Raw genomic sequence first — 288,358 nt, 5'->3', positions numbered from 1 at the left:
GGACTGAATTCCAGGTAGTAGGCCCATTTTTGCTTTTTGCCAGTTTGGGGGTGTTCTGCTTTTTTGCGGGTGGCTGCAGGGGTCTGGGGCCATTGCTGGGAATGTCTAATCCCGGATCAAAGTGGTTTGGACAAAATCGGAGGTGAAATTTTTTTGCGTTTTTGCTGACTTCCTTGTCTTTGAGATGCTGTTTGGGGGGGTTCCGGGTGTTTGTGGGTGGGTTTTGGGGTCTGGGAGCACTGCTGGGTATGGATACTTTTGATTGCAAGAGGTTTGAAGCAAATCCAAGGTGGCAAAGGGGAGTTAGGGCCTAGCTGCAGAGCGCGCGCGAAGTGATTTAATGCTGATTGCATTTGTTTTTCAGGAAATCCATGGTGGAAAAGGGGAATTAGGGCCTAGCACTGGGAAGGTCTAATACCGGATAAAAGTGGTTTGGAGAAAATCCATGCTGAAAAGCGTTTTGGCACATTAACTTAGGGCTCGTTAGGGTTAGCACTAGCAGAAGGATTGCATGTGTTTCGGGGTGTTCTAGATTTTTGCAACTGAGTTCTGGGGTCCTAGAGCACTCGTGGGAATGTGTAATTTTGGTTGCAAGTGGTTTGAAGAAATCCATGGTGGGAAAGGGGGGATTTGGCCTAGTTAAAGAAAGCGTTTGCCACTATTCTTAACTTAGGGCTCGTTAGGGTTAGCAGTATTGTATTGCATGTGTCTGGGTGGGGGGCTGTTTGTGGGGGGGGGGGTTTGCGAGTCTTGGAGCGATGCTGGGTATGGATACTTTTGCTTGCTTGCAAGTGGTTTGAATACAATCCATGGTGGGTAAGGGGGATTTGGGCCTACTTTACTTTCAAAGTACGTTTTGTCACCATTTTCTACTAAGCCTAGTTTTTGGAGATCTGATTGGGGGTCTTCTACATTTTTGAGACTGGGTTTAGTAAGGGTCTGGGAGCACTGCTGGGAAGGTCTAATTTTGTTCTAAAACACAGTTTACAGTACACCTAGCTTGAGGGGAAAGATCCGCTAAATTAATTCGCCCATACTTATTTATCCTTCAAAAGGAGACTCAGACAGAGTACGCACTTTCAAAAAATATTGTACTGTCTATTAGGAAACCCAAAGTGTGACTTTTTGCACTACACAGCGTACATACCTTATATGTATTTGTCAGTGGTGTTCTAATATCACTTCCTGTTTTTCCATCAATAATTACAGGCCGGGCTTCAGCCTGTGCAATGGGAAAAAAAGGATAAAGTCAGGCTTCACATTAGCAAGCCGCAATTCAGCATCCGCCAGGCAGGCAGTGGACAGGGTGTCTTCTGGTCACCAACATTGATGGATGGAGCGTCAGATGGAATGAAGGAGTCCTGCTAATAAGAGGAATGGTTGGATGCATGCAACTTACCAAATTCAACAGGACAACCACAACAACATACAGATACAGTATCCGTTCTTTTCTAATTATCTTTTAAGTAATGTTATTGCTGTGAACTTCTATGAGTGTGACTCTGCATTTCTTGGATCTCTGCTTCTAAATTCATCCCTACAGCCATTCTATAGGTTTTACTTCTGCTATTTTTTAAACCTAATTTAATGTAAGAAGTGTTTCTCTGAGTGCAGAGTTAGGCAAGTGAAAACACATAATTATTACTGCAGCCCTGTACTGTCGTATTCTTTCATTCACGGTTGTCAAAAGTACTACTTACTTTTCAGTAACCATGCATGCAGTAGTGCATGCACTTCATTTATGTCACTTAAAAGATTTATGGTTAGCTTTTTACCCAAAGATTTGTTTATCTTCAATTATTGTTTGTCCATGCTGTGCTTTTTTTTTCTTCTCTCAACAAAACTTTCCCAAAAAACCCCATTCCCATCCATTTTCCAAACCCTCACCCTCTTCCCCCGGGCTGTGTGGTTTTGATTGATGTGTGACTAAATGACAGCAATAATTCCACACACTTGCTGGGGAGGATAAGGTCATAGCAACAGGCTGTTGAAGGAATCCGAGGATATATTCTTACTCAGCTTGACACTGAGTCACTATTGGCAAATGAAAGCAGATTTTCATGTGTGCCATCAACTTGATTGGTCATCAAGATCATCCTCCTCCTAGACGTGGCAAATTATTACGCTGCTGTGTCCTTCACCTTCAGTACTATTTCTTGTAGTAGTAGCCAATGTCAAAGAAATTCAACGCAAGTAATAGTAATACTTTCAACACTTTACCATGTGTTAGGCTACATTGTGGCACTGTTCTAGTGTACTATCACCTGCTATGTTCTCTATCGTACCGTTCTAATGCTACGGTAAGGACAAACAAGGTTTCATTTTCTTTTTTTTCAGATGCTGCAACTGCCACTGTGTCACACCACAAGTACCACCGTAATGATGACTTTTCATCCGCCCACGATTGCCAACCTTAATCGCCATTTCTCGTGCAGCCAGCCCTGTGCCTAGCCCTATTTCCAAACACAAATTACAGGTAAGATAAGCGTTTGGGGGGAGATAGTATAATGGAGTATTAGGAGAGGTGAGAGACTGACGGTCCTAGGACTATTGAATTCACTTACTCTGTGAGAGGCACTTACTTTTGAAATCATTTGGGCCATTAGTACTTACACAACTTGAATCAAGATGCCACTTAAGTTTCAGGACGGTTAAACCCCCACCCACCAGCCTCAAAAGCAGTAAAAAACACGTATGCTAAGATAAAGTTTAAAGTATATTTATATATCCCTAACATAAATAATCTCCCACAAGACCCAACCCACCCCCCCTCCCGAACCCTAACGAATGTCTGTGAAAACTAAGTCCAAAAAAGTAGACAACCCAACTCCCAATTCCCACCCCCCAGAAGTCTTTAAAAAAGGGGCAAGGGACAGTCTCCTCCTACTGCTGGCTGCTGTTGACTTTTCGGGCCAGGTCGGCATGCTCCTTGAGGAGGGTCTCGAGCAGGGTTTTGGTGTTGAGGAGCTCCTGCTCAAGGTAGGACACCCTGAGGGAAAGGCGGTGCATCCTTTTTTTGCAACTGCTGTGGGGGGCAGCTGATTTCTTTGCTGCTCGGAGTTGGCGGGTGGCTGCGGTACCCCGACCTGCAGTGCTGACTGGCTGTCCCAGGGAGCGCGGAGGAGGATGCAGGTGTCGCCGTGGATGTTGTCGACGTACTCTGCGTGTCCTCCTCCTCCTGGGCCACCAGCCGCCGATATTCGGCGACAGTGGCCTCCAGCCTCCGTTGCCGGGCCCTTTTAGCCAGCTCTTTCCGTGTTGGTTTGGAAGGAGCATCTATATGAAGAAAGAAAGACATAGTCTGTAATCATTGCTCTTTAAGATTAACACAAAATTATTCAGCAGAAAGTTGTGTCACAGTAGAACTAGCAACTTGCAAGCGCAGTACATAACTATTGTGGCCAGTATCTATCTAACCTCCCACTTCTTCATCCTTGCTCTAACATTAGTGGGAGTTTAAGGAATCAATTCTACTAGCAGCACTATGGACTCACTCCATTAGAGTCGACTATGACAGTACACCAGTCTTATTCTTCTTCTTCTTCTCTCTTGTTTAGCAAAATTGGTACGTTAACTTCTGCAAGCCGGCATAATGCCAGCGCAGTCAACTTGCACCCAAGAAAAACAGACGCCCGCCATGATGAGTGAGACAGACTTGCGTTACTGTACCAGTCCAGTACATGCAGGTGGTGATGCTCTTACTTTTCTATTACGGGTGACACTGAAAATACTCTGTTACAAGGGCTACTGCTTAATTAATTTAACTTTCACCCTACAGTGCAAATGAATACTAGAAAAGGAAAATGAAGAAGATAAATAATCTGATTATCTATCACTGCACATGGTATGTATTTGCTTACATATGGGATGACTTTAGGTGCTTTGCTTTTTATTGAGTGAACAGTGATACATCCACACATGAATGACCGAGTTCTACTAAACTTATTAACAGAGGTAGTGAGTGGCCATCGTAATAGCCGGATATATGCTGTGCTTGCAATACAAACTACTGCTACTATTCATGGTAGTATTCGGACAAAATTACAACTTCTTTTCCTTGCCTTTCCTACACTGGGACGGACGTGCGGGTGCGGTGTTACATGCTTTTCAAAGTAACACTTAGTTCATCCAGTGACCGTCTACTATCTCTAGATACACATATGCTATCTAAGAGTCAGATAGTACCATGATACAGGCATCCATTCATTCAAACTATATGTCAATCATTCTTCTTCATGTCTCTCATCTGGACAAACCTTACGTTTTCTCATGGGGAGCACACTATGCAGTCTGCAATCTCAATAAGTAAGGAATATAGGAGCTTACCACTGCCCGCCACTACCGTGGCAACCCGCACAGCAGTTTTGTCCGGCACTTGCACCGCCTCCTCCCCAGAAGTCTCCTCCTCCACCTCCGCGCTGGGCCCAGCACCAGATGTTCCACCTACAAAGTACATTTAAGAATGTTAGATGTCATAGACATACACCACTCACTAGTATTTTGTCTAGGAATGAAGAAATGTAAATACGGAAGCCAATCTAATAATTTGTGACTGTCTACTCTAAAGTAAAAATGTCCCTTTTTCCAGGGAAGGGTGTTGTCTTGCTGCACTTTTTGGCACAACTGATGAATGCTTCCTTCCCTCCCCGCTCCCGCCTCCCAGCTACTCCGCCCACCCGCGCACTTCGCCTTTAAATGGCGACCGTGCGAACGCGCAGCGGTCACGCGCAGCGGTCACGCGCAGCGGGCGCGCCGATTGTGCGCCGAAGGCGCGCCAAAGGTAAGCCCGTCTGCGCCCGTCCGCGACCGGATCGCGTCCAGCGCCAGGACCCCTGGACCCCGAAGACCCCGACCGACCCGCCTGACGTACTCCGCCGCCACCCTCACCGCACTCAACACCGGCCGACTCCCAGAATGCCATCAAGCCACTCCACGACGTACCCACGGACCTTTCAGCTGCCACGCCTGCAAGTTCTCCTGCATCCGGACCAGCCTCGCACCAGCACCCGCCAAGTCGAACACCAGCAGCACCCACCTCAAGTGCATTCTGCTCAACACCCGCTCCGTCCACAGACACGCCATCGAACTCTGGAACCTTCTAGACGCCACAGCCCCTGACGTTGCCTTCCTCACGGAGACCTGGATGAACGCCTCCTCAGCTCCCGACATCGCCATCGCTATCCCAGAGGGCTACAAGATCGTCCGGAGGGACCGAAACGCCAACCAGATGGGAGGAGGCATCGCCATCATCCACAGGAACACCATCCGTCTCACGACCAGCACCGACAACACCCTGACCAGCGCCGAACACCTGCATTTCCAGATCCACACCAACCCGAACACCACCCTCAGAGGCACCCTGATCTACCGACCCCCTGGACCACGCACACAATTCAGCGAGGACATCACCGACTTCGTCAGCCCGCATGCCCTCCCCTCCGCTGACTACATCCTCCTGGGAGACCTCAACTTCCATCTAGAGAACAACAACGACCGCAACACCAGCACCCTGCTCGACAACCTCGCCAACCTGGGACTCAAGCAACTGGTGTCCACCCCCACCCACCTCGCCGGACACACACTCGACGCAGTCTTCTCTTCCAGCACAGACATCGACTTCAGCCACGCCACAGAGCTTCATTGGACGGACCACAGCTGCGTCCACTTCACCTTCAAGAGAACAACGACCCGCCAACACCAGCAACAGGCCACCCACAGAAGCTGGAACAAGATCACAGCAGACCAGCTCGCCACCTCCCTGAGCCAGCACCCTCCTGCCAGCTCAGCGAACCCCAGCCAGGCCGCCGACAACCTCACGAAGTGGATCAGCAACTGCGCGGACGAACTCGCCCCACTGAGGACCCCGCCTAGCAGACCCGGCAGCAAGAAGGCTCCATGGTTCACCGACGAACTCAAGAGCTCCAAGAAGAACTGCCGAGCCCTCGAGAAAGTCTGGAGAAAGGAACCGACACCGGACAACAGGACCTCCTTCAAACTTGCCACCCGGAAACACCACCAGCTGATCCGCGCCGCCAAGAAAACAGCATTCAAGGACCGGTTGGACAACAACGCACACAACTGCAAGGAACTCTTCAACATCGTGAAAGAGCTTTCCAACCCCAGCGCAGGAAACAACGACATCACCCCATCGCAAGACCTCTGCAACTCCCTCGCTTCATACTTCCACAACAAGATCGCGGACATACACAACAGCTTCTACAACCAACCAACGTACACCATGACCGAACAACCACACCCCACCACCACCCTCCACGCCTGGACCCCGATCAGCACCGAAGACACCATCCGCACGATGAACTCCATCCACTCCGGATCACCGACCGACCCCTGCCCTCACCACGTCTTCAACAAGGCCGACGCTGTCATTGCACCCCACCTGCGAGACATCATCAACACATCCTTCGACACCACCATCTTCCCTGAGAGCTGGAAACACGCCGAACTCAGCGCTCTACTCAAGAAACCAACAGCGGACCCCACCGACCTCAAGAACTACCGCCCCATCTCGCTCCTCCCGTTTCCAGCCAAAGTCATCGAGAAGACCATCAACAAGCAGATGGCCGCCTTCCTCGAGACGAACGGATCCCTCGACCCCTCACAGTCCGGCCTCCGAGCCAATCACAGCACCGAGACCGCCCTCATCGCCGCCACCGATGACATCCGAGCCCTGATGGACAATGGAGAAACAGCGGCCCTCATCCTCCTAGACCTCTCCGCGGCATTCGACACGGTCTGCCACCGCACCCTAGTACGGCGCCTCAGCAACATCGGAATCCAGGACAAGGCGCTGGAATGGATCATCTCCTTCCTCGACGGAAGAACTCAGAGAGTCCGCCTACCACCGTACAAGTCAGAGGCCTCCGAAGTCATCTGCGGCGTCCCTCAAGGATCATCTCTGAGCCCCACCCTCTTCAACGTCTACATGAGCCCCCTTGCGGCCATCGTACGCAAACACAACCTCAGCATAATATCCTACGCCGACGACACCCAGCTGATCCTCTCCCTGACCAACGACCCCACCGCCGCCAGAGCCAACCTGCACGAAGGGATGAAAGAGGTAGCCGAGTGGATGACGACCAGCCGCCTGAAACTGAACTCGGACAAGACGGAGGTCCTCATCCTGGGCCCCTCACCCTCCGCCTGGGACGACTCCTGGTGGCCTCCCGCCCTGGGCACCGCACCCAAACCGACAGACCATGCACGCAACCTGGGCTTCATCCTGGACTCCTCCCTCTCCATGACCAGGCAAGTCAACAACGTCTCCTCGGCGTGCTTCAACACCCTACGCATGCTACGGAAGATCTTCTGGTGGATCCCCACCGAGACCAGGAAGACCGTCACCCAGGCCCTCGTCACCAGCCGACTGGACTACGGCAACGCCCTCTACGCCGGTACCACCGCCAAGCTCCAGAAGAGACTCCAGCGGATCCAGAACGCCTCAGCCAGACTCATCCTCGACATCCCACGAACCAGCCACATCTCCGGACATCTGAGAGACCTTCACTGGCCCCCCGTCAACAAAAGAATCACCTTCCGCCTCCTCACCCACGCACACAAAGCCCTACACGACCAAGGCCCGAGCTACCTCAACAGCCGAGTCAACTTCTACGCTCCCAAACGCCACCTCCGATCAGCCAACCACGCCCTCGCCGCCGTCCCCCGCATCCGAAGAGCGACTACAGGAGGAAGGTCCTTCTCCTACCTGGCCGCCAAGACCTGGAACTCCCTTCCGACCGACCTGCGCCTGACCCAAGACCACCTCTCCTTCAGGAAGAAGCTGAAGACCTGGCTGTTCGAGCAGTAGCGGCACCCCCCCCCCCCCCAGCGCCTTGAGACCCTACGGGTATGTAGCGCGCTTTACAAGTGTCATTGATTGATTGATGCTTGCTTTTTAACACGCACCATTTTTCTCATAACCGACAGAAGCTTCACTTCTAAGAACAAATTATCATCACTAAGACGGAGTGACCAACGATTCAGCACCAAAAAGAAAAATTTAAGTTCAAACCAGGTGAGGGCTCGGCTTGCCCACAATAAATGTGTTAAATAAATTACTAAGCACTTTTCCATTTTTAATCAACCGTTTATGTTTTATGACAAGCTTGATTTTAATAAATATTTTTACTTTTAATAAAGCTTTAAAACTTAAATAGACTCTGTGGTTTTTGGTCAAGAGTGAATGAGCAAAAGGTTTTGCAATTTGCAAGCATGAGTCCGTGCCTCTGACACTTCTGGACTCTGACTCCGTACTCTTGTTTTGTGTTGGAGAATCATCATTGGGGATCAATCATCGATGAATTCGGGAGCTAAGTGACTCTGCCACACTATCTAGTCAGTAAGGAGATTGGGGGTTCTTCAAATTCTGATATCACTGAGGTATGTGGAAAGTCTACCTGCGCCTATTATAATTGATAAACAATGCACTATTTAGTGTCAATAGTTCTGTTTGTGCAGATTTGTCCCTGCAATAGTAGTAGTATGGATTGTCCTCCTATCCAAACCAAAAGTAAAGTAGTATCTTATTCTTTCTTGGTGGTCATTCACCCTTTTATTGTTGGTAATTGTCAAAGCATAAACATTTAGAAGACTTGAAAAGACATTATGGACAATCCCAGAGGACTGCACTCAGTTCATAGAGCTATTGCTGACTAGAATGGGAGTTTAGTTTAACACCTTTTGCCAAATGTGCAATCTTAGTTAGCTACACAGACAGACTAATAAGAATAATCTAGTAATACCACAGGGAGTCATAGTAGAGGCAGGATAAGAATTTAGGGGCATATTACCAAGCAATAGCGATAATTATCGCTATTGCTTGGTTAGAGACAAAAATTTACCGCTGAGCTGCGGCGATTTTTACCGCAAATAAACCTTGGTATTACCAAGGTTTATCGCAAATGCGATAAAAATCGCCGCAATGCACGAATATCGCTGAAAAGTCAGCGATATTCAGGCATTACCGAGCTAATGCTCTTAGCCATGTTATCCACCTCCCATTGGATAACATGGCTAAGAACTGCTCAGGGCAGGTGTTAGCTTTTGGAGATATTCGCGCTTAGCGTGAATATCTCCAAAAGTTGGTAATAGGAGATAGCGATGTTAGCGACTGTTTTCAGTCGCTAACATCTTGGCACGCCCACTTTGCATATCATTAGTGATAAATATCACTGACATGCAAAGTGGGGCCCAGGATGGTCGCTATCTCCTACTAGCTGTCGCTAACTGGTGTTAGCGACAGCTAGGTAATAGGGAGATAATTTTATCTCCGCTTTCTTGGCTTTTAAAGTCAAAAAAGTGGAGATAAACCCCCTTGATAATATGCCCCATGGATCCAGTCTACAAGAAGATCAAAGACGATTTAGAAAAAATCGAATGAGGAACGCTAGGAAAAAATAGGTACTCTATATTAAAATTAAAACTTACCGGGGCCAGCAAAGGAGCCCTCGCCTGACCGATCCTGGCCTTGAACAGCAGCAGCAGCAGATAACCCCTCCTCCTCTGTCTTCTTGCCCCTGGGGGGAGCTGATGTACAACATGAAAGAAAGAAAGACCCAAAAACATGGATGATTGTTGTCAACCAAATGAAACATTTCAAAAGAACAATAACAAAATATTTTGGCGAAATAGCAAATAGACAACTATTCCACAGGATATTTTGACCTATCTCATGTGGTCTACTACGATATTAGTATTGCTTGATTTGCGGACCGTCGACTTGGAAAGTTATGTAACTCACTAAACAAACTACTAAAAAGGTTCCCCTAGGACTGGCAGGCAGCAGTCCGCAGCATGAGAAGTGACAGACAAACTCAATCGTGATTGCAGATCAGCGACAACACTAAAAAGTTTCATACTACATTAACCAGTCATTAAAATACTCAAACTATCAATCCACCACCACTATTTCTTCTTATTGCCAGGTGTTCAAACGAAGGACTGGACTTGAGTCTGTAGGGGCAGATTTACAAGCCCCTTGCGGCTCTTTTGCTCCATTGCTGCGTGACTTTTCTGACACAGCGGCAGAACAAAAGAGGCGCCATGGTGCGGCGTATATTAACAACGTGACGCATATGGGAGATGCATCACGTTGTAAAGCCCTGCGCCATCAGGGGGCGTTCCGGCGCAAGGGAGGGTGTTCCTGCGCAGGAACGCATCCTAAAAGTGGCTGAGGGAAATCTACAAGATTTCAATCAGTCACTTTTAGGACAATGATGCGTGACTTAAACCCTGCGCCTGCTTGAAGCAGACGTACGGCTTGACGCAGCATTGGGGAGATAGGGCACCCCAGAGCATTGCTGGACCTGCGCCATCGTTGCGACGCAACTCCAGCAATGCGCCACCTTTGCGGCACAGATACGTAATGCTTCAGTGACGTTTTGGGCCCATGGTGCGCCGCATTGTAAATACAGCGCACCATGGGTGGTGGTGGCGTGGCGCACAATTACTGGCGCATCCCTGCTACTTTTCAGGGATGCGCCAGTAACTGAAGAAAATCTGACCCTTAGTGTTTAGCATTACGTAGTTCTTTAAACTACACTCATACATAATTTCTCAGGCCAATGAAATGAACACAAAATCGAAAACAAATAAGCATAGTAGCAACGGAGAAGGAGAGCAGTGCACCTGAAATGCCCAGAAAATTTTGAAATATAATTAAATTTACCTACAATGTAATAGGCAGCATTATTGCTCTTGGTAAAAAACTAACATTTACAATATAATAACACACAGAGCAGGAGAAAACAGAGTAGTGATTAAATAGCTACTACTACTACTCACCAAGCCCGGGGATCTCGAGGCCGAGCAGGTTGACCAAGTCACGTTCCCAGTCCAGGAGATCCGTCCAATGGTGGGGGGCCTGGTTGTAGGTGAGCGGGACTCGAGAGTGTTAATACATGGCCCGGCACACCTTCTCCCACCGCTTCCGGCGCTCCCGGATCCCGTAGCCGCTAGCGATCTTGCCGCCTGCCATGATGGTCCTGTGGAGGCGGCGCTGGACATAAAACACTAGTACGGCCACCTCCTCCGCGCTAAAGATCTCCCGGGCTATGACTTGCTCCCCCCTCAAACGCCCGCACGGGAGCCGGGCACGGGGTGCGGGACCCTTCCCCTTCTCAGGCTGCTTCCCGGCTCCCTTTACCATGGTCTGGGCAGAAAGGAAGGTAAATAATAAATAAGAAATAGAATAGGGAAGAAAAAAAGAAAAGAGTTTAAAAAATAGTTTAAAATTAACCAAAAGTAGCAGAGAACATAAAAATATAGAGCTAGAAAAATAGAGGGATAGATAATAAGTAAAATAGATTAAAAAAAACTTCAAACAAGCAAAGGATGGCAGAGATTGACAGAGGATACAGAAAGCATGCCCAGAACCATAGCAATGAATGGGAAACAAGATGTCCGCGCCCGTTCACGACCGCATGGGTAAGTTCGCACGAGATTTCCCTTGCGATCACACGCGAACTTGTACTAGCGAACCGCACACTTTGCGAGTTTACACATAGCGCCCGCAAACGGAAATACGTCACGCAAACAAGATGGCCGCGCCCGTGTACGACCATGAGGGTAACTTTGCGCCGTTGTGCTACAAGCGGCTCGCTAAAACGCAAAAAACCTTGCGAACTAACACGCCTTAAAAAAACAAATCGCATATTCGCACGAATTTGCAGCTTCTGAATTCGATCTCGCGCAAATTCGCGCCCCGCGAATCCCGCGATATTGCAGAAAAACGATTTTTGCAAAACTGAAAGCAATCAGCAGGTGCAAAAGTTCAAACTCATCATTAGTAGCCATTCCCTGTAGTGCTTCCTGAGGGGCTCCTCCAGAGTTCAGTTGCCTACTTGCAACTATTCTATGATCCTGCTCTGACCCTCACAGCAGGCTCAGAGAATAGCTGCAAGTGCCACAAAGGTCCTGTTAAAAAAATTACACTGCAACAGAGAGCAATTACAGATAAGGAAGCAGGTGCCAGACTGGAAGTTCAAATTCAATGACACATTAATCAATCCCTAATTCATTCATGTCAGTGCAGGGCAGGTGTGCTGCCCCCCATAATCTACAGTGATGAACCAGAGGGTGGCAGTGATGTACCAGAGGGTGGCATGGGTGAGACAGAGGGTGGCAGTGGTGAAACAGAGGGTGCTGTGATGAACCAGACGTAGAAACAACATGGTCGTGACCTTTACGACCCGACAAGTAAGTTCGCGTTTGCGAACTGGCACAAAACCCTTGCGAACTGGCAGAAACCCTTGCGAACACAAAAAAAAGAAAAAATCCGCAAATTTGCGAGAGTTTGCGGATTTTGCGGATTGCGAATTCGTAAATACGCAAATTCGTGAACCGCGAATTCTCAAAATTTGCCCATACTTAGTGCCATGTTTCATCATCATCTGGGTCTCCTCCCAGTGTCATTGTAGTGACTCTAAGGGCTACGCCCCTCTCAAAAGATGGCGAGGTAACTCGCAGAAGTTAGGATTAAGAACTGTTGATTATGTTCTAAACATGATGCGAGTTACTGATTGACCTATCGATATGAGCTATTACTATGTGTGATGGGAAAAGAATGCAGTGCAAATTTTTTTTTTCAAAAAGTGAGTTAAAATTGGGCAATGAGAGAAAAAAAACCTTATTAATGTCCCTCAGTGCTCAAATCTAAAAACAGGTCAAAACATACAGCTTTCAACAAATAACTGTCATAATGGTTAACTGGGTCTACATGTTTCAGCAATATGAGGAAAAAACCCCAGTCGGTTAGGATGCCCGATTGAGGTAGCGACGGATAGAGCGGTGGCTCCTTTCCCTGAGCCGCAGCCAGGTGAGGGGAGGTTTGATCCCCATGCATTGCGGTGGCCAGTTGCATCACGCCATTTCCAGAGGATTTGGTTCACACCTAGGAATTCAGGTGACATGGTTGTATTGATTCCAACCTGTTTTATGAACTCTGTTGTATTATTATTTTTTCACTGTGCAGTAGCAATGTTATAGAGGTCCTGATGAAGGCAGAGGACGAGTGTTTAAAACCCATCTAACCACGCTTTCTCAGAACAGCAACGTTTAATGTGTATTATCCTGTCACATTGGTTTAAAGCACTAACTTAATTTTAATTTTAAGGGCACCTACACTATCTCTAGAGGAGTCCATTGATCCAAAAACCGCATATAGTAGTCACCTGCCCACGTGAGAGGTGGGCAGGCAGTATGTACTAATTGACATTCTGTTTTATTCCCTGAACAGATACTACGAGCCTAATTTGGAAACCATATTTATTTTACTTGATGCCCACACATTAGGTGTGCATATAATATATATTTTTCTTTATTATATTTCTTTTCCTTATTATAGGTTTTTTCACAGAGTGGTACGCATGAGGCTGGTCCTCATGTGGTCCTGAAGAAGAGGTTTATGGGACACCTCGAAACATATTGACAAAATATTAGGGACAGTAATCACATAACAATTACTTTTTTCCCTAATATTAACCCCTTTTTATCCATACCAACTAGTAGCAAGAATAAACATTAGCTCAGTAGCTAGGTATTTTTAACGTCACTTTACACCACTTTCCCAACACTGCACCACACAATTTTTACATGTAAGTGCTCCTACGTAATTTCACAAGTCGCAGCACGCCCCAAACAGTAGCTGTTTGGGATGGCCCCAATGATGAAGCATGTCACCTAGGGAAAACCCTGGGTGAGTGAGGGGACTCAAGAAAAGGATTCTTCTTTTCTCAGTACAGGGGTGTGTTTTCGTGCATTTGCTGAAACCCCCTCTCCCCAGATTAGGTCCAGTGTCCCGTCATTTGCGGATTTGTGTTATATTACATATATTGAGGACGGTGAAACTAACCATAACCTCCTTCTCCCTCTAATTTTGTTTGTAATAATTGCAGCACCAGCTGTGGGAGATTCTCCTTTTTTTCCCCTGCACTCTCCTTTGGTCCTACACTTGTATTACTGGATAACACACATACAACATAAAAATAGTATATATTACCCCACTATGGCAGCTATAACAGGCCTTCACTGAGGAAGAAATGCAGAGAATGTTATCCTCCATGGCACCTCTGGGAGAAATACAAAATAGGGACAGTAATGAGGCAGCCCAATGCTGGGATGAACTCACTAAGCTAAAGAGAAATCAAATAAAAATGATCATGGATGGAGTAATGATGACTAAATATTTAAGGGTCAATGCCGCCCCAAGAGGTCTGATTGTGCGCAATGAGCCATTTATTTTCCAAAAAGACAAGGCTTTTAAGAAAGATTGGTCGCTAATCTCTTGGCATTGTACAAGAGATCGGTTGATGCTCATTATAAAAACTGCAGCAAGTATATCACAATAAATTGTAGAAGAGATACACACTTTGGAGGTCAAACTCAAGACTTTCCAGACACCTGCAGAACTGATAAAGAGATTGGTAGAACTAAAGAAAACCAAGGCAGATTTTGAACTAACACTCAAAGATGCTAAGTATGAGTAGTTCAAAAAAGATGCCCAAAACAGATCTGTGACTGGGGGTGAATGTTTTGCCATTGTGCAACATTCCGTCCATCATCTTGTGTGTTTTGCCAAAAACTTCAGGCATGAGTAGGTGTACCCATAAAACAAGGAGGACTATCATTTGACCGGGAGGAACCCAGGATACAACACTTATACCGAAGGATCTGACACAGGCTCTGATAGTTCAGACAACAGCTTTGGACGTAGGACAATGCAAGAGGTCTCCGCAACCATGGTGGTAAAATGAGGAACAGAGGAGGTTAAAGTTTTGGGTGGCCCCCATTTCAACCACCACCTTTCCCCACACCACCATTTTATGACGGCCCTCCACAATAACAACAACAACCATACCCCTATTGGGAGTCAGGCCCTCAAATGGATTATTCCGGGGCATCAGTTCCTTTTTTAGGATGAGGCAAAGGGATGCAAAGAGGAAAAACTAAGAGAGGACAACAGATACAATGGGCACAACCCCTGGAGACTATGAGGATGAACACGAGGAGCATGGGCCCACCGAATCTGCCGACAGCCATCAACAACCAAGTCTAGTTGTGAACTTAACGGGAACCATGCTGTCCACTACACAACTCATGGTCTTGGAGAAAGGATTGGGTTTTGTGCCTACTTTGACACTGGATAAGTTCCTACTCACCTGTGAACTGAATGAATTTATAAGGAAAATCAAATTACAGGTGCACTTTGAAAACAAACCTACAACAGGTAATCAAAGGGATGATACTGGGTTACACCCAAAAGAAACATTTACACCTCCATCATTTACCCTAATGGTAGAACTCCTGGCCTTTGAGAAGGCTGTTCTAAAAGAAGTAGGAGAAATGGACCCAAGGGCAATAAGAACATTCCACAACACCATCAGGATGGAAAAAGAAGCCATAAAGGGAATTGGCCACAATACAGATATAACAATAAAACCGGCTAGACAAAGGTGGACGCCCCATCTTATTAAGCACAGAAGCATACCGCGGACAATGCCTTAGACTCCTATCAGATGAGAGAAACTACAGACGCATCAGAGTTGACCCCACTGAGCAGTTACGGATAGGGATCACTAGCGTGGCAGAAGAAGCATTAATCCATGATTGGATTACCAAAAAAGAAGGAGAATTCATGATCAACATAAACCCGCCTGTACCCTATTTCTACACCATCCCAAAAAATACATAAGTCAATGGAAAAAACCCCAGGATGCCCAATGGTTACTGGAACCAGATCCATCCTTGAACCACTTTCTAAGTTTGCAGATGCCTTCTTGCACCCACTCATACAGAACACTAGCACCTACTTGAAGGACACTAAATTGGTACTCTACCTACCTAAAGATCTCAATTTTGACCCCACATGCAACGTCCTCATTGGCTTGGATGTGGAGAACCTTTACACAAGTTTACCACACACAAGTAACCTTGGATATTCTAGAAGAGATCTTGTAGAGAACAACATGGCCCTACCATACACCACAACATCTTGTCCAGGAATGCTGCAAATGGGCATTAACAGAGAACTACTTCAGTTTTGAATAAAACCTATTCCAACAACAGCACAGGACCAGCATGGGTAGTACCTTTGCGCCTAGTGTGCGTATATTATATATTTTTCTTTATTATAGTTTTTTCCTTATTATAGGTTTTTTCACGGAGTGATACGCATGAGACTGGTCCTCATGTGGTCCTGAAGAAGCGGTTTAGGGGACACCTCGAAACATGTCGACAAATTATTAGGGACAGTAATCACAAAACAATTACTTTTCCTCCTAAGATTAACCCTTTTTATCCAAACCAAATAGGAGTAAGAATAAAACATTAGCTCACTAGTTAGGTATTTTTAACGCCACTTTACACCACTCCCCCAACACTGCACTACACATTTTTCACATGTAAGTGCTCCTACGTAATTCTGCAAGTCACAGCACACCCCAAAAAGTAGCTGTTTGGGATGGCCCCAATGATAAAGCATGTCACCTAGGGGAAACCCTGGGTGAGTGAGGGGACTCAAGAAAAGAATTCTTCTTTTCTCAGTACAGGGGTGTGTTTTTGCGAATTAGCTGATACCCCCTCTCCCCAGGTTAGGTTCAGTGAATCGTCATTTACAGACTTATGTTACATTAACTATATTTAGGAGAGTGAACCTAACCGTAACCTCCTTCTCCCTCTAATTTTGTTTGTACCACAAGTAAATAGGGACTCCACGGGGGATGGGTGCAGTGTGCGAACACGATCGCGCGCTACATACAATTCAATGGGACAGTCGCGGTTGCAATTTTAAAATTTAAGGATCCTTCCCAGTGAATTATGAAGAAACCCTTTGAGAGCCACCCCGCCCGTTGATAATGAAGAACCCGAGTTACCTATCCCAGTGAAGGCGGTGCATAGGGCTGAAATGGCGTCGTAAATCTCTGTCGTTCTCAATGGGAGTCTTCAAAGAAATGCCACTGCTAAAAAGAAGAAAAGTGTTGGGTGAAACCCACAGGTGGATTCTTGATGGAAGGAACCTGAAAGCAAAGGAGACAGAATTTGAGTCACTCAGAAGATACCACGGGCTTGGTAGACAAATGCCCACCGATGTCAGGTGCTTCAGGTGTGATGATGGAGACCTTGACTCTACAGTTGCAGGGACCAGGAGAAATCGAGGATGACCAGGAGCTGGATATGATCTGTCTCACAAACGATGTTGAGTGCTGAGGGGTCGGTGTCCAGCGGGTGCACCCACAAGCCTTGGCAGAAGTAACACACAAAGAAGGTTACGGTCTGTCCCAGCAAGGACCAGAGGAGCCCAAGAAAAGCAGTGTTGTCCCTCAAGTGGACCCTCAGGCCAAAGGCACAGGAGTCGCGAGGGGACCTCTAGCAATTTCAAAAAGTCACAGCTTGCAGGGCATAGAGTGTGAGGAGGCTAGAGTCCTTTGCATGAAACTTGTGCAGAAGTTGGGGCTATCAATAGCCCAATTCACTTAGTTGGGGAATGCCAATAAACATTTGCACTTGCCAAAGTATGCAGTGCACATGGGTTCAGGTTATGCGGTCCCCATGAGGGATACTGGCTTCAAACTCAATGAGAGGGCAGCTCAACCTCAACAAACATAGGAACCTACCTCCTGTGTTGCTGGAGCATTTGGAGTCTGCAGGACCTTAAGATCAGCAGACCAGTCAGTTGTGTTACGGTGCCAGCAAATGCAGGGGAGTGACTTCTTCACCCCAAGGAAAATACTTCAGTTGTCCTTGATGTTCCACAGGTCCTGCAAAGAGCCTGATTGGTGCACGGGCACAGACAATGCTTTGGACGGAGAGGGAGACGAAGTCGGGCCCAGTCAAAGCCAAGCGAAGTCCAGAGTGTCCAGACGGACGAAGGTCAGTATTTTCTTGATCAGAATCTTTTCCATGTCAAATCTAGGGTCCTACAGCCAGGTAATCCCTTTTGTACCCACGAGAGTGGGTTGGACAGATTCAGGGAACCCTCCCAGGGGAGGGTCAGGACAGGGGGAGGTTACTCCCATGTCTTTTGTCCAGTTTCGCACCAGAGCAGGAGCCAATGGCTCCCAGGACTGATTTGAATTGGACTACGTATGGGGACACCAAATTTGCCCCTCGTGCAGACCTTCAGGCACTTTGGAAGTACACCCACCCAGCTCCAATACACTAAATCCTGTCTGGGAGGTGGTCAAACCACCCTGTGACATGATGCCTATTGTGCTGACTTCCTCTGCTCAAGCTTGGCTCAGCAGCAGGAGGGCAGAAATGTGTCTCTGGTCGGCAGCAAACATCTTGTGCTGTCCGGGTCGAGAAGGCTGGTACCTGAAAGACCAGGGACCTCACAAAGCTTGCTTCTGAAGGGTGGAATCATACCTCCCATAAAGGTTACTGTATGGAGGTATGATTGCAATGTGATTGATACCAAACATGACATGGTTTGTTGCCGTTTTTTATCGCTACCTATATGTCTGGCTGAGTCACCGACAACCCGGAAGAATGGTCTCCAAAGGCTGTAGGGGTTCTCTGCTCATGATGGGGCGCCCTCTCACGTAAAGCTCAGCACCCTGCTTTCAGGATTGTCAAGTCCTTCTAAAGGGTGAGTTATAGGTTTTAAGTGTAGTGAACTATTAGATATAGTAAACCTATATCTAAAATAAGTGGTGCATGCTCCATCTTACACAGGCTGTAATAGCAGGCCTGTAGTTCCATTGTGCATGGCCTTTCATGGGTGGCATAATACATGCATCAGCCCATGGAAGGCCTCTGGGGGTACCTATGCCCTGGGTACATGTGTACCATATACTAGGGACTGACAAGGGTACCCCAGTATCCAATCAGGTGTGTACCTCAGTACATGAAATAACATTTTAGGGAGAAAGCAGATAGACTGGGGTCCTGATTAGCAGGATCTCAGTCAGATTAGTCAAAAACAGTGTAACATCAAGCAAAAAGTGGAGGTAACTATAAGAAGCAGATCATACTTTCCTACAACACCCTTCCCATTTCTTTGCATTATATCCCATTTGTTCCTATCCATCCCATCACATCCCATCTCTTTCTATCCCATCCCTTTCCATCCCATTCCTTCCCATCCATCCCTCTAGTTCCCATCCCATTCCATCACCTCCCTGTCCATACATCCCTTTCCATCCCATCCCATTGTTTTCCATCCCATCCCATCCCTTTCTTTCCCATCCCTGTACATCCCATCCCTTTCCATCTCATCCCATCCCTTCCCATCTTTTCACATACCTTCCCATCTTTCTGTACAAATCCATCCCATCCCTTTCCATTCCTTTCCATCCCATTTCTTCCGATCCCATCCCATTTCTTCCCATCCCATTCCATCTCTTCCCATTCCATCCATTTCCATCCATCCCATCCCATCCATCCCATCCCATCCCATCCCATCCCTGTCCATCCCATCCCATTCCATCGCTGTCCATACAATCCCTTTCCATCCCATCCCATCTTATCCCATACCATCGCTTTCCATCCCATCCCATCCTTTTCCTTCCCATCCCGGTCCATCCCATCCCTTGCCATCACATCCCACCCCTTCCCATCTCTGTCCATCCCGTCCCATCCCATCCCATCCTATCCTTTTCCTTCCCTTTCTGTCCAAATCCATTCCATTCCTTTCCATCTCATCCCTTTCCATCCCATCACTTTCCATACTATCCAATCACTTTCCATCCCATCCGATTCCATCCCACCCTTTCCAATGAAGAAAGTGGTCCTTAGGGGCCACCTGGGTTATTTACAACCACTTAATCGCCTTCCAAGCAAATGAATAGTCGGGCTCACAGTAGAAAATACAAAACAATGTTTTATTAGTAACACTCTGCAGAGGAGTCCAATCTGACCTGTACCCTAAGATGTCTGCAGAGGGGACTGGCTCCTCAAATGTCTGCAATGCATAATCATTCCTCCAAGAACCCCCAACCACGCCCACAGTGAAAAGTTACCGGCTCAGACCGAAGATGAACCAAGAGGCACAGAGAGATGACACCACCTAAATGGGTACATGTTACCATGGGCTCAAGGTCGCCGTGCTGAAACTTGGCATCTCCTAATGTGGGAGCAGAGTTACACACAAAGATAGGTTTGCAAAGGCAAGATGGCCTATTCATTAGTGAGACAAAATCCAACCTTGAGCAGCTAAGGAAAATAATCACTAAACACAAGGTTCTGCTGAGGCTAGCAATATGAGTCATGAGGCCTAGTTGAAACACAGCTCCAAAGGGATTACGGAATACAAAATGGATTCACATTTGCTAACCGAAGCTTGCACATTACATGGATAACTCAGCGGGTTGCACGCAGGGAATACAAATGATTTCTATTTAGCCGCACACTGCTAACCTAATATAGTATATAACGGGTGCATAATGATAATGGGTTTTGCAAACCTAACAGACCCTGCTTTTAGCACTGGAGGCTAATGCTTTATTGGCGCTACCCAGAAGGGTCTTTACAATTCTAAGCAAAGGAGATAATACATTTATTTTATTGTTACTCAAAATGCAAAGGGAACCAAAGAAGCACATGTACATTGATATATCTTTAGTATTCAAAAATATCCTTCTCTTTCAGCATCATACCCTGTATGTCCTGCATCATCATAGTGGAATCTTTATTTGTTCGTCCTGGCAATTTAGGGGTAGGGGTGAGCTTGCCCACAAAATAGGTACAGCATGCTGGAAGGCAGTTAACACATAGACAGCATTTGAAGATGACACCTGCGATAATTACTATAAAAAGCATTATCTTCCAACCCCAGGAGGATAGCAGACCCCATAACCACCCTGTCAATGGCCACAAACCATTATCCTGATGAATGTCAGATGTTAGCCTATGTAGCTTCTGGATAGCGGAATATACATTAGGGGCGTGGTCTGGGTTGCACATACAACAACTGCTGCCAATGACACAACAAACTCCACCCCTATCTGCAAGGATGACGTCTAAAATCATCAAATTTTGAAGAGCAACAAGCCTGGTAGCCTGGAGCTCATCTGTAAGGTTAGTGAGTATGCCTGCTGTAGTATTAATGACCCTTTCTACAACTCTGGTGAGGCGGCGAAGGGTAAGACTGTTATGCATATGTCCCCAAAAGGGTGCTATACCCTTCATGGCATCTTAGAATTGCTGCAAAGTTATATCTGTCTGATGAATATATGCTGTGTCAATAACTCTCCTCATTCAGAACAAGTATACACTTCTCCGTTGTAGTCTGTGGTCCTTATTGTATTTGGACGTTGCAATATAAACGGGAGGTTAAAGAAAGGAAACATAACACCGACCAGACCAACCCCTAGGGAGCCATGTATAAGCATGTGCTCCACAGATGAAATATACATTAGGAGGTGTGAGTAAAGGTGAGCTACTAGTAATGTTTAATTGATATGTATAATTACAGGAACTCTGCCCCACCAAAACACTCCCAAAGCCTTCGACATAGAAACTAGCTGCAGTATCTATTACAGATAAGGGCATGACTGTGTCTCTAGTGATATTTCGTGCATGGAAACAGTTAAAGTATTCAGAGACATTGAATCCTGCAAGGTACCGTCTTTTCCATCCACTCCTGGAGTATAACCCTGGTGTACTGCTATATATTCCAGAACTGTCTCATAATCATATTCTGTTAGGTTCATGGCATCAGCATGATAATGAATATGCACCATGGAAAGCAACTGGAACCACGCCTCACAACTACTTAAGTACAACAAGGTTAAGGACACTAGTATATTATTCTTATGCATAACAGAGGGTAGTAACCCACACACCCAGCAATTTGTTGTAGTTTTTCGTATTGTTAACCTGATGAAGCATCTGAACAAAAGCATTTTCAACATATGTCTATCTATGTCTCTCCTTATGTGGAGCCATTGTGACGAACAGGTGCTCGGGTGGAACCAGGGTAGTCCCTATCAGAGTGTGGACTGTATGGTGTTCTTCTAAATACCACACCAGACTCAATCAAATCCTGTATCATGTGCCTATTCACCTGCTTGCAAGATCTTGTCTTGGGGAATACGGGGCAATATGGCATTGTACTTAATCTGAATAGAGACCGGTGGGATCTGAAGCAACCCCACATCCTTGTCTCCTGTAGCCCACAAGGTATGTAGCACATATTTAAACTCTGCAGGGAGGGGCACATCTTTTGAAAAACACTGTGTTGCACGGGCCACCTTTGGCCCAATGGTCATGTAAACACCATCAGGAGAGAAAAAAATAGTGGCATGTAATCTTTTCAACAAGTCCTATCCCAGCAAATTCTCCCCACAATTTGACGTTAACAGGAATGGTGAATCTACAGTAAAAGGGCCAATAGTCAGAGCAAGGGGTTTAGAAATTGGGCTAACTACTGGCATGCCTGAAAAACGTACTGACACATTATGTTGGCCAGACAGAGCTGTCCCTAGGACCAGGGAACGAGAAACAGAGCTATTCATAGCATCTGTGTCAATCAAAAATGTCTTGGCCGTGCCTTGCAAATCGGCAGTGACAAAGGGTCCGCGTTGATACACTGGCACCGAAACTGGTCCCTTACCCTGTCCGAGGCTGTCCTAGCTGTGGAACAACCCCATCACACCGTCCATGTCATAGTCGTCATGATAGTACTGTTTGCCCTGGGGATCGTCAAAATAATTCTTGTTCTGATGAGGATACAAGGTATTCTCTGACTGCACCAACCCGGCCTCCTCCTCTTCACGTCCTCTAAAACCCCGGCCTCTCGAGGCCTCAACTTTCAGCAACAATTTGGGACACTCACTTCACCAATGCCCCTCCTTTTTACAATACGCACATTGGATGAGCCCAACGGGCAAACCCGGAGTACTGGTAGTCCGGGGGAACTGCTGGCCTGGACCTCTACCTCTTCCATTTCCCCATGTTACGTGCTGCAATAGCACCTTCATTTTCAACTCCTTCAACTTTTTCTAAAAACACCCCTTCAAACCTAGTAAAGAAATTAGACACAATTTCATCCTTCTGACGGCACGCAGTCATCTTGGCCCAGTCCACTTGTCTCGGCGGGATGAGGGAATGCATATAAGTGATGATATGCCCCGGCAAGGCTAACAACACCGCCTTCGGCTTCTCGCCCGGCTTGCGGTCCTTATCCCACGCACGGATCTCATCCCATGTTCCACCCAGCTCTGCCGCATGATCCTGTGTATGTACCTGACTCCATATATCTATCGGAACCAATAGACCGTAAAACAACTCAATATCAGCTAATGTGACGTCATCACTGTTGAGGAGGCCGCCTCTGTCAACTCTTTATAGAATGCAGGTGGATTTTTCAGAGGGTCCGTCAACTGACCCTTTAGGGACAATACTAACAGTGGGCAATGAACTCTGCTCCGCTAGAGGAGGTTGCGGATTTTTGGTAACTACGTATTTCACTGAAAACACGGAATTCATGCAATAGTTTCGACTCCACTACATAGTTAGCTACTTCACCCACAACCCTTTGATAAAATAACTTTACCGTTACATTCTAAAAAGCATATAACCAATTCACAAAAGTGAACTTTGAAAAATACCAGGCAATGAGAGAGGTGTTGATTTTGGGGTCACCCCTAACCTAGGCGGAGGGCAAGCAGATGCCTTGCATACAAAGAGCATATCATGCTGAACAATTCAGTGGTGGTCCCATCCTCCTAGGACCGCCCCAAGCAAAGTTATAGGCAAAAATACAATGCCAACCAAAGGCCCATTATGGGGCGAGATTCTGAGTTTAGTTAATATTATAGTATTAGCTCTCAGCTGAGCCAGAGACTCTGCCCCTTGAGGAATGTTTTGATATTGGATACTATAATATTCACTGCACTCTAGAATATCTTCCCTAATGCTTTGCAGGGCCTTTGGTTGGGATTGTATTTTTGCTCATAACTGTGCTTGGGGTGGTCCTAGGAGGATGGGACCACCACCGAATCATTTCAGCATAATGTGCTCTTTGTGTTCAAGGCATCTGCTTGATTCTCTCCCTAGGTTAGGGAGAATGCCAAAATCACCACCCCTCTCACTGCTTGCGATTTTTTCATTAATATTCACTTTTGTGAGGTGACAATATGCATTGTAAGATAGAATTATTCATTATTTAACTAAAGACACTGGGGGATATTCTCAAGAACGTGTGATAATTACCGTAAAATTAGCTTAACGCAACTCTTCACATTGCAGTCTATTGCGGGAAAATAACGCTGTGTTAAGTTTTATTAATAAAACACGGCGGTAACATGCGATAGGCCCACGATAATGCGTCAAATGTCTGCGATAAAGTCAATGTGACGCCGCAAAAATGTGAAACACGAACGCAAAAAAAGTTCGATGAGACCGAGAAAAGGCACCATAACAGCAGAGTAAACAAATGGTGAGATGACAATGTACGAGCACAACCCTATATCTATGACGTAGAACAAATGACCATTGTCTTGCATCAAATAGGCATCCCCTCACAACCAGTCACAATGTACATTGACATGCAGTCTGCATGTGAATGGTGCAGATGCAGAAACATACATGGAACACACTGTGAAACAGCATCTCCCCTGCACATTGCAGAGGGACAATCAACACCTCCTTCACACAGACGTGTCATGTCCATGATTAATCAACCATGTAAGCATGGACGAATGTAGGGGCAGTGACTTCCACTTACGTACATGTTGCCCATGTTGTGGGACTTGAGTCACAGGGTGCATCCCTACATCATGATGAAACATATCTGACCCCATAAGGAGCACTGTAGTCACTTGTAGGTCACAAATTGCAGCCAAAATGGAATGATTTGGGGCACATGTGAAACGCAGAAGAGTGGGATTCCGCACTAACTGTGACACACAGAACTGGCAGGTGAAATACAGGACACCCTACACAGCCTCACTGCCCAGAGGTGACACAACCACCATCCATTAACAAATTCATAAAATGGTTGGCAATACATGTGGCACTCACACGTGTCTGAGTGATATGCACGTATAAATGAGTGACATGCATTCAGCGAATGTGTCTAGGAATGCATTTATTTGCACATGCTGTGCCTTTTGTTATTGTGTACTGTCCCATGATTGCTAAGGATTGTCACAATGTGACGTGCTCATGAGAAGAAATTGTTAATGATGGTGTTCCTACGGGTTATTCCTGCTGCAGCTGCAGTGGGGTGTGGTGCACCTGCCTCATCTTCATCATATTTCTCTGGTGCATCTGGCACTTGTATCCATTGGGCATTGCTGTGTACACATATGTTGTCAAACATACAACATGCAAAGATCATCTTGCACCCAATGTCTGGCCTGTACAGGAGCCTTCCACCTGTGACGTCCAGGCACCTGAAACGTGACTTCAACACGCCAACTGTGCGTTCTACGATGCCCTGGTGCCTTTGTGGGCCAAATTGTACTGCCTCTGGGCCTGTGTGTTCGGGGCTCGGAGGGGTGTCATCATCCAAGAGCAGAGTGCATATCCTTGAACACCTGTGACAGTGCAGAGAGACATGAGTCAATAGTTCATTCTGCATGATGTGTTGGCAGGCATACTGGTATATTGGTGTGTGATATGTGTGACTCAGTGATTCTTGTATGACATGTACTGCATGTGGCAAATGTGCGGCATCAATGTGAATCATGTAGCCTCATTGCTGCTCCTCCTCCCTCCCCCTGAGCCTATTCAATAGGATGTGCTGCGCGGTTGCTTCACTTGCATCCCTACGACACACCATCTGTCTGCGCCTGTCTGCGCATGTCCACAAGCCTGAAAATGACACAGTGATGTTGTACGCTGAAGGTGGGCGGCCACATGTTTGTGGGCCTATGGTAACGACAGGGCGGATACAGATGTAGAGTTCATGCCTGGCTGACCTCGCCATGCGTTTAATAGTAGATCTTTGGATCATGCTGCTGTAATAGCGACACACACAACAGTTGGCATGTATAATCCTTGACCCCTAGCGGACTTGCACTCCCTCATTAACCTTCGGCTGAGGCCACACTCCGGGGGCATGCTACATAGCAACATTGTATATTGTGACGCGGGTGGCGCAGACACTACAACAGAGACACACGCAAAACTTACTTCCTTGGCAAGGCCTAAACTTAACCATGCACAGAGCCACGTGTTGAATAACCACACCCCAAGGGTGTACTCCCGTACACCAGTCCATTCCCCTTATTCTCACAGTGGGGTACAACACAGCTACATGTCCCAGGTCCACCCCACAGTCTGCGGTGACATGGTTGCGTTCGCTGTACACAGCACAATATCCTGTGGTAGGGCCCGGGACCCTTATGCATAGATAATGACCTCACAGAACACTTAGATAGTTTGTGGTACTGGCTACGGGCATGTGCGCCCAGCACCTATTGCCAGGGTCCATGTCCAGTGATGCCTGTGCTGGATGGGTGTGGGGTGAGTGTAAGCAACCCCTCTGGGGTCAGTTGGTGCTGGCAACAACTACAACAGTGATCAGACAATCAGAAGTTCAAAGTAAAAACAGCAAGTGTCCATGACTTGAGCTGCACAGAGTTAGTGGCCCTGGATGCACTGCAGCCAGCACAGGCACACCACCATGGGACTGAGACTTGCGATGCACTGAGGTAGAGCCATGAGAGCTGAGCGGGTCCTCGTCGATGTCCAAGGTGATTGTCGTGGAGTGTTTCGGGGGACAATGGAAGGTGTACTTCCAGGGCATGATGCAGAGGGCAGTGGCAAGCACAAACAGGCATAAGGAGGAGTTGAATGCTACAGACACCTTTTTAACACCATGTCAGTATCAGCTTCATGATGATGTAGACAACCCCCAGGGCATACACTCAGACGCAACCTGAGCTCTATCAGAGAGTGTCCATGACTTCCGTGTCACAGAGTCAGTGGCACCAGAGCTGGAGGGGATGCAGTTTGCGATGATGCCTGTACAATGATATGAACTCTGCCATGAGGAGATCAAGACTCAGTTCCAATTTTGTGAACTACTCGACCACAGCGTGTGCCGGAGGCAGGGGTCGGTACAATAGGGGGTGGTGATGGACGGAGCATCTGAATCAATCAAACACTCACACCCAGTCAAAAGATCTGGGTTTAATCCATCACCGTTCTTTAGCCCACTCTGCCACCCCAGTTCAGATATGGCTATATGCAAATCAGTCTGACCCTGTGCCCCATGGGCAGAGTCGAGCCCGAACTGCCAAGCCATGTCTTCCCTGGACCGGAAACAAGCTTCCGAGGACCGGTTTCTGGCATTCCAGACGTCTTCAGCCCGGCTTGCTTGAATCCAGTGGCAAAGTGAGCAAGGGACTCACGTCTGAGCATACCCTGCCACACTTATGGCGGCCAAAAGCAGTACAAAAGGGGGTGGTTATGGACGGAGCATCTGAATCAATCAAACACTCACACCCAGTCAAAAGATCTGGGTTTAATCCATCACCGTTCTTTAGCCCACTCTGCCACCCCAGTTCAGATATGGCTATATGCAAATCAGTCTGACCCTGTGCCCCATGGGCACAGTCGAGCCCGAACTGCCAAGCCATGTCTTCCCTGGACCGGAAACAAGCTTCCGAGGACCGGTTTCTGGCATTCCAGCCGTCTTCAGCCCGGCTTGCTTGAATCCAGTGGCAAAGTGAGCAAGGGACTCACGTCTGAGCATACCCTGCCACACTTATGGCGGCCAAAAGCAGTACAAAAGGGGGTGGTGATGGACGGAGCATCTGAATCAATCAAACACTCACACCCAGTCAAAAGATCTGGGTTTAATCCATCACCGTTCTTTAGCCCACTCTGCCACCCCAGTTCAGATATGGCTATATGCAAATCAGTCTGACCCTGTGCCCCATGGGCACAGTCGAGCCCGAACTGCCAAGCCATGTCTTCCCTGGACCGGAAACAAGCTTCCGAGGACCGGTTTCTGGCATTCCAGCCATCTTCAGCCCGGCTTGCTTGAATCCAGTGGCAAAGTGAGCAAGGGACTCACGTCTGAGCATACCCTGCCACACTTATGGCGGCCAAAAGCGGTACAAAAGGGGGTGGTGATGGACGGAGCATCTGAATCAATTAAACACTCACACCCAGTCAAAAGATCTGGGTTTAATCCATCACAGTTCTTTAGCCCACTCTGCCACCCCAGATCAGAAATGGCTATATGCAAATCAGTCTGACCCTGTGCCCCATGGGCACAGTCGAGCCCGAACTGCCAAGCCATGTCTTCCCTGGACCGGAAACAAGCTTCCGAGTACCGGTTTCTGGCATTCCAGCCGCCTTCAGCCCGGCTTGCTTGAATCCAGTGGCAAAGTGAGCAAGGGACTCACGTCTGAGCATACCCTTCCACACTTATGGCGGCCAAAAGCGGTACAAAAGGGGGTGGTGATGGACGGAGCATCTGAATCAATCAAACACTCACACCCAGTCAAAAGATCTGGGTTTAATCCATCACCGTTCTTTAGCCCACTCTGCCACCCCAGTTCAGATATGGCTATATGCAAATCAGTCTGACCCTGTGCCCCATGGGCACAGTCGAGCCCGAACTGCCAAGCCATGTCTTCACTGGACCGGAAACAAGCTTCCGAGGACCGGTTTCTGGCATTCCAGCCGTCTTCAGCCCGGCTTGCTTGAATCCAGTGGCAAAGTGAGCAAGGGACTCACGTCTGAGCATACCATGCCACACTTATGGCGGCCAAAAGCGGTACAAACGGGGGTGGTGATGGACGGAGCATCTGAATCAATCAAACACTCACACTCAGTCAAAAGATCTGGGTTTAATCCATCAGCGTTCTTTAGCCCACTCTGCCACCCCAGTTCAGATATGGCTATATGCAAATCAGTCTGACCCTGTGCCCCATGGGCACAGTCGAGCCCGAACTGCCAAGCCATGTCTTCCCTGGACCGGAAACAAGCTTCCGAGGACCGGTTTCTGGCATTCCAGCCGTCTTCAGCCCGGCTTGCTTGAATCCAGTGGCAAAGTGAGCAAGGGACTCACGTCTGAGCATACCCTGCCACACTTATGGCGGCCAAAAGCGGTACAAAAGGGGGTGGTGATGAACGGAGCATCTGAATCAATCAAACACTCACACCCAGTCAAAAGATCTGGGTTTAATCCATCACCGTTCTTTAGCCCACTCTGACACCCCAGTTCAGATATGGCTATATGCAAATCAGTCTGACCCTGTGCCCCATGGGCACAGTCGAGCCCGAACTGCCAAGCCATGTCTTCCCTGGACCGGAAACAAGCTTCCGAGGACCGGTTTCTGGCATTCCAGCCGTCTTCTGCCCGGCTTGCTTGAATCCAGTGGCAAAGTGAGCAAGGGACTCACGTCTGAGCATACCCTGCCACACTTATGGCGGCCAAAAGCGGTACAAAAGGGGGTGGTGATGGACGGAGCATCTGAATCAATCAAACACTCCCACCCAGTCAAAAGATCTGGGTTTAATCCATCACCGTTCTTTACCCCACTCTGCCACCCCAGTTCAGATATGGCTATATGCAAATCAGTCTGACCCTGTGCCCCATGGGCACAGTCGAGCCCGAACTGCCAAGCCATGTCTTCCCTGGACCGGAAACAAGCTTCCGAGGACTGGTTTCTGGCATTCCAGCCGTCTTCAGCCCGGCTTGCTTGAATCCAGTGGCAAAGTGAGCAAGGGACTCACGTCTGAGCATACCCTGCCACACTTATGGCGGCCAAAAGCGGTACAAAAGGGGATGGTGATGTACAGAGCATCTGAATCAATCAAAAACTCACACCCAGTCAAAAGATCTGGGTTTAATCCATCACCTTTCTTTAGCCCACTCTGCCACCCCAGTTCAGATATGGCTATATGCAAATCAGTCTGACCCTGTGCCCCATGGGCACAGTCGAGCCCGGACTGCCAAGCCATGTCTTCCCTGGACCCGAAACAAGCTTCCAAGGACCGGTTTCTGGCATTCCAGCCGTCTTCAGCCCGGCTTGCTTGAATCCAGTGGCAAAGTGAGCAAGGGACTCACGTCTGAGCATACCCTGCCACACCTATGGCGGCCAAAAGCGGTACAAAAGGGGGTGGTGATGGACGGAGCATCTGAATCAATCAAACACTCACACCTAGTCAAAAGATCTGGGTTTAATCCATCACCGTTCTTTAGCCCACTCTGCCACTCCAGTTCAGATATGGCTATATGCAAATCAGTCTGACCCTGTGCCCCATGGGCACAGTCGAGCCCGAACTGCCAAGCCATATTTTCCCTGGACCGGAAACAAGCTTCAGAGGACCGGTTTCTGGCATTCCAGCCGTCTTCTGCCCGGCTTGCTTGAATCCAGTGGCAAAGTGAGCAAGGGACTCACGTCTGAGCATACCCTGCCACACTTATGGCGGCCAAAAGCGGTACAAAAGGGGGTGGTGATGGACGGAGCATCTGAATCAATCAAACACTCCCACCCAGTCAAAAGATCTGGGTTTAATCCATCACCGTTCTTTACCCCACTCTGCCACCCCAGTTCAGATATGGCTATATGCAAATCAGTCTGACCCTGTGCCCCATGGGCAAGTCGAGCCCGAACTGCCAAGCCATGTCTTCCCTGGACCGGAAACAAGCTTCCGAGGACTGGTTTCTGGCATTCCAGCCGTCTTCAGCCCGGCTTGCTTGAATCCAGTGGCAAAGTGAGCAAGGGACTCACGTCTGAGCATACCCTGCCACACTTATGGCGGCCAAAAGCGGTACAAAAGGGGATGGTGATGTACAGAGCATCTGAATCAATCAAAAACTCACACCCAGTCAAAAGATCTGGGTTTAATCCATCACCTTTCTTTAGCCCACTCTGCCACCCCAGTTCAGATATGGCTATATGCAAATCAGTCTGACCCTGTGCCCCATGGGCACAGTCGAGCCCGGACTGCCAAGCCATGTCTTCCCTGGACCGGAAACAAGCTTCCAAGGACCGGTTTCTGGCATTCCAGCCGTCTTCAGCCCGGCTTGCTTGAATCCAGTGGCAAAGTGAGCAAGGGACTCACGTCTGAGCATACCCTGCCACACCTATGGCGGCCAAAAGCGGTACAAAAGGGGGTGGTGATGGACGGAGCATCTGAATCAATCAAACACTCACACCTAGTCAAAAGATCTGGGTTTAATCCATCACCGTTCTTTAGCCCACTCTGCCACTCCAGTTCAGATATGGCTATATGCAAATCAGTCTGACCCTGTGCCCCATGGGCACAGTCGAGCCCGAACTGCCAAGCCATATTTTCCCTGGACCGGAAACAAGCTTCAGAGGACCGGTTTCTGGCATTTCAGCCGTCTTCAGCCCGGCTTGCTTGAATCCAGTGGCAAAGTGAGCAAGGGACTCATGTCTGAGCATACCCTGCCACACCTATGGCGGCCAAAAGCGGTACAAAAGGGGGTGGTGATGGACGGAGCATCTGAATCAATCAAACACTCACACCTAGTCAAAAGATCTGGGTTTAATCCATCACCGTTCTTTAGCCCACTCTGCCACTCCAGTTCAGATATGGCTATATGCAAATCAGTCTGACCCTGTCCCCCATGGGCACAGTCGAGCCCGAACTGCCAAGCCATGTCTTCCCTGGACCAGAAACAAGCTTCCGAGGACCGGTTTCTGGCATTCCAGCCGTCTTCAGCCCGGCTTGCTTGAATCCAGTGGCAAAGTGAGCAAGGGACTCACGTCTGAGCATACCCTGCCACACTTATGGCGGCCAAAAGCGGTACAAAAGGGGGTGGTGATGGACGGAGCAGGGGTCAGCAGTGGCCCACAGCTGCCCTCAGCCACGTGTTGTCAGCTTGCGAGGAACAGAGTTAGTGGCACCAGTGCAGTAATTGGTAGTGTTCGTTCACCTCCGTAACGGAGATCCTTTTCTCCTCCAGACTGAACCGCCTCTTCTTCTTACTCCTCTCCTTGCATACTGTGATAGGAAATCTGCCATGATGAAATCATGAATCAGTTCAGAATGTGTGACCTACTTGACTACAGTGTTAGCCGGAGGCAGTGGTCAGCGCGGGTCAACCGCTGTTCAGCCAGCTCCTCCTCGATCTCTAACACGTGATGTAGAAATGGCATGTGGAGATGATTTGTTTATGACGGAGATAGAGGCACCAGAGCTGAGCGGGTGTGCAGCCTGCAACAATGCCGTGTCCTGCTTGGTACAGACTGTATTGGATTGGTGTTGGCCCTGCTGGACCGCAGCATAGGCCGAAGGCAGAACTCAGCAAGGGCCCACAGACACATGTGGTTGGAATGCTATGCACGGCGCTGGTGGCACCACATCGAAGGAAGTATAGTGATATAAACTCAGCCATAACAAATGTAATCAAGACAGTTCCAAATGTGTGACCTATTAGTCCACTGTGTATGCCGTTGGAGTATGTCAAGGAGAAAGGAGCACTAGGGGCTTGTTTCACCCAGGCCGTGATGGTCTGAAGAGGATGCCAGGGTCGCGGGCCTCTGGCTTGGAGCTTGCACCGGCATGTGGTGGGCCCTCTTTGACACACACCAGTGTTGGCAGCTGAGCAGTGAGGCCTGGGTGTGCAGGGGCAGACAACTCGGGTTTGGGGACCAGCGGCCCGGGGTGCAGCAGGCACACAGGATCACAGGCAACACCGCTCATGGCGCCGGACTTATGGCGGGGGGAGAGGCGCTGGCCTGGCAGAGACGTTGGGCATTCCGGAAGGGAACCACGCCCAGAGTTATGTGCTTTTTATTCACACCCCCTATGCTGGCCTGGGGTACACTGGGCCAGCCCACTCCGCTTACTGGGGGTGACGTTAACAAGCTACATTTCAGAGATCTTCCCCACTAGCTGGGCTGCCATGGTTGCGTCCACTACAATCCATGTTGACATGGACATGTGTGTAGTCTGCATGCTGCAGTCCGGCCATCACATCCATGCCACCCTTGGCATTGTGTACATTCTCATTCATGGGTCACTTGCCTCCTTCGCACATGCCTGGTCCCCACCTCACCCCACAATCTGCTATTGTGTGGCTGAGGTGCCATGTCATTGAAGGCTTATGTACAAGGCTGGCCCAGGTTCCCACAGTAAGTTGCGCTGTCGTGTTTGGTGGGTGGGCATGTTGTTTGGCATGTTGTATGTGAGTTTGTAACATGTGCATTCCCAGTGTTGTGAGTTGCATGATTGTGGAGTTGAGGTGTGTGGTGTATTCATTAGGTACTTACCAACAAGCAGTGAATTTCTTTAGGTGCCATCCTGGAAGCGCTGGTTGATGATGGACTGTCAGAAGATGTAGGAATCATGCACACTACCTGGGTAGTTGGTGATGACACTGGTGAAGAGTCTCCGGTGGTCCACTATTGCCTGCACATTCATGGAATGTGTGCGCTTTCTGTAGCGGTAACTGTGTGCAGTGTCGGCAGGGGGCACAGGTAGGACATGTGTGCAGTCTATTGCCCCCAACACATGCGGGAAGCCTTGCTTGGTCTCCAGCTGTTCTTGTGTGTGTGGGGGAAGTATAGGTACTGGGGTACCAAGCTGATGATGGCATTCAGGACAGGTGTGAGGAACTTGGATAGGGCTGGCTGTGAGACTCCTCCAACTCTGGCGATTGTTGGTTGGAAGGTACCAGATGCCAACAGGTACAGCACAGCCAGCAGCTTTGTCCGCTATGTTGGTACCGTCAGCCTGTGGGCAATGATGTTCAGGATGCGGAGGATGGTTGTCCTTTTGAGCCTGTAGTGGGCAATGACATTCTCTGGTGTTAAGTCTGTGAGGCTGGTGTGTTTCCTGAAGGTCCACTGTCTTTATCTGTGCTCCCTCTGTAGTGGTTTGGGGGGGCGGGGGTGGTCTGGGAGGGGTGGCGGCGGTGGGTGTTGTGGCCCTGTTGGTGCTCCGAGCTGCATGAACAGTCGCTCAATGGCATCTGTTGTTCTTCCGGTGTGGCTCTGGGGTGAGCTCCTTTTTTCTGGTGCAGGCTGTCATCTGACTTTAAAACAGGTCAAAGCAGGTCTTAAGTTCCTGCTTCTAACGTGCCTTATCGCCTGTTTTGAGTTCTTATCGCCGATCTGGCTGGTCGGTGTAAATGTTGCGGAGTGGTGTTGTCGCTGCTTTTTGCACGGGAACGCCTACTCTGCATCTCATTAGCGATAGTTGCTGGGGTCATTTGTGGCGATGTTTTTTGCAGCTGCTATCACAGGTAAACTGGTGTTATGGGTTGTTAGCACCAGCTTGTGAATGGGGCAAAACATTTATCATGACTTTGGCTGCAATAAAGTGCCTTTAACTCAGGGATACATCCTTGAGAATATGCCCCGCTGCTTTCTAGATTTTAATTTTCGTGAAATGACTATGTAGTGTAGTTCCTATATTCCCAATAGGCTCTGCGCATTGGAATAACATAAACGATAGTTTAGACGTAGGACTGAGGTCTACTAGGTCTCTATTGAATATGTTAGACTTAATTGTGTGTGCCAGCTAGCTCAGAGGTCACTAGAAACTTTCTTGAATAAACAAGAAGGCGTTAACTTTCCTGGATAGACAAGAAGGGATTAGCTTCTGACAACCATATCACATGACAACTTTGTTCCCCCTGCAATAAGGAATATCTCCAGAGTCGCGGAAACAATAGATAGCTATTTTACTCAGTCAATCATGCATGCTTCGTTTCACCAGAAATGCAGAGAAATAGAGAGACGGGCATTTTCAATAAAAGGGTTCTTTATTGAGCAGTCTTCTTTCTCATGCAAGAGAAATGAATTGCCACGATTGCAATACTTGTCATAAAGTAAAGTGCGTACAGTAAAAGGAGTATTATGAAATAATACTGTAAAAACATTTATATGGTTTCTAAGCCATAAGATACTTAAAATGGATAAAATACATACAATGATAAAATAATGACTAAACATACTCAACTGGTGTTTCTAAGATACGCCTACCCCAGTGTACCTAACCTAAGCCTAGTACGTGGGAAGGAGTAGATGAGTTACAGTTTTTTGCCAAGAATCTGAATCAAGAATTCTCTATGGGTCTAATCAGATCCGTACCTTAGGTATAGAATGAAGGAGGTCTTGTATCTCTCTCTCAGGACTCGATCTCCCAGAAACCCGCAAGGGTGACCGGGAAAACACTGGAGCTGGATTTCTCGGCAGGAGAAAAGACAGGGAGGGTCGGCTTCCTTCGGCATTCGCATCAGCAGGGCGTCAGGCAAGTAGATAGCCGATCTGCTCCAAACCACCGTGTGTTGCTTAAGGCAGATGCTGGTATATTTATACCTGGAAGGTGCCGGGTTTGACGTAAGGTTGGACATAAGATGTCACTAAGAACTGGCAGTTCTTTCAGAAGCAGGGGAATTCCCGGGTTGCTGGAGGCTTGGTTTGTTTTAAGAACGCGTTGTACTTTCTAGGGGTCTATGGGAGTAGCCTTGCCGTATTTGGACTGCATTGGCTATGACTTAATATGGATATGATTCTTATGCCTTTATAAGGATATGATTTGTTATAACCACATAAGGGAATAAATCGGGAATATCTAATTAGGGTCCTAGATACATTCACAACACCCACTCCACGTATAATGTTCATCATTACTAAATACTAAGCAATACTAAACATATAACGATGCATGTGTTTTTCAGCCCACCCCAAAATACATAGTTAGCATTTGAAATGGTATATACACGAAAAATTAGTATAATACTGTACACTTTTAGTAAGCAGTGGTGTCATTCAGAAAATGCATATTTTGTACATTTAGAATGTTGACTGAATGAATCACAAAATTTACATTTATGAAATGGCTCTTAATACAGAAGAGAAGGTTGAGACCATTTCATCACATATTTATACAAGACTGTACATGTGCTGGAGGCTAAGTCAAAATTTTGTCTCTAGATATTTTAAAAATAGAAATCTTGTTCTCTAAGAATAGTTCTACTTTAAGCAGAGTATCATGTGCCAAAAAAAAAGGGTAAATATTTTGGGAACTGGAGAAAAAATATTTTCGCTTTCGGGAAGAAAAATAGTTCCAATGTTTTTTAGAAGTTCTGTTTATCAAAACTGAAGGCCGAATTCAAAGTTCAGGGAACGCTGTGTTCTCGCTATTTCAAAAATTATTCTCGTTGTTAGGAGAGAACATTAACTCAGATAGACTGGTAAAAAATTTGTCTACAACAGTAGGTGAAAATTGGGCCAAATCCGAAAAAGTGGAAATAGTGCATATGTGCGTTGCATTGCCATCATCGGTGTTTAGATCAGCAATGGTCACGTAAGGTTGTACCTGTGTGCTGCTTTCATCTCGTACCTCACCACCACCTAATCGTAATGTGAGGTCTCAACGAGTGCCGTCATCAGAATGGGTAGCCGCTGGGGACAAAACGTTGCATGAGCCGTTACCAAACTAAGCAAAGTATCAACATCCATAGGTACTGCTAATGGGAATGTGAGACAGACGTCTAACACGCATTCTTCTCCGCAAAGCAAGCATCGTAGAACAGGTAGGATGCTATCTTGCCAGATTGGTCTGAATGAAAGAAACCAGGTAGTATTCAGATCGCTTAGCAGAGCCAAGCCGAAGACTTTAGTGATCTCTTCTCGGTATTGTATTGCTAGGATCGTGTCTTCCATTGTAGCCTGAGTTTTGTCTGTGACTTGACTTGCCATATCGGAGCAGAAGGAACAAAAATAAGATTCCTGCTACGAGTCCCAAGATGAGGGGCAGGCCGCCGAACACAGAATGCACGAAATTCGGGAACATGCCAAGAACTGCTTCAAAGGGTGCTAGCAGTCCAGAAAAAATTGTCTTAAATACATGTGCGATGCCACTGGTATCTGACATGTTTAAGATTTGACTTAACATTTCTATGAAATGTACGGGGAAATTTGTTGATGATAATGCATGTATCTCTGCTGCTGTCCTTGCAACTTGCAGATCATACGTTTCTCTAGAAGAGGTTAAAGGCACAGTTGTTTGTAAAAGAATAGACTTCATTCTGCTTAAAGTATCAATTCGAATAGAAGAGATATTCAAAGAAGGCCATATTGCCGCCTCCATGTCTGGTTTGCTGTTTGGATACAATACTTGCATACAAGATGTGACCATGGAAGTAACGCTCACGAGATAGGCCTTTCCTGGCACCTTGCCACAACAGCTGTGGTCACTTATTAGAACGTAGCTGCCATTGGAAATCTGTCTGAAAAAAGGCTCTATCTGTGTAGCAGGGGTGCCGTGCAGGTGACATGAAAGGTTATTTGAAGAACCTTCGCAGGCTCCATGCAAGTTAATTCTTGCCCCCACTCCAACATCTATGGGTATAAGGCAAATTCCAGGTTGACTTTACCCAACCTTTCATACAGGCCTGCTGGTATATACTTCTGGCAGTATTGAAATTGAAAAGTTGTTATCGGGATTGTAATGGTGCCATGTATTATCCATTCAATGACCGGTCGTTCTGATATTGTCAATGGGAATTTTTCGAGTTTTTCAATGCTCAGCACTGTATAGTCTGCCCCTCTTTGTGCCAAAGAGATTTGTTTATCAGTAAGGTTAAACATAGAAAATAATGATGTTGTGTTGATTAGACGCCATGGCACGTTGCCTGAACGCAAATTTTTTAACGTCCAGCCTAACTTTACAATAGAACATAATTGGGACTGGCCATGTTGTAACATGAGCATATCCTGTTCTATTATATCAATAGCAGATGATACAATGCTGTCCAGTGAATAAATTCTGGAGGACAGAGTCGTTAACCCATTGTCCACTACAGAAAGTGATTTTTCCAAATTAATCCGATCAATTTCTTGTATTTTTTCAGCAGTTTCAATTTGTGTTACTTTCCAAGCTTCGTTGTACGCTGCGTATATACTGGCGTATATGAAACGTTTTTGACGCTGTTTGCGAGGTCCCAGTAAGAAATCTCGCAAGTCAGCACCTTCTTTAAGTAAAGTTAAGTGTTGCTTAATTTCAGGTAGTGTGGATTTCAGTAGCCATTCGTGGCATAGTTTTCCTACACTGTATGTTGTAATTATCCCTGGATGTTGTCTCTGGGAATATCTTGGGTCTGGCCTATTCTGTTTGAACCCCTGTATTTTGTTCAGGAATCTATCTTGACAGTTATTAGTGTCTGTGGGCCAGATCAACCATTTTCTCTAATCAGGATTTGTTCTGTTTTGTTTTAAAATATAGGACACGTCTAACCCCTCATCTGTAGTGTTATTTCTATCAGGCATAGGCTTTGGTATAGACAGGTTGTTTAAATCTTTTATCTTGGCTAGGTCAAGACAGGTCGTTTGTTGAATGGTATCATTCAGGAACATTATTTGTTCTGGGATCATGCAGGCTCTGAATAATGATTCTAAACATTGTACCTGCCATTCTTTTGTACCCCAGACAATTTTTGTCTCAATGTTGTTTTTCCAAAATTTAAAACCAAATGTAGACATTTTTCATAAAACTTTTCAGAATAAATCAGTTTAGTATTTGTCAACATGTTTTTCATTCCTGTCTTATTCATAATTTTAAAATAAAACGTTTCTGGATCAGTGACATTAAACCCTGAGAATTATGGGAATTTCTCATAAAATGTTTTCGAACTGCCTTTTGGCGGAGTTAGACAATGTTCCCACTGATTGTAACTGAACACATTTCTAGGATTAGCAGATTTATGCAAATAATGATGCCCAAAATGATTGAAGCAATACATTTCTTCATAATTCGATGAACCCTGTAAATATTCATGTTCTGTAAATTTTGCTGACATTTCTAAATCTGACATCACATTATTAATATTTTCAAAGTCCCAATCATCAGAGAAAGTACTAGGTGATAAAAAGTCACTTAATGAAATCTTGAACTGGTGTGGATATTTCAAGAGTTTAACCGGGCCATAGATTTCGTAATCAGTATTGTCCCATGCTGCACCACCAGGTATAGGAATGGCTGTGATGTTCACTGATGATAGTTCTCTTTTTTTCAACATGAGAGGATCTGTGAGCTTTTAGAACCAAGTTGATGTTCTGACTTGCTGTGTCCGTTGTACTGTATTTTCCATCAATCATTCTTCCCAAGCTTAAAACTAAGATGAGCCAGATCAGGAGAAAAAGTACACCTAACACAATCCACAGTTCAATCCCGGTGAAATCAAATATGTTTCTCCAAGTTGATGAAAGAGTTCTGTAATTTTGTCTTTGAAAGTCTTGTTTTCTGGCTTGTCTCCATGTTCACTTGGATCATCGGAAAAGTCATTGAAATTGATAAAGTAGCCAGATGCAGTTCTGTCAATTGTTTGGATGGCATCAGGATTGTTATTAATCTTTGTAGTTGCTTCTTCCTTTTTCATATTAGCGTAGTCTGAGGCTACATCATTGTAGACAGGCGTTTCTTGACGAACTGTTGCAATTTGGGTTTCAAGAGGCACAAGTTCCATGGCTTTGTTGCAAAGTCCTTTTTTATTCACTGCAGGTTTATCAAATGTGATTAGTCTTTCAGTTTGAACCTCTTGGATTGTAGCAAGGTTTGGTCTTCTGCTACTTCTTGGGAGTCCACTGGGCCTACTACTTATTATTGGCCACATGGTTGTGGTTTTTACCAGGTCGATTGATACAACTCGGTTCTCCTTTTTACCAGTAAGGGGCGGTAGTACTACTGATCTTGTTCCGCTGATAGCTAAGACAGGTACTGCTTTTCTGAAAGAAGGCCCAAATTCCTTCTTCACCGCGATCTTTTCTCTGACCAGATCCCAAATCTTTGGAATCCAGACAGGTCATGCTGGGACAGGGGGCTTCTCTTCAGTGGCCGTTGGCTTTAGCTTTGTGTTACTTAGACTTCTTCTTGTTTCATATAAGTCCTGTAAAACAGCCAAACGATCTTTGATATCAAAAGCTTTTTGTTTCACCACTGAAGTCTGACAATCGAGGTCTTCGATTATCATTCTTGTACCAAACAAAAGTTCATACGGAGTGATTCCACCCAGAGAATTTCTCGGCAGACTGTTAAGACTACGTTGGACACTTATTAGATGTTTGACCCACCCATCACCCGAACCTAATACCCTCGCTGTTATAGATTGCTTTATGTCACGTTTTTTTCTCTCCACTACCGCATTTCCCTCAGGATGGAATGGACAAGAGTACTGCAATGCAATGCCCATGCTGGCCATGGCCTCCTTGTACGGTCGAGACCTAAACGCAGGACCCTGGTCAGAATGTAACATGCTAATTTCGTATGTGCCGATAAAGACTCGCAAATCTTTTATAACAGTTCTGGCATCAGCCGAGCGCTGGCGCCACATCCAAATGAATCTCGTCTTAATATTTATGGGATCGCATTTGTCTGGTCGGACGCCTGAGTGTAGATAGCCTAATGCTGTCTAATAGAGGTGTCTGGGCTGGTCTTACTGTGCTAGAGTCAGATATCTGGTCCGGTTTATAACTGCGATCTCTATTGCAGTCTTGACAATCCATTGCAAAGTTATACACTTGCATGCTCATTCCCGGCCACCAGTATTTTGATTGCAATTCTATTAGAGATTTCAGGATCTCTTGGTGCCTCAGACCCAATCCCATGTGTGCCTCTTGAATCAAGAAGACTCTCCGGTTCGTGTTTGGAAATACTGTATCCCCCACTTCAGGGATTTGAGCAAAAGGAACGGAGTTCGCATCAATTATGGATGTATTTCCGAGTGGATAGTTTAGAGGTAACGCAGCATAATTGCCTTCCATTGAGGCTCTTAATGCTAGTAGCATTTCTCCATCTATTTGTTTTTTAGAACGCTTTTTTGTAGCTACGGAAGCCGGTTGACCAGCTGCCGCTGTGGCTCTGTTAGCCAATGAATTCCCTGCAACGTGAACGCCATCACGTTGAAGACTCTGCGTATGTATCACATGAGTCTTTTGTAGTTCTTTCTTTAAAATAACTACCTGTTCCCATAGTTTTTTATGTTTTATTGTGCCACCTCTTTCATCTTTGTAACCATTTTCAATCCAGGTCTGCATGAAATTATTGTAAGATTCGACGCAGTAATGCGAATCGCACACTATTAGTGTGGGGAATTCGCGATCTGCATTTTCAAGCGCCATCTTCAAAGTTCGTAGTTCAGCTCGCTGAGCTGTACAGTTTCCGATTGATTCAGTTTTAGGGACCATTGGTCTGAATTTACCTAAGCGCCAGCGACCTTTAACAATCGCACACGCTGAATTGTAAACTTTTTTATCCACAACGTAGTGTTGTGCAAATCTATCTGTGTAGATTATACAGGTGTACTGTTCCAGAGGTAGAATTTTGATCGACAGAGGACATTCTTGTTCGTATTCTAGATGTTCTAGCTTTTTCATTCTTGGATCAAATGCGTGTATCACGTCAGTTGTATCAAGAGAATTAACCCATTGTATCCATTTTGGATCTAATGCCATAGCATTTTGAATGCTCGGTCTTGTTACTGCTTCGAGGGCTGATACTCCTGTTAAAACAGATATCCTCTTCCCATGAGCTAGGGCTTTTTCTTTTGCTGCAGCCGCTTGAACCGCAGTTAGAATTTTTTCAGTAGAACTGAATTTTATTTAAGTTTGTGTGTACAAGTGTGATTTGTAAGCGTGGGCGTAAAATCCGTTTCGCGGGCGAATTTGCGAATTTTTGACGATTTCGCGATCCGCAAATCGAGCGAATTTACCCAAAAATCCGCAAATTCGCAAGCTACGAATTATTTTGCTTGGTCGCACTTGAAAAATACAATATCGCGCGTGCGGCATTGTCTTACCGTGATTCTGAGTCCGCCGAGTTGTTTTTCTCCAGGTTTTGCGTGTGCTGCGCCATTTTCGATCTTGCTGCTTGATCGCGCGAGAGTTTTTCGAACGCAATTACGTTATCGCGGCTTGCCATCTTGCACGGCGAGAGTTTGACAACGGGAGTACGTCATAAGGGCCCGCGACAGCGCGCAGCTGACTTCCGGCGGTAGATTTGAACAGCTCGCGTTCCCGAAATTGCAAAAATTGCAATTCTGCACAAGAAATCAACCGCAGGAAGCATAAACCTTGTGAAAATGATGATTTCAGATTGACATTTGACTGCACTTTTTGGTGCAGGAGTCCATTTTTTGGGGTGGGGTGGGAGGAAGGAAGTGCCTCAGAGTCTCCAACTTCCTGTTCCTGTCCAGCGGGTTCCTCCCAGTGCTTTGTGCATGTACTGGTCACTTTTCATTTGGCTGTTGAGCTGGGAGGATTACTTTCTGTGACTGCTGCTGGATTTGTATTTGAGGACTTTTTGGACTTTGGAGTTTGGATCACTTTTGGACTTGAGATTTTACAAGTAAGTTGGTGTTGTTTGTTTGGGGCATTGCAGTTGAGGCAACTACAGTTCTAAAACTTTTTTCACAACTTTAACAAAATATATATTGTGGTGGTTAGCCACAGTATCCAGTAGGCCCAGGGTTAGTCATGGGTGCATGATACAACTGTTTCTGTGATTTGTTTTTTAACTTAATTCTCATTTATGTCATGGAATTTTAGCTCACTGTTATATGTTGATTTTTTTTTAAATTTTGGGGTGCTTGTAAAGCCTCACTAGCCAGTAGGCCCAGGTGTAGTGAGTGGTGCATGGGCCTAGTCTTTCTGTGGGGTGTCTTGAATTTAAACATAATTGAGGGCATGGATGGCATGGGATTGTGGTGATTTTTGACAGTTTTTTGACTTTTTGGGGGGTTGTTTGGGCCTGGCAATGTGGGTGGGGGCCATTTTGAGGCCTGGTACAGGCAGGGCATGGCCATGTGGATGGGGTCAAGGGGCAATTTTTAAGCCAGGCAGTGTGCTCAGGCCTGCACCCAGTTTGCCTTGCTTTCAACCATCATGCCCAGGGGTACTCAGTGGTGCATGGGCCTAATCTTTCTCTGGGGTGTCTTGAATTTAAACATCATTGAGGGCATGGATGGCACGGGATTGTGGTGATTTGTGAGTGTTTTTTGACTTTTTGGGGTGGTGTTGGGGCCTGGCCATGTGGGTGGGGGCCATTTTGAGGCCTGGTACAGGCAGGGCCTGGCCATGTGGTGGGGGTCAAGGGGCCATTTTGAAGCCAGGCAGTGTGCTCAGGTCTGCACCCAGTTTGCCTTGCTTTCAACCATTATGCCCAGGGGTACTCAGTGGTGCATGGGCCTAGTCTTTCTCTGGGGTGTCTTGAATTTAAAAATCATTGAGGGCATGGATGGCATGGGATTGTGGTGATGTTTGAGTGTTTTTCGACTTTTTGGGGTGGTGTTGGGGCCTGGCCATGTGGATGGGGGCCATTTTGAGGCCTGGTACAGGCAGGGCCTGGCAATGTGGTGGGGCTCAAGGGGCTATTTTTAAGCCAGGCAGTGTGCTCAGGCCTGCACCCAGTTTGCCTTGCTCTCAACCATTATGCCCAGGGGTTTGTGGAGAGGTATGGCTCACTGGTTAGAGGCGGCAGACCTGTAAGCAGAGAACGGCCCGGGACCAGGGTTCAATTCCCGACGCGGCAGGGTCGTGGACCAGGGGTCAACGGACTCGATAATTCTCGCCTCAGTGCCTACTCTAACCAGGGATTACACTCGGCAACTCTGGGCATTAAGCTTGCTTCATCTCTAAAACGGCCCCCCACAGACGCCGGGGATGCCTGGTTTCACCCTGGAGATACCCAGAAAGGGACCATCTCACAGGGAAAACCAGGACGGGTTCCCCAGCGGTCTACAACGCCAGGACTCTCGGGTAGAGTAACAGTGCGCTTTACAAGAATCCCACATTTATATTTACTCAGTGGTGCACGGGCCTAGACTTTCTCTGGGGTATCTTGAATTTAAACATCATTGAGGGCATGGATGGCATGGGATTGTGGTGATTTTTGAGTGTTTTTCTACTTTTTGGGGTGTTGTTGGGGCCTGGCCATGTGGGTGGGGGGCATTTTGAGGCCTGGTGCAGGCAGGGCCTGGCCATGTGGTGGGGGTCAAGGGGCCATTTTGAAGCCAGGCAGTGTGCTCAGGCCTGCACCCAGTTTGCCTTGCTTTCAACCATTATGCCTAGGGGTACTCAGTGGTGCATGGGCCTAGTCTTTCTGTGGGGTGTCTTGAATTTAAACATCATTGAGGGCATGGATGGCATGGGATTGTGGTGATTTTTGAATGTTTTTCGACATTTTGGGGTGTTGTTAGGGCCTGGCCATGTGGGTGGGGACAATTTTGTGGCCTGGTACAGGCAGAGCTTGGCCATGTGGTGGGGCTCAAGGGGCCATTTTTAAGCCAGGCAGTGTGCTCAGGCCTGCACCCAGTTTGCCTTGCTTTCAACCACTATGCCCATGGGTACTCAGTGGTGCATGGGCCTAGTCTTTCTCTGGGGTGTCTTGAATTTAAACATCATTGAGGGCATGGATGGCATGGGATTGTGGTGATTTTTGAGTGTTTTTCGACTTTTTGGGGTGGTGTTGGGGCCTGGCCATGTGGGTGGGGGCCATTTTGAGGCCTGGTACAGGCAGGGCCTGGCCATGTGGTGGGAGTCAAGGGGCCATTTTTAAGCCAGGCAGTGTGCTCAGGCCTGCACCCAGTTTGCCTTGCTTTCAACCATCATGCCCAGGGGTACTCAGTGGTGCATGGGACTAATCTTTCTCTGGGGTGTCTTCATTATTATTATTAAGGGGCATTTATAGAGCGCCTGGTTACGCAGAATGCGTGTCCCCGCGCTGAACTGTAGCACTCTGAAGGAGAAGTAGGGGAGGAGCCCACTTATTTTGAAAAGAGGTGAGTTTTTAGTTTCCTCCGGAAACTAGATTCGGAGGGGTCCAAACGGAGATTGAGAGGTAGAGCATTCCAGCTTTTTGCCACCAGGTGTCGGAAGGATCTTCCTCCCATACGGGCCTTTTTCACTCTAGGGACCTTAAGTAAGCCTCCTTGCGAGGAGCGCAGAGCGCGAGCTGGTGCATACCTGGTGACTAATTTCAGAAGTGGTGCTGGCGCCTTCTTAGCGAGGATGCGATGGCAGGTACAGAGGGATTTAAATTCAACTCTGCTCCTCACTGGCAGCCAGTGGAGTGACTGGAGGGCAGCCTTAGAGTCCGATCTTTTTGGGAGATTTAAAATTAGGTGAGCTGCAGCATTCTGTAGCACCTGAAGTCGATTTATTGCTTTACAGGTAGCTCCCATATAGAGTAGGTTGCCAAAGTCCATGCGTGAAGTGACTAGGGCGTGCACCAGCGTTCTGCGGGCGGCCGTAGGAAGGAGAGCTAGGACCTTCCGCAGAATCTTTAAAATGCTGAAGCAGATGCCCGTCACCCTGTTTATCTGTGGTCCGAAAGACAGGTCAGCATTGAGCGAGACCCCGAGATTTCTGACTTCCTTCCGTGGTGTGGGGGCCTCACCTAGGCATGGAGGCCACCATGCCGACGTCCAGACAGATGGGTTCCCCCCCACCACGAGCACCTCGGTCTTGTTGCCATTTAATTTCAGGCAATTAGTGGACATCCAGGTTGCTAGATCTTGCATGCAAGCCCTGAAACTGTCCATGGCAAGGCCGGGTGCACGCGAGAGGGAGACAACCAGCTGTGTGTCGTCGGCATAGGATACAATTTGCAGTCCGTGTCCCACAACGATAGGAGCCACTGGGGAGACATAAAGATTGAAAAGAGTTGGGCTCAGGGACGATCCCTGCGGAACGCCCTGACCCAGTTCTATGTCTCGGGAATAGTGGTCACCTTGACGGACCTGGAAACTTCTCCCCGTTAGGAAGGATTGGATCCATTGGAGTGCGGCTCCAGATATACCTCCATCATTCAGACACTGTAGCAAGGTGGAATGAGCTACAGTGTCGAATGCCGCACTCAGGTCCAATAGGATGAGGGCCATAGTGTGAATTTAAACATCATTGAGGGCATGGATGGCACGGGATTGTGGTGATTTGTGAGTGTTTTTTGACTTTTTGGGGTGGTGTTGGGGCCTGGCCATGTGGGTGGGGGCCATTTTGAGGCCTGGTACAGGCAGGGCCTGGCCATGTGGTGGGGGTCAAGGGGCCATTTTTAAGCCAGGCAGTGTGCTCAGGTCTGCACCCAGTTTGCCTTGCTTTCAACCATTATGCCCAGGGGTAATCAGTGGTGCATGGGCCTAGTCTTTCTCTTGGGTGTCTTGAATTTAAACATCATTGAGGGCATGGATGGCATAGGATTGTGGTAATTTTTGAGTGTTTTGGTGTTGGGGCCTGGCCATGTGGGTGGGGGTCATTTTGAGGCCTGGCCATGTGGTGGGGCCAAACGGGCCATTTTGAAGCCAGGCAGTGTGCTCAGGCCTGCACCCAGTTTGCCTTGCTTTCAACCATTATGCCCAAGGGGTACTCAGTGGTGCATGGGCCTAGTCTTTCTCTGGGGTGTCTTGAATTTAAACATCATTGAGGGCATAGATGACATGGGAATGTGGTGATTTATGTGTGTTTTTCGACTTTTTGGGTTGGTGTTGGGGCCTGGCCATGTGGGTGGGGGGCATTTTGAGGCCTGGTACATGCAGGGCCTGGCCATGTGGTGGGGGTCAAGGGGCCATTTTGAAGCCAGGCAGTGTGCTCAAGCCTGCACCCAGTTTGCCTTGCTTTCAACCATTATGCCCAGGGGTACTCAGTGGTGCATGGGCCTAGTCTTTCTCTGGGGTGTCTTGAATTTAAACATCATTGAGGGCATGGATGGCATTGGATTGTGGTGATTTTTGAGTGTTTTTTGACTTTTTGGGGTGTATAACTGATGTTCCTCTGACTTCCATTGCCTTTAGGTGCACAAGAGAACCACCAGTGCCAGGAAGACGTCCTGCAGCGGTGTGTGCAACACAACATCACGTGACGTCACGTGTGGCCACAGACAAGACATCTCTGCAACTCGTACAACTGCTGCCTGCTGTTCTGACATCTCAAGAAGATGGCCCCAAAGAAAGTTGGCCGTAGCGCCTCAGCGAAAAAAGTTGATAGTGCCACTGCCAGTAAGAAGGAGCAGAAGAAGCAAGTGGCACCACCTACCAAGGAGACTGGTGTGCCCACCGACATCTTTTTTGGGAAAAAAAACTACACCTGCAGCAGCAGCGGAGTCCGCCAAGGACCAAGCTGGAAGCAGCACCTCCGCTTCATTGGGCTCGGTGCCACCATGCCAAGTTAGGTCCAAGACCACCATGAGTGCTGCTACGGCAGCCACTTTGCTTGTTGAATCACCATCGACCAGTGATCTTGGCTCATCATAAGAAAGTACCATCCAATCAACGCCGGGTGCAACTCAGCTGAAGAGTGTTCAACAACCACAGCCACAAACACAGGTGCAACTAGTACAAGCGCAAGTACATAGGCAAGGGGAGGCGCAAGTACAGCCGCAAGGAGAGGCGCAAGTAGAGGCGCAAGTACAGCCGCAAGTAGAGCCGCAAGGAAATGCGTAAGTAGAGCCGCAAGGAGAGGCGCAAGTAGAGCCGCAAGGAGAGGCGCATGGACAGGTGTGTGGAGAGGTGCGACTAGAGGTTCATGGAGCGGCACAACTGCCTACAACGCTTGTTCCTCCAGAAGTAGGGGCACATCAGGAAATTGCTATTCAAGAGGAGGTATCATACGAGGAAGCCACTCCTCCTGATGATGTTCCATTGTCTTCCAGATCCCCAGCAAGAAAAAGGTCAAGGAGGGCTACTACTACTACAAGTTCATCTTCAAGCCCCCTTCATTCTGATGACCTCGATCCTGATTGGAACCCATGAATGCAGTCTATGAGTGAGGCAAGCCATGAGTCGACAAAGGTAGCTAAGCCTAAAAGGAAGGCTCCCGCAAAGCTTCGACTTATGGCTGATGACGACGAACAAGAAGTGGTGTCTTCTGCTGCTGATGAACAGTCTGACGATGACCCAGTCATCACAGTCATCACTCCAGCCCCAGCAGGCATGCAGCAGACAGACATTTCCACCCTAGCCCGAATGGCTGCTGAGCGGGATATGGGCGGCGTGGCACTGGTACCACCACCGTTAACTACAACACCAACACGACCAACAGCTTCCATCTTTTTTAGTCAGAAGGGCTGGCATGGACCTCCATCCAGCTCGACCTCAAGTAGTGGTGCTCTAAGTGAACAACAGAAAGTAATTCAGCCACGCCCATCCTCCACTTCATCTGGCATTGAAAGTCAAAGTAGCACCTCCACCTTCAGCAGACATCACCAGTCCCCAGTTTGGGAGTTCTTTACTGTTAGCGCAAAGGCGGAAAACATGGTCGTTTGTTCGATTTGTAAAGCATGACTTAGTCAGAGTTAGCTTGGTACCAACTATGGTACCGGAGGCCAGAGAGGTCATCTCAAGCAGCACCACACTATCGAGTGGGAAGCACACATGAGGAAGATCGAGGAAGGCAAAAGAAAAACAAATCCAAATGTATCCCTTGATATTGCATCTGATGATGACGAGAATCTGATCGTGCAGGGGGGAAGTGAAGAAGCGACAGACATTTTTTCTGGTACACCCAGTTCTGCTGGCAGCAGCACTGCAGTGGTATCGCCCTCTACCCCTGCAACATCTATGAGGCACACTAAGAGTGTTGTAGAGACACCAATGCGAAAAACTACATCAATGGGCCTAACTGGTTTGAAGACGTCATCATCATCATCATCACGTAAAATAATCCAGCCCACCATTCGCGGAATGTTCTGGTCGGAGGCGCCATTTGAACGCAACCACCCAACGGTACATCTGTATAAAGCAAAGCTGGCTAAAATTTTAGCGCTGGACCTTCTCCCTTTTTCTTTCGTGGAAGGGGTGGGGTTTCTAGAATGAGTGGCAACAGTCTGCCCTAAATGGAAGGTTCCTAGCCGGTCCTATTTTGCCAGAGTTGCGGTTCCAGCAGTACATCAAGATGTGCTGGAGGTGATTGGGGCAGCTTTGCAGACGAGTGCTGTTCACACTATCCACTTGACAACAGACATGCTGACCAGTTGCCAAGCCCTTGATTACATGTGCATCACTGCACACTGGGTCTCTTTTGCAGGGTCTTTTGCAGGGGTTAGAGACAAGTCAAGTGCGGTTGTTGACCTGGACACAGTTTTTCAAGCTACTCGGAAACATGCAACATTAGCCATGTTTGCCATGGAGAAAACTCATACTGCAAAAACATTTTGGATGAGTTTAACAGTAAGGTCTCTGAATGGCTGCAACCAAGAAATCGCATAGTTGGTTATGTTTCCACGGATAATGGCAGTAATATAGTTAAGGCCATGCAGGACGGTGACCACGCACCCAATTCAGCGAGGACATCGCCGACTTCGTCAGCCCGCATGCCCTCCCCTCCGCTGACTACATCCTCCTGGGGGACCTCAACTTCCACCTGGAGAACAACAACGACCGCAACACCAGCACCCTGCTCGACAACCTCGCCAATCTTGGACTCAAGCAGCTGGTGTCCACCCCCACCCACCTCGCCGGACACACACTCGACGCAGTCTTCTCATCCAGCACAGACATCAACTTCAGCCACGCCACAGAGCTTCAATGGACGGACCACAGCTGCGTCCACTTCACCTTCAAAAGAACGACGACCCACCACCACCAGCAACAGGCTGCCCGCAGAAGCTGGAACAAGATCACAGCAGACCAGCTCGCCACCTCCCTGAGCCAGCACCCGTCTGCCAGCTCAGCGAACCCCAGCCAGGCCGCCGACAACCTCACGAAGTGGATCAGCAACTGTGCGGACGAGCTCGCCCCGCTGAGGACCCCGCCCAGCAGACCCGGCAGCAAGAAAGCCCCATGGTTCACCGACGAACTCAAGAGCTCCAAGAAGAACTGTCGAGCCCTCGAGAAAGTCTGGAGAAGGGAACCTACACCGGACAACAGGACCACCTTCAAGCTGGCCACTCGGAAGCACCACCAGCTGATCCGCGCCGCCAAGAAAACTGCATTCAAGGACCGGCTGGACAACAACGCACACAACTGCAAGGAACTCTTCAACATCGTGAAAGAGCTATCCAACCCCAGCGCAGGAAACAACGACATCACCCCATCGCAAGACCTCTGCAACTCCCTCGCCTCATACTTTCACAACAAGATCGCGGACATACACAACAGCTTCAACAACCAACCAACGCACACCACGACCGAACAACCACCCCCCACCACCACCCTCCACGCCTGGACCCCGATCAGCACCGAAGACACCATCCGCACGATGAACTCCATCCACTCCGGATCGCCGACCGACCCCTGCCCTCACCACGTCTTCAACAAGGCCGACGCTGTCATCGCACCCCACCTGCGAGACATCATCAACACATCCTTCGACACCGCCACCTTCCCTGAGAGCTGGAAGCACGCCGAACTCAGCGCTCTACTCAAGAAACCCACAGCGGACCCCACCGAACTCAAGAATTACCGCCCCATCTCGCTCCTCCCGTTTCCAGCCAAAGTCATCGAGAAGACCGTCAACAAGCAGCTGGCCGCCTTCCTCGAGACGAATGGATCCCTCGACCCCTCACAGTCTGGCTTCCGAGCCAACCACAGCACCGAGACCGCCCTCATCGCAGCCACCGATGACATCCGAGCCCTGATGGACAACGGAGAAACAGCGGCCCTCATCCTCCTAGACCTCTCCGTGGCATTCGACACTGTCTGCCACCGCACCCTAGTACAGCGCCTCAGCAACGTCGGAATCCAGGACAAGGCTCTGGAATGGATCATCTCCTTCCTCGACGGAAGAACACAGAGAGTCCACCTACCACCGTACAAGTCAGAGGCCACCGAAGTCATCTGCGGCGTCCCTCAAGGATCCTCACTGAGCCCCACCCTCTTCAACGTCTACATGAGCCCCCTCGCGGCCATCGCACGCCAACACAACCTCAGCATAATCTCCTACGCCGACGACACCCAGCTGATCCTCTCCCTGACCAACGACCCCACCGCCGCCAGAGCCAACCTGCACGAAGGGATGAAAGAGGTAGCCGAGTGGATGACGACCAGCCGCCTGAAACTGAACTCAGACAAGACGGAGGTCCTCATCCTGGGCTCCTCACCCTCCGCCTGGGACGACTCCTGGTGGCCTCCCGCCCTGGGCACCGCACCCAAACCGACAGACCATGCACGCAACCTGGGCTTCATCCTGGACTCCTCCCTCTCCATGACCAGGCAAGTCAACAACGTCTCCTCGGCGTGCTTCAACATCCTACGCATGCTACGGAAGATCTTCTGGTGGATCCCCACCGAGACCAGGAAGACCGTCACCCAGGCCCTCGTCACTAGCCGACTGGACTACGGCAACGCCCTCTACGCCGGTACCACCGCCAAGCTCCAGAAGAGACTCCAGCGGATCCAGAACACCTCAGCCAGACTCATCCTCGACATCCCACGAACCAGCCACATCTCCGGACATCTGAGAGACCTACACTGGCTCCCCGTCAACAAAAGAATCACCTTCCGCCTCCTCACCCACGCACACAAAGCCCTACACGACCAAGGCCCGAGCTACCTCAACAGCCGAATCAACTTCTACGCTCCCAAACGCCACCTCCGATCAGCCAACCACGCCCTCGCCGCCGTCCCCCGCATCCGAAGAGCGACTACAGGAGGAAGGTCCTTCTCCTACCTGGCCGCCAAGACCTGGAACTCCCTCCCGTCCGACCTGCGCCTGACCCAAGACCACCTCTCCTTCAGGAAGAAGCTGAAGACCTGGCTTTTCGAGCAGTAACGGCACCCCCTCACCCCCAGCGCCTTGAGACCCTACGGGTATGTAGTGCGCTCTATAAATGTCTTTGATTGATTGATTGATTGAATATTTCAGAGTGCCGTGTTTGGCACACTGATAAACCTTGTTGTTCAAGATTTCATGAAAACTGAAAACCAAGTCAAGAAGTTACTGTCTACCTGCCGAAGAATATGCACACATTTCAGCCATTCTTTAAAGGCCCGGAAGCAGCTGAGGAGCATTCAACATGTACGTAAAGTGCCAGTCAAAGGACTCATCCAGGAGGTGGCAACACGTTGGAACTCAACCTTTTATATGCTTGAGCGTCTGTTTCAGCAGTGCATGGTAATAAATTACTATATCTTTACAGTAGGTTCTACTATTAATGACATGAGGCTAGAGTTGGAGGAATGGCAGCTAGTTAAAAGCCTGACAGACATGCTTCGTCCTTTTGAGGTCTTCAAGCGTGAAGTCAGCAGGGAGGACTGTTCTTTGAGCAAAGCTATCCCATTGTTGTGCATGCTAGAGCACCAACTGAAGGCGGTGTCTTCAACGTTGAGAGATGATGGTGGAAAGCAAGCTGCATATCTGTTGGTGGAGAACTTATTAAGCCGCCTAGTTGCCAATGAAAGGCTTCAAAAGATATATACAGAACAACATTACATTTGTGCCACTATTCTGGATCCACGGTACAAAAAGGCAGTGGCCAGCAAAGCATTCATTCCTTTTGATGAGGCAGATGTTTCAAAGTACAAACATTGGATAGCTGTGTCAGCCAGTCGGTTCGAAAAAGATCGGCAGAAAATTCAAGGAGCCGTCAGAAGTCCAACTGAATCAGCAGGCGATCCAGCGTCAAGTTCCACTTCTGAATCTGTGGGCGAAGGGAGTAACTTTCCGTCACAGCCGTTAACGACACCATCAGCAACCCTATCATCATCATCACCTGCACCAGGCCCAGCCATAATATTGTCGGAAGCGGATTGGCTAACTCATCAAGGGTTTGTTCGTTCCAGTGCTGAGAAGGCCACAGATGGTACGCAAAGTGGAGCAACCATGGAGAACCTTGAGCTGATGGTGCAGGCCTATCTGGATGACCCAACACAGGTCTTTGTTAATACGAACCCATTGCTGTATTGGTACAGGAAAATGGCTCTATGGCCACTGATCACCAACCTGGCTCTAAATTATTTGTCTTGCCCACTCGTAAGCGTGTCTTCTGAACGTGTTTTCAGTGCTGCTGGTGCCATTGTAACTTCAAAAAGGGCCCGCCTCTCGGCCAAAAATGTGGAGAGGTTAACACTGATCAAGATGAATCAGCATTCGATACCACCAGATTACACGCAGGAAGAAGAGGACACCGACTTAGGTGACGGAAGTTCTTCTCTGTTACCTGACCTACTACCGTCTCAATTCATGGAGTTGGAGGACGAGCTCTACTTCCCTGACATCGAGCCCTGAAAATGACTTCCTTTTTTTCGTCCTTATTCACTTTTATTCCTGTGTGTCTTTTCGTTGTTTTGCAACTTTTACCACAACAAAACTCTAATCACCTAATCACAACAAGTCCATCAGCAGCACTGTCTTCATCTTATATTCCTTATTGATTTGAAGGTGCCGCAGTCTGCATTCCTGAGGTTCACAAGTTCACAACTCAATCATGCTCCTTTATACGCCTCCTCCAGACTCCCCCTATCCATTTCCCTCAAGGCAGATGGATGGATTACGACGAGTCCCCTCAAGTGGGACTGAAATTACTGACTGACTACATGCTTGTTGATTTCTGACAGAGTTACTTTTGATATTGACAGCAGAGGCTGCCCTGTGGGCCTTCACTTTCCGAAGAAGATGCGGAAAAAAGTAGAACAGGTAATGAATAATTGAGAAGATGGCATGCACTGGACAGCAATGGCTGTCTGGCTCTGATGAAAGCAATTGCTGTTTGTTTTTTGTGCATGAAATGATGATTCATATGTCTTGTCTTAGTTATTATCTAATCTTTCACACAGTAATTGTAACTCATGTCAACAACTCTTTTTTTTTACCTTGTTTAATTAAAATTGTACTTCAAATTCAGGGGCCACTATATTGCATTTCATAAAATATGCAAAATGTCCTTGGAGCAGACTCACTTGCCAATATACCATGATGATTGATTAAATAATATATATATTTTTTTTACAGTCACTCACTGGGATGGATGGATCATCAGCGTCGATTTACGGAAGAACTATGGCCAATTCGTGAGTGGCAAACAGGTAAACCAGTCTACAACAACTACTACAGCAGGACTACATGTCTGTCTATTCGTGGTATGTATTGGTCGAGGGCGAGGCAGTGTACTGTTGTTGTTATGCCAGGCAGAGTCCACTCCAGACAGCAGTTCATGTAAAATTGGGGCTATGTAGCTTGCTGCATACAATTAGATATGCTGTGTCTGTCTGACAAAGAGCCTAGGTATGCTACATCAGGTTGCTTCACTCAGTGGTGTCTGCCTTGACCCTCTGCATGGCACTGCCTCAAGCTTGGGCCAAACATCCGTTATGTTTGCAAAATTTGCAGTTTTTTGGTATTTCGCAAATCTCGCAAAAGTACCGAAAAATCGGAAATTCTTGAGCGGAACGGATTTTTGGGCCATGCTTGCAGCAGGGCCATGCAGACAGTCAAGGCAGGCACCACTGAGTGAAGCATCCTCCTGATGTAGCATACCTAGGCTCTTTGACACAGACAGACAAAGCATATATACGGTTTAGGGTTCAGTGCGTTTTACTAGGGTTTTTGGGTTTAAGTTGGTTTGGTTCACGCTGATTCTACGGCTCGGGCCTGATGCAGGCTCGTTCATAATGATGTTGGCAATGTTTTAGGGGGTTTGGTGTTCTTTGGTCCAGAATTGGCAGAATTTTGGCCTTTTCGGGTGTTTTGCGGGCGCGTGTGTTTGGGTGAAAACTAAGTGAAAACTAGTCGTAGACCTTCTTCTTCTTCTTCTTGTTCAAAGAGCGCAGTGGTTTGATTTGTTCTGCCTTGCTGAGATTCTTGTGAATCGCTGGAACAAGTGACTGTCCAGGTGAGTTTCAAGAGGATCAAAGTAGTGGAAGTGCTGAAAACAGCAATGTTTTGTGAACAGCGCAATTTGCGTTGTTTTGAATATACCAGTATTGCATGTTTTTGGGGGGCTGTTTGGAGGTGTTCTAGATTTGTGGGGGAGGGTGTGGGGGTCTGGGAGCACTGCTGGGATAGCATCATTTTTATTGGAAGTGATTTGAAGAAAATCCATGGTGGGAAAGAGGAGTTAGGGCCTAGCTGCAGAGCGCGTTTGGACCGATGTTGACTGGTTGGCTGAAAACTTTCTAAGTATGAGTTATTGCATTTTTGCTTTTTGCCTGTTTAGGGGTGTTCTGCTTTCTTGCGGGTGGCTGCAGGGGTCTGGGGGCATAGATCGGAAGGTCTAATATCGGAATCAAGTGTTTTGGACCAAATCCATGGTGAAAACGTTTTTGCGTTTTTGCTCACTTGCCTGTCTTTGGGGTGCTGTTTGGGGGGCTTCCAGGTTTTTGTGGGTGGGTTTTGGGGTGTGGGAGCACGGCTGGCCCAGTCTAATGTCGACTGCATTTGTTTTTCAGGAAATCCATGGTGGCAAAGGGGAGTTAGGGCCTAGCTGCACAGCGTATTTGGACTGAATTGAAGGTAGGCCAATTTTTGCTTTTTGCCTGTTTGGGGGTGTCTGCTTTTTTGCGGGTGGCTGCAGGGGTCTGGGGGCATAGCTCGGAAGGTCTAATATCGGAATCAAGTGTTTTGGACCAAATCCATGGTGAAAACGTTTTTGCTTTTTTTGCTCACTTGCCTGTCTTTGGGGTGCTGTTTGGGGGGCTTCCAGGTTTTTGTGGGTGGGTTTTGGGGTCTGGGAGCACTGCTGGCACAGTCTAATGTTGATTGCATTTGTTTTTCAGGAAATCCATGGTGGAAAAGGGGAGTTAGGGCCTAGCTGCACAGCGTATTTGGACTGAATTGAAGGTAGGCCCATTTTTGCTTTTTGCCTGTTTGGGGGTGTTCTGCCTTTTTGCGGGTGGCTGCCGGGGTCTGGGAGCATAACTCGGAAGGTCTAATATCGGAATCAAATGTTTTGGACCAAATCCATGGTGAAAAAGTGTTTGCGTTTTTGCTCACTTGCCTGTCTTTGGGGTGCTGTTTGGGGGGCTTCCAGGTTTTTGTGGGTGGGTTTTGGGGTCTGGGAGCACTGCTGGCACAGTCTAATATTGATTGCATTTGTTTTTCAGAAAATCCATGGTGGAAAAGGGGAGTTAGGGCCTAGCTGCACAGCGCATTTGGACTGAATTCCAGGTAGGCCCGAAATTTGCTAAGTCTCACTTTTTGCGGTTTTGCTTTTTGGCTGTTTAGGGGTGTAAAACTTGTTTCCGCCTGGGTTGACTGGTCTGGGGGCATTGCTGTGAAAGTGTTTCCATTTTCAGGTATTTCGCTCACTTTAGCGTTTTCGGGGGGCTGTTTGGGGGGTTCCTGGTGTTTGTGGGTGGGTTTTGGGGTCTTGGAGCAACGCTGGGTATGGATACTTTTGATTGCAAGAGATTTGACGGAAATCCTTGGTGGAAAAGGGGAGTTAGGGCCTAGCTGCAGAGCACGCACGCAGTGATTTTGGACCTAGGGCTAAATATTTCTAAGTCCCAGTTTTTTTATTTTTGCTTTTTGGCAGTTTGGGGGTGTTACACTTGTTTCCACCTGGGTTGACGGGTCTGGGGGCATTGCTGTGAAGGTCTAATACCGGATAAAAGTGGTTTGGAGAAAATCGGAAGTGAAAAAGTTTTTCCATTTTCAGGCATTTCGCTCACTTTAGCGTTTTCGGGGGTCTGTTTGGGGGGTTCCTGGTGTTTGTGGGTAGGTTTTGGGGTCTAGGAGCAACGCTGGGTATGGATACCTTTGATTGCAAGATGTTTGACGGAAATCCATGGTGGCAAAGGGGAGCGGAGTGATTTGGGAAATATGCAGAAATTTGACAAAGTGCCCATTTTTCCATTTTGGCTGTTTGGGGGTGTTAAACTTGTTTCCACCTGGGTCGACGGGTCTGGGGGCATTGCTGTGAAGGTCTAATACCGGATAAAAGTGGTTTGGAGAAAATCGGAGGTGAAAAAGTTTTTCCATTTTCAGGCATTTCACTCACTTTAGCGTTTTCAGGGGGCTGTTTGGGGGGTTCCTGGTGGGGTTCCTGGTGTTTGTGGGTGGGTTTTGGGGTCTTGGAGCAATGCTGGGTATGGATACTTTCGATTGCAAGAGGTTTGAAGAAAATCCATGGTGGCAAAGGGGAGTTAGGGCCTAGTTGAAGAAAGCGTTGGGGGTGTTCGAGATTTTGGCAACTGGGTTCTGGGGTCTACTCTTGGAGCACTTGTCGAGAAATGTCTAATTTTGGTTGCAATTGGTTTGAAGAAAATCCATGATGGGAAAGGGGGGATTTGGGCCTACTTTACTTTCAAAGTACGTTTTGTCACCATTTTCCACTAGGCCTCAGACAGGTAGCAGTATCACACGTTTTTTGTGGTCTCATTGGTGGTATTCTACATTTTAGCGTCTGTGTTGAAGGGTCTGGGAGCACTGCTTGGAAGATCTAATTTTGTTCTAAAATCATAGTTTACACTACACTTAGCTTGAGGGGAAAGATCCGCAAAATTTGCCCATACTTATTTATCCTTCAAAAGGAGACTCAGAGTACGCCCTTTCGAAACTATTGTACTGTCGATTCTGAAACTGAAAGTGTGACTTTTTGCACTACACAGCATACGTACCTTATATTTTTTTCTCAGTGGTGTTTTAATATCACTTCCTGTTTTTGCATCAACATTTACAGGGCGGCTTTCACCCTGTGAAATGGAAAAAAGTATGAAGTCAGGCTTCACATTAGCGACCCGCAATTCAGCATCCGCCAGGCAGGCAGTGGACAGGGTGTCTTCTGGTCACCAACATTGATCGACGGAGCGTCAGATGGAATGGAGGAGTACCGCAAATAAGAGGAATGGCTTGATGCATGCAACTTCCCAAATTCAACAGGACAAGTACAACAACATACAGTAACAGTATCCATTCATTTCTACTTATCTTTTAAGTAATGTTATTGCTATGAACTTCTATGAGTGTGACTCTGCATTTCTTTGCTCTCTGGAGAAGTGCATGCACTTCCTTTATGTCCCTTAAAATATTGATGGATATCTTCGTATCCAAAGATTTGTTTATCTTCATTTGTTGTTCGTCCATGCTGTGTTTTTTTTTCCTCTCTCAACAAAACTTTCCAAAAAAAAACCATTCCCATCCAATTTCCAAACACTAGCCCTCTTCCCCCGGGCTGTGTGATTATCATTGATGTGTGAGTAAATGACAGCAATAATTCCACACACTTGCTGAGGAGGATAAGGTCATAGCAACTGAAAATGAATTACATTTCAAGGCTGGTGAAGGAATCAAAGGATATATTCTTACTCAGCTTGACACAGACCCATGACTATTGGCAAATCAAAGCAGATTTTCATGGGCGCCATCAACTGGATTGATCATGAAGAACATCCTCCTCCTACACGTGGCAAATGATTACGCTGCTGTGTCCTTCACCTTCAGTACTATTTCTTGTAGTAGTAGCCAATGTCAAATTCCACGCAAGTAGTAGTTATACTTTCATTACTTTAGCATATGTAAGGCTACATTTTGGCACTGTTCTAGTGTACTGTCACGTGCTATAGTATCTATCGTACCATTCTAATGCTCCGCTCAGGCCAATCAAGGTTTCAATTTCTTTTTTTTCATATGCTGCCACTGCCACTGTGTACCACCACTAGTATCACTGCAATGATGCCATTTCAACCGCCCAGGATTGCCATCCTTAATCGCCATTTGCCATGCAGCCAGCCCTGTGCCTAGCCCTATTTTCAAACACGAATTACAGGTAAGATAAGCGTTTGGGGGGGGAGGAAGAATAATGGAGTAGTATGAAAGACGAGAGACTGGCGGTAGTACTAGTAAAGTCCTAGGACAATTGAATTCACTGACTCTGTGAGAGGCACTTACTTTTGTAAACATTTGGGCAATTACTCAGACAATTTGAATCAAGAAGCCACTTAAGTATCAGGAAAACAAACTTACAGTTAAACCCCCCCTCCAGCCTCAACTGCAGTAAAAACACGTATGCTATGTTTAAGTTGAAAGTAATAATTATTTATATCCCTAACAAAAATAAACTATCCCGCAAGACCCGACCCACCCCCCCACCTAACCCCAACGAATGTCCATGAAATAAAAAGTCCCCAAAGTCCCAAAAACCCAACTCCCAATTCCCACCCCCCAAAAGTCTTTAAAAAAGGGGCAAGGGACAGTCTCTCCTTCTCTAATGCCGCCGGCGGCGTACTTTTTGGGCCAGTGGTCATGCTCCTTGCGAAGGTTCTTGAGCAGGATTCTCAGTTTCTTCTGCTCCTGCTCAAGGTAGGACACCCTGAGGGTTAGGCGGTGCACGAGTGCCTTGCACCTGCTGTGGGGGGCAGCTGATTTTTTGGCTGCTTGGCGGTGGCGGGTGGCTGTGGTACCACGGCTCCATACCGCTGGAGGCCTGCGCTGACTGGCTGACCCAGGGAGCGCGGAGGAGGATGCAGCTGTCCCTGTAGATGTTGTGGTCGACTGCGTGTCCTCCTCCTCCTGGGCCGCCAGTCGCCGATATTCGGCGACAGTCGCCTCCAGTTTCCGTTGCCGGGCCCGTCTAGCCATCTCCTTCCGTGACAGTTTGAAAGGAGCATCTATATGAAGAAAGAAAAACATAGTCTGTAACCAATGCTCTTTAAGATTAACACAAAATAATTCAGCAGAAAGGTGTGTCACAGTGAACTAGCAACTTGCAAGCACAGTACATAACATTTGTGGCCTGTATCTATCTAACCTCCCACTACTTCAGCCTTGCTCTAACATTAGTGGGAGTTTCAGGAATTAATTCTATGAGCACTATGGACTCAGTACATTAGAGTCGACTATGACAGTATACCAGTCTTATTCTTCTTCTTCTCTCTTGTTTAGCGAAATTGGCACGTAAAGTTCTGGAAGCCGGCATAATCATGGAGGGCCTGGATGGCATGGGATTGTGCTGATTTTTCTGTGTTTTTCGATTTTTTAGGGTGTTCATGGGGACAGGCCATGTGGGTGGGGGCCATTTTGAGTGCTGCTACAGGCAGGCCCTGGCCATGTGCTGAGAGGCAGGGGGCCATTTTGAATGCAGGCAGTGTTCTTAGGTCTGCAACCATTTTGCCTAGCTTTCAACCTTTATGCCCAGGGGTAGTGAGTGTTGCATGGGCCTAGTCTTTCTGTGGGGTGTCTTGAATTTAAACATCATGGAGGGCCTGGATGGCTTGGGATTGTGCCTTTTTTTCTGTGATTTTCGTTTTTTTGGGCTGTTGTTGTGGCCTTTTCACCAGGGGTAGTGAGTGGTGCATGGGCCTAGTCTTTCTGTGGGGTGTCTTGAATTTAAACATCATGGAGGGCATGGATGGCATGGGATTGTGCTGATTTTTCTGTGTTTTTCGATTTTTTGGGGTGTTCATGGGGACAGGCCATGTGGGTGGGGGCTATTTTGAGTGCTGCTACAGGCAAGCCCTGGCCATGTGCTGGGAGGCAGGGGGCCATTTTGAATGCAGGCAGTGTTCTTAGGTCTGCAACCATTTTGCCTAGCTTTCAACCTTTATGCCCAGGGGTAGTGAGCGTTGCATGGGCCTAGCTTTCTGTGGGGTGTCTTGAATTTAAACATCATGGAGGGCCTGGATGGCTTGGGATTGTGCTGATTTTTCTGTGATTTTCGCTTTTTTGGGCTGTTGTTGTGGCCTTTTCACCAGGGGTAGTGAGTGGTGCATGGGCCTAGTCTTTCTGTGGGGTGTCTTGAATTTAAACATCATGGAGGGCCTGGATGCATGGGATTGTGCTGATTTTTCTGTGTTTTTCGATTTTTTTGGGGTGTATAACTGAACTGATGTTCCTCTGTCTTCCATTGCTTTTAGGTGCACAAGACTCAAGAGAACCACCAGTGCCAGGAAGAAGTCCTGCAGCGGTGTGTGTGTGCAGCATAACGTCACGCGACGTCACGTCTGGCCACAGACAACTCTGCAACTCGTGCAACTGCGGCCTGCTGTTCTGACCTGCTCTGAAGAAGATGGCCCCAAAAAAAGTTCCCCGTAGCTCCTCTAGCAAGAAAGTTGCCAGTAAGGAGCAGAAGAAGCAAGTTACCAAGGAGACTGGTGTGCCGCCCGCCACATTTTTTGGGAGTAAAAAAAAAAGTACACCTGCAGCAGCAGCGGGATCTGCTGGGGACCAAGCTGGAAGCAGCACCCCCGCTCCATTGGGCTCAGTGCCACCACCACCACCACGCCAACTTAAGTCCAAGCCCTTGAGTTCTGCAGAGGCACTTAGTCTAGTTGTTCAATCACCATCGACCAGTGATGTTGGCTCATCGCAAGAAAGTAGCAGCAATGTCCCTGAATCAACACAGGTTGTTGTAACTCATCTGACGAGTGTTGAACAACCACAGCCGCAACAACAACCACATGTGCAAGTACAAGCCCAAGTACATGTGGAAGGAGAGGCAGCGCAAGGAGATGCGCAAGCAGAGGTGCATGGAGGGTCACAAGTGCCCACAATAGTTGTTCCTCCCGAAGTAGGGGCACATCAGGAAATCGACAATCAAGCCGAGGTATCATTTGAAGAAGCCACTCCTCCGGATGATCATTCATTGTCTTCCACATCCCTAGCAAGGAAAAGATCAAGGTTGGTGTCTACATCTTCTTCAAGCCCACCTCCTTCTGATGATATGGATCACAATTGGGAACCAGCACCACAGCCGTCTGAGAGTGAGGCACACCATGATCTGACAAAGGTACTTAAGCGTAAAAGGAAGGTCGTCCAAAGTCTCATAGTTATGGAGTGTGATGAGGCTCAACAAGAAGTGGCGGATACTGCTGCTGATGAAGGCTCTCACAACGACGACCCATAAAGGTCACTGCAGCCCCAGCGGGCATGCAGGAAACAGACATTTTGACCCTAGCCCGAGAAGCTGCTGAGCGTGATGATGATGTCGACGAGGAGGCAATGGAAACACAAAAATCATTGGAGTTAACTAGTACACCAACACGTACAGCTTCCATATTTCTTCCTCGCCAGAAGGGACCTCCATCCACCTCGACCTCAATTAGTGGTGGTGAAAGTGCACAACGTACTAAAGTTCAGCAATCCACATCCTCCACTTCATCTGGCATTAGCAGCATGACCACCACCACCAGTATCGCCGCCTCCTCCGGCCCCCACAGACAATTCAAGTCCCCAGCTTGGGACTTCTTTAGTGTTTGCCCAAAAAGGGAAAACTTCGCCATTTGTAGCATTTGTAAGCTTGCAGTTAGTCGTGGTAAGTTTGGTACCAACTATGGTACCGGAGGCCAGAGAGGTCATCTTAAGAGACAGCACGCTGTCCAATGGTTTGCGCACCTACAGGCGATCAAGGAAGCCCGAATTGCACGTCAAGAAAATGTTGATGTTTCATCTGATGCTGACGAGGAGGAAGAAGACGTGTCAAACACTTCACTTACACCCAGTACCCCTGTCAGCAGCACACCCCATGTGAGCCACACTAAGAGTGTGGGAGAGAGTGAGACACCAATGCGAAAAAGTTAATCAACGAGCATAACTGGGTCGAAGAAATCATCATCATCCCGTAAATGCTTGGTCCAGGGCAACATTAGAAACATGTTGTTTACAGAAGCGCCATATGAACGCAACCACCCACTGACGAGTCTGTATAACACTAAGCTGGCTAAAATGCTAGCTCTGGACCTTCTCCCTTTTTCTTTTGTAGAAGGGGTTGGTTTTCTAGAATTAGTGGCAGCGCTCTGCCCTAAATGGAAGGTTCCTAGCCGGTTCTATTTTGCCAGAGTTGCGGTTCCAGCACTACATGAAGATGTGCTGGAGGTGATTGGGGCAGCTTTGCAGAAGAGTGCTGTTCCCACTATACATCTGACAACAGACATGTGGACCAGTGGCGCAGGCGCTGATTACATGTGCATGACTGCACACTGGGTCTCTTTTTCAGGGGTTAAAGCAAAGCTAAACGCAGGTGTTGACCCGGACCAAGTTTTTAAAGCTGCTCAGAAACATGCAACACTAGCCATGTTTGGCTTGGAGAAACGTCACACAGCGCAAAACATTTTGGATGAGTTTAACACAAAGGTCCTTCACTGGCTGTCCCCAAAAAAACACCAGATTGGTTATGTTTCCACGGATAATGGCGCCAATGTAGTTAAGGCCATGGAGCTGGGTGACTATTTCAGAGTGCCGTGTTTGGCGCACTGTATAAACCTGGTTGTTAAAAAATTCTTGAGTGATAAAGACAGTTCAGCGTGCAAGGTAGTGGACACCTGCCGAAAAATGTGGAACCATTTCAGCCATTCTTTTAAGGCCCGGAAGCATCTGAGGAGCCTGCTACATGAACGTCGAATGCCAGTGAAAGCACTCATCCAGGAGGTGGCAACACGTTGGAACTCAACCTTCTACATGCTTGAGCATCTGTATGAGCAGTATACGGTACTCGATCACTATTTCTTAAAACAGGGTACAGCTCAGAAGGACCTGAGGATGGATGCGGTGCAATGGGACATAGGTAAAAGCCTGACAGACATGTTTCGTCCATTTGAGGTCTTCACGCGTGCAGTCAGCAAGGAGGACTGTAATTTGGGAAAAGCTATCCCATTGTTGTACATGCTGGGGCACCAACTGAAGGCGGTGTCTTCTGTGTTTCAAAAAGATGAAAAAAACCAAGACCCTTTTGTTTTGGCGGAGAAATTATTAGAGCGCCTACAAGGTGATGAACGTCTTTAAATGATCCACTCAGAACAGCATTACATTTGTGCTACTATTCTGGATCCATGCTACAAAAAGGCGCTGGCAGGCTGAGCATTCTTTCCTTTTGCTGATGAAGATGTTACAAAGTACAAACGTTGGCTAGCCTTGTCAGCCAAGAGGTTTGAAAGAGAACGGCAGCTCATTGAAGGAAAAGGCAGTACATCAGCATCAGCATCAGCAGGCCATCCCCAGTCAAAACAATCCACTTCTGCACCTGTGGCTGTGGCACAAGTAACCTCTCAGCCGTTAAAGACACCGGCAACCGGATCATCTGCACCAGACAGAACAGTAACATTGGATGCTGAAGAGGATTGGCTAACTCGGCTTGGGTTTGGTTCTCAAAAGGTCACAACAGCTAAGCAAAGTGGAGGAACCTTGGGGGACCTTGAGTCGATGGTGCAGGACTATCTGAATGACTCAACAGAGGTCTATGTTAATGCTGACCCATTGGCGTATTGGCATGGGAAAAAAGAATTGTGGCCACAGCTCTCCAACCTGGCTTTAAACTACTTGTCTTGCCCACTCGCAAGCGTGTCTTCTGAACGTGTTTTCAGTGCTGCTGGTGGCATTGTAACTCCCAAACGGAGCCGCCTCTCGCCCAAAAATGTGGAGAGGTTAACAATGATCAAGATGAATCAGCACCTCATACCACCAGATTACAAAGTACGAGAAAGCACGCCGGATGAAGACGAGGTGGACAGCAACGTAGATGAGGGAATTTCTTCTCTGTTAGGTGACATTGAGCTCACCCTGCCTGAATTCGCAGAGTATGATGACGAAGCCTTATTCTTATTCCCTGACACCGAGCCCTGAAAATGAGACAATAAATCAATAACTTTCTTTTTTGTCCTTATTCACTTTTATTCCTGTGTGTCTGTCTTTCTTTGTTGTGCACAGTTAATATAATTCAAACTTTAATCACCTAATTACAAAAACAAGCCCATCAGCAGAACTGTCTTCACTTGTTTGCTTATTGATTTGAAGGTGCCGCAGTCTGCATTCCTCAGGTTCACAAGTTCAGAAGAACATGCTCCTCTATCCTCCTCTTCCAGACTCCTATTTCCCTCAAAGCAGAGGGCTGGATTACGCCCAATGAAGAAAGACTCAGCACTTGTGGGGGTGTTCAACTTCTTTGCGGGTGAGTTGACGGCTCTGGGGCCATTGCTGGGAAGCTCTAATACCGGATAAAAGTGGTTTGGACCAAATCGGAGGCGGAACTTTTTTTGCATTTTTGCTGACTTGATTGCCTTTCAGGTGCTCTTTGGGGGGTTCCGGATGTTTGTGGGTGAGTTTTGGGGTCTGGGAGCACTACTGGGACAGTCTAATCTTGATTGCATTTGCTTTTCAGGAAATCCGTGGTGGAAAACGGGAGTTATGACCTAGCTGCACAGCGCGTTTGGACCGTAGGCCGAGAAATATTGTAAGTATGAGAATTTCCTTTTTGGCTGTTTGGGGGTGTTGTGCTTTTTGGCGGGTGGGTTGGCGGGTCTTGGGGCATTCCTGGGAAGGTCTAATACCGGATAGAAGTGGTTTGGACAAAATCCATGCAGATTTTTTTTTTGCTATTTCTGACATTTTGCTCAATGTAGCGTTTTCGGGGGCCTGTTTGGGGGGCTTCCTGGTGTTTGTGGGTGGGTTTCGGGGTCTGGGAGCACTGCTGGCTATGGATACTTTAGTTTGCAAGAGGTTTGAAGCAAATCCATGATGGCAGAGGGGAGTTAGGGCCTAGCTGCAGAGCGCGGGCGGAGTGATTTTGGAAATTGGCAAGAAAATGACTAAGTCCACATTTTTGTACTTTTGCTTTTTGGCTGTTTGGTGGTCTTCTACTAGTTTTCTCCTAAGTTGACGGCTCTGGGGCCATTGCTGGGAAGCTCTAATACCGGATAAAAGTGGTTTGGACCAAATCGGAGGCGGAATTATTTTTGCGTTTTTGCTGACTTGCTTGCCTTTCAGGTGCTCTTTGGGGGGGTTCCGGGTGTTTGTGGGTGAGTTTTGGGGTCTGGGAGCACTGCTGGGACAGTCTAATCTTGATTGCATTTGCTTTTCAGGAAATCCGTGGTGGAAAACGGGAGTTATGACCTAGCTGCACAGCGCGTTTGGACCGAAGGCAGAGAAATATTGTAAGTATGAGATTTTCCTTTTTGGCTGTTTGGGGGTGTTGTGCTTTTTGGCGGGTGGGTTGGCGGGTCTTGGGGCATTCCTGGGAAGGTCTAATACCGGATAGAAGTGGTTTGGACAAAATCCATGCAGAATTTGTTTTTGCTATTTCTGACATTTTGCTCAATGTAGCATTTTCGGGGGCCTGTTTGGGGGGCTTCCTGGTGTTTGTGGGTGGGTTTCGGGGTCTGGGAGCACTGCTGGCTATGGATACTTTAGTTTGCAAGAGGTTTGAAGCAAATCCATGGTGGCAGAGGGGAGTTAGGGCCTAGCTGCAGAGCACGCGCGGAGTGATTTTGGAAATTGGCAAGAAAATGACTAAGTCCACATTTTTGTACTTTTGCTTTTTGGCTGTTTGGGGGTCTTCTAATAGTTTTCTCCTGGGTTGACGGCTCTGGGGCCATTGCTGGGAAGCTCTAATACCGGATAAAAGTGGTTTGGACCAAATCGAAGGCGGAAATTGTTTTGCGTTTTTGCTGACTTGCTTGCCTTTCAGGTGCTCTTTGGGGGGGTTCCGGTTGTTTGTGGGTGAGTTTTGGGGTCTGGGAGCACTGCTGGGACAGTCTAATCTTGATTGCATTTGCTTTTCAGGAAATCCGTGGTGGAAAACGGGAGTTATGACCTAGTTGCACAGCGCGTTTGGACCGAAGGCCGAGAAATATTGTAAGTATGAGATTTTCCTTTTTGGCTGTTTGGGGGTGTTGTGCTTTTTGGCGGGTGGGTTGGCGGGTCTTGGGGCATTCCTGAGAAGGTCTAATACCGGATAGAAGTGGTTTGGACAAAATCCATAAGGAAAAGCCTTTTGGCACTTTTTGTAACTTAGGGTTCATTAGGGTTAGCCCTAGCAGCAGGATTGCATGTGTTTCGGGGTGTTCTAGATTTTTGCAACTGAGTTCTGGGGTCTTAGAGCACTCGTGAGAATGTGTAATTTTGGTTGCAAGTCATTTCAAGAAAATCCATGGTGGGAAAGGGGGGATTTGGCATAGTTAAAGAAAGCCTTTGCCACTATTCTTAACTTAGGGCTCGTTAGGGTTAGCAGTATTTCTATTGCATGTGTTTGGGTGGGGGGGTTTTTGAGTCTTGGAGCGATGTGGATACTTTTGCTTGCTTGCAAGTGGTTTGAATACAATCCACGGTGGGTAAGGGGGTATTTGGGCCTACTTTTACTTTCAAAGTACGTTTTGTCACCAGTTTTCTGCTAGGCCTCGCTTTTTGAGATCTGATTGGGGGTCTTCTACATTTTTGCGACTGGCTTTAGTAAGGGTCAGGGTGGGAGCACTGCTGGGAAGGTCTAATTTTGTTCTAAAACACAGTTTACAGTACACCTAGCTTGAGGGGAAAGATCCGCTAAATTAATTTGCCCATACTTATTTATCCTTCAAAAGGTGACTCAGACAGAGTACGCACTTTCAAAAATATTGTACAGTCTATTAGGAAAATCAAAGTGTGACTTTTTGCACTACACAGCGTACATACCTTATATTTATTTATCAGTGGTGTTGTAATATATCACTTCCTGTTTTTCGTTCAATAATTACAGGCCGGGTTTCAGTCTGTGCAATGGGGAAAAAAGGATGGAGTCAGGCTTCACATTAGCGAACCGCAATTCAGCATCCGCCAGGCAGGCAGTGGACAGGGTGTCTTCTGGTCACCAACATTGATGGACGAAGCGTCAGCTGGAATGGAGGAGTGCCGCTAATAAGAGGAATTGTTTGCTGCATGCAACTTACTTACCAAATTCAACAGGACAACTACAACAACATACAGATACAGTATCCATTGTTTTCTTCTATGAGTGTGACTGCATTTCTTGGATCTCTCTCTGCTTCTAAATTGATACCTACAGCCATTCTATAGGTTTTACTTCGGCTATTTTTTAAACCTAATTTAATGTAAGAAGTGTTTCTCTGAGTGCAGAGATAGGCAAGTGAAAACGCTGCAGCCCTGTACTGTCGCATTCTAGTACTACTTACTTTTCAGTAACAATGCATGCAGTAGTGCATGCACTTCCTTTATGTCACTTAAAAGATTTATGGTTAGCTTTGTACCCAAAGATTTCTTTATCTTCAATTATTGTTTGTCCATGCTGTGCTTTTTTTTTTCTTCTCTCAACAAAACCTACCCAAAAAGAAACCCCCATTCCCATCCATTTTCCAAACCCTAACCCTCTTCCCCCGGGCTGTGTGGTTTTGCTTGATGTGTGACTAAATGACATCAATAATTCCACACACTTGCTGGGGAGGATAAGGTCATAGCAACAGGCTGGTGAAGGAATCCGAGGATATATTCTAGACTTACTCAGCTTCAGTACTATTTCTTGTAGTAGTAGCCAATGTCAAAGAAATCCAACACAAGTACAAGTTATACTTTCAATACTTTACCATTTGTTAGGCTACATTGTGGCACTGTTCTAATGTACTGTCACCTGCTATATTCTCTATCGTACCGTTGTAATGCTACAGTAAGGACAAACCAGGTTTCATTTTCTTTTTTTCCATAGGTATGCAACTGCCACTGTGTCACACCACTAGTACCACCGCAATGAGGAGGACATTTCATCCGCCCAGGATTGCCAACCTTAATCGCCATTTACCGTGGAGCCAGCCCTGGGCCTAGCCCTACTTTCAAACACAAATTACAGGTAAGATAAGCGTTTGGTTGGAGGTAGTATAATGGAGTATTAGGAGAGATGAGAGATTGACGGTAGTACTACTAAAGTCCTAGGACTATTCAGGAAAACAAACTTACTGTTAAACCCCCACTCACCAGACTCAAAAGCAGTAAAAAAACAGGTATGGTCAGATAAAGTTTTAAAACGTATATTTTTGTAGCCCTAACAAAATAATCTCCCGCAAGACCCTCCCTAACCCCAACGATTGTCCTTCAAAAGTCCCAAAAACAACCCAACTCCCAATTCCCACCCCCCAAAAGTCTCTAAAAAAGGGGCAAGGGACACTACAGCAGGATGCTGTTGACTTTAGCGGCCAGGGCATCATGCTCCTTGCGGAGGGTGGCATGGTCGAAGCGGAGGCCCTCCACCAAGTTCTTATAGGTTAGGACCTCCTGCTCCAGGTAGGACACTCTGAGGCATAAGCGGCGCTGGCGTGCCTTGCAAATCCTGTGGGGGGCAGCTGCTGTCTTTGCTGCTCGGCAGTGGCGTTGGCTTTGGTAGCCCGGCTCCGTACCGCTGGAGCACTGCGCTGGCTGGCAGCCCGTGGGGGCACGGAGGAGATGCAGCTGTCCCAGTGGATGTTGTTGTTGTACCGGTAGACTGCGTGTCCTCCTCCTCCAGGGCCACCAGCCGCCGATATTCGGCGACAGTGGCATCCAGCCTCCGTTGCCGGGCCATTTGAGCCAGCTCCCTCCTCCTTGATGGTCTGTTTGATTTGGAAGGAGCAACTATATGAAGAAAGAAAGACATAGTCTGTAACCAATGTTCCTTAAGATTAACACAAAATGATTGAGCAGAAAGTTGTGTCACAGTACAAGTAGCAAATTGAAAGCACAGTACATAACTATTGAGGACAGTATCTATGTAACCCCCGACTTCTTCATCCTTGCTCTAACATTAGTGGGAGTTTAAGGAACAAATTCTACGAGCACTATGGACTTCCATTACAGTCGACTATGACAGTACACCAGTCTTATTCTTCTTCTTCTCTCTTGTTTAGGAAAATTGGTACGTTATCGTATGCAAGCCGGCATAATGCCAGCGCAGTGAACTTGCACCCGAGAAAAACAGACGCACACCATGATAAGTGAGACAGACTTGCGTTACTGTACCGGTCCAGTACATACAGGTGGTGAAGCTCTTACTTTTCTATTACGGGTGGCACTGAGAATACTCTGTTAAAAGGGCTACTGCTTAATTAATTTAGCTTTCACCCTACAGTGCAAATGAGTACTAGAAAAGGAAAATGAAGAAGCTAAATAATCTGATTATATGGGATGACTTTAGGTGCTTTGCTTATTATTGAGTGAACAGTGATACACCCACACATGAATGATGTACTACTACTAAACTAAAGGTATTAAGAGAGGTAGGGAGTGTCCACCGTAATAACCGGATATATGCTGTGCTTGCAGTTGCAATACAAACTACTGCTACTATTCATGGTAGTATTTGGACAAAATTACAACTTCTTTTCCTTGCCTTTCCTACACTGGAACGGACGTGCGGGTGCGGTGTTACATGCTCTTCATAGTAACACTTAGTTCATCCAGTGACCGTCTACTCTCTCTAGATACACATATGCTATCTAAGAGTCAGATAGTACCATGATCCAGGCATCCATCCATTCAAAGTATATGCACACATACAGTTTCTGTTTCACCCACCCAGGCTGTTCTCCTTCCACCCATCCTTGCTTCATCATTCACCAAGCCATGCACCATACCATATTCTTTCCTTCCCAGCCACCTCGGGGACCAAGCAAACACATATCATTCTTCTTTGCCAGTCATCATTACATTTCTCGTCCTTCCACACTTACTTACACCCTTCTTTTGCTTTTCGTTCATCCCATCCATCAAGTTCATCTCTGATTGGGATTCTTCTCGCCAAAAACTTCACAGCTAAGTCGAAGTACATTTAGAGGAGGCTACTACCTGGTTGATTTATAATACACCAGTGCAGAAAGCACACTCTGCAGTCTTCAATCTCAATAAGTAAGGAATATATAGCTTACCTCTGCCCGCCACCACCGTGTTATCCCTCACAGGCATGTCCGGCACTTGCACCGCCTCCTCCCCAGAGTTGTTCCCCTCGTCCAATACCACCACCTCCGCGCTGGCCCCGCCTCCAGATGTTCCACCTACAAAGTACATTTAAGAATGTTAGAATACACCACTCACTACTATATAATATTTGGTCTAGGAGGAAGAAAGAAATGTGAAAAAAACAGAATACAATGTAATAATTTGTGACTGTCTACTCTAAAGTAAAAATGTCCCTTTTTCCAGGGAAGGCTGTTGTCTTGCTGCACTTTTTGGCACAACTGATGAATGCTTGCTTTTTATTTTTAACACGCACCACTTTTTCTCCTAACAGACAGAAGCTTGACTTCTAAGAACACGAGCAGGATCAAGTTCAAACCAGGTGAGAGCTCGGCTCGACCACAAGAAATGTGTCAAATTAATCGTCAGCACTAAGCACTTTTCCATTTTCAGTTAAACGTTTACTTTTATGACAAACTTGATTTTAATAAATGTGTTTACTTTTAATAAAGCTTTTAAACTTAAATAGACTCTGTGGTTTTTGGTCCTCCAGACTAGAGTGGATGAGCTAAAGGTTTTGGAATTTTTGCAAGCATGAGTCCGTGCCTCTGACATCATTGGGGATCAATCATCGGTGACTTTGGGAGCTAAATGACTCTGCCACACTATCTAGTCAGTAAGGAGATTGGGGGGTTCAACTATAAAGTCTGTTATCACTGAGGCATGTGGAAAGTCTAACAGCACCTATTATAATTGATAAGCTAAGCAATGCATTATTTAGTGTCCATAGTTCTGTTTGTGCAGATTTGTCCCTGCAACAGTAGTAGAATGGATTGTCCTACTATCCAAACCAAAAGTAAAGTAGTATCTTATTCTTTCTTGGTGGTCATTCACCTTTTTATTGTTGGCAATTGTCAAAGCATAAACATTTAGAAGACTTGAAAAGACATTATGGACAATCCCAAAGGACTGCACTCAGTGCATAGAGCTATTGCTGACTAGAATGGGAGTCCAATGGAATTGCCAAATGTGCAATCTTAGTTAGCTACACAGACAGACTAATAAGAATAATCTAGTAATACCACAGGGAGTCATAGTCGAGGCAGGATAAGAATTTAGATCCAGTCTACAAGAAGATCAAAGACGATTTAGAAAAAATTGAATGAGGAACGCTAGGAAAAAATAAGTACTCTATATTAAAATTAAAACTTACTGGGGCCAGCAAAGGAGCCCTCGCCTGCCCGATCCTGGCCTGCATCCTGAACAGCACCCTCCTCCTCCTCCTGTGTCCTCTTGCCCCTGGGGGGAGCTGATGTACAACATGAAAGAAAGAAAGACCAGAAAACATGGATGATATTTGTCAACCAAATCAAACATTTCAAAAGAACAATAACAAAATATTTTGGCGAAATAGCAAATAGACAACTATTCCACGGGATATATTGACCGATCTCATGTGGTCTACTACGTTATTAGTATTGCTTGATTTGCGGACCGTCGAATTGGAAACTTCTTATGTAACTCACTAAACAAAGTACTAAAAAGGTTTGCCTAGGATTGGCAGGCAGCAGTCCGCAGCACGCGAAATGACAGACAAAGTCCATCGTGATTGCAGATCAGTGACAACACTAAAGTTTCCTACTACATTAACCAGTCATTAAAATACTCAAACTATCAATCCACCACCACTATTTCTTCTTATCGCCATGTGTACAAAGGAAGGACTGGACTTGAGTCTGTAGGGGCTGATTTAGAAGCCCCTTGCGGCTCTTTTGCTCCATTATTGCGTGACTTTTGTGACGCAGCAGCAGAACAAAAGAGGCGCAATGGTGCGGCGTATATTAACAACGTGACGCATATGGGAGATGCATCACGTTGTAAAGCCCTGCGCCATCAGGGGGCGTTCCGGCGCAAGGGAGGGCGTTCCTGCGCAGGAACGCATCCTAAAAGTGGCTGAGGAAAATCTACAAGATTTCAATCACTCACTTTAACGACAATGGTGTGTGACTCAAACCCTGCGCCTGCTTGAAGCAGACGTACGGCTTGACGCAGCATTGGGGAGATAGGGCACCCCAGAGCATTGATGGAGCTGCGCCATCGTTGCGACGCAACTCCAGCAATGCGCCGCCTTTACGGCACAGATGCGTAACGCTTTGGTGACATTTTGGGCCCATGGTGCGCAGCTTTGTAAATACGGCGCACCATATGTGATGGTGGCGTGGCGCACAATTACTGGCACATCCCTGCTACTTTGCAGGGATGCGCCGGTAATTAAAAATCTGAACCTTAGTGTCTAGCATTACGCAGTTCTTTAAACTACACTCATACATAATTTCACAGGCCAATGAAATGAACACAAAATCGAAAACACATAAGCATAGTAGCAACACTACTGAGAAAGAGAGCAGTGCACCTCAAATGCACAGAAGATTTTGAAATATAATTTACCTACAATGTAATTATTGCTCTTGGTAAAAAAACAAAAATTTGCAATATAATAACACACAGAGCAGGAGAAAACAGAGTAGTAAAGAAATAGCTACTACTACTCACCAAGCCCGGGGATCTCAAGGCCAAGCAGGTCGAGCAGATCGCGTTCACGGTCCAGGACATCCGTCCAGCGGTGGGTGGCCTGGTTGTAGGTGCGCCGGACCCGAGAGTGGTGGTACATGGCCCGGCACACCTTCTCCCACCGTTTCCGGCGCTCCCGGATCCCGTACCCACTACCGATCTTGCCGCCTGCCATGATGGTCCTGGGGAGGCTGCGCTGAACATAAATAATTAGTGCGGCCACCTCCTCCGGGCTGAAGATCTCCCGGGGTATGACCTGCTCCCCCTCAAACGCCCGCACGGGATGCGGGCACAGGGTGCGGGACCCTTCCCCTTCTCGGGATGCTTCCCGGCTCCCTTCACCATGGTCTGGGCAGAAAGGAAGCTAAATAATAAAGAAAATAAAATAGGACAGTCTGGTGGGCAATTTGTGACTTTTTAATTTGTACCCTTCAGATGCGAACCCAAGTATGATGGTGTTCACTCTTTTCAAGTGTGTCTCTAGGTCATTGTCTGTAAGATAGATGTCATCGACATAAGATAATGCCTCATCATCATACATTTGTAGTAACTCTGTTACCCTGGCTGAAAATAATCCTGGGCTATTCTTGAATCCGTGTGGGAGACGACAAAATTTCTTTTGGGCCCCCACGCTGGAGAAAGCTGTCAAATACCTGCTTTCTGGTGCAATATTTTGACAGAAAAAAACATTTGAAATATCTAATGTCGTTTTACATTTTTTGCGCACAATATTATTCATTAGTGCTGCACTGTGTGAGTTTTGTACTGCAAATGTTTTGCAACAAGTGTTTAAGTGTCTGTAGTCCAATACTAGACGATATGAATTGTCTGGTTTTCGAGACAGGAAACAAAGGATTGTTCATTTGTGAGGTGCATGTTTCAATCACCCCCTGGTACTCAAGTTGATCTAAGATCTCCCTGACTTGTTTTTTACCTTCTTGCTTAACAGGTTACTGCCAATGTGCAGTAGGTTGATTTTCTAACTGGATTTTATGGTGAGGAGAATCCTCATCCTATCATACATGATTTTTATATAATGCAGGGGCTTGGGCCACTGCCCATTTTCTTGCATATGTCTATTTTTTCATGAATTGGAATGTGATTTGAGAAGTCAGGCATAATCATTTCTTCGCCATGTGGGCACTCCCTAACAAACTCCGGTGGCCAGTCTCTCTCTGCTAGAAGGATATCATAGCCTTTAGATAGATTCTCCCAAAAGAGACCCTTTATTTTCCTAGTTTTGTCCCCCTCTATACGTAATGTTATTTCATATAGTTTATGGGGCACGCTAACTCTGGTGTCTGCAGTTTCCACCTGAATGTATTCATTCGTGTCCACTGTCTCCGGAAGATTCATCAGGATCTTGCGAGCTATGGTCACTTCTGCTGCACTGTCTAGCATTGTTTGGGCCCACTCTCCGTTCTTGAGTTGTGTCCTCAGGATCCTCAGCATGTTTTATTTTAATACTGGCTACCTTCTTTCTGGGAAATTGTAATTTTTTACTTTGATGAGCAGGTTCTTTGTCTTTGGACTTGACTCACTCTTCTTTATGTTCTGACCGTCCTCTTCTTTCCAATTTCTATGAGGAAATCTGAAAAGATCGAGAGGGACGTGTATCAATATCTTGATATCTGTCAGGTTTTCTCAAATTATCCCTATTTCTAAGGTTAAATCTTTTTCAGAGGGCTCCAGTGGTAGAGACTTGCACCCCCTTCTGGAGATCTATCTCTCCGTTGGGGCGACTTTCCTCTGGACTGGAAATATTTTTCTTTGGGAGTGGTTTGCTTATTACCCTCCCACTTCTTCTTTTGAGAATTAAGATTATTTTTAATGAAAGTCTTTTCAGGATTTTCAGTTAATTGTGGTTTTAGTGGTTTCCCACCCAAACTATCTCTATCTAATTCTTCATAAGATTTTTCAATTATTCTGGCAAGTTCAAAAGGTTGGTCTGCTAAATATGTTTCTTTTATTTTTTGGCGGATTGCCACGGATGCTGCTTTTCCTTTTATGTTGGCTAGTAGTATAGCCGAGACTTGCTTAAAGTCTTTCAGTAATTTCATACCTAGTGTTAAAGCAGGTTCTGGACCATATTCATTTTGAATCTGTCTTGGTACATCTGGTATAACCGCCATAGACGGAACACCATGTGCTTTTGCGTAGATTGAAGAAAAGACTGTTCCCCAAGTGTCACAGTCCTCCACATGTGGTGCAATCCCCATTGGTAGGCAGATTGTCAGAATTCTGTGTTTTTCATGAGGGGTAGTATCAGGAAATACTGCCTCTATCTGAGTAATTTTTTGAGCTAACCAGAATGGAATTTGTTCCCGTTTTGCGGGTATTTTACCAATGACTGATTGAATAGTCTGTGGTGTAATTTTATTTGTGTTCCCCTGGTGAGGGGTGTGCTGTGGAATTTTTATTGCTGGTTGGACTGTTAAAGTCCGCATGACGTATTGTACCAATTGTCTATGTATTTTAATTAATTGTTTTAGTTGAACTAAAAAGTTCTCTGCTTGACATTTTATCAATGTCAGGATGTGGTGTATAGCTGTCTAGAACCGGCCATGTGGCTCCTGGTCTACCTAGTGGACCGAGCCTGGTAATGTGATTTTGATGTTTTAGGGCGCCATTAAACCAGAGCTCATGCTTCTGGTAAGTTATTGGGATTTCAACTTCCTCGAAAGGAGTGAATTGCTCTGGAGATTCCTCTATTTTGTAGTAGTGGAACTTTCGTGTCACAGCATTTGCTGCTGGAAAAGTTATCCATGAATAGAATACCTCTGTCTGCCGATATTCGTGTGCCTCCACAACAAATATGACTGTACCACCTCTTGATGATACACCATTTTCTATAAGTTTTATAGTAAGGTTTTCCTTACATTTACCGGGATGAGTATTGCATCCGGTTGATTTTGTTGGAGACTTGTGTCTGCCGTCAAAAGTTGAGCTGCTAGTCTAGCGCTCTCCCTTTCATCGTCACTCTCTGACATTTTGCTGACAGAAAGTTTGCAGATCAAGTTTCAAGGAAACAAAGATTAGGTGCACAATATTTTGGAACACTGTATCCTTCAACCTTGACTAAACCAAAAACTAATACATAGGAATCTCTTGCTACTAAGTTTTGGCGGATATTAACCTTTTACCCACTCCAGACGTCTATTGGAGTTTTTACAGGAAAAGGGGTCTGTGTGAAAAGCACGACTGAGTTACTCTAGTATCTTGCGTTAAATTATCGCCTTACCAAACGTTGGGCGCCATGTAGTGTAGTTCCTATATTCCCAATAGGCTCTGCGCATTGGAATAACATAAACGATAGTTTAGACGTAGGACTGAGGTCGACTAGGTCTCTATTGAATATGTTAGACTTAATTGTGTGTGCCAGCTAGCTCAGAGGTCACTAGAAACTTTCTTGAATAAACAAGAAGGCGTTAACTTTCCTGGATAGACAAGAAGGGATTAGCTTCTGACAACCATATCACATGACAACTTTGTTCCCCCTGCAATAAGGAATATCTCCAGAGTCGCGGAAACAATAGATAGCTATTTTACTCAGTCAATCGTGCATGCTTCGTTTCACCAGAAATGCAGAGAAATAGAGAGACTGGCGTTTTCAATAAAAGGGTTATTTATTGAGAAGTCTTCTTTCTCATGCAAGAGAAATGAATTGCCACAATTGCAATACTTGTCATAAAGTAAAGTGCGTACAGTAAAAGGAGTATTATGAAATAATACTGTAAAAGCATTAATATGGTTTCTAAGCCATAAGATACTTAAAATGGATAAAATACATACAATGATAAAATAATGACTAAACATACTCAACTGGTGTTTCTAAGATACGCCTACCCCAGAGTACCTAACCTAAGCCTAATACGTGGGAAGGAGTAGATGAGTTACAGTTTTTTGCCAAGAATCTGAATCAAGAATTCTCTATGGGTCTAATCAGCTCCGTACCTTAGGTATAGAATGAAGGAGGTCTTGTATCTCTCTCTCAGGACTCGATCTCCCAGAAACCTGCAAGGGTGACCAGAAAACACTGGAGCTGAATTTCTCGGCAGGAGAAAAGACAGTGTCTCTCTCAGTGCGTCAGCAGGGAGGGTTGGCTCCCTTCGGCATTCGCATCAGCAGGGTGTCGGGCAAGTAGATAGCGGATCTGCTCCAAACCACCGTGTGTTGCTTAAGGCAGATGCTCGTATATTTATACCTGGAAGGTGCCGAGTTTGACGTAAGGTTGGACATAAAACGTCACTAAGAACTGGCAGTTCTTTCAGGACTCTCAGAAGTTCTAGGGCAAATCAAAACAGAAGCAGGGGGAATTCCCGGGCTGCTGAGGCTTGGTTTGTTTTAAGAACACATTGTACTTTCTAGGAGTCTAGGGAGTAGCCTTGCCGTATTTGGATTGCATTGGCTATGACCTAATATGGATATGATTCTTATGCCTTTATAAGGATATGATTTGTTATAACCACATAAGGGCATACATCGGGAATATCTAATTAGGGTCCTAGATACATTCACAACAACTATATGTATTTTAGCATGTAAAGATGGTTATTTGTTGTTTTACTAAAGTTATGTGAGATTTCTGTTTTATTAATACACGCATAACAGAGAGTTCATGCAAATACTCTGGAGTAAACTACTGTACCCACAACCCTTTGATAAAACAACTTTACCTTTACATGCTAAATAGCATATAACCAATTCACTAAAGGGAGCTTTAAAAAATATCAGGCTATGAGACAGGTGATGATTTTGGGGTCCCCCTAACCTCAGGGGAGGACCAAACAGGTGCCTTGAACACAAAGACCCTATCATGCTCAAAGATTGTGGTGGTCCCATCCTCCTACGACCACCCCAAGCAAAGTTATGGGCAAAAATACAATGCCAACCAAAGGCATTATGGGGCGAGATTTAGAGTACAGTGAATATTATAGTATTAGCTTGCAGCTGAGCCTGGAGAGCCTGACCCTTGAGGAATGTTATGATATTGGATACTATATTATTCACTGTTGGGCACCAACTGAAGAAAGTGGCCCTTAGGGGCCACCCAGATTATTTACAAGCACCTTATCGCCGTCCAAACAAATGAAGAGTCGGGCAGACAGTAGATAATACAAACCAATGTTTTATTAGTAATACTCTGCAGAGGAGTCCAATCTGACCTGTACCCTAAGTTGTCTGCCGAGGGCATTGTCTCCCCAATGGTCTGCAATGCATAATCATTCCTCCAAGAACCCCCAACCACACCCACGGTGGAAAGTTACTGGCTCAGGCCGAACATGGACATAGGGGCACAGAAAGATGAGCTACCACCTGCTAGATGGGTACATGTTATCATGGGCTCAAGGTCCCCGCGCTGAAGCTTGGCGTCTCCTAACGTGGGAGCAGAGTTACACAAAAAGAATCACTGACATAATATCGATAGACACAATATCGACATCCACATATATCGACTCAAAAATATTGGAAGCAATAATATCAACTTCCCATACTTAACTAAAAAATTACAAAAATATCAGATATGAAATATCGACCTACAAAAACATCGATCTCACTATTATCGACAGCATACATATCGAAATATTTAAATATCGAGTACTAAATAATATACACAATAAGTTAAAAATATCGAGAGTAACATTATCGACAACAGTAATATTGTTAATTTAGAAATATCGAAAATATTTATTATTATACAATTACACTTTTGATCATTTAAAAGTAGAATTAACATAAAAATACACAACTCTCGTAACAAACTATAAATAAAATTACATTTCACAATTTAAATATATCAAGTTCTATAGAAATTTAACTAAAAACATTTGAATAAATTATATAAAATTATCTAACCAGACAATTAATTAGCATTTCCCTTATATGTAAAATAAATACCCAAACATATTTTCAAAAATACTAAGTAACCAATAAAAACACTACAAATACAAATTGACCAATAGCAAACTAATTACTAATTCCAAACCACTATATAAACAATTAAACACTAAACACAAACCACCTGGAAAAAAAACGACAGAAGAAAATACTGTTGATTAATTCGACAACACCTACAAGAACATCAAGATTCAACATACAATTCAGAGGATAAAAAGTAAGTAACTTAAAAAAACTAAATGAAGCTAACTGCTAAAATGTTTTATAAAAAAACATGATCCAATAACTAAAACATATCTATTTGTTATTTTCTCCTACTACTACAGAATACACTACAGACAAAGAACATAGAACAGAACTCAGAAAACCAAGATACAACTAACAATGTAAGTATGTCCAAAGCTTTTTATAACAACATAAAATAAGTTTAAACTAAAAAGTATAGGAAAAAATGTAACTGCAACCTAAAACATTATTTCAAAACAGTTAACAAAAATAAATGCATTCTTTTTACAGATAAACAAAATACAGAAAATAAAGGGAACAACTAAACATTGGATACATTCGACTACACCTACAAGAACATCAAAACCCAACCTAAAACTCAGTGATTAAAAAGTAAGTAAATAAAACGAAGTGCTAAATTGTAACAAATAACAAGCATGATCAAATTACTAATGCATATCTACTTTTTATTTTCTAGCACCAGAACAGAATATTCTACTAACAAACAACAGAAAACAGAACTCTGAAAACCAAGATACAACTAACATAGTAAGTATGTCCAAATACTTTTATTAAAACATAAAATAAGTGTAAGCTAAAACGTATAGCAAAAACTGTAACTGCAACTTAAAAAATGTATCAGAACAATTAACACAAATACATGCTTTTATTTTTCAGGTAAAGAAAACACAGAAAATACAGACCACAACTAAACAGTAAACAACATCAAAATCAAAGACTGAATTTCCAAAAAGGTGAGCATGCACAATAGAAATGGTAATAATTTTAAGTTAATATACATACATGTTTATTTTAAATAACTATAAAATATATTTCTTATATATTAACAAACAACAAAATGACAGAAGGAGCTGAATTTGTTACCAGCCAGAAAGGAAAACTATTACTCTGCTACATGAGTTACACTTATACCCAAGAGAAACAATTTGGGAGGAAAGTTGATTGGAAATGTTGCAAATATTACTCTACCCAAATGCCAAATATAGTTTCCCTCAAAAGAACAATATCACGTACCAAAAGAACAACTACCACTACCACTCTACCTCCTAGAACATATAGCGATATAAATTTAAATCCTGACCAAACTATAACTTTAAACAAACGACCTTTTGTCATTTACGACAACGAAAACAATGAAAAAAGACTAATAATTTTTGGCACAGCTGATGTAATGTCGTGAGGCAGTCTAGTGGTTGGGGTGGAGCTAGACAGAGAAACAGGAACGGGAGGAGCTAGAGGGACGAGCCTGGGGACAGTTAGAGTAGGGACAGGGACAAGAACAGAAGCAGATAATAAAGGCTCCTGTAAAAGATATATAAGTGTCTGTCGTTCTTTATGGCAAGACAGCACAGCTGGCGACGAGGATGGGATGGTGCAGTCTGCCACCCCTGAACCCCTGAAAGGAAGGGTCCTGTCCCGAGCAGCGCCCGAGAAGCAGTCGCCGTCGCGACACGTGTGCCCCTGTTGAAGCCGCCGCCAAAAGTGAAAGGCCAGTGGTATTTGCCCCTGCTCCGAGAGAGGTCGCGTGGAGCCCTGCTGAATCAGCGCGGTTGAGCGCTGGAAGTGCCTGAGGAGACGCGCTGTTACGCGCCAAAATCGGGTGCTCACCCCGGATGTGTGCACAGCAGTATGCGATTGAAAAAAGAGATCGGGAGCCTACCCCGATCCTACCTGGTTGCTTGGTGTACAGGGAGCGTCTGAGGCATCGCTGAGGCATCGTGGAAGTGCCTGAAGAAAAGCGCCGGTACGCGCCAAAGTCGGGAGCTCACCCCGGATGCGTGCAAAACAGCACGCGAAAAAAGAAACGAGGTCAGGAGCCTACCCCGATCCTACCTGGTTGCTCCGGTGTCCAAGGAGCGTCTGAGGCATCGATGAGGCAATGCTGCATGAAAACTGGCTGCCGGTGAGTGCCGAGTAAATCCATGTGAGCCTGAAGAGTGAATGAATTCAAATCTCGTGGAGGACGAGATTTCCAGACCGGCGGCCATCTTAGAGTCAGGCGGCCAGAGAGACATCCCCTATGTGAAGTCTGTGGGTGGCCATTTTGAGGTCAGGCAGTCAGTGTCAAGAATCAACAAGCACAGACAACTGCAAAAACAAGCATTGGTAAAAACAAAAAGGGAAGTACAACAAGCACTGATCAATGCAAATGAACAAAAGAAACAAGCACCAGCAAATGTAAAACTACTATAATAAACAAGCACGAGCAAACGCAAAAGGTATCATAAAGAAACAAGCACAGACACATGCAAGAGATAGATGAAAGCAACAAGTGGACATACATAAGCACGAGCAAATGCAAGGGGTATAATGAAGAAACAAGCACAGACACATGCAAGAGATAGGTGAAAGCAACAAGTGGACATAAATAAGCACGAGTAAATGCAAGAAGTATAATGAAAAAACAAGCACATGCAAATGCAAGAGATAGAATAAGAAAATAAGCACGTGCAAAGGCAACAATAACGACAAACAAGCACGAGCCAAGGCTAGAGAGGAATCAAACAAACAAGCACAAGCTAAGATAAGAGATGAAGTGAGCAAACAAGCATAAGCAAATGCAAAAGGAATAACGAAACAAGCATAAGCGAATGCAAGGGACAAATAAAGACAACGGTGAACACAAACAAGCACTAATACAACCAACAAGAAGGGAAATGAACAAAAGTGACTGTCAGCAACGAGCACTGGCAAATGCAAGATTCACAGCGAACCAAGCACCAGTCAGTGCCAGAAACAAGCAAAAATTCCACTGAACACGTAAGAACACAAGTTCCGAAGTCCGCGAGCACAAGCCAGTGCAAATCCGGAATGCACCAAGCAAATGCAGATCCCGAATGTAACGAGCACCAGCAAAAGCAAGTGCCAAAGTAAACGGTCAGCACCCTGTGAAGACAGACAATTAAAAAAAGTAACAGAAGCTAAGAAAATAAATGACTCAGAAGCATGAGTAGATGAATGTCAAGGAAGCCTTCTCTCATCAACGAAGCGTGTGGATGACCTGCACTAGTCCAGAAAGAGATGCACGAACAAACCAGATGTCAAATGTGCCAGGCATCATCGCGGAAGAGCCACCAACCACCTGCAGCCAGCATGAGACTAGACTCTAAAGGAAGCGAGCCACGAGTCACACATAATGTAGCCATTCTGAACTCAAGAAATCCAAATTTCATCCACTGGCGCATACCGAGATAGTTGCGAAGCCTACCAACCTCAAAGCAAACGACCAGACCAAGGATTTCAGCTGAAGAGAGTCAGCAAAGAAGACGGGAAACAAAGTGAACAGTCCTGTGACCGTAACAGATCAGAATCTTTCCTCCCTCATGGCGGTGGGAAAAGCAACACAACGGTCCAATCCCTGCATTGAACTGCCGCCCCCAGTGACACAGACTGACACTCGGAGTTTGGGTTCCAAATGGAACCGGTGGCTGGAATCACTGGATGATTTTCTTGAAGCAACTGGTGAGCGAAGAGATAGAAAATGTCTGATACGACTCCTCCAGCTGGTGGGCCATGAGGGCCGACGCTTAATCAGAACATTTTCTGAAAAGGACACAGAGACCTATGAAAGACTCCAAGAGAAGCTACGTGCCCATTTCAACCCACAGGCAGATGTGGATCATGATCGCATTGCTTTCAACACAGCACAGCAGGAACCAGGAGAATCATTGCCAAAATTCATCACCTGGTTGCAAAGTCTGGTACAATGCTGCCAGTTCAACACATTTACAAATGAGGAAGCGGTTTGGCTCCGCATAATCGAAGGTTGTTCAAGTTCTAACACGAAGCGCAAGATCCTTCGAGGGCATTGGTCGCTAAAGGAAATCATCAGGAAGGCCGAAGTTGGAGTGCGGGTCAAAGCAAGAGACATATCAAAAGAATTGCACCCGAATGCAAGACACAAAGATACCAGGAAATAGACATCCCTCATGTCTGGGAATAAAGCCCCAGAAACAACCAAAACTAGAAAGAGGGAAGGTGAAGGCAGAACAGAGACAAGACAGCGGGAGAGACAAAGTGACATGGAATACTCTGAGTCAACAATCCAAACGACTGGGACAATCCAGGATTGTGTCAGTCTCACTCACACAACCTCAAAGAGTTATTCAACCTCAAGGAGTCATTCAAAGTATGGCACAAACTATTCTGAAGTGGAGGAAGCGTCAAGTGTGACATATCGCACCCATGGACCAGATGGCAGCCTGCCCAACAAGCGGGCAAGAAAGACAAACTATAGAAGACCGGACCAATCATGTCAACACTGGAAATCGGCACACGAACACCCCCGAGCACCCCACTATTCGCCAAATTCTGTAGATGAATCTGAGGAAGCATCAAGCAGTGGGACACATCAACCTCATGGCACGGATGTCAGTGCACCAAACAAACGAGAAGAAGAAGCAAACCACATAAGGTGGAGAGGTTCATTCAGACACCGGAGAGGCGAAGACAAATGCACTCATGATACCCGAGACAGCGAGGAAACTCAGAGGAGGCCATTATCATCACATGAAAGAGGCAGAGACAAAGTACTCTGGGACCCAACACAAGAAATAAACATGTGGTTATCAAATAACCTCTCTAGTGAGATGACACCGAAGGTACTTCGGAAAAGGTACCCGGAGAAATATCCCAAAAAACTCCGACTCTAGGAGCAGTCCGTCATGGCCTACTTGCTTCAGAAAGTTACCATTCAAAACACATTCAGAGGGACGCTCTCAAAGGAAATCAACAAAAGACTCCTCCGATTCAGAAAGCACCATGTTCAATCCCTCAAGTCGACCGCGTCATAGTCCCGACAACGGCCATGGCGCCAACCACTCGACCATACCAGAAAACCAAAGGACATTCTTCCCATCAAGAGCAACACATCTCACACCAATGTCTCTGAATACTTAATCACTCCACCAGACAGTCTGTCATTTCAGTCACAGGTATATCAAGACACAAATAATATACTGTCACCTCTGATGGGGTCAGCGAGGCTTACTCAAAGGGCCTACAGAAGGAAAACAGATCTAGTGGACATTACCCATCGGATGGGAAAGGACCATCCAGTTGCTCTGCAAGGAAAGCCAGACGTGTTAAGAGAGACAGATCATCATCGGATGAGAGAGAAACATGCAAATGCTCAGATAGTCAAAGGGTTCACCAGTCCCGAACGCGAGTGGGAGTGGGTGAGACAACCAGAGGCAGCAGATGAGTCCCCGAACCAAACTAAGATGATCTTTTCAGATAGTGCCTTACTGTCTGGCATACATGACTCTGAACAGGAGGGCAGTATTGCCCTCGGCCGGACCAGACACAAAGAAGTAAAGCTATGTACGGGTGCTCGGAAGAGAAACAGAACAACATCCCTTCATGAAGGAGATCGAGTGTCTATCGACCAAGATCCACAAAGGAAGATAGACTGCCGCCATCACATTGAGCCCTTCACGGTCACCTCACAAGGGGCCATCATGATCGCATCGGAAACTGAAGATGAGTGGATAACACAGAAGCCTATCGGAAATCGCCAAGCATCTGGGAACAAGAAGATCACATGAGACATTTCGCAATTTCAAAGATGTACTTGTGTAGTCAATGAGACTCTTGTCAAGGCAGGAGAAAGCCACACCACGGAAACGGACAGGCGTATCCATAGCTTAAACGGGCGGCCTGCAGACCCGCGTGACCGACTGAGAAACTATAAATATGTTGGGCGCTAAGTTCATTTTGTTAACAAGGGGGGAGATGTAATGTCGTGAGGCAGTCTAGTGGTTGGGGTGGAGCTAGACAGAGAAACAGGAACGGGAGGAGCTAGAGTGACGAGCCTGGAGGCAGTTAGAGTAGGGACAGGGACAAGAACAGAAGCAGATAATAAAGGCTCCTGTAAAAGATATATAAGTGTCTGTCGTTCTTTATGGCAAGACAGCACAGCTATTAACCTCATAAAACTCCAACAAAGCCAATATTGGATGATGGCTGGGACTTTTAACATCTGTCCCAAAACTTTTTACCAATTATACACGATACATGGCCTATATCAAAACTGCAATATACCTCTACTTTATGCTCTGCTACCAAATAAAACAAATTCAACATATATGGAATTATTAAACACTATCAATCAGAAAACTAATGACTATTCCCCAGAAAAAATAATACTTGATTTTGAACAAGCAATGCTTTCAAGTATTTTAAAAATACAACCCCATACCTGTATACAAGGCTGCTACTATCACTTTAATCAGTGTCTATGGAGACATTTACATAAGACAACCCTAAGCATAGAATATGCAACCAATTCATCTTTTGCATATCAAATCAATAAACTAACAGCACTGGCTTACGTTCCAGAAACAGATGTGGCCGAACACTACAACATTTTAATTGATAGCACATTTTACAAACAAAATGAAGCTAAATTGAGTGCACTCTTAGACTACTTTGAGGACACATGGGTAGGTAGGCTCCATAGATCTGGCCACAGAAGAAAACCAAAATTCTTAATACCCTGGTGGAACGTTTACCGAAGCACCTTAAATGGGGAATCTAAAACAAACAACGCTGGCACAATGCCTTCCTCCAATCACAGGCAGAACTAAACCAACTTTAGAAAAATGTATTAAATGCCTCCAAAAAGAGCAAAGTTATCAAGAATTCAGAATGGAACAATCCATTACTGAACTAACTCCAAAAACATCTAAACAAACTAAACAAATGCACAAATACCTAGAACAACAAGTAAAGCTGTCACCTAGAACAAAAGGCATTGAATACCTCAACATAATAGCCAAAACACTACTCTAAATTACTCTAACTAACAAAGCAGTCCTAAATAAAATACAAACAATACAATTTAAATCACAAGCATATATTGTATCTGGAAAATAATTAATGTGTGCAATATATCTTATAATTATTTTAATATATATACACACATTAATAATATTTTACATAAATAAAACATAACAATAATCATAATAACATTACCCACACACAATAAATAAAATGTAAAACACTTACCAAACATATCCCAAATGCTGTAGAATCCTTTTCAACCAAAACAATCCAGTTTAGAAAAATTGTACCCAAAAAAAAAGAAAAAATACAACTGTTCCAAAACAGAATAGTCCATTCCACGAAGGTATTTCGAAAAACCATAAAAATCCCGAAAAATGATAAAAAATAGAAGAAATGCTCCAGGAAAACCGAAAAATTTAAAGAAGTGTTAAAAATCCATTAGTTAATAAAACTAACAAACACTTCTTTAAAAAAAAAAAACGACTCCTTCCGACATAACGAACTCCTGCAACAGAAATACATAAAACATACATTCCCGCCCACACAAAACAACATATAAACTACTACTAACAGTAATAGTAACATTAGATTTCACTTAATAAACTTTAAACATCGAAACACTAACTCTACAAACAAGCCTATACAACGCTAAAAATTACGTACATCTACCATACGTAAATACAACATATCAAAACGCCTAATACAACTAACTTACTTCTAACCACACTAAATAGTACCAAACTACTATCAAAAATAATTTAAAACACACTTAAAACATATAAAACAAACCTTACCTTCAGCGACGTGAAGTGTCTCTCAACCGCGAGCTAGTCTTCATCCAAATGACACAAAACGACCCAAAGCGGTTACAAAATACAAGACCCAAAACTAAATAAAAAGATTAACATAAAAAGATATTATTTAATGTTTGAAAATATTCCTTTACAGAGTAATAAATGAATAGTATGTATTAAAAATATTGTGATTTTTTACTTGTATGAAAATACTTAATATCTACATATTTTGTGAAATTATAAAAATAAATATTATAAAATACATAATATTTATTATTATAATTATTAAAAACAGGAAAAATTGTAAAACATTCTTTCAAAATGTTTTTCAAAATGTATATAAATAAAGCTGTGTTAAAATATGTTTTTTATTTAAATATATTGTTAAAAAAATTAATATAATTATTTCTTTTATTAATATTAATATAAAAATATTATGTACAACCAACATGTATGACAATATGAAAATTGCATATAATTTGTGAAAATATTTACCTTTTTTTATTTCAAACCATACTTACAAGTATATAAAATATGTTTTTTCAATAAAATGTACTATTTCAATAAAAATGTGAAATTAAAAATTAACCATAAAATGTTATAACAAATATATGACTAAATATATTTGTATTAAATAAAAATATAATACTAATGTTTTTTGTTTATTTTATGTCATGTTAATAAAAAATAAAAAATTCCAACTATAAACAATTAGTATGACATTTATTTATTCTCATAAATAATTGACCATTCCAACTCCATTTTACATTCATTTGAGGTAAGTACTGGACAGTAATTAAATATAATTTAATATTCCCACTGCAGTCTACATAAATTTAGGGTAGGTGCTGGACACTAATTAAATATAATTTACTATTCACACTCCAATCTACATTTTATTGGGGTAGGTCCTGGACACTAATTACATATAATTTACTATTCCCACTCCCGTCTACATTAATGTGGGGTAGGTGCTGGACACTAATTCAATATAATTTACTATTCCCACTCCAATCTACATTAATTTGGGGTAGGTGCTAGACACTAATTACATATAATTTACTATTCCCACTCCAATCTACATTAAATTGGGGTAGGTGCTGGACACTAATTACATATAATTTACTATTCCCACTCCAGTCTACATTAATTTGGGGTAGGTGCTGGATACTAATTAAATATAATTTACTATTCCCACTCCAGTGTACATTAATTTGGGGTAGGTGCTGGACACTAATTAAATATAATTTACTATTCCCACTCTAATCTACATTAATTTGGGATAGGTGCTGGACACTAATTATATATAATGTACTATTCCCACTCCAACCTACATTAATTTGGGGTAGATGCTGGACACTAATTACATATAATTTACTATTCACACTCCAGTCTACATTAAATTGGGGTAGGGGCTTGACACTAAATACATATAATTTACTATTCCCACTCCAGTCTTCATTAAATTGGGGTAGGTGCTGGACACTAATTACATATAATTTACTATTCCCACTCCAGTCTACATTAATTTGGGGTAGGCGATAGACACTAATTAAATATAATTTACTATTCCCACTCCAATCTACATTAATTTGGGGTAGATGCTGGACACTAATTACATATAATTTACTATTCCCACACCATTCTACAATAATTAGGAGTAAATGCAGTACAAAAATAAAAGATTAATAATAAAAAAAATCCTAATTATAAAATAAAATAAAATCATATAATAAAATAAAATAAAATATTCCTTTTGTTTTAAAACATTTTTTATTTGTAAATTCAAAATTAATAATCATTTTTTTAATTTTTTTAAAAAACATTGACATTTTTTCCTATAATATGATTTTTTTAATTACAAACACAAACCTTAACCACTATAAACACTACAACTCAATCCTAAATTTGAAAAGTTTATTTCGAAATTTAAATTTTTATTTTTTTTAATTGTATTTATAAATTTCAAAATATTAAAATTATTCCTATAGTATGTACTTTTTACAAACAAACACAACCCTTATGCACTTTATGCATGACAACTCAATCCTAAATGGGAAAAAAAATCTCAAATTTACATTTTTAGAATTTTTTTATTTTTTATATATTATCCTAAATATTTAACTTTTAATAAAAAAACTAACATTATCCACTATAAACACTACAACTCAGTCATATTTTTATTTAAATTTGAAAGTTTTTAATTTTTGTTTCATTTTCAAAAATTTTTATACATTTTTTAAAATTTAAATATCCATTTTTAAAACACTCCGCACCCTTATCCCCTATAAACCCAACATCCGGCTCCTAAAATATCTAGTAAATTAATACATAAAAAACATTGATTTTTTAGAAAAATGTATATATTCATTTTTTTTTAAAATAAAATCTTTATTATACATTTTTAAAACACTCCCCACCCTAATCCCCTATAAACCCAACATCCCGCTCCTAAACTTATATTTGATTTTTAAAAAAACATAAAATTATTAAAATCAATTAACACATTAAAATTACTAATTTAAAATACAAACAACATTTTAAAACATAAATATACACATATTACTAAAAACTACACAATATCGATATTTTAACACAACAATATTTTATCATTTGATATTTTTACTTTCGATATTAAAACACACATACTACTAACAATATTTTTGTAATCGATATTAAACAGTTCGATATATATTACCATCTATATTAAAACATCGATATTCTGTCACATCTATATTTTAATTTCGATATAATGTCTACTTACCACACAAAAAGATAGGTATGCAAAGGCAAGATGGCCTATTTATTAGTGAGACAAATTCCAACCTTGAGCATCTAAGGAAAAGAATCACTAAACACGAGGTTCTGCTGAGGCAAGCAATACGAGTCAAGAGGCCTAGTTGAAAGACAGCTCCAAAGGGATTACGGGATACAAAATGGAGTCACATTCGCTAACTGAAGCTTGCACATTACATAGATAACACAGCAGGTTGCACGGAGGAAATACTAATGATTTCTATTTAGCCGCACACTGCTAACCTAATACAGTATATAAATATGATCATTTACATCATAAAAGAACAATTCATATGTATAAAAACAGTTAAGATATACAGCACCGTATTTCATAAGAAAATTACATTTTTAAAACATGCTATCACAGCGTCTAAAAAATATAAAAAACATAGTTCAATTGTCTGGGGTCAGATTGATATGTATTATCAAGTCAAGTTCTCAGAAGCAGTTTTAATCATTTTTGACCTCTTCCACCAGGCAAGAGCAAAAATCTCAAAATTGCAAATACAAGCCACCCTGTGGTGTCTAATCTAAAGATGCATAAGGCTTCACTGGGTCGTGTAAAAGATAATAAACGGCAGGCGGGAATTATCCAGGTTTTCAAAGGATCAACATAAGAGGGTCAAAAGAAGAAAAAAGGATCAAAGGTCTCAGAGGAAATATGACATGTGGGGCACTGTGATGTTACAGACACATTTTCCCAGGAGCTTCTTCTGGAATTTAAAGGGAGAGCTCCATATCTACATGGAATGTACAGGGCTCTGGCCAGGGGGGGGGTTCAAGATCATCCAAAAACATTTCCAGACCAAACCATTCTTTAATGTTTAAAAAACTAAAGGCTCAAGTGCCATGTGCATTATCTTCTAAACTTTGTGAATCCATATACTCCCAGAATCTTCTTTTAACTCCATGGCTGCTAAGGCAATTCCCCTCCTGTGCTGGGAATTGCTATTTTACATTGTTTCATGACGAGCTGGGCTCGTCATCAGCGTGCGAGGAGGCTACGCCATGACGAGCCCAGCTCGTCATGAGCGTGGAAGGGGTTAAGAAGGGGGACCATTGGTTTTATTATAGGCACTGGCTCCTCCCAGATACACCCCAGCCCTAGATCATGTTAAACCACTTAGTACGACCTGTTTGCTTATGCAAGCAATTAACTCTTCTAGGGTCTCCTTCACATGGATCTGTGTGTTACTAGTCCATATCCTAATCCAGAAAAGGGGAGCCCTGAGAATAGCAAAGTGGTTTATGGGTTTAAGACCAAGATCAAGTCTAAGCGGCAGTAGGGGAGTATTCACAGGTAGGTTCAGGATCACCCTAATTAATTTGTTTTCAGCGAGGGCTACATTTTCCAGCCCCCATAGCGCAGCCCCATATAGGGCTGCTCCTAGACCTTTGGCCCTATCAAGTTCGAGAATTGGCGAGATCGGCCGGTATGGAGACCCCCTGGCCCTCCGGACTATTGCACAATTGACATGTTGGAGGGTCAGAGTGTTCTTTTCAATTTGTGGAGCCCAGACCAGCCTATCGCTAATTCGCACTCCCAGGTAATCAAATGCCTTAACCTGCTCCAAGGTTTGTGTGCCCAGTATAAGTTTTCCCTTGTGGGATTTATAGGTGTTAAATGTCATATATTTTGTCTTGGAGCAGTTTATTTCAAGCCCCTTCTCCTTGTACGCTTTGTCAAATTTATTCAACAGGTTCTGGATCCCTTTGGGTGTTCTGGCAATGAGTAGCGAGTCTATGAGTCTATGCGAAAAGCATACAGGGCACTACACCGCCAGCTAATTTTGGGGGGTCACCACCACAATTATACAGCTGTCCTTTCAGCCCATTATTGTAAAGGGTATATAATGTTTGGGCAAGGGCACAGCCTTGGCAAACACCTTTACGAACAGATATATCTTTTGAAAGACTTCCATCAGAGTTCCACCTGACCTTTGCATATGTGTCATGGTGTAAACGGATCAGGATATTAAGTAGGTATGATATGAGTCCTAGTTCTCTCAAGGCTTGCCAAAGCTGGGTGCAATCTATAAAGTCAAAGGCCATTTTTAAGTCAAAAAACACAACATACAAGTGGCCTCCTATGATGGTCACTTTCTTCCATATTAACAGAATAAATCAAAAACTTGGTCTGTGGTGCTTGTAGAGGCCCTAAACCCTGATTGTAAGTTTAACATGACATTATTTTCCTCGATTCAATATTGGATCCTAGTTAAGATAATTTTACAGAAGATTTTTTGGGCAACATCTATAAGGCTAATAGACCTGAAGTTTCCGGGAGGCCCTTTATCTCCCTTTTTGTAAATATGGATAATCTTGGTGCCCCTCCAGGTCACCGGGATTTCGCCACCACACATGATGGCATTGAAGACCACTTGGAGCAAAGGTCCCCATATTATAGGTTGTGCCTTGTACATGTCTCCCGGGAGCTTGTCTAGGCCCAGGGCTTCCCATTCTGTAATGATTTTATAGCTAGGATAGTTTTGTCTAGAGTAATAGCAGTCTCCTCAGTTATTGCTAAGTCTAAGGATCTTGTTTGTGGGCCTGGGTCCTAGGGGACTAATTGTCCTGCATATAACTTCTCAAAATACTCCTCCCACACATGGTGCTGTATATGGAAGTCAGTTTCTTTTTTCAGGTCAGATCACCATTTTGACAGTAGGTGCCAAAACATTTGACTATTCTTTAGCTTTGATGCTTCTACAAACGAACGCCTGTTGTCTGACTCCCACTCCCTTTTTGCCTTAGCTTGTGCTAGTTTATACAACTTCCTGCTGTTTTTAATGTCTATAGGGGATTTCAACTTTAGTGCCACAATTAGGTCATCCGTGGCTTTTTTACAACCCTTATTGAACCATGGAGCAGTTCTCCGTTCAAATAAATTTACATTGCATTGTTTATTAAAGAATGGTCTTATTGTGGTGGTCAGTTGCAGGAATATGGCCATGATGTCATTTTAATGGTAACAGTATTACTCAAGTCAGAGAGAGTCTGCTTGACCTCAGAGTATATTTTAGGGAGAGCAGTTGGGTCAGCCAGTATCATAAGCCATTTAATTCTTTCGTTGCTATTGCTGGAGATTACTGGGGCGCTTTTTGCCAAGTATGTCTGTACAATAGGGCTGCGACGGAGAGCGTGAGAGCTATGGCATTATGGTCGCTATCTTCCCGGATTATTAGGGCCATTTCTTTAACACTAGACCAGAGTTCAAGATTGATGAGGATGCAGTTGATCCTGGTCTTAGTAACCCCCCTCTTGAACGTGTGACACGCTTCTCTGTAGGAGTCTGTCCGACCATTACAGGCTCGGACCCCATGGGTGATAGTGAATGATGAGACCTGTTGCCCCGCCCTGGTGCTTTTCTTTAATAGATGGTATTTGGAGCTTTGCAATCCCTCTAGCTTTATCCCCCGTCTGATATTAGGTCCAGGATATATTCAACAGGTTCAAAAGTTGTGTTGAAGTCGCCTGCAACTATGAGTTGGTGATTCCCCTTGGTTGTGTCAAGATAGTTAGTTAGTGTTGTAATTGTGCCAGATAGCTAATGGGGGCTATTGAAATGATTATAGATGTTAAATAGCCTGACTTGGGTATTCCCTTTTAAGGAGGACAGTTCCAGCCCAAGTATTTCCTCTGAGCCAAGGTGTAAAACCTTGGTTTTGCATGCAAATGATTTTTTTACCCAAATTAGAAGACCACCAGCTGGGCAGCCAACTGTTGACTGCTTTGCTTCGATGCTGTAAGTGGTGACTCCCACCTTATGAACGCACCCTACCTCCCAGGTTTCCTGCAATAGGTATAGATGGAAGTCATCCACTAACTAAGAACAGTCAGGGTCCGTTAGCTTAGACTTTATTCCTGTAACATTCCAGGATAACATTTTCAGGTCCTTGAGTTCTAAAATAGGTTCCTAGGTGGGTCCTAGGATGTTAGTTTCTCCCTCAGACTCTAGTTGTTGGTACTGGTGGGAGTTCTTAGCTACTAGGTCGCTTGTGGCAATGTCTTTATGAGTATAGGTATCAGGGGTTTCATCAGACTCCATGGCAGGGGGTTCCCCTGGAAATGTAAGTGGGGGAGGAGGTACTATCGGTAGTCAGTATTGGGAATATAAATTGGTCTGTAGTTGATATCTATTGCTTAATTTCAGAGGGGGAACCTCCTGGCACATAGGGAGCTCCTTATTAAGCGGAGTGGACCGGCGTACCACAGTACAGCATAGGGGTGTGGTTATTCAACACGTGGCTCTGGGCGTGCTTAAGTTTAGGCCTTGCCAAGGAAGTTAAGTAAGCAAGTAACAACCAGGGCTGGCTATAATCAGTAAGGCTGAGCCTATACAACCAAATAACAAAAAAGGGATGCCAATACTGATATTGTAATTCAAAAGACCATATCTCATCCAGAAGAAGTATGCAACTCAACACTGGGAAATGCTATTTAATAGCTATTTATTAGAAACAACTTGTAGAAAACACAAGTTATAAGGTTAATACCTCAATCCATTTGACAGATTATTATAAAGGTTAGGTGAAAAAAGACGTAAAAGGAATGAAATCACAACCATACTATCACTCTCATTAATAACCAGACATATCACAATCAAACCACTAGCATTCATGCATACAGACAAAAGAGCTCTGCACAGCTTGGTGAATTCAAAGCACCAGTGTGAGGAGTGGGGGGTCTGCTCAAGCGTTAAAAAATAATCAGAATAATAGTTTGTCTGAAACAATACACTCCTATTGATTCACGACAGTCAAATTTATAAAAAAATAACCTAATATTAAACAATGGTAGTGTAAGTAAGATCCAGTGCAACAATAATCAATACACAGATCACATTAGCAGACCGAAACAACGGCCTACACGTTTCGAATCCCTGTCGATCACCAGGGACTCTCCTCAGGGCCAACCTTATTCCTGTTCAATGTGTCAGTGTATGAGCAGAAACACTGCTCAAGGTTCCTCTAGCCATGGAGATCTGTCACCAGTAACTTGAAGGAAAAAGGTCTTGTGCCTTGCGTAGGACTAGGAGATGGGAACTAATCTCTCACGCATGTGCGAGAGATTAGTTCCTGCTGCCCGCCAATACAAGCGACCTGCACACCAGCCCCGTTGGACTTTCGACCGATCCGAAATTGCCTCGTCTCGCAGAATCCACTCGGCGCTTCCGTAGTACCATCTCCTGGTCCTACGCAAGGCACAAGACCTTTTTCCTTCAAGTTACTGGTGACAGACCTCCATGGCTAGAGGAACCTTGAGCAGTGTTTCTGCTCATACACTGACGCATTGATCGGGAATAATGGCCCTGAGGAGAGTCCCTGGTGATCGACAGGGATTCGAAACGTGTAGGCCGTTGTTTCGGTCTGCTAATGTGATCTGTGTATTGATTATTGTTGCACTGGATTTTACTTACACTACCTTTGTTTAATATTAGGTTATTTTTTTATAAATTTGACTGTCATGTATCAATAGGAGTGTATTGTTTCAGACAAACTATTATTCTGATTATTTTTTAACGCTTGAGCAGACCCCCCACTCCTCACACTGGTGCTTTGATTCCACCAAGCTGTGCGGAGCTCTTTTGTATGAATGCATGAATGCTAGTGGTTTGATTGTGATATGTCTGGTTATTAATGAGAGTGATAGTATGGTTGTGATTTCATTCCTTTTGCGTCTTTTTTCACCTAACCTTTATAATAATCTGTCAAATGGATTGAGGTATTAACCTTATAACTTGTGTTTTCTACAAATTGTTTCCAATAAATAGCTATTAAATAGCATTTCCCAGTGTTGAGTTGCATACTTCTTCTGGATGAGATATGGTCTTTTGAATTACAATATCAGTATTGGCATCCCTTTTTCTTTATTTGGAAGGAAGTAAGGAATGCATGTGTCACTGTTGTAGTGTCTGCGCCACCCGTCCCGAAATGGACAATGCTGCTATTTAGCATGCCCCCGGAGTGCGGAGTCAGCTGAGGGGTAAATGAGAGAGCGCAAGTCCTCTCAGCGGCCGGGATCATACATGCCAACTGTTGAGTGTGTCGCTAATACCGCAGCATCAGCCAAAGGTCTACCCTCAAACGCATGGTGAGGTTAGCCAGGCATTAACTTTACATCTGTGTCTGCCCTGCCGTTACCATAGGCCCACAAACACGTGGCTGACCACCTTCAGCACACAACGTCACTGTGTCATTGTCAGGCTTGTGGACATCCGCAGACAGGCATGACGATGGTGTGCCATGGGGTGCAAGTAATGCAACCGTGCTGCGCACACTAGTGAATTGGCTCGGGGGAGGGAGGAGCAGTAGTGAGGCTATGTGATACACATTGATGCCGCACATTTGCTACATGTAGTACATTTCATACAAGAATCACTGAGTCATACATATCACACACCAATGTATCAGTGAGTATGCCTTTTGTAATCAAAAGAAGAATGGACACTTGTTACCACTTTAACCATTGGTTAAGATGGGACACTCTCATAAACGCGGTGTTGCTCGTGCGGTGTATGTCTTTCTTCCGCCCCTCACGCGCGTTATGGCATTTATCATCGAGTGTTCCAACAACGTGCTATATGCCAAGCCTCAACCCGAGGCAACCTCTGGCGCTAGTAGCAGTGTCCAGAGATAAGGGTAGGGGGAGGTAGGGCACCCAGAGAAAAAGATAAGAAGCTAATACTACACCGGTGAAAGTTTTATTAAAAAAGGTGAAGTATTGCTATTAAAATTGGTTGCGGTATAATGGGAGGTCGAGTTAATGGATCTCTTTATACCTTTTTAACTATAGCGTCAACATGTTTCTGCTCCATGTCGCCCAGCCGGGTCTACGGAGCATTCGTCAGGACAGGTACACAACACAAAAAACAGATAATGAAAATTACTTGCACCATTTGTGTAGTAATGATATATGTCGAATTCTCGCCTTTTCGGGAATTTGTCAGAAAAAAGGGAGGAAAGAGATAATTCTATATTAGGAATTAAGTCTTATGGGTGCATATATAGCATTCATGAGATCTCTCACCGTTTTGTGGAGGATAGCTTTATCTGAGTGAAAGCCAAAAAGTAAAAAGAAGAAAAGAAGAACTGGTATAGTGCTCTGAGGAAAAACGTGGTGCTTATGGCTTCTTTAGGAGGATTTTTAGTTAGTTGCTGCAAGAAGCCTGAAGTGTATTAAAAGGACTGACGTGGAAGTTAGCTCAATGTGGAGTTTGAGTCTATGTCGGTCAATACGTGCAGGACAGCGGGATTAAATGCAGCGTTTAGTTTTAAAGTGGCACACGAAGGATGTTAGGCTTGAAAAGCGAAGTGCGCACATAGTTGAATAGCGGTAATCTTACCTATTGTACTTGCTGAATAAAGCTTCAGTCAGGTGGCAGTGAGTATGCCAACACATCAAGCAGAACAAACTATTGACTCATGTCTCTCTGCACTGTCACAGGTGATCAAGGATATGCACTTGGCGCTTGGATGATGAAAACTCTCCGAGCTCCGAACACACAGGCCCAGAGGCAGTACAATTTAGCCCACAAACGCACCAGGGGCATCATGGAATGCACATTTGGCATGTTAAAGTCACGTTTCAGGTGTCTGGACATCACAGGTGGAAGGCTTCTGTACAGGCCAGACATCTTGTGCAAGATGATCGTTGTGTGTTGCACAACATAATGTGTACACCGCAATGCCCCATGGATACAAGTGCCAGATGCACCGGACGATGATGATGAAGATAAGCCAGGTGGACCACACCCCACTGCAGCCGCAGCAGGAAGAGCCCGTAGGAACACAATCTTTGACAATTTCTTCACATGAACACGTCACATTGTGACAATCCTTAGCAATCATGGGACAGTACAAAATAACCACAGGCACAGCATGTGCAAATAAATGCTTTCCTAGACACATTCACTGAGTGCATGCCACTTATCTGTACGTGCACATCACTCAGACACGTGTGAGTGCGACATGTAGTGCTAGCAATTTTATAAATGTGTTAATGGATGGTGGGTGTGTCACCCCTGGGCAGAGAGGCTGTTTAGGGTGTCACGTATTCGACCTGCCAGTTCTGTGTGTCACAGTTAGTGCGGAATCCCACTCTTCGGCCTTTCACATGTGCCCCAAATCATTCCATTTTGGCTGTCATTTGTGACCTACAAGTGACAACAGGGTTCCTTTTGGGGTCAGATTTGTACAACCATGATGCAGGGATGCACCCTGAAACTCAAGTCCCACAACATGGGCAACATGTACGTAAGTGGGAGTCAATGCCCCTACATTCGTCCATGCTTACATAATTGATTGATCATGGTCATGACACGTCTGTGTGCAGGAGGTGTTGATTGTCCCTCTGCAATGTGAAGGGGGATGCGGTTTCACCGTGTGTTCCATGTATGTTTCCGCATTGGCGCAATTCACATGCAGACTGCATGTCAATGTACATTGTGACTGTTTGTGAGGAGATGCCTATTTGATGCTGGACAATGGTTATTTGTTCTACGTCAAGGATGTGGGGTTGTGCTTGTACATTGTCATCTCACTGTTTTTTTACTCTGCTTTTATAGTGCCTTTTCCCGCATGACGCGTAGGAATTGCAGGCTGGTCGCTGGTTTTCGCAGATTTTTGTATCGCGATTGGCCACATCGTAACTTTTTTTGCGTTAGTGTTTTGCATTTTTGTGGCATCGCATTGACTTCATCGTGTCCATTTGACATGTAATCATGAGCCTATCTCATTGTACCGCCGTGTTGAGAACACAACATTAACACAGCATTATTTTCCTGCAATAGATTTGTGGTAATTATCACACTTTCTTGAGAATATCCCCCCTTTGTACGTTGAGCTCATACCAACTAACAAAAAATTTGACCAGGACTACCAAATGACTAAACTGATCATGTTTTTAATAAATTGATCTGCATAATGTATATTGCTGATCCATATGACTGCCTCAGAGTGTTTCTCCATAGTTGGAATGTGCATATTTATTCCGGGAGCAACCACAAAACATCATTAATATAAAATAAAGAAGAAAACAAATCCTCCTCTAATAATCTGTCCCATCCGTCCTCTTTGACTCATCCCTAACCTCCAAACAACATCCTTCTCAAACTTACCCCTCCTTTTTTTACCCATCTCACCCAACTAACATGGACACACAACCATTACTTACAGAAACAACTTTCTATTTCTTCTTTCAAATCCATTCCCATCATTCTATCCCTACTTTAAACTCTACTAAACATACAAGAAAAGAAGAGCAGGAACCTAACAAAACTAATGCAGAAAGAAAAGAAAAAAAAAGATTTCTAATCTACTATTATCCTCTTTTCTTGAGTTCCGGAGTAGCGTGCTACTGACTGCAAAGCACTTCAATGCCTCATGAGCACTTCAATGCCTCATAGTAAACGCTATGTACATACAATTTATAATTACAATTGCAACATCCATTTTGCCAGAGCTTCATTCAGCAGCAAACCTTCCATTACCCCTCCCAACCACAAAGGGATTCCCAACAAGTTGAAACCCACTGCTATGGCAGATTAGATCCAGTCATTGCTGTGGGTGAGGGGTAACCAGCTGTGGGAGGGAGGAGGACTGGAAGAGATACTCTCCAATTAAATGTATTGCAGCAGTGTCGACAAGTGAAGGTATTCTCCCTTTTAGAAAAAAGGTGTGCAGGCTCTCAGAGCACCTAATGCTGATTTAAATGATTCAGCTTCAAGACTGACAATAGAGTCAAGGGAGCAGCTAGGTCCAGCAGGGTGTATGAGCTTTCCTCTGTGTATAACATGTGTAAAATGTGTTCTGCTCCAAGTGGCGAGAGCATACAGAGCATGATCTCCTTCTAGTGTTTTGTCTCTGTAAAGTATTACATGCTGTGTCTGACCCCTGAGTTGTGTGCACATCTCTCATGGTGCTTGCTGAAGGCGACCAGTCTGGTTTGGAGTTGTAAGAGAAGGGCATTCAGTGCATCAAGTGGGTTCATTTTGAGGAGTGGGACATGGCAGACATAGTGCACTGACACGTAATTTGTGTGATCAGGAAATGCACATAAACAATAACAACAACTCTTGCCTTACTGACACAGCACAGCAAGACTTAGATTTGATTTAGAAATGCAGGGGCATATTCTCTTTTTTTTCTTTTTTATTCACACCAGAGAAGGTATCTTCAGACACAAACTGAAATAATACATGATTTCAGGATATTTAGCAGTCTAAGAATTGGCAGTGCAAATGAACAGTACATACATACATTCATAACAGGAAAGAAACAAAATAAATAAGAGCAAATATACACTTAATCTGCTACATATGCTACATAAGGTGGACGGAATTCAAATAGGACCTGAAAAGACAGGTATTCCTTGTTTTAGTCATGTCAAAAATACAAGATATTTTCCTATACAACATGAGAAAGGGAAATGAAAAAATTGCATTCAGATATATGATCCGGGAACAGACAATTCATACAAAAAACTTGTTTTACTCCTTGATATTACTTTACTATTACTGCACCCCCATAGCATCCCCACTCCACCTTGCAATGCAGGCCCAGACTTTAACCCCCCGACTTCTAGCTTTCCTGCCTCTACATGCATATAGGGCTGCCTCCTGCTTCCAGACTCCCAAAAGCCGGGCTGCCACATCTGGAAGGTGGGTGGTTCCTTCTCTTTCCATTGTGCTGCCAACATTATACGATACATAGCAGTACCTAGAAACAGACAGTATTCTTGTTCCTTATTGCACCTGGGAGAGCTGTCGTACCCCAGGATTGCCAGTGTAGCCGTTAAGTCAAAACTCCTACCAAATAAGGATCTCCAAAAGCCCAGGATCCCAGATTTTAAAAGGGTCAATTCATCACAATCGAAGAGCATATGTTCCAATGTGGCCGGGACCTCCCCGCATATAGGACACCGATCATCCTCCCTCTTCCCCCATGAAAAAAGCTTCGCTGGTGTAAAATACAGGTTAAATATGGTCTTATTTATACAGCTGTGCTTTTAAATTAGAAGCTAAGAAGATTTCCGTAGATAGCTCGAGACTCCTATAGATGTCTACATCTGGATTATTTAGTTTTGCTACCCAGGATGCCTAATTTTTTTCTAGATAATCCGGCATCGCTGCCAACAGAAGATTGTATAGGCCTTCTATTTTACAGGACCAAGGGCCAGATGTAGGTAAATCATTTTTACAGATTCTAAAATACCGAATTTTACCGATTCGGTATTTTAGAATCGGTAAATGAAATGTAGGTAAAAATTCGGTATTTTTTACCGAATCGGAAAAAATCGGAATCTGTCAATTCGGTAATTACCGAATCGGTATTTACCGAATCGGTATATACCGAATTGGTATTTCCCATTCATTCCTATGGGCCTTTTGGCCCATAGGAATGAATGGGAAAAACCGATTCGGTAAATACCGATTCGGTACTTACCGAATCAGAAAGCAAATAAAAGTGAAACTGAATCAGGCAGACAATCAGATGCTACCACCCTCCCCCTCCCTACTAGGAAGTGGCTACACAGGCAGCTGCAAGTAATTAGAACCTTCTGGAGAGGCAGTTGGAGCTGAGCTGAGTCCCTGAGCCACAGAAAAAGTTTTGCACCTTTAAACTGTGAAAATGGCAAGCAGCAGTGAAAAGGAACAGCCAGAGAGGAAGAGGAAAATAAAATTTAGCAACATGGAGCTGCAGGTCCTTGTGGAGGAGGTGGTGAAGGAACACCAGAAATTGTTTGGCAAGCTGTCCCTGACTGTGGCTGAATCTGCTAAAAGGAAGATTTGGCTGGACATTCAAGCAAAGGTGAATGCTGTAGGAGTGACTCCAAGGAACATAGACGACCTGAAAAAGAGGTGGTATGACCTCAGGGGCCTGATAAAGAAAAACATTTCTGAGCACCACAAATAGGCAAACAAAATTGGAGGAGGGAAGAACCGTGCACCCCCCCTGACTGACCTGGAGGAGCTGGTGGGGTCCACCATTGAACCAGAGAGCGTCTGTGGACTGGGAGATGCAGACAGCTCAGCCAGAGCCGCCACCAGAAAAGGTAAGACACATGCACAGCAATCACCCCCACCCCATCAGCCTTCCCTTTACCCTATGTGGCAAAGTTAACCACAATCCAGTAGAGGTAGCACTATACAGGAGCAATACATTATGGGACATGTAGTCAGTAAATGAAGGACCATATCATACAGCACAGCAAGCAACAAGTTAGGCAAATCATTTCAGACATAGTGAAGCGCAGGCAACATGTACATTGTACAAGTGAAAATTATTTAATTGCAGTGGCTGTGAGGCAATTGTATCAAGTTAATGTACGCTTATATGTCCACAGGCGAGACATCTCGCAGGCGTACCAGGGAGAAGGAAGGCACAGCACCAGAGAGGGATGACAGCCAGGAGCCAGGGCCAAGTGCAGAGAATGTCACAGAGGACACAGGTGCACCAACTACACAGCCACTATCCCAAGACCCAGAAATGTCTCCACATGTGCAGGCGTCCCCAGAACATTCAGGTTCCCCTCTGCTACTGTCCTCACCTGAACTGCCTGCATCACTGCCTCTGACAACTCCTGCATCACAAAAGAGCAGGAGGCATGTAGTTGCCCCACTTGTCCAAATGGAGTCATCAGCGGGTGACATGGAGGGAGATGCCACACCAACCTTGCCTGGAGAAGGTAGCCCTGCCACACAGCAGTCCAGTGCAGAGGTTTTCCGTACAGGTAGCAGACGCCGCAGGCACAGAGAAAGCATTGTATCAGCTCATGTGGAGGGTCCCAGTGTCTTCCGTGGGCTTGAGGGTAGCATGGTGAAAACCCAAAGGATGCAGGGGAAGGCCATCCTGTCTGTGCAATGCCAGATGAGGAACCTGAACACAAATGTGGAAGATATTGAGAAGGGCATTAGAGAACTGGTCGATGTTAACAAGGAGATGGATGCAGGGATGCGGAACATGACACAATCAGTGCAGCTTCTGTGCAGCAAACTGGACCAGGACATGTTAGCAAGGCGCAAGGAGAGGCAGCATGCGCAGCAGCTAAGTAAAGCAATTAACCGCCTGGCCACAGCCACTTCCCTGCTATGCAGACGATGCATTAACATGCAAGAGGGACTCACACACAACAGCAATGAGGTGTCTAGGGGCATTGCTAGTTTTACCAGTGCTGTAGAGCTGATGATGATTGCACAGACAGCACAAACTGCTGCCCTGGATGTCCCAGAAAGTGAGGAAAGCACCAGTAGGAGCAGCATGACAAGCCCCCTTGTTGTGGAGACACGGAGGAGCAGCAGGCGCCATGGCGAGCCAACAGCCCAAACGCACAGTGAAGAAAGCCAGCCACTTACATCTGGCACTGGTAGTCATTTTTTCCATTTCTTAGTTACCGAGTCGGTAAATTTACCGAATAGGTAATTTTACAGAATCAGTAAATTTACCGAGTAGGTAAATTTACCGATTCGGTAAATTTACTGATTCAGAAGTTTTTTTGACCCCTACATCTCAATATCAAAATACTGCTCGGTAACAGACGAAATTCTGTATTTTTGTCCGTTACCAACTGGTATTTGGATACCTACATCTGGCCCCAAGTTCTAATGAACTCCATAAAGGGAATCTTCTCAATCGTCACCCTGGGTCTGAATGCCATTAGGATACTTTTAACCTGTACAAATTTAAAAAACTGATTAGGATGTATCCCAAACTCCTGTTGTAGATCCAAAAATTGCGGCTGTTGTTTTCCACCAAAGAACTCTCCTATGGTAATTATACCCTTCACATCCCACTCCTGTCCCATAACATCATAAGTATCTTTTGAAAAAAGTGAGCCATGCCATAAGTGGGTATATTGTGTGACTCGAGGGATTCCCATGAATTTCAATATCTGCTTCCAGATACGCCATGCACTCTCTATGATTTTAAACCGGACTTTGTCATAATATCTGTGCTCCACTTGTTTTAAAAGGAGCCCTGCAGCATCTTTTCCTGTTGCTAATTCGAATATTGTAGGAATTCTTTCCCTTGTGGTCAAACAGTCTGTTCTATCCAATTTCAATTGAAATGATACTTGATGTAAAAAAGCTGCCTAATAATATAATGCAATGTTTGGAATTGACAACCCCCCTCGATCTTGTGTCAATATCAAAAATTTCATAGACCTCCTTATCTTCCCGTACTGCCAGACAAAATTAGAAAGCATAAAATTGACGTTTTTAAGTATGATATCGTATAGCGCTACTGGAATTGACCTAAACAGGTATAAAAGTTTCGGCAGGATGCTCATTTTCAAGAAATTTCCCCTCCCTATAATTGACAAATGAAGCCCATCTATCCTCTTTAATTCCAGAACTATAGTTTTAATTAGTGGGTCAAAATTAGCTTTAATTATCTTGTCCACTTTTGCCATGACCCACACTAGTTTCCCTGTTCAGACTATACACTGATAGCCTGCCAAACCTTTCTGTTATTTGAATGATCTCCTCTAGAGCTTCCCCAGGATCTATTGTTACAATTGCCACGTAATCCCCATAGGCTAGTATTTTTGTCTGATACCTCCTGGTGCAGATAGGTTTGATTTTGCCTGTCTGGAGCAGCTTCTCCAAAAGCGGATTATTAAATAGAGCGAATAAGATAGGTGAGCAGGGGCACCCCTGCCGGGTTCCCCTGCGTATTAAGACCTCTCCTGACTCTTTGACCATTACGTGAATCCAAGCTTTTGGATCACGATACATTGCTCTAATCGCTCTTATAAATCCCTGGCCAAACCCCTTTAGCTCCAGGATCCCCCACAGAAATTCCCATGTGACACGATCAAACGCCTTCCCGGTGTCCAGAAGGATCATGGCCATCTGGCCCCCCGTTTCTGACATAATATCAAACAATGAGATTTCTCTCCGGATATTGTCAGTTGTTTGCCTCCTGGGTATAAAACCATGCTGCCACGGGGAGACCAGACGACCAATGACCCTTCCTAGCCGAGTCGCCAAGATGTAAGAGTATATTTTTATATCTGAATTGATTAGAGAGATCGGTCTATATGACCCTAGGTTTTCCGGAGGTTTCCCCTTTTTTGGAAAGATGACAATTCTGGTTTCTTTCCATGACCCCGGAATGTTTCCATTATACTGAATCCCCTTAAATAGATCTAACAAGAGGGATATTATTGTAGTGCCCAATGCTTTGTATAGCTCAAGGGGTATTTGGTCAGGACCTGTGGCCTTTCCTGCAGCGAGATCTGCAATGCTATTTCAGTCTCCTCTTGTGAGATCTCTAACTCCAGTTAGTTTTTTAAATCCTCATTTAAACCCTCACCCAAATCCTCTTTTGTCACCGCCTGTCTAATATCGTCTAGCATAATATTGTCCATCCCACCTTCTTCAGAATATAATACCTGATAGCAGTCTTGGAAGGTTTTAACTATGTCATCCAGATCAGTATATTCCACCCCCCCCCCCTATTGATAGCTGAGATTTGATTCTGCACTGCCTTTTGCCTAGTGCGAAGAGCTAGTATCTTCCCTACTAAGTCTCCACTCTCATATGAATTATTACGACAGGACTGGAATTCTTCTGCTGCTTTTTGTGCGAGCCCCGCATTAATCTCTGCTTTAAGAATCAAAATCCGCTCCTGACTCTGCGTTATCTCTCCTCCCTGCCTTATTGAGAGTACATGCTCATCCTCTGCTACCTTCAACCTCCGCATAAGTTCCTGACTTTTTTCCCTGCACATTGCTCGTGTTCTGGCCACATAGCTAATAGTTTCGCCCCTCACACCTGCCTTAAATGCATCCCACACTGTTATTCTCGAGGCGCTATACCTATTAATATCAAAATAGTCGATTACCCATTTGCTTATATGCTCGATATATTCCCTATTAACTAGTAACTTTTTTTTCAAAAGTCCAATGTCCCCTACTCTTACTGCCATCTACAACTTCCATCCCAGAACTAATGGATTGTGATCCGATATACCTTAGGTAGGATAGTTATGTTAGCCTTATTGAGGAGTTCTAATGTACAAAAGAAGTAGTCTATCCTAACATGCTTCTTATGTGGAAATGAGTAATACGTGCTACCCAAGCTCTGAGGTGTATTTTTAACCTGCCACATATCCACTAATCCATGGCTCCTTACAAGTGATGTGAGTGCCCTATATACCTTTGGTTTTCGCCCTTGGTAACTCCCTTGATTATTAGCACCAGGTTGGGGATCTAGAGCAACATTCAAGTTCCCACATAGGGTAAGGGGTGTAAACCATGTTGCCAATTCTACCTCGAGATCTTCAAATATTTGGGGATCTTCATAGTTTGACCCATAGATCGAGCATATGGTAAAGCCCACTCCTAGCTCAACTATGTCCCACCTCCAATGTTTATCTGCTGCCTTCCGTTTGACTGGCCCCAATGACGTTTTAGCCAAGATGGCTACCCCTCGATAATTTGATGTTTGTGATGTAGCTACCATTTAATTATAGCCCTGTATAATCATCAAGTGCCTTTTGTCCCAAGGAAGATGTATCTCTTGAAGACAGATAGCATCAAATGTATTTAGTTTTACCAACTCCCCCAATTCACCCCTTTTGTTTACATCATTGAGTCCTGCCACATTTAATGAACAGATATTTATTCTCCCCATCTTAGTTTAATTCTAACCATTCCAGCCATTTCTAGTATATGTTTTAGTCTTCTTTTCCCAATACTTTTCTGTAACATTTTCCCCATTACGCAACTGCTTTTGTGAATTATATATCTGTTTCTTTGCCTGTACTTCTTCTCTAAGTGTGTTTTTTCCCAAAATTTTCCCCCAGCCCCCCTCGTCACCCCCACTCCCCTCCCCTGCAACCCACCCGTCATGCCCCCATCCGAAGGGGGGGCATATTCTCAAGGAGTTTTTGCTGAGTTATCAGCACTTTATCGCAGCCAAAGTCGCGATAAAATTATCACCCCATTCACAAGCTGGTGCTAACAGCCCATAGCACCAGTTTACCTGCGGTAGCAGCCGCAACAAACATCCCCACAGATGACGCCAGCAACTATCGCTAATGAGAGGCAAAAAGCTGCAACAACACCACTCCGCAACATTCTCAATGACCAGCCAGACCGGCGATACGACCACAAAACATGTGATAAGGCACGTGAGCAGCAGGAAATTAACACCTGCTCTGATCTGGTGTAAAGTCGGACCACAGCCTGCACCAGAAAAGGGAGCCCAGCCCACAGCCACATCAGAAGTATAACAGATGCCATGGAGCCACTGATCATGCAGCTGCGATCCCCAACAGGGCCACAGCACACACCACCCCCAGGACTCCCCCTCACCGGCGGCGGCTCCTCCTGTCAAAGACATGCCACATCAACTACACAGAATCATGTACCAAATAATCCACCTGATGTGGCACAATCACATTTGGTGACATACATGTGTCGTCACAAAAATGAGCATCACACATTCACCTTGGAATTAACAAATGAAAATGTACTCAAAAATACACAGAACAGAAATGAAGACACATGGCGGCTCTCCTCAGGACAATTCATAGGTCACAGCATGCAAATCAAAAATCATGATGAGAAGGTATGTCATGCGCACATCAAAGGACAGAGAGAGAGAGAGAAGGAGAGAGAAAGATACAGAGAGATAGAAAGAGAGGGAGCGAGAGAATGCTGAACATAGAGGGGGAGAAATAGAAGGACAGAGAGGTGGAGCGAGAGAAAGACGGAGAGAGAGGGGGAGCAACAGAAAGATAGACAAAGAGTGAGAGTGAGAGAAAGACGGACACAGAGGGGGAGAGGGAGATAGACGGACAGAGGGGGAGAGAGAGGTAGACGTACAGAGAGGTGGAGAGAGACACAGATGATAGAAGAGATGGACAGGGAGAGAGAGTGCCGACACTGCGCACCCAGGCCCCACTGCTCACCTGCTGACACCGGTGTGTCTCTCACCACGTGCCGGTATGTAGTGCAGTTCACCAGGTTCCACATCTGAAACAGACCCGTCATCTGAAACAGAGTCCAGATACATGAATGGGAAAGTACATCCAATTGCACACGGAATTATTGCCTGTCTGCCCCAGCGCACCCAGGCAGATTCACCCCAGACCCTCCCGCTGCCCAGCGTTACATGCCCGCCCCTACGCACCCAGGCAAATGCACCAAGCTCCTCCCGCCACCTAGTGGTGTATGCCCGCCCCTACACACAGGCAGATGCACCGCAGCCCCTCCCACCACACAGTGGTGCATGCCCGCCCCTGCACACCCAGGCAGCTGCACCCCAGCCCCTCCTACTACCCAGCGGTGCATAACAGCCCCTGCGCACCCAGGCCTCACTTCTCACCTTCCGCTACTGGCGTGTAGCAATGAGGGCCCACCATGTGCCGGTGCAAGCCACAAGCCCAGGGCCCGTGGACATGGCACTCTCCACATCCTGCAGCCCCGCTCTGCAGGCCCCCAGGTCTCACATTTGGTTCTGGGTCTTGATTTTGCCATGGCAGAGGACATACCAGTGCACCTGGCATCATCGCAAGCTGCACACCTGCTCAGCCTTTGAGGTGCCACTAACTCTGTGATCCAGGAGGCGATGCCACGTGGTGGTAGGCCCCCGCTGTTCACTGGCTATGGCCTACACTGTGGTCCAGCAGGGCACATAAATCCTGAGCAGTCCGGACCCCCTCAGCACTTAAGGTGACCCTACCTCAGTTCACCGAAAGTCACCATCCCGTGGCGGTGTGCCTGTGCCAGCCGCAGTGTATCCGGTGCCACCAAGTCTGTGCCCCACAAGTCATGGACCCTGCATGATTGGGTATCGTGGTGCAGACACCATCATGTCACCTCTGGGCTGGCGGAATGTGATGTGGCAGGGCCCTGGGTCCCCATGCCTACATGAACACTACATGGATACACCCAGAGAGAGGTTGGAAATGGCGTCGAGCACATGCGCCAGGCCCTTTTTATTGGCTGGGTCAAATGTCCTGTGACGCATGTGCTGGATGGGTGTGGTGTGGGTGTATACCAGCCGTGAGGGAGTGGCTGTGGCATGCTGACAACTAGACCTGTGATCAGCAGATTACTACAGGGCAGACCTGGGACATGTAGCGTTGCTGTCCCCCCTGTGAGTGTAAGCGGAGTGGGCTGGCCTGGCGCATGCCAGTCCAGCTTAATTGTTTGAACAATGACCCCGGGGCTCTGGGCGTGGTTCCCTACGGGGCTGAACAAGGAAGTAACTACTGCATGTGTCCCTGATGTTGTGTCTGAGCCACCCGGACCGCATTCGGCAATGTGTCACCCTGTGACCCAAGTCCAACGACATGAGCCACATGGATGTAAGAGGAATTCACTGACCCTACATTCATCCATACTTTCACACTTGAAAGACCATAGACATGACACATCTGTGTCTGCATTGCTGCCTTCCGGTTGTTGGCGAGTTTAAGCTTGGTTTTGCGCTTGACATCATTCCAGCCCCTCTTGACCTCTTCCATTGTCCTCTTCAGCACTTCCACTACATTCACCTTGTCCACGATGGACTGCCATAGTCCATTTTTGGTTTCCAATGATCCAGTGGAGGTGACAAATAGTTATTGATAGTGTTCTACCACCTCGGTTATCAGGATCCTGTTTTCCTGCGGACTGGAACGCTTCTTCCTACTCTTCTACTCCTTGGTCTTTCCTGACCCGAGGTCCCAGGCTGTTCTTCCTAGGGGCTTGTGGGGTTCTGGTTCTCCTCCGTACTTGCTCCGGCAACATCCATTGTGCTTCCCTGTTGTTTGGCATTTGTTTGTCTGTTTTTCTCTACTTTTATGGTGATTTTTCTCGCCTGCGGCATGTGAATTGCAGGCCTGTCACTGGTTTTCGCAGATTTTTGTACTGCAATGGGCCTCATCGCAGCTTTTTTGCATTAGTGTTTCGCATTTTTTTGGGCGTGGCATTGATTTTAACACGGCAATTTGACGCATTATCTGGTGACTATCGCATGGTACCGCTGTGTTGTGAATACTTAGTTAACACAGTGTAATTTTCCCCGCGATAGACTGCGATGTTGAGAGTTGCATTAAGTTACTCTTGCAATGGTTATCACACGTTCTTGAGAATATGCCCCTTAATGTATATTCAAAAGAGTTCTGATGCTCTCTCAGCATCACAACATAAAAAACACACGCATGCTTCTTAGAAATTAACATTTTAAGAAAATGCTTGTTTAGACTACCCACTCATAGTACGTACAGACTGCAAAGGGCATATTGTCGTGAATTGGGGGACATAAGCTTAATGTTGTCGATTCTGAGGAGTACACAGTTTACATTAACATTCTGTAGCATGTACTTCTAGAGAGCGAGTCTCTCCCTGCTCCCCTTTGACGGTCGCTCTGTGTTACCTTACACTGCTGCTAAGCCGCAAATATATACACCAACACTTCTGCTTAGCATCTCCCGCCACTGTGAAGAAGCAGCAGTGTACCAGTTCATTAATTAATTGGCCAGCCAAGGGAGACACTCCTGTGAAATAAAAAAAATGTAATTATGTTATGTAGGGCACAATGAACATTATGAAAGGGTCTGTAATCCGCTTTGCATGTCCTCTTATATCACAGCTCAGTCGATAAACCAGCAGACATCAAAGGCCGATGTGAGAGGCCCTGGGTGTACCCCTCCTCTTGTGCCCCGCTCGGATCACACCACCATATATGGTGATACTACCATTCCGGGCCTTGATGATGTGATAAAACAATACACTAAAAAGATGTGTTACAGGTAGGAAACACTTAGAAAGCCTTTTTCTGTTGGTTGGATGTGCTTGGCTTGGGGTTCATTTTGCAAGCAGACAAGTTTGAGGATTGAGAAGATTTTTTACTTGTTTCTAATGTTTTCTTCACACATGTGAATGTTATACTTGGATCCACTTTTTTCAGCAATTTGCAGTAAATATATGGTGTAAATAAAATCCACCATTTGAATCAATTTTTTTCAAACATTTTGTGTGGGGATGAACCCCCCCCTGTACCCTCTGTTTGCGCTTCAGGATCGCTCGCTTCGGTCGCTCGTTCATTATGCTCGGTTTAAAACTTAAATCTACCACTTTTAAAATCCATCAGCCGCCACTGATCTCTCTTGTGATGATTAGTGGTAAATAATCATCAAAGATTTTTAAATTGAAGTAATCGCAACACCACCCTGGAGATGTTTTTTGTGATGACTCTGGAGTCATCTCATTTAAAGATCGTGTGTTATACACATATTTCAAAATAGTTTTGGATGACTTCCCCAGATAATTATAGGATTAGAAAAGGTGAAGTCATCAGATGCCTTCAGAATGACCTTACCTAAATAGTATCCTCCTTTATGAACCAAAGTGATTAAGGAGAGAGAGATCTGTACTCCACCATACTTAGAGGTGGGAAGAGGAGAAAACCTCTTTTTATATATAACCCTCACCCACTCTAGTAGCGGCATGCTGCATCATCAGGTGCACCCTGACTCCTAAAGGTCAGGGCGGGCTCGATCATGTTCCATGGAGCTCTTTCGAGGAGTCTTGATTTGAGGGGCGGGGGGTTAACATATATAAGAATCCCTCTTTCACCCCAAGGTATCCCTTTATTAGTGGGAGAGTGGGAATGGTTAAAAACTATGGGAAGGGGCAAACAGGATGTTGTGGTCCCATGATCCTAATTTAAAAGCACCAACACGTTTCTGCCCTACTCTATTAGCCTGTATAGGTCCCGGGCATTCTTTAGGGCGATACTAGTGAAAAGCGATCCCCCAGTGACTCACCCCTTCAAATTATACATGTAGATGTGTAGTGTGCTAAAGATAGGCTTCAGCATGCAAACAAGGAATATATACTTGCTGTGTATAGGATGTACCTGTGAAAAGCACAAGATCAATTGCAACGTAGTTACGTTTACAGGTTACTCGTGACACAGTTCCAGACCCATTTCTTCTAGATCTTTGTAATATATTTGGTGCCTTGTTGATATAATTCTCTAAAAGGCCCATAATTCTATATTTTGCTCTATATTTCTTGTGTGTTTGAATATCAGAATAATCTCATAAATGGGCAACAAAAAGTGCCATGAAAACAAGCAAGTTTCTTCCGTAATGTGGCAGATATATAAGCAAAGAAACAGAGGAACAACAAGAGATGGAGGCCGTGTGGCAGTGGCATGAAATGTTACAGAAGACACACTTGAAGACATTATCACAAACATTTTGTATTTTCATGTGTTGACTTACCCCAGCTCTAAATAAATTATACTTATCAGGGGCGGTGGGGAAAGGCCCTGTGGTCAAACTCCGGAGTACAGGTTAAGCAGAGAGACAGAGAGCAAGGGTTTAGAACACATAGGTATCTACCACTTGCGACAGTGTTTGTTTCCGTTTCCTCTCGGTCTGTAGACTATAGGCCGATCATACTTACTGCATCATTGGTCCCAACTTGCAGCAAACATAATGACTTGCCCACTCTCCCTGGCTGGTAGTTTTGCTCTGTGCCTCATCAATTCCCCCGAAAGTACTGCCTTTTGAAGAAGCAGTCATAAAAGAGGTTGAAGAATTACAACCAAGGAGAAATACCTTCCAAAACCCTACTAGATAGGAGAGAGAAGATTTAGACTCACTCTGTAAAAAGGACCATCTTGTGATAAAACCTGCATATAAAGGGGAAATTATAGTCATCCAAAGCAAGAGTGACTACAGGGAGGCCTGCCTCACTCTCCTGCAGGACAGAAGGAATTATACAATCCTCAAAACAGACCCCACCCCCCACCTTAGTAACACCATAATACACCTCCTAGATGAAGGGATGGAGATTGCAATATATTTGGTGCCTTGTTGATATAATTCTTTATAAGGCCCATAATTCTATATTTTGCTCTGTATATTTTATGTGCTCGAATTTTGGAATAATCTTATAAATGAGCACTAAAACGTCCCATGAAAAGAAGCGAGTTTCTGCCGTAACGTTATTCGATGCACCCACTGGATAAAAAAGAAACAGAGGAACAAGAAGCGATGGGGGCCGTATGGCAGCGACATGCAATGTTACAGAAGTCACACTTGAGGACATTATCACAAACATTTATGTACATTCATTTGTTGACTTACCCTAGCTCTAAATAAAGTATACTTATCAGGGAGCGGTGGGGGTAGACCCTATAGTCAAACGCTGGAGTGCAGCTTAAGTAGAGAGAGAGAGAGAGAGAGAGAGAGAAAGGGTTTAGAACGCATAGTAGAGGTATCTAGCACTTGCAGCAGTGTTCATTTCCATCCTCCTCTCAGCCGGTAGTCCGTAGGTCGATCATACTTACAGCCTCAAGGGTCCCAACCTGCAGCAAACCTAATGACTAACAAAGGGACTGTTGTGCCACTGCATTAAAATGGTGGTTTGGTCAAAATACTGAGTTCGAAATGTCAAAACTACAAAATATCAGAAAAAAATATTGTGATGCAAAAATATATTGGTATAGAATATGGTTGTCAAAAATACTGTTTTTTTTTAAAGTAGTATTGTTTTTATGAATATTGCTGTCTTTAATACCTTTTTCAGAAATATAGTGGTAAACAATATAATTTTTTTTATATTTTAACGAGTTTAAGGTATTATATTCAATTTCGATTTCAATTTCAAAAGGCTTTATTTGGTTTGTGTAACAACCATAAAAGCAGAAAAACATGATACACATATAAAAACATTAATTATATATAATAGTCCTCTAATAGTGCAATAGACATATTCTAGCAGCAAATTGTTAATAACAGTGTCCAGTACATAAAACAATCCAATTAGTTATCAAGTATAATGGATTTCCTAGCAGCAATTGATTTTAAAATATTAAAAAACTGCATAGAAACATACCCCGGGTCATTAAGCATTGCTAATAATTTCATAGCAGCGTGCGATGTTCTCACATTACATTTTAAGAAGATTGGTTTCAAGTAAAAACATCTTAAGTCAGCATAGAATTTACAAAATAGTAATAAATGGATTATACTTTGTTTCGATATCCCGTTGCATGGGCATACAATCTGCGGGCACGTTTTGATGGTAGGAAAGGCAACCAGATGGTGAACTATGCTTAATTTCAGATGAATCAAAACAAAACGATGAGATGGCCGAGTTACTACTGACAGGTAATCTTGGAACCCTCTTCTAACCTCCAGCTCGTAATAAAATACAGAAGTGGGTTGCTTTCCAATCACATTCATACACACTTCTTTTTGGTGGGCTAAAAAGGTACTTTTGATCTCCTGTTTGGAAACTAGAGTAATACAACCAGGATCATCCTGGATTGAGAAATTAAATAAATTATTACACCAATTCCGGATATTCTTCAACCAGGGGATCTTGTGACTTTTATCCAAGGATAAGCAGTCACTGATAATGGATTGGGTAAATTTAGTCTCCTCTTTAGCCCAAATGGATCTCCATAAAAGTAGTGGTCGTAAACCAATAAGATCAGATAAATAATTAATGCCTACTTCACAGTGTATGATTTCAGTGGATGCTGATGGAGGTAGGCACAAAAGGCGTTTTATAAATAAGATTTCTTCTAACTGGAGTGTCTGTGCATGATTGTTGCCCCAAACACCTGCACCATAAAGGGCTATTACAACACATCTGGCCTTATATATGTCAACCATATTCTTAATGCGGCGGGTACCTAACTTAGCTGCAAATCTAAAAATCCCTTGAGCACTCTTAACCATCTTAGAGCGTACATTCATAAGTTTGTTGGACCAATTCCCATTTCTTGAAAAGGTTACGCCCAGATAGCAGAAGTAATTTACCAATTCCACTGGGGAATTATCTATATAAAAGGATTTACCTCTCTTAGTTTTCTGGCCACATACCATAACAAAGGTTTTGGTCTTATTCATTAGCAGTTTCCTGTTCTTAATAAAAAGGCTAAAACTATCCATTAGACGTTGAAGACCAAGGGGGGTTCTGGAAAGCAACACCGCATCGTCGGCATAAAGCAAGACCGGCACTGGTTTTCCAGCTATTTGTGGTGCATCTGCCTTAATCGACCTTAGGGCTGTGTCTACTTCATTTATAAATTAGGAGAAGAGTAACAGTGCCAACACCCAGCCCTGGCATATGCCTCTTTTGACCATAAAATATGGTGTACATTCTCCCCGCTGTCCATATCGCACCTTGCTTGAACGTTTTTCATACAACCTGGCTAGGAAGAAAATTATTTCTTTAGGGGCACCTAGATTAAGTAAAGTTGGCCATAAGATGGAGTGGTCGACAAGATCGAACGCACTGCTAAGATCAGCAAAGCACAGATATACCATGGCAGAGTATATTTCCCTATCAGGAGTTCTAAGTTAAGACATTGCTCCTGGGTTCATAGCCCTTTTCTAAAACCATATTGAACTGGGGAGAGGATCTCTTTTTCGGTAACCCATTCTTCAAGTCGTACCAAAATAATTTTACTCATCACTTTAGCTGAAGAATCCAAAAGTGAAATGGGTCTTGCCTCGGTCTTAATGCCTTTTTTAAAAATGGGAATTATCACAGATTGTCCCCATGACAGCGGAATGGACTCTATTGCTGCTAGGTTAAAAACTTTGGTTAAAATAGGGTTCCGTAGAGCTATTTCGGCTTTATATACATTGATAGGAACCCCATTTGGGCCAGGTGCTTTACCTCCCTTGCTGCCAGTCAGTTATTCTTGGACTTCCTCGATAGTACTGTTTAATGGCACCACCGGCCACTGACTTCCTGTTAAGCCTTGCGAGCATAATGTATTACAATCAGGTGGATTAAAAATACTAGAATAATGTTCCACCCACACCTCACAACTTACGTGCGAGACTAATTCGGGATAAGAATCATTCTTTAAAAATGGTGAATTGATGGTTTCCCAGAATAGCTTTCTGTTGACTGTTTCGGCTGCCAAAGTTAACTTATCCCATGCAAGCTCCTGGAGCTCCTTTTTTCTACTCTTGAGAACCACTTTATAGTTATAGCATACATTTTTTGTGGTTTCAGTATTTCTAGGTCTACTTCCCAGGGCTTGTTTGAGTTGGTTTGAGGCCTGGGTACAATTATAGTCAAACCAACCTCTAGGTTGAGTACCGTTTCCCCTAGGAGTGGCGGTCAATATCCCCTCAATTATGACATTAATTTTTTGGAAGTTAGCTAATAATTGATGAGGATTGACGTCCTCGCTGAGGCAATACCAGATCTCGAGCTCACATTTAGTGACAATTTCTTTAGAAACTTTTACGGGGTCTACACCAGCCCATTTGATTTGTGTCCCATTAGGCCTAAAAGGGGTAATACTAGTCACTGTATCATAATCTACTGTCATTTTTGGACCCCACCATTGTATTGACATAGAAATACTGTTGTGGTCACTTAATAACTGATCTGTAATCCATAAGATAGAACACAAATATCTGCTATTGAATGAAATAAGCATGTGATCAATGATAGAAGCCGCATTTCTGACAATAATTGAAGGAATTGATACTCCATTAATATCCCGTACACATGATAGTAATTCTAAATCATATTTGGCCATCAATAAATTAAGGGCTACTCCATAATCATTATGAATAAAGTGCATACTATCATCTTCCTCACCATGGGAGTACCCACATACCTTGGTCATTGAAAATGGGCAGGGTTGGATGTTAAAATCCGCTACCCAGATTATGATAATAGATGTCCTAATAAGGCTTATTAATTTATCCAGTTCTTTATTCAATTCCAACACAACGTTGCTACGGGTTGAATCAAAAACATTATTGTAATAATTAACCACAATCATGTCCCTTCCATCTTTGCAATGTAACCATATAATCTGGGTATGGTTTCCAACAACAACGATTCTTTTAACCCTGAATACGGTTATCCTATTTAAAATAAGGAGCCCCCCTTTTGCTCTGCCCCCTGGCGAGGGCCCGGCCAGAAGCCTGTATGACATAAACCCGTTAACATATGTCGGTTCGGTACACCACGTCTCCTGGAGACAAATTATGTGTTGATCAGAAGTTATAAAATCCTGCCACGTTGGTAAATCCAGTTTTCCCCTTAGGCCTGGGATGTTTCAGGTAGTAATGATATAACCATTCTCTAGACTTTTCCCGATATTACCTCCTGCTGGCTTGCCATTACTTCCTTTTGCTATAGTTGTTAAAGCAGTCTCAGGGGATTCTAAATGCTCTTTCTGGGGACGTTAAGGTATAAGTAGACCCCCATGCATGTTTATCATTAACCCTTCCTTTATTGGGCAGTGTTTCTGGTCCAAAATGGTTAATACCTTATGTCAATCGTTCTGATTGAGTGAACTCAGACCTTAATATCTGTTAGAGACTGGTAAATCTTGATGGTATAGAATTGGTATGGATGGGTTTGTACTCTGGGGATTTATATCATCACCCCTTATTTGTCTGGCCCTTAGATGTCTATAAAAATAGCCAAGTGGTAACAGTGTCATGCTCGATTCGATTGGTAACAATGGGGGTGCTTTTGCCAAGGTATTTCTGGCCTAGCTAGGTTTACGAAAGTTAATGATTATACAATCCCCTTTCAAGTTCTTGGAAAGGGGGCCAATCCAGCCCACCCTAAGTGTCAGGAGAATCTCATTAGCACCTACCACAGGGAAATCACAATTCTTATCGAGCCAGTGTACAATTTTATTCTTTAGAGTATCATTGCTCTCCGTAAGTCCTGGGTGTAGGGGTGGCACATTTACCATAACTGCGATGTATGGACAGCACTCTGGGGGAGGTTGATAGAAACATCTGCTCTCCTCTCTTGGCTTAGGTAATACCATGCTTTATTTGTAGTAGCACTTGGGTAATCTACTCCCGTCCCCTCTATCAGGACCCCATGGTTTCATCGCGGGATATTACTCAGGACTTCCTGTCTTGGTGGTAAATGAGCTGTTAATTCCTTGGTTCCTAAACTTGCCATGTCATTACGTCCCCCAGGAAGATCACAACCTGATCCTTTGACTGTGCCATTTACACTAGTGGTAGCTGTCCTGTACTCAGCCTCTTTAGTTCCTCCCCGGGGAGCATCCTTCCTTGTCCTGTCGCTGATGTTGGAGTCCATCATTAAACCGCTAAACTTGGTCACTTCACTAGATAATTTGTCAATTCTCTTGTGAAGCGGCCTGAGTAACTCCTCTACCTTAGAGGTAATTGTGGCTATAATTTATAGAGTTTGTGGGTTGGTGATGTTATCTTGCCAACTTGGATATCACTTGTCAGATCTATGGGGTTCTGCGTGGAACATTTCTTGCCTTTCAGATTACACACCCTGTATGTCTCTTCTTGCCACCTTTCTTCCTCTACGGGGTTGGCGACCTATCAGGTGTATGTGTGGTGAGGGAATCAGATTGGGTGGGCAGATCATGTGCAGGATCTAGTGCATTTGCATGGGGGCTTAAAGTGCCATGGTGAACACTAGGGGTAACTTCAACAGTTAGCATAGGACCGTCCTGGTGGAGTCCACTGTCATTATTTAATTGTTCCCCGACCACCATACTAGAACCCAGCGATAAGCGACGTTCAGTCCTATCAATTTCATCAGTTACAGCACTGACCGCTCGCACTAGAAACAAATCTATTGTGTTACATGGTTTCTCAATTATAGTCTTTGGAATTCTATGTCTTGCCATAATGGCTTCTTAGGCAGTATAATATACATGAGTATAAGGGACATGGCTGGGTGTAGTTGGTATAATCTATGGTCTGAAACCCCCGCAGCTACAGGATAGAGTGTAAAGTGCCTAGTGCGTTTACAGGGTGCTAGGATTTAACAAAGAGCTAAGTGCTAGGGTGTTTGTAATTTGAACAATATACAGTACTATCCCCTGTAAACAAGAATCTACACTCCAAAAGTGAAAAGTGCAAGGTGCAATATAAAGAGGACCCTATAGCCTTTAAAAAGTACACAATAAAATACAATACTTAACACGACACAACTGAGCCCTTGAAAAAATGTCTCTGCTGCTAAAATACTTTCATTAACAATGAGAATTAAATAAACCACAACAAAATTTAAAAGATGAATATTGTCACTCAGTTTTGCTTCCTGACCCACAGTAATCCATAGTGGGACCTCAATAAGATGGCACGTAATTAAAGGTCCTCTCTGTAGGAAGCAAAATCAAGGGGAGTGGCCCGGCCTGACCTCGAATGGCCGCGGACGGGCGCTGATGGGCCCGCCCTTGGCCAGTGAATGTCCCGCGGTGTGGAGGGTATGCGCTGCTTATGAGGGCTTCAGGCACCCTTCAATGACGTGTCTCTCCTGCGCTGTGCAGAGCCTCCTGGGAGTGGTAGTCCTGCCGCCTGGCCATTCTCATCACGGCAGTGCGGCAATGCAGCTATCCCACACAGAAGTGGATGAGGCGTGAAGCAAGGTAAGTTATGGCTGTTCCCCTCACGGCTGATTGTGGCAAAAATAAGCGCGTCCCGCGGTGTGGAGGGGATGCGCTGCTTATGAGGGCTTCAGGCGCCCTCCAATGACGTGTCTCTCCTGCGCCGTGCAGAGCCTCCTGGGAGTGGTAGCCCTGCCACCTGCCGCCTGGCTGTTCCCCTCATGGCGGTGCAGCAATGTGGCAATGCAGCTATCCCACACAGAAATGGATGAGGCGTGAAGCAAGGTAAGTTAGGCCATCCCCCTCACGGCTGATCGTGGCAAAGATAAGCGCGTCCTGCCGTGTGGAGGGGATGCGCTGCTTATGAGGGCTTCAGGTGCCCTCCAATGACGTGTCTCTCCTGCGCCGTGCAGAGCCTCCTGGGAGTGGTAGCCCTGCCACCTGCCGCCTGGCCGTTCCCCTCACGGCGGTGCGGCAATGCGGCAATGCAGCTATCCCACACAGAACTGGATGAGGCATGATCGTGGCAAAGATAAGCGTAATTTTAATTGTTAGTATTGTTGCTTTAATTGTTATTAATTTCTAATAATGTAATTTGTAATTTTAAGTGATTCTTTTTATTTTATTTTAATGTTATTATTGCTTATAGTGCTGTATTTGGTTGTTGGGTTTGTAGGAAAAAACAGGGTGGAAGTTATTTAAATTATAAATATGTTTAATTTATTGTTAATGTATTTTTTAATTTATTATTTTTTTTAATTGATAAAGAATTATTTCTAAATTTGTTTGTGTTATATTATATTTTAAATGAAATACTCAAATGAAAATTATGATTGTAATATTATTATTAGTTAAAGGAAGTTATATTTTATTAGGTCACTTTGGGGTTTGTAGGGGTATAGGGTGGGAAGTTAATAAGATTATTCAAAAATTAAAATGTATTGTAAATGTGTTTTTAATTTGTAATTATAGGTACATTATTATTAATTATATACATATTTATTTATCTAGCTATAAATTAGTAGCGGGAGGTTGGATTTATAAGGGTATAAGGTGGGAATTTAATTTTTTTTTAATAATTAAAAATGATTAACAATTAGTTCTTAATTGCCAATTACATATTTAATTGGTTGTTAATTGTGTAAATAGTTTAATGCTGATTTAGTTAAGTTATACTTTAGATGTGAGTTGCTCAGTTTGTAAGGGAATATGGTGAGTAGTTGAATTAAATTAAATCTTTTAAAATATAGTGTTCTTTTTTATATTTTTATTAAATTTGAATATTACTTATGTATAGTCATTTCTTTCTTAATTATTGTGTATTTTATGATTTTTTTTGTATTTTTGTATTAATATGTACTTTTGTTTTTAGATGTTTAGTAAATATGCATTTGCTTAATACTGTGATATTTTTAGGAGCATTGGTTGCTAAGAAAATTGGGAATTAATTATGTAAATTGTTTTATATATATTATTTTTTTAAGTCACATTTATTTAATGGTGAGTGTCTGTGGAAATGTGTTCCTCAGATTGATAATTGTTATTTTAAATTACATTTTCTGTTAAAATATTTAAATTAAATAGAAAAGTAATGATTTATGATTGAGTTTTTTTGTAGTTAGTGAAGTTGATATAATATGTAATGTCTTTATTGTTTCTATTTTAAACTAGATGCTAACATTTTCATAATAAATAAATATAGTTAGCTGTGTGCTCTAGTGTAATAGTGTAATAATATTTTGTGTTAAGTATTCACATTTTTAAAATAATTTAATATGATTTGTACTAATACATGTAATATTTTTTATGTCAGTTTCCCTGCTGTTGTTTAGACTGGAAAGCGAATAGGTAATCTATCCTCTCTGTAGTCCTATTAGTTAAGAAAAAAACGTAGGCAACAGACAATAAACAAAAACGTGCAAGCTTACAGCATGTAAATTAAATTACAATTCATTGAATAACTTGAAGAAATTCATAAATTATTATCACATAAATGTTTTTAATCTTTTGTATGAAAAAATTTAATAGAAATCTTCACTGTATTAAAAACATGATTCACAAATCTAATGTCCTGTACAATAGTCAATTCAAAAATTATTTGTTTACATTATTGGATAGTTGTTGATCATTCATTCCTATTTAGCGTACTAATCTGAAGCAATTCTGATTCAGTGCACAGTATGTCAATTTATTAAACTTGAATACAAATGGCAATTAGTTCATAATACGATAGACTTTGAAATCAAAACAAGTTGACAATATATAGCCACAGAAGCTGAAGATGTATAGACACTACACGAGTTTCGGCGGGAACGCCATTATCAGGGAGCCGCCACTTTTATCACTACATAGGACACAAAAAAAGATAAAAACATATAGATACATGATATGTTTGCCTGCAATTGATAAATATTATTGAGAATTTCTTGAAATGTTACTGATATTCCTCAGACTACGTAAGGGAGGTTGAAGCCAATGTTACCAAAGTTATATAACTTTAAATTAACCAAACCAATAAAAGAGTGCTGGGTGAGCCCAATTGTGGTGCAATTTCTATAATCACAGTGCAAAATAGTCAAGAAAGCACCCAATGTGTGAAGATAAAATAAAACAAGTGCATAACTGCCCGAAAGAGACATGCAATCCATAGAATACAGAATAAATGCAGCCTTATTTGAATTCATGCCACAGGTATGTGTTTAGATTAAACTCATTGGACCTATTAGAGGTAACTTATCTTTAGAAATGGAAGATACCAAAGGTGCCATATGATATGTGGCTATAGAGATCAATCAAGATTATTTCTAGTGCAATGTAGGTAAATACCTAATGTTATTACTCAAATGTCCAATGTCTAGACGATGAATAGTTATATGGAATGTATTGTCTGACACTACTTCATCCAGAAAAAACGGAGTTTAAAAGAGTATTGAACCCTAGTTAAGGAAAAAGAGCAATGCATTAGAAGACGCCTTCATATTAATGCAAGGACAAAAAGTAAGGGCCTAATTTACAAAACATAACCATGTTAAATTTTTCAAGCGTTAGGAAACTGAATGTGCAAAGTGAAATTATAAGTAATCTAGATTCTAGGAAGATGTCTGCAGATACATTCACTTGAACTTTAAATGCTTCATACTGGCAAAAAAGAAAGGAAAATAACATGAAGAGGCCACTGAAGGGAATATGGGTACTCCTGTAATCACAAGTGATGTATACTGCTGTGAATGTGGCTTATCGTGCCATTATATAATGTGTTAAACCGTAGCAATTTTGGTATCACTTTATTCAGGGTTTTGAGCCAATCGAATTACTTAGGTACTCAATCCGAAAATGCCCCCATGGAAGTTGCTCACCCCTCACATGTTTTTTTTATTTATATATATGTTTTGGGCAGAAAATATAGTGAAAACATTGGGGGAATCTAGTTAACGACCGGCATAATTTAAATCAAAACATGCCTGAACAGAAAATTCCATCTCACTTACTGCATAAGTGTCCGTATAGAGGGGAAATCATTTCCTCAAATGTGACTCTATATTCGTCCTCCGCAAGGCGGTGTGAGCGCTACTGCAATAGACTGATAAGCCGAAATCAGAAATAGAGTGACAATAACCTATGGAGTGAAATGGTATTTACAGCATAGTGGTGTCGGGATGAACTATCAAGACAGATCTTGGTCAACTTATCAGAAGTTTTGAGGAACCTCATAACCTCTAGGAGGTGGCCCACCCACAACCCTTCTGTCCTGAAGAAGACCCGCCTCGTAAGGACAATTCCCCTACACACAGTTCGGGTCGAAACGTCGACAAGACAATATAACTACGACCAATCTCCTACCCCAACAAGACCCTATCGGCTGAAGCGGAGTTTGGTTCGATGTTAAAGTTTTGGACTCTTTATTAGAGCCTTATACTGTGGCCCTTTGGTTATAGGGACCGCGCGTACTCGCTTTCCGAATTGTGATTAAAACTTGTCACAGAATGAATTGTAATACCCTCTGACCCTACCCTTCACACATCCTTCACTTCCCCCCTCCCCGTTGTGTATGTGGGCACGTGTATCTAATATCCATTTGAAATGTGTTTAATTGAATATAATATGAATTTCAACCAGTAAAAGGTACTCATGCAAATCTGAATAAATACTTTTTTGCATTCATTAACTTTGTATTTTGAATTCATCAGATGTTCTAAGTGTACGTAACAATCTGTGTTTTTGTCAGGGACCCCTTCCTTTTACAACGATATCTACCCAGGTCCCTTAGACTTTATTGGGTTTGACCCTGTTCTTCGTAATCTATGGAGTGAAATGGGGTCTCTCTGCTATTACCTGAATGCACCGAACCCAGACAGCAGCATCTTTTATAGCATCCAGCATGGGCCAGTAAGTGAAATTGATACTTCCTTTTAAACGAGACCCCAGTGGTTCAGCCACTCAAGGGCAAGATGGTAGCTGACATAGAAATGGTCCTGTATGATGAAAAATGAGCACCATTTTGAAGTGGGTTTGGGAACGATTGTTTAAGAACTATAAATTTCAAAGTGCTGGAAATGTTAAGGGGTCTAACTCGTGTCGCCTACCCAAAAATAAAACAGATAATAATAAGTTGTTGATAAACATTATTCTGAAAACGTTGAGTGAGGGTACCCAATGGACTGTTGAGCATAGGCGCACATTGAGACAGCTACGCATTGTTCGTAGGTGAAACATTAAGATTGGGGGGTCCTTAGGGATGACCCAGCATAGGTGCAGCCTACCTTGCATGTGAGATCTAAACTTATAGATAAAGGATATCAGTTTTCCAAGCAGTAGAATTTAAATAAGATGTTAGAAAAAGGTAATCAAGAGTTACCAGGAGTTCATCGTACACGTTCTTAAAGGTGTACACTGAATTATTGCCCAAGAGTCAATATGTTGATTAAAACAGTCAAGGCAAAGTTTAAATAGAGAGACCGTATGCAGACATGAAAGTTAGAAATCATGAACTAGCTTTTAGTGATTGAACTTAATTGCCTGAACCCAAGAGATTTCTAGATTAAGGCCCCGCTTCCAAGTTTCCAAAAGGAAAATCCAGAATACTTCTGTTCGTTTTCTGATTGCTGTATTTTCTCCAGTATAAACCATTCAATGTCATCAGGGGTATGGTTCATTTCAATGTAATGCTGTAACAATGGAGACATAGCTTTTTTTGTCGGTATGACCTACTGTAGTCTGAGAAATATACGTAAAATTACAAGAATTTCTTAACAATATTTATCAATGACAGGCAAACATATCATGTATCTATATGTTTTTCACTTTTTTGTGTCCTGTGTAGTGATAAAAGTGACGGCCCCCTGATGAAGGCATTCCCTCGGAAACGCACTCAGGGGCCGATTAGGATGGCGGTCGGAAAAGGCCCCGACCACCATGGAAGCGGAAAACAACCACCCACCGTTACCGTGGAACAACCAGCTGCCAAAAAACACAGACCGAGGCAGAACGTGGCCAAGAAAAACCACCCGTAGTGGGCAGTAATGGTCAAAATCCATCCGCGCCGGTCGATACGCAGCGGAAAAACACCAACCCGCCGCAAGCATAGTGGAGACATCGCACAGGAAATTAGGATATCCCTGATGGTTCCGCAGTACGTTCAGCTGTTTCTGACTGCCGCGGTCGTACACTGGTATGAATGGGAGAGCCAAGGGAAGAGCTGCAGTATAGCCACCTCTGGGGACGATCCGTAAAAAATATGGAGGACGAAACAAAAAAAACACAATAAGGCAAAAAGTGCCACAGCAAACTAGCCATGCCCTCCAAATACTCAAAACAAACCCCAAATACACAAACACATGGCACAAATACAATTCCCAGGACCACACACACAACACACCAGACAACAACACTCCATTTGGGCACACCCACATAGCTGAGTATAAAACCAGCCCCTTCCCTGACCACAATCCTTAGCAACATTTCAAGACTAAAGGCCACAAACCCTCACAACAAAGGATCGGCAAAGCAACACACTAGCACTACTCCCACCACACACAGCATCACCACTTCCACACCTGCACCACTAACTCCCCTGCACATCACACACCATGCACATCACAATCACACCCACCACTCACAACCACTTTGCACACCACACAGCATGGCAACACAGAAAATGCCCAAATTCACAGAGAGTGAGTTGACAGTCATGGTAAATGAGATAGTCAGAAAGGAACCACAACTGTTTGGTAGCCTGTTCCAACAGACACCGTTATCCACAAGGACACAAATGTGGGCATGGATAGTCCATAGGATCAATGCAGTAGGGACCACCCCGTGATCCAAAAAGGAGATCATGAAGTGCTGGCATGATCTGAAGAGGGTTGTCAAAGAGAGGAGAAGCAAGAACTGGGAGCTGGCTAACAGGACTGGCAGTGGCCCTCCCATTCCACAAAAAACATTCACACCATGGTAAGAGAAGGTGCTTGCCATACTGCATCCTGAGAGTCTCACAGGAGTAACCGGGGGAGTGAAGGCTAGTGAGTACAAACAAATTACTAATACCACACTGATATGTACTGTTCTGCACAACTACAAAGCTACACCACTTAGGACAAATTGCATACATCTGCCAGGCCAGACAAATCAACAAAGATTCCTCACTGAAAAACATGTTGTGCCAGTCCCTAGATGGCCACCGGTCCCTGTAATCATGAATTATGCACGGGTCGCATGGTATGCATTGACACCTCACGCCATGTACAAGTATTGCATGTACCACTGCATCATGTCAAGAGGCACAGTAGTGCTGACATAAAACAATGTGATGATCAGTCAATTGTCTAGTGTACAAACATTGAACGACACAGAGCTAACACAAAGCTTGCGGAGTGCACTACAATGATCATTTCCCATCTGATCCTCAGGTGACCAAGAACTCACTGCAGGGACAACACCAGCAACCTGCAGAGCTAGTCTCCACCCCCGGTACACAGACCTTCGGATGTTGACTCCCAAGATCCTCTGGACGATGAGCTCAAAGCCGGCCCATCTGGTGTGCCAGGTAGCAACAGGGCCCAGGACCCCATCATCCCCCACAACATCTGCTGCAATAACAACTTCACTGCAGACCCTTCCTGTCTTGACCCGTGCATCCAACACCACCACCACCACTGCTGCCGGCAACACCCTCCCTGTCCCAGATGATGACCACCTCACACCACCGACTGAGGACGGTAGGGAGAGGATGCGGGGGCCCACAGTGGTGAGGCAACAGTTCCATGGCGCAGGGTAGGTGGGAGGGTCAGGGTCACCCACAGACACCAGGAGCCTGGGACCCAATCCCTGGAACACATCACCAGAGTCCTTGGCACTTATGAACAGGCCCAGGGACAAACGGGCCGGTCGGACTGTTATGCGAGCTCATCCTGCTGATGAGGTCCATCGACACTCGCATGGGACAAATTGTGGACCTCTAGGGCCAGCAAGTGGCGGTACTGAGGGACTGGCCTGCGCCACAAACAACACCTCCACCTCCCTCTGGTATGCCGCAGCATGACAGTTCACCATCCTCCCCTGCACCCACAGAGAGGGGTGAGTCCTCAGACCCCACTGGCCCTGCAGCAGGGCCCTCCCCTCCCAATCGACAAAGGGGCCGTCCTAAGAAGACCCTGTGAGTATCTGGAGGCTAAGCACCTGCCAAACGCCAGTCACGGAGCCAGCCCTGATAGCAACCCTCTTCACCACTGCATTGATTTATTGGACTGTCCTTTCCCACACTGCATTGTGAATGGCATCTGCCTGTTGGACTGGGTCACCACATCAATGTGGTGACTACTCAATTATCTCATTCACCATCACTTTCAACTCACTGCTCCACCACCACATCAATGGAAATGTACACCCCCTCACATGTCACCATTGTAGATAAAAATTCCTTACCCACATGTTGTTGTGTCTGCTCCGTCTTCAGTGCAGGATGTACAGTCTACAACATGACTATATGTAGGCAAGGAGAAGTTGAATGCACCTAGGTAAACACAACATAACAACATTCAATGTTCTATGTGTGGCATCACAGACATCACCCAACCCCTACCATCAAGATAAGCCAACATGCACACGTCACAATGGGCAACAAGTGTCAACGTACATGTCCTGTAGCTGTTCCCAAATTGCCTGTCCCAGATACATTGCCAACCATTGTTGAGTCTACAATTGGCTGTTGTCACAATTCTCACATACCCCTTCACGACAACAGCAATATCATCAGAAAATGGCTATGTTGTACATTGTCACCCACCTTCAAGTAAAGTAGCGGGTGATGAGCTGTTGACGCTGGTCAACACCTTCCTCCTCTCCACTGTCCTCATCATTGGACACGGGTCGGTTTGCAGGTCGGGGCCTTGGGTCCTCTTCATCATACAGGAGCAGGGGAATCTTCTTTGACTGGCTAGGTTGTGGAGCATGCAGCATGCCACTACAATATGACACACCTTCCTGGGCGAGTATGCCAGTGCACCTCCGGTCTTGTCCAGGCAGAGAAAACGTGACTTGAGCAGACCAAAAGTACGCTCCACCACACGACCTGTCCTCCCATGGGCCTCATCGTAGCGTACTTCAGACGGGGTCCTGGGATTCCGCAGTGGGCTCAGCAACCAGGGACGGTTGGGATATGCAGAGTAACCTAGGTATGACAAACACAAATAGACACTGCAATGTCATAGAGGCAGAGGGCAGCAGGTCACACACCCAGCACGCCATACGACTAGGCATACTTACCCACAATCCATGCACGCTCGGGAAGCAGATTTGCCATCATCTGGGGCACAATGCTGTTACGCAGGATGTAGGAGTCATGGGCTGAGCCTGGGAATCTGGCACAAACGTGGGAGATGATCATATCTGCCAGACACACCACTTGCACATTTATGGAGTGGTAATGTTTGCGATTCCTGTAAATGTGCTCATTTGCCTGTGGTGGCACAAGACCGACAAGTGTGAAATCAATGGCACCAACAATATGGGCGATGTGCTCAAGGGGATAGAAGTCTCCCTTCACAGCTGGCAATTTAGCACCCCTGGGGAAATGGATATATCTGTCCTTGTATATCATCATGGCGGACAGAACATCTCGCAGCACCATGCTGAACATCGGTTGTGACATCCCACCAGCGCTGGCCACTGTCTTCTGGAACGCCCCAGTGGCCAAAAAATCCAGGACTGCCATCACATTATAAGTTAGGCTGTTGGATATGTCCGGCGAGGCTGCAGGTGGGGCTCCAACATATCACAAAGGGTTTTTAGTGTGCCTCTATCCAGATGGAATTTCCGAATGATCGCCACATCCTAAAAGTCCTCCAGCACTGTCAAGTGATGAAGCAGATTTGGCCTCCTCCTAGTTGAGATGAAAGTGGACACATGCCAATGCAATACCTCATGAGATGGGCACAGCATCTCACGTTTTGGATGACACAGCGACAACAATGACTGACATAGAAATTGAATGACAGACCAGCTTACATGTAGGGATGCCTTAAGCTACACAAAGGGCACGCCTCTCAACTTACACTAAACAAGTACATCAAACACCACCTAGGTCAATTTGAATGCACATAGTGATATGGCCACATTTCACATGTACACACATGGGAGCATGGCATCCTGCATATGTGTAACAAATCAACCCCACTGTCCGATACTTAGCTGCTGTACCTGTCACACCTCATTTCAACCTGGCACACATCCACTACAAATTACCACAGTTGGTGCAGAAATGACGATTGTGTGCATAAGCATACATGAGAGGCCATGCACAAAAATTATATCATCCATTGAGATGAGCATTGCTGTGATTGTCACTGCACCTCAACACATTGACATGTGTACACATTGTGAAGTCAAGAACAATACTGTCCTGCCTTCATGACCATCAAATTCACAAGTTATATGTGAGGGAGAACAGGCCAATCTACGAAATTACATACACAAACATGACATGTGTAGTCACCAGTGGAGGAAATTGAACATTGCCATTGTGTGCACAATGATGTGCCATTGACCATGTTGGCACTGTGCACTGTTGTTGTTTGCCAGATGGCCATTGCCATTGTATGGAACCCATATGTTTGTAGCTACCGCCTGGCCCCAGCGGTGTGTTAACAGCACCCCTCATTCACACAAGTGCGGTAGTGATAGGCATGGGGACATGGAAAGATGGCAGTGGGCATGCTCCGCCACCCAAATCGTGGTAGCTACCGCCTGGCCCCAGTGGTGTGTCACCAGCACCCTCCATTCACACAAGCGTGGTGGTGATAGGCATGGAGACATGGGACGATGGTGGTGGGCATGATACACCACCCAAATCATGGTAGCTACCGCCTGGCCTAAGCGGTGTGTCGACAGCACCCCCATTCACACAAGTGCGGAAGTGATAGGCATGGGGACTTGGGAAGATGGAGGTGGTCATGCTCCGCCACCCAAATCACGGTAGCTACTACCTTGCCCCAGCGGTGTGTCACCGCCATGGAGCATGCCCTAGGGCCAATGGGAAGCTTGATTGTGGTGACATGATGCAATTTTGAAAATCGCGGTCAGCGTGCTCCGCCAACGAGGAGGCGGTCATTGGATGCTTGTGAAAGATGCGCCACGGGGTAGCGCACACCGGACCCCTGCGGTGTATCACCGCCATGGAGCATGCCCTAGAGCCAATGGGAACCTTGATTGTGGGGGCATGATGCAATTTTGAAAATCACGGTTGGCGTGGTCTGCCACCGCGGAGGCGGTCATTGGATATTTTTTTTAAATGCACCATCGCGGTAGCGCACTCTGGGCCCCTGCGGTGTGTCAACGCCATGGAGCATGCCCTAGAGCCATTGGGAACCTCGATTGTGGTGGCTTGATGCAATTTTGAAAATCGTGGTCGGCGTGCTCCACCACCGTGTAGGTGGTCATTGGATGCTTTGGAAAAAGGCAGACCTGGACCACCACTGTCTGCAGCTTTGCACCTTTGAAACGACCCCAGGGGGCTATATATGTGTGGGAGTGAGCCTCACATTGACACTGCTCCCAGAGCCTGCTGCAAGAGACCCCTCACCTGCTGCTCCTCCAGGGACTGCTGCCTGAGACCCCCTCAACTCCTGCTGTCTCCAGGGACTGCTGCCTGAGACCCCTCACCTGCTGCTGCCTCCAGGGACTGTTGCCTGAGACCCCTCACCCCTCACCTGCTGCTGCCTCCAGGGACTGCTGCCTGAGACCCCTCACCACCCAAGTCCGCCTCTGTTGTCTAATTTCCACAGTGATGGCAAGGACAGAGAAGATCCGTGCCAGTTTCTTCACGAGCTAGGACCTGGAGGTCCTGGTGGACAAGGTGCTCAAACAGTACCCAAGGCTATATGGTGCCGCAAATCTCGTGGTAAGTCTTCAACAGTGGGGGGGAGTGCAGGGGGCACACAGTAGTTGGACTGTTGCAGTATATGCCTGATAGTGTGGGGCTGTGATATGCACTGCCTAACATGCTGTGTCCAGGGGGAAGGTGGGTGTACCGCATGCCACAGGTTTCCCTGCATGCACATGTATGTATGAGTGACCTGTGTTGTGTTGTCAGTCATACAGTGATGCAGAAGGTTGTTCATTCAGAAGTCAGAACAGTGATTGCTTGGCTGAATGGCTGTGTGTGCCCCTGTTGTCCATCTCAGTGTGAGCCCAGCTGGCCAGCACAGTTCCTGTCCACAAAGACAAGGACACATCACTTCACTTACAGAGTATTACATCAGTCTATTCTCATTGCACTTCAGCTATGCACCATCAGAGCACTGTAAATTGCACTCTACCGGCCTTGTGATAAAGATCTTTGCTTTGTGAGTTCATGCGACATCCATGATACAGTTATCTATTCACAGGGCAGGGAGATTGAGGACTATGCACTCTTGGACACAATGAGTCCACCCCCAGACACTAGTTGATATGTGATGTATGTGTTGCTCAACCCAACAATGGACTGGGGATGAGGGCAGGCTACATGGGGGTGTCAGTGCTGGCATCCTGCATGTGCGTGAGATGTGCAGGAACTGTGTTCCCCCTCACACCTGTATGCATTTACATGAGCTTTTCCCATGTAGATGTACCATGTGAGATGTACTCCAGTCTCTGCTAGACATATAGTTGCATTTGTGATGAGTGTGTATCTTGCTGCTATACTGATAGATGTTGGTACATAACACTGTGTCACTGACCATTTCCCCCTCTTGTCTTCCATGCCTGCATCTCAAGGTACACCAGCGTAAGGCTGTGTGGAGGGCCATTGCAGCCAAGGTGCAAGCTCTGGGGGTCTCAAACCGACGGCGCACCCACTGCCACAAGAGGTGGGACGACATCAGCCGGCTGGCAAAGAACATGGCGGAGATTACCTTGGGGCTGCTTCCTCACCCTGGGCGGTTGGCACGGCGCAGCATGACATCACTAATGGTCTGCATCTTGGCGATGGCTCAGCCTGAGCTGGATGCACATTTGAAGGAGCATCAGAAGCAAGGCAGGGGTGAATATTTGGGGAGGGTGACTTTGGCTGGGAGTGGCTGCATGTGTACAGAGCCTGTGCCGGCGCTGGCCTATGTGATGTTGGTAGTGTGATGCAGTGGCATGTGAGTGACTGCTGGGCTGGGCTGGACGTCAGTGTCACACATTGGCCCCACCTGTACTTACAATGGTAACTTGAAAGGTGTGCATTTCCATTGCAGTCTGAGTTGTGCTCTTCAGGTTTATTCTGCATTGGGGTAGTCTGGGGAATAACATTGGGAGGAAACGTTAGTGTTCCTGATCTGAGTATGCCTTCATCAAGGAATCCATTGCATGCACCAAGATTGTGGAGACCTAGACATCTGACAACAATGTGCACCAGTCTTTGGGCCCCAAAGTACGATATGGGGGGTGGCATGGAATCATCGCCATTGTGGACTGTCATGTTGTAGTCTGTGTCTGTGTTGTCCCCTCCTGCTCTATCCGGATTTGTCAGTGGCATCAAGTAGTGTTCCCCCATCATGTCCCTAGGTGTGCTCAGAGCTTGTTGTGTGTCTGGTTAAATATAGCCACAAGCAGGGTGTTGTGCTGTGTGGTCTTCACATGCCTCAATTAGGCATGAATTTCCAGTATCAACGCACTGTTTGCATCTATTTAGTGAGTATGTACAATGTGATTGCACAGGGTGGTGTGCAACATGTTGATTTGGTCATCTTTTGTCATGCATTGCTTGCATATGTTTGTTCTGTTCCTGCCACTGGCCTGACCCTACGTCTCTCTCTCTCTCTCTCTCTCTCTCTCTCTCTCTCTCTCTCTCTCTCTCTCTCTCTCTCTCTCTCTCTCTCTCTCACTCTCTCTCTCATGCAGTATCTCCATTGATCACAGAGGGACAGGAGATGGACACAAGTGGGGGTGAAACTAGCACAACAGCTTCACAGGAGCCCAGTGACACAGATGTCACCAGCGCATCAGAGGGGGATAGGAGTCTTCTGGAGGAATCCCAGACTGAGACACAAAGTACCACATCATCTGATGCCAGCGGGGATGGATCCATGTTGGTGGGCACAGGGAAGGGGGACTCTGAATCATCTTCAACCACAAAGCGACCAGTGCTCACCCTCTCAGCCACTTCCTCTTGTGCTGTCCGTGTCCACCTCAGTAAGAGGGGAAGCGTGTCCTTCACTCCTGGCACCGCTGCCCCTGCACCTGTCCCCCCTGCTGCCATAAGTGCTGAGTCTGTGGAGCTTTTGCGCCAGCTGTGTGTAGGCCAGACAGCTCTCCTCAATGCCTTCATTGCCCACGACAACAAATTGGCCCCGGTGGTCGCTTTCATGGAGGTCATACATTCAGACGTGGGTGGGCTGCACCAGTTTGTCCAGGCATTGTCCTCCACAGGGACATCTGCCCTTTAACAGACATATACTCACAGTCCAGCTCTGGTCCCTTTGCCCACCCCATGGCAGTGGCCACGTCTGATGATAGTGTTCATGGTCCACATACATTTAAGTCACGATACGGCACACGAAGCACACAGCAGCAGCAACCCAAACAGTCACAGGCACAGACACCATCGCCACAGAAATCCAAAGCCACCCCTGAGCGCAGAGAGAAAAGCCTGTCAGGCGACACCAGAGGACAAAAAGCAAAGCAGCAGACCTCAGGCACATGTGCCTCAGAGACATCCCCAGCCAAGGACTCTCCTGTCCCTAAAGCATCTTGCAAAGAAGAGCATACCGTTTCTATGTCCACCAAGAAGGTGTTGCATGCCAAGGTTACACCTAGGAATGGCTCCAAGGCAGGATCACCCACCACCTTGACTCCCATTCCAAGCCCAGTGAAGCAGGGGAAGGAGGGCACTGTAGGTGAGACAACCTAGCAAACAGGGGAAGGGGGGGCAGAGACGAAATAGGCAAAGCGTACCGCTGGGTCCACCACATCACCAGAGGGGGGGACCTGCGTCTGCATCTGATGCAGATTTGGTGGAGAGTGTGCTTGTTGTGTCCGCCCCACCTCCGACTCCTACCAAGACAGTGAGGCCATTTAGACTCCCCAAGAAGTGGAAAGGCACCCCTCCACAATCTCCCAGCCACACTGTGCCAACCGTCCTCTTTACTCCACCTCCACGTGCCACTACACCACCTGGTCCAAGGAGCCCTCCGGCTTGCCAAGCCAATAAAACCTCAGCTGGTCCGCTATCTCCCCGGTCAATTGCCCCAACAGTCCCCGAAACACAGCCAGCTCCCAGTCCACCTGACAGCCATGTCTGAGTGGTAGTCACCACCACACACCTGTCTCTCACACAGGGGGGCCTGTACTGTCCATTGTTACCCCCTGACTGACTTGTTGACCATGGAGAGGTACAGACACACACAATCCCTGTACAGCTTCCCATGTACTCACTCTGCACTTAGCACTGGCCACTGGCCTTGTTGATCACTGCTGTTTTGCCCTTTCTAGTTCAGCTTCTCATGTACTCACTCTGCACTTAGCCCTGGCCACTGGCCTTGTTGATCACTGCTGTTTTGCCCTTTCCGGTTCAGCTTCTCATGTACTCACTCTGCACTTAGCCCTGGCCACTGGCCTTGTTGATCACTGTTGTTTTGCCCTTGCCTGTGCAGAATCTCATGTACTCACTCTGCACTTAGCCCTGGCCACTTGCCTTGTTGTTCGCTGCTGTTTTGCCTTTACCTGTGCAGATTCTCATGGACATACTCTGCACCCTGAACTGGCCACTGGCCTTGTCGTTCGCTGCTGTTTTGCCCTTGCAGATTCTTATGGATATACTCTGCACCCTGAACTGGCCACTGGCCTTGTCGTTCGCTGCTGTTTTGCCCCTGCCTCTGCAGATTCCCATGGACATACTCTGCACCCTGAACTGCCCACTGGCTTTGTCGTTCGCTGCTGTTTTGCCCCTGCCTGTGCAGATTCTCAAGGACATACTCTGCAACCTGAACTGGCCACTGGCCTTGTCGTTCACTGCTGTTTTGCCCCTGCCTGTGCAGATTCTCATGGACATACTCTGCACCCTGAACTGGACACTGGCCTTGCCGTTCCCTGCTGTTTTGCCCCTGCCTGTGCAAATTCTCATGGACATACTCTGCACCCTGAACTGGCCACTGGCCTTGACGTTCGCTTCTGTTTTGCCCTTGCCTGTGCAGCTTCTCCTTTACTCACTCTGCACTTAACCCTGTCCACTGGCCTTGTTGGGCACTGCTGTTTTGCCCTTGCCTATGCAGCTTCTCATGTGCTCACTCTGCACTTAGCCCTGACCACTGGCCTTGTTGATCAGTGTTGTTTTGCCCCTGCCTGTGCTTATTCTCATGGACATACTCTGCATTTTTTGCCTTGCTCTTCTCTTCTCATGGTTGCCTATCTGTGCAATATGTGAATAAAGACAGTTGCCTCTGTTGTCTATTTTGTCAGTGTCCTTACTGAATGAAGTTATTTTTCTGTGTGTATGTAGTTTACTGTGCCACATGGTCTGTGTAGCACTTCCACGTAGTCTATATTTTGGCTCACGTACTCTATTTTTTACAGGGGTGGCACGGACTTCAGTGCTTCCTGACCCAGATACTTGTGGGGGCAATGATGTCAACTTCTAATGGAATGCAGTAGTCATTTTCTTAATTTGTTTATGTTGGCTATGTTGTACACATGTCAGGTTGGGGTGCACTGCCAGCACAGAGTGGGATTCTATCCACAGTATTACAGGCAGGCTAGCCAGGGTCATCATCTATGTGTGGTCTTCCTTTATATGTGCCCAGTCGTGCATGTGGGGGGTCATCTTGTGATGGACTGTCATCGTAGTCCCATGGCTTACTTTCCATGTGTGCTCTTGGATGGTCAGGAAGTGTGCAGTGTACAGGGGGTGAGTTTGTCGGGAGTGTTGATGTGTGCATGCCCCTGCATTGTCAAGTACACACGTGTCACCCAGGTGTTGTATGCCTGTTGTTTAGATTGTTTAACCCTGTGGATGTGGTTGTATGCCAATGTGTGAGTTGTATGTTGTGCACTGTGCAGTGTGTTGGTGTGTCCTTGCAGTTCTGTTTGACTCCTATTTGTTGTTCTTTTCACTTAAGAGTATGCAGAGTGTGTGACTGGCAAGTCAGTGTTGTGTTTTGTTGATCATCCATGTGTTTAGTTACTGTTTGTGGTGACTGTGCAGACCTGCTGCTCCACACTGTCATTGTGGTTATGTTTTTTCATGCCTTGCTGTCACATGGTGCCTTCTTGAGTCCAGTGTGGCATTCTGTGTGTGGTGTCATACCATCCCCTATCTGTGCTTCAGGTGCCTAACCATTGTGGCTCTGCACTCCCTCCATTTGTGAATGGTACACTTCTGCAATGTCCCCTACTGACATGCAGTGAACTTCACTTTGATGTCAGCTGTCCCCTTGGTTTCCATGTGTGTGTGCCTCCCCACCACTTCATTTGTGTCACTGTGCTGTGTGGTGCAGGTATTTGGCCAGGATCAATGTGTCACTCAGGGCATTGCCCCTTTGGGTTGTATGTGATGTTCTTGTGCTGTTTGGCAGTCATGGTTGCTCATCTGCAGTTCAACTGTGTGAGCTATCCAATCCTCTGGTCAAGTTGTTTCCACCTTTGTGTCCCAGACTTGTTCATCTGTTGGTGTTGTCCTGCATGTATGTGTGTTGGCTTTGGTTTTGCTTCACTTTCTGGGTGTGCTGTTGTCTTTCTGCTGTGCTGATTGTTGTTGTATGGGTTGCTGTTCTGTCTCATGTCTGTGTGTGGCTGGTATGCTTGCTGTGCACACATTGCTTGTTGTGCATGCAGTGCTGTGTGTGTATGTTGCCTTGTCATTGCCTGGTGTGCATCCCCTGATGTCCTGCTGTGTTTGGTATGTGATTTATTTGGCAGTGCATCAGGTGTTTGTTTTATGTGACTGTGTTGTTCTGTGATAGTGCACTTCTTGTGTGTGTTGTGGTATGCTGTCTGCGCATTGTTCCTGAGTGATGAGGTTGTGCCCTCCTTTTGTGTCTGTAGTTCCATTGCCTTTCCACAGTTTAGCTGCACAGGGCATGTCTGTTGTTGTTTTGGTTCTGTGTGTTTTTGTTGGGTTATGTGTTTGTCTGTTGTTTTTGTGCAGACATTTGTTCTGGCATCCCTTTGTGTGTGTGTGATGTTTGTGGCTACCCCCAGGTAGTGTGATTGTTTGTGTGTGCATAGACTGGCAAGTAGTCCCAGGCTTCAGTGTGTTTGACACTGGTGTTGTGTGCTGCTGGTGTGAGGGAGGGTATGTGTGTACATTCTTACTGGTGTTTGGCAGTCATTGAGTGTGTCAATGGGCCCTGTGTGTTGTGCTGTTGGTGTACTCCTGTTAAGTAGTTGTATACACGTGTGGCTGTTCTCAGTTTGACTTCAGGGCCTTCTTTTCTTCCTTTTGCCTATACATGGTTTGCCATGCTGTCTCCCTGTGCTGTTGCACTGTGATGTATGTGGTTTGACTTCACTGACTGTACCAGCCATGTGTGCTTTCATGATCTGGGGTGTTTTTCTGTTTTCCTTGTCCTGCATGTGATGTACACATGCTTGGTGTGTGTCTCCATGGCCTTCTATTTGTGTGCAGCCCACTTTGGCTTGCCTCTTTGTTGTGCTCCATTGCTGTTGGCAAAGTGCGGTGTGTATGTGTCTTTGTGTCAGTCTGTGGTATGTATGTGTGACTATGCAGCTGTGTGTCCATTTGGATGTTTGTTCCTTGTATGTGTTCATTTGGTGCTTGTAACTTTTTGTTTCCCTGAGTGTAGTGTTGTGGTGTGTGTGTGTTACCCTGGCCCTGTGCTGCGTGCTGTGTGTTCCTGTGCTGTCACTCCTGCAGTGGCTGTCTCCCTGGTTGTTTGTTGTGTGGTGCAGGGTGTGGATTGACCTGGCTTGTTGTGCATGGAGGTGCACAGGGGGAGCACATGGCATGTGCCTTCATAGGGTGTGCCAATGTGTGGAGGGAGGAGGTGTGGCCCGTGGTGTTTGTGCCCTGCCCATGCCTGGACCTGCCTTCTGCATTGTGCGAATGTATTCCCTTGCTGCAGTGACGTAACCGGGACATTGCTGCAGAATCGCGGAAGATGTGTATCTGGGATGCGGAGGGGTGACTTGGTGGCAGGTGGGTCAGGTGTGGGTGCCCTTGTGGATGTGTTCCTAACCCCAGCAGGGTGTCTGATGTGGATTTGGACCCTGTGTCAGCCCATGTGTTGTGTGTTGTGTTTGTGTTACTGCGTACCTGCGGCAACATCCGCGGCGGTCCATGAGTATCTGGTGATGTATCAGTTACAGCACTGGAAATAGGTATAGAGCTGGATAAATTGGTGCACAGACATAATATCGATTCCAAAATATCGATTGGACATAATATCAAATTGTAAATATAGACTGGACAAAATATCGACAGGACAGAATATAGATAACCAAAATATCGTTTTTAAGGTAAGTGATGTAATATCGACTGAAAAATATAGAAAGTAAGAATATCGAAGTATATAATATAGATAGTTAAAAATATCGATTTTTTAATAATATCTAATTTTTTTAGTGTATTTTTATGTTATAATATGTGTGAAAAGTGTGTATTTATGTTATAATTAATTTTAATTAATGAATTTTGTTTTTATAATTATTGCGTAATTTAATTCTGTAGCGGGTTGTGGGTTTATAGGGGAATAGGGTGGGAAGTAATTTAATTATAATTAATTAAATATGTAAATTTATTTATTGATAGTAATTTTTAATTAATTGTTAATTAATTTATCTTTGTTAATTAATTAATTTTTAATTGGTAATTAATTTTAATTAATTGATTAATTGGTAATTATGTAAATTTTACTAATTTATTTTCTGTAGCGGGTTGTGGGTTTATAGGGGAATTGGGTGGGAAGTAATGAAATTATAATTAATTAAATATGTTAAATTATTTATTGGTATTTATTTAGAATTAATTATTAATTAGGTATTTATGGGTAATTATAACATTTTTATTTGCCAATTAATTTAATTTAATTGATTAATTGTTAATTATGTTAATTTTAATGGTTTATTTTCTGTAGCGGGTTGTGGGTTTATAGGGGAATAGGATCACGGACATACACAACAGCTTCAGCACTCAACCGACGAACACAGCGACCGAACCACCGCCCCCCACCACCACCCTCCGCGCCTGGACTCCGATCAGCACCGAAGACACCGTCCGCACGATGAACTCCATCCACTCCGGATCTCCAACCGACCCCTGCCCTCACCACGTCTTCAACAAGGCCAACGCTGTCATCGCACCCCACCTGCGGGACATCATCAACACATCCTTCGACACCGCTTCCTTCCCGGAGAGCTGGAAGCACGCTGAACTCAGCGCTCTACTCAAGAAGCCATCGGCTGACCCCACCGACCTCAAAAACTACCGCCCCATATCGCTGCTCCCTTTTCCTGCAAAAGTCATCGAGAAGACCGTCAACAAGCAGCTGGCCGCCTTCCTCGAGACGAACGGATCCCTCGACCCCTCACAGTCTGGCTTCCGGGCCAACCACAGCACCGAGACCGCCCTGATCGCAGTCACCGATGACATCCGAGCGCTGCTCGACAACGGAGAAACAGCGGCCCTCATCCTCCTCGACCTCTCCGCGGCCTTCGACACTGTCTGCCATCGTACCCTAGTACAACGCCTCAGCAACGTCGGAGTCCAGGAGAAGGCACTGGAGTGGATCATCTCCTTCCTCGCCGGAAGGACACAGAGAGTCCGCCTCCCTCCGTTCAGATCTGAAGCCACCGAAGTCATCTGCGGCGTCCCTCAAGGCTCCTCGCTCAGTCCAACCCTCTTCAACATCTACATGAGCCCCCTCGCAGACATCGCACGCCAGCACAACCTCAACATCATCTCCTACGCCGACGACACCCAGCTGATCCTCTCCCTTACCAACGACCCCGCCACCGCCAGAGCCAACCTTCACGAAGGGATAAAAGAGGTAGCCGAATGGATGAAGAACAGCCGCCTGAAACTGAACTCAGATAAGACGGAAGTCCTCATCCTGGGATCCTCACCCGCCGCTTGGGACGACTCCTGGTGGCCTCCCGCCCTAGGCAGTGCACCCAAACCAACAGACCACGCACGCAACCTGGGCTTCATCCTGGACTCCTCCCTCTCCATGACCAGACAAGTAAACGCCGTCTCCTCGTCGTGCTTCAACATCCTGCGCATGCTACGTAAGATCTTCCGGTGGATCCCCACCGAGACCAGGAAGACAGTCACCCAGGCCCTCGTCACCAGCCGTCTGGACTACGGCAACACCCTCTACGCCGGAACCACCGCCAAACTCCAGAAGAGACTCCAGCGGATCCAGAACGCCTCAGCACGACTCATCCTGGACATCCCCCGCCGCAGCCATATCTCCGGACACCTGAGAGACCTGCACTGGCTCCCGGTCAACAAGAGAATCACCTTCCGTCTCCTCACCCACGCACACAAAGCCCTGCACAGCCAAGGCCCAGGATACCTCAACAGCCGCCTCAACTTCTACGCTCCCAAACGCCAGCTTCGATCGACCAGCCACGCCCTCGCCGCCGTCCCCCGCATCCGTAGAGCCACCACAGGGGGACGGTTCTTCTCCTAACTCGCCGCCAAGACATGGAACTCCCTCCCCACCCACCTCCGCCTGACCCAGGACCACCTCGCCTTCAGGAAGCAACTCAAGACCTGGCTGTTCGAGCAGTAGCAGATCCCCCTCCCCCAGCGCCTTGAGACCCACTGGGTAAGTAGTGCGCTATATAAATGCGATGATTGATTGATTGATTGATTGATTGATTAAATAATTTTTAATTATTAAATAATTAATTGTTAATTTTTAATTAATTGGTATTATTAGGTGATCAATTGAAATAATTATTGTTAATTAGTAATTTTAATATATTAATTATTATATTATATAACATTTTTAATTATTTTTAATTAATTATTAATAGATATTCATTTTTAAATTTTTAAATAATATATGAAGTATTTACTTTCCCTAATGTTGTATTCTCTGGAGTGGGAATAGTAATTTTAACCCCTACGCTATCCAACGCTTTCCCTACTGTTGCACTCTTTGGAGTGGGATTAGTCATTTTAACCCCTACGCTATCCAACGCTTTCCCTACTGTTGCACTCTTTGGAGAGGGAATAGTAATTTCAACCCATACGCTATCCAACGCTTTCCCTACTGTTGCACACACTGGAGTGGGAATAGTAATTTTTACCCCTACGCTATCCAATGCTTTCCCTACTGTTGCACTCTTTGGAGTGGGAATAGTAATTTTTACCCTTACGCTATCCAACGCTTTCCCTACTGTTGCACTCTTTGGAGTGGGAATAGTAATTTTTACCCTTACGCTATCCAACGCTTTTCCTACTGTTGCACCCACTGGAGTGGGAATATTAATTTTTACCCCTACACTATCCAATGCTTTCCCTACTATTGCACTCTTTGGAGTGGGAATAGTAATTTTCACCCTTACGCTATCCAACGCTTTCCCTACTGTTGCACTCTTTGGAGTGGGAATAGTAATTTTTACCCTTACGCTATCCAACGCTTTCCCTACTGTTGCACCCACTGGAGTGGGAATAGTAATTTTTACCCCTACGCTATCCAACGCTTTCCCTACTGTTGCACCCACTGGAGTGGGAATAGTAAATTTTACCTATACGCAATCCAACGTTTTCCCTACTGTTGCACCCACTGGAGTGGGAATAGTAATTTTAATCCCTACGCTATCCAACGCTTTCCCTACTGTTGCACTCACTGGAGAGGGAATAGTAATTTTAACCCCTACGCTATCCAACGCTTTCCCTACTGTTGCACTCTTTGGAGTGGGAATAGTAATTTTTACCCTTACGCTATCCAACGCTTTCCCTACTGTTGCACCCACTGGAGTGGGAATATTAATTTTTACCCCTACGCTATCCAACGCTTTCCCTACTGTTGCACCCACTGGAGTGGGAATAGTAATTTTAACCCCTACGCTATCCAATGCTTTCCCTACGCTTGCACTCTTTGGAGTGGGAAGAGTAATTTTTACACTTTTGTTATTGTACGTTAATAATATTGGCTATGATTTAATTATATTTTGTTACTATATATATATATATGTTTTAACAAATATGAATTAAACATCTTTTTTAACTTTCATTAATTATTTAATTATTATAAATTAATTTAAGTATTTTTAAGTACATTTTAGTAATTAAGTTTTTAATATTAATTTAATTTAACATTGTTTTTAGTAAACGTCGATATTTTTAAAAACTATATTTTAGTAAACAATATTTTTAACTCGATATTTTTGTACTTACCTGTTTGTAGATAGAAACTCGATATTTTGTCTGTCGATATTTTTTCAACGATATTCTTGATGGTCGATATTCTGTCCCTCGAAATTATGTCAGTGATCCGGATAAATTGCGGTCGTGACTCTGGTTTTGCGCTCCGCTGTCGAGCTTCTGCCGTCTCTGATTGTGCAGTTTCTCCGCTGCGGTGCGTCTGCTTGTTTGGGGCATCCTAATTTGTGGAGCGAGCGAACGTCATTCCGCACGAGTCTCCATTGGCTCCCACCGCTGCAGAAATGGGCTATGTTTGACCATACTAATATGGCAGACATGAGGATCGCTGCTCGCGGGCGGAAAAATGCCCACGTTCTGATGTTAACCTGGGCTTCTATGGGAATTCACAAGGACATATTATCAAGCCCAGTATCGCCGCTATAGTGGCAGTTTCCTGCCGATAAAAGCTGCGATAATGTTTCGCCCTCTCTTGATAATATGGCTCCCTGTTTCTTAACTAATAGTCATTTTCCCTGCGCTTTGTCAAGTCACCTTGCATGCAGGGGCCCCAGCTTTCTAAACTAATGGTTCTCGCAGCCTGTCTATGAGGGGAGCTACTTGATGTCTTTTTTGACACACATAACATGTAGAATACGACAGTAGGATTCTTTTGTTGCCTTATACGGGATGTCTGCCAGTTATGACTGGCAAACACTTCTTTCTTTTTCTCTCTTTTTTCACCACATTCTGGCTTGTTGGCTGACTGTCTGTAAATATTCATCTTTCTCACTTCCTCTTTTTTTACACATGGCGAATATACAAACCTTTGTGTTCTCAGGTGAGGAATTTGCCTCTATGGTAGTGTAGCAGGGATTCTGCTCTTACACAAAACGGTGCATAGAGACTTAGAACCTCAGTGAATTAGGGTGTGCCAAAACTCACCTTAGTATCCAAAATCCCCTACCAGACTAGCAATCAGTGTCTCATTGGTTCTTACCGACCCCCAATGATTTAGGCAACCCAGAACATGGACTTAGAACACCTCAGGTAACGTGGAACACATGAACACTCTTTCGTTATACTAACATATCAATCCAGAACCAGGAGTAAATGAGGACACATGCAAGTTTGAAATGTTTATTTCTAATACAGTGTTCTCAAGCGCAGTATCTTAGCTAATACAAGCAAACATATTATAAGCAACAAGGTTATCAGCATGGTTACTATTCCATAACATATAAAGGGAGAAAGCATGTTCAAATGCTAAAGGAAAAGGGTCTAAATAGAACCTCAGTTTACCCTCCCTAGATAGTATATTATATTATATCTACAGAAGTTCTCTTTGGGTTTAGAAGGGCGGGCCCATACCTTTGGGTTCAGCAGAAATGGATCACATCATCTCCTGCACCAACTCTCTGCATGCAAATTTTCATCAAGTGTGTAACTCATGCTCTTTGCAGTGCATTATTAATCGCGCCTAAAACCCAAAGTTGGCCACGGCTGCATATATATTATGTCTAGCCAGTGCGCTGATCAAACCGAACAACAAGCGCTGTGTTGAAATAACCTTGAAGGACTCGGCACTCACTGTACAGACATAGCTTACCAAGCAAGGCTGATATTATAAGCAAACATGTTATTCTCGTGTGAAGCAAAAAATTCAACTAGGCGACAAGCCTTAATAACAAAATGTGTCGTGTGCAGAGGCTGCAGAAAAGGAAAATGGCGTTTAAACTTCGAACACACTCATGCTAACATAACACAGTGCAAAGGTGAAACCAGACCACATGACACCCTCCTTTGATCCGAGCTCCGATCAGACAAATAAAAAGGGGCAAATTTAGGAATGCAGAGTTCAAGATCGATAGTTTGAACACAAGTCTCCAATTTGGTACCTCAAAAACAGAGATAAAACAAACATAATTGTGAAGAAAAAAAAATATTGCCTTTGGACATTGATGAAGTCAATAGGTAAGGGCTCCCCAAAAATTGTGTGCTAAAAAAAATCCAATAGTTCAATGAAAAGTTTTGTTCAAGAAAGCGAGACTTCAAACACAGTTCATCCTATTAATGAATATGCAAAATATGCAGCAACAGCCTCTAACAGGAAGTCATTGTTATCATCCGAAAATAATTCTGCCATCCAATTTAACAAAGGAAAAGAACATACATGTTCTTCAATTACCGGAGCCTCTTGCACCATCAGAGGACAACTCGGTGGGTTCTGGAGGAAGCTGTGAGCCAAGAAATCTTGCGCCGTTGCAAACACATTCCAATGACCCAGTATTCCATGCATTGCTGAAAAGGCCATAATTCCTCCATCAAAACAAAGCAATTCATGAGCAACTAAGGGACTCATAAGTTGATTATATTCCTCATCGGGAGACACCGTATTGCAGAGACACAAATCCAGGGCCCATTCGAAGTCGCAACTTAGGCAATGGAAAACAGGCTGGACGCATGTAAAGTAGGAAAATCGAAACGATAATCCATAAACTTCACTCAATGTAGCAAGAGGCAGCGCACCATAGTGCTCAAGCATCCGGGCGCGAAGCAGCCCTAGCCGAGACAGCTTGTCTTGTAACACAGGATGTGCATCCATTTTGAAATAAACAAAACAGCAATAGCACGCCAGCAGCAAGAGCCAGTAGCAAGGGAAATCCACCAAACAGGCTGGAAAAAATAGAATGAAAGAAAGCTGGAAGGAAGTCACCAAGACACTGCTTACAACTTAAAAAAAGTGAACCATCCCCGTAGTGGAGGACGCATTGAAGATTGTGTGAATTAATTCGCTGAAGTGCAAAGGCAAATCAGTATTTAATAAGGCTTGCACCTCCGTGCGGGTGTTAGCCACGTGAAGGACATATGTTTCACGAGCAGATGTGAGGGCAACTTCTTTTTGGGACAATAGAGCTCTTATGCGACTCATCTTATTGAACTCTGCTTTCAAGGCCGGAATTTTAGGCCAGATGGAAACATCAAGTTTCCCATGCGGGAGTGGATACATTACATTCTTGCAACAAACTACACGCTCACTGACGGTAACAACATAAGCAATCCCTTTTATTAACCCACAACAATCCTCATTGTTTAAAAGTGAATAACTCCCATTTGCCAGTAATGTGAATGTGGGAACGATTGCAGGCACGGGGGAACCTTTCAAAATACAGGCTAAATTAGGCTTGTTTCGATTACAAGAGCCATGTAATTGGATATGTCTACACATTAAGGAATGATTCAGGGTTTCAGTGCATTCTTCACCATTCAAATAAACTTCCTTTCCCTCCATAAGGCATCTATATGTAAAAGGAAGCAACCAAGCTTCATGGAGATAAGAGATTCTAAGAGGTTCGTATCTACCAATGGCAAAGTACTTCATACCGTTTTTAAACTCGAACAAAGGGAATAGGAGAGTTATTAATCCGTGAATAAGCCACGTTGCAGTATTGGCTTCTGCCACAGAAAACGGTAAAGGCTCCAACCTTTCAATGTGTAACATGGAAAAAGAAGCATCTTTCATCGACAGTAAGCGCTGCTTGTCAGTCAAATTAAACAAGGCAAACAATGATAATGTATTCATGTAATGCCAAGGCACTTTTCCTGCCTTAAGGGTCTGCAATGTCCATGCAAACTGCATAATGAAACTCAACAGATTTTAACCGTGGTACAAAACAGACACTTCATCTTGCACAATATCTACAACAGATGACACAATATTATCTAACGTGTAAATGCGGGAAGAGAGCGTGTTAATGCTGTTATCTACAGCTGCTAGCACTTTTTCTAAATTAGCTTGATCTATAGCTCTAAGGCGGGTAGCCGCCTCAATCTGGGATGCTTTCCAGAATTCGTTATAAACAGCATATATCCATCTTTTAGATCTACCTTTAGCCGGGCCTTTTATAAAATCATTCAGATCAACATCGTCAGTCAGTTTAGATAAATGCAGTTTAACTGACGCCAAGGTAGAATGTCTGAGTCAGTTCTGACATAATTTGCCTACAGAATAGGTAGTCACAGAATGGCCACTTTCAAAACGGGGATCTACCCTGAGCTGTGTAAAGCTAAACAATGCTGGCATGAGTCAGCACTTCTGTGCCAGAGCAACCAGCCTTCGGGATCCAAACTGGATATGTTAAAGGAGGAATTCAATAATAGAGTTTGTAACTCTCTCATGGAAAATTTAGTAGTATTACTCCAGTCGGAATATTCATCTAAATCAGGAAAAGAAGGAGCATTTAATCTTTTAGGAGTAGCCAATCCAAAGCATGTTGTCTGTGAAATAGTAGAATTCAAAAACAACATATGGTTTGGGATGAGGCATGCACGGTGCAAAGCCTCAGTGCCTTGCACTTGCCAGCTTTTAGAACCCCAAACTGATTTAAGGTCAATTGTATCCTTCCACAACTCGTAGACCCCAACAGCCAACTGGTCTAGAAAGGACTTTGAATACAATAATTTTGTATCGGTAAGTCTAACTTTGGATGTGGACTTTTCAGTCATTTTAAAATAAAAATGTTGGGATTAGACTGATTAAAATCTGTAAAGTAAGTGAACCTTTTCAAAAAGGTTGCAGAACTGCCTTGTACAGGAGCTGGACAGTGTTCCCACTGGGTGTAATTTACAGTGAGTTTCCTGGTACTAGCTTTATGCAGGTAGTGATTGCTAAATTGTTGATAACAATACAAATCACCGTAATTAGCAGACTCCAAGTACAAATCTTCAGCATCAAAGGCAGCATAATATTTCAAATCAGAAAACAATGATTCTACGGCCTGAACATCCCAATCATCAGAACGTATATTTTGTTTAACTACATCCCCCATAGACACTCAAAGCACATTAGGGACATTTATAATTTCATTGGGCTCATGGAGTTGAAATCCAACAGCATCCCATACAATCCCATATAAGACAGGCCAAGCAGTGATATTAACTAAAGCCAAGTCTCTATTCAATCTGTGTGATGAGGAATAGGGAGCTAATGTTCCATTGATATGTCGAATGCATGTTCTCTCGTCGACATAGTGTCGATTGACAAGACGGAAAAAATAAAACACAAAACCAATTGACATAAAAAGGTAAATCGAAAAAAGTACCATCCAAATATAAGTCCAAGGGGGAATCAAAAAATGTTTTTATACAGTCTTGCCAGAACAGAAATCTTCGAAGGCTTTTTTGATGTGTGGGAAACAGTGTCAAATGAAAACCTGGATTCTGTAGCTAAGCGAGTTTGCAAATCAGGCATCCATAAGTCAGTTGGATAATTAAAGTCAGTTTCATCATGTTGAGTACCAGGCAATATACTCAATAAAGGACTGGCATCTCAAGAGCAACATCAGGCACAGGATTGGAAACCGGGGCCAAAACAGAATTTCTCAAAATCGAAGGACAGGAGACCGCCGTTGTCATACTAAGAAGAATCGGCCACTCTGTGTATCTTGACATTGTCAATAGAGATATACCTGTTCTCCTTACGACCTGGAAGTGGTGGTAAAATGACTGTTCTTGTGCCCTTCACTCCAAGCACTGGAACCGGAGCTCGATAAGAGGGACCAAATTCTTTCTTGTTTTCGATCTTCTCACGAACCAGTTCTCCAACTTGGGGTAGCCAGCCAACTATCTGGATCTGCAACGCATCATCCGAGGTGGAGGGCAAATGTTCCTTTGCAAGACTGTCTCTTGTCTTTTGCAGATCCTGTAAAACATTTCAATGTTCATCTACGTCAAAGGAGGCAGCTTGAGCCACCAAGTCTAGACCGACAAGGTCCGGGACATACATCTTGATACCAAAGAGCATCTCGTATGGGGTCCGCCCACCCAGAGACCTTCTAGGGAGATTATTAAGAGCACGCTGCACGCTATTGAGGTGGGCCAGCCAGTTCCTGCCAGTGCCTATAACTCAAGTCGTCAAAGACTGCTTTAAATCTCGGTTCATCCGTTCCACAACACTATTACCCTCAGGTCTGTATGGAGACGAAAACTTGACTAGGACCCCCAACGAAGTCATGGCATCCTTATACGCCTTAGAGGCGAAAGCCGGGCCCTGATCCGAATGGAAGGTACCACAGGCAAAAATCCCTACAAAGACACGCAAGTCTCTTATGATAGTCAGTGAATCAGCGCTGCGGTGTGGCCAGACCCACACAAAGCGTGTGCATGAATCAACTACTTATACGCAGTATCAGAAGAAAAAGGACTGCAGTGATCTAAATAAACACACCCAAGGGGTTTATTAGATATGCACAACTGCGTCTGGGGCGGACGCTCAGCAGTTGAAAGCTTAATCTGCTGGCAAATGTCACATTGGAGGACATAATCACGCGTCTGTTTGTACAGCCCCTGCCACCAGAAACGTTGTTGTAACTGAGCTACAGTAGCCGAAGCGCCCGCATGCGCAGACGCAACACCTTCATGGGCTGCGGTAATCAGTGTAGGCTGCGGTCTGCGTTGGGAATTAACCTCTCACCAACGTCAGGTATTTTCACATAAGGAACTTTATCAGGACTTAAGTGGTATGAATACTTCGAAGGTAATCCTTTTGGATATTTACCTCCCTTCTCAGTTGCAGCAACACCTGCCAAGATATCATCATCAATCTTACTTTTGGAACGTGTAACTGCTGCAACCAAATATGTCGATACCGCTGATTTTGCTGCCTCATCGGCAAGTGAATTGCCAACAGCGTGGACTCCTACGCGCTGATGACCGAGAGTATGAATCACAAACACTCAGGGCAACTGCTCTTTAAGCTCAGCCTCTCGTACCCAGATCATTTTATGTTTTATTGTACTACCCTTAGAGTCACGAAAATCACTCTGAATCCAAAAAAACAGGTTTTCATTGTAAGACTGGAAACAGTAGTAAGAATCACTCACAGTAAGAGTTGTCACACTAGGATCTGCATACTCTAATGCTAGCATCAGAGCACGAAGCTCTGCCAATTGTGCGGTGCAGTCCCCTAGAGTCTGCGTGTGCACGACTCTGGACTTGAACTCATCATGCACCATGGCACCTACCACAATAGCGCAAGCGGAAACCTATGTGTGTTTAGACCCATGCGCAACCTGCGCTGAACCATCAGTGCATATGATGCAATGGAAGTCCTCCAAAGGTCACATAGCCAAAGGGGCAGGATGAACAAATTCATACTGCAAAAACTCCTTCGACTGTAAGGAGGCATAAAAAATAAACGTGATATCCGTAGATGTCAATGATGCTGTCCATTGTATCAGCCGAGGGTGCAAAGCTTTAGAATTAGGTACATTGGCTTTCGTCACTGCCTCTAATGCAGGAAACAGGGTACCAACCAACATGCGTTTTCCCTGCGACAGTGCACGTTCCTTGAGAATCGCCATTTGCTCTGCTGTCAAAACTTTTTCCACAGAGGAAAACCGCAATTCAGCCGAAGTGCACAAGTGTGACTTGTAAGCAATAGGTACTGTGTCTCCTTCGTTAAAAGTAAGGTACGTGAAACCCACCGCCCCAGGGATGATTCTTCTCACCAGGTTGGTGTGGTTATCATGAGTCAGTAAGAATTTAGATTCTAGAAGATCAGCCTGCAAAGATTGCAAAATAGCTGAATGTTCTGGCAGCCAGCAAGATTTGGTTAAAGTTGGTTGTATCAAAGCATACAAAGGCTTGATACACTGGGCATATTCGGGAATATATGTACGCCCAAAATTCAAAAATCCCAGCAAGGACTGTAATGTTTTCAGAGTTGTAGGAGCACGCAGTTGTGCACATTTTTTCAAGAAGTGAGGAGCCAATCCTCGACCTTCATTGTTGAGCTCATAGCCCAGGAATAACACTGTGTACTCTACAATGTGAGACTTTGCAAAGTTGAATTTGTAACCAAAGTCCGCAAAGTTACAAATTATGCAGTCAACGCGACACAGATGCGCCCAAAGCTCGTCGTCTGTGAGATAAATGCCATCCACATACGAACATGCATCAGTGTCTATCCTCTCTAAGAGAGAGACAATACGGGCAGCCGCCACAGGTAAAACTGGTCCACTGGGAACTCAGTCCGTCTAAATTGTGGGCAAAAAAAAGTTGGATGTGTCAAGTGTGGTTTTAAACCTTTTACGCACCAGACCATCCGCAAGAGCAGAGCTGTGATTATTGTGTACTGTACAGGTACCGCAATATGAGTTAAAATGCCGGTAATCCAATACCAAATGGTACAACCTGTCAGGATTGGTCACAGTAAAAAGAGTGTATTCATCGGCGACAAACAAGTTTCAATCACACCTTGATATTCCAATTGTTCAAGGATTTCCGCGACGGAGGCCTTAGCTTCCCGTCGGATGGGATATTGAGGTTGAAGCTGTGGCATAGACCGTAAAGGAATCTTGTGGTGTGGGGAAAATGTATCCCAACCACACTGTGTATGGTACAGAGCCGGCGCAAGAGCCTTAGCCCACTTTTCTGCAAAATTAATCCCATGCTCTTTCAGGACTGTGTGCGCGAAACTAGGGAGGATTACCTCCTCCCCTCTCGGAGCTGCGAGCACAAAAGGTGGGGGCAGTCAACCTTCGCTAACAAAATGTCATAGGTAGTCGTAAGATTTTCCCAAAATACCCCTTTGATGGTACTCTGTATGTCACCTTCAATTAAAAGGACTATATTATAAAGTCTATCAGGGCGAGCAACTCTAGTATTAGCTGTCTCCACAACAACATATTGGTCAGTCGCTGTCACCTTCAGTAGCGGACGCAGGGCCTCTCGCACTATGGTAATCTCCGCCATGCTGTCCAGCAAGGTCAGAGCCCATGTCTGATTCTGAAGCTGCGTTCTCACTATCTGTGGCATATCTCACTGTTAAAGCAGCAACTTTCTTTTTCTCAAACTGGGGTCTTTTCGGTGTAGAATCGTCCTGCTTGCCTTTACTGTCTTTCGGGCGGGCTGGTTGCGTCCCTGCTGGCCACCGCGACCACTGCCGCCTCCTCCACCACCGGTCGATGAGGCCGATGAGTCCTGAAAAAAACGAGGAGAGCGTTGTTCAGAAACCTGAAAACGATCAGGTGATTTTATCGTTGCGCGATAGCGCAAGTGATAAATACTTTCTGTATGCGCAGGCACTGGAGATGCAGGATGAGACTCCTGTTTCTGCTGTTGTTGTTTACCCTGTTTTTGTTTTTTCGCCCAATTTTGCTTTTTACCCTTGGGCTGTTCGTCAGTCTCCGACTTCGGCCCTTCGGGTTGCTTTTTCTCTTTAGTGGAAAGCCGCCACAATAATTCTTGGTAACTGCCAGGGCTTGTCGGCATCAGGTACAGCCTGCAGGGCATTAGACACTTGAAAGCTCACAGCATCTCCCTTGACATTCGCAAGAACAAGATCGGAAACTACGTCAAAACTGCCGCAGAGACGCATACCCAATTCAACCGCTACCTCAGGTCCGTGCTCATCTTGAACACGCTGTTGTGATCGTATCTAGGACCCTAATTAAATATTCCCGATTTATGCCCTTGTGTGGTTATAACAAATCATACCCTTATAAAGGCATAAGAATCATATCCATATTTAGTAATAGCCAATGCAAACCAAATACGGCAAGGCTACTTCATTAGACTCCTAGAAAGTACAACAAGTTCTTTCAACAAACCAAACCTCCAGCAACCTGGGAATTCCCCATGCTTTTGTTTTGATTTGTCCTAGAACTCCTGCGAGTCCGAAAGAACGGCCAGTTCTTAGTGACATCTTTTACTGATGTCTTATGTCCAACCTTACGTCAAACTCGGCACCTTCCAGGTATAAATATACCAATGTTTGCCTTAAGCAACACCCGGTGGTGTGGAGCAGAGCGGCTATCTATTTATCCGAAGCATAGCTGATGCGAGTGCCGAAGGAAGCCGTCCCTCCCATTTGACACACTGAGAAAGATGCTGTCTTTTTCTCCTGACGAGAAAATCCAGCTCCAGTGTTTCCAGTCACCCTTGCGGGTTACTGGGAGATCGAGTCCTGAGCGCGAGATACAAGACCTCCTTCATTCTAAAACCAAGGTACGGAGCTGATTAGAACCTTAGAGAATTCTTGAGTCTGATTCTTGGCAAAAACGAACTTAACTTAAACTGCAGCTCACTTACTCCTTCTCACGTACTAGGCTTAGGTTAGGTACATCGGAATAGGCGTATCTTAGAAGCACCAGTTGAGTACGTATATATTTTATACCTTTTAAGGATCATATGGCTCAGAAACCATATCAATGCTTTTACAGTATTATTTCATAATACTCCTTTTACTGTACGCACTTTACTTTATAACAAGTATTGCAATTGTGGCAATTCATTTCTCTTGCATGAGAAAGAAGACTGCTCAATAAAATAACACCTTTTATTGAAAACGCCATCTCTCTATTTCTCTGCACTCTGGTGAAACTAAGTATGCACGACTGACTGAGTGAAATAGCTATCTATTGTTTTCACATGACTCTGGAGATATACTCCTTATTTTGGGGGAGCAAAGTTATCATGTTTATGCGGTTGTCAGAAGCTGAAATCCTTCTTGTCTAATCAGGGAAGCTCACTCCTCCCTGTTCATTCGAGAAAGTTTCTAGTGACCTCTGAGCTAGCTGGCAAACTTAAATTAAGTCTAACATATTCAATAGAGACCTAGTCGACCTCAGTCCTACGTCTAAACTATTGTTTATGTTATTCCAATGCGCAGAGCCTATTGGGAAAATAGGAACTACACTACATGGCGCCCAACGTTTGGTAAGGCGATAATTTAACTCAGGATACTAGAGTAACTCAGTCGTGCTTTTTCACACAGACCCCTTTTTCCCGTAAAAACTACAATAGACGTCAGGAGTGGGTGAAAGGTTAATATCCGCCGGAACTTAGTAGGATGAGAATCCTATGTATTAGTTTTTGGTTTAGTCAACGTTGAAGGATACAGTGTTCCAAAATATTGTGCACCTAATCTTTGTTTCCTTGAAACTTGATCTACAAACTTTCAGTCAGTAAGATGACAGAGAGTGACGATGAAAGGGAGAGAGCTGCTTTGGCAGCTCAACTCGTAGCGGACGACACATTTGTCCGAGATAACGACCATGATGCAATAATCATCCCGGTCAATATGAGAAAAACCATGACTATAAAATTTATAGAAAATGGAGTAACATCAATAGGTGGTACAGTCATATTTGTGGTAGAGGCACATGAATATCGGCAGACAGAGGTATTCTATTCCTGGATACATTTTCCAGCAGCACACGCTGTAACACATGAGTTCCACTACTACAAAATAGCGGAATCTCCAGTGGAATACTCTCCTTTCGAGGAAGTTGAAATTCCACTAACATACCAAGAGCACCTGCTCTTATTTAATGGTGCCCTAAAACATCAAAATCACATTACCAGGCTCGGTCCACTAGGTAGACCAGGAGCCACATGGCCGGTTCTAGCCAGCTACACACCACATCTTTGACATTGAAGCAATGTCAGACGGAGAACTTTTAGTTCAGCTAAAACAACTAATTAAAATTCATAGACAATTGGTCCAATATGTCATGTGGACTTCAACAGTCCAACCTGCAAATAAAATTCCACAAAACACCCCTCAACAGGGGAACACAAACAAGATTACACCACAGAATATACAATCATGTCTTGGTAAAACACCAGCGAAACAGGAACAAATTCAATTCTGGTTAGCTCAAAAAATCACTCAGATAGAGGCAGTATTTCCTGATACTACCCCTCACGAAAAACACAGAATTCTGACTATCTGTCTCCCAATGGGGATCGCACCACATGTGGAGGACTGTGACACTTGGGGCACAGTCTTTTCCTCTATCTACACAAAAACACATGGTGTTCCGTCTATGGCGGTTATACCAGATGTACTAAGACAGATTCAAAATGAATACGGTCCAGAACCTGCTTTAACTCTGGGTATGAAATTACTGAAGGGCTTTAAGCAGGTCTCGGCTATATTATTAGCCAACATAAAAGGAGAAGCAGCATGTGTGGCAATCCACCAAAAATTGAAGGAGACAGATATAACAGACCAACCTTTTGAGCTTGCTAAAATAATTGAAAAATCCTATGAAGAATTAGACAGAGATAGTTTCGGTGGTAAACCAGGAAAACCCATACTAATTGAAAATCCTGAAATAACTTTTATTAAAAATAATCTCAATTCTCAAAAGAAGAAGTGGGAGGGTAATAAACAAACCACTCCCAGAGAAAAACAATTTCAGTCCAGAGGAAGGTCTCCCCAACGAAGAAATAAATCTCCAGAAGGGGGGGCAAGTCTCCCCAAAGGGAGCCCTCTGAAAAAAGATACAACCTTAGAAATAGGGACAATTTGAGAAAACCTGACAGATATCAAGATATTGATACACGTCCCTCTCGATCTTTTCAGACTTCATCAAAGAAATCGGAAAGAAGAGGACGGTCAGAATATAAAGAAGAGCACGTCAAGTCCAAAGACAAGGAACCTGCTCATCAAAGTAAAAAATTACAATTTCCCAGAAAGAAGGTAGCCAGTATTAAAATAAAATATGCAGAGAATCCTGAGGATACAACTGAAAAACGGAGAGTGGGCCCAGACAATGCTAGACAGCGCAGCAGAAGTGAGCATAGCTCGCAGGATCCTCATGAATCTTCTGGAGACAGTGGACACGAATTAAGCATGGGCGAATTTTGCGAATCTCGCGTTCGTGAATTTTGCGGATTTGCGAACTCGCAATTCGCAAAATCCGCGAATTCTCGCGAATTTGCGGATTTTTTTTTTTTGTGTTCGTGCGGGTTTCTGCCAGTTCGCGAGGGTTTTGTACAATTTCGCAAACGCGAACTTACCTGTCGGGTCGCAAGTTTCGCGAACTTGTTGTTTCTACGTGTCCAGCCTGTTTGGGACACTCTTCTTCATCACTGCCACTCTCTGTCACCACTGCCACTCTCTGACTACTCATGCCACCCTCTGGCCCACCCATGCCACCCTCTGTTTCATCACAGCACCCTTGGTTGTCCAGTCAGTGTACATTATTGTGGCAAAGCAAGCACACCTTCCCTGCCTCAAGTGACCTGAATTAATTTGGGGCTGATTAATGTGTCACAGAATATTTTTTTAGCTGGCACCTGCTTCCTTAGTGCTTCCTGATTAGTGATCTTTTGCACTTGCTAAGTGCTTTCATTGTTGCAAAATTAGTTACAACACCTGCCCTGCCCCAACTGACAATAATGAATTAGGGGCTGATTAATGGATTTGAACTTCCAGCCTGGCTCCTGCTTGTCTCCCTTAGCTGTAATTCAGGACCTTTGTGGCATATGTGTAACTATTCTGAGGTTCAGAGCAGGGTCACATAATAGTTGCAACTGGCAACTGAACTCTGGAGGGGCCCCTCAGGAAGCACTACAGGAAATGGCTACTAATGATGAGCCTGAACTTTTGAACCTGGTAAGTAGTTTCAGTTTTGCTCAGATCGTATTTCTGCAATTTTGCGCTTATTCGCGGGGCGCGAAGTTGTACTGGGAAGCCGCAAACTCACGCGAACAGTGCGAGCAAGCCATAAAATCCACTGCTCGCGGATTTGCGGATTTTGCGGGAGATTCGCGAATCTCGCGGATTGCGAATTTACCGAAAATCCGCAAAATCCGCGAGCGAAACGGATTTTCCGCCCATGCTTAACACGAATGAATACATTCAAGTGGAAACTGCAGACACCCAAGTGAGCGTGCCCCATAAACTATATGAAATAACATTACGTATAGAGGGAGATAAAACTAGGAAAATAAAAGGTCTCTTTTGGGAGAATCTATCTAAAGGCTATGACATCCTTCTAGCAGAGAACGACTGGCCACCATAGTTTGTCAGGGAGTGTCCACATGGCGAAGAAATAATTATGCCTGCCTTCTCAAATCACATTCCAATTCATAAAAAATACACATTTGCTAGAAAATGGGCAGTGGCCCAAGCCCCTGCATTATATAAAAATCATGTAGGATGGGATGAGGATTCTCCTCACCATAAAATCCAGTTAAAAAATCAACCTACTACACAGAGGCAGTATCCTGTTAAGCAAGAAGCTAAAAAACAAGTAAAACAAATTTTAGATCAACTTGAATATCAGGGTGTGATTGAAACATGCACCTCACAAATGAACAATCCTTTGTTTCCTGTCTCCAAGCCAGACGATTCAATCGTCTAGTTTTGGACTACAGACATCTAAACTCCTGCTGTAAAACTTTTGAAGTACAAAACTCACACAGTGCAGCACTAATGAATAATATTGTTCGCAAAAAATATAAAACAAAATTAGATATTTCAAATGGTTTCTTCTGTCAAAACATAGCACCTGAAAGCAGATATTTGACCACTTTCTCCAGCATGGGGACCCAAAAACAATTTTGTTGTCTCCCACAGGGATTCAAGAACAGCCCAGGATTATTTTCAGCCAGGGTAACAGAGCTACTACAAATGTATGATGATAAGGCATTATCCTATGTCGATGACATCTATCTTACAGACGATGACCTGGAGACTCACTTGAAAAGAGTGAACACCATAATACTTGGGTTCACATCTGAAGGGTACAAATTTAACTTTATAAAATCACGAATTGCCCATCTAACTGTCCTATTTTCAGGATATGAATTATCAAGTGAAGGCAAAAGCCTAGCAGACAACTTCTTAGAGAAGTGTGCAGTACTCCAAGCTCCCAAAACGCTGAAGAACTTACAATCAATACTAGGTTTCCTGAATTTCGGAAGAACATACATTCTAAATTATGCAGAGGGTTAAACCTCTCTACGAACTAATAAAACCTGATTTTAAACCAATTAATTGGACTCAAAAACACACAGAAATGTTAAGATCATTACAGACAAGACATGTTAACTAAAACAAAACTGCAAACACGCGCAAACGAATGCAACCTTGTAATCAGAGTCATCCCATGAAGATGCGGATTCACATACCTGACCTCTAATGAGGGAGAAACGGTACCAATAGCTTACAAATCACATTTGTACACACAAGCTGAAATGAAATTCAGTTCTACTGAAAAAATTCTAACTGCGGTACAGACTGCTGTAGCAAAAGAAAGAGCCCTAGCCCAAGGAAAAAGAATATCTGTTTTAACAGCAGTATCAGCCCTTTAGGCGGTAACAATACCAGGTAATCATAATGCTAAAGCTCTAGATCCAAAATGGATATAATGGGAAAATTCTCTTGCTACAGAAGACGTGACACATGCATTCGATCCGAAAATGAGAAAACTAGAATATCTGGAATACGAAAATGAATGTCCTCTGCCGAACGAAATTCTGCCTCTCGAACAGTACACCTGTGTAATCTACACGGACAGATTTGCACAACACACTGTTAAAGGTCGCTGGCGCTTAGGTAAATTCAGACCGATGGTCACTAAAACTGAATCTCACAGAAACTGTACAGCTCAGCGAGCTGAAATAAGATCTCTAAAGATGGCGCTTGAAAATGCTGATCGTGAATTCCCGACACCAATAGTGTGCGATTCGCATTACTACGTCCGATCTTACAATAATTCCATGCAGACCTGGATAAAAAACGGTTACAAAGATGAGACAGGTGCCACAATAATGCATAAAAAACTATGGGAACAAGTAGTTCTTTTGCAGAAGGAAATACAAAAGACTCACGTGATACATACGCAGAGTCTTCAACGTGATGACGTTCACGTTGCAGGGAATTCATTGGCTGACAGAGCCACAGCGGCAGCTGATCACTCGGCTTCCGCAGCTACAAAAAAGCGTACAAAAAAACAAATAGATGGCGAAACGCTGCTTGCAGTAAAAGCCTCAATGGAAGGCAATTATGCGACGTTACCTCTAAACTATCAACTCAGCAATACATACATTATTGATTCGAACTCCGTTCCGTTTGCTCAAATCCCTGGAGTGGGGGATAGAGTAATTCCAAACACGAACCGGAGAGTCTTCTTGATACAAGAAGCACAAATGGGATTGGGTCTGAGGCACCAAGAGATCCTGAAATCTCTAATAGAATTACAATCACAATACTGGTGGCCGGGAATGAGCGTAGAAATTTATAAATTTGCAATGAATTGTCAGGACTGCAACAGAGATCGCAGTTGTGAACCGGACCAGACACCAGCCCAGACACCACTATTAGACAGCATCAGGCTATCTATGCGCAGGCATCCAGACGGAAAAATGCGGTTCCATAAAAATTAAGACGAGATTCATTTGGATGTGGCCCCAGCCCTCGGCTGACACCAGAACTGTTATAAAAGATTTGCGGCACATACGCAATTGGCATGCTACATTCTGACCAGGGTCCTGCGTTTAGCTCTCGGACTTACAAGGAGGCCATGGCCAGCATGGGCATTGCATTGCGGTATTCTAGTCCATTCCATCCCGAGGGAAATGCGGTAGTGGAGAGAAAAAAAACGGGACATAAAGCAATCTATAACAGCGAGTGTATTAGGTTCGGGTGACGGGTGGGTCAAACATCTAATAAGTGTCCAATGTAGTCTTAATAATATGCCAAGAAATTCTCTAGGAGGTAGCTGTCCGTACAAACTTTTATTTGGTACTAGAATGATCATTCAGGACTTAGATTGTCAGACTTCAGTGGTGCAACAAAAAGCCTTTGATATCAAAGATCGTTTGGCTGTTTTACAGGACTTAAATGAAACACGAAAAAGTCTGAGTAACGAAAAGCTAAAGCCAACTACCACTGAAGAAAAACCACCTGTCCCAGCAAGACCTGTCTGGATTCCAAAGATTGGGGATCTGGTCAGAGAAAAGATCGCGGTGAAGAAGGAATTTGGGCCTTCTTACAGAAAAGCAGTACCTGTCTTAGCTGTCAGCGGAACAAGATCGGTTGTACTACCACCCCTTGCTGGAAAAAAGGAGAACTGAGTTGTATCAATCGACCTGGTGAAACCACAACCATGTGGCCAATAATAAGTAGTAGGCCCAGTGGACTCCCAAGAAATAGCAGAAGACCACATCTTGCTACAATCCAAGACGTTCAAACTGAGAGACTAATCACATTTGACAAACCTGCAGTAATTAAAAAAAGACTATGCAACAAAGCCATGGAACTTGTGCACCTTGAAACCCAAATTGCAACAATTCATCAAGAAACACCAGTCGACAACGATGTAGCCTCAAACTATACAAATGTAACAAAAGAAAATGCATAGAGCAATGGAAATCCGGAAGCAATCCCACCAATTGACAGAACGGCATCTGGCTACTTTATCAACTTTGATGACTTTTCCGATGATCCAAGTGAACATGGAGACAAGCCAGCAACAAAAACATTCTAAGAAAAAAATCACAGAACTCTTTCATCAACTCAGAGAAACAAATCTAACTTCAAAATGGATTAAATTATGGATTGTGTTAGGCGTACTTTTCCTCCTTCTATGGCTCATCTTGGCTTTAAGTTTGGGTAGATTAATTGATAGAAAATATAGTACAATGGACACAGCAAGTCAGAACATCAACTTGGTCCTGAAATCACACAGATCATCACACATCGAAAAAAGAGAACTGTCATCAGTGAACATCACAGCCATCCCTATACCTGGTGGTATAGCATGGGACAAAACTGACTATGAAATCTATGGCCCGGTTGAGCTCTTGAAATATCCACACCAATTTAAGATTTCTTTAAGTGACTTTGTATCACCTAGTACTTTCTCTGAAGATTGGGACTTTGAAAATATTAATAATATGATGTTAGATTTAGAAATGTCAGCAAAATTTACAGAACATGATTATTTTCAGGGTTTGTCGAATTATGAGGCAATGTACTGTTTCAACCGCTTTGGGCATCATTATCTGCATAAATCTACAAATCCTAGAAATATTTTCAGTTATAATAAATGGGAACATTGTCTAGCCCCGCCAAAAGGCAGCTCAAAAACATTTTATGAGAAATGCCCATACTTCTCGGGGTCTAATGTCAATGATCCTGAAACATTCTATTTCAAAATGTTAAATAAGACAGGAGTGAAAAACATGTTGACAAATACAAAACTGATTTATTCTGAGAAATTTTATGAAAAAATGTCTACATTTGGTTTTGAATTTTGGAACAACATTGAGACAAAAACCATCTGGGGTACAAAAGAATGGCAGATACAAGGTTTAGAAGCATTGTTCAGAGCCTGCATGATCCCAGAACAAATAATGTTCCTCAATGACACAATTCAGCAAACAACCTGTCTTGGTTTAGTCAAGATAAAAGATTTAAACAACCCGTCTATACCAAAGCCAATGCCTGATAGAAACACCACTACAGATGAGGGGTTAGACGTGGACTATATTTTAAAACAAAACAGAACACTTCCTGATTGGAACAAATGGTTGATTTGGCCCACAGACACTAATAACTGTCATGATAGAATCCTGAACAAAATACAGGGGTTCAAACAGAACAGGCCAGACCCAGGATATTCCCAGAGACAACATCCAGGGATAGTTACAACACACAGTGAAGGAAAACTATGCCTCGACTAGCTACAGAGATCAACACTTCCCAAAATTAAGCAACACTTAACTTTACTTAAAGACAGTGCTGACTTGAGAGATTTCATACTGGGACCTCGCAAACAGCATCAAAAACGTTTCATATACGCCGGTATATATGCAGCTTACAATGAAGCTTGGAAATTAAATCAAATTGAAACTGCAGAAAAAATACGAGAAATTGATCGTATTAATTTGGAAAAAACACTTTCTGTAGTGGACAATGGGTTAACGACTCTGTTCTCCAGAATCTATTCACTGGACAGCATTGTATCATCTGCTATATATAATAGACAGGATATGATAATGTTACAACATGGTCAGTCCCAATTGCGTTCTATTGTACAGCTAGGCTGGACGTTACAAAACCTCCGTTCAGGTCACGTGCCATGGCGTCTAATCAACATAACGTCATTATTTTCTACCTTTAACCTTACTGATAGACAAATCTCATTGACACAAAAAGGAGCAGACTATACGGTGCTGAGCATTGAAAAACTTGAGAGATTACCATTGACAATGTCAGAAAGACCTGTCATTGAATGGATAATACATGGCACCATTACAATCCCGATAACAACTTTTCAGTTTCAATACTGCCTAAAGTATATACCAGCAGGCCTGTATGAAAGGTTGGGTAAAGGATACATCAAATCAATCTAGAATTTACCTTATACACATAGATGTTGGAGTGAGGGAAAGAAAGAGGTATTTCTTAGTGGTAATAATTGTAAAACATCACTGAGCGGTACACTCCTATGCCAAGGTATGAACTTGCATGGATCTTGCAAAGGTTCATCAAACAACCCTTCATGTCATCTGCACGGCACCCCAGCTACACAGATAGAGCCTTTTTTCAGACAACTTTCCAACTGTAGCTACGTTATATTAAGCGACCACAGCTGTTGTGGCATGATGCCAGGAAAACCCTATCTCGTGAGCGTTACTTCCAGGGTCATTTGTTGTATGCAAGTATTGTATCCAAACAGCAATCCAGACATGGAGGCGGCATTATGGCCTTCTGTGAATATCTCTTCTATTCGAATTGATACTTTAAGCAGAATGAAGTCTATTCTTTTACAGACAACTGTACCTTTAACCTCGTCCAAAGAGACGTATGACCTGCAAGCTGCAAGGACAGCTGCAGAGATACATACCCTAATATCGACAAATTGCCCCATGCATTTCGTAGAAATGTTAAGCCAAATTGTAAACATGTCAGATACCAGTGGCATCGCACATGTATTTAAGACAATTTTTTCAGAACTGTTAACACCTTTTGAAACGGTTCTGGGCATCTTCCCTAATTTTGTGCACTCTCTTTTTTGTGGCCTGCCTCTTATTTTGGGACTCGAAGCAGGAATTTTATGTTTGTTCCTTCTGCTCCGATATGGCAAGCCAAGTCACAGACAAAACTCAGGCTACGATGGAAGAAACGATCCTAGCAATACGATACCGAGACCGTATCACTAAGGTCCTCGGATTGGTCCGGCTAAGAGATCTGAATACTACCTGGTTTCTTTCATTCAGACCGATCTGGCAAAATTGCATCTTACCTGTGCTTCGATGTCTGCTATGCGGAGAAGAATGCGTGTTGGACGTCTGTCTTACACTACCATCAGCAGTACCAATGGATATCGACGCTTTGCTTTGTCCAGTAACGACTCATGCAACATGTTGTCCCCAGCGGCTACCGATTCTGATGACGGCATTCGTTGAGACTTCACCATTACGATTGGGTGGCGGTGAAGTACGAGATGAAAGCGGCAGCACACAGGTACAACCCTCTGTGAACATTGCTGATCAAGACACCGATGATGGCAATGCATCGCATATATGCACTATTTCAACTTTTTCGGAGTTGGCCCAACTTTCACCTACTGTGGTAGACGCGTTTTTTGCTGGCCTATCTGAGGTAATGTTCTCTCCTAACAACGAGAATAACAATTGAAATAGCGAGCACACAGCGTTCCCTGAACTCTGAATTCGGCCTTCAGTTTTTATAAACAACACTGCTGAAAACACTTGGAACTAATTTTTCCCTTGAAAACAAAATTATTTTCCCAACATTCAAAATATATATTTTTTTGGCACAAGGTACTCTGCTTAAAGTAGAACTATTCTTATAGAACAGAGCTTCTATTCCTAGAGACTCTAGAGACAATATTTTGAATCAGCCTCTAGCACATGTACAATCTTGTATAAATATGTGATGAAATGGTCTCGACCTTCTCTTCTGTATTAAGAGCCATTTCATAATTGTAATTTTCACAATTCATTCAGCTGATATTTATATTTGCATTATCTGAATGATACCACTGCTTGAAAGCGTACAGTATAATACTCATTTCCGTGTATCTGTACCATTTCAAATGCATTCAATGTATTTTGGGGTGGGCTGGGGAACACATGCATACCTACATGTTTATTTATTGCTTAGTATTTAGTAATAATGGACATTATACATGGAGTGGGTGTTGTGATCATATCTAGGACCCTAATTAAATATTCCCAATTTATGCCCTTGTGTGGTTATAACAAATCATACCCTTATAAAGGCATAAGAATCATATCCATATTTAGTAATAGCCAATGCAAACCAAATACGGCAAGGCTACTTCCTTAGACTCCTAGAAAGTACAACGAGTTCTTTCAACAAACCAAACCTCCAGCAACCTGGGAATTCCCAATGCTTTTGTTTTGATTTGTCCTAGAACTCCTGCGAGTCCGAAAGAACGGCCAGTTCTTAGTGACATCTTTTATTGACGTCTTATGTCCAACCTTACGTCAAACTGGGCACCTTCCAGGTATAAATATACCAACGTTTGCCTTAAGCAACACATGGTGGTTTGGAGCAGAGCGGCTATCTACTTATCCGAAGCCCAGCTGATGCGAGTGCCAAAGGAAGTCGTCCCTCCCATTTGATGCACTGAGAAAGACGCTGTCTTTTTCTCCTGCCGAGAAAATCCAGCTCCAGTGTTTCCAGTCACCCTTGCGGGTTACTGGGAGATCGAGTCCTGAGAGCGAGATACAAGAATTCCTTCATTCTAAAACCAAGGTACGGAGCTGATTAGATCCTTAAAGAATTCTTGAGTCAGATTCTTGGCAAAAACTAACTTAACTTAAACTGCAGCTCACTTACTCCTTCCCACGTACTAGGTTTAGGTTAGGTACATCGGGGTAGGCGTATCTTAGAAGCACCAGTTGGGTACGTTTAGTCAAACTTTTATCATTCTATGTAACTGTATATATTTTATACCTTTTAAGTATCATATGGCTCAGAAACCATATCAATGCTTTTACAGTATTATTTCATAATACTCCATTTACTGTATGCACTTTACTTTATAACAAGTATTGCAATTGTGGCAATTCATTTCTCTTGCATGAGAAAGAAGACTGCTCAATAAAATAACACCTTTTATTGAAAACGCTTGTCTCTCTATTTCTCTGCACTCTGATGAAACTAAGTATGCACGATTGACTGAGTGAAATAGCTATCTATTGTTTTCACACGACTCTGGAGATATACTCCTTATTCTGAGGGAGCAAAGTTGTCATGTTTATGCGGTTGTCAGAAGCTGAATCCCTTCTTGTCTAATCAGGAAAGTTCACTCCTCCCTGTTCATTCGAGAAAGTTTCTAGTGACCTCTGAGCTAGCTGGCAAACCTAAATTAAGTCTAACATATTCAATAGAGACCTAGTCGACCTCAGTCCTACGTCTAAACTATTGTTTATGTTATTCCAAAGCACAGAGCCTATTAGGAAAATAGGAACTACACTACAACGCTTAACAACCGTTGGAAGGACAGTCATTGACGGTGTGCCAAAGCACCTCGTATATACTGCCGCAAAGATCTTACCCCATGACTCACAGTCACCAGCTTCTGGGATCAAGTCTTTAGGCATGCTTATTGTCAGAATCCTGTGTTTTTCACCAGGAGTCGTGTTAGGAAATACCGCTTCCAGCTGGTCAAACTTCTCGGCAAGCCAGAAAGGAAAGTCATCCTTATTCTGGGGGATGCTTGCCCATCACAGCATTAACCATTACAGGACTAAGTTTCATTCCGCCCTGTCCAGCAGGAAGTGCCCCACCACCTGGGGCCCCGCCTGGGAGATTGCGGGTAATGTAATGCACTGACAATCTAATTACATTAATTGCGACTGTATGTAACAGCCGCAAATCAGCAACGGCAACAGTTCCATGTCGAGGATGCGGTGTAAATCCAGCCAAAACAGGCCATGTAGACCTGGAATGGACAAAGGACCTAATCTCGGTGCTGTCAAGTACTGGGGTAGGGCGCCATTAAACCAAACTCGGTGCTGCCAAGCGTTAATTGGAACCTCCTGTGTCATATACGGAGCATATACCTGTGGCACGGCTGTGGGAGTGTACGTGTTGAACACAGTAGTATTTGCGTTCACAGCTGGGAAGGTCACCCACGAGTAAAACATTTCGAAAGGATAAGCCACCTCGGCACTCACTACCATGATCACAGCCATGCCATCCACGGGGACATTATAAGTCTGCAAATGATTGCGCACCGCAATGCGACTATGTTGCGGGATATCCACGGCGGCCATAGTGACACAAAAACGGAAAGATAAAATGAAAACTTTATAGCACAACTGGGTAGTAATAGAAGGAAACCGTTTTGAAAGAATCAAGCTTGAAAAGACCTATTTAAGTATAGGTAGGTTTGTCCGACACCACTGTCTTCCGGAAACAATAGTGAAGGGTGTTAAGGACCGATACAAGTACTACTCAAGTGTCATGTAATAAGACCTCCAACGATCGGGTGCCATGTAGCAGGGATTCTGCTCCTACACATAACTGTGCATAGAGACTTAGAACCTCAGTGAATTAGGGTGTGCCAAAACTCACCTTAGTATCCAAAATCCCCTACCAGACTATCAATCAGTGTCTCATTGGTTCTACTTCTTACCGGCCCCCAATGATTTAGACAACCCAGAACATGGACTTAGAACACCTCAGGTAACGTGGAACACATGAACACTCTTTCGTTATACTAACATATCAATCCAGAACCAGGAGCAAATGAGGACACGTGCAAGTTTGAAATGTTTATTTCTAATGCAGTGTTCTCAAGCGCAGTATCTTAGCTAATACAAGCAAACATATTATAAGCAACAAGGTTATCAGCATGGTTACTATTCCATAAAATACAAAGGGAGAAAGCATGTTCAAATGCTAAAGGAAAAAGGTCTGAATAGAACCTCAGTTTACCCTCCTAGATAGTATATTATATTATATCTACAGAAGGTCTCTTTGGGTTTAGAAGGGCGGGCACATACCTTAGGGTGCAGCAGAAATGGTTCACATCATCTCCTGCACCAACTCTCTGCATGTGAATATTCATCAAGTGTGTAACTCATGCTCTTTGCAGTGCATTATTAATCGCCTAAAACCCAAAGTTGGCCACAGCTTCATATATATTATGTCTAGCCAGTGCGCTGATCAAACCGAACAACAAGCGCTGTGTTGAAATAACCTTGAAGGCCTCGGCACTCACTGCCCAGACATTGCTTACAAAGCAAGGCTGATAATTTAAGCAAACATGTTATTCTCGTGTGAAGCAAAATATTCAACTAGGCGAAAAGCTTTAATAACAAAATCTGTTGTGTGCAGAGGCTACAGAAAAGGAAAATATCGTTTAAACTTCTAACACGCTCATGCTAACATAACACAGTTCAAAGGTGAAACCAGACCACATGACAGTAGGGAGCTCTATCAGTTTTTGCCAAAAAACAGTTTCCAATTCTGAAAACAATGATGATATACATAAACTGAAGGCCCTTAAGAAAAAAACGAAAAAAATGTCATTACATGGACACTAACTGTTAGAATATTTACGAGCGGGAGTCATCCCCCAAGGACTGTGAGTTAAAAATACACCAGGCCTTTTTGTACAACTTAAACAGTTTCTAGAGCATTGGTCTATGATCACAAATCACTGCTTTAGGGATTTGACGATGCGTATCATTGAGACAGCCAAAGAAGTAGTACAATTGCTTTTGGAGATCATAGAACTTGTGTAGTGTAGTTCCTATATTCTCAATAGGCTCTGCGCATTGGAATAATATATCCTATAGGTTAGACGTAGGACTGAGGTTGACTAGGTCTCTATCGAATATATTAGACTTAATTGTGAGTGCCAGCTAGCTCAGAGGTCACTAGAAACTTTCTCGAATTCACAAGAAGGGATTAGTTTCTGACAACCGCAAAAACATGACAACTTTGTTTCCCAAGAATAAGAAATGTATCTCTAGAGTCTCAGAAACAATAGATAGATATTTCACTCAGTCAATCGTGCATGCTTCGTTTCACCAGAGGTGCAGAGAAATAGAGAGATGGGCAGTTTCAATAAAAGTATTTATTGAACAGTCTTCTTTCTCATGCAGAAGAAATGAACTGCTACAATCGTAATACTAGTTGCAAAGTACAATGCATACAGTACGAAGAGTATTATAAAATAATACTGTAAAAGCATGGTATGGTTTCTAAGCCATATAAAATAACATAAAATACATACATTAATAAATAATGACTAAAAGTACTCAACTGGTGCTTCTAAAATACGCCTACCTCGGTGTACCTAACCTAGGTCTAGTACAAGGGAAGAAGTAAATGAGGTGTAGCTTAGTTTCAGTATTCTTTGCCAAGAATCTATCCAAGAATTCTCTAAGGGTCTAATCAGCTCCGTACCTTGGTTTAGAATGAAGGAGGTCTGGTATCTCTCTCTCTCAGGACTCGATTTACCAAAAATCCGCAAGGGTAGCTTGGAAACACTGGAGCTGGGTTTCTCGGCAAGAGAAAAGACAGCGTCTCTCTCAGTGCGCCTGCTGGAGGGTCGACTTCCTTCGGCACTTGCTGTGGAGAGCTGTGTCCTGTAGGTAGATAGTCGAACTACTCCAAACCACTGTGTGTTTGCCTGGGCAAGTGTGGGCATATTTATACCTTGAAGGTGCCGAGATTGACGTAAGGTTGGACATAATAACGTCATTAAAGACTCACTTCTTTAAAAACTCCATGAGTTCTTGGATAAATCAATATTCAAGCAAGGGGAAGTGCCTGACTGCTGAAGGCGGGTTTTTTCCAAGAAATCGTGGATTTTCGGAGCTAGTGGAAGTAGCCATGCCATATTAGGACTGCATGGGCTAATATGGTTATTATTTCTATGCCTATATAAGGATAGGCTGAGTTATACCTATATATGAGCATGAATCAGGAAAATTACACTAGGGTCCTAAATTCATATACAACAGCCACTCCACTTTATTAAGTTCAACATTACTAAATTATAAGCAGTAAAACATATCTAAAGCATGTGTTTACGATCCCCCCAAAATACAAAAACGCATTTGAAAAGGCTGTATATGAAATGAGTATAAAAAGTGTACGCATTTGAGAAAAGTGTTTACATATATGATACATAGCATGAAAGGATTAATGCTTAACCTAATGGCCACTCACTGCTGTTTGCTCAACGGGCGGATTCCTGATCGCCATCACTGCTGGAGGCTCTTTACCGGACTGTGGCAGGCGAGGCCCCCGCTCCACGGGCGTGCCGCTGTTCCTGTCTGCACCACTGCGGGACTGCAAGGCAGGGACAGGACACACCTGCAGCCTCATCCCGCAGCGGCTACGCCCTCCTGCCTGGCTTCCTATAACTTTTCGCGGCACCCGCTTCGCGGGTGCCACTCACTGCTGTTTGCTCACCAGGCAGATTCCTGATCCCCATCACTGCTGGAGGCTCTTTACCGGACTTTGGCAGGCGTGGCCCCCGCTCCACGGGCGTGCAGTTGTTCCTGTCTGCACCGCTGCGGGACTGCGAGGCAGGGACAGGACACACCTGCAGCCTCTTCCCGCAGAGGCTATGCCCTCCTGCCTGGCTTCTTATAACTTTACGCGGCACCCGCTTCGCGGGTGCCACTCACTGCTGTTTGCTCACCGGGCGGATTCCTGATCGCCATCACTGCTGGAGGCTCTTTACCGGACTTTGGCAGGCGTGGCCCCCGCACCACGAGCGTGCCAATGTTCCTGTCTGCACCGCTGCGGAACTGCGAGGCAGGGACAGGACACACCTGCAGCCTCTTCCCGCAGCGGCTACGCCCACCTGCCTTGGTGGTATAAAACTAGCCAGCGCATTCCGCGACGCGGGACGGGCGCGGGACGGAGCGCGGGGCGAAGCCCGGGCAAAGGGCGGGCCGTTTGAGGCTGTTAGAGGACGGGAGAGACCGGGACTGGGCCACCCCCCTTGTTTGGCTTTATTGTGTATCTGGCACACATTCCTACAAACATTGGACCAAACTCCGCATCAAGATGACCACAAGAGAAACACGGAGTAAAAGCAGCTTGGCAGCAGCGGGTGCTGCTAAAGGTACGCTGGAAAACTATTTTGCTAAGGCCGGCTCACAATTGATGGATGAAATCATGGTCCTAGAAAGGCGTATTTCACAAGAACTAGATTGGGCAAGGAGATCTTCCATGGGCCCTCTGGCACATGCAAAGTCCCCTGCCACATGCAAAGTCCCCTGCCAACAGAGCCGATCATACACCAAACATTGAAAACATTGAGCCTAATAATGAGACATCAGGTGTTGTCATTTCTCCTGTGAACCTAGAACCATTAAACTCGACCTCATTTAGTATTGCAAAGGACCTCAGCGAATATGTTGACATGAGCATGTTAAACTTGCACCGATTCAACCACACTCCATCCCACCTACCACTGTAGCCCTCGTTCCAGATGTAATCATTGAAAAGCCATAGCTAATAACCCATTGCAGGGGGCAAGGGAAGGAGCTATTCCCAAAAGGAAAACAGAAGTCCAAAATAAAGGGAAAAGGAAGACAAAAACTACCAAGCTAAATCCTATCCCCGAGGTTAATAGACCTGGCTCAATCAGTACAAAAAACAGACCCACTGACGCAACCAAGATAATATCTTCTGAGGTATTGCTTGTAGAGGCAATAGAACACAACAACACGCACCTCCTCGATACCTCTAGTGAGGATATCACGCTAGCAGACATAGGTGCTCTCATGAGATCCCTACTAAGCCCTCTAGAAGCACGGTTAATTATGATGGAAGCTAGGCTAGTATCCATAGAAAAATCGACTGTTCAGGTAGCTGACAGTCTAAAACCAGACAGTGGGGGCGGCAGAGGGGGCACAGAGACAAAGAATAAAAGGGATCCCCTAACAAACTCAAAAAAGGACAATAGGGTAGTCCCTCTGGTGCAAAAGGCCAAATCAATCCCCCCCCCCAAGCACGACCAATCAACCCAATTCCAAGGTAGACAATCCCAATCCACCTACAAACCAACAACTACCGCATCCCCCCCCCAGACTAACCCCAACCATACTAAGGATAATACCCAAGCCCCAAATGAGTCACACAAATCGTACAAATCAACACCACCAATAGTTGAGGCACCTGGGAACACCACGAAGTTTAGAGCTGTGTACTTGCCTCCGGAGGCGAGCCCCTATACAGTGATTTTAGCAGGGGTTCCTGAGTTGAAAACCACCTTCAAGGAATCAACAGCTTCCTTGAAGAATAAGGTGATTAGTTGGCTATCCATGTATAGACCTTTACCGCAAGGGATAACTAGTGAGGTCCTGATGGTCAGAAGGGTTCCATGGGTAGGCAGCTTAAAGAAAACCATCCATGGAGATTGTGTCCTGATTAATTTTAGAGATCCCAGGCCCGCCTCCTATATCTGTGGATGGCACCCGGACGACCAAGGGAGCAACATCAAGTCATTACCCCTTTCCTTCTTCTATCCCCCATCGAACTACGAAAGGGATGCGGAGAGATGGGGTAGTTTCCCAGAGAGGGGGGGCGGGTGGGACCACAGTGGGAGAGCAAATTTCAACTGCCCCAGAATTCAACAACAAGCGATCTTCGCACCAACCTTGGAGGAGGAGGGTTGGGAAACTTATCATGGTAGGGGAGGTGGCTGGGGTGGAAGAAACAGAGGAGAATACCGTCCTAGAGTCCACCACCCGACATATTTTCCCACATTCAATAGATATAGAGAACTAGAAATGGTGGATTGACAGGTAAGGCCCCATGGCAAGGAGTACCACCATTGCCATAGAGAGGGTCTCGAGGGAACCACCATACCTTGTAGTTCTATAAATGAAGTAATGACAGAGATCAGGCAGAATGAAGAAATGAATCATAGCAGGGATGCACATAAAACCACTATTAAGCACCCCAATAGTAACAGGGAACCAGGAGAAGCACGAGGACTTTTGACCACAGCAACAACGCTCATGGGTAATTCAAACGATCATGCTCCATCTCCAACATCATCCGCAAACCCCAGGCCGCCCTTCCTGAAAATTATTTCATGGAATGTGGCAGGCCTGGGAAATAAATGGGATCAACTGGACTGGATATCTTTCATTGACTCTAAAGACATATGTCTTTTCCAAGAAACCTGGGCGAGGGAAGAGTACTCCTCCCTTGGTTTTGCAACATTTTACATTCCTGCGAAATGGGGGGGTAGGGGACGTCCTTCTGGTGGCCTTGCAGTATGGGTGGCAACTCACTTGGGATGCAGGGCCACACGGCTCCCGCTGATTACACAAGACATATTAGCTGTGCAACTCGATTGGACAAATTCTCGTAGACTCATGTTGATAAATGTTTACTCTAGACCAGTAAACATAGCACGATAATCGACTACCATTGAGGAACTCTCAGCTTTCCTTAATGAATTACCCACGGGGATCCCAATCGTGGTGGGAGGGGATTTCAACTCACACTTTGAGCCCCTTGCTGGCCTCCTGGATGGGTACTCACTAGAAGAGGATGCTAGATGGTTAGTTCCCCCAACGGTAGCTCCTCCCCCTAGAGCATGGACCCCACTTGCTCTACAGATTACCGCCCTAACCCTCAAACATGGACTCAGGGCGTGCAACGGCCGTATTAAATCTGACAACCCCAGCAAATATACTTTTAACAGAGCGGGCAGGGAGTCAAGAATAGACTACGTCTTAGTCCAACTGTCCTCGTGGCAGCATATCATTGATTTCAGGGTGCTAGCCAGAACAGACAGTGACCATAACGCCCTAGAATTGGACTACGCCGTCCCTGGCAAGGAGGGTAGGGACCATGCTATGGTGGCGGTAAACCCAAATCCAGGCCTCCTTCTCGAGAACAATAGAAAGAGAGTAAGGTGGGAAAAATTGGCTACTAGCAGAGAAAAAACTATCCAGCCTTTACACGAGAATAATTCCAATACTTGAAAAAGTCGGTTTCTTTAGTGTGGAACCAAGCTCCCGGGAAACCCGCAAACTACTGTGGCTGGTACATGAGGAACTTGTCAGGACCTTGGCGATAGATCTCTTTTCCAAGGTTCATAGCAGAGGTGCTGCCTACTACCGCTCGACATGGTACAATGCCACATGTCGCAAGGCAAAGGGGGATCTCCTCTCTTCTATTAAAGAAGGCAAAAGTAGATTAGAGATACAGACTAGAAGACGGGCATAGAAGAAAATGGTCAATAGTGCTAAGATGGAGTGGGACCAGAATAAATGGGAGGAACTTTCTAGTTTGTTAGCCGCTAGGGACTCCCGGAAGTTCTGGCGTATCATTAACACGGGGTCCAAAGACCTAGCACCTGCAATAGAACCCAATATCGCACCAAGCGTATGGCAGGAACACTTCCAGTCCCTCTACACAGAGGAAAATGGGGCGAAATGTCATCCATCCCCATCTGTCACAAATCATTTAGAGGGGGACCTCTTCACAGAAAAGGAGGTGAGATCAGCGATTGCGGGCCTACCACTGGGCAAAGCGCCGGGGTTGGATGGTCTTCCAGGTGACCTGTTTAAACAGGAGCCTGATGTATGGGCCCCTTACCTATTGGTATTATTCAATGCAGTTCTGAGGAGCATGGATGTGCCTTGCACCTGGCTGGGAGCAGAGGTTGTTCCTATATTCAAGAAGGGCTCGCCTTTGCTCCCAGCCAATTACAGGCCCATCAGCCTCATAGACGTGTCCCAGAAGCTCTTTGGGAGGCTTATATTAGATCGGCTCCAGAGTTGGCTGGAGGAATGCAATATTCTGAGCCCATACCAGGCAGGTTTTAGAAGGGGGATATCTACAACCGACCAGATATTCCGTCTAAACCTCATTTATTGGAAGACTGCACTAATCGAGGGCGGCAGCTTGTACACCGTGTTTGTGGACCTGCGAGCCGCCTTCGACTTGGTGCCAAGATCAAAATTATTGAGCGTCTTGGCAGATATGGGTGTCCCAGCAGACATCCTATCCATCCTAATTAAATTGCATCAGAATAACTTTGCACGTGTCAGGTGTGGCAGGAACGGGGACCTTACAGACAGATTCCTCGTTGACAGAGGGGTGAGACAGGGCTGTGTGCTTGCACCGACCCTGTTCTGCCTCTTTGTGAACGGGGTAATTGCCCACCTGTCCAGGATTGGTGACATTGATGCCCCAAAATTGGATGGCAGCAGGGTGCCCGCCATTATGTTTGCGGATGACACCCTGCTGCTGTCGAAATCCCCCATGGAAATCCGAAAGGTACTGGATGGTTTTCTGGAATTCTGTACGGAAAGGGGACTCGAGATTAATGCCTTAAAAACAAAATATATGATCTTAAACCCCACTCCCTCCACACGTCCTACCCCCATGCTTGGCTCAGTCCGCTTAGAGAGGGTCTCCACGTTTGAGTACCTGGGGGTAACTCTAAACGAGAAAATGACCTGGGAAACACACAAGATTAAAGCCAACATGAAACTTGTGCAGCTAGTGGGTGGTATCTCAAGGATGGTGAAGAACTCTACATACCGCCCAGTGGGTCCAGTCATTCAAATTTATAAATCGCAGGCCCGGGGGGCAGTCACATACGGGGGCGAACTGTGGGGTCACACCACTGCTCGAAAACTGATGTATACAGAAAACAAATTTATCAGGCAGATGGTAGCTCTCCCCTCAAGTACGCCGCTGCTTCCTTTGAGACTCGATCTGGATATCAGGCCAATCGCAGACGAATTGGGACTCAAGCCATTAACCTTCTGGCGACGACTCTGGAGCAGTAATGATCTCACTAAATACAGAACTGAGCTCCAGGAGTTCTTAAATGTACCAAATGCAAGTCTTATCCCATGGCTAACCTATATAAAAAGGTCACTTGAGACCCTTGGCTTATCAGAACTCTGGACTGATCCGGTAAATGCAAGTACAAGGATCTCACGGAAAGAACCAACAAAAGCTTATTACGACCTAAAGCTTACTGTTGCCGTGAATGAGATGCGGGTGGGCTCTCTGACAAACTTATTCATCCAAAACAAAGACTACTATTCTTTCGAATGTGTTTTGGATGGTATGACTCCCGCGCTAACCAGGAAGCTCTTTCTGCAGTGGCGGTATGGTACTCTACCTCTAAGGTCATTTACAAGTTCATGGTCTTCGCCCCCGACCACTGAGCGCTGCCCGGCATGCACGCACCCCCAAGAAAATGACTCACATGTGGTATTTTTTTGCGAACCCTACCAAAAAATCAGGAAATACTGGCTTATTCCCCTCCTTAAAAACATGGGTTTTAGAATTTTTTTACCTGCGTACAGAATCCTGAAGACTGATCCTTCCCCACAGATAGTGTTTGCAATGGCGAAGTATTTAACGGCAATGTGGCATGCACGTTCACACTTCCTCAAGCTGGACGCGGATTTTTAATTTTGTTTTAATAAACTGTAGCTGGCAATTGGTTTTAGCTGTCATTGAGGACAATCTGATTTATATTGTAAAGACCAATTTTTATAATCATTGTTTTGACGTATTGTATAAATTTCATGTGATTGTGATGTCTGTATATCTTTCATGATCTTATTGGTCGAAATAAAGATTTCAAACAGGAATCACAAAATTACATTTATGAAATGGCTCTTAAGTACAGAAAAAAAAGAAGGTCGAGACCATCCCATAGCATAATACATAAACTGTTTTGGTTTTTAGGACAAGGCCAAATATTGTCTCTAGGAAGTATCCAAAAGAAATCTAAGAATAGTTCTACTTTAAGCAGATTACTCTGTGCCAAAAGGAAAAAGTTTAAATTTTGAAAAAAGTTCAAATTAAATCATAGAAAAATAGAGTTCACAAATTAGATGGTTTGTTTTATGAAAAGCGAAGGTCGAATGTCAGAGTTCATGGAACCCTGTGTGCAGATTTCAAAATGTATTCTCGGTCTCAGGAGAATACATCAAATCGTCTAAGCTGGCAAAGAAATCGTCTACCACAGTAGGTGAAAGTGGAACTACTTCATTAAGCAGCTAAATTGTGCCCAGATGAGAAGCATCACCGTCAGTGTCATTCGCATTAGCAATGTTCGCAGTAGAAGGTACCTGTGTGCCTGTTCCACGTACCTCACCATTAGCTGGAATTGCCGGTGAGATCGCTATGAATGCCGTCATCAGAATTGGCAACCGTTGGGGGCAACACGATGCATGAGCCGTTACCGGACCTAGCAACGCGTCAACATCCGTTGGCAGTGCTGATGGAAGTGATGGAAGTGTAAGACAGACGTTTAACACGCATTTCTCTCCGCAAAGCAGGCATCGTAGAACAGGTAAGATGCAATCCTGCCAGATTGGTCTGAATGAAAGGAACCAAGTGGTATTCAGATCTCTTAAACGAGTCAAGCCAAGAATCTGTGTAATTCTGTCACGGTACCACATGGGTAGGAGAGCGTGCTCCATTGTAGTCTGGGTTTCATTGGTGACTGGACTTGCCATATCGGAGCAGAAAAAAAAAAGTAGAATTCCTGCTACGAGTCCCAAAATGAGAGGCAGACCGCTGAACACAGAGTGCACGTAATTTGGAAAAATGCAGAGGACTGCTTCAAAAGGTGCTAACAATCCCGTAAAAACTGACTTAAATACATGTGCAATACCACTCGTATCAGACATGTTTAAGATACGACCTAAAATTTCTGCGAAATGTATTGGGAAGTTTGTTGATAATAAGGTATGTATCTCTGCAGAAGTCCTTGCAACTTGCAGAACATACGTCTCTCTGGATGAGGTCAGTGGCACAGTTTCTTGCAAAAGAATGGCTTTCATTCTGCTTAAAGTATCAATTCGTATGGAAGAGATATTCAGTGAAGGCCATAACGCCGACTTCCTGTCTGTCTTGCTTTTTGGAAACAATACTTGCATACAACAAGTGACCCTGGCTGACACACTAACTAGATAGGCTTTTCCTGGCAACATGCCACAACAGCTGTGACCATTCAACATTATGCAGCTACCATTGGATAGCTGCCTAAAAACTGGATCTATCACTGCTGCTGGAGAACCATGCAGGTGGCAAGAAACGTTATTTGAAGAACCCTCGCAGGCTCCGTGGAAATTAATACCTTTACACAAAAGTGTACAGCTTAGTGAGTTATTACAATTTTTACCACTAAGAAACACTTCCTTTCCCCCACTCCAACATTTGTGTGTGTATGGTAAATTCCAGGTTGACTTAATGTACTCTTTACCCAAACTTTCATACAGGCCCGTTGGTATGTGTCTTAAGCAATACTGAAACTGGAAAATCGTCACTGGTATCGTGATGGTGCCATGTATTATCCATTCCACAACTGGTTTCTCACAGTTAATGGTAATCTTTCCAGTTTTTCTATGCTCAGCACCATATAGTCTGCTCCTCTTTGTTTCAATCTGTAAGGTTAAATACAGAAAACAATGACGTGGTGTTGATTAGATGCCATGGCACGTAGCCTGAATGGAGATTTTGTAACGTCCAGCCGAACAACATTATAGAACGCAATTGAGACTGGCCATGTTGTAACATTAGCAAATCCTGTTCTATTATGTCAATGGCAGAGGGTACAATGCTGTCCAAAGAATACATTCTGGAGGACAGAGTCATTAACCCATTGTCCACTACAGAGAGAGCTTTCTCTAAATGAATACGATCAATTTCTGGTATTCTTTCTGCAGTTTCCATTTGCGTGACTTTCCATGCCTTTTTGTAAGCAGCATATATACCGGCGTATATGAAACGTTTTTGACGTGGTTTGCGAGGTCCAAGTAAGAAGTCTCGTAAATCAACGCCTTCTTTAAGTAAAGTTGAGAATTTCTGGAAGTGTGGATTTCTGTAGCCACTCAAGGCATAGTTTTCCTACACAGTAAGTTGTTACTATCCCTGGATTTTGGCGGCAGTAACACTGTTCTTGATCCGTGGATTGCTAGTACAGGTACTGGTTTTCTTTAAGAAGGCCCAAATTCCTTCTTATCCGCGATCTTTTCTCTGACTAGATCCCCAATCTTTGGAATCCAGACAGGCATTGCTGTGACAGGTGGTTTCTCTTCAGTGGTTGTTGGCTTTTGTGTTGTGTTGCTCAGACTTCTTCTTGTTTCATTTAAGTCCTGCAAAACAGCCAAACGGTCTTTGATATCAAAGGGTTTTTGTTCCACCACTGAAGTTTGACAATCGAGGTCTTTGATAATCATTCTAGTACCAAAGAGCATTTCATATGGAGTGATTCCACCCAGAGAATTTCTTGCCAGATTATTAAGACTACATGGACACTTATTAGATATCTGACCCATCCGTCACCCGAGCCTAACACCCTAGCTGTTATAGATTGCTTTATGTCACGGTTTTTTCTTTCCACTACTGCATTTCCCTCAGGATGGAATGGACTTGAGTACCGCAATGCAACGCCCAAGCTGGCCATGGCCTCCTTGTAAGCTTGAGAGCTAAATGCAGGACCCTGGTCAGAATGTAGCATGCCAATTGTGTATGTGACGATAAAGACTCTTTTATAATAGTTTTGGCGTCAGCCGAGCGCTGAGGCCACATCCTAATGAATCTTGAGCAGGAATCCACTGACTGACTGACTTCCTGAATTATTTTTAGAGCGCTCTTATGCCGAGGCGTCTTGGCGCTGTAAGACGGAGAGATAGGAGTTGGAGTTCGGGCAGCACAAAGAGCCAGGTCTTCAGCGCCTTTCTAAACTAAGCTATGCTCTTTTCGGAACGTAGTGAGGATGGTAAACTGTTCCAGAGCTTTGGAACTTGATGGGAGAAGGAGCTGCCGCCCCAACGGACTCTCTTAGTCCTAGGGATGTACAGTAGATTTTGGGAGCTGGATCTGAGTGAGCGCTCGGGTACATAGGGGGAGAGAAGATTGGAGAGCTGTTTAGAGGGGAAACAGCCGTTACAACGCGACTATTACAACGCACTTCCATTACAACGCTACTTTTACAACGCAGGATCCATTACATCGCATGCCTTTACAACGCATGACATTACATAGCAGATGCTATTACAACGCATGCCATTACAACGTAAGTATAGGTAAGTATTTAATTTTTTTAAATATTTTATTTAACATTATTTATTTAATTAAATTAATATTAAAAAAATATATATATTAATTTATGTATTTTAATATAATAAATTAAATATATTAATTTAAGTAATTTTTAAAAATAAGTATGAGTATAGGAGTATATGTTTTGGGGTACTGAGGTATATGTTTTGGGGTGTTTGGGTTTTTTTAGGGTTCAGGGCTAGGTTTGGGTTATGGGGTACAGGGGTATTTTTAGGGTTCAGGGCTAGGTTAGGAATATGGGGAACAGGGGTATTTTTAGGTTTCAGGGCTGGGTTTGGGTTTTGGGGTACAGGGGTATTTTTAGGTTTCAGGGCTGGGTTTGGGTTTTGGGGTACAGGGGTATTTTTAGGTATCAGGGCTGGGTTTGGGTTTTGGGGTACAGGGGTATTTTTAGGCTTTAGGGCTGGGTTTGGTTTTTGGGGGTACAGGGGTATTTTTAGGGTTTAGTTTTAAAATAAATCTTTTAATTTAATTTTAAAAAGTAATTTTAATAATTTTATTATTTATTAATATTAGTTCATTACTAATAATAGTTATTTTAAAAATAAACTTAAAGTAATATATGTACAAAATAATTATTTAAATTAATTACATTTAAAAAAAATAATAATATACTTACCTATACTTACGTTGTAATGGCATGCGTTGTAATAGCATCTGCTATGTAATGTCATGCGTTGTAAAGCCATGCGATGTAATGGATCCTGCGTTGTAAAAAATGCGTTGTAACGGTGTGCGTTGTAAAATTTCGTGTTGTAACGTCATACATCCGTTTAGAGGTCTGCCCATAGAGGGATTTGTGGGCGAGGCACATGGCCTTGAATTGAATTCTTCTCCTGACTGGAAGCCAATGTAGTTCACTTATTGCTTTAGAGGTGGGATGTCGTTTGGGGAGATTAAGCAGTACTCTGGCCGCTGTGTTTTGGATTGACTGGAGTCGGTTAAGTTGTTTTTCGCCGGCCCCTATGTACAGGGCATTACAATAGTCTACCCTAGACATAATCAATGCTCCCACTACTGTTTTCCTCAAGGAGAAAGGGATGTAGGGCAGGATTTTTCGAAGGACCTTCAGTGTGAAGAAACAGGACAAGGTGACCTGGTTGATTTGGGCTGTACAGGAAAGGTCCTTGTCCATTATGAAACCTAGGTTTCTGACCTTGTTGGCCGGGGTCGGGCAGACGCCGGCTTCTGAAGGCCACCAGAGATCGTTCCAAATGGAGGGTTTTTGGCCAAACTCGATCACCTCCGTTTTTTCGGTATTAAGTTTGAGGAAGTGAGCGTTCATCCATGACTTTACGTCTGACAGACAGTTTCTGAAACTGGTGGCAGTGGCTTCTACTGTCTGCGCCAATGAGACCACCAGTTGGGTGTCGTCGGCGTAAGAGACTAAATGCAGGCCGTGGGATTTTATCAGTGCAGCTAGGGGTGTAACATAGAGATTAAAGAGGGTTGGTGACAGAGCCGACCCCTGAGGGACTCCGCATGGTAGAAGGAACTCCTCTGAGAGAAGACCATCCCAGTGGATTTGGTGAATGCGTGCCTGCAGAAAGGACTGAAGCAGTTTTAGGGCGGTGTGGGTGATGTCCAACGTTGTTAGTCTATTTATGAGGACATCATGGTTAACAGTGTCAAACGCCGCTGTCAGATCCAATAAGATCAGAGCGGCTCTGCCTCCTTTGTCCATGGATTGACGAAGGTCATCAGATGCAATGATCAGAGCAGTTTCCGTTCAGTGACAGGCCCTGAAGCCATGTTGCATGGGATCTAATAGGTGGTTGTCCTCAAGGTGTTTTGTTAGCTCCTGATTCATTGCACTTTCAAGAATTTTGGCAGGGAGGGGCAGACACGATATAGGGCGGTAATGCTTGGCTTCCTTGGGGTCCAGGGTCTCCTTTTTGAGGATGGGCCTAATACACGCCTTCCTCCAGCTGCTGGGGAATTGTCCGGAGTTAATTGCAGTATTAAGGAGGGGGGTTAAGGCTTGACTGATAATTTCAGGGACCAGATGTAGAACATGAGGGGGGCATGGGTCTAGCGGCGAACCAGATTTAGTCTGTAGGAGCAGCGTGGCAACCTGGTCACAGCTAAGCTGGGAGAATCTGGGGAGTTCTGGAATTGGCGCCTGTAGATCTGTTTCATGGGGGACCACTTCACACGGGGGTAGCGAGCGAAGGTCATTATAGACTGTCTGAACTTTCTGCTGAAAGAATTGTGCTATGTTTTCCACAAATTCTTGGTGAGGCTTGAAAGTGGTTTCTCTGGGACTTTTAGCTAGATGAGTGATGGTTTTAAACAATTCCTTTGAGGAGTTTGAGGACTCTTGAATTTTCTTTGTATAGAATATGGCCTTAGCTTGTTCTATGGTGAGCTTTTATTCATGTAGGGCAGCCGTATATTCCTTTCTAGACTGGGGGCTGTAGTCATTTCGCCAGAGCCTCTCGGCCCTCCTGCATTTCAGTTTTATCAGTTTGACCTCAGGAGTGTACCATTGTGAGGTTGCTGAACGAATCTTGGGTTTTTTGCTTCTTCCGGGGCTAGCTTGTCCATTGCCTGTGAGAGCCAGGTGTTAAATTTGTGGGCTCCATCATTGCTGTCTATACTGACGAAGGTAGGTACGTCCCTGCTAAGAGTGTTTGCTAGGGAAGTGGCTTCTAGTTTTTTCCATGGGCGGGATTTGGTCGGGAGTACAAGGTCCTTTCTCCTTGCATTTGTCAACGTGATTGCGAGGGTAAAATTGATGGCAGCGTGATCGGACCAGGAGAGAGGCGTAGTGGAGTTGACCTTGATGTGGTGGTTCTTAGTAAAAATGGAGTCTAGAGTGTGACCAGCTGTATGAGTGGGTCCAGTCCTTAGTTGGGTTAGTCCGTAACTACGGAAGTTATCTATTAGGGTGGTGGTATCATTTGAATTATTATCTTCGAGGTGGAAATTAAAATCTCCCAGTACAGTGAAGGAGGGATGGTCAGAGGTAGACTCTAAGAAGGTTAAAAGGGCATTGGTAAATGGACCTCCGGGTCCTGGGGGTCGGTATAGCAGAAGGCCAGTGAATATTAGTTGGTTGTTGCATTTAACTGAGAAGGATATGGCCTCTGATTCTAGTCCTGGCTGATGGAGGATATCCACTGTGACCATGACATATTTATAGTTACCATCCCTTTGTAATGGACCACAGTGGTCCAGGTAAACACAACCTAATGGTTTATCTGAAATTAGAAGGGGCGTCTGTGTAGGTCGTTTCACTGTTGAAACTTTCATTTTTTGGCAGATTTCACATTCTAGAACATAGTTATTACTTTGTTTCCTCATGCACGGCCACAAATATCTCTGTTTTAATTAGGATACTGTGGCGTAAACTCCTGCGTGTGCAGAGGGGAGCCCTTCATGTGTTGCTAAGATTAGTCCTAATCTATGTTCCATGTTTGGAATTGCCCTATCCCCCACTCCAGGGATTCGAGCAAAAGGAACATTATTTGCATCAGTTATATATGAGTACCTTATTGGAAAGCCTTTTGGGAGTGTTTTACCACTGTCTTTTACCAAAGCGGTGACAGCTTGCATTATTTCGCTGTCTATTTTCGTTTTGAACGAGTGATTGCAGCTACGGAAGCCGTTTGCACAGCTGCCTTTGCGGCTTCATCAGCCAATGAATTCCCTGCAACGTGAACGCCATCACGCTGATGACTCAGTGTATGGATCACATGAGTCTTTTGTAGTTCTTTCTGTAATAGAACTACTTGTTCCCAAAGCATTTTATGCTTGATTGGGCCACCTTTTGTGTCTTTGAAACCGTTTTGAACCCAGTTCTGCAAATATTCACTGTAAGATTGAACGCAGTAATACGAATCGCACACTATGAGTGTGGCGAAATCGTGATCAGTATTTTCAAGCGCCATCTTGAAAGCTTGGAGTTCAGCTCGCTGAGCTGTACAGTCTCTGAGTGATTGAGTTTTAGTGACCATTGGTCTGAATTTACCTTCCGGCCACGGATCTTTAACAATCGCGCACGCAGCATTATACGCTTGTTTACCCCCAATTGCGGGCTGTGCTGATCCATCTGTATAAATTATACATCCGTAATGTTCTAGAGGCAGAATCTCAATAGGCAGAGTACATTGTTGTTCGTATTGTAGAAATTCTTGTGTTTTCAAGTAAGGGTCAAAAACGCATTTAGCGTTTGTAGCTGCAAGAGAATTAACCCATTGTATCTATCTCGGATGTAAAGCTTTAGCATTTGGGATGCTCGCTTTTGTCACCTCCTCTAAAGCAGGTACAGGTGTAACGATCATTATGCATTTACCCTGTGCCAGGGCTCTCTCTTTTGCTACTGCAATTTGAACCGCTGTCAGAATTTTTTCTGTAGAAGTGAATTTCATTTCAGCTTGTGTGTACAAGTGTGATTTGTAAGCTATTGGTACCTTTTCACCTTCATTAAAGGTTAGGTATGTGAATCCGCATCTCCCTGGGATGATTCGGATCACAAGGTTGCGCACGTTGTCTGTAATTGTGTTTTTGCTAACATGTCTGTTTGCACTGAACGCAAAATTTCTGTGTGTTTTTGAGTCCACTTATTTGGTTTGAAATCAGGTTTGATTAGTTCGTAGAGAGGTTTAACCCTTTCTGCGTAATTTAGAACATAAGTTCTTCCAAAATTCAGGAAACCTAGAATTGACTGCAAGTTTTTCAGCATCTTTGGAGGTTGGAGCAGCGCACATTTCTCTAGAAAGTTTGCTGCCAGGCTTTTGCCTTCACTTGAAAGTTCGTATCCTAAGAATAGGACGTTGATATGGGCAATTCAAGATTTCTTAAAATTAAATTTGTACCCTTCAGAGGCGAACCCAAGTATAATGATTTTCACTCTTTTCAAGTGTCTGTCCAAATCATTGTCTGTAAGATAGATGTCATTGACATAAGGTAATGCCTCATCATCATACATTTGTAGTAACTCTGTTACTCTGGCTGAAAATAAGCCTGGACTATTCTTGAATCCCTGGGGGAGACAGCAAAATTGTCGCTGTGTCCCCATAATTGAGAAAGCGGTCAAGTACCTGCTTTCTGGTGCAATGTTTTGACCGAAGAAACCATTAGAAAAATCTGATGTGGTTTTGTATTTTTTACGCACAATGTTATTCATCAGTGCTGCACTGTGTGCATTTTGTACTGCAAAAGTTTTGCAAAAAGAGCTTAAATGACTGTAGTCCAAAAGTAGACGATATGTATTGTCAGGTTTAGAGACAGGAAACAAAGGATTGTTCATAGATGAGGTGCACGTTTCAATCACCCCTTGATATTCAAGTTGATTTAAAATCCACCTGACCTGTTTTTTAGCTTCCTGTTTAACAGGATATTGCCTTTGCATTGTTGGTTGAGTTTTTAACTGGATTTTATGGTGAGGAGAATCCTCATCCCATCCTACGTGATTTTTGTATAATGCTGGATCCTGGGCCACAGCCCATTTTCTGGCATATGTTTATTTTTTATGAATTAGAATTTGATTTGAGAAGGCTGGCATCATTATCTCTTCACCATGTGGGCACTCCCTGACAAATTCAGGTGGCCAGTCTTGTTCAGCTAGAAGAATGTCATAACCCTTAGATAGCTTCTCCCAAAAGAGTGCTTTTATTTTTCTAGTTTTGTCCCCCTCCATCCGGAGTGTTACTTCATATAACTTATGGGGTACACTAACCCTGGTGTCGGCAGTTTCAAATTGAATGCATTCATTCAAGTTCACTGTCTCCAGATGATCCTTCAAGATCTTGCGAGCTATGGTGACTTCTGCTGCGCTGTCTAGCATTTGTCTGGGCCCACTCCCCGTTCTTGAGTTGTGTCCTCAAGATCCTCGGCATGTCTGATCTTTACACTTGCTACCTTTTTCTTGGTGAATTGAGTTTTCTTATTTTTTGGAACGTGCTGTTCGTCTTTGGACTTCACGTGTTCTTCTTTTTGTTCTGATCGTCCTCTTCTTTCGGATTTCTGCGAGGAAGTCTGAAAGGTACGAGAGGAACGCGTATCAGTATCTTGATATCTATCAGGTTTTCTCAAATTATTCCTATGCCTGAGGTTATACCTCTTTTCAGAGGGCTCCTGATGAGGAGACCTTCCTCTGGACTGAGAATGCCTCTCTTTAGGAAGTATTTGTTTAGTGTTTTCCCACTTCTTTTTAGGAGTAGTGAGATTATTTTTAATAAAAAGTTTTTCAGGGTTTTCAGTTAGCTGGGGTTTTAGTGGTTTCCCACCCAAAGTATCTCTTCCTAGTTCTTCATATGATTTTTCAATAATTCTTGCCAGTTCATATGGTTGCTCTGTTATATCTGTTTCTTTTAGTTTTTGGTGGTTTGCCACGGATGCTGCTTCACCTTTTATGTTAGCTAATAGTATGGCAGAGACCTGTTTGAAATCTTTTAGTAACTTCATACCAAGATTCAAAGCAGGTTCTGGTCCGTAATTTATTTTTAATCTGTTTTAGGACGTCTGGTATTACCGCCATAGACGGAACACCATGTGTTTTTGTGTAGATTGAAGCAAAGACTGTACACCAAGTGTCACAGTCCTCCACGTGTGGTGCGATCCACCTTGGTAAACAGATTGTTAAAATTCTGTGTTTCTCATGAGATGTACTATCGCAAAATACTGCCTCAATTTGAGTCATTTTTTGAGTTAACCAAAACAGAATTTGTTCCCTTTTTGTGGGCAATTTACCAATGACTGATTGTATAGTCTGTGGTGTAATTTTGTTTGTGTTCCCCTGGTGAGGGGTGTGCAGTGGAATTCTTACAGCAGGTTGGACTGTTAAAGTCCGCATGATATATTAAACCAATTGTCTATGTATTTTAATTAACTGTTTCAGCTGGGCTAACAGTTCTGGACCTGTCATTTTTTCAATGTCATTGTCATGATGTGGTGTATAGCTGGCTAGTACCGGCCTTGTTGCTCCTGATCTTCCTAGTGGACCGAGCCTCATAGTGTGATTTTGATGTTGTAGGGCGCCTTTAAACCAGAGCTGATGCTCTTGGTAAGTCAGTGGAATTTCAACGTCCTCGAAAGGAACGTATTCCGCTGGAGGTTCCTCTACTTTGTAGTAGTGGAACTCATGTGAAACTGGATTTGCTGTAGGAAACATAATCCACGAATAGAATACCTCTGTCTGCCGATATTCATGTGCCTCTATGACAAATATTACTTTACCACCTTTCGATGATACTCCATTATTTATAAGTTTGTAAGTTATGGTCGGCAGTAACACTGTTCTTGATCCGTGGATTGCTAGTATAGGTACTGGTTTTCTGTAGGCAGGCCTAAATTCCTTCTTATCCACAATCTTTTCTCTGACTAGATCCCAATCTTTGGAATCCAGACAGGTGGTTTCTCTTCAGTGGTTGTTGGCTTTTGTGTTGTGTTGCCCAGACTTCTTCTTGTTTCATTTAAGTCCTGCAAAACAGCCAAACGGTCTTTGATATCAAAGGGTTTTTGTTCCACCACTGAAGTTTGATGATCGAGGTCTTTGATAATCATTCTAGTACCAAAGAGCATTTCATATCGAGTGATTCCACCCAGAGAATTTCTTGCCAGATTATTAAAACTACCTTGGACACTTATTAGATGTCTGACCCATCCGTCACCCGAGCCTAATACCCTAGCTGTTATAGATTGCTTTATGTCACTGTTTTTTCTGTCCACTACTGCATTTCCCTCAGGATGGAATGGACTTGAGTACCGCAATGCAATGCCCAAGCTGGCCATGGCCTCCTTGTAAGCTCGAGAGCTAAACGCAGGACCCTGGTCAGAATGTAGCGTGCCAATTGTGTATGTGACGATAAAGACTCGCAAATCTTTTATAACAGTTTTGGCGTCAGCCGAGCGCTGAAGCCACATCTAAATGAATCTTGAGCAGGAATCCTCTGTGACCATGATATATTTATAGTTACCATCCCTTTGTAAGGGACCACAGTGGTCCAGGTAAACACACGCTAATGGTTTATCTGAAATTAGAAGGGGCGTCTGTGCAGGTCGTTTCACTGTTGAAACTTTCATTTTTTGGCAGATTTCACATTCTAGAACATAGTTATTAGCTTGTTTCCTCATGCGTGGCCACAAATATCTCTGTTTTAATTAGGATACTGTGGCGGAAACTCCTGCGTGTGCAGAGGGGAGCCCTTCATGTGTTGCTAAGATTAGTCCTAATCTATGTTCCATGTTTGGAATTGCCCTATCCCCCACTCCAGGGATTCGAGCAAAAGGAACATTATTTGCATCAGTTATATATGAGTACTTTATTGCAAAGCCTTTTGGGAGTGTTTTACCACTGTCTTTTACCAAAGCGGTGACAGCTTGCATTATTTCGCTGTCTATTTTCGTTTTTGAACAAGTGATTGCCGCTACGGAAGCCGTTTGCACAGCTGCCTTTGCCTTTGCGGCATCATCAGCCAATGAATTCCCTGCAACGTGAACGCCATCACGCTGATGACTCAGTGTATGGATCACATGAGTCTTTTGTAGTTCTTTCTGTAATAGAACTACTTGTTCCCAAAGCATTTTATGCTTGATTGGGCCACCTTTTGCGTCTTTGAAACCGTTTTGAACCCAGTTCTGTAAATATTCACTGTAAGATTGAACGCAGTAATACAAATCGCACACTATGAGTGTGGCGAACACGCGATCAGTATTTTCAAGCGCCATCTTGAAAGCTTGGAGTTCAGCTCGCTGAGCTGTACAGTCTCTGAGTGATTGAGTTTTAGTGACCATTGGTCTGAATTTACCTTCGGGCCAGCGATCTTTAACAATCGCGCACGCAGCATTATACGCTTGCTTACCCCCAATTGCGGGCTGTGCTGATCCATCTGTATAAATTATACATCCGTAATGTTCTAGAGGCAGAATCTCAATAGGCAGAGGACATTGTTGTTCGTATTGTAGAAATTCTTGTGTTTTCAAGTAAGGGTCAAAAACGTATTCAGCGTCTGTAGCAGCAAGAGAATTAACCCATTGTATCTATCTCGGATGTAAAGCTTTAGCATTTGGGATGCTCGCTTTTGTCACCTCCTCTAAAGCAGGTACAGGTGTAACGATCATTATGCGTTTACCCTGTGCAAGGGCTCTCTCTTTTGCTACTGCAGTTTGAACCGCTGTCAGAATTTTTTCTGTAGAAGTGAATTTCATTTCAGCTTGTGTGTACAAGTGTGATTTGTAAGCTATTGGCACCTTTTCACCTTCATTAAAGGTTAGGTATGTGAATTTGCATCTCCCTGGGATGATTCGGATCACAAGGTTGCACACGTGTGTAATTGTGTTTTTGCTAACATGTCTGTTTGCACTGAACGCAAAACTTCTGTTTGTTTTTGAGTCCACTTATTTAGTTTGAAATCAGGTTTGATTAGTTCGTAGAGAGGTTTAACCCTTTCTGCGTAATTTAGAACATAAGTTCTTCCAAAATTCAGGAAACCTAGAATAGACTGCAAGTTTTTCAGCATCTTTGGATGTTGCAGCAGCGCACATTTCTCTAGAAAGTTCGCTGCCAGGCTTTTGCCTTCACTTGAAAGTTCGTACCCTAAGAATAGGACGTTGATATGGGCAATTCAAGATTTCTTAAAATTGAATTTGTACCCTTCAGAGGCGAACCCAAGTATAATGATTTTCACTCTTTTCAAGTGTCTGTCCAAATCATTGTCTGTAAGATAGATGTCATCGACATAGGATAATGCCTCATCATCATTCGTTTGTGGTAACTCTGTTACTCTGGCTGAAAATAAGCCTGGACTCTTCTTGAATCCCTGGGGGAGACAGCAAAATTGTCGCTGTGTCCCCATAATTGAGAAAGCGGTCAAGTACCTGCTTTCTGGTGCAATGTTTTGACCGAAGAAACCATTAGAAATATCTAATGTGGGTTTGTATTTTTTTACGCACAATGTTATTCATCAGTGCTGCAATATGTGCGTTTTGTACTACAAAAGTTTTGCAAAAAGAGTTTAAATGACTGTAGTCCAAAACTAGACGATATGTATTGTCAGGTTTGGACACAGGAAACAAAGGATTGTTCATAAATGAGGTGCATGTTTCAATCACCCCTTGATATTCAAGTTGATTTTAAATCCACCTGACCTGTTTTTTAGCTTCCTGTTTATCAGGATATTGCCTTTGCATTGTTGGTTGAGTTTTTAACTGGATTTTATGGTGAGGAGAATCCTCATCCCATCCTACGTGATTTTTGTATAATGCTGGATCCTGGGCCACAGCCCATTTTCTGGCATATGTGTATTTTTTATGAATTGGAATTTGATTTGAGAAGGCTGGCATAATTATCTCTTCACCATGTGGGCTCTCCCTGACAAACTCAGGTGGCCAGTCTTGTTCAGCTTGAAGAATGTCATAACCCTTAGATAGCTTCTCCCAAAAGAGTGCTTTTATTTTTCTAGTTTTGTCCCCCTCCATCCGGAGTGTTACTTCATATAACTTATGGGGTACACTAACCCTGGTGTCGGCAGTTTCAACTTGAATTCATTCATTCAAGTTCACTGTCTCCAGATGATCCTTCAAGATCTTGCGAGCTATGGTGACTTCTGCTGCGCTGTCTAGCATTTGTCTGGGCCCACTCCCCGTTCTTGAGTTGTGTCCTCAAGGTCCTCGGCATGTCTGATCTTTACACTTGCTACCTTCTTCTTGGTGAATTGAGTTTTCTTATTTTTTGGAACGTGCTGTTCGTCTTTGGACTTCACACGTTCTTCTTTTTGTTCTGATCGTCCTCTTCTTTCGGATTTCTGCGAGGAAGTCTGAAAGGTACGAGAGGAACGCGTATCAGTATCTTGATATCTATCAGGTTTTCTCAAATTATCCCTATTCCTGAGGTTATACCTCTTTTCAGAGGGCTCCTGTTGAGGAGACCTTCCTCTGGACTGAGAATGCCTCTCTTTAGGAAGTATTTGTTTAGTGTTTTCCCACTTCTTTTTAGAAGTAGTGAGATTATTTTTAATAAAAAAGTTTTTCAGGATTTTCAGTTAGTTGGGGTTTTAGGGGTTTCCCACCCAAACTATCTCTTCCTAGTTCTTCATATGATTTTTCAATAATTCTTGCCAGTTCATATGGTTGCTCTGTTATATCTGTTTCTTTTACTTTTTGGTGGATTGCCACGGATGCTGCTTCACCTTTGATGTTAGCTAATAGTATGGCAGAGACCTGTTTGAAATCTTTTAGTAACTTCATACCAAGATTCAAAGCAGGTTCTGGTCCGTAATTTATTTTGAATCTGTCTTAGGACTTCTGGTATTACCGCCATAGACGGAACACCATGTGTTTTTGTGTAGATTGAAGCAAAGACTGTACGCCAAGTGTCACAGTCCTCCACGTGTGGTGCAATCCCCATTGGTAAACAGATTGTTAAAATTCTGTGTTTCTCATGAGGTGTACTATCGCAAAATACTGCCTCAATTTGAGTCATTTTTTGAGCTAACCAAAACAGAATTTGTTCCCTTTTTGTGGGCAATTTACCAATGACTGATTGTATAGTCTGTGGTGTAATTTTGTTTGTGTTCCCCTAGTGAGGGGTGTGCTGTGGAATTCTTACAGCAGGTGGGACTGTTAAAGTCCGCATGATATATTAAACCAATTGTCTATGTATTTTAATTAACTGTTTCAGCTGGGCTAACAGTTCTGGACCTGTCATTTTTTTAATGTCAATGTCAGGATGTGGTGTATAGCTGGCTAGTACCGGCCTTGTTGCTCCTGGTCTTCCTAGTGGACCGAGCCTCGGAATGTGATTTTGATGTTGTAGGACGCCTTTAAACCAGAGCTGATGCTCTTGGTAAGTCAGTGGAATTTTAACGTCCTCGAAAGGAACGTATTCCGCAAGATGTTCCTCTACTTTGTAGTAGTGGAACTCATGTGTTACTGGATTTGCTGTAGGAAACATAATCCACAAATAGAATTCCTCTGTCTGCCGATATTCATGTGCCTCTATGACGAATATTACTTTACCACCTTTCGAAGATACTCCATTATTTATAAGTTTGTAAGTTATGGTTTTTCTTACATTTGCCGGGATGATTATAGCACCCGGGTCATTTTCGTTAAACCCTGTAAAGTCTAGGTTTTGTTCGATTGCTGCTGCAGCTCTCGCCAGTTCTTCGTCGCTCTCCGTCATTTTGTTGACTGAAAGTTTGCAGAGCAAGTTTTAAGGAAACAAAGATAACGTGCACAATATTTTTGAAACACTGTATCCTTCAACGTTTAACAAACCAAAAACTAATACATAGGATTTTTTCGTCCTACTCAGTTATGGGGGATATTATTCTTTCACCCACTCCAGACATCTATTGGAGAATTTTACGGGAAAAAGGGGTCTGTGTGAAAAGCACGACTGAGTTACTCTAGTATCTAGCGTTAAATTATCGCCTTACCAAAAGTTGGGCGCCATCTAGTGTAGTTCCTATATTCCCACTAGGCTCTGAGCATTGGAATAATATATCCTATAGGTTAGACGTAGGACTGAGGTCAACTAGGTCTCTATCGAATATATTAGACTTAATTGTGAGTGCCAGCTAGCTCAGAGGTCACTGGAAACTTTCTCGAATTCACAAGAAGGGATTAGTTTCTGACAACCGCATAAACATGATAACTTTGTTTCCCAAGAATAAGAAATGTATCTCTAGAGTCGCGGAAACAATAGATAGATATTTCACTCAGTCAATCGTGCATGCTTCGTTTCACCAGAGGTGCATAGAAATGGAGAGACGGACGTTTTCAATAAAAGTGTTTATTGAACAGTCTTCTTTCTCATGCAGAAGAAATGAACTGCTACAATCGTAATACTGGTTGCAAAGTACAATGGGTACAGTACGAAGAGTATTATAAAAAAAATACTGTAAAAGCATGGTATGGTTTCTAAGCCATATAAAATACCATAACATACATACATTAATAAAAAATTACTAAAAGTACTCAACCAGTGTACCTAACCTAGGTCTAGTACAAGGGAAGAAATAATTGAGGTGTAGCTTGGTTTCAGTATTCTTTGCCAAGAATCTATCCAAGAATTCTCTAAGGGTCTAATCAGCTCCGTACCTTGGTTTAGAATGAAGGAGGTCTGGTATCTCTCTCTCTCAGGACTCGATTTCCCAACAACCCACAAGGGTAGCTTGGAAACACTGGAGCTGGATTTCTTGGCAAGAGAAAAGACAGCGTCTCTCTCAGTGCATCTGATGGAGGGTCAGCTTCCTTCGGCACTTGCTGCAGTGAGCTGTGTTGTGTAGGTAGATAGTCGAACTGCTCCAAACCACCTTGTGTTTGCCTGGGCAAGTGTGGGCATGTTTATACCTTGAAGGTGCCGAGATTGACGTAAGGTTGGACATAATAACGCCATTAAAGACTCACTTCTTTCAAAACTCCATGAGTTCTTGGATAAATCAATATTCAAGCAAGGGGAAGTCCCTGACTGCTGAAGGCGGGTTTTTCCAAGAAATCGTTGTGGATTTTCAGAACTAGTGGAAGTAGCCATGCCGTATTAGGACTGCATGGGCTAAGTCTAAATATGGTTATGATTTCTATGCCTATATAAGGATAGGGTGAGTTATACCTATATATGGGCATGAATCGGAAAAATTACACTAGGGTCCTAAATTCATATACAACACTTGAAAATAAGATCAAATGCTCAAAAGCACTAGAAGAAGCAAAGAAAAAACTTCAAGACATAGAGACACAAATTCCTACACAGATTATTTAACTAAGAGAAAAGCTGACAAGCTGAAAAAGGTAATTTGATTCTTCACCAAAGGCAGTACTTACCCATATTAAGCAGAGAATTATTATAGCCAAATGGACACTATGCAAAATGAATAATACTCCTACAGGCAAAACAACCGTAAAGTAACCACGTTTTCTCATACCTCAGATTCTGATTATGAAGGTCCATCAAATCAGTTTGATTCAAGAAGCAACAGATACACTTTGAGGAGGTAACAAAATAGCCAGTCTTTTTTATCCAGGAGGAAAGGCAATTGGAGGATGCAATACCAACCCAGATTCCGGGGCAATCCACTGATCGATCACAACCAATATTTGGTATCTCTCAATGCCCAGTATTGGAGGGACTGAAAGAAGTCCTCGTATTCAACCTCAGTAAATCAAGTCTTTCATCTCCAATGAATTCTCTATTAGATAGAGGTTTGTCATTTGCCCCCCATGCTAGAATTAACATATTAGAGCTATTCATTGACCTCATGGCATTCTTTAGGAAAATCCGCCTGAGAGCATTCTTTGCTGACAAAGAAACAACATCTACAATGACAAACCAATCTGGCCTGGCCTTAGTTTCTACCTTTACCCCACAACAGAAGAAATACCACCTGAAGTTGGGGCTTTTCTACAGGTGGTATGACAAAAACTTACCTTAGCCACCAAGCATGTACCAAAAACACACATTACAATCTTGATCAAGATGATTATAGCACTCTTCAGGAACTTAAACACCTCTCGATATCACAATCAAAAATTGTGATAAAAGAGGAGGTTTTGTGGTATTAGACACCACAATCTATATACCCAAAATGAAAGAAATGCTAGGAGATACCACTTTCTACACCATGAAAAATGTGGATCCAACCAGTAAGGTTAAGGACAAAATCCAACGCTTAACAAATAGGGCACTTCGTAATGGCCAAATTTGTGAAAAAGAACATGCATATTGAAATGTAGAACATCCCAAGATAGTCAGTATTTACGAAGTTCCCAAAATACAAAGGAATCAAAATAATCCTCCGTATAGACCAATTGTGATCACCATAGGCTCTATCACGGAACCCTTGTCAAAACATATTGATGCCATACTTCAACCGCATGTATCCCACATACCATCTCATGTGCGAGATACTAGACATATTATCAATCTGGTAGAAGCACTCAGCTTCAATCCAGGATCACAGTTGATGGTCACACCGGATATTGACGCTTTGTACAGTAATATACTGATACAAGGAGCTATAGAAGCAGTGAACTGGTTCATTAAATACATGAACATTGACTGTGCCAGTTTATTCTTTCTCGAATGTCTCAAAATAGTCCTTGAAGAAAACACATTTGAAATCAATGGACGGCTGCTGTACAAGCAAACCAAAGGTGTGAGTATGGGCGCGTTTTGCGCCCCCACAATAGACAACATTTACATGGCTTCATTTGACAAAATAATTAATCTATAACGAAGTGGCCCCTATTTTTGAGTCAGTAACCAGATGGTTTATAGATGACATTTTTCTGATATGGATGGATTGGGTTGAGACTCTGATGGAATTTCTAGCATGGCTGAACCTGTGTGACAACAATATCCAGTTTACAGCTAACTACAGTGAATCCCAAGTGGAATTTTGGGCATCACCATTAAACATATAGTAGGAGTATTGACAGCAGACCTATATATCAAGCTAACAGCACGCAACACCTTGTTACATTATGATAGTTTCCACCCCCAGCCCAAAAGAACAGCATTCCTTTTGATCAATTTTTGCACCTTTGTCGCAATTGTACCAGCCTTAATGATTATGACCTCAGAGCAGTGGACATGAGGGAAAAGATCTTATCAAGAGGTTAACCAAAAAAACTACTAAGAGATTCCTACAAGATGGCCCAGTTCTACAATTGCCAGCATTTGTTGACCAATACCTCCGACAAAGATACTTCTAAACTAGTTTTTGTGACTTGTCACTCTATGCTTGATGAAAGAATAAGGTACTTCGTCTCCTCAAATTGGTACATATTAAATGCTAATAAAGAACCTAAAGACAGGTTACCTAAACCAATGTTCACCTATCGCAGTAACAAAAACCTTAAAGATCATATAGTCAGATCTAGAATGAAACCTCACAACCATCTTCTGCAAAAAACCATTGATGGGTCACATCCAGTGGTAGGAATCTTCAAATGTACCATGTGCAATGTTTGCTCTTTAGCCATTGAGTCATTCAAAGTACAGTTTAATGGGCAGAAAATCAAAACTGCTGTGGTCTCTAATTGTAAAACTAAAAATGTAATCTATTTACTAATAAGTCGCTGTAACTTAGGGTACGTGGGGGAAACCTCACGCACCCTAGTCAATAGACTTACAGAACACAGATCAGCCATACGCATGAAAAAAGATATGGCTTCATTGGTACAGAATTACATTTAAAAGAACCATACCCCTGATGATAATAAATAGTTTATACTGTCGAAAATATAGTCTAGACCAGGCATCAACCTGAACCAATCAGAAAATGAAGAGAAGTATTCTGGATTTTCCTTTTGGATACTTCGAACTGGGCCTTAATCTAGAAATCACCTGGGATCAAGCGATTAAGTTCAATCACTAAAAGCAAGTTCATGAATGCTAACTTTCATGCCCATATACGGTCTCTCTATTTACAACTTTGCCCTGGCTATTTCAATCAATATACTGACCATAGGGCAATAATTCTGGGTACACCTATAAGAACATGTAAGATGAATTCCTGGTAACTTTTGATGACCTTTTTCTAACATCTTATTCAAATTCTACAGCTTAGAAAACTGACATCCTTTGTCTATTAGTTTAGGTCTCACATGCAAGCTAGGCTGCACCTATGCTGTGTCATCTTTAAGGACCCCCATGGTAATGTTTCACCTACCAGCAATGCGTAGCTGCCTCAATGTGCACATACGCTCAACAGTCCATTGGGTACCCTCACTCAACGTATTCAGAATAATGTTGATCAACAACTTATTATTATCTGTTTTATTATCGGGTAGGCAGCGTGAGTTAGAACCCTTAACATTTCCAGCACATTGAGATATATAGTTTTTAAACAATAGTTCAAGAACCCACTTTAAAATGGCGCTTATTTTTCATCATGCAGGATCATTTCTATGTCAAGTATCATCTTGCCCTTGAGTGGCTGAACCACTAGGCTCTCTTTTAAAAGGAAGTATCCATTTTACTTTGTGGCCCATGTTGGATGCTAGAAAAGACGCAGCTGTTGGTGTATGATGCATGCAGGTAATAGCAGCGAGATCCCCTTTCACTCTATAGGTTATTGTCACTCTATTCCTGATTTCGGCTTACCGGCTTATCCTTCTATTGCCGTAGCGCTCAGACCGCCTCGCGGAGGCCGAATATAGAGTTGCATTTGAGGAAATTATTGCCCCTCTAAACGGACACTTACTCAGTAAGTGAGATGGAATTTTCTGTTCAGACATGAACAAGATTCCACCATAGTCTCCACTATATAGTCTGCCCAAAACATATATATAAATAAAAAAACATTACAAATTATGCACTTGTTTTGTATTATCTTCACACATTGGGTGCTTTCTTGACTATCTTAAACTGTCTTTTTTGGTGATTGTAGGAATTTCACCACAATTGGGCTCATCCAGCACTTTTTTATCAGTTTGGTTAATTTAAAGTTATATAACTTTGGTTGCATTGGCTTCAACCTACCTACTGTAGTCTGAGAAATATCAGTGAAATGACAAGCATTTCTCCATAATATTTATCAATTGCAGGCAAACATGTCATGTTTCTATATGTTTTTCTCTTTTTTTATGTCTTGTGTAGTGGTAGAAGTGACGGGAATATGACTCGTTACTACGCGAGTCATTACATCGCGTGTCTTCACAACGCGCTTGTTACAAGGATTGCGTTACCATGCAATGTCAATAATATGCAAGTCATTACAAAGACTTGAAGTAGATGGCGCGCTAACATTAGAAATGTATAATTTACTATTACAACTCCAGCCTACTCAACAGTAGGGAAGGTGTTGGAATAATAAACTATACTATTCCTTATGTTAGATCGCCATCTACTGCAAGTAGATGTAATGACTTGCGTAGTAATGGCATTGCGTGGAAACAAAGCAGTTGTTGTAACGATCTCCTTGTAATGGCGTTGTGGTGTAGTGACTGCGATGTAAAGGTAATTTCCCAAGTGATGGCTCATTCCCGCCGAAACGCTCGTAGTGTCTATACACCGTCAGCTTCTGCACCTATATATTGTCAACTTTTTTAGATTTCCAGGTCTATTGTATTATGAACTAATTGCCATTTGTATTAAAGTTGAATGAATTTACATACTGTGCATTGAATCAGAATTGCTTAAGATTAGTACGCTAAGTAGAACTGAATGATCGACAACTATCCAATAATGTAAATTAATAATTTTTTATTGACTATTGTATAGGACATTAGAATTGCAAATCATATTTTTAATACAGTGAAGATTTCTAATAATAATTTTTTATACCAAAGATTTAAAACATTTATGTGATTATAATAAATTAAGTTCTTCAAGTTATTAAATGAATTGTAATTGAATGTACATGCTGTATGCCTGCACATTTTTGTTTATTGTCTCTTGCCCAAGTTTGTTTCTTAACTAATAGTTATTTTCCTTGAGCTTGGCAAGTTTCCTTGCATGTAGGGGCCCCAGCTTTCTAAACTTAGAAATCTACTCTGAAGTCCAACACTTGCCCTACTTTTGCACTGACTGGAGTGGGAATGGTATATTTAACCCCTCTAAAGTCCAACACTGACCCTACTGTTGCACAGACTGGAGTGGGAATAGTAATTCTCCCCCTCTATGAAGTACAATGCTCTCCCTAGACTCCATACTGTTACACAGACTAGAATGGGAATATTCATTTTAACCCCTCCGAAGTCCAATGCACTTCCCTAGTGTTTTGCAATTAGACCCTTTCAGGTGTGGTTTTATAGTGGTATCAGAACTGAGTCATATCCCTGGAAAAGACTAATGTGTTACTCCTTTATCATTTTGCTACCAAGCTCATTGACATTCCAAGACAAAAACGAAAGTCCTTTGAGGATTACTGTCTGTGGATTCACTGGTCTGTGCGGAGCTATCCCTCTCCTAAGCAGGCCCCCATCTTCAATTTCCTGAATGTTTGGCCCAATTGGAGAACCTCTCTTGCTTTCGGCTGGGCTGGGTCTCACAGTCTTTTTTTTCTAGGTTCACGTGACTCCAATAGGGTTCACCTCAACATTAGGCTTTCTGCTGCTCTTTTCAACTTGGATCCTGCTCTTCCCTCAACCGGCTGCAGTTATGGCACTGTCTCTTTGTCTAGCAGGCCATGTACCTTCAATGTCCTGGCTCTCTAGGTCATTCAGTTCTCCTCTCATTCACCCTGGGTCTCTCTGCCCTTATATCTGTCTTGCTCCTTTTTTCCCTTGGGGATCTGTCCGCCCTGTGTTCCTTCCGATGTGAGTTAGAGTGTATTTCAGGCAGGGATAGTTATGGTATTCAGGCAAGTGAGCTTCACATATTTGTGGCCACCTTGTGTTGTGACAGGCCACATCTCCAAGCACAGGGTTTTATACACTATTTCTATACTGGGTAAATAATTTATAAATACGGATATGTGTATCATCATCATCACTAGTTCTTTATTCGGTATTTAAAAAATACCATAAAAGTACATAATAAATTGTTAAAGATCCATAAAATACAATTCATATACCCGTAATTAAACAATTGACAAAAAATGCATTCAACACTTCCCTCTTGAGTTCCTTAGCCTTATAGAAACCTTGATAAAACTCATTATACAAAACAGAGTGTGAGGATCATTGGCCCTTTGCAAAAACAGTAAAGCAACCTTGGCGTGTTTAAACTTTGCCTGTTTTAAAATACAAAGTGTAAAATGAACATAAAAGTACAAAATGAAGGGTATCCTGCAGAGACCTATTGTCGCAGCCACAGGTACCCTTCTGCTCAACCGTTGAGGTAAAACCTGGTGGATCAGCCAGTATGTGATGTAAAAGGTTGAGCCTAAAACGGGTCAATAAAAATCTGTCCTGTGCACTGTGTATTAGGGCGTGATTAGGTTCCATTCCTTCCTCTGTTTTCAATAATCTATAAGCACCAACTGTAGGTTTATGTTCTTCTACAGCGGCCCTACGTGAGGCTGCCCATTCCCCCCAATTTTTTTTGACTCTCAGTTTGTCATGGGGGGTAATTTCATTGGGGTTAGTAAAAACATTATTGCAACCAATTCCCTCAAATGTGCCCTTCACATATGTTAACCAGGGAATACTCATTCCTTTATCCCTTTTCAGGCAGTCTGTAATGATTTGTCTGCTTAGTTCTGCCTCAGTGTTAGTCCAGATCTTCAGCCAGGCTATAAGAGGTCTAACTTTTATTAGGTCCTCAATGTATGCCCCTCCTAATTCCTTGTGAATAATATAGGCGGGGATACTTTGCGGGGTTTTGAGTACCTTTCTAGGTTTAAAGCATTTTATTGAGACATTTACAAAATTAGAAAACAGTTGTCGCAAGAAGTCAGTGCCATGGCACAGCCATGTAGGAGCACATCCGCTTGGTGCGTATGCTGCGACAATAACACAAAAATAGACAACCCCCCTTCTTAACTCCCTCCTCCACTCCCACCCCCTCGGACCCCTCCTGTCCCCTCCCTGTCCAGTGCTAAGTTCGCCCTCCCGCTTCACCCCTCATATGCCGCCTTTCCCTCTCAGCTAGTACCATTCTGGGACTCATTGATCAGCTGAATCTGCAGGTGGTGTTAATCTCAATAATCGGAGGTATTGGGGACATGTGAGCTCTTTAAATTCCGTAACCAGGAGTGAGTGAAACGGCTGCCACAGATCATTAAACTGCTCCACCTCTCCTGCCACCGTAAGCAATAACTTCTCCATGCCCAGAACATGCCATAATCTATGCAGCCAACCCGTGGTGGAGGGGAGTGTGGTGGTGCGCCAGTGTATGAGGATGTTTTGAACTGCTGAGCCCAGTGCTATTGCAATCTGCCTGCCCCTACGGGACTTTAGAGGGTACATCAGCCGGCTGGGTAAGCCCAACAGTACATACGCAGGGAAGCGTGGCAGTTCGATGTCAAAGTGTGTATCAATCTCGTCCAAGACTTCTTTCCAGTAGGGGCACAGCAAGGGGCAGTCCCACAGAACATATGTACAGTGTGCCTATCTGTCCACATGCCCGCCAGCATGTGTTCTCAATGTTACGATTCATTTCATGTAATCTTTCTGGTGTGTAGTACCAGTAGGTGGATACTTTAGTGAACGTTTCTGTTAGTCCTGTGTGGTATGCAGAATGTCGTGCTCGATATGAAATCTGGTCACACTCTGTGTGACTCAATGTCCTCCCCAATTCCCGTTCCCAACGCTCCCTGCCCGGATTATAAAGATGAGAGGGAGGAGGCTGCAAAAATTTGTAGAGGTCCGAGATTAATTTCTTATCTGAAGTCCGTGTCACAAGCCACTTCTCATAAGGTAGTAGCCTCTGGTCTGCTGATTCACGCACCTGCGGCTGCAGCGCCCAGTGTCGTACTTGCATATACCGCATTCTCTCCATTTCAGGCAGTTGATAGTCTCGCCTGAAATCCTGAAATGGGATAACGCCTTCTGGAGTATACATATGGAACAGCGTCCTGCATCCCGCAGTCCTCCAGTGCGTAAAGGCCCCCTGTTCCATCCCGGAATTAAAATCCGGGTTCTCGACCAATGGCGTGAACGGCGAGGGGAATGTGGTGAGATCACGCACAATATTAGTGGCATCCCATACCTTCATCGGGACCCGCGTGATGAAAGACGCGTACAGATTAGGGGGACGATGATCCCTACGCAAAAAGGGGACCTCCTGTAGAGGCCGGCCCGCTACTGCCTGGTCCTGGAAGAGCCAGTGTTTATCTGACTCCCATCTGCTCCACTCCACAAGATATCTCAATTGTGCCGGCTGGAAATACTTTCGTAAATCCGGTATACCTAGTCCCCCTGCTTCAGGGGCTAGCGTGGATAAGGCCCTCTTCAGCCTGGGTTTGCGGCCCTGCCATATGAAACGAGCAAGGTCCGCTTGAGTCTGTTGGATCCACCCTTTCGGGGGTTGGAACGGTAGAGCCCGGAACAGGTACAGAACCTGTGGTAGGATCGTCATCTTAACCGCGGCTATCCTGCCTAGCCAAGATAGTGTGCCTCTGCTCCAGCGCCCCAGTTCTTCCTTAATTTTCTTTCCTAGGGCAGCATAGTTTGCGGTTACCATAGCGGGCAAGGTGGGTGCCAATAAGATGCCCAAATAAGGCACCTGGTCCAGAGACCAGTGCATGGGAAAGAGGTTCTGTAGTTCGGTTCGCGTGGCAGCGGTCAATGACACGTCGAGGGCCGCCGACTTCCCCCTATTCATCTTGAATCCTGCGACAGTCGTAAAAGCCTCTAGCTCTGCGACACATGCTGGGAGAGCCCTCCCTGGATCGGCCAGTGTCAGTATTATATCATCTGCGTAGAGGCTAATTGTGTTGGTATATCTCCCCATCCGTATTCCTTTCGCGTTCGGGTTTTGGCATATCCTTTGGGCAAGAGGCTCCATATATAGTGCGAAGAGCAACGGGGATAATGGGCACCCCTGCCTGGTACCTCTCTCTATCGCAAACCTCTGTGAGCTGCAGCCATTCACCCGTACCACCGCAGATGGAAATCTGTAGCAGTTGAATACTAAGGTGCGGAGTTTCTCCCCTAGTCCCACCTTCGCCAGGACCCGCTCTAAATAAGGCCAATGTACCCGGTCGAACGCTTTCTCCGCGTCTACCGCCAACAACATTCTCTCTCAGGGAATCCGGGAGGGCTTCTCCAGGACATGAACCACTCTCTTTGTATTGTCGACCATCTGTCTCCCGGGGACAAATCCCGCCTGATCTGGGTCCACCAGTCCCGGCAGATAAAGTGCCAGCCGAGCCGCAAGGATCCCCGTGTACAGCTTGAGATCAATGTTCAAAAGAGAGATCGGTCTGTATGAGCTGCAGTGAGTCCGGTCTTTCCCTGGCTTGGGGATGACCGACACAGTTGCCCGGAGTAGATCCGGTGGGATGGCTACAGGAGCGGAGAATGAATTAATAAAGAGGCGGGTGAGGATAGGTGCTAGCGTGGAGCAGAAGGTTTTATAGAAGAGTGATGTATAACCGTCTGGGCCCGGAGCCTTTCTGTGTTTGAGTTTAGAGATGGCAGCAATCACCTCCTCAACCCGAATGTCCCTGTCTAGGTGCTCCACCTGCTCCGGAGTGAGAGAGGGGAGGTCAACCGAGTCCAGATAATCTGCCTCCGCGTGTGCCGACGGGGGTTCGCTGGCGTATAGTTCTGCATAGTATTGACGGAAAACCTCCGCTATCTGGCTATCCTCTGTAGCTGTCTCTCCGTCGGAGACCGACAGCTCCTTCACTAAATGTCGTTGATGCGCCACTCGGAGTTTATTCACTAGAAGCCGGCCGCACCTGTCTCCACCCGTGTAATACGCATGTTTCAAACGTAACGCCGCATACTCCGCTCTATCCGTATCCAGGGCTGACAGGAGTTTCCTCGCTGCCTTGAGCTGCCTCCAGATTCTAGGGGCTCCCGTTCGCTGATGTACCTGTTCCAGCTCACGTACTTTGTGCGTGAGTTCGTCTCGCTTATGTTGCCGCTCTCTGTTCTCCGCTGACGATATTGCTATAAATTCCCCCCGGAGCACTGCCTTCAATGCTGCCCACTGCGTCGCCAGGGAGGTGTCGGCATTATCATTGTGGGTCTGGTAATCACGGACCGAGTCCATTATGTGTTTCACTACTGTTTTTTTATGCAGAAGAGTATCCCTGAGGCGCCAGACTCCACGTGAAGAGGACACCGGCGGCAGGCGAAATGTGCCTTTGACAGGCCCATGGTCTGATAAGGAGAGAACCCCCATTTCAGAGGCTGTGGCTAGGTCACAGACTGGTCCTGTAACCAAGAGGTGGTCCAGTCTCGCATATGTCTTATGTGCATGTGAGTAATAGGAGTAGTCTCTGTCGGTGGGATGGAGGCGGCGCCAGAGGTCGTGGAGATCCAGTTCCTCCAATTGGGACTTGCCCGCCTGTGAAATCTCCCCCGACTGCGGGTGCCTCTGCGCTGATCTATCTAATGACGAGTCGAAGACCACATTCAGGTCTCCTCCTATGATAATGTGCCTGTCTGAGGTGGCGGTAATATCCACTAAGGCCGAGTTGAGAAATCGCTCTTGATGCTCGTTGGGGCTGTATATCGATCCAATGGTAAACACCAGACCTCCTGACTTAACTCTATATGCTAGGAGTCTCCCTTTTTGTTCTGCAAATTTATGTAAAACCTCCCCTTTAAATGTTCTGGACACTAGGATTGCAACCCCAGCTGTCTTGGTAGTGTTGGAGGAGAAACATTGTGTTGGGAATTTGTGAGATCGCATCCTATGGCAATCACGGGCTAGCAAGTGGGTCTCTTGCAAGAGACAGATATCTGCTTGTGTGTTTTCTAACAAAGACAGGACCGCCCTCCTCTTGACTGGGTTATTCAACCCCTTCACATTAAGGGTGACGACCTTAAGGGCTGCCATCGGTGTGGGTACAAACGTAGCGTAAGCACTGAATCATAGCCCAGGCGGGGCAGCTCTGAGGTATGTAGTATGCAGGAGCTCTGTCAGGCCAGTGGAAATGCATCAAAAGCACTGGACGGTCCCCCCCCTCTCCCCCCAACTCCCCCTGAACTTCCCCTGAACTACCCTTCCCTGTCCTCCCCCCTCCCCCACATTCCCCACAACAACCCCCTCTCGCAAACAACCAGTCCCTTCCCACCTCCTCCCTTCCTTCCCTTCTGCACCCCCCTGGAACTCCAACAACTTTTAGTCCCAGTCGTGTCCCAAGTGGACAAGTCTGTGGAGAATTACCTGGGTGGACGTCCGGCCACTTACTCCTCCCCACGGCTGCCCCCCTCCCAGGACCCCAAACCTGCAATATCAGTAAGGCTGTGATGTTCTCCCCCCGGAGCGTTTCTATGCTCTCATCGCGACATCACCATTGGAAGCCGTGTCTCTGGCCACCTCGGAAACGGCATTCGCCATGCTGGCTCTAATGGTGGGTGAGTCTGGTCTTGTGGGGGTGGCAGGGGCTCTTCTCCTCGATACCCTCTGCCAACTGTTTCTAGGGCCGCGTCTCTGGCTTGGCGTAGCCGTTTCTTACTCCTCTGCGGTGATTCCCAGAACCTCACATGTCTCCTGCAGTGATCGTAGTTGGTGCATCGTGCCATTCCACTTAAAAATAAGGCGGAAGGGGTGTCCCCAGGCATAGGACGTTTTGTGCTCTCTCAAAAAATCAGTCGCTATCTTAAATGCTTTACGCTTCTGCAGGGTGATAACGGACAGGTCCTGATACAGAGCAACAGAATGACCGCGAAAGGTGAAGGATGCTTGCTTTCGTGCCTCGGCCAAAATGCGCTCTTTCAGCTGGAAGTCAGGGGAAAGGCCAAAATGTCCGCTGGTGGCGCCGATGCACGCCTCGGTGGTCCCACCCTGTGCGCTCTGTCAATCCGGATGGGAAACTCCGCTGGTTTGCCCAAGATCTCCCTGAACAGGACTCGTAAGTAGCCGGCCACATCCGTGCCTTCTTCTGTAGATGGAATTCCCCGGACCCGAATGTTATTTCGTCGAGACCTGTTTTCAAGGTCTTTGTTATGTGTCTGGAGATCCAGATGCTGGTCCCACAGGCGCAACACCTCCTGTTGCAGCTGTATAATGTCCTCGTCAAGGCGGTGGTTTGTGCTCTCCACCGTGGCCACTCGCTCTCCCAAGCTATCCACTTCTCTTCGCACCTCCCGTACCTCACCCGCCACTTCCTGCTTCAGCGTTTGAAAATCGTCCCTGAGGGTGCTAAATAGAGATTCCAGGAAGGATCTAGTCACCGGTGGCTCCCCTCTGCATGTGGTCTGCGATCCTCCGGCGGAGCTCGGTGACGGTTGTCCCCTGTCTCCTAGTTTGTTGGATCCTGCTGAGCATCTCCTGGAGAGTGTGGTCCCCTTTTTTGCTACCCCTGTTGGTCGCCATCTTGGAATGGCTGCAGGCCAGATCACGCGGTCCACTTGATCTGCTACTTCTGGCTCTCCAGACGTCTTCCGGGATCCACTGAGAAGTCCTCGCCAGATACCAACGGCCCTCTCGGTAGACTGCCGCCAGTGCCTCCGCCGCGAGGCTGCAGCCGAGACTCCAAGTATGGACGCACTGCTCGTCTTTCCTGCTGGGCCCCACTGGTCTCCGGACGCGGTCAACACCTCTGAGTTCTCTGCCTTGAGACAAGACTCTCGAGTAGGTGGGCTCTGTTCGCCCCTGAGGGCCTCCGTTAGGGTCTTCGCTGGTGAGCCAGAACCGCGATCCCCGGTGCTGCCGTTGTGTTCGTCGTCACTGCTAGGCCTCGGTAGGCCCCGGTCGCGGTCAGCGCCGCTAGGCCCACTGGTCCGTCCCGACACCTCCTGGGCAGACTGGCCGCTGGAGACCTCTCGGGGCGTCCCTCTCAGAAACTACTCCGGACAGCTGCGTTCTGGTGTCTCGGGTGTAGCAGTCGCCGGCCGGCCAGCGTGGGTCAGTCCTCACTTCCTGAGCCCCCCAGGTCGTACGGGGTCCTCGTTGTATCTTTTTTCTGTCTCTTAGCCCGGGAGGGTTCTAGGGGGATTCCGGCTCTCAGGATCGAGGGCTGAGCTCCGGGCTTTGTCTCTGTCGGCTTCGGGTCTCCTCCAGCGAGCTTCCGGCCGTCTAGGCCGAAGCCGCGGCCTCAAGTACCACCCAGCAGCGTCTCCTCCAGCGCGGATCCTCTCGCTGGGTCACAAGCCGCCTTCCAGACAGTTCGAGCGCTGCTGAGTCCTATGTTCTCCGTTGGATTACACCGGGCCAAGGATAAGTGCGGTGTGCAGCCGGTCGTGTCGCCGACTTTCGTTTCTTGTAGGCCGGCCTCTGTTCCCTCCGTCTCCCGGTCCCGACCTCCGATGCCGTCTGGGGGCTGCCCTGAGGTCAATCCGAGGCTAGACCCCGGCCAAAGTCTTCGCTCCGGGTTACACCACCCCCTCCAGCGCTGTTGAACGCCAGCGGGGGTAGAAGAGGCTATATTTCAAGGCTTGGGCCTAGTCGGATCGCGGAGCCGCGAGAAGAAACTCCTCTCACTCCGCCATCTTGGCCATGCCCTCTTGAGTACCTTCCGAAAGTATTTGTTTTCCTCTGCCTGTAGCTGCTGGGTATTTGCAAAACCCCAAACTTCTTACCCATCTGCCACTTTAGAGCAGCAAATCGATCTATACAAGTTCATAACTTGTTCGGGCGACCACCTTCCCAGCCTGCGTCTGTATTTCATTATCGCCCCGGTCGAGGCCACCAGTTTCGAGCGTCGCTCTTCCACTAGAAGTTTGAAGTTTAAAAACCCATCAAATAACAGACCAAGATAGGAAAAGGACTGAACCTGCCCAAGTTTGTGAGTACCTATCTTGTAAGAGAACTTCTTGCAGGGTTTGGACCCTGTCAGCATAACGTAGGATTTATCCAAATTTGCAGATAAGTCTAATGTGTTCATAAAGCTGACAAACCCGTCAATCAAACTCTGGAGTCCCTTAGGGGTACGGGCTAAAAGCACCGCGTCATATGCGTATACCAGGACCGGGACAGGGTGAGAACCTACTTGGGGGGAATCTACTCCTAGTTTGCCTAATTCCATGTCTAAATTATTAATATATGAAGAAAACAGAAATGGGGCTAATACAACCCTGCCTAACCCCACAGTTACATGGAAAAGGTGATGTGGTACCCCCTTCAGAGTTGAAGAGCACTTTAGCAGAGGTACTCCAATGCAGTGCTTTCAATATATTAACTAAGTCCTGTTCAACCCCTAATCTAGTCATCAGGACCCACAGCTTCTCTCTGTTAACATGATCGAAAGCAGCAGAGAGATCCATAAACCCTAGGTATACTGCCTCATTACTAGCTAGAGTATATTTAGCGACCAGGAGATAGAGGTTCAAGCATTGATCCGTTGTTGACCTTCCCTCCCTGAACCTGTATTGCATGTCAGTAATGATTTGGTGTGCATCAGCCCACTCTGTGAGGCGATTGAGGACCACGCGACCCAACACTTTCGCTGGTACGTTGATCAGGGATATCGGTCGGTAACATTGGGGGTTGTCCCTATTCCCTTTTTTAAAGATGGGGACTATTATTGCTGTTGACCAAGAACGCAGGAGACCAGATGCAAACGCCGCGTTTAAAACCCTTGTAAGGATGGGGGCTCACAGCTCCACCTTACTTAGGTAAAAGTCAGGGGGTATACCATCTGGGAGTGGCGCTTTATTTTTGGTTAAACCCTGAATGGCCCCTACTACTTCCTCCAGTGTAAACTCAATCCTGGCTACCCACCTAGGGCCCGACCCGTCATCCTCGTTATTTTCAGCAGTGTGGTTATATAAATTTTTTTAATGGTTTTGCCAATGTTCTGGAACACTAGTGTTGCAAATTTCTGGGGCGTTAGTGTCCTGGATACATGGTTTATTTATAATTTTCCAGAACTCTGTCAGATCCCTTCTGTCTGCTGCCTCCCTTAAGTCCTCCCAGGCTTGAGATTGGAGGGAGTATTTCCTACATTTTAGTGCCTTTTTATATGCGAGCCTACATTGTGCGATACATGACTTGTCCCGGGGTAGGGTTTTCAGGCTGGATTTCAGCTGTTTGTGTGCCCGAGAGCAGTCTTTGTCAAACCATCTGGGGATGGTGTTTGCTGTCACTTTCTTAGTGGTCTTTAATAGTCCGTCAATTAGGTGAGCCATATCCTCAAATGCTTTAACAACAGCAACACCCTCCACGGAAAGGTCGAGACACACCTGAAATTCATCTGTACCTTTCTCCATTAAAGATTTATAAAAAGTGTCCCCATCCACTTTGGACCATCTATGTCATCTCCCCTGATCTGTTTCCTTCTCTGCTATCTACCCCTACACCTCTACTAACACTTCTGGAGGACAGGCCTTTTAACTCCAACACTAATGGGTTATGGTCACTGAATATACTCCATTCAATGTCTGCCCCTCTAATCCAGGCTTTAAATAGGCTGGAGACCACAATATAGTCAATGAAGGAACGACATCCTCTGCCCTTAAATGTGGGGTTGATCTCATCTCCACTTCCCAGTGCCACGAGGTCAATAGTGTGAACACGGGCATAGCTTTTCAAAACTCTGTCCAATTCCATCCCCTCAGGGGAATGCAGGAAGTGCGGACCATCCTCCACCGTGCAACGGGACCAATCCTTATTAACAGGTCCTACGGTCGGGCTCAGGTGGCAATTAAAGTCGCCTTCTAGAACCACAAGCGGCGCCACTGCACTCATCCTTGAGGCAGTCTCAACATTTAGACAGGTGTCCAATTCTCTTATTGTGGATCCCTTCCCGATGGCTCCCACAGTATTTTACAAGTTGATCAGGATGATGTTTAACCCATTTGTGTATAACCCAAGGGCCTGCATATTGTGTGATGACCAATTTGAGTTGGTCAACATTTGATATTTAACAATCTAGGCAACCATAAAAAACAATCAAAGAGATTTTAATAAATGGAAGGGAATTAAGCTACAAAATGTTTGTAAAGTAAACAATTTATTAAAGATTAAAAAGAACAATATCACAATTACAAATTTAATATGTGCGTTAAAAAAGTATAGTTTAGACAAACTAGACTTAAACAACGATGTATAAATCACATGACATAAATCACATTACAATTACAGACATATATAAAGTTAAAAAACAGGAAGTGGCAGATTGGTACTCTACGCGCGTTTCGGCGGCCAGCGCCTTCTTCTGGAGTAGCCACAAAAAGTTTAAAAGTTGTTATAGTGCTGTATGGGAAATACTTTGCTTTCTTAGTTTCTTTAATGAGCGGTCCTAACCGTCTGGTAACAAGAGATGATGTGTGGATATAGCATGTATGGCTCAATGGCGACGTCTAGTCAAGATAGGACCTTAGTATTCTATTTCCGAAATGGACGGATTCCAAATAAGAAAATATAACGCTGTATGGAAAAGAGATTAAGAACTGATCCCGCCGACCGGAACCTTTTGGTCATTCAAATGAAGGGTACACTTGGTAACTTAATAAATAATGAGATCCTCCTGATGTGGAGATTTTTGATAGAGGAAGACCCCTCTAATATGGTTGTTCCTCCTCCAGTTAAGTTGATTAATTAAAGTTTAAAATAACTCCCTGTCCAAAATGATTCAACAGGGCTCTCTACTTCCGGCGGCGGGACTCGAGGTTTGTGCAAGCGTGCACAGGTAGAAAGGGATTTGAGTTGGTCTACACTCCTTCCACCTGTAGATCCACGTATGTGATCAAACCTCCCATGGCTCTCCCTGAGGGTGACTTCTGGGCGGGCACCGAAAAACATTTATACCCCACTAGAAAAAAAGGGTTGCCGTCAATAACCCAGGTTTACTGCAAACAGATTACCTGAAACCTGGTGATATATTGCTTCCAGTCCTGACTATCAATTTTCGCTGCTAGTCCTGCTATATTCCATGATAGCAACTTTAACCCCTCCTGCGTTTGTGTCACTCTTGACAGAAGTGTGGCTGGGTTATTGTTTTCTATCCTATCGCTATTCGGGACTTCCTTGGGCCTAGGGGGGTTGTGTGAGTTCGCCAGTTGCTCAGGGCGTAAGGGGATAACATCCAACCCCGTTGTTTCCATACTAACTGGGGGCCTAACTAGTAGACCCTCACTGGTCCCGCCCATTGACTCTAAGACTGTGCCTGATAAATCAGTCAGTGAGGGGTATTAGGAAGTGGTTATGGTCTGGGCAATGTGGGGGGATGAACCTTTTTCCCCGCAGTGTCTCTTGGGGGAGACTCTATCAATCAGTAGTCAATCCAACTCCTCCAAGGACATTAGGGGATCGAATCTATTCTTCAGGTTCAGTGCTCCTTGGTTCGTGAGGGGCGCATATGGGAATGGGCGACAAAACCTAGCCAAGTTACTATCACTTCTACTTCGCCAGACGGGATCTAAGCCCGGGCTGCAGATACCCCTCGAACAAAAGGAACTTACGGGCATAGATCTGATGTTGCTGGAATAGCTAGTCAGTCCCCACCTTAATATTTGATCGACAACGCGGTGGTTACTAAAGTTTACCACCACGCAATCGCCAATGGTATCCTTGGGCCTATTCCCCAACCAGCTCACCCGATGGACCAACAATATTTCCCCCTGTTCATTTCCTGCTAGCGGCCTATGCTTATTCATCCAGAACATGGTTTTATTCTTTAGCTCGTTGTAGGCCTCTGTTTGATCTGGCTTCAACTCCGGGACCCCTGTTAGTATGGTTACATATAGTGCCGCTTCGGGGGGTTAATTTATACTGGGTAGAGGATTGATAGTTGCCATGGGGGGTGGCCCTTCTGCTTGGCACCGAGATGGGGATTCGGGTGAAGGCTGCCTATGTACAACGGCTTGATGAGTGCCTTTCGTTGCACCGGGGATGACCTCGGCTGAGCTTTGTATTGTGACCATTAGGTGCCTAGCTAGTATGTGACCGCTGGGAACTTGGGGGGCTGTAAAGGGCGTATGGCGGTCGTAATTTGTCCTTTTGGGGAATTACTAGATGGTGCCGCGGCTGGGTTTGTGGTAATAGCCTCCACTGCTGTGGTACTGGTTGGTGGGGCCAATGTAATACCAACCCCCGGCCCTTTTGTTTTTTACCAGGGTTACTACATTGTCTAGCCTGTTAAGAGTTAATTTCATTTGAGTGTTAATAAGCTGCTCAAATGAGTCTGCAGGTCACTAATAATTTGGGCTACCCACGTCGGGGGAGCTTGTGTATGTGACTCGCTCCCTCTATGCACCCCTGCAGCTGCATTGGGCTTTTTAATCAGAGCCTCGATGGGTTTACCCCTCTTCTGCCTTGGTTTCTTAGTGCTAGTCTTCTTTTTCTTACCGATTTGTGCCGTCTCCTCTATTATATGTATCTCTGGGTCGTTAGTAGTCACCAACTGGGCACAAGAAATGTCAGTTAGCTCAGAATCTGGCAGAGTGTTTAGTGGGGTTAGAGAAGCTTCTATCTCAAAATCATGTAGCGAGGGAGTGAGGTCAATTTGCGGGGTTAATGAGAGATGCCTCTCTGTGCGCTCTATTTTGTTAGCGACTGCCCCAATAGCTTTGCTCAACATTCTGTCAATTGCGGTTGGTTTATCAAGTGTAGGGGGGGGTATTCCCTTTGATTTTCCAACCAGGCGGGAATCACGTGGTGTGTATCAAATATAATGTGTGTTCATGCTTGTGGCTTCCATATGGAATTATAGGTAATGAGAAGTGATCGAAAGTAGAGAATAGAAATAGTCATGAAATAATAAAATCAATATCATTGGATTTATTCACCTACCTGCTAACTCTGTTCTGCTTTATTACTAGTTCATTTTAGTTAATGTAAATTTGCGTTGTTTTGTATTGCTTTGCATAAAACAATTCATCACTCCTCAATTTAAATTAATTTTACACTTAAACCGTCCTCCAAAGGGACCAAAATTCACATTAGAATTAAATTAGGAATGCAGTCAGTGCATGACACTAGATCTTAGCAGACAGCCGCACCTTCATTTTGTATTTGAAATGATGTTCCCAAAGCACCACGATCTAGTGGAATGTGAAATGTAAAGCCAAGGACAGCTCATTGTGTCCCCAAAGACCCGAATCCCTGTCACAGCCTTAATTAAGGGGTGGATCAGAGTCATTAACCTCCTAAATTAGACACTTTCCAGATATCACATGAATTATAAATGTCACTGCAATCTATCGTGTGCGCCCAAGAAAACAACTTTTAAAATGCTTCACATATCAATCTACATTTAATAGGACTTTGTCATACGTTGAATGGGAAATCCTGCAAACCTAACAGGATCTTTCTTGGGGAAGTCTTTTAAAATATTCTTTTTTCTTCAATTAGTGGGGTATGTTATAACCTATTAGAAGAAAGGAGACTTACACCTTCTGTTTTCATTTATCATTTTCATTAAGCACAAAACTTACAATGCAGTAATTCAAATTACAACATGAATTCAAGAAAGCAAAAGTAAAACAAAGCAATACTTTTCCACGTGGTACATTAAAAATGAATTGTATATGTCAACTTTCTTCGGCGAAAAGTGCAAATGCATATTGACAGATATGAAAGTATTCTTTATAAGAAGGATTTCCCAATTATATTCTCATTGAGATTACAAATTTCCGCAGAGAAATAAAAGAAGTAATAAAGACTCCACTGAAACATAAATAACAATATGGACTTTGAACTATCAGCCTGATTCATGAAGGTGAATTGCGCTCGCAAAGGGCCAGATTCTAAGAATCTGGCCCTTTGCGAGCGCAATATTTGCATTTGGGATTCATCATCCCAAATGCAAAAATCGGTAATAGCGATTTCGCAAATTTGCGAGGAATTACATTTAAGGAATCTCTATTTGAGATTCCTTAAATGCAATTCATCATCCATTTTCAAATTGCGAATTCGCAATTTCGGGCCGCTATTTACCGCGAGGTCAAACCTCGTGGTAAATAGCGAAAACTTAGAAAAATGCTTTTAAAAGCATTTTTCTAAGTTGCATGTTGCACACACACACGTCCTTTGGACATGTGTGTGCGCAACACCAATGTAGATTTCGTTTCAGGGGTGCTACAGGGTGTCCTTTGGACACCCCTAGCACCCTTTAAATCGCTATCTTATTTGCGATTAGCTAATTGCTAATCGCAAATAAGGAATACTCCCCATTCATTCCTATGGGCCTTTTGGCCCATAGGAATGAATGGGGAGTTATTCCTTATTTGCGATTAGCAATTAGCTAATCGCAAATAAGGAATCTGTAGGAATCGCAAAAAAAATTGCTATTCCTACATGAATCCCGTTTTGCGAGTCTGGAATAGCGATTCCTTATGAATCGCTATTTCAGACTCGCAAAACTTCCCAATGATGAATCAGGCTGTATGTTCCTTCCTGAAGAATACAATACAAAAAAAGAAACATTAAAAATAGGAGCGAACAAGCAGTTCAGAAATATAACACTGGGATTTAACAATTTCGACATGTTGCACATCCACTGGCCATCTTCTTTTCCCTTTCAGTAAAAATAGATCATGTTCATAACTGTTCTTTTTGATATTTTGTTTAAGTAAATCCTTCCATTGTTTCTTGGTTGACAGAAATATATTTTTTTCAATTTCCCAGTTAAGTAATAACATTTTTTATGGTTGAACTAAATCAGTTTCCCAGTAATGAAATGTATCATAATGATGATTTATGTTATTTCAACAGGCTTCCTCATCATCATTCTAATGTCCATGCAAACTTTTGAAAAGTTATAGATCATCTGACTAAACCAAATTCCAGTCAAAATGCTGATTTGGAGTTGATCGCCCACCACCAAAAAGGTTCGGTGAGGTCCGATGCTTCCAAAGATTTTGGAATATCCCATCCCCTAACTTCTGTTTTAGAAGAACCAGAATGACACAATGTTGCGAAGAAATATGAAGAATGCAAAATCATCCAAGCTTTCACCTCGGTTCAAATATTAACAGGGGAACAATTTTTCTCAAATTATATGGGGTTGTATTACACATTGTCATTGTTTGTGCAGAGCGCACCTTTTAAATGGTGACCCAGGTGCAAACAATGACAATGCTCCCTATTACGATGTATGCTCTGCCCCCAGGGCAGCCACTAACTCATTCATGTGAAAACATGCAGCGGCTGCTTTCACAGTGCAGGCGGCAATCTGCCTGCACTTTTAAAGAGGATTAGACATCCCCTTGCAGGTGGATGTAGTCAGTGACTGCACCCCACTGCAAGGGGATGTCTGGGGGGGGCACCTTCCCTCCCTCCGGAGGGCTGCTCTCAGGAGACGCACTCACAGTGCGCCACCTGGAAGGTGTCACACTGTGAGTGTGCCCCCTGTGAGCTTATTTGCCCCGCATCTGTGATATGGCAGGGGCAAAGAGGCAAAGGAATTCCCTCATTTGCGTCATTTGCGTAGGGCACACCCCTATGCAAATGACGGAACGCCCCCTGAAGGAGCGCCAGCGCTATCAGTATTACTGAAGGGGACACACAAACGTCTGCACCTTCTTCTGTAATACCAAAGTACCCTGGGGGCGCGCAAAGCGGGCACAAACACCTGTTGTGCTCCCAGGGCACTTATTGTAATACATGGTAAGTCAAAATAGATCCCTAAATAGATATGCTAATCAGTTTTTTCTGATTTATATTTATTAGAAAAATACACCAGATTTTTCACTGAAATACAGATTTCCATCACTTTTGCTGTAGTGTAATTCAGTGTTTTTTAACCTTTGAACAACTGAACAAGGATGTATAAGCCCCAGGAGTTCGGAGTAGGGCAGTCCTGCCAGTGCTCAGTACTCGCAGTTTTGAAAGCAGGCATTGAAACTGGTTCCTACTGGCCCTTATAGGCATGTCTTTAAATTGCTACCCCAAGAGGTTGCCAGTGGTTAGGTTTATTGCAAGCATTTCTCCCATTACCTTTTCTGTGTTTGATGTAATGCCCATAGTGGCCAAGGATATGCACAGAGAAGGGTCCCTTGCTCACTGTGCCACTGGAACCAAGCTACACTCGACTGAAGAGACACAGTCAGGGCAAAAAGTGTCCTGGGTTGCCTGTGTCCTATTCCAAGAATAACTTAGCCTGGCAGTTTGGGCTTGACTGTGACTTTTCCTACAGGAGCAGGGTCAAGACTGGTTTGCATATGGCTGGGACCAGAGGTAGCATGATGAGCAAAAGAAAGGTGGTTTGTGTGCTACCCCAAGCGATTGTCACTGATTTAACGTATTGCAAGCATTTTTCTCATCTCCTTTTTGTGTTTGTCATTTGTTTGAATCACCCACTCTTTTTCGGCTTCTTCCTGATAGATCTGCATGAAAACTGCTATGCCAAACCCAAATTAGATTAACTGCTTTATTGGAAAAAGTTGTGCAGATTTATTGAACCACTCCAAAATGATTAAGGGTTCTCCATCGCCTGCGAGTTAAGCGGAGCTGCAGACTGTGAACTGACTGCTGGGATTTGTCTCCTGTGCCTGAGACCAACATTACTTTTCGCCGGACCCGCTCCGCGGGTCCCGCTTCATCTGGATACTCCAAGGGGGTCAGTGACAGCATACAGGGCTGCGAGCGTGACGGCAGGGACTCCAACTACCAGGAGTCCCTGCGAGGCCAATCATCGACACCTGGCCCGCTCTCCCTGTAGCCACGCCCACATTGCACCGGCTGTTGCCAAAAGCAGCCCCATCTCCCTGTACCGGTGGGTTCTCCATCGCCTGCGAGTTAAGCGGAGCTGCCGACTGTGACCTGACTGCTGGGATTCGTCTCCTGTGCCTGAGACCAACGTTACTTTTCGCCGGACCCGCTCCGCGGGTCCCGCTTCATCTGGCTACTCCAAGGGGGTCAGTGACAGCATACAGGGCTGCGAGCGTGACGGCAGGGACTCCAACTACCAGGAGTCCCTGCGAGGCCAATCATCGACACCTGGCCCGCTCTCCCTGTAGCCACGCCCACATTGCACCGGCAGTTGGGTCCCGCTTTATCTGGATACTCCAAGGGGGTCAGTGACAGCATACAGGGCTGCGAGCGTGACGGCAGGGACTCCAACTACCAGGAGTCCCTGCGAGGCCAATCATCGACACCTGGCCCGCTCTCCCTGTAGCCACGCCCACATTGTATACGTATATAATCAGCCTAACAACCGCGCACGCGGAACGCGCGTGGGACGGCGCCGTTTGTGCCCATTCGTGACCAGTAGTGACCGGACCGGGCCACCCCTCTTACTTTTGTTGTAATTCTTCTGCATGTATCATTGGTCCATATGGCTGCTCGGGAAACACGGAGTAAGTCCTCGCTTGCTGGAGGTTCTATAACCGGAGGTATGGACAAATTTCTTATCAGGGCAAATACTATCATCGATACTGAAATTAACCTCCTTGAGAAACGTTTGTCCAAAGAACTGTCGTCCATCAAGAGATCCTCCCTGGGGACACTTGCTTATGCTAAATCACCTGAAAGATCACTTGACCCCGCTACAAGCATAGTGGCAGATCATCCCCCCCTCTTGAAGCCGACAATCATGCCTCTGTGGAACATCATGATGAACGATATTCTACCCGAAATCAATCTAGTACTAGAAACTAATAATGTCTCCATTGCTTCTGTATCTGAAATCATTTCTAATAATTCTTTATCACAGGGGGCGAAAGTAGGGGCTACCACCAAAAGGAAAAGATCATATAATAAGAAAGTTGGTAGAAAATAGAAATCAGCAAAGACCCAACACGATCCTACCCCTCCACCCACGATTCCTTCGACAGTCCCCTCTGCTAATGGGATATCTATTGAAAGCTTGGCTACTTTATTTAAATCGATTCTATTTCCTTTAGAGGCTAAAATGGAAAGGATAGAACTTAGGTTGTCTAACATCGAGAAAACCACTGCCTCTATCCTAGCCAATGTTAACAAACCCAGTAGCTCCAATAACCTACAGATCACACCTACCCTCTCTGTTACCCAACAAGCTAATGTAGCCCAACACCCTACCTGCCCTCCTATTGGACCCCTCCCAGCACAACAGGTTCCATCCCAGTGTAATAATGTCCCCTCACAGTTACCCCCCGTACACCAACCCAGTAATATCTGTCCACCTGGACCAATGATTGACGGAACAGAAGGTGCCCCAACCAGAGTGTCTAGAGCCCGTAGACCTCGTCTGCCTGATCTCCCCCCGGAAGCAAATCGCTTTATGGTGGTTTTGGCTGGTGCCCCTGCCCTGGAAACTGGAGAAACTGAAACCTTTAGCTCCTTGAAAAGTAAAGTCTTAAAATGGCTTAATTGGAACAGACCCCTCCCGGCCCATCTTCATAATGAGATTATTATGGTAAGGAGGGTACCTTGGTTAGGCAAGACGGCTAAGTCTATTAACGGGGATTGTATTACGGTTAGTTTTAGAGACCCCAGAACGGTATCCCATATTTGTGCCGGATTTAACAGGTCCTTTGATTCGACCATTCAGACCCTTCCAGTGTCCTTTTTTTTCCACCTAATTTTGTAACCCATGGCCGAGGAGGGCCTGACTGGTCAAGGGTTGAACGAAGGGGAAGATCTAGAAGACACGATATAAGACCAGCTACTTCGTCCCAGTACACCCATCAGTATAATCCTTTTTTTGACTATAACCGGTATAGTGGTCTAGATGGCTTAGAGGGAGTGGACTGACTACAGTCAACTTGTGATCTAATGTCTCCCCAATCTGAGTTGGGTAATGGTTTAGTGGACAAGGAATATGTGGTCAATGAATTATGTCTAGTTGAATGCATGCAGTCCCCTAAAACATTTAAAATGTTGTCATTAGAACCCCCCCGCAAGTTGCGAGAACGGACCCCCATCAGCCGCTTGAAGCCTTATGCACGTCAGAGGAGTTGTTAATTACCTTGGTTTCCCCAAATAACCCTGTGTTGACTGAGCCGGCAGTGGTATCTAGCCCTCTAGGTTATCAAATGGCTAGTTGGAATATCGCCGGTTGGCGACAGAGGATGTCAGCCCTGGGTTGGAAGGAGTTTATCTCCGGGTTTGACATCCTATGTTTCCAGGAGACTTGGTCCCCGACCGATATTCATCATGATGGCTTTACCTCCTATAATTGCCCTGCACAAGAATCCACCATGGGAAGGGCAAAGGGTGGTCTGTTGATTTTATTGTCTTTGCATCTCCCAGTACGTGTGAGGTCCCACTCTATTGTGGGCTCACACTCTCAAATACTCAGGCTGGAACACAGAGGGGGCCGGAACACCTTGTTGATTAACCATTATAACAATCTATTTGACCCCACGAGTACCCGTGTTGCAGATGAGCTAGAGTCAGCTATAATTAAAATTTGTAATGACACCCACAAGTCATTTGACCTTATCTGGGGGGGAGACTTTAATATCAAAACCTGCCCCATCTCATATACCAACATATGTGGGTACCATGGGGATAATGGGGAGAATTTGGCTCACTTTATTCATACCCCTTACGGCGATTCCCTTAATACCCTCCTGTTAAAATTTGATTTGGTTATCCATCAACCCGCCCTGGATCATGAGGGTAATACTGTTCCAACTTTTACTGGGAGAAATTCTTCATCTGTTATTGACTATTTGTTGATACCAACACAGATGGTCCCCCTTTGCTCGGTCCCCATTATTGTGGCCTTTGGAATTAGTGCCCACAATGCCATCACTTTGTCAATTTTCATCTGGGGCCCTAAGATCCGTCATGACGGAAGGATAATTGATGAGATTATACCCTGTATACAAAATGGCATCCGGATTAAATGGGGTGGAAACAATTCCGACAAACTACTAAAGAAAATTGTGAACGCAGGTCAAGATGTGATACTCCGTTGCCTTGAAGTTGATGCTGCCCCAAGTTGTATTATTACTGACTTTGAAGAACTTAGTAATATAATTAAAAAGTCCCTTACCATCACTAAGGGCATTACCAAGCGGGCCACGCTAGGCTGGTTTGATAAAGCCTGTACCTCTGCGCTCCAAAATCTTAAGAGGGCCCTTTCAAACCGCCCGAGAGACAGGGATGCTGTAAATCTTTTGAGGACTACTTATAGACTCGAGCTTAAGCGTAGGAAACAGGAATTAAGAGAACAAGCCTGGGAGGACTTAATTAAGGCGGCAGCACTCCGGGATTGCAAGCTATTCTGGAGTACTGTCAATAGCCCTTTCCTCCAGAAGGAGGATTTTCCAGTTTTAACTGCCCAAGTTAGCGAGGACAGCTGGGTCCAATATTTTACTGGGATTTTTGACCCAACCTGTAGGGCACAGGATAGTTCTTGTGCAAACCCCTTTAATTCTAATGAATGTTTAGGGATTACTCTCCTGGAAGTTGATTTGGCAATTTGAAGTAGTAAAGGAGGGAAAGCCCCTGGACCGGATGGGGTACCGGTCGATCTGTATAAATCAGACCTGGCCCTGTGGAGTCCCCTATTGACCCAAGTGTTTAACGCCGCTGTTAACGACACTACCCCCTCTACCTGGAGCGAATCCGTAATCTTGCCAATCTATAAGAAGGGAGATAGAGGAGAGGCTAAGAACTACCGCCCTATCTCCCTTCTGGATTCCTCGTTAAAAATCATGAGTAGGGTATTATTGCTACGCCTGGAGGAGTGGGCCGATACCAATAACATTCTTGCAGTTTCACAATTTGGTTTTAGGAAGGGCCTTGGCACTATTGAGCAGTGTATCAATTTAGACCTTATTATAGGAAAATACACCAAAGCAAAACAGGGTTCCTTGTTCCTTTGTTTTGCGGATCTCTCTAGTGCTTTCGATCTGGTTGACCACACTTTGTTGTGGTCTACCTTAATCGAAATGGGTGCTCCGGCAGCGATAATCCATTTTTTGGCAAGACTGTATAATAATCTATCAACTCAGATTCGCTACGGTCAAGAGGGAGAGTGTACAAGGAAGATCAGGGTAAAATCTGGCATTAGACAGGGCTATGTCCTGGCCCCTTTACTTTTTTCTTTGTTTATAAACTCCATGGAGTCTGAATTGAAAAATGTACAAGCTGATGCCCCGCAGGTCGAGGGACAACCAATCCCGGTGCTGCTTTATGCAGACGATACCGTTTTACTCTCGACAACCCCATTAGGCCTTCAGAAACTTATGAATTGTTTTTATGATTTTATACAGGGGAAGAAATAAAAAATTAATAACTCTAAAACCTACATCATGGCATGCGGAAAAAGGTGAATAATCTCAAATCATTCTATTTTAAGGAAACCCGCATTGAGGTTGTGAATAACTTTTGTTACCTGGGCATTACTTTTAATAATGGTGGATCCTGGCCCCGAACAACTTAATGTTAAATCCAGGATGGGCAAAGCTTCCCTAAGTGTATTTCGTTTTGCTGCCAAACTAGGAAGCCGCCGCATTCCAGATATGTTGAACGTTTACCGTCACAGGTGTGCATCTATTGCCCTTTATGGCTCAGGGGTTTGGGGCCACAGGCATCAAAAAGACTTGCAAATATTGGAAAATGTATTTCTTAAGAGACTCCTTTGCCTTCCATCTTCGGCATCCACGGAATTGACCCATAAAGAACTAGGGCTGGACTACATAACTGACTTAACCGGATTGAGACCCCTGTTGGCCTGGAGGTCTATCTGGTTAAAGGATGAAACCGGATTTACCAGGGGAATAATCCAAGACTGTTTACGCCTGGATAATGTACACCGGATTCCGTGGCTAAAATATGTCATTTCAACTTTTAGGGAACTATTTGACCTGGATGTTCTTAATGACCCCAAGTGTGCTGTTGATATACCCAAGTCGGAGGTTAAATGTGTTTTTCTGAGACATAAACTTAACAGACGCAGAGAACAATCTAGTGATTATTCTACCCATGCTTTCTATTTTTCTAACATGGATGAAGGGATTGGGATTCCTATGTATTTAAAAGTTATCACTAGACAATCTCACCAATATGTACTAACCAGGTTGAGACTAGGCATTGTGCATAATTTGGTAGCATTTCCAAGTATGAACATTTATTCTGCCACCCCCTGTCCATGTGACTAAACTAAGCACGTTGCACTTTATGCTGATATGCCCTTTGTATAAATCTTTGCGGGCTTTATATCTCAAACCGTTGTTTAAGAAATATTCTATGTCCACTACTGCTAATGCTATGAGATTCCTATTCGCACTTACCACCCCGGATATCTGTTTTTTTATCGCAACCTTTATTCTCAAATCAGTATGGGTTACAAAAAGTATGTTTTTTTAGTGTTGGTCCAAATCTTTTGCTGCTAGTCCATGTTTTACTTATATGCGTACTAATATGTACTTTATTCCCCATCCTCTATTAATTCATAAGTGCCTTTTTTATTATTCTGTACACTTTTATGATGTTTTTATGAACAATCGAATAAAGTTTAAAACTTGAACTTGATTAAGAAAATATAAATTGCTCTTTTTATGGAAACTCATAACTAACCATAAATATATGTAGTCAATATTTAAAAGAGTGGTGCAATAGACAATATAAAAAAAAATAAGTTGATGTGGAACAGCCTGGCTGAAAGCAAATTTGAGGTTTGATATTGTAGGTAGCACCCAATCTTTTATGTGCAGTAGTTAACCATGGAAGTGTCTTTTGCACTAACATCCATCAGTGCCATCATTTTGCAATTTAATGTTCATCAGCATTTTCCTTTAGGATTAGGCACATAATAATACCTTTTACTGTGACTGGAACTAAAATCTATTTTTATGAAACATCACACATGTTTCCCTATCTGAGCTCAATATACAGGTCTATAGAACTAGACAGACTATAACTGAATCATAGATATGCTAAGGATTTCCTCTTTCTTTTTAAATCTTTATTTCTAATTTCTACAAAAATAAAACCACATCCCTAGGGTCGTTTAACTCAGGGGCTTATTTACAGGACCACTGTGCCGCTGGTGCATCTCGTTTTTCATGCCTGCCCATATTTACAAGGCCACATAAAGTCACCCTGTATGACTTTTCATGGCTCTGTAAATATGGGCCCCTTTCACACATTACTCTGCGTGAAAGGGGTGTTCCATGGGTGTGGCTGTGGGTGTTCCCATGCAACATCAATGGAACCTGACACATTCCCAGTTTTACATAGTGTTATAAACCTGGGAATTCGCCAGAGTCCTGTGCCTCCCCAGGGGAGTAGTAGGATTGGCACAGCGAGGGGAAATACTTTTATTTCTCTAAGTTTTTTGCTCTTTCTATGTGTTCCGCATTATGCAGCAAACTTAAAAGGAGTAAAATGCCATTAATGATTGTTTTTGTGCAGGAAGGTATCCCTTCCTGCACAACATCAATCATCCCTGCAAAGCAGTCACCCTTGCACAAAGACGCAAGGGTGTCTACTTTGGCGGACGGCTGCTGTTTGGAGAGAAGGACAGAAATGTGCTGTATCTTGTTGATATTCCATAATATATGAAACAGTGAATATAGATACAGTCAGATGTATATTTGCCTGTGCCCAACACTCGCGGGGTGATTATTGTAATGGTGCTTTTTGACATTTCTGTATATTTTGAATGTAAACAGAAAAACGTTTGCTTGCCTTAAAAAACTCTTCTATTTCTCTAATTCACCATCTGTAATCACCCCGCGAGTGTTGGGCACAGGCTTGTGTACCACACGGGTGTACTGTGGAAGGTATTTTCGCTGTATGGATTAACTGTTTATTAAGTAAACTTGAATGACCTCTGTCCGGCTGGACATGTCACTCCAAATATAGATCTGACTTTGTCTATATTCACTGTTTCATATATTATGGAATGCATGGGACCACTGTTGTTCTAATAAGTATGTTCCCCGAGGTCCCCTGCTGACTGAATTGGGGCCCCTTGTTGTTGCTAATGTATCTTGTTGATATGGCGCATTCCTTTCATTTTGATGTACAGCAGTGCTGCAGGAAGGCTTGATGTGCTGATGTTCGTCAAAATATAGTAAATGAGGCCATCAATCGCTTGTTTATTGTGTTTAATAGAGAAAACTATAAACTGTATAACATTATTACAGCACAAACGTTAAAACACCTTACAAAGTTGAAAAATACATCCATTATGCCCATTGTAGAAGTTAATAAGCATTGTCAAAGCTAATCAGCCTGGCTGTTCACTTGGGTACTGTATCTCAAGTAAGTACTAGATGTCATTTTTGAGAGAAGCTATACATCTTTAACAGACTGCAGCCCTCCAATGATAAGAATCAGCAAAGACAAGGATCTGGAGAGGGCACCTCCAATTTCAAATTGGGGAGGTGCCAAAAGACCCACAAAATATGGGAGAACCCATGGGATCGACCAGGACTCAAATGGATAGGCCAGAAGATGACCTGGCAGGCGAGGTCTGCCTGCTGCCTTCCCCGGATCGATCAATGACGGTGGCCAACAACCACATATAAGGACCAGGAAGCAGGGCAGTCAGCGTAGAGATTTCTCGAATGGCTTGCACAATGCAACAATGGGTCTCACGCAGAACAAGAGCGTCCCTTGTCTAGAAAAACAAGAAAAGAAACAAGCAATGTAATAAAAGCAGAGGGAAGATCCACTTAAAGCAACAGACGGCTAAAGAGGCTTCAATGCATAAATTCAGCTGGGAAGTCAAATAGAAAGTTACTGGCCAGAACAGTGCTCTGGTCGAATCAACGTCAGCAGTAAACATAGATACAGCTGAAGGGCCTCATTTATGAGATTTTGGCACAGGACAGTGCAGCAAGTCACTTTGCTGCGCTGCTCTGAATCAAACAGAAAGGGCAGGAATGTACCGCATTTTTACGATATATGCCATATTCCTCTTCTTTCAGCCAGCTCTGGCACACAATTCGGTGCCTAGAGCCAATGAAGGCACCCTTGCACCATGGCCCAAGGGTGTCTGCGTGGTTGGCAGGATTGTTTTTGTGAAGAAAGGGACACCTTCCTGCACAAAAAAAAACTATGGAGGTGTTTTCCTTATTCTATGTGTGCTGCGGAATGCAGCACACATAGAAAGAGGAAAAAACAAGGAGAAATGAAAACATTTCTCCTTGTTAAACCTGCTCTGGGGAGGTATAAGGTTTTGGCACTGCCTGAGGTTGACGTGATTTTGTAAATCTGGGACAGGGTTAACATCCATGGGTGTTACGTGGAAACACCCACTGCAAAACCCATGGAAAGCCTCCTTTATGCAGAGAAAGGCAATGCAGTTCTATGCCTTGCCTTACCTTACTCCATATCTGTGAGGCCACACCAAGCCACGTTTTGCATGGCCTCATAGATGCAAAGCCAAGATTGAAAGCCCTGGACCACCAGACCGTAAAGAAAAGTGAGGCTCCAGCGGTGCAGGCCTCTTGTAAAAATGACCGAAGACTGTAATGGAGCGATGGAGAATGACAACCACTCCCCCATCCAAAAGATCAAACCAATATCAATGGCTCAGCAACCCATGGCAAATTCACTTAAAAAAAAATCAAAAGAAGCAAGCAGCGTGGACTTGAGCAGCTCTGCCCTCCATCTTGACCAATTTGGCCAAACAGCTCCAGCGCCCCTCCACAGCTATCCTCCTCCAGGCCCAATAAACTCACAACCAATGATGATAAGCCAAACTTGGAAATGAAAATGCGACTACAACGTAGGATACCAATTGATGCGAGAAGCCTCAGTCCTAAGGAGCCAGAGGAAATGAGCAATAATCAAATGGGGTTAGTTTAAGAGGAAAAAGGGCTGCAGAATTCAATTTAAAAAAATATCTTTTATTGCATTTTTAGTTTTAGTTATTCATTTGGCAAATATACAGTCGCGAAGTAATGTCATAATCAGTACATCATACAGTCAGTACATGTCTCTGCAGTTGTTAAGGTACATTGATATATACAAATAAGAGACACTATGGTAAAGGCAAGGTAGTGTACACAGTATGACAAGAACATTGGTTACAGTTGCACAAAAAATCTAGATAATTTGTCGCATATTAACAACAGCAGTTCGCTGGATAAACTATTCGTCTCTCAACTCTCCTTCAAAGGAATGAACAGGTTGGAGCAACAGATATGTTACATCTCTGGTACTGTGGAACACCAGATGTGACAGCTATGCAGTGTATATCCAAATTTTGTCCAAAACTAAAAAACTGTGAACATCAACCTGGGAACATAAAGACTAAAGACTGGGAGACTGGGCAAGGTCAAATCTATGAATGTGTGGTCAAGCTCAGGCGTGTGTGGTGTCATATTTACGCATGTGGCTGCGGATGCAAAGTACCGTAGGCGGGATGAGGAAGGGGGGGAGGAGAGAGTGAAGAACCGGGTTTTAGAACCCAGCAGCGCCAGGGATAACGCTCGATGTCTTCGGATTTCCCTGCCTCGGCAAACAGAGACACGGGACACCTCTTGATGACATCAAAGACCAAAGTTTATTGGCTGCAACCAGGAACAGAGGTCTACGAAGCACAACACGGGTGGTTCGCTAGAGACTGCACAAATTCAATGAGCGGAGCATGGTCTTTTATGCCAAAAATCACATTCCAGGCTAGCATCGATTACATACAAACTGACCAATCAGAACGTGACGTTTCAAAAGTAGCGCATGACGACAATCCCCCTTTCCGTTGTCCAGCCCACCAGAAATGCACATTCCAATATCCTGTTCGATCAGGCCAGACAAACCCATCATAAAACCTCAACCCAAATCAGTGATTAAGCCATAAAGGAAGGAACAGAAACAGATGAGAAGGGTGGGTGCAGTGTACCATAAACTCAGCAATGTCCTGCTCTTTGATCTTTATCTGACCAGCTGCTTAACAAGGAACTGGCTCAGCGAGGTCAGCCTCGGGCAAGGGAGTCAGATCGGCCAGGTCATTGTACGTGTCCCAAGGACTCGTTCGGCCGCAGTCATCGGCCTATGTGAGAACAACCACACAAAATGGCTGCCGTACACAAAATGGAACCCAAGTGTTCAAACAAAATCCCTGAATACGTAGTGTTCTCATTGATCGATTAAGACAAAAACACTCGTACACACCGCACTCGTGATTTGCGGTCCGCTGATACCAAAGTCGTCTATATCCGACGACCTTTATTGCACGGGATCAGAATCTACAAACCACGGACCCACGAACTACAGAACCACAAGAGGACAGGAGGGTCAATTTGGAGGTCCAATCTGAGGCTCACAGGGGAGTAAGATCTGCGCGGCGAGTGGGGGGATAAAGGAGGGGTGGGGGAGGGAGGGGAGGGGGGGAACGGATGGTTTGGAGGAGTGGGGAGGGGGTGGAGGACAAGGGGGTACAGACACATCAGCGGTCTGGGTGCACTCAGGTCTAGATGATACTGTTCTGCAGGCACACTCGGTGGTAAGCGGTCAAGGTATTATCCCAGTCTTGCGCTATGGGGAACATGCGCAGTCCCGCCTACTCCTCTCTGTGCAAAGCTACACTCTCCGCCCTCGCCCAAATATTAAATGAAGTACGCCAGTGTATGGCTTGTGGGGGTACTCTGTTTTTCCATCGTTTGGTGATGAGGCGTTTCGCACTAATCATGCAATAGGATTATACTTTACCTAGAATACACATCAAGGGGAAAAGAGTATTCTAAAAGACATTGTGGATCTTGTATCTTCTTCCAACCGTACGTCAAGTTAATTCAAAGTCACCATGCCTATAAAAAGCTCCGCGTGTCTCTCGTACTCGTAATCCAAATGGGTTGGCGTCAACCCATTTGGATTACAAGTACGAGAGACACGCAGAGCTTTTTTTTTTACTTTGAATTAACCTTTTTGACGTACGGTTGGAAGAAGATACAGGATCCGCGACGTCTTTTACAATACTATTAGAGATTGGATACTCACTATTTGGATTACACATGGATATGAAAATATTTGATGAATCGCCCTGAGGAAGTCCATGGTTGATTGAACACAGGACGAAACACGTGTTGGCTAGTGGCAGCTAATTCTGTTTCTCTGACGAAGCACACTAATCGTTGGAATAAAGAAGGAATTTATGAAGATCAACTTGACTCTATGAACTTTTTACTTGGGATTTGAGCTCAGGATATACTCTATAATCTGAAATTAAGGATTGAGCTTGGCTCCCAGTGGCACTGAGTGCCTGGACCTACTAACCAGAGCAGAAAGCACCAGGCCGCCATAACCGTGGTAATGGAATGCCAGAGAGCTAGCAGAATCTGAAGGTAAAAGAGAGGCAATAACGCATTTAAGATTGGTTGATATTATAGCCTTATAAGAAATGCGAGCCTTTGATTCAGCACCCGAGCCAGATTTTACAGGTTTTCATCCCCTGCAACTGGATCTAAAGTAGGTGGGCATCCATCAGGGGGAGTCTCAATACAGCTAAAAATGAGCTAGCAGTAGAGACAGCCACAGTGGCTAAAGGAAACTGTGACTCTGTTATCATCACTGTAACTCAGCAAACAAGCTCAGTGACAACAAGAAGTTGCCGCTAGCCATAGGGACCATCTATCTTCACCCGACAAAAGTAAAAAGAGAAAAAACTGTTGATAGAGCGCGCAGGTCACCCGACTCTTATTTTACCAAAATATGCACTTCTGGGCCCATAATGTGTTTATCACTAATTTTTATTGGTCAGGTAACTTACACACCACTATCAGTAATTCTTGTTCCCTTAATTTATTTCGGTGTACCTGACTTACCACTCCTTGTCACTGGTACCTAAGATCTTAACGGATCAGGAGCTAGCAGTGGGTAGGAAGATAACACAAGCCAAAAAAATATCATATACCATTGAAATGTTTGCACTTTTATAATAACCACAAACGCAAGAAGTTTTAAACACCTTTATCTAATTAATCTTCATCATTCAATGCCATGAGAATGAAATTTACACAGATCAAGCCATCAATAACTAAGATCAGAAATATAATATAGCTATGAATCAAAGAAGGAATCATCTATAACTCGAAAAATAAAGGAAGGGGAAAAATAAGGAACACGCAAAATTTTGTCTACCAGACTTTCACGACGTTACTAAAGGCGGGTAAGGAAAAGGAACATACTAATCAATGCTGATTTTCAAATATACTAATCGACTTGGAAGGAAAGGCGGGAAAGGACCCTCAAGGACTTAGGATGCCAGTAGGCGAGCAGGTACAGCTCATGGACAGTCAGGACAGGATCACCCCAGGATTTGGATCAGGACTGGGCTCATCAAAGGGTACAACCAACACCTGCAGCTTCGGATGCAACGCCTGCGCTACGCCCTCTCTGCAAGGAATCTGCCAATAACCCCGATTGGGTTCTCGAATCTCCCAGCAAAGTGCTTCGCCAGCACTTAAGGTTTCTCCACCCCAGACTGAGTTTGTGGAAATTACGGACAGAGTGCTCCGCAGCTCTCTGTATCAATCACCTATAGAGTTCGTAGGGTCAGTGACAGGTCAGCTATTCGGACAAGTCGGACAATTTCTCTAGCTAAACCTAGGCTAGTTATACTGTTTTCGGGTCAGTGTACCACCCACCAATGTTTCAAGTGAAAGGATCCCCAACTTCGGATTGGACAAGAGAGGTGGTTAGGTCATGACACCACCTATAATTTTACCTTTCCCATACTAAATATTCAATTTTCGAAACCCACCCCTTACATTCCAGTTCCCATGGCATAGAAATTCAGAATACAATAGAGCATACAAAAATTATCGCAACATGTAGCGAGTGCAGGTATGAGTTGAAGTCTTCTCCCGGGGCATGGGTCATTTTCCCAGGAGCATCGTAGCTTCGGCAGCCAGCTGGCGGATTTCCACTGCTGCATGACTCTCTTTTCCCTCATCATGTGATTAGTACCGCACGGGCTTCAAAGATGGAAGGGCGCACCTCTCCCTGGCCCGCAAAGATCGATACATGAAAAGTAAGCGAAAACAATTTAGAGACACAGAAAAAATGAATACACTGTATACCATGATCGGCTATACTACATCCCTTACTTTATAATAACTATAGTATTAGGAGTTAAGCAGAACAAAACGGCTGAGCTAAAGCAGCAGTGCAAGCGAAGAGCATGTGAGAAACAAAGCAGCCATCTTTAGCAGTACTGCGCATGAGCGACAAGTTCCCTCCAGAACTGCGAGTGCGTCACATCACATGGGTATGACCGACGCATGCGCAGACTAGAATCCCGCATAGCAGCGACCATTTTAGAATATTAATAAGACAAACGTGTTGATTATGACGTTAACGTTATTCGAGGTTCATGAATACAAGCAAGTCGTGTAACGTGCGAATTCTTGCTCCATCACTGTAGCCCTTCTACTCACGTCAAGTCAAATTTATTTCATGGTTTGGAACTCCTAGCAGGTTCACATAAAAACAGGAGAATACAGAAAATGCTAAATAGGATAACAATAACATAAAACTGGTTGGTCCCTACGATACCATCAATTACATAATCAGGGAACACAATTGTTCTAAATCTGTCAATCCAAATTTAAAGAACATTTTAAAAAGTAAAAAACATGAGTACAGAACATATCATTTGGTGGATTGAAAAATAAATGCATTGCTTCAGCAGTCATATGAGCAGAATGTTTTTTAAAAAGAGAGGCCTCAACGGCTTACGACGATATAATAACAGAGCTGGACAAAAAAATTAAACATGTTTCAAATCCTGCACTCCATTACTACAAAAGTGACAAGTACTTGACGTACCATATCATTTGGACGTTAGCACTTTTAGTGGAATGATATTTAAGCACATTAGTGTCCAGAAAGGTCTGACCCCATGGGCCATATTCCATGTCAAGTAGTGTTATGGCTTATTCGAAAAAAGAGAGTTCATTACTGCTTCACAATTTCCTTTTTTATTGCATTAGCTAATGTCCAAATGAAGACTTAGAGTAAGGGAGACCTACTAAAGAAGGGTTTTTAGCTGTACTTGCGACATTGATTAAATCAATCTTAGGTCAAGATCAAGTTGCCCTAGTGCATATTTAAAATTCTTAAAAAACATAGCTTTTTCATTTTGAAGATCTTCTTATACATAAGATGCTTTAGAGAGTTACATTCACTATTCAAAAGGGAGCAACTCCAATGCACCACACTGCAAAACTTTGTACAATTCAGCTTTTTAATCCAAATTTTAACCTTAGTGCAACAATAGCTGCAAGAGTGTTAACTGATAATAACCTTAATATTTGCCCTCCGGTTTTATCTAACAATTTTCTTTTTTACCACATCAATTGACTCAACAGCATATAAGAGGGTGGATGGGATTTTCGCCCGATACACAGACAAAAGATGATAAAAGTACCTCATCCCAAAGCTTTATAAAATGCACCCAAACCCTTGGTCTGTGATTGTGCCTTACATACGCTATTAGATATGTGTTCTAAGTCATTTAATCCACTACACATATTTTTCCTAGGAATGTATAAGATTCAACTATTTCCAATTTTTGCATGCCAAGTTGCCAAGAATAGTTGGAATGGTTACACAAGCTTTTACCCTGGAAGCATAAAGCTTTATTTTTGAAGAGTTGATTTTCAGAAAGTGTGACCCAGCATACTGCTGTAATACATCAAGGTGACTATTCAAGCCTTTGGGGGTTAAGTCAAGGATTACAAAGTCATCTGCATATAACAGACAAGTCACTGGGTGCCCCCCAGTACTTGGAGGGTAACCTGGGCTTTCACATTAGAATCTCAGTAAGTCAGATATGTAAAGGCAAAATAGCAAAGGCGTAAGCCAACACTCTTGCTTTTAGACATTTTCTGTAGGAATAACTACAGATAATCCCTGCCCTCTCCTCCTAAATTATCTGGCACTAAGTAGAGGAGTGAAGTGCAATAATTAAATGCAATAGGGTTCCAGGCATTCTAAGTTTTTTCCCACAAAGTTGGGTGATCAACTTTATCAAAAGCTGTGAAGAACACAAAAGTGGCACATACTTGGGAACCCCTGATAGATACATATTATTTTGTAATAGGTTGCAAAGCTGCAATATTATCGAAGGTGCCATGCTTTTTTCTAAAACCTTATTGTTCTAATGGAATAATCGTGTTACTTTCAACCAAGTGTTAAGCTGCTCCAGTAGGAACCTAGTTAAAACCTAACAACTAACAATACAATTTGCCGGTAGTTATTGGGCAGATTATGATCATCCTTTCAACATAAAGGAATAATGACACTTCCTGCCCAGGGCGCAATAGTGTTGATATAACAATATTCAAAGACCAGGGATAAAATCATTGCCCAAAACTGTATTTCCTTTTTTATGACTGAGATCAGGACTTCATCTGGGCCCATTGTGCCAGGAGTCCGCATCGCACAGATTGAAGCCTCAATCTCATCAATAGAGGGGTGGACCATAACTAGGGTTCCCGGTTTTATGGTATTTATATTTTTGTCATTGCCGTCTGTATTTATCTACTAATTTAACCCGTATTTATCCGTATTTGTTTTAGGTTTTGTGACAAATTGAAACTGAAATGTGTATATTTCTGCATTTATTTCACCAGTTAATGTGCACTCATGCCTGAACGCCTGACAGGTTTAAGGGCCCGATGTAGGTAGGCCGTTACCGATCGGTAACGGCCGAAAATACCGATTTTGGGCCCTTACCGATCGGTATACAGCCATCGAGATGTAGGGCAAAGAAAAACATCCAAATCGGTACAAATACCTAATCGGAATGACTACCGAATCGAAAATAATCCGATTCGGAAATACCCCGATTCGGAAATGTAACGATTCGGTAACATACCGAATCGGATAAAAATACCGAATCGGTCCATGTACCGAATCGGTAGTGACACCGAATCGGAAAAAATCCGAATCGGACCATGTACCGAATCGGTAGTGACACCGATTCGGAAAAAATCCGATTCGGTCCATGTATCGATTCGGTAGAGACAGCGATTTGGAAAAAAGCTGATTCGGAAAACCTACCGAATCGGTAGAATCACCGATTCGGAAAATCCCCGATTCGGACAGATAGGGAGATGTAGGGAAGCACAGAAATACAGATTGTGGCTCTAAATCGGTATTTCTCGATCGGTATTTACCATGGATTACAATCAGGTGGTAACCAACTCCAACCCATAAAAATAGACCCAAAATGCATTGCAACTTGCAGGATGGCAGCTTTTTATGTCATTGCAAGGCGGCTACGGCTACAGCAGGAAGGACAGAGGGAATGGCAAAGAGAGGAACAGGTCTACAGACAGAGGATCACCCTGTTCATGCTCACAGAGGCAGAGATCCTACAGAGGTACAGGCTGGACTCAGACACCATTCTGGAGCTCATCAGGGACCTCAAACCACTGTTGGACCACCCCACCCCAAGGGCACACGCCATCCCAGCGCACGTCCAGGTGCTATGCAGCTTACACCTGCTTGCGTCTGGCAGCTATCAAAGTGGAGTTGCAGCGGTAGGAGGGGTGACCCAGAGCAGCCTGTCAAGGTTCTTCCACACATTCCTTGACGCCATGATACACAGGATGGACCAATACATCTCTTTCCCTGCAACCCACGCAGAACTGGTACAAACTAAAGCTGACTTCTACCAGATGGCACAATTTCCCCAAATCATTGGCTGCATAGATGGCACGCACATTCCGATTTGCCCCCCAGCTGACACAGAATACATATACCGCAATCGGAAGTCTACGCACACCATCAACGTTCAGGTGATCTGCAATGCGAAGTGCACCATCACAGACCTGGTAGCAAAATTTCCAGGGAGTACCCACGACTCATACATTTTTCCACAGAGCGGCATCTATGCACGGCTGATGGCTGGCGAATTTGGTGAAGGATACCTCCTAGGTGAGACACATCATCAGACCCCCATAACACGAAGTAGCTAAGTGTAATACATGTATGCATGTGAGTAATGTTACCCCTTTTCCTTCTAGGCGACAGTGCATATGCCCTCCGCTCATTCATACTCACCCCCTACCTCAACACATCCACACCCAGCCAAAGGAGGTATAACCGGGCCCACAAAAGCACAAGGAATGTAGTTGAACGGACCTTTGGCATCTGGAAAAGTAGATTCAGATACCTGCACAAGAGTGGAGGTGCAAGGCAGTATACCCCCATCACCTGCTGCAAGATCATAGCTGTCTGTGCAATGTTGCACAACCTTGCGGTGAAGAAGGGCACTGAGGTGGAGTTGTCTGACTACGAGGACCATGACGACGACGCTGCTGTGCCACAAACACAACCTGCTGGGGTGTCTACGCCAAGTGATGGCAGATACAGACGTGAGGAGATTACAGAAAACTATTTCTGAGTGAGTACAGATGCACAGACAGGTAAATGGTTGTGAGGAAAAGCAAATTTTAATAATGTTGCAACACCGTTACTGCACTGATATGCAACAAAAGAAAATGTCAATGTAAAGAAAATAAATGTCAAAGGTCCGGGTTGCCTCACCCGCCCTGGCAAGCCTACTTTTTGCTGCGCTTAGCAGCCCCACTGGGGTGTGCCTCTCCCCCTTCCGCATGTCCAGCGGCTTCTGCAGAGCGCCTGGTGCTCCGGCGCGGCTCCGACACAGCGCTGGCCGGGCTGCTGCGGCTGCTGCTGTCCCCAGCCTCCCCCAGGTCCAGGGCTGGATTGGCCGCAGTGTTGGAAATAATCATTGCCTCCATGGCTGTTGTTATGCGGGCCATGCCCCTGGTGACCTCAGCGGTGTTCTGTGTCAAGCTTGCCTCCATATTAGCCCCACGTTGGCACAGTTGCGCGGTAGCAGCAGCAAGGCGGCTAATAGATCTGTTGTGCATGCGGGCATCCAGCCGGCGCGAGTGCTCGTGCTCGTCAAGTCTGCCGCATAGCTGTGTGATGGCTGTGGTCAGACGGCCAAGACCTGCAGCAACTTCCTTATTTGTGTCAACAAAAGCCTTAAACCCTTGCACCATCTCGCCCATCTGCAGGTTGTGCTGGCGAAGCTGGCGCTGGCAGGCCATGATGGACTTTGCCTGCATGCGCTGTATCTTGACCATGCTGCCCTCCAGCCCCTGGAAGACGCTGCCCTCCCGTGCCGGAGGTGCAGTGCTGGAAATGGCACGCCTCCGGGAACTGCTGCTGCCCTGCTGTGTGGGCTGGGGTGCCACTGGTGTCGTTGTGGTGGTGGCTGGGGCCTGACCCGCTGCTCCCTGGATAGGGTTGAGTGGAGCCACAACCATACTCCTGGCAGGAGATGTGGTAGGTGCAGGGTGGGCCGTTGTTGGAGAGTTCTCAGGGGAGAACAGCAATGGGGGTGTGCCAGACATTTGTGGGGAGTGAAGAAATGTGTAGTCAAGTCCTAGGTCTCCCTCATTTCCCTGGCCAATGGTGTTGTCCTCCTCCTCCTCCTCCTCCAGGGCAGCCTGACTTGTGCTTGGCCCTGCCACCGCACTGGAAGTTGTTGCTGGTGCTGGTGCCTCAGTTGCTTGTGCTCCTCCGCCTGATGGTGCCCCTAGGTATAAAGAAGCATTTGTGAATTGAGTGCCGATGTATTACAGTCACTACAATTAAAGCATTGCACATGTCCTTGCATATACTTTGAATGTGTTCCACTGTTATCTATATTGTGGTTCTGCACTGCCATATTTTGCCTACTTCTGCTGACTACATTTACCATGATGCTTTTCTCTTGTATGTTGGTTACAGTACTGGGCTGGGGTTTGGCTGTGCATTGTGTCTAAAGGGGAGGTGTCTGGTAGGGTGTGTCATGATGCGCATGCTTCTTACCTGTAGCTGTAGCTCTGGCTGAGCTATCCAGGGTCCCGATTCCAGTCACACTCTCCCTCTCGATGGTGCTGGACACCAGTTCCTCCAGCTCAGTGAGGGGTGGCGCCGGGTTCCTGCCTCCACCAGTCAGTCCAGCTTGCCTCTGCAGCTCTGCCATTTTGCGTTTAGTCAGGCTGCGGATGTCATAAAATCTTTTTTTTAGGTCATCAAGGGTCCTGGGGGTGACACCAACTGAGTTGACCTTCTCAGCAATCTCGCTCCAGAGCCTCCTCTTCGTGCTGTCCGGTACAGTGAGGGACAGCCTCCCAAAGAGCTGCCTGTGCACCCTCACCACCTCCTCCACCAACACCTGCAGCTCCATGGTACTAAATTTGGGTTTTCTCTTGTGGCCAGCCTTCTGGCTCTGACTGCTGCTAGCCATCTTTCTCTCACAGTGCTCTGGCTCCTGCTTCCACTGCTGCTCACTGTGAATGTTCAGCTCAGGCTGCCTCTCCAGAAAGTTCTTAATGAGCTGCACCTGCCTGGGTAGCCACTCCCTGCTTGGGTGGGGGAGGGTGGATCCACCTCATTGGCTGTTTCGGATTTTACCGAATCGGATTTTACCGAATCGGATTCTACCGATTCGGATTTTGCCGATTCGGATTGTTCAATGCATTCCTATGGGCATTTTGGCCATGGGGGTGTATTTCGATCTCCGAATCGGTAATTGCCGAATCGGTATTTGCTGAATCGGCAATTTCCGATTCGGTGGTAGTCGATTCGGTACATTCCGAATCGGTCCATGCCGATTCGGTACGTATCGAATCACAATACCGATGACGAACAAATCGGTATTTTTTCGGGTTTTTTTTCCTACATCTCGTTTTCCGATTTCAGAATACCGATTCGGTGCGCCTCGGTATTTTGAAATCGGAAAAAGCGATTTACCTACATCGGGCCCTTAATGATATATACACACCCAAATGGTAAACTTTGCACTTGTAAGAAAATATATACATTTTAGTATCAAGGTTGTGCAAATCTACTGCTTTTCAAGGCTCTTTACTAAAATCCTTATATTTTTTCAATCCCCTTGCCTGTGATTCCACACAGCTACTGTCTATGCTGTCATGATTGACAGCATATAGAATCACTCTAAAACAACCCAATTTCCGTTTTTATCCACATTTAAAAATAACTACAGACAGGAAAATATTTTTTTTTCTTTTTGTATTTATCTGTAAAAATCAGTATAAACGAAAAACAGGGGCCTTAACCATAACTCATTGATACCAACTCAGGGCCTGTGGGGAGATCTCCAGTACAGAATTCAATTTCTGGGTTAGCCACATATAATTTGATGAAAAAACTGCACCATATATCCTCAATGATGGGAGAGAGGTGAGATATTTCTTTTGACCCACAGCAATCTGCAATTAGTAATCAAAATGTTATTGCATTCTTTCTGAATGCTGCTTCTCTTAAATCAATCCATTTACACTCAAAATGGTATTTTCCTAAACTGATTTTAAATGATTTCTCTTTCAATAAGGATATTAGTCTCCCCCTTTCCTTTGAGAGGACGTCAAACTGCATTCAAATTAATCTATTTCTTTGTTCAAAGAAATGAGCAGCAAGCACAGGGGTTTATGAGATAACTTACTATGGATCTGAAAATCATTAATAATCATCTGTTTCACACATTGGCTAAAATAATGGCATACATCCTCTTACCAGAGGCATATATCATTAACTGCCTTTTCCAATAACCCTTTTAGGTTAGAGATCTACCAGGGTTATTAATAAGCTGGAAGTTAGTAACATCAAATTTCCACGACCCCACTTAAGGTGTACTAACCTCCAGGGAAAACAACTAGAATTATATGATCACTAATTGGGGTGTTCTTAATTTCCAAATCAGATATAGCCTTTCTGGCTGAGTATGAAGCAATGAGGTAGTCAATTATGGAGAGGCCAGGGGAGATTTATGAGTATATTGAACAGGTGAATCATGGACAAATCTAAGATTCAAGAACATGCAGTCATCTTTTCTTAGAAGGCCCAGGAATATTTGTCCTCTCTTATCTGTTTTCACTTTTGACGGGAATAGAATTGAAGGGATATGTTTTGGTTCTTATTTTTCAGCAGCAAGGAGCAAGTTAATAGAGCAGCTAGAGAGTGCACAATTTAAATATCCCATTAAAATAACCTGAAGTTCATCTCCCTGAACCTTAGTCTTGCTTATGAAGGCAAAAGGGTCTAATAGAAATGTATTATGATGAGAATCTGGGGAAATATAAGCATTTACAACTAGAATGTAGTTCCACATACTCTCACTCAAGATAGGGGTAATTTATGCAGTCTGAAAAAGATTAGAGGGATCCATGAAACTATTATAATTCCATTTGAAGTTATTTTTTCACATAATAGTTATCCCTCCCTTTGCATAACTTTTCATTAATGGGGCAGCGTTACACCTCAATACAAAATAACCATCAAGAGCAAGATCAGAATAGCACCCGGATTCCTGAATGCAGATTACATCGGATTTCAAACTGTTTAAAAATTCCAGTTGCACTGGTTTATTTATTAGGGGCCAGATGTAGGTAAATCACATTTACCGATTTTGAAATACCGAATATTACCGAATTTTACCGATTCGGTATTCCAAAATCGGTAATTGGGATGTAGGTACCAACATCTGGATTATTTAACGAATCGTTAAAAATCGGTATTAAAAGATCGGTATTATCCGATCGGTATTATCCGATCGGTATTTACCGATCAGTATTATCCGATCGGTATTTACCGATCGGTAAATACCGATCGGTAATTCCCGCGACGGACAACAAACAAAAGTGAAACTCAACACAACAGCCAATCAGGTGCCACCACCCTCCCCCTACTCTCCAGGGAGTGGCCCCACAGGCAGGTGCAACTAATTAGAAGGTTCAGGAAAGGCAGTTGGAGCAGAGAGAGTGGGAGCAGCAGAAGCAGCAGACAGAGCTTGTGTATTCACTGAAAACTCCAACATGGAAAGCAGCAGGGACACTGAGCAGGCTGAAAGGAAAAGAAAGCTTAAATTCAGTAGACAGGAGCTACAGCTCCTTGTGGAGGAGGTGGTAAAGGTACACCACAGACTTTTTGGAAAGCAGTCCCTAACTGTGCCAGAATCAACAAAAAGGAAACTTTGGCTGGAAATCAAAGATAAAGTAAATGCAGTGGGAGTCACCAACAGACGCACTGACGATTTAAAGAAGAGGTTCTATGACCTGAGGAGCCTCACGAAGAAAAAATTGGCTGACCGCCACAGACAGTCACAGCAAACAGGTCGAGGAAAGAACACTGCACCCCCCCCTCAACGAGCTGGAGGAGCTGGTAGCCACAACCCTGGAGGCTGACAGTGTCCATGGACTGGGAGAAGTGGACAGCTCTGCGCAAGCTGCAAAAAAAAAAGGTAAGATGCATGCACAGCCATCCCCCTCCCACCCCCATACATCCCTCAGCCCTTGCAGCTAAGTTACCCCAGTCCCATGGTGCCTGTGCAAAACTGTACCAATGCATCATGATACATGTAGTTAGTCATTGGAAGACCATGTCACACAGCACTGTAACCAACACATTATTCACATGAATGCTTACAAAATGAAGGGCAGGCAGCATGTACAAAGTGCAATGTAACATGTTTAATTGTAGTGGCTGTGACACATTTACACCTAGCTGATATGTGCTCATATGTCCACAGGTCTCACATCCAGAAGGCAGTCTGAGGAGGCAGAGGGCGCGGCACCCCAGAGGGATGGCAGTCAGGAGCCAGGGCCCAGTGCATCCCACGACACAGGTCTTCCGAGTGGGCAGCCACCCACCCAAGAAACTGACATCTGTGAAGAAATGCAGGGCTCCCCAATTCCTTCGCAGTCACCACTATTGGTCTCATCACCAGAAATGCATGCATCCCTTGTTGTAGAAACACCTGTTGCACACCCTGGCAGGAGGCATGTTGTTCCCCCACTGCCGGAAATGGAGACAGGTGGTGATGAAATGGAGGGTGAAGACTCACTTCACTTGTTACAAGCTCACATCACTGCCACACTGCAGCCTAGCACAGAGCCTGTACTAGGTACCACTAGAAGGCGCACAGTGCAAGGAAGGGATGAAGGTGCACATGGGGAGGGTTCCAGTGTCTTCAAAGGCCTGGAGGGAGCCATGGTCCGGATTCAGAGGATGCAGGGCAAGGGCATCATGGCCTGTCAATGACAAATGCGAAACATGAACATCAACATGGAAGAAATTAGCAAGGGCATAAAAGAGCTGGTGATAGTCAACCAGAGCATGGCAACAGGCATACAGCAACTGTGCACAAAACTTGACTCTGATATTGGTGCAAGGCGCAGGGACAGGCAGCGCGCAGTGAGAATAGAGACATCCATGGAGCAGCTGGCTACAGCCACATCCCTGCTATGCAGGCGTAGCGTCAATAGTCAGTTAGTCCTGACTCAGAATAGCAACCAGTTGACAAGGGGCATAGCTGGAATGACCGGTGCGCTGGAGGCCCTACTCAATGCACAAAGTGCACAAGGTTCTGCTGTAGACGTGCCGGACACTGAAGCTAGCACCAGTAGGAGCAGCACAGCTAGCCCCCATGGCTTAGAGCCAAGGAGGAGCAGCAGGCGACAGGGTGAGGCTATAGGCCAAACGCCCAGTGAACAGGATGAGCCACAGACCCCTGCCAGTGCTAAGCGTGTGCGTAAATGAACAGCTGTAACGATGGCCTACTGCCAATGGACATTAGATTTATAGTTCATACAGTGTTATTTGCACATTTGTGCCATTGCAACCAGCCAAGTGACTATGTACAACTATGGTTGGTGGATTCTACACCTGTCTGAGTGTGTTTGCCCACTGTGAGCATTGATGTCAAATGCTTACTGTTGCACTTTTGTTCTTCAATAAAACTTTACGAATCGAATTAAACAGAAGCTTGTGCTTTCACTATAGCTCAGTGTCTTCACTTACTCAGAAATAGTTGTGTGCTATGTCATCACGTCTGTATCTGCCATCACTTGGTGTTGCCACTCCAGCAGGTTGCCTTTCAGGCACAGCAATGTCGTCGTCATGATCCTCATAGTCAGATAACTCCACCTCAGTCCCCTTCTTAACAGCCAGATTGTGCAACATAGCACAGGCAGCAATGATCTTACAGCAGGTAATGGGGGTATACTGCCTTGCACCTCCGCTCTTGTGCAAGCATCTGAACCTACTTTTCAATATACCAAATGTTCTCTCAACAACATTGCGTGTGCTCTTGTGTGCCCGGTTGTATCTCCTTTGGCTGGGTGTTGAGGGGTTGAGGTAGGGGGTGAGTATGAATGAGCGGAGGGCATATGCACTGTCTCCTAGAATGAAAAGGGTACAATTTACTCACATGCATACATGCACTGCTTATTGCAATAGGTGTAATAGGTGTTGCACACTGTCTCTTACCTAGGAGGTAGCCTTCACCAAATTCCCCTGCAGTCAGGCGTGCATAGATGCCACTGTTTTGAAATATATATGAGTCGTGGGTACTTCCCGGGTATTTAGCGACAATGTCTGTGATGACGTTCTTGGCATTGCAAATCACCTGCACGTTGATGGTGTGGCTTGACTTTCTATTGCGGTAAATGTATTCCGTGGCAGCAGGGGGACAAATGGGGATGTTCGTCCCATCAATGCATCCGATGATATGGGGAAATCTTGACATCTGGTAGAAGCCAGATATGGTTACAAACAGTTCAGCATGGGTGGATGGAAAAGAAATGTAATGCTCCATCCTATGCAACATGGCGTCAAGGAAATGTTGAAAAAACCTTGAGAGGCTGCTCTGGCTCACCCCTCCCACCGCAGCAACCACGCTCTGGTAGCTCCCTGACGCCAGCAGGTGGATGCTGCACAGCACCTGTACATGTGTTGGGATTGCATGTGCCCTTGGAGTGGGGTGCTCCAACAGTGGTTTTAGGTCCCTGATTATCTCCAAGATGGTGTCTGGAGCCAACCTGTACCTTTGCAGTATCTCTTCCTCTGTGAGCATGAACAGGGTCACCCTCTGCCTGTAAACCTGCTCCTGTCTCTGCCATTCCCTCTCTCCTTCCTCCTGTAGCCGTAGCCGTCTTGCAATGACATAAAATGCAGCCATTGTGCAAACAGAATTGCATTTTGGGTCCTTTTTTATAGGCTGCACCTGGTTACCACCTGCTTTGAATCCATGGTAATTAACGAATGTTAAATACCGATTTTGGAGCAAATTTGGTATTTCTGTGCCTCCCTACATCTCAATTTCAATTTTGACTGTTTTTTACCGATCGGTACGTTTAACGATTGGTAGGTTTACCGATCGGTACGTTTACCGATCGGTTGGTTTACCGATCGGTACGTTTACCGATCGGTTGGTTTACCGATCGGTACATTTACCGATCAGTAACTTCCACGATCGGTAACTTTAACGATCGGTAACTTTAACGAATCGGTATATTTACCGATTCGGCCTATTTTCTGTCACCTACATACGGATCACTCAATACCGGTCGGTAACGGCCCAAAATCGGTATTTTCGGCCGTTACCGACCGGTAAAGGCCTACCTACATCTGGCCCTAGGCCTGCTACATTCCAGGAAACCACTGTTGAACTATTATTAACTATAAGATTTAATGGACCCGATGTACATGCGCTACTAAGTGTACCGACCTACCAATTTCACTTAGAATGATCATCCTCCATTATAAAAGGAGGAGATCTAGGGCCAGATGTAGGTAAGTAACATTTACCGAATCTTAATTACCGAAAATTACCGAATTTTACCGATTCGGTAATTAAGATTCGGTAAATGTGAGGGGTTGGTATGTAGGGAATCCAGATGTTCCCTTTTACCGAATCGGTAAAATTCGGTATTTACCGATTCGGTAAATACCGACCGGTAATGCTCCATTCATTCCTATGGGCTTTGAAGCCCATAGGAATGAATGGGGCATTACCGGTCGGTATTTACCGAATTGGTAAATACCGATTTTGACAAGGGTGCAGGGGGTGTCACTTTGACACCCTCTAGCACCCCCAAAAAAGGTTCGGGTGCCATGTGGCAGGCATACCTGCCCTAAGGGCAGGTCTGCCTGTCATATGGCACAGGTGTGCATGCACACATGTGCATGCACACCGGAATCGGTATTTTACCATCAAATAGAATTTGATGGTAAAATACCGATTCTGTAATGCTTGTGGGACTCAGAAGAGTCCCACCTACATATCAATTTTACCGAATCTGATAAAATACCGATTCGGTATTTTACAGAATCGGTAAATTTACCGATCGGTAAATTTACCGATTCTGTAAAATACAGGGCCCTACATCTCAATTTGCATTTACCGGTCGGTAACGGCCGAAATCGGCCGTTACCGGCCGGTAAATGGCCACCTACATCTGGCCCCTAGACCCCATAGTACTGTGGTTAACCACATGCCTCCCTCCATTGACTACCAAAACCTGTAGTAGAAGCTTTAGATTTTCCCAAAATATCTAATTCAATGCCCAGGGATGGCACTCTGGGAGAGGGCAACTCAAATGTTCATATTGTTGTTTATAGTTTCTACTTTCCCAGAGTACTGGAATCACATCAATCCCACTACATCGAAGAGAGTCACTACTTTACAGAACCAAGTTTGCAACTACTTTGGACTGAAACAAAACCCTGGCTTAACTCACTAAAGGAGACTGCAATAGGGTAACAAGGGAAATATTACTACTTTGAAGCATTTTCAAGATCTCAATATTCACATAAGATGATAACAAAAAAGAACGGTTCAAAGTCAAATCTTGATCAAATAAGGCTACAAAATCTAACATAGAAGAAACTGGAGTTGGAGAGGAGAGAGAAGAATAATTTTTGCCAGCCAATACATACAGTATTTTTATTATCTTTTGACTAAGTGCAAAAAGGCTCCGCAGGTGGATTAAGCTTGGTTAACCAAGGGATAGAGGAGGAGTGAGGAATAAGAGCAGCTGCAGGAGTGTCAACTATTCTACTATCCAAGGAAGCAGTGGTAGACAAAACAATCTTTGAAGGATGAACATCATTAACCCTTAGGATATTTCAATTGACATTGTCAGATTTATTTGCCAAAACCTCATACAAGGTAGTCCCTCTGTTTTCTTGAAAATGACGTTTTTTTAGCCCTTTTTGGAAATTCTTTGTTTATTTTTTTTCATCAAACAGTTTATTTTTATCCTGACCTTCCATTTGGTCGGAACGGGCACAAGATCTTTAAACCTAAAAATGGGAAAAACATCCATTCTAGAGCAAGCAGCCTTCTCAGGAGAACAGGGGGCTGCTGGTTTTGGGGAGCCAGAATTAGAAAGAGTTTGTACAGAGTAAATAGGACTTTCCTCAATCTGTTGCTTCTTAAATATCCCAGAGAGTTTCTTTATTTGAGGTTTACCGGCTTGCAATCCACAGCCTTTATACATATCACTCACCTGCGGGGACTGTAAGGAACCTCAACCCCCAGGCACAATGATTTGCCAAGTTGTAACCCACAGTCATTAGCCCCCAACTTTGCCTGCGGCATATGTGAGAGTACTTCTGCACCTAAATTTGATGAATTATGTCCTTCCCTCTCCTTACTCATCAACTGCATAACCTGATTTTGAGGGACTTCCACTCCTTTAAGAACCACCAGGACTTTCAGAATCATAGATATGGAATCTTGAACGGGGTCGGCACTATATACGGTTTTTTTCTAGAAGGGCTAAAATGTATGATAACATTCATTCCAAGCACTTGAGGGATTCAGACCCTTAAACATATTGACCCAGGAGATTATAAGAGAAATTCCAGAGTAGCTCCAAGTCGGGGGTAGCAGACGTTTACGAAACTGCCGATGATAACTCCTTAGGAGTACTACTATACAGCTTCACACATTATCTGTAGTTCGAAAGGGGGTGTTGTGTAGAAATTTATCTCAGTTGTTGCGCGATTTCTCAAATCAACGTTCACATCTGGAAGGATAAAATCCTCTTTATAATGTTTTAGATCTTCATAATGATCTTTGAGATCCTTCACAGGCACAGGGTTTGTAACATTCATAACAATCGCGGTGTAGGGGTTGAAGGAGTGGATTTCACTGTAATTTTTATCTCTGCACAAACAGAAGAACCCCCCCGGCTTTGGGTATTATTATTACCAATATCACCAATGTCACCAAGATCCAAACCCTCCAATTGAAAGAAGGAAAAAATAGGGTTCAAACTCTTCCTTAGATTTAAGTGCGCAGCCTTATTCCAGAGGGGATTAGATATGGTCTTTTTGCAGGCCCATACGTTTATCAGTCTACCGGGCCAACCTTCCATGCTGTCAAGTTGCTTTTCTTAAATATTCACAGATTGTTTGAAGAAGCTCTTAAAGGAAAGTTGGGGCAAAATGCCCTATGTTTTTTAAAAGGCTTATGGGTTCAAAGGCTTCCTCAATGTGGACAGATGGACAGGTGGCAAGCTCAAAATTATGAACAACATCTACCATAGCCCATCAAGCCTTACAGATACACCAACCTTATTATTAACCCCCCAAAAGAAAGCTTGAAATTCAATGGCTCCTCTTAAAAGAGCGACAGCTAGAGCTAGCTACCTGGCTTTGGGTCGTCACTGCAGGCAGCCGGAAGAGGCCAAGTGTAGACCAGCTGTAGACTATAAACTGCAAGTAGACCAGAAAGCAAATCAGGGGCGTAACGCAAACATCAAAGAAGCCTACACACCCCTGACAATTCCTAGTAACGTACTCCGCCCCCCCCCTTGCTAAAACTTGATCACGGGAGGGCTCCACTAATGCTTCCTCACATTAAAAAGCTACACTGGCCTAACGCCGCCGCCTGTGCTTGCCATGTGAGCCCAGTTCCTAATCTATTCACCGCCAACACATGCACTGATCCATCCCCCAATAATCAGCTGCCAACTGCCCTACCACCAGCATCAGCTTCTCATGGAGTTCACTCTTTGACAGGGTTTTCCCGGCTTTCCATGGTTCTCCATGGGCTTTAGATGGCCCTCTCTGCACAGGCTACCCCCTCAAGGAATTTCTCAGGCAGTTCACGCGCAGGCCACAGACAATTTGACAGTTTTGGGGGAACAGTTAGTATTATGTGGCCTGCTGCGGCCCCTACAACATACCGTGTGTAGGTAAAGGTGCCACGGCAACAGTGGTAATGACAGTGGTCTGGGATATGCACTGTGCCATGCCTCAGACTCTGCCTTAGCCTTTGCTCCTCCGAGACACATCCAGAAATGCCTCCAAACTGCCTCAAAATTGCCACCAAAATACAGTCTTGATCGACATCAAGAGGCCTTGGACGACTAGGGGTAGCAGAAGCGGCTGATGGGGTTGAAGTGTTTGGAGCTTGCAAACGCTTGTCAACAACCTTAGCATGCATTCATCAGCATCCCAGCTGCGCTCTGGGAGCCAGGGGCTGCATGGGTGATCCTCTCGACCTCATAGCCTAGCCTCCCTGCTCCTGTTCCGGCATTTGACGTGGCCTGCTTCAGCAATCGGAACCATAAAAGCCCTACTCCCCGCTCTGAGAAGCTTAACAACGTCTCATCCAGAGACAATAAAGCTAATAGTGGATGACTTTAATGCAAATCTAATGAGTGCAGGGGTAAGTAATATGTGGCAGGGATGGAGATATTCAAGCTTGGAACATCCCACAGATACAGATGCAATTTTAAAGACCAGACAAGCATGGCAAGGAACTCGGAACCACTCTAAACAACTTAGGTCTACGACTCCTGAACAGAAGGTTCAAGTCAGATTCATGAGCTCCTTGCACGCATTATTAGCACAGCAGACCGACTACATGTTGGCATCAATAGCCCATTTCCATCAAATCAGTAAATTTGTGGTGTAACCATCATTAGCCAGTGATCACATAATGCTGAAATGTGAAGTGGCTGCCCTGGGAACCCGTCATCCCAAACTAAGCTCATCGAAAAATAGGAGGATTTGGAATTTGGAATGAAAAATAAAATGGAGCTCGGAAGACCATGAAGGGCTTAGACTGTTTTGGAGCAGCTTCTGGAAGAGTTTCCCAGGAATGCAGCAGGGCACCCATCTAAAGAAGATCCATGGAAAACGAAGGCTATCACCCTTGAGGAGGCAGAAGGTGCCAGCAAGAAAGGGGACAAGACAGGAAAGAATATGCAGGACATGAATGCAGCAGAGCTGGGAAACCTCAAACAGCAACTAACCAAATTAAAATCTGAATTGAACAAAGCCCTCAGAGTTCAATGCTGAGTCAAAGGTGACAAATCACCCGTAAAAATAAGAGTCAAGTTTCTAAGAATGTCTTATAGGAAAGCGATACAGACCAGGAAAAATGAAGGCGAAGCAAATAGATGGGAGCAATCCCATGAGAACCTTAACTCAAAGGAACAAAGGACATGTTGGCAATGGATAAACCTAATGTCGACAGCCAAATCCCAGCAAGAAGCCCGAGCTTCTTGCTGGCAGATTGGCAAACTTACAAAAAAAATTACACTTCGATCCATCCCCAAATAGCTATATCCCCTTAACATCCTCTAGCAGAGAAATAAATACCATGCAGGAAATAGTAACAAATCAATTGGAAAAGGTGGTTTGAGCAATCTGTGCTATTAGCGCATCTGGGCCGTATCCTGCAGTGATATTTCAAGGTGGCCCCATTAAAAAACGGGCAGAAGCTATGTCACCAGTTTACCAATCTTACATCTTTGGCGCCTCTATTGCAGACAGCTGGAGGGGCTCGCTCTTAGTACTCATCCGTAAGAAAGGAGACCGCAGACCCCCCGGAGAGCTTCAGGCTGATCACCCTCCTCGATATAGAGGGAAAACGCTATGCAAGCATCTTAAACATGTAGCCAGAAAAAAGCTGATCATCCTTTTCAAAATGGATTTCAAAAGGGCTGCTACATGGAGACCACACTGTTTTGCATCACCCATTTGATCTAGGAAGCAATGGAGATGAAAAACAAGTCTATACAGTCAGGTTTTATAGGTTTTGCAACAGCATTCAATATTGTATCAAGAGGCATATTATGGGTCAAACTACATAAATGTGGTTTTCCATCCCCCTATTAAGAGCCATCCTAACGCTGTAATCAGACCCCTGGGTAAAAATAAAGGTGATCTCAGGATGGCCAGCATCTGCAAAAATCCACACCTACAAGGGTCTAAACCTAGGCTGCATACTTGCCTCTTTACTATTTAATTTTTTCCCTAGCGGAGTGCACAACCCATGCCCAAATCTACCTAGAATTTAAGCTTTTCTTGAATGCACAATTTCTAGCATTGTGTCTTAAACCAAAACAAGTACAGACGTATATACCCTAAACCATACCCCGTGGGTAGTGATAAACCATGCACATTCCAATTGGCACTGGTATCTGAACAGGTCTCTGGCCTACCTGTAGGCACAGGCCATACGGATGAGCAACCTCCCAGCAAACCAGATATCAAAACTACTTTAAATTTCGCAAAACTAATACCTGTGCACCCTGACATGCAGGTACTGAAGGGGAAGGCCCATAGCCTTTGGGCAGCCAACCTTTATGACCCAGGTGCACTTCCGAATTATTTATCTCAACCACTGGTCAAGAATATGAAAATACAGCTGATGAAACTGAGATTTGGATTTTAGCTGTGGTCTAGAGGAGTAGCATTCTAGGGACACAATTACCATCTTGGTTGGAAAGCCTCCGACCTGAGGTCAGAGGCTTTCGGACCGAGATCTTAGGTTTCATTTCCGATCGCCTAATTACAATTTAGGTGGACAGAATTAAAACCGGCTGGTCATTTCAGCTGGATTCCGATGGGCTCAAGGAGCCCGTCAGCCAGTGAGAGACTGGCCCTTAATCCCAATAGATGGCATTTCCACCGTTGGGATTACGATGCTCGGTTTCCCACAGGCTTTCCATGCCAGGTTTTCCGACATGAAAAGCCTGTCGGAAAGAGAGTTTGGGGGCCTCTAGCAGGGCCCCCATCTTCTTGAGGCCTCCAGTTGGGAGCCGCATAGGTGCCCCCCTGTTGATCCCTGCACCATGTGGAAGGTACCTTGAGGTGCCTGCCACGAGGTGCAGAGATGAACACACTCTCCCATTTTTCAATGAGAGCTTGTGCTACGGCTGGTTTAGGGCTGGAGCACAAGCTCCAATTGAGAAATGGGAGTATGCGACCGCACCATGTGCGGTCGCATCATAATTCAGCGGTCGGACCCATATCCACAACTGTGTTGGGACATCGCAATAAGGCCCATAGTGTGCATTTGTAAACTGCTACTGGCCCATTGTAGAATTTGGCTACTCTGCGTATTTCGAGAATTAAACACTCAGACCTGCAGAAAAGCTATGCAGTGCTGCTTGAAAGCAAATCAACCCAGCTATCAATATGCTTCCGAAAATTCCTAAAAGCTGCGATCTCATCTTAACAAACGGCAGGGATGCACTAGCAGTTCAGGCTTTAGCGCTGGTGCACCCAGTACGACAATCATTTTTGGCGCCCCCCTCCCCATATGACCTCCTCCTTGGATTCCCTCACTAGCACCCAGCAAACGTGCCCCTCATCTCTCCAAAGCCCCCCTCTCACATACATTTTTTTTGTTTTAACATGTTGCTAAAGGCTGACTTTACTAATCCACTCAGCTATCCACATAAAATACTGATCTGTTCTTTGCAACAGGCATTTTAACCCTCTGCGCTACTTTATGGTGAGTCAAAACTACGACTAAGACAAACTCTGATCTTTCTGGCAGAAACATTAATTAAGTGTTATCATGACATTTTTAATGCTGCTTGAAATCTGGGTGCACACAGAACTCTGCTGCCTGTGCTTTTAAATCACATGTTATTGCTAAACAGCACCCCCAAAGAGACCAGTGTCCCTCCTCTCTGTCAGCGCCCAGTGCGGCCGCACCAGTCGCACAGCCCAAAAGCCAGCACTGTGCACCAGTCATGCCCAATGGTCCCATCAGACAACTGATAAAGTGAACACAGCAGGGGCGTCCCTCTGGAGCACAGCTGAAACAATCCAGCAAGGACTACAGGAGGCGCATAGCACTTTTGACTTGCCGCACAATGCATGTTAAACTAGCCCAATTGATGGGTACCTCCAAATGGTAAGGGCAAATCTACGAAACCACTAAGTGCCACAATAGATGCAGTTGACACCCACGACAAATCAGTCATAAAAAGCATTATGCATTGCCCAGCTGCTTAGGCTCACTACTGCTGAATTTACGCCTGCATTAGGACGCTTTTGCTTTTTTAAATTTCCTGTTTTGTCGATTATTTTAAAATTCATTTGCCTACAGTTTTCCCCTGGTTTTATCCCCGGATCGCATTGCCACACGATAATTGTGCCCTCACCGCTATTTTTGGAGGGCCGGTCCCTCGCTTTTCAGAATTAAGTGGGCGCCATCTTGGGTGGGTGTTGGGGAAGCGCTGCACTGATCCGCGCTCTAGCAGTCAGGTGGACTGGCTAGAGGCTGCTCCGGGCTCACTATTTAAGGAAGGCAGGAGGTAGGATCTCTCTGCTTAGGCTCACTACTGCTGCATTTACGCCTGCATTAGGACGCTTTTGCGTTTTACATTTCCCGTTTTGTCGATTATTTTAAAATTCATTTGCCTACAGTTTTCCCCTGGTTTTATCCCCGGATCGCATTGCCACACGATAATTGTGCCCTCACCGCTATTTTTGGCGGGCCGGTCCCTCGCTTTTCAGAATTAGGTGGGCGCCATCTTGGGTGGGTGTTGGGGAAGCGCTGCACTGATCCGCGCTCTAGCAGTCAGGTGGACTCGCTAGAGCCCTACTTAAACCGGCTATTATGGCGCGCAGCGTGTGCGCGCTGCGTGTGCGCCGCAGTGACGCCGGAGTCACGCCAGAGTCCAGCCCGTCTGCGCCCGTCCGCGCTGAGGACGGGCTGGACAGCTGTACGTATGGCTTAGATACCCCTGACCCCCTGTATCTTAGATATCCCACTCAGACCTTGCTCGAGCTTAAACCTCCTAGGCTCACATGTTTTCATACATGTTCGCCTGACGATTTTCTACGCCCTCTATCGTGTGGATGCCGGATGTCAGATACGGTAAGCTCCACTCCCCCTCCATCCAGTTATATGCCTAAACAACCCACTTCCCCCAGAGTTAGGACATTGAAGGTAGATTGCATTCTCCTAAATGCCCGCTCGCTTATTAAAAATAACATCATGTTTAGGGAATTCGTATCAGACAGGAAGCCTTCCCTGGTTTTTGTTACGGAAACTTGGGCAAAGGACTCTTCCGGTCTAGATCTTATTGAAGCAGTCCCAGAAGGATATTGCTTGGCTCGTCAAGATAGACTGGACCGGGTGGGAGGAGGGCTAGCAATTCTTTACAGGGATCACTTTCACTGCCACACTGCCTCTATCCCTGACCCCACGGACAGCTTTCAAGCCCTATTCTTTTCCATAAAAAGTGGCCATAGAGCCCTCTTCAACGGAATCTTGGCATATCGCCCTCCTGGTCCACGTACTGATTTTGGACAACGGCTGCTCCACGTCCTAGAACCCTACTTTGGTCGGAAAGATTTCACGGTTCTGGGAGACTTTAATTTCCATTTAGAGAGGCACGACATCAAGGATACCATCTCCTTGCTTGATGCCATGTCAGCCTGTGTATTTGCCCAATTGGTTAAAGGGGCTACTCATCGAGCAGGCCACACGCTCGACGGAATCTTTTCTAATGACGAGAGGCACACGATTAAGGACTCTATCTCTCTGTCATGGTCCGATCACCTGGCCGTTCCATTTGAGCTAGCTTGCCCGCTCATCCACACGTCCAAAAATATTCCGAGCAAAAAGGAACGTCGCAGGAACTTTAAGAACATTTCAAAAAGCTCCTTTACCCCGTGGGCAATCAATCTGTCCTCACCTCAAGGGGAAAGTGTCTCTACAGCAGTCCTACAGTTTGAAAGGACCGAGACTGAGGCACTGGATGAATTAGCCCCGATCCAATTATGCCACCGAGCCAGAAAAAGGCCCTCAGCCCCTTGGTTCTCGGAACATCTTAGACTCCTTAGACAAGAAGTAAGGAGGCGGGAGCGACTATGGCACTCTGGATGGGATCTAAAGGATAAGGAAGCTCATAAGACTCTGCTGAGGAAATATAAGGCTGAAATCATAAAGGCCAAACAAGAGCATTTTATGGCCTTGACAACCTCACTGTTCTCTCCTAAAGAGCTCTTTAGGATAGTGGACTCCCTTATAACCCTCCAAACCCCAGATCCCGTAGTAGCATCCCAAGAGCTTTGCAATAATATTGCCTCTTTTTTCCAGGCAAAAATATTAGACATCTACTCTGCCTTGGACCTGCAAAGATCTCTCATTAGTGGGCCTCCTGCCCTGGGGGCTATGGACCATGCCCCTGCAGAAAAACTCCCTTTGGGAATTTTAGATTCTTTTCCCCCTTTTTCTCTAGAGGATCTGGATAGCCTCCTCAATAAAACCAAATCTGGCTCCCCTCTGGATGTATGCCCTCTCAGCATTCTTAAACAGTGCAGGGATACTCTCCTGCCCCCTCTGGTTGATATTATGAATAGAGCCATGAGGGATGGCCTCTTCCCCACCCAATGGAAAAACGCGGTGGTAAAACCTTTACTTAAAAAGGCCTCCCTGGATCCTGCGGTTCTAAAAAATTTCCGGCCCATATCACTGCTTCCAGTTCCAGCAAAGATGTTAGAAGCACATCTTAACAAGCATCTTGCCGCTTTTGTAGAGAGCTCGGCCTGTCTTGACTCTTCCCAACATGGCTTCAGGAGGGAACACAGTACCGAGTCGGCCCTCACCATAGTGTTGGACAATATCCGCACGCGTGCCGATGGGGGCCAGATCACCCTTCTGATCCTTCTGGATCTGACGGCGGCCTTCGATACCCTTTCTCCCTCGGTGTTAACAGCTCGGCTGAGGGAGGTTGGGGTTCAGGGGGCAGCTCTAGATCTACTCACTTCTTTCCTCAATCATCGAGTGCAAAGAGTGAAGTTGGGGGAGTACCTATCTCCATCCCTGCCTGTGCAATGTGGGGTCCCCCAGGGGTCGGCTCTTAGTCCGACCCTATTCAACATCTATGTGACCCCACTTGCCAGGCTCATCAGATCCTGTGGGATGGAGAAAGTATCCTATGCGGATGACACCCAGATCCTTGTCTCTCTCTCCCAGTCAGGCACCCCGACTGCCTCCAATTTTAGATCTTGTATGGAGGCAGTCGGTCAATGGATGATCCATAATTCATTGAAACTGAATGGAGAGAAGACGGAGGTGATGGTGTTTGGAGGGAAAGATGACGTATGGTCATCCTGTTGGTGGCCAGACTCATTAGGAGTTTGCCCCACCCCTACCTCCTCTGCAAAAAATCTTGGGGTCATGATTGATCCTGCCCTCAACTTGGGCAAACAGGTCAGCAGAACCATCTCTACCTGTTGGGGCATTATCCACATCCTGAGGAGGATCAGGCACTACTTATCACTGCAGGCAAGGAAACAGCTTGCAGTTGCCCTCATTGGCTCCCGGCTGGACTACTGCAACGCGCTGTATGCGGGAATGAATAAAAGTCTACTGCAGCGCTTGCAGGTAGTCCAGAACGCTGCTGCCAGGTTTGTCCTGGATCTCCCCAAACGTGCCTCAGCTACAGCGGCCAGAAAGCTGTTACACTGGCTTCCTGTTGAGGACCGTATCCACTTCAAGACCCTATGTATGACCTATAGGGCCCTAGCTAAAAATAGTCCCACTGGTGTAGAATCTATCTTGTCCGCTATATTCCCTCTAGGGATCTGCGTTCCTCTAGTAGACTTCTTTTGTCAGCCCCTCGATTCAGGAGAGCTAAATGGGGTGGCAGGGCTTTTTCCACCTTGGCGCCTAAGTGGTGGAATACCCTCCCACTGGAACTAAGATCCCTACCCACTCTTCAGGCATTTAGAAGTGCTCTGAAGACGCATCTCTTTGTGCAGGCTTATCTGTAATGGTGTCATGCTTATGTTTATGATATGCTTTGTTAGGCGCCTTGATGCCTTCGGGTTATTGTTTGCGCGATACAAATTTTATTCAAATCAATCAAATCAATCACAGCACCCCAGATGGGCACGTGGCATTTCATAATCATTCACTGGAATATTTTTAAAGTTTCACATTGGACTTCCAGTCCAAATTTCGTTATTAGCTGAATGCTGCTCGCCATTGGGGATCCAATGTATATTGTTTTTACATTTTTTTTAACAAATCCAATTTCAATAGTGACAGTATTACATCATGTATGCCGGACGACATCGGTTATTGTGGGAGTTGGCTAGTTATGTATAGTACGCATCCATAGATTAAACACCACTTAAAAACAGGAGATTACTACTCTATGGGGATTGTTTAATACTACTGCAATACGTTTTAATCATTTTAAATAATTGCACAATAAAAAATGCTTTTGGTTCTTCAAAACTTTACCAGATGCCCCTCTCATGTGAGAAGCAACCAGGGCCGGACAGAGAACCAAAACCTGCCTTGGCAAAGTGCTCAGGCAGCCACCTGGGGGTGCGACCGAGCTCTTTGGCGGGGCCGGTTTTTGGCAGATTTTGTTACAGGGCCGATTTTGCAGCTAGCTGCAAAAACGGCCCTGTAACGAAAACGGCCCCCAGGACCCAAAAACGGCCCCCACCCTTGCGGCGCACCGGCGGATTGCCTGGTGCCCGCAAAGGCCAGTCCGGGCCTGGAAGCAACTAACTATTAAGTCTTTCACAAAGCTGCAATAACTCAAGTTATCACTAAATAGCCCACTTGCTTCAGAAGCAACCGCTACAAATGTTCTTCATGAAGTTGAGGGACAGTAACTTTAACATACAAATTTACATTTACACTTTTGCTACTCTAATGAGTAGTGCTTGTGCTCTAGAGGATACGTAAATATGTCAATGGTGGTATATGATGATGAACCAATATTACAACTACAAAAAAATAAGCTGATTGGGGGGGCGTGGCCTAGCAGGGATACATGATGGCCACGTAGAGTAGAGCTCCGCCGCCTAACCTTTCCCAAACGTCTATTCGGCACATATATCCAAACTATCTGAGGGTAGTTCTGTGCGTCGGAACAACAGCAGTCACCATCCCGCCCGTCCTGGCTCAGGTCTAACGTCTGTGCCGAAGCTGCGTGGACTGGAGTGCTGAGGCCTACCTGCCGCCCTGAAGCCAGGACCCACAGTGCTGCTAGGGGCCGGTACGTGGCTCAATTTGCCGGGGGACTTCTCCCAGCTGTGCAAGGCCCGGAGTATATTGCTGCGGTGGGAAGACTGCAGACCGCACTGTGAGGATAGGGACCCCGCTGTGACCCGCTGGAGGGTGAGGTCTGGGGAAGAAGCTCCGTCTGGCAAGAGGGGCCCGGGGAGAGCGCCGTCCTCGTGAGGTGGGACCAAACTCAGCAAGCGGCTAAGCTGCACCGCGAAGGCTGGTGACACGCCATCTTGCCCCCCTTACCCCTGGGGCATATTTGGATGGTGACTGCTGGGTTCTGCGTGTGGGGGCCCACTGTGTTGAAGCTGTGACACGTAACACCGGCAAAGACCCAAGAAGCGTTGCAGCCGTGTGAGCTGCGACCCAAGCTGGAGCATAAGCGCTCCTATCTATTATCACCACTGGGACATGCGGATGGGGACCCCCCCTGGCAGAGAGTAAGGGCGCAAGGCGGAGGGCCACTGCCGACCCAGGAAGAAGGGAGGTTTGGGTCCAAGGAGGCTTGTATCTCGACCCTGAAACCAGGTTCTGCACCTGCAACTCCATCAGAGACTCTGTTAGTTTCCCTTCACCTCAATTATTGGGGCCAGCAGGAACGCTGATTCACCAGCCAGTAGAGTGCAGCCAGAGGCCTGTACAGGGGCCTACCCTGTGTAACCTGGAAGGGCCTGAGTAACAACTAAGCAGCGCAATGGATTGGAGTAAAGGCTCCTGAGCCCGGGGGCTCTGGGTAGCGCAAACCAACAAACGGGACCGCTGAACGGTTCCCAAAGACACGCAACAGAGCCGACTGTCCGGAGGGGCCTCCCAGGGTGGCCCATGTAAGGAGGAGCAGGAACTAACGCTGAAAGACGTCACGGAGGCTATCACTGGAGTCAAAACCTCCCTCGAACATAAAATGGACACCATGGCTATTGACGTGAACCTCATCAGGGCGGATCTGGGGAAGCTGAATGAGAAGGTCAAACAGGTGGAGATCACCGCAGTGAGTCTCGTTGGAGATGTCACACAGCTTCAAGGAGAAGTCGTGACTTACAATACAGTAAATTCACAGACTTAAAACTGGACGACTATGAAGGCCGTCTACGGTGCAACAACCTCCGCATTCTGGGTGTTCCACAGAAATCAGAGGGGCAGTCGCCTGACCTATTTATTGAAGACCTCATCTAAAAACATCTACAGCCCAAAGGCCTCAGCAAGTTCTTTGTCATCGAACGGGCACATAGGTTCCCGGGCGGCCATCCCAAGCCAGGCACTCCCCCGTGGCTGATGCTGGCCAGAGTTCTGAAATTTTGGGACAGGAATGTCATCATCCAGAATGCCAGCGCGGGGGGCCCCTTCCACTATTAGAACGCAAATATAACCTTTTTCCCGGACTTCACGCAGAGGGTACAAAAGCAGAGGAGATTGTTTCTCTCAGTGAAACGAGTACTTAGAGACAAAGGTCTGAAATATTAGATGCTCTTTCCTGCCCGTCTCCAGGTGAGGCGGATGGGGGGGCCTGGTATTTTGAGCACACCGAAGCAGTGGCAGACTGGATCAAGCGCCTAGGAATGAGGAGCCCGGGCGGCCACGTCGGAAGGGAGAGTGAGGACAATCGCCCTGCCTGAGGAGCAGACCTAATCAACATTTATTTCCGGATTGAGTATGCTGAGCCTGGGGCGGGGTGGGGTTGGGTGGGGTGTTCCTTATATCTGATTCTTTACGGTTGTGGACCCTCATAGACTTGATAGGTTTAGCTCAATCAGGATGTACACTTGACTTGTTTGGGGACAGGGAAGCGGAGCGATCTATTTCCCCCACATTTCTTCTACTTTTAGTTCTCTACAAGGGCGACAGGCACTCTGCAAGTTTCCGATGGGCAGTTCTAGGCCCAGAGTGCAGGGCAGCGGGGTGGAGGGTTTTTGGGTGGGGGCGTTTTGTTTGATTTTGGTTATATTCATTGCATCAGCGACATCTACAGTAATTCCAGTAGACAAAGTCCAAACTCATGCTGCTATTCCTGTAGGGGGAGTAGAGATATTTTCTAATCAGTCATGGCTACACAGAGGGATGTAGGAATCAAATTGTTAAGCTGGAACGTCAATGGGTTAGGGGACAAGATTAAAGGCAGTGTTGTCCTAAAGTACATCAAGCGTCAGGCGCCTGATACTGTCTTGCTCCAAGAAACCCATCTCATTGGAAAAGTATGCAAAGCCTTACATAGAGGGGCTAGACAATTTTGGCTCATGCAGGATTCACCTCCAGCTCACAAGGGGTGGGTTTTATGATGAATAAATCCTTTCCTCTTGTGGTACAGGCAACCTGGACAGATGACCGGGGATGATATATTGGGGTCTCGGGCCCATGGGAGGGACACCCCATCACACTCCTTTCTGTTTTTGTACTAGAGATTTAGGGACTATATTGCTATATATTCCAGGAAGCCTGTTAATATTAGGAGGGGACTTCAACTGAGTAGTCTCGGGCAATACAGATGGGCATCCCCCCAGAGCAATGAGCCCCACTTCATGTTGGCTACCTGAGTTCCTTGAGACCATGGGGCTGGTGGATGGCTGGCGGACCTATCACCCAAACACAGTACAGTACACCTTTCATTTCAGGGCACACAGGAGCCTCTCATGTATAGATTATTTTTTGGTCCCCACATCTCAGATTGCTCACATCCATGAGATTAAACATCTGGCCAGGGGTATCTCTGGCCATTCGCCAATTTGGCTTCACATGGTTCTTAACTATAAACAGGTGGGACGAGTGGCCCTCATCAACCCATGGTATTTCAGAGATCCTAAAATTCGTAAAGCACTTCTCACAGCAATAGATAATTACTTTATTGATAATGAAGGATCGGTGGACTCCCAGCTGACGCTATGGGAAGCCTTCAAGACGGTGATTCGGGGTCAGGCCCTATCCCTAATCTCGAGCAAGAAGAAAGATCACCACAGAGAGATAGTGGCCATTGAGGCCGAGATTAGCCAATTAGAAACTGACCTGGAATCTGAGGTCACACCCGACAAACTCCACTATTTAAAGCTCCGATAGCGGGAATATAGAGCATTGGCAAATGACCAGGCAAGGGCCTTGGGAAGAGTTGCGCAGGGACGGCTACATGAGGTGGGAGATAAAGCCGGGAAACTATTAGCGTGATTGGACAAGAAAGAATGGGCAAGCCGACTAGTGCTGGAACTTCGGGGGGCAGGAGGTAGCCCCCTCACAGATCCCCAAAGCATTGTTGACAAGTTTGCTGCCCACTTTTGTGCTGTCTACTCTTCATCAGCCCCCTATTCCGAACTGTGAACTGCCGTCAGATGTTAACAGACATAACGCTGCCCAAGCTCTTAGTAGACAACTGTGACTTTTTAGACAGCAACATATCCAATGAAGAAATAGCAAACGCAATTAGGTCCATCAAATTGGGAAAGGCCTCTGGCCCTAACAGGCTTCTGGTCGAACTATACAAACTCATACCGGACAGGCTGGCCCCATATCTCAGGGATATGTATGAGGACTCAAGGGAAAAGTGTCTCCAATCGATAGACCAGAGGACGGCTAAAATAATCACCATTCATAAAGAGGGGAAACTTAAAATTGACTGTGGGTTGTATAGACCGATTTCCCTCCTGAATGCAGAGCCCAAGATTTTGGCTAAGCTTCTGGCCAACTGTCTGATCACAGTGATTGAGACTCTAGTCCATCCTGATCAACCTGTTTTCATTCCCCACCGTAACACGGCGCTCAACCTGTGGAGGTTGCATGGAGTATTAGGCAGAGCGGCCTCCATCTTAGAACCAGCTGTAATAGTCTGCCTAGATGCCAACATGGCTGACACCATTGAATGGTTGTATCTTTGGGCACTCCCTCACTCCCTCTTTCCCTACTGGGAAAAGCAGCCCTTTTTAAAATGATGTCTTTGCCTTGGTTTTTTTATGCCCTGCAGAATTCCTTAGACCCGGTCCCAACGTCCTACTTCAGGGAGGTAGAAGGTCTTCAGCGGGACTTGTTATGGAATGGAAAGCCACGTATCGCCCTTAGCAAGCTCACCCTGATTTGGTATGACGGGGGGCATTGGCCTCCCTGATATCAAAAATTATTATTGGGCGGCCCATCTAGCTGCCATCAATCATGGCTCCTACACACGTCCCCGAGATCCAGGCTATAACATGGATAGATGGCTCCTTTCGGGGGTAACTATAATAGAGCCTTGTATTCCAAACCACAACGCTTTAAACTCACAGGTCCCACCAAACATTCAGTCCATGTTTGGCACACGACCACTAAATGCCTTGGATGGAATCGCAGGCTCACACTTGCGGCCCCGTAATGGGACTCAGAATAGCTGGGTAGTTTGTGGAAAAGCAACGTATTTGACAAATGGGACCTCATAGGGCTCTCGCATATAGGGGATCTATGGGACAAAACAGATATTAAGTCATTCGCCACCCTGCAAACAGCAATCTGAGTTAACTGACCCAGAGTTCTTCCGTTACACACAGGTCAGACATGCACTGCGTTCTCATTTGGAGCGTGGTACCACCCTTCCCGAATCTTCCCCATTGGAGGACAGAGTCGTAGACATCATGAACAGAGTGTTATCCACGCAACTCAGTTTTGAAGCTCGTAGATGTCTATTGAATATTTGGGAGCAGACAGATCTGAATGATTGTTTAACACAATGCGTCATTTTGGGGCTTATGCTCTCTAAGAGAAATATTGCACAGCGGTGGGGAGTGTCTCAACCACCTGCGGTGGGGGACTGGAAGAAAGATCTAGATTGGTCAATGTACAGAGAAAAGACGGTATATGTAGCTCGAGGCTGCCCTAAGAAGTGGGCCCGCGTATGGGGTTTGTGGAATTCCTGTTGTGGGGGCATAAGTCAACCGCCCCTCTCCTTTGACAGTGAAGACCCACCTTCGCCCTTGACCTTCCAAGTGATATTTTGTACTGATTGATTTTACCTATTGTCCTCATGTGGCCTGCCTTATTGCTTCCTCTGTAATGTACTCGACAAGCTGATGCTGATTAATAAAAAGTTTTATAAAAAAAAAATAAGCTGATTACTATGGAGCATTTGTGAAGACAGCCTAGTATATAGAGCTATTAGCAGTCACTGGTTAAGTCTTGTGCCCTCAACCGTATTCAAGCATACTGTTTTTGAGGGACACTATACTTTTTTGCCAGTAAAAAGCCAGCTGCATTTTGCTATAGACTGTAGTGGTAAGTAGTAAAATGTAAACAATGGACAAAGATATTTGGTCAATGCTCCTTTTATATACATATATATATTTATTCTACACCACTCTAAGCCACTGTACTCCACTCCACTCTATGGTACTCTACACCACTATACTCTACCACACTCTGTACTACTCCAAGTCACTGTATACCACTCTACTCCACGCTTCTCAACCCTACTCGACTCTACGTCACACCACACCACTGTATGTGACTTCACTCTACCCCACTTCACTCTACGCGACTCTACTCAATACCACTCTACTTTATGCCACTCTAATCTAACCCACTTCACTCTACTCCAGTTCACTCTACTCCACTTCTCTACACCCCTCTACTCTGTGCCTCTCTAATGCATTCTACTATCCACCACTTCAATCTAAGCCACTCTGTCACTCTAAGTCTCTCTACTCCATTCTACTTTACTGTACACCACTCTACTCTAGTCTGCACCACTCTACACTATCCTACTGCACTCTACGCCTACTCAACGCTATGGTGCACCATTCTAGTGTACATCACTACACTCTATGCCACTCTGCACCAATCCACTGAATGCCACTGCACTCAACGCCGCTCCAAGCCAATCTACTCCCCTCCACCCTATGCCACTGCACCGCACTGCACTCTTTACATCTGTACTCTACACCACTCTGCTCTATGCCAGTCTACTCTATGCCACTCTACTCTACCCAACTGCACTCTACCCCACTTCACTCTACTCTATGCCACTGCACTCTATGCCACTGTACTCTGTCGCTCTACTCCACTTGAAGTCACTCTACTCCAATTTACTCTATTCCACTGTACTCCATTCAACTATACTCTGCATCACTCTACTCTATACCACTGCACTCTACGCCACTCCAAGCTAACATAATCTACTCCACTCTAGGCCACTGCACTCTAATTTGCACCACTGCACTCTGCGTCACTCTACTCTATGTCACTCTACTCTATGCCACTTTAATCTATTCCACTCTACTCTACCCAACTTCACCCTACCCCACTTCACTCTACACCACTTCACTCTACCCCACTTCCTTCTATGCGACTCTACAGTTCAACACTCTACTCTACGCCACTGCACTCTATGCTACTGTACTCTGTCACACTACTCCAATGTAGTCAATCTACTCCAATTAACTTTATTCCACTGTACTCCATTCAACTCTACTCTACATCACTCTGCTCTGCCACTGCATTCTACGCCACTCCAAGCAAATCAAATATCAAATCCACTCCATTCTATGCCACTGCACTCTACTCTGCACCACTGTACTCTACGTCACTCTACTCGAGGTTACTCTAATCTAAGCCACTCTATGCCACTCTACTCTACCCACTTTCACTCTACCCCACTTCCCTCTACACTACTCTATTGTACAATACTCTACTCTACACCACTGCACTCTATGCAACTCGCAAACTTTATGCAAATCGCTGAACTCATTCTTTATTGATAAAATCACCTCTATCAAGAGCCATATCCCTACCCCTACCTCTCCCACTGTCCTCCCCACTCCATGCAAAAACCCCTCCACTCTTGATCAAATTCCCCTCCTCTCCAGAGAGGAATTCCTGGCCCTTTTAAACAAGGTGGGATCTGGCTCTCCCAACGACTGCTGGCCGCCACATTCTGAAAGAGGCCTTTCTCACCTGCCCTGACTCGCCACTTTCACTCCTCAACAATTCTCTCAAACTAGGCATCGTTCCGGATACCTTTAAAACACCGTAATCATTCCTATACGGAAAAAACCCAATGCTGATCCTTCAGCGATGAACAACTACCATCCAATCTCCTTGCTCCCCTATCTCAGCAAGATACTAGAGGCTTATGTCACTAATTGCCTTAGCTCATTCATTGAGCAGTCCCAATTCCCTGACCCCCGTCAGGCAGGCTTCAGGCCAGCACACTCCACGGAGTCTGGCCGAGCTTAGGAGAGGAGCTGATAATAACACCTCCCAGGCCCTGGTGCTTTTAGATCTGTCGGCCGCTTTCGACACGGTCGATCATAAACTCTTGATCAACCGTGTCAGAAATGCTGGCATCCAGGGTCTGGCTCTTAAATGGATCACCTCCTTCCTACACAAGCGCTTCAAGGCAGTCCGCCTAGCCAACTTCTCAGCGGAGAAAACTCGACTGACATGTGGGGTCCCCCAAGGCTCTGCTGTATCGCCCCTCCTGTTCAACCTATATACGCAACCCCTGATTGTGTCTCTGCGCAACAGCCCAGCCACTACCTTTAACTATGCTGATGACCTTCAGTTGGTGTTCAACATAGACTCTTCCAACACATCCATCAGCAATTTCCAATCCACCATGATCTCCATCAGCAAATGGATGTACGCCAATCAATTAAAATTAAATCCCGATAAAACAGAACTTATACCTACTGGAGGCGCCACTAACCCCTGGAACTCCAGCTTCTGGCCGTCATCCCTGGGCATCCCCCACACCCAGCAGATTCTGTAAAAAGTCTTGGGGTCATCATCTGCAGTGACCTGTCTTTAAAACCACAGATCAATGCTGTGGTATCCTCCTGCTTCTTCCACCTCTGCAGAATTCGGAAGATCTGCAGGTTCCTTACTACCTCAGCCCTCACTCTTGTCATCTTGGCCTTGGTTACCTCTCGCATTGATTACGCAAATTCACTCTATGTGGGCATCCCAGCATACCAGCTTCATCGCCTTCAGCTCGTACAGAACCAAGCAGCCAGACTCATCTTTCATCAACCCAAACATCAACATGCCAGCCCCTTGATGAAGAGCCTTCACTGGCTCCCGGTAGCCAAACCCTGAATATATAAATTAGGCTGCACCATCTTCAAAGCCCTTGCAGGTCAGGGCCCTGCCTTTATCTCCTCCAGGATCCAACGTTATGTCCCCTCACGCAATCTCCGCTCCTCTCATCTCAACTTGCTCACTATCCCCACCTTCAAACGTAAAAAACATGGTGGTCTTAGGTTCTCCTTCCACTCTTCTCTATGCCACTCTATCCACTATACTTTACCCCATTCTACTCTACGCCACTACTCTACGCCAAACTACCCCAGTTCAATGTAACCCACTTCACTCTACCCCACTTTACTCTACTGTACGTCATTCTACTCCACCTCACTTCACTCTATGCCACTTTACTGTGCCCCACTCTACTCTACTCTACAACAATGTACTGTATGCTACTCCACTCCACGCTATGCCGCTCTATTCAATTCTGCTTTACTCCACTCTATACAATTGCACTTTAAATTGCCCTACTGCACTATACACAACCCTATGCCACTGTGCTCTTTGCTGCTCAACTCTACTGCAGTTGACGCTACCGCTCTTCATTGTACCTCACTTCATTGTACCTCACTACTCCACTCTACTCTATGCCACTCTAGTTTACCACACTTCACTTTACCCCACGTTAAAGTACTCTACTCTTCTCTACACCATTCTACCCTAGTCCACTCTTCTCTACCCCACTTCACTTTACCACACTTCAGTACGCCACTACACTCTATCTATGCTACTCTACTGTAAGCCACTTTACATCACTGTACTCTACCCCCACTTCATTCTGCCCCACTTCAATCTACCCCACTTAACTGTACGCCACTCAAGTCTAAGGCACTCTACTATACACCTAATAAACAACTATTGTTCCTACAGCTGACTATATGTTAAGAATTTCAATCTCAATGTCCACTAAGTAATCAAATCCTGTGCCAATTACCTCCGAGACCTGCTGCAGTTAGGTCCCACTGGAAATCCAGAGACAAAATCTCAAGAAAAGGTGGAGGCAGCACCAGGGGTGAAGTTAAAAGTCAGCCAGTATGGTTTTTTCAGATTTCTTTATTCTTCTTCATATAAAAACACAGGACAACAGGCAAAGCCTTTCGTTTCCTTTATAGGAACTTCATCAGGGAAAAAAGTTTGTTGGATGAACCACGCTCCATTCGGTGAGTCAGGACAATGGTAAACCAAATCGGATGAATAAAGTGCAATCCAGTTTCTAAAAGACATTGGTATAGAGTTGCAGCTATATTCCGTTTGTTGCAAAAGGTCACTCCGAGTTGTCCGACTCGATACTCATATGTGTATACAAACAATGTTCATCCAATGTTCAAAAGGTCTGACAGTAGTTCCGCTTAAGTGTGCAACGGGAATAGATTGAGGCCAAGTTCCATTACCAATGATGAATCACTTTGGGTTGCCCGAAAACATTCTATTCTGTAGTAAGAACCATGTATATCCAAAATCCAAGCAATCCAAAGGGAAATCTACTCAAATGAAAAGTGTTCTTATGTGTCTGTTTTTGCAAAATAACTGGAAGGGGGGATCCAATTCATATAGCATTGGTCATCCGTATAAGGAGCTCATCCTTCAATGTAAACAATGTTACTGTAAACCACAAATGTCGAAATCGAGTGGGCCTTTAAATTGACGGTGAAATGTGCACCCAAACCCACAATACTGGAAAGCAACCTCTACTATACACCGCTGTACTCTTCCCCACTTCACTGTATGCCACTCTACTTTACACCACTATACTCCACCCCACTACACTCTACCCCACATCACAGTACTCACTTCACTCTACCCTACTCTACTGTACAGCATGCTACTCTGTCATTCACTCTACTACATTTCATACCATACCACTTCAATCTATCCCACTTTACTGTACCCCACTCTACAGCAGACTACTCTGTGCCACTGTATTCTACCCCACTTCACTCTACCCCACTTCACTGTATGCCACACTACTTTATGCCACTTTACCCTACCCCACTTCACTCTACCCAACTTTATTGTACCCCACTTCATCTATGATACTCTACGGTATGTCTCTCTAGTTTATGTCACTGTACTGTTTCCCACTCCAGTCTGCTCCACTTCACTGTTCGCCACTCTACTCTACACCACTATATTCTACCCCACCTTACCCTACCCCTCTTGACTGTGCGCCACTCTAGTCTATGCCACTCTACTCTACCCTTCTCATATTTCACTCTTCTGCACTATACCACTCTACTGTATGCCTCTTTGCACCACTCTACTACAAGCTACTGCAATCTACGCTACTGTACTCCACTCTGCACAACTCAACTCAATGCCACCTCACTCTATCCCACTGTACGGCACTCCAAGCCATTCTTCCCCACTCGACTGTATGCCACTCAAGTCCACTCTACTCCACTCTTTACTACTCCACACCACTCTACACCATGCCACCCCACTGTACACCACTCCACAAAAAAGTATTGAGAAAGTAATGAGGTAATATTTAAATGTAAAAAGAACTGATATATGAAAGAATTAATACCAAATAAACAACAATATATGATCATAAACTGAGTTTTCAGTTAAATAAAAGCCAAAGTTTGTAATAGGTTGGGAAAACATCATTTATTATTTTTAAACAAACCCAACTTAACCCCTTCCATGCTGGTGATGAACCCCAGCCGTCACGCTCTGCGGCGCTCGTGTGCTGATGACGGCTGGGGTTCGTCACGGCCCCGCCCTGTTCTTTTGTTTACCGCACAGCGGCGGAAACGGCCCAGCATGGAAGGGGTTAAACTTCACAACCCTTAGAAATTAAAAAGCTACTGTTATAACTTAAAATCATAATTTTCGCCCTGACCAAACCTTTCTATAATTTGCGCACCTTCATACACAGTGTTGTAAGCTCGCTAGGCAGGCTAAATAAACTATAGCCCGTCCCTTCACCATGCACTGTTTATACCCACGGCCACTGGAATTATGCCACTCTGCGGATGCATCTTTTTTCACATAATCGAGAATTTGCCAGATTCGTCACATAATCCATCATCTGATGAATAACCTGCAGATTTTAACAAAACAATTGTTTGTAGCTCATACAGATCAAAAGTTACTTAAAAATGTGCCGATATTTGTTTGTGCACATTGCAGCACCCTTCAAAACATTTAACTGGTAATCTATCAGTTGCTTATTTATGTACTTTGGTTGTTAAACTGGTACTAATGAGGTGAAATCTTTGCTAAGACTGTATTACCATGTGTAAAAATGACAAAATAATGAAGTAATACTGTGAAAAAGTGTGCTGCATTATCCCCCATAATTTGCCTTTCTTGGAGGCATAATCTAGCCAATCCTGTCACAAAATTTGGTGTCCCTGCTGCATAATTCTAGTGGCCCTGTTTATACCCTTTCATATTAAAAAGCTTATAGCATTCATAACAATATTCATGCCATCTCAAATGGCATCATGTATGAGAACACTGGGCGTGGTAAAGGACCGAGATAGTTGACTTAGTCTGTCTAACAAGTTTACAACACTGGTTATCAAGGTGCGTGAATTATAGAAAGTTTTGGTTAGGTGGAAACTATAACTTTGAGTAATACGTATAACATTTTAATTTTTAAAATGTGTGCAGCTTAGGTTGTCTTCGTATAGAAATAATAAATTAAGTTTTCATAACTATAGCTTATCTTCAACCTTTTTGATTCATATATATATATATGATCAACGAGGAGCGAAACGCGTCATGGAGGGCACTTGATTGTGACATTTTTTGCCGAAAATAAATGTCTTCACTGCTTTGCAACAATTCGTTGTGTGGATGTCTTTAATCACCAGGAGTAATCAAGAGGTCCGTGCCTGCGTGCTGCTTTTCTTTGCACGGAGACGGGCAGGAATTGCTTTTGATATATATATATATATATATATCACCCAAATTTGCACCAGCTAGAATGAGGCCGCACTCCACTGCAAGTCAGGTAACAATCTTAATTTTCATCTGTAGCAATATATTCACTATAAAAACACAAAGGTTGCAGGGACGTTATAGTAAGACTAAGATTTCACACGTACAAAACCAATTAAAGTCAGCATTTATAGTTGCCTGAGTTGTCAGAAAGTGGCCTTAGCTGCACCTACCTCACTTGTACCCGAACTCCAACTCCAATGATACTCTTTTACTGTGAGGAGGTACTTGAGGCGACGTAGCATATCGGACGATGTGCATAATTCTTGACTTTGAAATTTTCTCTCTCTTTGCCGAGAGAGAGAGTTCCGAGGCAAGAGAAAGCCGTGGCTGAGGCTCCGGTGTTCTTGCTTCATGGACCTGCTCAAGGTTAGAGGGGAGTAGAAGCAATCGTGAGTTGATCATGTGGGGTGTCACGGAAAGGTTCTTGAACACGCCATTCCTCGGAAAACTTTGACTGGTAGCTCGGCTGCTTTCGTAGATTCCAGCGTGTCACAGAGTGGAATGCTGTGGTGAAGGTAACTACGCATTTTCGTGTCAGGAGTGTTTAGTTTCGACTATAACTGCTGGAAGGATTACTGAGCGCTTTTATTTTTGTTGTCCATAGCGGAATGCAGTGGTGAAAGGAACCACACATTTACGTGTATGGAAGAATACTTCGGATATCTGTAAAAGTGTTGTCATTTATCAGAGCGGGCTGCAGTGGTGTTCGACCACGCTTTACTGTGTCTGAGGATTATTCTGGAGACATCTTATTTCACCTTCCTTTGGATTCATGTTGTACACGTATAATGGGCAGAAGAATGCCAACGAATCTCATAACTTATTAGGGACAGTGTGTGTGGGATTATCACTATATCCTCTGGGACATAAAAGAGTAATTCCTTGTGGGCATCACACAGACAATGGTATGTATGGGATATGCCTGGCGATAAATGCGCTAATGACATGCTGTGCACTGATTTGTGAGAATTCTCAGTTTCAGGCACAATGCATAGCCAGAGTGATGTGATTGTACAGAACATAGGAATTGCTGTCTACTAGCTAGGTATAGGAAGAGCATAGTGAGACTTTATGAGAGTAGCCTTTTTGCTCACTCTGTTTATATCTTTGCCTTTTGTTGTTACAGGTTCCTTTCCCCCGCTGTACCTTCCAATTCCTTTACCTCACGTGTTCGCTCCCACTCTGTGTTTATGTGAGAGGGTGTTGGTGATATCAGGAGGTGGACCCTTACTTGCTGCAACTGGATCCTGCGGAGCGTAACCTGACCTGAGATAACTATAGCTTACACACACCGCAATGCACTGCCTATGACTTCACTTATTACATCACTTTTGACATGCTCACCGACATCGCTAAAAGAAATCACTGATAATATCTCAAATTACATCACAGAGAACATCCTCCAGTGAGTGTTTTCGAAAACAACTTGTGTGTTAAACGTATATACGTAGGTACCATAAAAGTAAAATTAGTATACTGTATGTTTTACTAATGAGTGATTACCGTTTTGTAACATAGTTTATGTGATTTGCTGTGTGACTGCCAGTATCTGTGTGTGCGTGGGTGTCAGACTGACTGTACAGGTGTGTGAGTGGCTTAGTGGCTGTGTAGTGGCTGTATTGGCGAGTGATTAGGTGTGTCAGTGGCTGTATGGGTGGGTGAGTGAGTGACTGTATGAGTGGGTCTATCAGTGACTGTATGGGTGAGTGAGTGAGTGTCTGAATGGATGTATGCAAGAGGGTGTGTCTGAGGGATTGGTTGTATAGGTGTGTGAGTGGCTGAGTGAGTGGTTGTATGGATGTGTGAATGGGTATATAAGTGGTTGAGAGGGTATGTGAGTGAGTAGTTGTATGGGTGAGTGAGTGGCTCTGTTGAGTGGCTGTAGGGGGAGTGGGTGGGTGTGTTAGTGGTTGTATAGGTGGAAAAAATGGGGTGTCAGTAGCAGTATGGGTGAGAGTGCTGTTGTGTCTGGCTGTGTGAGTGGCTGTATGGGTGAGTGACTGGTTATATGATCAGGCTCTATGAGTGAGTGGCTTTATGGCTAAGTGATTGGATGTGTAAGTACTTGTATGGGACTGTGAATTGGTAAACAAGTGGTTGTGTGGGTGTGTGAGTGGGCATATGAGATGTACAGTAGTGGGAATGGGTGTATGAGTGGTTGTGTGGATGATGTCATCAATGATGTCATTTGAGATGTAATCAGTGATGTCATGAGTGATGTCACTGACCATGTCATGAGTGATGTAATCTGTAAGATCATAAGCAATGCATTGCAGGGGCATAAGTGACAGTTACCTCAGGTAACTATGATTACAAATTTCACTGGTTTTGTACGAGTGAAATCGGAGCTTAATTATGACGTCCCAATACCCTTTGCTTTTTTTAGTGAATTTCTAAGGTTTTTTTAAATTGTATTTCCTAACAATAACTTCCCTGTAACCTTTGTTTTTTCCAGTGAATTTCTGTGTATTTAAATTCTATTTCCTAACAATAACGTCCCTGTAACCTTTGTTTTTTAAGTAAATTTGTAAGGTTTTTTAAATGTTATTTCCTGTCAGTAACCACTCACCTTTGGCACTGTGTGTTTGAGTGAGTGTACGAGTGTCTCAGTAGGTCTATAAGTATCTGAGTAGGTCTGAGAGTGGGTGTGGAAGTCAGTGGGAGGCTCTGTGAGACAGAGTATGAGTCTCTGAGTAGATCTGTGAGTGGGTGAGAGAGTATGAGTGATTCTGTAAGTGGGTGCATGAGTGTCTGACTGTGTTTGTGAGTCAATGTATATGTCTGAGTTCATCTGTGAGTGGGTGAATGGGTCTGTGAGTATCTGTGAGAGTGTCTCTATTTTCCCTCTTTCTGCTTGTTTTTGTTCTCTATTTTGCCTTTTTGTTCTCGTTTCTGACCTTTCTGACATTTATTTTGCATCTTTCTGGTCGTAATTGACCTCTGTTCTGCCTCTTTCTGACCTTTATCTTACCTATTTATGCTTGTTTCTCAGCTTTATCTTGCTTAATTCTGCTTGTTGCTGACCTTTATTTTGCCTTTTTCTGCTAGTTTTTGATCTCTGTTTTGCCTCTTTCTGCTTGCTGCTGGCCTTTATTTAGCCTCTTTCTGCTCGTTGCTGGCCTTTATTTTGTCTCGTTCTGCTTGTTTCTGATCTCTATTTTAGCTCTTTCTGCTCGTTTCTGGCCTTTATTTTGCCTCTTTCTGCTAAGTTCTGGTGTCTATTTTGCCTCTTTCTTCTTGTTTCTGATCTCTATTTTGCCTCTTTCTGCTAATTTCTGTCCCATATTTTGCCTTGTTCTGCTAGTTTCTAAATTCAGTTCTGCCTCTTTCTGAGCATATATTTCAATTTGTATGGGGAGAGGGGTTCTGTGGCCCTACCCAGGGTGATTTCAGCCCCTGGAAGCCCATCATCTGGGGCCCGACTATGTTTCCTGGGTTGCCACCAGGGTACCCAGTGTGCAGTGGGTCCGTGGGAGGAGCCTCCAGACCCCCATGGTCACAGACAGTTGCACGCCTCCTGCAAGAACAGGCATTACTGCAGAAAGCAGAGAGCTGCATTAAATAGCAGCCTCTTGCTTGCTGGAGCAATGTTTTCATCTGTTTCCCTGCACGCATATATGCATGCACAGACACAGATGAAAACTCTACTTTCTGCAAGCCGAAGCTGTATGATAGCTTCGGCTTGCAGAAAGCAGAGTTATGTTTGCTTTTGCTTGGTGGGAGGAACTAAACCAAACAAAACAGCTACCTCCGAAGGGTGGGCACCTCGGTAGGTAGCAGGAGCTGGTCATGGGAGGGTGGTTGTTCCCAGGGCCATAAATGGCTCCATGAGGAGGGCTGTGCAGCCCCTCTCCATCGTGAATCTTTGCTCCAGGGAGGTGGCGGTCCCTGGGGCCGGGGGGCCTGTCAAGGGGCTCATAAATTAATTTATTTCAGGCCAAGGGAGGTGGTGGTCACCAGGTCTATAGGGTAAAACGGGGCCCCTCATTAACTTTTAATGTGTTGACATGGGGAGGTGGCAGTCCCTGGGACTGCGGGAGGAGCGTGCTGGCCTCCCTGCATTAATTTTATATGTTTAGCCCCGAGGAGGTGGCGGTTCCCTGGCCGTGGACAGGCCAGCTAGTATTAATCTTATATGTTTAGCCCCGGGGAGGGCACTGATCCTGGGGTGCAGGCGGATACATATTTGTAAATGCTCCGTGGAGGTGGCAGTCCAGGGGCTGTAGGGGGGGCGGCTCCGCCCCGCATTAATTTGATATGTTTTGCCCCGGGGAGGTGTTTCTATCCCCAGGAGATCAGCAGCAACGAGTTCTCTATTGTTTCTGTACCATTATTCAGATAGAACATGAATGACGGTACAGAAAAAAATTTAGAACATTTTTTTGTTGATCTCCTGTGGATAGAAATGTTTTGTTAAAGTAAATAATGTGTTGTTCAAAACCATTGTTTAGAGTTTTTAAATTACATTTATAATGAGCTGATGAAGAGACATAAACATGATGCAAATGTGAAGTATCACTAGTGAAGTGATAGTAGAAATGTGAATAAATTGTTAAATTGGTAAACAATTATCATTTCTTCAACATATGTGTTTTTGCTTATGATTAGGGAACTGTATAATATGATTAGTTGGAAATGAGCAACAAATGTTTACATTTGTGTTATTTTTAAAGAACTGATATGTATATTTTCTATGTCTGTACCAGCCTTGAAGAAGCAAGTGTGCGTGAAACACTTGTTGGCTGTATTAAGAGACTAACCAAATGACTGTATAAAGAATGAATGAAGTACAACATTTTACCACAACAGTTTTTTGGGTGTAGTACCCTTCGTTTTTGAAATAGTGTTGTCACTTTATGAAACTTTTTCACATTTGCTGGTATAGTACCCCAGTTCTCAACATTTATCAATTGTTTCTTCGTATTCTCACAGTTTTCTCACTCCAGGGTGATGGTTATTCAGTTCTAAGATCGTTTTTTGCCCTTTGTTTAATCCTGATGAACAAAAAGTTCTTCATCGTTGTTTATTCCTTGCGATGTCTAAGTTCTTAATTTTATTATATAACGAGATTCCAGTTGGCGTAGTTTTTTCATTCTGTCTCCTCCGCGATCATTAGGTGTTATTGTATGGATGCCATAGTAGCTCATTGCTTTCCAGAAGGCACTTGTCAATGAGTGAGTGCCTTCTGAGGCACTTGCTCATTTTGGTATTCACAGAAGGCACTTATCAATACCAAAATGAGTAAGTGCCTTCTGTGAGTGTTTGAGTGGGTGTATGGGTAAGTGAGTGAATGTGTGAGTAGCTATGTTGCACAGTCACTGTGTGTATGAGTGGTTGTATAGGTGAGTGAGCTGGTGTGTTACTGCTGTGTGGGTGAATGAGTGTCTATGTGGATGAGTGACTGGTTGTGTGAGGGGCTGTAGGAGTAAGGGAGTGGGTGTGTATCAGTAGTTTTATGGGTCTGTGAATGGGTGAATGAGTGGTTGTGTGGGTGTGTGAGTGGGTGTGTAAGTGGTTCTGTAGATGATGTCATCAGTGAACTCCTCTGTCATTTTTGAGATGTGATCAGTGCTGCCATCAGTGATGTCGCTGATCATGTCATGAGTGATGTAATATGTGAGTTCATAAGCAGTGCATTGCGGAGGCATAAGTTATAGTTAGGTTAGGTAACTATAACTGATGAATTTAAATGGTTTTGCACGACTGAAAAATGTCCAGTACATATTCTACACTACATCAGCGTAGTGGGTCACATGGAAATGTCTCCAGTGACCTTGTGTATGTTTTGGCAATGAGATTGTTCCTTGTGCGTTTTTATCCAGCAATTTGTGATACCATGAAGTAGCCTATAAAGAAGACAACAAAGAGGTAATTCTCTACCAAACAAAGTTACTTCCTATTGACTATATGAAGTAAGCGCTGCTTTGCTTGGGGGATGTCCTTATATTCCTCGGCCTCAACGTGTCACCAAAATCAGTTGGGAACGCTGAAGGGCCTGCTGCTAAGCTGTCTATCTTCCTGGCCCATGGCATACTACTAAGGAGGACAGGACGGGGTCAAAAAGACAGACCTTCCAGGTAATTTTGCACATTTACATAGTCATAGTAATATGAATGGAGAACCATGGACTCTGCTCCCACCTGAGAGGCCTAGGTAGAAGGAACTCGTAATAGTCACTACAGATAGCGCTCCGATAGATCAACTATGCATTCACCTATAGGAAGGATTTCAAATTGTCTTTCAATGTGGATTTGCCCCCCAAAAATACTTGCTTTGCCTTTGCCAGGCCCAGGAAGTTACGATCCTTTGTCTTTTATATAAGGGAGCACAGCCCCCCTCCCTGGGCCGATTTTGGAGACCGCAGGTGGAGCCTCCATGCCGTTGCAGTCCCTGCTGGCTCCCCATCTCAATCGGGAGTCAGCATTGCTCCTGCACCCAGGGAGTAGTAAAAAATTATGCTCCCTGCATGCAGGAGCAATTCATTCATCTGCTTTCCTGCCTGCTTGACAGGAGGCAGGAAAACAGATGAGACGTCTGCTCCTGGAAGGTTGGAGCAATTTTTCCCCTCCCTCCAGCTGGAGCGGATTTACTGCTTGCTCTCGCTTGACAGGAGCTGTCGAAGCTCCTGCAAAGTGAGAGTAAATAGCTTTGCTCTGGGTGTGGGCACCTGCTAGTTCTAGTCTTCTGCCCTGGGGAGATGTCCGTTCCTGGGGAATTTTAAGACATCAGAGGGGGGTCCGTTTATATTTTTAACCCCCATGGAGGTGGTGGTCCCCTGGGTCTTTAAAAGCCTGAGAAGGAGGGCTGCCCAACCCCCCTCCCATAATGCAAATAAACCCTGGGGAGGTGGTGGTCCCTGGAGATAAAACTACCCTTGAGGAGGGAGGCCACTTTTGCCCCCTCCCATTTTCTTTAATAATTTAGCCGTGCCTCCGCCCACCCAGGGGCTGAAAACAGAGCATGTTTTGGAGACTACGCTTGTTAAAAAAAAAATTCTTGCACAAATTTGCGAATACTTGCATTTATAGTGCAAAAGTCTTTATTTTCCACTTTTTTGGGGACTCTGCCTCTTGGTTATGCTACATTGCACCTTAATATTAGCAAAACATCTTTTGAGTGGCACTATGCATGGATGCCAGTAATCCTAGTTAATTATATTAAGGCTGCTGCCCTATTTATATTTTGCAATTTCAGTCAATGTTGCTCAACCTGAGGCAGCAGGTAGGGTTTGGCACCTTTTTCTTCTACAGCAGGACTTCAGTTCTTGTGAAGCACGTTATTTTTCTCCTGGTATTCTTTTGTCCGTCGAATCTAATGTTCAGGTCTTAGGGAGCCACTTAAATACTGAATTTAGGGACGTTACAAGGGGTGACAGGTATTAGCCAATGGGCTACTTACCTTTAGGGTGTCTACATGCTTTAGTGACCATTTCCAGTGGGAAGGGGCACTACCCTGACCCTGATAGGTTGTTTGTACAACCTCCCAAGATGGTGAAATTTCAAGAGCGAGGTTCACCTTGCCTTCCCCATCCTAAAGGTGTTGTAGGCTAACTGGGGATCCTCCTTCTAATCAAACTATTTTCCCCACCTTTCCTCTGACCGAAAGAGAAGTAGGAAAGGGGACTTGACTTCCCCACTATCTGGAGGTTCATGGGTTGAATTTCAAAGGCGGTATCCCCATTGAAGCTTCCAGCCCAGAAAGGCCATCCTGTCCTGGAGGAGGTGTGAAGCAGGCTTTGTCTCTGTCCTCTGAGAGCGCTTGCTCTCATCCCATGAGGTCAGACACATGTCTGGTGGTGGCAGACTGGTGAAAACAAGTCAGAGACCACTCAAGTGTTTGGTAGGTTTTCAGTGGACCCACTCAAATGGTCTCCTGTGTGAGTTTATTAATACATTCATCACTGGCATCTGTGAAGATTTATTAAGACAAGATGTTTGGTATTAAACACCTTAGAAATCAGTGAAGCCATCATGGATCTAGGAAACTTGTGATGAGAAGCATCCAGCCCATGTACTCTTTATGGCTTTCCATGGTCACTTACAGAATCACATAATGGGCTGGACATTGTAAGGGCATATCTGTTCATGCTGAGAGGCCCACACATAGAATATAGTGCACCCTGCTGTAGGGCCAAAGGCCTGCAATAGGGTTGACTCACCTATACCGTATGCAGTGTATGGGTAGCACTCCGGATTTCTCTGCACCAAGACACGGAGCCTGCAATGGCGGAGTGCATAGCTGTGGCGAGGAGCCCTTGGGGTGGCACCACAAGTGCCGCAGTCCCAGAGGACCCTCTTCAGTACCCATGCCCTCAGGCACAGGGGTACCATTTACTAGAGACTTACAGGGGTATTTGAAGCTGTGTCAATCATGGTACAGTTTTTGGGAAGGAGATCTGGCACTTGGAAACTCGTTATCAGGGATCCAGTCAACTTACAGTTCCAAGTCACATCAAGCATCAGGGAAAAAGTGGAGGCTAACCATGTAAAAAGAGGCACTTTCCTACTTGATGCAGATTTACAGACTTTGATATGTATATGAAACCCGATGGTTTATTCAAACAAACTCTTCTCTCTGAAGACTTCAGTAAATGTGAAAAAACGTTCTTATTTTAACATTATCACATTGCCTGTTGATGTTGGTGTGCAGGTACAATATGCATTCATGTTGATGGCTGCCATCCGGAAGTAAATGCATTCAGAATTGATCAAAAGGATGCATGCAGGCCTAATATTTATGAAATATCAAGGTCATTCATGCAAGACGAACTCAGTTTTAATTTGTAAGTTGAAACATCCATGCTGTTTTGCTTTGTTTGCTATGCATAGCTTAGCATATAACAATTAATTACTCTTCTATTTAAATGCATTTTACACTTAAACCTTCCACCAGAGGGACCACATTGCACATTTGACTTGAATTAACAAAGCAGTTAGTGCATGACACCGGATCACCACTGACAGCCCCTTCTTTCTCTGCTGCTCTGTGCTGGAATTGATGCTGGCACAGTGTCGAGTCTGGTGTAACGTGAAATGTAAAGTCAGGGACTGCTACTTCCCTCCCCAAAGACCCGAAGCCTTGTCACAGCCTTAATTAAGGGGTGGATCAGAGTCATTAACCTCCTAAATTAGACAGTTTCCAGATTTCACATGAATTATAAATGTCCCAGCAATCTATTGTGCAAGCCCAAGCAAACAGCAACTTTTCAAGCATGCCCCGGCCTGCACATATCAATCTACATTTGTTGTGACTGTGGCATAAATCCCATGGGAAGTTCTGCAAAACTGTCAAGAGTTTTATCGGAAAGCCTTTTAAGAGTTATTCTGCCTTACTTTAGTAAACTAAGATGAAACGGTTTGCTAACACAGAACGCAATTTCTGTAAGCTACCCTGCACTACAGTGAAATTATTTTGAGTGTATTAGTCATTTCTTCAAATCTTCGTGAAAGGTGGGCATATGAAAGCATAAAGGAAAAGTATAAAAGAACATTGTGTTTGTACTATAATTCAAGCACTTAATAACAGAAGCAAAAAGAAAGAAATGAGAACAAAAAAATCGAAAGATCCAAGTTGGTGAGAGAGTAATAAAATCTACGCCCAAGATCCAGGTCTGCTCTAAAGTAACCAGACAACTCAGCTGAGTACATTGGGAATTATGGAACGTGAACTGTAATTATGTTCTCAGTTGAAACCAATTTTAACTCATTCACTGTGAGCTGTTTGTGTACCCCTGTGTGAAGCTTTTTTGGAACAAGCATTGGCAAAGCAAATAGTTTTCGATTATGATATCTATTGGTTTTAGCAATGATTTCTAGCCATGCTGCACAGCAGTGTGACTTCCCCGCAACATGGCTGAAAATAATGTAAAAAAAGCGCTTTGACACACTGTCAGGTCTTTTTGTAGGCGTGTGCCAACATGGATGCGCAAGCCTATAAATGAGACAAGTTTTTAAATTTTTTTATTTACCAATCCAAGATGGATTAGTAAATAAAAATTGTGCTGAATGCTCTTTTTGATATAGTGCTAATGCGCTTTTTTGATTTAGCGCTAATGAGCTTTTTTTTAAAACAAACAAACGGGGCAGTGGGTTGAGGGGGTTAGGTTAGTTGGGGAGGGAAACAAGGCAACATGGTTGGCGGGAGGATTGGAGCGAAGGAAGTGAGTGGGTGAGAGAAGGTTAAAAGAGAGTCAACAATGAGGAAGCACATAGACAATGGAGGGGGATTGGAGAAGCACACGCACAGTGGCAAATGGGCAGGCGGAGATGTGGAATCACATGAACAACAGAGGGTGGGTGGGCTTTGGTGGGAAACTAATTGGACAACGGATGGGGTGGGAATGCAAGAATGCCAACGGAAGGTGTACAGTGGAGGAAGCAAGAACTGCAACTGTGGGGAGGGGGCGGTTGAGAGAAGAAACACAGGCAATAAAGAGGAACATGAAGGACACAAGGGAGACAGCTGGAAAATACATGCACTCCAATAGTGTGCTTAAACAAACGGAAAAAAACGTATGGCTGAAAAGGTAGCAGTGGAAGGACACCAGAAATGAGTCCATGCTACGAGACAGTGACAAACAACAGAAGGAAAACCCATAGAAGCTGATGAACAAGAAATAAGCAAATAAGAGTGACAATAAAGCCAACCAATGGTAAGCAATGGAAGGGATCGAAACCCACTGTAAGATAAAAGTATTGTCTCACATAGAGACTGCAAGCGCTGTCTTAGGCAAGACCTATAAATCAGTGTTTGGTTTTTCAAGCACATACATCTCTTTGGTCTTTTTATGTACCCTTACAAACCATATTTTTTTTTTCAGCACATGCATACCGCCATAGAAACACTACATTAAACACTAAAGATTTGATGAAAATGCAGATTCTTTTTTCTTTAATGAGAAAAGATTGCCCTACAGTCCGGAGTCTGGAATTGGCAACTAAACGTGAGAATCCTAGGGGATGTGACATGCTCAATGAATTCTGTAGTATTAGCATAGATCATTAAGTTGCAATAGTTATGTTAGTTACTCTGATGGCTGAGGGCTACTAGTTAAGCATGAAAACTATATACTTTCTTATTGTTTACAAAATAAGGTATCTACTGGTGCAAACCAGACTTCCCTCGCCTTGATTGGTTGGAAGGGCCAATAAGTTGAACATGACATTTGTCATATGTTCATCAATTGTCCACAAAAATGGTAACCCCCCCCAGTATTCATAACACAAACACAAATCCCTGCCTCCTCTTGGGTAGAAGCATAATGGCGGCAGTGTGAAGCGGTCGTGTGTAGCCCTCTCCATCTGACCACCGTAAAAGCCAGTCACAGCTGAGGTTATTGAGCAAACTTCAGGGTTCAGCAGCCAGCGTTTGGCGTGCACTGGAATGACTGAATCTGTCATGAACACTTAGTTCTTCACTTGGTTCTTCCCTTAAAGGTCACTTTAGGTTGGTATCTTAAGCCAAGAAATGTTTAATGACATTGAAATCGTGTTTGCATCTTGCAATGCTTGTTGGTTTCCAGTGAATCTCACAGTTGTATGTGACAATGCTTGTTTCTTAACTTATGGTTCACGAATCATGCATATTCATTAAGCCTAACACCTGGAGCATGTGCGCTAACGGCAGAAAGGTAACACGTGGAACATTGTCAGCGCATGCAAATGAGTAGCTATAAAAGCCGCTTCGGCAAACAGAAAGACGCTTCGCTTCTTCCTAACAGCGTCTCTGCAAGAGTTCCAGGACTTCATCTCCCGCAATCCTCCAACCCATCTTCATCTCCCGTTCCCGCTCCTCCTTACCTCTTCCAGAAGCTGAGGCAGCAGCAAGATCTTCATGATCAGCGGTCTGATGAGTCTTCAGTTCTCCGGCTTTCTGTTGGAATCCTGACTTCCGTTTTTTCTTCACGGAGCTTTTCTTGATCGGACCCGTCCGCCCTACAACTGGTTCCCCATTATCCTGCTCCCGGTCCGCCTCCAAGGAAACAGTAAGCCAATTTATCTTGTAAAAATAACAAACCTTGGCAAAATCAACGCAATAACGGACATAGTGTGCAATATTTTTTAAAACTTTGCCTGAAACAATAATCGGACCTCGAGAGTGACATTTACAAGAGGCACATTCAAAGACTATTTAAATACAGATTAAAGGACAAGTGTTCAGGACAATTTGTTAATTGACAAGTTCTCTTTGAAATAGCAAGAAGCAGTGAATTCAACTGTTATTCTGAATGAAGCTATTTTTAGGTGCTGTCTGCCTTGTACTCTCTTGTCTCTCTTTAATTGCAGAACCCCAACTCAAAGCAAGAATCATTACAAACGTAAGGTAGGAAATACAGTTAGTTGCATGACTGTTAAACAAGTTAAACTAACAAGTTCTCTGATTGGGTGTACAGTTTGGCACTGTTAATAATTCATGCTATTGTGTTCATATTTTAAGAAGGTGATATAAAATTGTACAGTGAATATCTCCTTACAACTAAGAAGTATAGGAATGGACTTTTCTTTATATTGGTATGTATGCTGATTGATCTGAGTATATATATATATATATATATATATATATAGAAGACAATTTAGTATTGTTATCACTCTCTTGTTAAATTCATTTGTTTATGTACTAGTCACAGCATTTAAGAAACACACTACGGCATTGAAAGAAAGTCCAGAATACTTCCAGAGAAAACTGTGACAACAATCTCAGAAGAGCTCCTGTGTTTTGTTTGTTTCTCTATCCACTTCCCCTTCCCTTTAGGAACTAATTGGTTGAGACAAGAGTTAAAAATCCTTGTCACGCTAGTCAGTTCATGGAGGAATTGGGATTAGTCATCTTCAAGATGGAAATATCTGGAACCTTGTGGTTGCACGCTTAACAGAATCAGAGTAACAAGTGGAATCCTTTGCGTGCTGCGGTTCTGAAGTGGCTCCTCCGAGTGTGGGAGTGCTTAACCCCTTCGCTGCTAGGCCTTTTCCCCCCTGTGCTAAGCCTATTTTTGCCTATTTGGGGTAGTTCACACTTAGGCCCCTGTAACGTTTTGACCACATAAGGTATCCAGGCCAAATTTGCCTCCTTTTCTTCCAACATCATGGTGGTTCTATAGGTACCCAGGGTTTGTGGATTCCCTGGAGGGAACCCAGAAATTAGCCAAAATACAATAAAATATTAGTTTTTTTTAAACAATTGGAAAAAAAGGCTACAGTTGAAAGTGTCTGTTTTCCCCCCTGCAAATGGTATCAACAAAGGGGTTGTGGTGCTGAAATCACCATCTTCCCAGCATACCTTTGTCAGAAAACAAACATTTTTTACAAAGTTTGGGCATTTTTCTGGGACATAGCCTATTTTTGCTATTTTTTGTGCTTCCAACCTCCTTCCAGTTAATGGTAGAAATGGATATGAAAGTAATGATGGAACCTGGAAAGCTATACTTTTAGAAAAGTAGACAACATTTTGAATTCAGCAGGGGCCACTTGTGTAGATCCTTTAAGGTTTCTTTATACAAACTAACAGTTGAATATAAGAAAAATTTAAAATTAGTTTACAAAAACAGCTATTTGTGTCAACATTTTCACCTGTAACTTCTTCTAATTATGACAGATGTTTCAAAGAAATATACAGTTTCATCTGCTGGACCTTTCTGGCTGTGGGGATATATAGGACTTGTAGGTTCACCAAGAACCCAACTAACCCAGATACAAAAACTGAGCAGCGTCTTGCAATGGTTTTTTATTATGTACCGGGTACATAGGAATTAATTTGGGAAAATATATACATGGAAAAATCAGTATGAAAGACACCTATTTATTTATGAAATTGGACCAAAATATAGAATTTAGAAACAGTAGATATTTGCACATTTCCTAAATTAGGAGTACCAATACTAGCATGAGAACGATAAATCATTTTTCAAAATAACTTCTTTTTTACACATTGTCTTTCATTTGGAAGGCAGAAATGCATCAAAAGTCAATAGGTAATAAGAGTTTCTCTATAATTCTATGTTCCCCAAAGTCTTCCGAGAAAAATGGTACCTCACTTGTGTGGGTAGGCCTAGTTGCCACAGCAGGAAACAGCCCTAAACGCAACGTGGACAACCCACATTTTCACAGTGAAAATTGACCCTTTTTTTGCAAAGTGCCTAGCTGTAGTTTTTGAACCCTACCTCTACAAGCACTTAGGGAAACCTAGCAAACCTATACATTTTTAAAAACTAGACACCCAGGGGGATCCAGGATAGGGGGACTTGAATGGCTCTCACTAGGTTCTGTTAGCCAGAACACCTTGCAAACCTCCAAAAAATTGTTTAAAAAAACACATGTTCCTCACATTTCTGTGGTGGAAAGTTCTGGAACTGCATGGATCCACAACAATCTACTCACCACGTGTTTCCCAAAGACTTCTGAGAAAAATGGTACCTCTCTTGTGTGGGTAGGCCTAGTGCCTGCTGCAGGAAACGGCCCTAAACGCAACATGGACACACCACATTTTCACAGTGAAAACTGACCCTTTTTGGCAAAGTGCCTAGCTGTAGTTTTTTAACCCCAGCTCTGCCGACAACTAGGGAAACCTAGCAAACCTATACATTTTTTAAACCTAGACACCGGCAAAATGGCTGCCGTGAGTTTGTGCTGAGCAGTCGCATCAAGCCACTCTCCCTCGCACAGACACGCTGATGGAATATTGAGAAGGATGCTGTGCTGCCCCCGATATCCTTAACACTTTGGATACAGACAAGATTATCGGATTGGAAGCCTGTGAAAAATCAACTACCGGTCAGCCTAGGATTAAACTGGCTTAAAGAAAGACTAAACAACTGGGTAGCCGCTATCAGATTCTGGGAAAAATACAACTCAGCAAAGATGCCCCCCTGCCCCCCCTGCCCCTCCGGTCCGCAAGGCAAGAGAAGACAAAAGCGCAAATGGACCCGAGCACAGCAAGATCAGCCGCGAGTAACAGCGGAGGAAGTAAGGCTGGCAGTGATGTTGTCGGGCCCCCACAGCGTGCTCCGGGAGCGATCCGAAAGACCATAACCCCCGCAACCAAAGAGAAAAAGCCAGAGAATCGAGCAAAGGAGAAAGCACCGACGGAACAACCCAGCCCTACTAAGGATCAAAGCGGCTCTGCTGTCAGACAAAAGCAGGGGAAAGTGACTGAAAAAATAACAAACAAAGATACTGGGTTAAGGCAGCCTACCTTGATTGAGGCTTTCACTTCCAGACACACTGCACCAGCCGATGGAAAGCTGAATCAGAGCGGAAACGTCCTCGAGGACGTTCAGGGCGCAGAAGCTACGGTTGCTAGGCAACGCTCCATCTCGGATCACGGCTCTGGAAGCAGCGCGCCTTCAAGCAAGGAGGCTGAATCAGAAGGTTCAGATCATGGAGAGAAGGGCATAGCCACTGGGGGGGCAAACTCCATGGTTTCAGGCACGGGCGGTGCATAACAGCACAGGGAACGCAGGCATGATGGAAGCCCTCTTGCTGGTTGAGGCTGAGCTCAAATCGCCACAGCAGGCTAGAGGCACCTGGGGGAGTAATGCTACGCTCAAAAAGGGAGACAATGGTGGTTATGGTGAAGGAGAATGATTCTTTTCACCCTTTGAAGACACAGATACAACTCGAACTAGCGATCTTAGTTCAGAGGAGGGGTCAATGTCAGGCTCTAGTTCTTCAGACAAACAAAGTATGCAGAAGAAAAGGTAGCCCCGGTTAAAGAGACATGGCTCGGTCTCGGGCCCGGGCTCGGCGCCCCCTAAAGACCCTGGGTGTAAGCTGGCATGGGATTATTCTGCTACCTCGCAGCCGCATCAGGAAGACAATAATTCCTTGGATGTTTCTGGGAAAAAAAACCCCGAGAATGTCCCCTTCAGGCCCCCTTCGACGTACTACTCAACACACTCAAACAGATGCAGGGGGAGGCAAGAACAGAAAGACGCAAGGCAAGGCAAGCCACAAAAAAAAAAACACAACACCTTGAAAAAAGTTAATAAACTATACGATGAAATGGCTGTTAGAGTCACCGAGGTAGAAGAGAGAACAGGGAAACTGGAGGAGGATATGGGTGCCTGGCAGGAGTTTAAAGAAACACAGGAAAAGCTAACGGAGGACCTGCAGTGGAAACTCGAAGACTTTGAAAATCGCTAGAGGCGCAATAACATTCGTCCTTTGGGTGTGGAAGAAGGGTCAGAGGGTCAGGACATTATGAACTTTGTGGTGAAATTACTAAGGAGTGCTTTCCCCGATTCTGAGTGGCAGTGGGAGAAGGAGGTCCAACGCACCCATAGATTTCCCTTTACGCTAAAGAAAGAGCGAGGAGCAGGGGGTGGCGGGCCGGCGGGTCTGCCTAGGGCAATACTCATAAATGTAGGGAATTACCTCCTTAGACAAGAGATAATGGACAAGGTAAGACCGGATAGCAAACGAGCATTTGAGGGCATTACCTTTTTTGCCAGGCCCGACTTCTGCCACGTTACGGTGGAAAGAAGGTGGAGGCTTAGGCAACTAGTAAAGACATTTCAATCTATTGGTTCAGAGGCATACCTCCTATTTCCAGCCAGGCTGAAGGTAGTTACTAGGGGGAAGGTGAGGATGTTTCTATCCGAGATTAAAGCGCAGCAATTCTTGGAGGAGCTCAAATCTCAGAAAGGGGGTTAAGTAGCTTAGTATGAATTAAATACTAGGAAATCTGAAGAATGACAGAGTACAACATTTCTGGGTAAGGGCTCTTTTATAGAGGGGTGGGCTTATGGACTTAGCGGAAGAATAGGGGCACATGGCAGTGGGGAGAGCATAGGGGAGCACAACGTAGTAGGATGTGGGAGGGAGGGCGGTGCGACTTCCACAATCCAAGCAGCCACACATAGGTCATTTTTGACCTATTTGCCAGTAGACGGGAGGGAGGGGGGTGGGGCAGTTCGGGGAGAGCGGACAAGGGGGGCAAGAAGGGAAGGGAGATGGGGGGGGAAATTTCAAGCACGAAATGATATATGTTGCGAGGAACAGCACAGAACAGGAGACAGCAGTTTAAAGACAAAACAACGAAAGCACTATGGCACAGCTTATTTATTCTCTGGAATTGTAACTATCTGTCAGTACAAGTATCAAGAAATGTTTTATGAATGGTTTTCTCTGATGGGCAAGATCTTTGATGTATTTTAATGACCTGTAGGATAGCTACAATCAATGTCTGCGAACTTAACGATGCGAACAAAAGACTTAGGGTCACAGCACTACTAAGAACACTACGGCTGGATTTGGTTTGCCTGCAGGAAACACATATTGAGGCATCAAGAGGAAACCTGCTGGACCATCTGGGGTTTACTGTACTTGCAAACTCCAAACAGTCACTAAGACCCTAGTAGTATCTTTCTTCACCCACAGGGTCAATATATAGGGAGGAAGAAGAGGGTACATAGAGCACTTTCGGATATGGTAGTGCATAACTCTCTGGATGACCCGTGGGTCAAGACCCACCCCAATATAGATGGAAGTACTTTCTACTCATTTCCCCATAAAGTTATGGTTAGGTTGGACTATTTTTTGATCACCAACTCCCTGATGACTGATGTACAAATAGAAAGGAAACCCTGAATCATCTCTGATCATAGCCCATTAATTCTGACAATTATACTAGGGCAGGCACAAAGAAGGGCCACCCAGTGGACATTCGAAAGAGCACTATTGAAGGACAGGACATATAAAAGACACATGAGCCGATGGATTAAAAGTTACTGGGAGATCAATAGAGGAACCGCTCCCCCGTGCGTGGTATGGGACGCCTTTAAAGCGGGAGTCAGGGGCAAGACACTGAGCTTTGTACTCTCCAGCCAGAAAAGGGAAAAATAGAGAATAGAGGAACTTTCTAGAAACCTTCTTAAGGAAGAAGATGAATTAGCGTTAGCTATGCAGCAACACCTACCCCTAGATCAGCATTTGCTGAAAATTACAGCCCTCAGGGCAGAAGCTATGGAAAATATTGCCAAGAAGGCAGCAGAGAATTACTTGATTAAAAAAGAGGCCACATACAAGCTAATCAAAAGGGTGGGCAACATACTAGCCATAAGAACCAGGCAGAGGCTAGCGGCGGCAGACATCAAGGAAATAGAGGATGGGCAGGGTAGTACAGTCTCCGAAGCGGATTCAGTGAGGGAGGTTTTTAGGCAGTTTTATACGGAGCTATATGCCAGCGGTAACACAGGAGGACTAGCAGCGATAGACAGCTACCTAAGGGACATTCCCCCGCCATTCCTCACAGAGGTACAAAAGGAGGGGCTAGACTCTCCCTTTCGCCTTGAGGAATTTATGCTAGCCTTGGTTAGCCTCCCCTCGGGCAAAGCAGCGGGCCCGGATCAGCTGCCGGTGGAGTTTTACAAGGTCTTCCAAGGAGACATTTCTGAAGACATGTTAAATGTTATGCTGCAGGCACAAAAGGGGGAGTCAATACCTGAAACATGGGGAGAAGCTGACATTATTGTGATTTAAAAAAAAGGGAAACCAGCAATTCTACCTGGCTCCTACAGACCGATCACATTAATAAAGGCCGACGCCAAAACATATTCCAAAATGTTAGCTATGAGAATTACTGGGATTATAGAGGGGGTGGTAAGCCCCATACAACATGGGTTTATTCCTGGCAAGGGCACTACACAACATGTGAGGCAGCTGATCACAATTTTCGATGCAGCAGGTACCCTGGGAGACCCTATGGCGGCGCTTTTTCTAGACGCTGAGAAGGCGTTCAATAGGGTCTCCTGGGATTACCTGTGGCAAGCATTGAAATGGAGTGGCATAGGAGAGGGCTATATAAAAGATATTCAGACCCTTTACAAAGAGCCAACGGCAAGGATTAGGGTCAATAGGGGACACTTGGCAGCAGTTAAGATATGTAGAGGGACTAGGCAAGGCTGTCCATCATCCCCCCTGCTGTTTGCGATATATTTTGACCCTTTTCTATGGAGATTGGAAGGCAATCCTGGGATTCTCCCAATGAGAGAAAACGGATATGAAGTTAAGTCGTTGGCTTAAGCAGACGACGAGGCCATTTTGACACCTAACCCATCTGCAGCTATCTGTGAAATAGAATATGAGGCACAGCTATTTGGGCAGGTATCGGGATATAGTTTAAATAGAACTAAGACTCAGGTAGTAGGCAATAGGTTTGTAGACTGCAACGATCAAAGGGTGGTAAGTTCGGCAATATACCTGGGAGTGGCAATCTCAGCAGATTTAGATACAGTGGTGCAGAGTAATATTGCCCCCCTAATGGATAGGGTAAAGCTAGACCTAGAGAGAATGAACAATCTGCACTTATCTTTAGTGGGCTGTACCAATGTCATCAAGATGTTAATACTGCCAAAGTTTTTATATATTTTTAGGTCGATTCCGTTATTTTTTTTAAATAGATGGTTCAACGCACTAGAGATAATCCTAAACAGATTCATATGGGCACAGGGAAAGACTCGGAGAGCCTATAGGTTCATATCCCTGCCAAGAGAAAGGGAGGGTGCAGTGAACCAGATTTTAAATTATACTTCTGGGCAGCTGCCTTACAATATATGCAGGGGTTGGTGGGTGGCGATGGCATCGACCAAAGAATAACGAGCTATTCCACCAAAATCTACACTGCGGTGCTAGGGGCGGAGGCGGAAAACTGCTTTTTAAATTGTATCGACTTTGGATACTACAAAAGGACAAAGTTTAAGACAGTGGGGACCGCCATCAAAGTCTGGAATGCTTTTCTAAAAAGATCTGGTCTCGGGAGGTTCAATTGGTATACCAGACTGTATAAAAACAGGTCCTTTCCAGTAGCAGTCTTTGCAGATATGGTAATGGCAGGATGGGCAGAGAAGGGGATTCATCAGGTTGGCGACGTTATGGATACGGAGGGACTCGTGCAGTTTTCAGACTTGGTAAATAAATTCGGAATAGACAGGAGGGACTTCTTTAAATATTTGCAAGTGAGAAGCTTTTTAAATACTCTAAGCGGGGAGGACCAGCGGGCTTTGCCAAAATAGATATACTGGAGAAAATTAGGCTAGGGTGGGGGATTGTACTATCCGTAGTTTCTATGCGAGTCTCTTAGAAGGAAAAGCTGATGATAGAGAGAAATACAGTAAGAAATGAGCAGAGAAACTGAATGGAGAAGAAGGCTGTTTTGAGGAGTCCTTGGATTTGGGGCGTACAGTTCTTTGCTCTGCCCCCCTACAATCACAGCATTATAAAACCCTATATTGATTGTATTTTACACCAGCAAGAATAGCAAAATTGGGTGGTACTACGGGTACATTATGTCCACGATGTAATTCAGCAGAGGCAGATATGATACATACCTTTGCTACCTGCCCTCAATTGCACACTCTAATTAGGGATATAGAGAAGTTCCTAGATCAATCCCTAGATATTCAAGTAACGCTTAACCCTATGAGAATTTTATTAGGGATAGGACCAGAGGCAAATGAGCCCCAGAGAGAATTTATGTTTATCGCTATGGCAGTATACAGATTAAGTATAGCCAGGGCTTGGCTGGATAAAACCCCCCCAGTAATGCAAGTATTGTTGGCTAATCTTCTGGCGACATACAACTTGGAAAAGCCCATTTATGCATGAAAAGGTAGGAAAGGGAGGCAGCTAGGCCTAAGAATATGGGAGCCCATTTGCAGATGGAAGCAGCGCCTGGAGATTAACTACTCTTCTGGATATGTCGGTCCCACGTCTTAGGGGTATCTCCTTTATTATATTGGTTATTTTTTTTCTCTTATAAGCTTATGTTTGTCTTGAACCAGGAGGCGGCGCCATAACTAAACAAAGTTGACGTAATAAAATGCAATGAAATGTAATTGCAAACAATAGATACGGTAATTGCGGAGAAAGTAGGACAGTAAATGTGTTATGATGTGTAATCTGTGCAACTTGGAAAAATAAAATATAATTTAAAAAAAAAAAATGAAACCTAGACACCCAGGGGAATCTAGGATGGGGTGACTTGACTGGCTCTCACCAAGTTCTGTTACCCAGAATCCCTTGCAAACCTCAACATTTGCAAAAAAAACCTAATTTTCCTTACATTTCCGTGGAGGAAAGTTCTGGAATCTGTGTGGATACACACAATTCCACCCACCCCGCATTCCCCAAAGTATTCAGAGAAAAATGGTACCTCACTTGTGTGGGTAGGCCTAGTGCCCATGACAGGAAACGGCCCAAAATGTAACAAGGACACACCACATTTTCACAGTGAAAACTGACCCTGAATCCATGATGGGGTGACTTGACTGGCTCTCACCAGGTTCTGTTACCCAGAATCCCTTCCAGACCTCAAAATGTGTCCAGAAAACAGATTTTCCTCACAATTCTGTAGGGAAAGTTCTGGAATCTGCGTGGATTCACAGAATTCCACCCACCCCATGTTCCCCAAAGTCTTCTGAGAAAAATGGTACTTCACTTGAGTGGGTAGGTCTAGTGCCCGTGACAGGAAACGGCCCTAAACGCAACGTGTACAACCCACATTTTCACAGTAAAAACGAACCCTTTTGTTTTACAAAGTGCCTAGCTGTAGTTTTTTAACCCTAGCTCTGCCGGCACCTAGAGAAACCTAACAAACCTATACATTTTTGAAAACTAGATACTCAGGGGAATCCAGGATGAAGTGACTTTACTGACTCTCACCAGGTTCTGTTACCCAGAATCCCTTGCAGACCTCAAAATGTGTTCAGAAAACAGATTTCTGTAGGGAAAGTTCTGGAATCTGGGTGGATCCACAAAATTCCACCCACCCCAGGGGAATCCAGGATGGGGTGTCGTGACTGGCTCTCACCAGGTTCTGTTACCCAGAATCCCTTGCAAACCTCAACATTTGTCAAAAGAAAATACATTTTCTTTACATTTCTGTGGTGGAAAGTTCTGGAATCTGCGTGGATCCACAAAATTCCACACACCCCGCATTCCCGAAAGTCTTCAGAGAAAAATGGTACCTCACTTGTGTGGGTAGGCTTAGTGCCCGCGACAGGAAACGATCCAAAATGCAATGTGGACACACCACATTTTCACAGTAAAAACGGACCCTTGTTTTGCAAAGTGCCTAGCTGAAGTTTTTTAACCCTAGCTCTGCCGGCAGCTGGAGAAACCTAGCAAAACTATACATTTTTGAAAACTAGACACCCTGCGGAATTCAGTATGGGGTGACTTGACTGGCTTTCACCAGGTTCTGTTACCCAGAATCCTTTGCATTCCTAAAAATGTGTCCAAAAAACACATTTTCCTCACATTTCTGTGGTGGAAAGTTCTGGAATCTGCGTGGATCCACAAAATTCCACCCACCCATTCATTTCCAGAAGTCACCTGAGAAAAATGGTACCTCTCTTGTGTGGGTAGGCCTAGTACCCGCAACAGGAAACGGCCAAAAACGCAACGTGGACACACCACAATTTCACAGTGAAAACGGACCCTTTTTTGCAAAGTGCCTAGCTTTAGATTTTGAACCCTAGCTCTGCCAGCAAGTAGGGAAACCTAGCAAACCTATACATTTTTTAAACTAGACACCTAGGGGAAACCAGGATGGGGTGACTTGCCTGGCTTTCACCAGGTTCTGTTACCCGGAATCCCTTGCAAACCTCAAAATGTGCAAAAATCCCCACATTTTTCTCATATTTCTGTGGCAGAAAGTTCTGAGATCTGTGTAGAGCCACAAAATTCCACCAACCCAGCGTTCCCCAAAGTGTTCTGAGAAAAAGGGTACCTCACTTGTGTGGGTGGTCAAGTACCTGTGACAGGCAAGGGCCCAAAACGTATTCAGGCGATATCAAAATTACCTATCGCAAACCAACCCGGTTTTGCAAGGGGGTCCCATTTATTTTTGTCCCAGGGCTCAGCGGTCATCTAGGGAAACGTACCAAACCCACACATTTCTGAAAACTAGACACCGGGGGGATTCCAGTGAGGTATGGCCTGCATGGGTGAGTAAGATAATTTGTTGGGATCCACAAGAGAGACATCACCATGTACTCCCATGGGTGTTTAGTTTACGATGATATCTACAGTTGGTAGGTATTTCTGAGATGAAATGTATACCTTGGAAGAGAGACAAAAAAGACAAAGATTACTGCACAGCCATCTATTCCTCAAGCACACATACATACCGATTGGATTTGGCACGATGGCGTGTGATGGTTCAGTATATAAAATGTTATTAACAAGAGATTTCACAAAAATGAAATGCATTGTCAATACTTGAAAGGAGAGAAAAACTGAAACAGTGACTCGCAGCTCGTGAGCTGGAAAGCTACGTCAAGGCCCGAACCGCTTTACAGGCCATTCACACACCTTTGATACGTGATACACAGAAGACCATTTACACCAACAGGCACGAAACCAACACATTACAACATCCCCAAAAACGGACAAGGTACACCCTGCTTGAAAAAGACAGAAAATACAAATATTTCTGCACAACCACCTATTCCTCAAGCACACATACATACCATTTGGATTTGGCACGATGGTGAGTGATCGTTCAGTATATACAGTTGTATTAACCAGAGATTTCACAAAAATTAAATGCACTGTTAATAATTGTTAGGATGAACCATTGACTCACAGCTCATGAGCTGTAAAGCCACGACAAGGTACCAACCTCTTTACAGGCCATTCATACACCTTTTATACATGTGACACATACAAATCCATTCACACCGCCAGATGCGGGCCCGGCACATTACAACACTCACACAAGCAAACAGGGCCATTCAAGGGCTCATCACTTTCACACGCCCACATTCCTGACACAGCAACCACACACGCTCACGGATTGCATGGAGTGGCGTTTGGCTAGCAGTGTGTGTAGTGACCAGCAGCAAGTCACTACTCACACATTGCCAGCCAAGTGCCAGTCCACACACACCTCCAGCCAAGTGCCAGTCCACGCACACTGCCAGCCAAGCACCAGTCCACGCCCACCACCAGCCAAGCGTCAGTCCAGGCACACCACCAGCCAAGCACCAGTCCAGGCACACCGCCAGCCAAGCACCAGTCCATGCACACCGCCAGCTAAGCGCCGGTCCACGCACACCACTAGCCAAGCACCAGTCCAAGCACACCGCCAGCCAAGCGCCAGTCCACGCACACCGCCTGCCAAGCGCCCGTCCACGCACACCACCAGTTAATCGCCAGTCCACGCCCACCACCAGCCAAGCACCAGTCTAGGCACACAACCAGCCAAGCACCAGTCAACGTACACCGCCAGCCAAGCACCAGTCAACGCACACTGTCAGCAAAGTGCCCATCCATGCACACTGCCAGCCAAGCGCCAGTCCACGCACACCGCCAGCCAAGCACCAGTTCATGCACACCACCAGCCATGCGCCAGCCTTCACACACCGCCATCATATTTAGGATTTGTTTATACAAAAAAAGACACAAACAAATTGCAAATCTACTAACACAAAATTTGAAACTAAATACATTGCACAAATGCCAACCTTGAAACTGAACAAAAAATATAAAACAATAGAGACCAGTTAGTTCACTTTACCACTCATGGATGCTCCCAA

At 44.8% G+C, this 288,358-nt stretch overlaps 1 protein-coding gene across 1 annotated transcript; it reads left to right on the top strand.

Annotated features, from left to right (window-relative positions):
• The first annotated feature begins 101,802 nt into the window (after positions 1 to 101,802).
• Positions 101,803 to 236,807, top strand: LOC147708028 (uncharacterized). The gene is made up of 3 exons (XM_086925699.1): positions 101,803 to 102,832; positions 132,162 to 132,452; positions 236,296 to 236,807. The coding sequence occupies exons 1-3, from the start codon at positions 101,803 to 101,805 to the stop codon at positions 236,805 to 236,807; spliced, it is 1,833 nt and encodes a 610-aa protein (XP_086781825.1).
• The last annotated feature ends 51,551 nt before the right edge of the window (positions 236,808 to 288,358 follow it).

This window comes from Lissotriton vulgaris, chromosome 6 (assembly GCF_964263255.1).
Source record: "Lissotriton vulgaris chromosome 6, aLisVul1.2, whole genome shotgun sequence".
NCBI classification, from domain to species: domain Eukaryota; kingdom Metazoa; phylum Chordata; class Amphibia; order Caudata; family Salamandridae; genus Lissotriton; species Lissotriton vulgaris.
The sequence above is the reverse complement of the archived record's forward strand: the minus strand, read 5'-3'. Positions and strand labels throughout refer to the sequence as shown.

Bases quoted from the DNA above. Each gene is read 5' to 3' on its own strand.
- LOC147708028 (XM_086925699.1), top strand. From the start codon at position 101,803: ATGTCCACAGGCGAGACATCTCGCAGGCGTACCAGGGAGAAGGAAGGC. The intron at 102,833-132,161 runs GTAGTCATTTTT...TCTCTCATGCAG, and splicing joins GCCACTTACATCTGGCACTG to TATCTCCATTGATCACAGAG. The intron at 132,453-236,295 runs GTAAGAGGGGAA...ATATGTCCACAG, and splicing joins TGCTGTCCGTGTCCACCTCA to GTCTCACATCCAGAAGGCAG.